Genomic DNA, 230602 nt, shown 5'->3' with positions numbered 1-230602 from the left:
TTATGCTGTAGTACAATATACTATCCTGCACTATGCTGTAATAAATAAGTTTTTGAAAGTGTTTTTATAATTATAATTCAAACTAGAAAAAACCTTGTTTGCCCTAGCACTGTAGGAGCGGAGCCAGATGGGCAGCCTTTCAATGGGAGAGTTCTGTTTGTTCATTTGAGTGAGTCCTGCATCATTGCTGGAAAAGGAAAGAAAAGCCATTTTAAGATCTCCCTCGTGTCATGTAGCCTTGATTTGGATCCTGAGGGCTCTGTACTATGGGTATTTCTGTCAATGGTGCTGCCTAAATACCTACAAACAAGCATGCCCTTAAGTGCTCTGTTGATGGGAGGCCAGGGCACTTGGCAGCCTCCTGGGCTGAGCCCTCTCCCTCTCCTCCCTGCAAGGCACAGAAGGAACTCAGCTATGTCCTTCAGTCATAAGTATTTTAAAATATTCAAGAGAAGGGAGAGAATGAAACCAAACCAGCAATGGGAACACCTTAAAGGGGAACTCCTGTCTCCTTTATCCTCCTCTGACCACCTTTATGTCCTAGCAATTATGCCGATTCCAGTATAATAGGATATATTATATATCCAATATATAGGCTGCTCTTTGACCTAAATCCAGCAGACTGGGGCCATGACTGAAGTCAGTGTACATGCTCACAAACTGACTGAAAGTAACTTGAAGATGACTACAGAGAAGGCCAAAATTCATCTGAGCTCCAAAGATCCACACCATGGTCCCGATGGCAGGCCAGTGAGTAGATATTTTTCTTCATACACTTCTTTGAATCCTGTTCAAATGGAAGAAGGGAATTTGACTATTTTGACCATTAGAAGAAATGTCCAGGCCACACAACAGCTGCATTTGGCATGGGTTGGGTTCCCTGAACACCATGCATGTATTTCTAGGGGTGATTTTCCACATAAAGAGGCAGGAGCACTGCCAGGTGCAGACCTCAAAGACACTTAATGCAATGTACAGTGTGCAGTGAGAGCTTCAAAGGATGGAAGCATCAAAGAGAACCTCTGCAGCTGCTGCTGACTGCAGCAAATAGATCAAAGGACAATATCATGAGGATTCTCCTTATTTTTTATTTCTTAACAGGGATCAAAATCAAACAACTGATCAAAATTTCACCTGCATTGAAGTGATGGACTAGACCACAAAAGACTGATATTTTTCCAAGCTGACTGTGTGAATTGCTTTTGAAACCTGGTTCTTAAAGCACTGCCCTGGCACTGTAAAAGAAGGGGGTGCACTGGCATCCCTGGAAATGAAGCAGGGCTACCCCTGAAGGGCTGTTGAGGAAGGTGCTGTCAGCACTGTTACAGCAGGGAGGGACTAACAGGCTTGCACCTATCTAATAGAAGGGAAAAGATGACCAGGATCACCATTTAATAAGTTTATTCAGCATCTTTTGAACTCAGCTGCCCTATTGATGCTTTTTTTTTTTTTTAATATCATAGACTTGGAAATAATAGCCTTTATTTAAGTGCTTATATTGAGCCATATCAGCACTGCATGTTCCAGCATTAAGGCTTTGAAAGGGATATTTGATATGAGATGATTATTTGCTAAGCCATCAGGTTCAAAACTAGATTTTTTGGAAATAGGCATGACCAGAGCTGTTTTTAAAAAGTGACCTGCAAACAGCTTTTTAGAACTCAGCAGCTTTGCCTTTTCACAGTATGCTGCCTCATATTCACCAGGAACTGAGTTTATTTCTGAGTACTGATGTCCTCAATTCTTGATGTTCAGCAACTTAATTTTCTGGGTTTTTCAGGTGCCCTGCCTGTGACTTTGTGAGACTCAAACATGTTTAGGAATTGATAATATTATAAACTATATCATGTTGGTTGTAGTTCAGTCTTCCTTTTGAATTTTGTATATGCTAGCAGTCAAGTACTCCAAAAGAGTATTTTGTGTGTTTTGGTGCTAAAAATAAATGGCTGTGTAGTGAAAGGCATTGTATTTAGCATTAAATTAATGATAACAGGAATTAAAATGCATTCCTTAATTCTTTAGCTTGGATTTTTGGTGACTCACCCAGTGCCTTTCACTCTGTATCTGGATATTTTTGGAGCATGGATAAATTCCAAGTATGAAATCTCAATTTAGGCAGGACAAAAAGCATAACAGCAGGTGGGGGAAGTGACCAAAATAAAGGCAAATTTATATCCACTGTTTTGATGAAGAGGTTTCCTTCTTTTCTGCCTCAGTATCTTGACTCCCTGGCTCAGGAGATGAGGGTGTTGCAGCCATAGCTGGAGCAGGCAGGTTTTCCACGTGTGCTCTTGAGTGAGGATTTGCAGCTCCCCTCCTGGTGCAGCCAGTGCTGCACTATTCAGTGACCATGTCATGCAGCAGGACTAAAACCCACTGAAAAACCTGCCCTGGGATAGCCACGACCCAAAAGCTCTGTACCTCTGTGTAGCTGCTGGGATGGGTGGCATCCATGGTGCTGACCTGCAAAACTGATGACCCTGTGTCTGCTTCTGTGTTTAAAAATTCCATAAGGCCATTATTTCCACTCACCCAGAACAAGCAATAGTTTATTAATAATAGTTTATTAACCCTTCTGAGTCTGCAGTCTGGGGCTTGAAGTTTTAAAACCATAAGTAGTTTAGAAGTTTGGAGTCCACAACTTCACAGTGTGATTAAGGTGGTGGTACCTGTGTGGGGCTACTGGGTACAGCAGTTATCTTATTAAGTTCCTTCAGTGTCCAAACAAATTCCACATCTCTGCTTCCTTCCCCACAACATGATCTGAAATTCTTAAGCAGCAAAACTTTCATATCTTGGTTTTCTGCAGAGCTTTGCAAATGGCTGAGGTGTGATCTGTGGAAACTTGGTGGCACAAAGGAGCCAGGGGAGGGCTGGGAACAGGCAATGGGAGAGCATGGATGGAGGTTTGCTGTCTCTTGACACCTGTTGCCCAGGTGGAAATCAAGTTATCCCCATGCCAGAATTTCAGGCAATGCCTTGAAAGTGCAGGGACAGCAGAGCACAGGTTCCCCTGTCACCACAATGAGGGTGGTGGGGGAGAGCCAGTGCCTCCTGTCACTCTTTCTCTCCTCTGATAAGAACAAGGGCAATGAGGGTCATGAGGGAAGGACTAAATCCCTGCACAGGGGTGCACTGGTTGTCCATCTGCAACAAGCTGTGGAGAAGCAGCTCCTGCATTTGGAGAGGTCCCAATGGGGTGAAAAGCCATGTGCCCAAGCAAACAGAAGGTTTTCTGTGCCAGGCACTTTGCATCCCATTCCTCTCTTTGCTCATCAGCTATCCTCAGCTGTTCACTTCCAGCATTTTTTAAAAGTCCATGGTGCTGCCCAGGAAAGGAATAAAAATGAAGTTTTGTGTTAGAAATGGAGGCATCTAATGCAACCCAGGAGAGCATCACTGGACTGGCAACTCTGATAATGTCCAGGTCCATACTAGAGGCAGGTATCCTCACAATTACAGATTAGATCAATTAGATCACTTACTGGTTAGAGTAAAAAAAATTGTGGCTTAACAGTGAGTATTGTTAGAGGAAGGTGAGATATAACCAACAAAGAAAACACCATTAGACAGTTATCAGTGCACAAAAAAAAGGCTTGTGCTTACTTTTGACACTGCACATGAACTCAAAACCAGCAAAAAGGATGTCATTACAAACCCACTAAGTGAGGCTTCCCTGGAAGTCAGCTTCCTTTCTTTTTCAACCCAGACCTGAAATCTTCCCCCACTCACAGAGCAGGGCAGCAGCTGGTCATGCCATGGGGATATGTGGGAACGCAGGACTGGCTCCTTTCTAAATTTACATTGGATACTTTCAGATAAATTAACTAAGATTAATTTTTTTTCAACCTTGAGAAGACAAATTTATTTAGACTGTTGTCTGATATTGATGATCTACAAAATATCTTTAACTAGAGATAACTGTAACCCATTGGGTGTTTGGAAATAAATATTTCTATGCCTTTAGATAATAAACACATTAGCATTTTAAATGTCAAAAAGATAGCAAGCATCATATTTGGAGAGCTCTTACAAAGTAACTGGGTTTTTACATCTTTTGACTCCCATGAGGAATTCACAAAAAGGTTTTCTGAAATACTTAGTTTAAATACCAAAGTTACTAAACATCTGAGAATGGTATCTGAGCATAAATGGTGTTGTCCTTTCCCTCAATTAATAGATTTTTGTGAGATACCTTAATGTAAGGTGCCAGTATTTTGAAATGCAAAGAGGAATGATGCTGTCTCTGAAATTTATTTGGCTAATGTGTAACTGCAAATAGCAGAAGGTCAATAAACAAGAAGAGCTTCAGGGCTTACGGAAATCACTGACTCATGTTTGATGATACAGAGGTTGCCCAAAAGCCCCTGGGTCTGGCAAAACACAGTGAAGTTCAGTGTGCAGCATCCTCCCACAGTGCAAAGGAAATGTGGATGGGACAGAAATGTTGCCACAAATCCGCTCCTGTGCAGGGAGCACACAGGGAGAGGGGCTCTGCCTCCCTTCTGGTACCACCTGCCTGGTGAGAGATGGCTCTGAGGGGTGGACAATGAAAGGGGGGTCTTCCCCTGGTGGCATCCCCACTCCCAGCAGTATCACTGCTATGAGGTTGGACCCCATTGTTGTGGGGCTCTGCTGCTGAATTTTTTTTGGCTGGTCAGTCAGCTTTTGGGTTTGTGTCTGTAAAGTGAAAAATCAGGATCTTGCAATCACTCTGGACCTCACATATTGGACTGACTTCTCATGGGGATCTTCCTGAAGAGAAGGACTCTCTCATTCTCTTTCTCTCTGTATGCATGGCATGCAGGTGTATGTGTGCATGCATGTAAATAAGGCCTAATAATGTCATTAAATTAATTCCTCCTGTTGCTATGGGAACACACACTATTGACTGAAGAGTGTGCTATGGCTAATATCAGAGCAGACCTTTGGATTTATCCTCTAAAACTTTGGGGTTTTTTTCCCAAAGCAGACTGCAAAAAAATTTGTCCGGAGCTCCTGAGGCTGGGAAGTGCAAATTAGGAATTGTCGATCTTTTCCCAGCTTGCAAATGAGCCAATCTTCACCCCTAATATTAGCAAGCCCCACCTGGCACATCAGCTGTGCCTGGGGCTGGTTCCCAAGGTGATGAGCAGTGAGCTGCCAGGGTGGCAGGAGCAGGCAGTGCTGAGCATTGGATCCTTCAACACCTCCCAGTGATCCACTGTGCCCGAGGGAGAAAAATCAGACCCACCCGAGGAGCAAAGGCTTGCAGGGCAGCTAAGGATCCCAAAATCACCCTCCCCGTGACAGGCAGGGTTTTATGCTGAACTGACTGTTCTTTAGATCAGAGTCCCCTCACTGCATGGCAAAGGGGCACCAAACCAATGGGCAGGAGTTTGAAGGTGTCATGGTACCGAAGGCCTGGTGGTGAGGAACCCTCTGCTTTGACCACCACCACACTGCCAGGTTATTAGAAAATAGCAACAACAACAGTAATAATAGTTAGGAGATGTCAGTGAAGGCACAAGATTTGATTCCCCCCTACAGCCACTTGCTGCAATCTGACAGCCAAAACACAGTCAGTTTTTGACCCCATGCACCTTGTTAGTGCCATGTCACAAAAGTCCCTAGTGTCACACAGTACCAAATCACACACTTTGGAGAAATCCAAGTGTATTTTTCTGCATAGAGGTGTTGGTTCAATCCCATAGAGGTGTCTGATCCCATAACAGAGGGAAAGAAAAATTATCTAGAGTGGTGTGTCTACTGAGAAGCCACGCTAATGATATTACTTAGGTTTCCAGTGTATGATTCTTAGCTGCTAAAGCTGTCTGTACTTCTTTTTTTAACCAGAATGGCTTCTACACAACAAAACATGCTGTGGAGGGGGTTTGGTTTTTTAGTTTAGTTGTTTGTTTGTTTGTTTTTGTTTTTTTTTTTAGTTTTACCAATGTTTCTGAAACTGCATCTGCAGGAGCTGCCATAGAATGATCTGAATGATATCCAGTTGGCACCAACATTTCCACCAATATACTCACAGTCCCAGGCACCGCATCACACTTTGGAAAACTGGCCACTTTTAAAGCTCTGAATATACATCTGAGTGCTTGGTACTGCATTCTGTTTGCACAACATAAATGTCAACACAGTCTGACCAGGGGTACCTAGGCAACAGCTAATTTTGAGGTCAGTGATTAACTCTTCTTTGTCAGAGTGTAATTTACCATCAAATTATCTCCAGCTGAATATAGCATTTCTCGATTAAAAAAGGTCTTCTTGCTATTTTAAGACATTGAGAGCCTTTATTAATGGTGGCAAGTAATGTTTGCTGCATTTTCTCCTTTTCCAAATACAGATGTTCATGAGAGGAGCAGTCTCCTAGGGACAGTTACCCCTACTCCAGTATTCCCAAGAAGAGGAACTGAAGGCTGAGCTCAGCCACTGCACACCATACTGTAGTGTTTGTGGCCATAGAAAGGAGCAATAAATTTTTATGTTCCATGGCACATATACACACTTTCTTGATTAGTTAAAAAGTGGATGCTACCAATTACCACAAATATCAACAGTGAAATATTGATGCTCAACTTGGGCTTTGCTCTTTCCCTCCCTACACAGAGCACATTGCTACCTTCAGCTCTTCAAAATCCCTCATTTCTTCATTAACCTCTAGGTAGGGACCTCACACATAATTTTGAGTTTAAAGCTCTCCATATCCTAGCACTGTATTTCAAACCCATATTTCTATCTCATAAGGCTTTTTGGAAATAACAGTGAAAAACCTGACATATTAGAAGGTGCTTTTAGTGCTCATGTCAAGAAGCGGGCCCTTCTGCAGGGATTGCAGAGCTGAAACAATCACTCTTCTGTCTGGAAAACTACTCATTTGTGATCTACATCAGCATGATCACTTGTGTGGAAGACTCCAGAGCTATGGACATCACACCACTGGGTCCCTGCATTTGCTGCTGCCAAGCTGAGCATGGGTTCCCCTGTGGGATGAGGAGGAGGAGAGCAAGTTGGATATATTGCTTTGTCTGTGGATTTTTCCCAGCCTTTCCTAGCCTTGGGAGATGTAATCATCCCTGCCCCTATGTTCTGCCCTGTAAGCACCCTGCAATAATAATAACTTCAGCCTTGCCAGCTCTACCTTTGGTTTTACTATTGTAAAGCTGACATAACCAGGGGGGGAAAAAACATCTAAAAAAAAAAAGTTTCCTGAGAATTTGTAATTCTCTGTTACAGCTAAATATTCATCAATTTGTTTCTTGCTGGCAGGCACCCAGGCTGTTGAGCAGTAACTGGCTTGTTTTAGACTTGCTTTAATTTGTTCTCCTAGAGGAAATGTCTTCTCTAAGGCTTGCCAAGCTGACAAGTAAAGAAATATGAAATTATATTTGTATCTGGAAGACTCATATAAAATATGTAAAGAACTAAACTTTAAAATAACAAGGGTTTACATATGTAGATACTATTGGTTTACACTTGAGTTATTAGTGTCTCTGGGTAATATTTAATTTGATCTATAATATATTTGGCTGGGATGTATGGATTTGTGTCTGGGATTTCAAATTCCCAGGCCAAGCACCACAGGACAGCATTTTCACTGGCAGGCAGGGACCTTGCTTTCTCCCCATACCGTGCCCCACTGCTGAGGGTACAGCCTTCCTCTCTGAAAAAGAAAGCAACAGCTCTTTGCCCACTTTCCTGCCATTAACAGAAAAGATCCCACCTGTTCTACTATGTCTTTTGAGGATGCAATCTTCTCAGATGCCTGGGATTTCTTGCAGCTTAGTGACTCAAGGCCACCCAGTGTTTCTTGGCTTCCACCTTGTAATCAGGGAAATTAGTTGAGCCCTAGAAGAAATTGCCTATGGAGATCATTGAAATTTTAAGGATAATTTGAAGGGGTTTATTTTGAGGGCAAATTGGAAAACCAGCTACAGGGGATAGCTTGAGTACAGTTCATTTTGTACTGAGGCTGTGTGGAGATGTACCAGAGCAAGCACAGGAAAGAAAGCCTGACTACAGCCTCACAAGGTGAGTGAAGCTGGAGATTTGCTCCTGCCTCAAAACCAATGTTTCTGTATTACATGCAGTGGGTGCTTAATATGGTTGTTGGCACAAATTTTAGGTGGGGCATAACTCATTCCTGTGGGAGATGTGGGGCAGAGAATCAGACTTTTCCTACCATTTCCACAGGGACTTGTTCACTCATTACATGAGTATCTAAGGAGCTGTGTCTGGGCAAATGTTTTCTCCTAGATTTTATAAAAATGCCCTGCTTGGGTCTCTACAAACAAGACATGAGTACCAATTTTTGGGCAAGCGTTCCAGGGCAGATCCTTCTTGGGCAGAAGTGCAGAACTGCTATCTCAGCCTATCCCTGTGGTCAGACCCATGGTTGAGCTTATTCTGTTCTCCACTTGGACCCTATTCTGAGCTGTACCTGCTCAACAGATCCTCAGCATTGGGATTCCTGGCTTAGAAATAGATTTTTTCCCATTTTGGGGAGGCATGTACTTTACTATTGTTCCCTGAGCCCTTTATAGGGACTGGCCTGCAGAGCCACGTCTGTGCTGCAGGCAGGGAAATTACCCATGGGTGAGGATGGAGCTGTCTTCTTGCAATTTCTAATAAAGCAATTTCAGAGGGGAAGATGGGCATAGAGCTTTTTCCACAATGAAATTTATTTTTAGCTGGCATTCTAGCACCTGGAGGAATTGTTCTCAAATTCACTATTAACTTTAATGAAAAATATCTATCTACACCCTCCTGTGTAGCCACTGTTCATCAACTTATAGGATCACATGGAACAACAGAAACCAGTGTTTTTAGTTATTTTAGCGAAATAAATTTGCAGTTTCTTTCACAAAGCTGCAAAACCTCCCTCTTTTAGATGTGCAATTTAAAGGCCAGTTTGAAGCCTTTCAAAAACTTTGGCAAAAAGGTTTTGAAAAAGTTTAAAAGAAATAGAACAATAAAAGACCTTGCTCCATTTCACTTGATGACACATCTAGTGATGAATGACCTTTGTTGCTGCTGCTTTCTTTCCATCAACAGAACAAGCAGAGCAAGGAAGGAAAGGTTGCAAAATATGTGTATTTAGCTTCAGCTGACTCATCACTAATCTCTAGAAATAAATACAGTGGACCAGAGGCTAACTTTTCCAATAAGGGTAAGCAGTTAGCATACAAACCCACGTGCAGCTCTTTCCACATCCAAAGTTGCTGGCCTAAGTTCCTCCTTTGGAAGCTAAGCCAGCTCTTCTGGCTCAGCCTGGCTGGCTGCTGGCAGTGGGCTGATAGACGTGGAGATTGCTAGGCACGTGTTGATAGCTCTCGCAGTATCTGTGCCCTTTCTAAATCATTATATGGAAACTCAAGCTTTCAAAAAAGCTTCTTGATAAATAAACATCTCTGGGTGGTGAGCACTCAGAAAAGGCATCTCTGTCTGACTAAGCTTAAGAGGTCAAAACTCATCCTGTCTGCAGTGGGGTGGGAGAAGGAGGAGATATCAAAGTCTGGAACCTTGCCACTGTCAGCCAAGGGCACAACCAGCAGCTGCTGAAACTGTGAGTGGTGCAGGGTCAGGGGAGGCTGGGTGGGAATTCTACCTCAAAACCAAAATTTCAACCTAAGGTTCAGCCTGAATCCATTCCTGATGACTGGTATTTGTTGCATTATTGAAAGCAGATTTTCACCTGCTTATGTGAAGTTTGACCCTGTACTTTCTGCTAGTGATTCAGAGACCCCATAAGACAGAGTATTATTTTCAAAAGCACCCATAAAATCCATTGGAGAAACACAACCTTTTAAATGTAAGCCAGGATTTTCAACCCAAGTATGTGCTAGAAAAAATGTGATAGTAGTTTGCTTGCATTTATGCAGACCCATGTAGCCTTTTCTGCAAGTGAAACAGATTTTGCAGACATGCAGGCTCTTTTCTGGAATGTATTTTTATGAGGGCCACAGCAGCCATGCAGCTGGAAACCTTTCATAAAGGAGTGGTAGCACCTCTAGTGCTCCATCAAGAAGCACAGTCAAGGTCCATTTGGGAGACACGATGTGTGGTGGAGAAATGGGACTGTGGAGGATGAGATTGAAATCCTAAATGGTGTTTGAAGCCCTCTGAGGTTTATGTCACCAGTAGGTTTTGCAATGTGGCGTGTTTGCAGGTGGACACCTGCCCAAATATGAAGGATCAAGCAGCGGGTATCATTAGTAAAAACCTAGAAATTGGTGTCACCAGGTGACTCAGCTGAGTTCACCAAGTCAGGAAAATGACAAACGTGAAGTGCCTAAATGGATTGCTAAGGGCTTAAAACATCTTTTCACACCAGCTGCATAGACATTTCTGAAATGCCAGTGCTGGTTAGCTCACCATCTGTGTTATCCCCCCTCTCTCCCCCTCCTCCCGCCTTTATTTTAAGACTTCTTTATGTTTGCCAGAAGAAAAATGTCTCTTCAATATTTTCAGCGTGTTATTGGAAAGATAAATTTTGAAGAGAATTTTTTTGTTGGTTCCAACTCTTGCTATGTAAAGCACATTTAATAATACTTAACATTTACTCAGCCTACTTATTAATCATTAAAAATACCAGCTAGCAAAATAATCCATAGTTAACTGAAATTAAGTTATCACATATTAAAATTACACAACAATACTGCTCAGCTCTCAGAACAGATGGAGAATTCAAGCAGAGAGGTTTTTAAAACATTTGTTTCAGCAACTTTTTTATTTTGTTGCTGCTTAATTTTCAGAAGCACACTAAGAAAATTACTGAGTTATATCATACACGATGCTTAGGTATGCACTGCTGGAACATAGCATCTTATATTTATATTCTCCTGTGAGATCTGCAGATCCAGCCTCAGCTAGGAGGGCAAGATGAAAACATCTTGATGACAATGCAAAAGTTCTGACCAGACTTTTCTCTCTGCTGCTCCTTATGGTGCTGGGGGAAATGTGGTGGCTTTTAGACACCAGTTTTGTATCTACTCTTTGAATCCTCTTTTTTTACTGCAACCAGTTAAAATTAAGAGCAATCCAGATGGCTCACCTTTTGTTGGAATGACCGATGCAAGAATCTCTACTAAGAAGATAAAAGGCCTTTAATGACAGCTCTGGAAATACAAACAGCTCCCAAGGAGGTGTAACCATTTTAATAAGTGTGGAATTGGTCCCTAACCCTGCCAATTGATACTTGGCAACGTGAGGGAGATGAGGAAGATGCACAGCACTGCTCACTCAGCTCTGTAAGAACCTGACGAGGACTGTAAGAGCATCCTTCTCTTGAAAGGGTAAAATTCCAGGGAAATGAGGGAACTAAAGAGCTGAAAGAACTCAGAAAAAACGTTACACAAGGAGAAAGGACAAGCTGGACATGTGCATGTCCTGTTCAGCGACACACTACTGTGGTTGAGCAATTCTTTCTCAGAGTGAAATACATGACCACAGGCACATGGTGTGAGACTAGTCCGCTCTCAGGCTAAAAACTCTTCTTCCATCTCACTCTGAGATCCTAACACTCTCACAAGGTTCCACCACACATGAAATTACTTCTGCCTTGGCAGCATGGGCTCTTAATTTTTTCAGTTAAGGAAAACTGTTAAAAATCCATAATATATATAAAAAAATACACTGCCCTATGATATACATGCTATTGTAGCCAAGACCTGCCACATACTTGTTTCCCAGCCGTAACAGGCTGGTCAAAGATGTGACAAATTGGCCCCAAACCAAGACTTTCCACACCACATCTCATTACTGAAAACCAGAAAAATTACATTTCTCTTTCTGCTTTATAGATGCCATAAAACTACTGTAGATTTTACAGCTTCATAGAGGACCCCAGCTGGTTCATGTTTGCAAACCTGACTTGCTAAGTTTGAATGGCAGCATTTTTAATCAATTTTGAAAGATGTTTGGAATAATTTATTCTGTCACAGTCATTTTAATTAATGTTGAAATTAACCACCTCTGTTTGAGAGGTAGACTGGAGGATTTCCTCTGGGCAAATACAGAATTTTACTTTACCTCATATTTTACCTTGCCTTCTGTTGCCTTGCTCTGTAGCAGCTCTTTCCACACTGGGATTCTTGTGATTTCAATATTAATCTTAATCCAAGTTTACATTGGCCATACCTGTTCTGCAGCTGGCAGAGGGTATAGGGTAACTGCTAAGTTCTAAACTATAGCAGGGGTACTCGACTGAGTGTTTGAGTTGAGGAGACTTGCAAACCCTTCTTAACTCCACTTGAAACTGGTTTTACTGCAGTTACTAATGCTGTTGTAATGCCTGGATAGGTAAGGGAAAACACAGAAAAAGATGGCAGGACACCCCACAGGGATCATGGAGACAAGTTGTAGTGAAGGCAATTGCTAAATAAAAAGGAAAAATTTTTACAGCTGAGGGTGAAGTAGAGATGCAGGTTGCCCAGAGAGGCTGTACAGTCTTCTTACTTGGGGATAATCAGACTTGACTGAATGAGACCCTGAAGAAATACTTTGCACAGTTGATGCTTTCCCTGCTCTGAGCAGGTGGTAGGACAGGAGAGATGCCCCAGACCTGACCTCTGTCCACTGGTCCCTTCCAAATTAAGCTTTTCTGAGATCTGTGTTTCAGAATTCCTGGGGAGCAATGGCTTCAGTTGTTTACAGAGGTACAGAGTGTCCACAGCCTGTCTAGATGATAGTGTTTAGCCTGTGGGAGGATATTGACAGGAGTAGATGTAATGAGTGCTAACACTAATTCTTTTTGAATGTGCCCAACTTTTACTGTGGCACAGCCTGCCTGCTTCCTTTGTTTGGACTATTCAAGACAGTAAACACATTTTCTTCTAATGTATTTTTCAAAATTGTATCTAGATGGTTTACATGCTGTTCTCATAACTGAGAGGTTATTTTATTTCCACATTCGCTTGATTGTCAGTCACAGAAGGAACTCAGTGTCCCAGACTGAGGTGGGGACACATTTTGGCTTGTCCCTTAGGAAAGCTGTGTTGCTGCAGAGGGAAGCTACCCACTGCCCACATTTGTTTGATACTGGTTTTGTCAGCAATGGGCACAAGAACGTTATCCTCTGACCATATCAATGTGTATAAATATTTTAAAGGAAGGTGTCATGAGGATGGTGCCAGGCTCTTTTTGGTGGTGCTCAGTAGCAGGATGAGGAACTTTACATGGAGGGTGGCAGACCACTGAGGAACTTTACATGGAGGCTGCCCGGGGAGGCTGTGGAGTCTCCCTCTCTGGAGACATTCAAAACACGTTCCTGTGGAACATGTGGACACGTTCCTGTGTCACAGCCTCTGTACTGAGCCTGCCTTGGCAGGGGGGTTGCACTGCCTGTTCTCCAGAGATCCCCTCCAGCCCTGGTGATTCTGTGATTCTGCTTCATCTATTCACGCTTTAGAGAGGGAAGGAACGTGCTGGCTGCTGCTTGGTTGTGACACATAGAGGGTGAGACAAGGAGAGCTGATATCGGTTATGCCCATGGGATTGAGTCTTCTATGGTTTGACCTTATCATTTTGGGGACCTCAGAAAACAGCGCGGATGCTTTCGGCGGCGAACAGACTGTCAGCCCCAGAGCAGAGAGAGCAGAGAGCGCAGAGAGCTCTCTATTCAGAGAGGGCAGCCGTGGAACGGGCTTTTCCCAGCTGTTTCGAGCGCTACTCGGGCACACTTCCATCCGCCGGAGCACGGAGCTCCCGCTGGGCTCGCAGCCCTCACAGCGAGAGCTGCACGGGCGGCACCCACCGCGGGGGAACCGGCTGCGGAGCGGGGGGAAGAGCAGCGGAGAACCGGCTCCGTGTGTGTGTCTGTGTGTGTGTGCCCACTTCTCCCTCTCGGTGCTCCCTGCCCCGAGCCGGGCGGGCAGAGCGTGCCGGTGCTGTCCCCGCTGCCTGGGCAGCACGGCCTCCCTGCCGCCCCCCGGCCCGGGCTGCCCCTGCCGGGCCAGGCCCGCCCCTGACGTGGCGCGGGGCGGGGCGAGGGGGCGGCCGGGCCGGCGGGAAACTTCTGCCCCTTCAGCACCACAGACAGGGCGGGCGCGGTGCCGCCGCCCGGCATGCGCGCCCCGCCGCCCCGCCGCCACCCCTCCGCCGCCCCGGCTGCCCTCGCCCCACCGCCGCACCGCCGCGGTCCCCGCACAGCCCCGGCCGCCCCGGCGGCCATGGAGGTGGCGGCAGCCCTGAACGAGAGCGGAGCGGCGGCCCCGCGGCTGCCGGCCGGCGGCGGCAACTCCTCGCTGGAGCTCTCGTCGCGGCCCCCCGCGCCCGCCGCCCTCAACCCCTGGGATGTGATGCTCTGCGTGTCCGGCACCGCCATCGCCTGCGAGAACGCCCTGGTGGTTGCCATCATCTGCTACTCGCCCGCCCTGCGCACCCCCATGTTCGTGCTGGTGGGCAGCCTGGCCACGGCTGACCTGCTGGCCGGCCTCGGCCTCATCCTCAACTTCGTTTTCCAGTACGTGATTCCCTCGGAGACGGTCAGCCTGCTGACGGTGGGCTTCCTCGTCGCCTCCTTCGCAGCCTCCGTGAGTAGCTTGCTGGCCATCACGGTCGATCGCTACCTCTCCCTCTACAATGCCCTCACCTACTATTCGGAGAGGACGGTGCTCTGCATCCACACCATGCTGGCCGGTGCCTGGGGGGTCTCCCTCTGCCTGGGGCTGCTGCCCGTCCTGGGCTGGAACTGCCTCCACGACCGCACCTCCTGCAGCGTCGTCAGACCCTTGACCAAGAGTAACGTGACGCTGCTGTCTGCCTCTTTCTTTCTCATTTTCCTCATCATGCTCCATCTCTACATCGAGATCTGCAAGATCGTCTGCAGGCATGCCCACCAGATAGCTCTCCAGCAGCACTTTCTGACTGCCTCGCACTATGTCACCACCAAAAAAGGAGTCTCTACCCTGGCTATCATCCTTGGGACTTTCGGAGCCAGCTGGCTGCCTTTTGCCATCTACTGTGTGGTGGGGGATCCTGACTACCCCTCTGTGTACACGTACGCCACGCTCCTGCCTGCCACCTACAACTCCATGATCAACCCCATCATTTATGCCTACAGAAACCAGGAAATCCAGAGGTCCATGTGGGTGCTCTTCTGTGGTTGCTTTCAGGCTAAAGTGTCCTTTCGCTCCCGGTCCCCCAGCGATGTCTGAGTGACTTTTCTCTGTCAAGCTGCACCCAGTGACAATCTACCCAGTGAACTACTACAGTGCCTGTTCTAAACTTCAAACTACATCGTGAAGTCATTGGAAACATGCTTAAGTATTAGCACTTTATACATGTTTGTATCTCAGAGAGTTGTTCGGGGTATGGAGTTTTGGGTTCCCTGAAAAAAAACAAAACCAACAATGTGGTTGTATATAGATTTGCACATCACATTTGTAAAGTGAAGACATTCCGGTACTGCTTGACTATAGCACCTTATTTCTAGCTGCTGACCTGCCAAAACAGTGTTGCCTTTCTGAAGGGCAGAGGGAAAGAAAGTTGTCGTGTCGTATTTCTAAGTGTGTGTGCTGGGGGAGGGAAGGGGGTGGGGATGTATGTATGTGATATGTATGTCTATCTAGACTTTGCTGCACAACATTGATAAATTATAACATTTTGTATACAAATAAAAATATTTAAAATATAATATAACCTGTGTGTTTAGATGCATTTCGAAAGAAGAGAGAGGCAAATTTGCCAGTTGAGTAAAGTCCCTTTGTTTACTTTTTGAAGGCTCCCCATGTAATTCTCCCTAAAGAGATCATCATTCACTATGGAGATGAAATACTGGACCAAGAAAGTCACCTTCCTGCTTGTTTGTTTGTTCTCTTCTTTAGTCTGGCAAAGAGTAACAAAGAGCACAAACTCTTTTTTTTTTTTTTTTCCTACTTCCAACAACCAAGGAAACAAATAGCCTAGTCAAATAGGCTGCTTGTTACAGTTATTTACCAGGTTCCCGGTAGCTTTAATTTTCAAGTTATAAATTAGCCCTTTACAATAATGACCCATTTAAAAATTATTAGACTGTGGGGAAAAGCATTCTCTAAGCTGGGCTCTTTTTTCCTAATTTAGTCTAATGCCAAAAGGGAAAAAAGGAAAAGGGAAAAAAAGGCACAGTATTCTTTCTTAAAAGCCTGTAAAATGCCACAATATGTGGACTTTCTTTATCATCCACAGTTCTGAGGGGAATCTGAATTGTTTCTCTGCCTCCTTGGTCTTGGAGTGCATGCTGTAGAAAAATCATTTAAGTGCATCTTTGCTGTCTGCCTGTCTCAGAGCAGTATACAGTCTTGTGACAATCCCATGGCTTAGTGGCTTCAGAGAGTCCATCAGAGGTCAATGTTGTTCAGAGTTTGGAACGCTCCTTCACTCGGGTTCAAATCCAGCAGTGACTGTTTTATTCAGAACAACAGCATGTGCAGCAGATTTCAGGAGCTGTGTTGCTGTTCATTTACTTAAAATTATGCTACACTTACATCTTGGTTATGTTATAGTTTATCACTATGTTTCTGTTTGTATTCAAGGGCTGAAACAGATTCCTTTTATATGCATGGTACCATATATGAAGTTTGGACTAGTGCTTTTCCCAGTTTATGACTGGCAATGGATCAAACTTCTGCCTGCTGGAGTACTTGGGTCCACGAGGATCCAACAAGCCTCAGAGAGGCTGTGAATCAGTAATGCTGTATTATGTGCAAGTATTATGAAACCCAGCATCATTTCAGTGATAACACCAAGATATTTCATTTAAAAGAAAAATTGGTATTCCAGGCTGCTAGTTCCACTATTTTTATCAATTCTAATAATCACAAATCTGACATTGTAATTGATGACTACCTTCAGGCATGCAGTTCTTCAGGGAACTGTTGCAGAGGTGTTAGAAATATAATTCAAACTAGATTTTATTATAGGTCAAAACACTGCTCAAATTAAGACCTCTCAAGTTGCTGGTAAAAAAGGCCTTCCTTTTTAAGGCCACATCTCATATGCTATGTCTAAGCCAGCAAATAAAAGAGGCCTGTGGCTGGGGGGCACACAGAGTGCTCAAGTTCCCTTCCCCTTGCAAAGCCAGGGACCAAACTGCTGGCTGGAGCATTCTCCCTGTGCTCTGACCTCACCCTGCAGAGACCCAGCCAAAGGTGCTGCAACACCCACAACAGGAACTGCTGGGGGAAAAGAACAGTGAGTGTCTCAGACAGGTGAAATGTGGCAAAGCTTTCTGTTAAAACTAGAAAATGTGCCACCTGCTACACTTTAGCCTCATAGATCTTTGTCATTCCTGTGTTGACTGAAACAAAACCACGGGAGAGGGTTGCTGAGTGCAGATCCTCACACCCCGGCACTGACCCTGCACCCCAGTGTGAGATGTTGTGTAGGACCTCAGCAGGCTTCTGGGAGCCTTGTACAGGCTCTGCAGACCAGCATTGGCTCTAAAACTAGGAGAAACTTCTTATCCTTACTTTTAGTCCTTAGGGGGGCAGAATCTGCCACAGGTCACCTCTAATGCAACCTCCCTCCTTTAACCCTGTCTGGCATGGGGGGATTTTCACCATGAATTCATTGCACAGTGACATTCTGTATCAAAATTAGATAAAGAACTTAACTGAATAGAATCCTACTTGAGTAATAAACCAGTTAATCGAGGAGTGTAAGTGACTTAGGTGAGTTACTCTTCAAATTTTTGTTCATGTTGCTTTAAATGAGACTTTCTTCCTTTTTTTTCTGTTATATGATCACATTTTCAGTTACCACTTTCCCCAATGATTCACTGTGTCTAAAAAATAAAGCTGAATCCCTCCTGTTAAAAATGTGACACTTTCAAAGTGTTTCCCCAAGCATTCTTCTTTTCCAGGAAGAAAGTTCAGATTACAGTGATCTTAGACATTCATTTTCCTGAGACATTACAGATGCAAGAGTTTTTTCTATATGCCACATTCAGAAAGATATGCTGACTCATAATTTCTAGGAAAAACTAAGGTAAAAGAAGAGAGAGTATTTTGATACATTTTGGTTAGCCCTGACAGTGGAGTTGATATCAACCCACTTGAAGTAAAATACAGCTTTAATTTTCCAAGTGAATCCACATCTACAGGAACACCTGAGTGGAATAACATAAAGGAGGCTACCTAATCTCTTCTGTCCCCAAACAACATCCCATTTCAGATGATGGAGGAAGTCCAGGAGTTTTGTATAGCATGACACCTCTATTTTCCTTTCTGAGCTTTTTCTTGAAACAGCAGACATTTATTTGAGAAAATGGTGTTACATTTGCAGTATCTGGACCCACAAACTCCCCCTGTTATCAGATGCTGGCCCTTTGACCTTGATAATGAAATTATTTGGGGAGACAAAAACTCCTGGAGCCCCATTTCCAGTCACTGGGCAGGGCAGGTCTGTGACTCCCCCATATCCCCAGTGGAAGCCAGCCCAGGGGACACCCACATGTCTGCTCAAGGAGGACTGTGTCTGATCTGCTATTTCCAAAGTCCATGGGCAACTTTGCCTGCATAGAGACCAGAACTGCCATGGCAATTGCAATTACTATTTCCTTGTCCCTACAGGCCCATGGGCTCAAAGCTTTTTATGTTCTCATATCGATGGTGCAGTCTACAAGGAGAGAAAACACACACTGAGTAAGATGCAAGCAAGAGACCCAATGTTTGGTTATGGTGTCTTCTTTGTAGTCTGTTCTGGAAATGGAAATGATATTTCCTGCTTCACCACTCTTAAAAAAGTTTTGCCTTATTCTGACCTAGGTACAATAATGACAGACATGGTCTAAAGAGCTCCCAGCCTGTTCCCACTGAAACCATTGATGTTCTATTGCACTTCAGCCAAAATAATGGCAGTATCTCATTACAAAAAAGTTACCATTTTGAGATGGGCCTCAGCTCCTATCTTCATTAGAAACTAATGGCTCATTGCCAGCCTTGAAGATCATACTGGACTTGCAATGCCTTGCAAAACCAAATCCCAATTATTTGGCTTGCTTGAAGTGCCTCTCACTGTGAGGAGCTCCCTTGTTTCAGCAGGAGCAATTACAGAATGAGGAGCACAGCTCTGGTGTGGAAGACCTGGTTGGGAGCCCGTAGGGGCTGAAAGCCCCACACACTGCTTGATTTTCTGTGGGGCTTCTGTCTAAATCCACAGTAAAGCAGTGAAAAAGAGACTGACTCTGCAGGCTGCTTTGTATGAGTCACTGTATATTAAAAAGCCAGCTGGATTCAAAATCACAGGTCAAACAAACCCTCTTTATTTAGCTAAGCAAACAAAAGGACAAAACACTTTTGAACCTGAAAAGTGAGTCTGTGCATATTTTTATCAATGTAATGATCCACAGGTACTAAGTAACCCCAACGAAGCACGAGAACCTCTAATCTCCATTCTGCCTCTCTCCCTTTAAAAAGGATAATTTTCTATAATGAGGTAAAAATAATTTCTGATATTGCAGCTGCTCCTCAGCATTTCAGCTAGCTGTTGTAGCAGTCATTATTAAGAAGAATAAAGGACAAAGGGAAACAAACAAAAATGTTTTCTCCTTCTTACTGCTTTATGATGAGATGTGTGACTTGGAAGGAGTGACCAAGCAGGTAAGATTCAACTTGGCATGGAGGATGAGCCCATCTGGATCTCACCTTAATGCTTGCTGGGTTTGCTTGCTTGGGGGACAGTCTGTGTTGTGACTGTCTCCCCATACCCTGATCCTCCTCGAGCGAGCTCCTCCCTTGAAAGCTCACAGAAAGCAGCTCCCAGGCTGGTGCATCCTGCTCAGGAGTGCCTCACAAAAATCTCCTGGGTAGAAAACCACTATGCCTTTCCCTGCCCTCTTGATGCTTAAGCTCTTTCTTCTGACTACAGAGAGCTCTCCCAGGGACAGCATTCCCCCAGTGGCAGTTCCATTTATTGAGGGCAGTAACTCCAGTGTCCTGGAAATAACCCAGCTGCTGCCAGGGCAGCTGGAGAACGGCAGAAGCGCTGACTCAGTGCTGACAGTGGAGGTGGCAGCCGGTTCAGCGGAGGCAGGTCTGCTCCTGTCAGCTCTGTCTGCTGCAAAGAAAGGACAGAAGGCAGCCAGAGGTGAAACAATGGTCAGGTCTCTGTGAAGGCTCCACAGGTTGCAGCAAAGCCTCACAGTGAAGGGCAGATTCTCACTCTTTTTTTTAAAGTAGTTTACTTTGTTGGCATCACAATACAAGTGGTGGGAGAGAAAGAACAAGAGAAAAGATGAATGTGCTTGTATCTGGTTAGGGAAAGTGTGCAGTGCTTCACTGTATGACTCATAGCATGGGGGCAGCTTCTCCAGCAGGTACCTTGGGTACATCAGCTGGCTGTGGTGGAACCTTCCAGCAATGAGGCCACACACAAGACAAAAGACCAAAAATATTTCTTTACTGCAGCATTGTTCGGGTTATCCTCAATCCTAGACCTCTTTAACTGAAAAATGCAAATGCAGGCAGATCTTTGAGCTGCCCAAGCTACCATTCAGCCAGTGAAGGGAGAAACATAGTCCAGATTCAACTTTTGTCCTGCTTTGAACACAATTAAACTTCAAGCTGCAAACCCAGACTTGGCAGTCACCTACAAGACAACACCTTTTCCATCCCCTGCTGCCCTCTGTGCCCCTGACACAAGATGCTGGGGTAGAACATCTTTGCACTGTCCCTTGCACCTTCCTCTGTGGCACAGGCTCTCTCTCCACCTGTGCAAGACTGGAGTTATATCCATACAATAGCACATTTTTAAGGATGTGTCAGCACTTTAAAGTGAGAGTAAGATGCTTAGGATAAGAATTAGGAAGAGGATTTAAGCACCCATACTCCTAAAAGTGGGCCTGTCAGCAATCTTGCTTGCTGAGTGGACAAATACCAAATCAAACAGCTGCTCTGTGCCTCTATCCTCTGTGCCCTTATAGCCAGGCAGCAGCATGTCCACAGAGCACTTTGCCAAGCAACACCAGCAGCCTGGAAGCTGCCTTTTCCCACTACACTTGGTGGGGATTGAGGTGTCTGTACCCAGCAGCCTGGAAGCTGCCTTTTCCCACTACACTTGGTGGGGATTGAGGTGTCTGTACACCTGTGTTTTCCACGTGGCCTCATTTGCTGGGAAAGCACAGGAATACCACACAGGATAAGAATTATCTGGGTTTTCTGTCTCTGTGCTGTCCAACATTTCCACACACTTAATTCACTCCAGCAGGGAAAGGGCTGAGCTGGGACACTGGCACGTGGGGGTGTTTGTGTGCAATGGAGGTTGATCAGCACTGTTGGGAGCACTTGCTTCTCTAGCAGGGACAAACTGCATGCTATGCTTCAGGCACAGGACATGGATGGGGTCAGGAGGAGGCAAATTGACTGAACTGGGGGAATATTTCAAAGTTTAGGTTCTTTTTTTTTTTCATGCTACTCATCCTCTGACTAGTTTAAAACAATGTTGTTTTTCCAGAGAAGATTTTCTCCAAGCAAGCTTCCTGCTGTGCAGTTGTTTCATTTTGTAGTTTAATTGAAAGACTGAGATTTTTCAGGAAAGAATTGGAAAATAGATTTGAAAATTGAGCTTGAACCTTCTGTCTTTTTTGAGATAAGGCATACTTTGTGTTGATCACGGCTCATTTTATCACCACCAAGAATTTAGTATGCATAGTAATAATTATATTTAAAACGAAGGCAGAATGAGTGGTTCTGGAAATATTCTACAAGTGGTAGATTGTCTAAATAAAGGCTTAGTTTCCTATGAAAGTAATTAGATCTATGACACTCCTTGAATGACTGAATTATTTTTTTAATCAGCACCTTTGCATCACAGAGAGATAATGTGATTGTATACCTGCAGACAGATACCATTTGTCACTCCTACTTGTTGCTGCTTTTTATAGAAAGAAGCACGTCTATGGAATATTATGATGCTATCAAAAGAAATCTGGTCTGATGGAAAATAAATGTGTAAGTTAATATGGGGATCATGCTACATTCCAGTATCAGTCCGACTTTTGATACTGTGACCAATTTTTGTTAGTAAGTAGGAAGCTGGGTTTTCCTCAAGAGTTTATCTGATTTTCCCAAGCAGAGGTGTATTTTGTTTTAAACTTCATTTTGTAGTCACAAATAAGGAAAATGGGAGACAAATAAGTTAAGGCTTCTCTTTCTGATCTTGCTGTTCTACAAATGTCTCAAAGAAAATAATTCATTGTATTGAATTATGCTGCTGAAATAAATGCATCAGAAAACCTTTTGCAGGCAGAGTTTGGGTATGGAGTGTGATCTGTGCACCAAGCATAAGCCCAAGACTTTGAGTGGCTCCCTTACTTGGACATGGCTGAAGATGGGCTCCTTCATCCCAGGGATCTCAGCTGCCCCATGGATGTCAAAGGCTGTCACGTGGGAGACAGACATTAGCAGAGCAGCCCATTGTATGAGGCCTCACTTGTAACACTGGAACAATGGGCTCTAACAGTAATCAGATACTGCCTATTCATGAACAAGAACATCTAATTGCATTATTTTTATTTTGAATGAAATTGGGAAGATTAGAGCACTTTGCTGTATTTGCTGTCAGAGTGTTATTTCCACATGAGATGTGCTTGAGGGAATTAAAGGCTCTGCAGAGCCCCCCAGCTCTCCCAGCCATGCTGAGGTGAATACCCTGCTGCTATCTCATCTGCTGGAACCCACAGCTATGTTAGCAGCACGCAGCTCTTCTTGTGTCAACCAGGCCACCTTCGTCTTTCGTAAGACATTTTTAGAAGTTGGAAAAGGCTCTGTCTCTGCCTTCATTGCCATTAGAACTGGGACATTTTGCCAAACAATAGTGTTCATAGTATTGGTCAGACCCATAAAAGCTTCCTAACAATAACAAACAGGACTTGAAGATATCCTTCAGGAAGCCCAATGGCATGACAGGCCCCTCAGAATTATCCTGGCTGTAAAACAGCACATAGTGGTGAGGCTGTCTAAGCCCTCAGTGCTTAGAGCACTCCTCCCATCCTGCCATGCTTGCTCTGAAATAAGCACTTGTTACTTTATCTGAGCAGACAGAAGCACTTTGGATGTGTCTGGTACTTGACCTGGCCATGTTAGTCCAGCTTCTCTATAATGCAGGGAGCAGAACAGGTTTGCTGCCCAACCATTTGTCTGCCAAGCTACGTGGCTGCTCCCACCTCTCCAGTGATTCCCCAATGCCTCAGCCAATGCTGAGCAGGGCACAAGCCCCCTGACACCCCCTCCCCATTTTATCCCTGCCACAAACCAAGGGGTGTGTTGGTAGCACTCACTGCTGAGGGGGCTCCCAGCCTCTCAGTGTACCACAGGACAGTGCAAGGCAGGGAAGGTGTCTGGTATTGCTCTGTGTAGTCGTAAGTGACAGCTGGACACCTGTGGAACCTGTGCTTTGTAATCTTCCTCTTCTGAAGGGCAGAAAATGATGATATGGGAAGATGAGGTAGCAGTGAAATTGTCTGAGAGCTATCAAAGAACATGGGAAAAGTTTTCCCTTCTGGAAAAAGATATTTGCTTCCAACGCACAGATAGGATGCCTGTCTTCTCATTTTGACATCATCCATATGCTTCTGTTATTCCTATTTATCTGTCTTCTTCCCGTGACACTCCCTTCAAGTCCCTTTCTTTCCCAAAGGTGACCTTTCCCTCTCTCTTCCCTGAAGGCCCTGTGACAATGGTTATGTTTCCTGCTCTTGGCATGAGCTGCCTTTCCTCAAACATGTCTTCCCCTTCCTTTTCTTTTCAGATGGCATTGCTGCTGCTTCCCTCAGAGGGGTTTCACATGTGAGGGGCTAGGTAAATTTTAATTTTCTTTCTACAAGTCCCCTCCCTCAGAGGGGACTGCTCCAAGAGGAGCAGTGTTACTTCTGTGCCACTTTTGCTCTTGCTGCATCTGGGGAAATCATAAATGATAAAGATCTGTGGGCCAGTCTGACAGAGAGGCAAGCAAAAACTACTGCAGCTGTCAGAGCTGCAACTCACTTGTCTCACAGTGCTCCTTAGAAACACCTGTAAGTGACTGGTGGAGTTTATTTCCTGCTTTTGAGGCGAAAAGGCACAACAGGAGTGATATTTTTCAGGATGCCCAGTGTAGTACACTCCTAAGGGCTTTAAAGTGAACACTGAAGGCTTAGACTGCCTCACCACTATGTGCTGTTTTACAGCCAGGATAATTCTGAAGGGCCTGTCATGCCATTGAGCCTCCTGAAGGATATCTTCAAGTCCTGTCTTTGGGGTGCAATAGGCAGGGCAATGCCCTGTGGTTCATTTTTTCATTGCCCCAGGGTAGGACCAGGACAGGTAAATGTGGATGTAGCAACGTAGTCCCACCGACAGAGCACTGCCCATATGCAGGCACACTCAGATTAGTCTAAAAACAGCCCACAGCTGCTTTTACACATATCAGAGAGGTCAACCAGACCTTTTGGTGGAGGTAAACACTCACCCTGCAGCAGGTGACCTCATCTGGCTTCTGGTGGTGGCTCCCATTTGATATGGACACGCAAGCCTGGCTACACCTGAGAGCAGGAAGCAGAGGGCAGAGATCAAAATAGGCAAGATAGGGAGGGCAACCAAGCTCAGGGGATCTGCAGCTGCTAGCTCCAGCACAAAGCCCTCTGTGACTCTCTCAGGGAAGGGGGTGTCTTTTCTCTCCTAGCTGTGTCACACAAACCCCAAGTCTGGGGCAAGTGATGGTGCTGGGCTGCTTGGAAACCTTCCTCCCCACTCAGCTTTGCTGCCTCTCAGAGAGGCTCCAGACATGGTCTGGAGTTAGCGGGCATTTTTAATCACAAACTGAGACTGAGAAATACACATTTATGTCCTTGAACATATCATCCACAGGCAATAAAAATATCTTTTTAACAACCTAAGGCAGCTTTTATATCATCTTGCCTTTCGCTCCATTCCCAAACGCCTTAATATGATGTTTATAACTTTGTCTGTCCTGGTATCACCTTTCTTTGCTACCACATAGAGGCTGTTCCTGCTTCTTAAGATTACTCTCAGGTGGCCTCCCTTTAAAATGTATAACCCTATATAAATCCATGGCAGCAATTTCTCGGCTGCTGCAGCTCCTGGGGCCATCGATTGGCTGTGATGTGCTCGCTGTGCTGTGCTGAGCCAGGTCCATTCCCCCACTTCACCCCAGCACAGGCGAGGGAAGAGCTATTGCTCTGCTGCTTTCCCATCGAGCTGTGCTTCCCAAGAGCTGCTGGTGCTCTCCATCCATTACAGAGCTGCTGTCTTTCTGCAAGCTCCTTTATGCCATGACCCAACGGTGAAGGTTTCTAACTTTTGAAAATGTTTCTTTGTAGAGAGACCAAAACCCTCTATGGTTTATCTTATTCTTTCTGGCTTTAATTGCTAAGGTCTGGCCTGAAGCTGATAGAGACGGCATGACTGAGAAATCTGCAGAGCCTGGGAGCCTTATTATTGCTCGTTTGTGCCTTGTTTGTGTTTATTTTTCTTTCTACAAATATGACAGCTGCTTTGTGAAAATATCTTTCACAGTTACGGTGAAGGAAAAAAGCCTGACACAACCCCCTCTTCTTCTGTGCAATCTCTCAAACGCAAGGGAGAAGACCTTCATTTGGGTGAAATTTCTGTGTAAAGCCCCCTGGGAGGGGGGGGAGCTCTAAAAGCACTCTCTGGGGGTGTGCTGCCGAGCGGGAGCTGTACTGAATCACAGGTGTCTGTCTCAGCCAAAGTGTGATTCAATTTTCTCATTAATTACTTGGGTGATGGAGCAGGGACAATACTTACTCAGTGGGCAGCTGTCAGACATCAGAGAGGGGCTGCAGTTACCCCAGACGATTGACTTGGTATTCAACGTGATCTTATCAAGTCTGAAAGAGATTCTGGAAAAAAAAACGAAAGACATTTTGTTAGAGGCAAGCACAGCAAACCAGTGGGAAATCAGCAGTGGAAATCCAGATGGGGAGTGAACAACTGTGTAGAAAACACACAGAGGAGTATCGTGAACTGAGCTTGGTCAACAGCTTCTCCTCACCACTTGTGAGGGGTCAGGGGAACTCCTCCAGTGTGTGAAAGCTGCTGTAAAAAAGAAAAGAAATCTTGTGCATCTAATATCCATGGTTTGTAGAACAATGAATGATGAGCTTAAACAGCAGCGAGGAAGAGTCAGGCTTGACACTGGAAAACTGCCAAAAACCAAAGGGGCACTGGAACAGCACTGGAACAATCTGTGTAGGGAAGTTATTTCTTTTTCACTGGAAATCTCCCAAAGCAAGTTGCAAAGATACACCTGGAACAGCACAGAAGAATGATCCTGTCTCCAGAGAGAGTGACAGGTTGAATAAACTTGTGTGGTCTCTACCCGAGCTATTCTAGTTTGTCATTGTTACAGCCACGTGCACTTCTTAATTTGCAGTTTCAGTAGCAGTAGTCAGGTGCTACAAATGCCACAGTTCTCTCCTCTCCTCTCCTCTCCTCTCCTCTCCTCTCCTCTCCTCTCCTCTCCTCTCCTCTCCTCTCCTCTCCTCTCCTCTCCTCTCCTCTCCTCTCCTCTCCTCTCCTCTCCTCTCCTCTCCTCTCCTCTCCTCTCCTCTCCTCTCCTCTCCTCTCCTCTCCTCTCCTCTCCTCTCCTCTCCTCTCCTCTCCTCTCCTCTCCTCCCTTCTCTTTTGTCCAGACTTTGTGATTACTCTCCAATTCACACAATGTCAAGACAGCAGAATGGAGCCCATATAAAGCAGAATTTATTATAAATAAACATGGCAAGCTTTCCCCTCAAAATGTTTCCTGCACAGTGTCAGCATCTTATTAATCAAGCACTGAATTAAGCAACTCTGAGGTTGCCTGTGCATATACACATCTTTTTAAATCAGCTTTTCTTTTGTTGGACTTTTGTGCAAGCCCATTGCCAGGAGAGAGTGCTACAAATCATCCCTCACCACAGGAGGTGCTTTGGAACACTTCCTGTAATTACTGCTCCCAGCTGATTAAAGAGAAATGACTGGAGTCTGAGGACATCCGTACCTGCAGGTACCAGTCAGAGCATTCTATTTCATTGAGATACCATGCAAAAATATTATGGAGTAAATCATCTTTCCACTTAGCTAAAGCTGAGTTTGGAAACTGATGGCAAAAAAAAAAAAAAAAAAACAGTCTAGGAAAAATGTCTCAGGTAAAATGTTTTCTATGGAAATTTTCTTTATTCCAGGCTACCTACAAACTATGTGAGGGAAGGGTTACTGAACCACTGCAAGCTCCTAATACCAGACTGCCAGCCCCAGACCTGAGCCCTTCTCATTTTTGTGGTGTGAGCAACTGCTCACCAGGCAGAGTGCAAGGCCCACAGTAAGCAGGGGCTGGTGCTACCCAAAATATGAAGGGCTGGAAGAAAATCTTCTTGGACCCTCATGTCTGCAGTATGTGCCCTGTGGCACTATGGAGACTGCAAACTAAGTCATAAAAATGTGGGTAAACAGGGCTAAATTCTAGCCCATGTCATTAGGACACAGACATTAATTATAATTAATGGTGACTGACAGAATTAGTGGTGTCTGACAGCAGAACTTAGGTAGGTGTGCACGTGCATTTGTGCACAGGTCAGTGTCTGCAGCCTCAGAGGACAGACCTTATGGCTTTGACAGAAAGGTCAGGATTGGAGGGTTCTTAAGGGATCACCCAGGTTCTGTCCTGCTCAGGCTGCTCAGGGAACCTGTGGAAAGTAGCAGAAAATAATGCCATACCTCTGACAAACTCTGGCCAAGTTTTGCTGAGAAAGCTGGATAAAGCAAAGTGTCTTCTTGAAAGTCACTCCTCATAATTGCCAAACGACTCCACCACCTACTACAGCTGGTAAATAAAAGCAAATAAGGGAATCAATAAGTAATAATATAGCAGATAAGCTGATGAGTGAGAAGCTGCATGTGTTCATATGGGACAGATGACATCAGACAAAATCAATAGCTGCCTTTGTCAAAGTTATAGGCTTGGTGGCAGCAGTGGATATTTATCCACATTACAAAGAAGAAGTAATGTGGATACAAAGAAGCATGTACAAAACCTGGGGGAAGTAATCTGTTCAGGCAATCACGCTGCTGAGTTTGAATTAGACAAACTTGGTTAGATTAAAAAAAAAAGACAAGAATTCAGTTTTTTGGGCTCACTCAGGACAGAATAAGGATCAGAGCCCAGACACTGTCCAACATCCATAAAGCTGTAAAGTGCACTGATCACCCTGTGCAAAAACCTACTCATTCACCACCCTAAGTAATTATTGCCTACAGACCTATATATGGCTTTAAAAATCTGTGTTGCAGAGCAAGTTCACTACCCATTGATCTTTCATTTTTGGCAGTGCACACCTGTAACACTCTGTCTCTATTCTCTCCACTGAGCACACCCAGGGTGCTGGTAACCACCTTTAAAATGGTCATAGCAAAACACATGGGACACACGTGGGATCCACTGCCAAATAAAATGTTACCCTTCTTGATATCCTCTCAGAGCATTTGCTTTTGTGTGAGCATCAGGTTAATGCAGACATTTAGCACAGCCATGTGACTGGAATAAAAGTTAATACCATATTATAATTGGTTCTTTGTGTCAATTTTGCCCTGAGGAGAAAGGGAGACATTACAGCATTTTCTTTATGTACTATTAAAAAATCTTCCTGTTAGGAAGGTATGTGACACAGCAATAGGTGCAGTTGTCAGCAGTAGGAAGACTCTAATCTTCAGATGACTAGCCAAAAGAAAACTAATAGTTTAGCTAACATCCTTGGCATCATTTATTGCAGCCTGTGAAAGGAAAATCTGCTCTTGAACAAGCTGCCAATATCTCAGGCACTGATACCTCAATATCTGGTCACTAATAAAGGTGCAGCCCCACTGTTTGCACAAAAACCTTTGTGAGAAGGGGATCAGTCACTTAATTTAAAGTGACTCGGGCTGTTTGCTTTGCCAACCACATTTATTTCTGAGCAGTCCAGCCCCTTGGCTGAAGCTGTGCTGGCTCATGCTGCAGCTCATCCCTGCTCCACTTGTCCAGGGTCACTGAAAGGAGCAGGACGGGCACAAGCCACCCCACTTTATACAGATTCACTGATTTCTTTTAGTGAAATGCTTGTTCTGCTGGCTCCACACAGAGAAGCAACTCTGTGAGCCATTCTCCATGGACAAGCAGCTTTCCTCGGATGGAAAAATCTCATGTGCTGTGAACATGAGATATAGAGGTTTTAGTATCATCCCTGCCTTCCTCCTCTCCTTCCCAGGTGTGGAAAGAGCCCTTCTGTGCAGGTTGCTCCCCCCCAGATCTGGGGTGCATTGGGAGGGGATTGCTGCAGCCCAGGGATGCTCCTGCATTGGGCTGCCTGCTGTGAAGGAAGGTGTTACAGAACTTTCTGCAAGCAAGGGGATATATTGTGGAACCAGCTATGTCCCACTGGCAGAAATGATACACACACTTCCAGGTGACTGCCTGGGCTCTGAAGGACTGTATTCTTTTGGAAAACAGAGAGCAGGGTTTATCCAAAGTCATCTGGGTGCTTTTTCTTTTTAAGAGAACTCTCTAACTCCCTTGGATCTGAATTGATCTGTGGTCTGCAGCAGCCCAAATATGGCACACAGAGAGCAAGGAGGTGCTTTGGTGTTTAGGAGCACTTTGTGCAGTTGATAGGACATGGACTGTCGATAAAATCACCCAGAGCAGCAATAGCTCTGCATCAGGGAGCAGCAGACAGGCATTGCTCCTGCATCAGGCTGCCTGCTCTAAAGGGAGGGGTTGCAAACCTTTTGAAGAACCAGCCCAGATCCGTGTTTTACTGTTTTCCTGTGGTTTATGGCCTTCCTATTGCTTGAGGAGATGAGGGTTGTGGCACCCCTGCCTCCACCCTCTGGGGGCGCAGAGGGTTGGGTGTGGGTCTGGCTGATGTGCTGAGCCCAGTGCAGGTCCCTCCTCAGGGCAGACCCCGGGCTCCGTGGCCTTCGTGGTGCAGAGCTGCTCCCAGAGCGGCAGCAGTGCCATCCCTCCTCCCGAGGAGCCCAGAGAAGGATTTCTCAGTCACTCTGGGGGCTCTCACAGGGCTTCTGCAGGACATTTTCCCCAGTGAGCAGGAGGCTGGGGGGGCTCCCAAGGCGATCCCCATTCCCTTGAGCAGGCAGAGGCCCTGGTCGTGCAGCAAACTTCCCACGGGTGACACGGGTGACCTGGGAGTGCCTCCCTTTGATGCCTGTTCTCCCTAGGACTGGAGTGAGCAGCAACCTGGGACCCTGGGATGTTGCTCCGGGTGCTGCAGGTGGTTTGCTGCCTTTTTGCTGCCTCTTTTAACTCCTTCCCTCTCTTAGAATAAGGAAATAAAAAAGGAAGTTGGGGGCGGGGGGCGGAGAGGGGGTGGAAGCAAAAAGAGAGAAAAGAGGAGAGCTATAAAAGCAACTGTGGAAACCCAGGGCACCAGGAATATTTCTCTGTCTGCTCTGGGGTGCCCTGACCCCCAGGGGAGCACTGACTTTTACCCTCATTCATGAAGAAAGTTTCCTAGACTTCAAGATAGACTAGAATCCACAAAAGTGTGAAATAGATTATAGAGAGTAGTGTAGGTGTATCACTTGGTGAGAAATTTAGGTTTTGAGATTGTTAGTATGTTGTGGATGGAAGCAAGATGGAGGGCACAGGGTGTAGTCCTGAGTTTCTTCTTCATGCTGCTTCTTCCTTCTTCTTCATGGGTTTGGGTGGCATTTTGTAATTGGGCAGAAAAGTCCGCATTATGGGCTCTTTGGGACCAGTTATTAAAAGGGAAAATAATCTAGGTGCCAGTTCTTAATTGGATAGTTTAGTCTTAAAAGACCTTGTTACAAGAGATTGTTAGCCATTTTGTGCCTTCTAATGAAAAGCTGCTGAATTGACAGTGATGAGACTGTTTTACTGATAAGAAATAGCAAACACCTGAGTCTGAACATGAACTACTGTCTCAAGTGCCTGCAATCCAGACCCAGAAAACCCGACAACTGGGACCCCCACAAGCAACAAGCAGCAAATGGAAAGTATGGCATACTTGGAAAATATGCCCAAAGGATTAAAACCTGCCGATTTTCTCTCGAACAGGGCGCCGTGGCTGAGCAAGGGGCTGTTCTCCCCCCGGCCGGGCTCGGCGCTGCGGTGAAATGCTGCCACCTCCCGATGCGCATCCCCGCCGTCCGCTCCTCCCGGCAGGAACCCGGGGGCTTTTTGGGTGCGAGTGAAACGCCGAGATCCAGGCGGTTTTCGGCACGGCCTGAAGGGGTTTGTGGGTTTGTGGTTATCCCCGGGGCAGCCAGCTCGGTGATAAAGCAAAACCGCACACACCGTCTCCGGGCACAAACAGCGCAAAACCGAGACGTCAGCTGCATCCTCATTTGTGGTGGCTCATCAAATATTATCTGATCGTGGGTGTTAGTGAAACAGCAGAGGAAGAAGTAGCCTTTCCATAGCAAACAGACAAAAGGAAAATATTTCACTTAAAATAGTATTTCTTTCATTATGATTACAATTTAATTATTATTCTTGCACTGAAATAAAATAAATGAGAGGGTAAATGTGGTGATGAATAGCTCTTACTAGTCAGCATAAAAGGGGATGTATCTTTCTCCTAAAGACATATGACCTGCAAAGGGAGAACGGAAAGTTCAGCATTCCAAAGGATGGCCATGCTGCACAGGCAGATCAAAGTCTACTGGTGCATCCAGCTGCCCAAAACACAGAGGCTGAAACACACACGTGGATATTATGGCAGGAATGGGGACCACTTCTGAAGACACTGTCCCTTCAGTGGGGTTCTGCTTTGCAGTGTGCAGAGCACAGAGTCAGGATGTTTCGTCTGCTGGGACACTTAGGAACAGCCAAGGATGCACTTTTGCATTCAGAAAGGGACTCTTTACTAATGAGGGGGGTAGTGTAGACTCAGGGACAATGGTAATGTAGATTTAGGACAAAGGTTAAAAGGCTTTAAAGGCTTTAAAGTGAAAGAGATTAGACTAGATATAAGGAAGAAATTCTCCACTGTGGGGCTGGTGAGACACTGGAACAGATTGCCCAAGGGATGGCTCCACTGTGGGTGCTCCATCCCTGTCAGTGTTCAAGGTCAGGTTGGATGGGACCTTGAGCAGTCTGGTTTTGTGGAACGTGCCCCTGTCCATGACAGAGGGATTGGATGATCTCTAAGGCTTCTTCCAACCCTACCCACTCCTGTTCTATTACTCTGTGAAGGAACAATACTACCCCATATTTATATTTATATTTATATTTATATTTATATTTATATTTATATTTATATTTATATTTATATTTATATTTATATTTATATTTATATTTATATTTATATTTATATTTATATTACTGCCAGGGGAGCTGTCATGGCTGGTACTGACCAAGGGGACAGGATGCTTTTCTGGAGGCTCCCAAAGGGATGTTGGTGGTGCCAACCCTTTATCCCAGAGCCTGGATTTGGCCCTGCACCGTGTCATGATGAAGACAGAGCTTTCAAGGGCTGCAAGTGCCATCCAGTCTTGTTGGATTCAACAGCTGCTACTCACCCCTGCTCCTCTGCACTGACACCCCCAGGGGTGCAGGCAGGCCTGCCTGACACAGAGTGCTGTCTTTTGGGCTGGCAGCTACAGTGCTTTCCCTCTTTCTCCCTTTCATCTGTTAAATAAAGTGCTGGCAGCTGAAAGAGCCCAGCTGGCACGTGTGCTGAAGCGGCTGCAGACAAATGCACCCAGACGCTGCGGAGCACCCGGCCGTGCTTCTGAGCCTGCTCTGACACAGGGGGATACTTTTTGATGCAAACCCCAGCACTTGCATTTCACTTGAGAGAGCATAGCTATGTATTTTAAGAATAAATGCAGTATGCAATCAGCATGCTGCCCTGGGCACAGTGGGAGTGAAGAAGCTTTCCAGGCAGGGAGGCAGCAAGAGCAGGGTCTTGCTCCTCATCTCTCCCTTGCAGAGAGAACATGGTCTGAAATTTTGCTCCAGCAATGCTAAGAATAATATATGAGATCAAAAGGTTAGTTTCATCCCTGGGGATTGCAAGTCTGCTGAAGATTTGCTGTAGGAAGTAAGAGAAAAGCTGTTTTGGAAAAGCAGGAGTGTCTGAGAAGCAGTGGTGATGCTCTGCTCTATTTTTGGATAGCTTTCTGTCAAAAGCAGCAGTTTGCTAACCAGCTTCTGGTGCCTTAAAGCATAGTGCTAGTTAAAACTGAAGGTTTGCAAGGGCCTGGTTGTTGCACTGAATTGGAAGAAATGTTTTCAGGTGCATTGATCACAAATGAATTGATACATCCCCTTATCGCCACCTGATGAACAGGGGTGAAAGACAAAGGGCACAGACCACCTCCAGCCCTGCTGTTGCCCCAGTAGAACCAGCCCTAAGCACAGGTTAGGGTGGGTGGTGATTTTGGGAACGTGAAATGGGTGCTGGAGAGCAGCACAGAAGTGGCTGCAGCCGAGGATGGATGCAAGCACAGCTCTCTGCTGGCTCCTTCCCACTGCTGTCCTGGTCTGTGCAGAGCTCTGCTTCCTTTCATGTAATCAACAAATTAGCTTCTGTAATTTGCCTTACAAACAAGACTCTCATATACTCGTTGCCTTTTTTTTTATTTTAGAGGTTTAGCAAGCAAACAGTGGGAGACCAAAGAATTAAAGCCATAAAGTAATCTGCATATAATCAGTAATTACCATGGATCAAACCCTCCTTCAGTTCGGCTGGTTATTATTTCCCTGATAATGTAATTCTCTGCATTGACAAAACTAGGAAATACTCATTTTCACCAGAACAGCAAATAATTTCCTGCTGTGCCCATAATACTGCAGTTTAGAGACTACATAAATCCAGCTAATGAAATTTATGGAGAATACGAAGACTACTTAAAACAGACTAAAAACCTGAAGGCGTAATTGCTCCCATGTGTGTTGGGAGGGGTGATGTTTTGCCAGCAGACCTCTGCTAAACACTTCTTACAGGTGTCACTGGCTGGCCAGCACTGGGAGCTGATGTGGCTGACAGCAGGGCGATCCAGCAGGAATTTGTGATGTCTGAATGAGGGGTGGTGGTCATGTGGGGCTGCAGCCATGAGAGCCCCTTCACCTTGCCCTTGTGGGATCTTCTCAGGTCTTGTGGCAGTGGCCACTGCTGGGGCACAGCTTCAGCACACATCTTCCCAAAAATGCCTCCTGGTTTCAAGGGATGTGGAGTCAGCATTGTGGGGACACTGGGGATAGGGCTGGCTATACCCACATTTGCAGGTTCTTCAGGAGAACCTCACATCCTGGGATTTTGCAAGTTGCAGAGATGTGTCAAGTCAGTGGAAATCTTCAAAATCCAAGGAGGCATCAAAGCCTGGCCTTAACATTTCTGGGATTTAGGGTGGTAACTTTTCCATGTGATTCTAGAGGTCTCCATCAGAGGGATGTACAGAGTGAGTTGCAGGAGCTGTCTGGGAAGCCCAGATACATTTGGCTGCTCCCAGAGCTGGGCTCTCTTTGCTGTGGGAACAGGGACTGAGTTGCTCTTTCTACCTCTGATTCATCCAAAGATAATTATTGGCACTGAAACTTGCCCTGGAAGGTGCTGGGGTGCACAGCCATCATGCAGGGGAAAAGTACACAGGAGCAAAGGAGTTATCCTCATGTTTTCTCCTAATTAACCACAGCTGGATTATTGCCAGGATTCCTACTGACCACCAAAGGATGCTGGCTTGTGGGGAACACCTGTCCTGTCTTAGAGCATTGCTAACTTCTTTGTGCTTTTAAAACCCAGAAGATGCATCCTTATCTGGGCTGCCGTGTGAGGGGCAGCCTCTTGCCCAGGCTGCTTGATGGTCTCCTACATCCCTGTGTGGGGCTGTGTGTCCTGCTGGTGATGCTTACAAGCTGGTTTTGGCTCTGCCAAAATGCAACTGGGAAAAATCCAGCCTCCAGAATTTTCTTGACATGAAGGGGAAGTTCTAAACTACACTAGCATGCCAAGACCCAGGCTGTGAGCTGCTTTCTCACAAGGTTAGAAGTCTCAGGCAGTTTCTGGAGTTATTTCTGGCTGATACTGAAGTGCAAGATCAAGCTGTGATAATATCACACTGAGCATGGATCTTGTTCCACAGGAAGCACTGGGGTGGGTTGAGAAGGACACCTGCTCTGAGATTTTAAAATTGTGGTGAAGGAAATGCCTTGCAGAGGAGTAGAAGTGGCTAAAACACAGTGGAAGATCTCATGAAAGGGAGGGTTTTTTTCAGCTTTTCTTGGAATAATACTGCGGTGAAACTGTGCGAAAATGTCACAAGTTTTGCAATAAAGATTACTCTGACATCGAAGGCATTAAAATGGGGGAGGTGGGAAATGAAAACGACCTGTCTGTAGGGGGCACTCAGCTGTCTTGTGTCTGAAAGGGAAGTTATGAGCCACCAGATAAAGAAACGTAAGTGGAATACTCAGCCCCATTTGGTGAGAGATGCTTGATGACTTCTCTGATCTGTACCCAGACACTTCCAGTTGTCAAAAGGAAGGTAGCTGGAGCAATTGCTCAGAGCCTGCAAATACGGTAAAAATAAGAATTTAGACGAAATGGGATGGATGCAATTTTCTTTAGAGGCTGTTACTGATGCTGCTGTCAAGGGGTGCTGGCAGCTGAGGAACATGAGCGATGAGTAATGTGGCAGAGCCCATTCTCCAGGCACAGGAATCAGCAGGGGGGAAAAGCCTCGCCGTATCTGCTCTGTACCCCCGTGCCCATTTCCTGAGGTTTGTCCGTGTGTCCTCTTCCAGCAGCAGCTGGGATGGGATGAGGTCCCGGTGCCCTGCCTGCTCCTCGGCAGTTTCACTGAGCCCTGCGAGCTGCCGGCCAAGTCCCCGGCTCACGGGAGCGCTCTCTGCACGCCTGCTGCCAAAAGCAATCCCCGAGCCGCCAGGAACCTGCCTTTTAAACACTTAAACCCGACCCAGCTCATGAGGGCTGGACGAGGGAGGAAAGAGCAGTCCCAAGCAGCTCAGAGGACGGGCGGAGGGAGCTCACCTCTACCGAGGGCTGGTGTGTACTCAAGAAGCAGTTTGGGAATCAGGGAGGTCTCTCCCAGCTGCAGCCCCAAAGGGCGTGCGAAAGGCTCCTGTGGGCAGACTCCCAGCCCGGAGAATCCTTCAAGTGTGAAAAGTGGCCAGGAGGGGAAAGGAGAGGGGACAAAAAGGGCAGAGGCGACAAAAAGGGAGATCGCTGTTGCTGCTGCCCCTGGTCTCTGGTTGTGATTCCTCTCCTGGTGTTTAATGCCCGCATTTGCAGAAGAGAATCGGGGAGACTAAAACTCATTCTGGCCTGCAGCTGAGGAGACAAAGCGGACACTTGATGGAGCTCGAGTCGAATTTCTGTCAGATCTCGCTGATGCAGCCCCGGGCAGCAGTGCCTGTGCCGAGGCTTTGCCTCTGTGTCTCCTCATGGAACTGCCGTGGTTTGTGGCAGTGCCGGGTTCGGGGCTCTGGCTGCTGCTGTAACCCCGCACTGCTGTGGGAATGCTGCTGTGAGCTGCACCCGCCTGCCAAACAGGGCCTTCTGCACCATGTCCTGAACCCCTCTCGTGGGGATCCTTGGGCTGGGGACACCGAGATACGGCAGAGTCTGCTCCCATCTGCATTCTCCAGGCAGACAAAGGCTCACAGCCCCAGGTAAATCCCGTGGGATGCACTTCAGGGGGGCAGCTGCATCCAAGCCAGGATAGTTCCATCATCCTGATGAGTCTGTTGCAAGGCCTTGGGGACTCTGGGTACCTGTTGGCACACTTGGGTCCCAGGGCACCTTTTGAGGAACACAGTTAGTCTGTGCACGGGCAACGGTGTGTCAGTGTCCACCTAAATCCTGAGGAGTGCACTCCTGTATAACATGCACAAAAGAATAATTTTATCAACTAAAAGTCTTTTAATGCCTCCTGATTTCAATCCCAGTTTACTGAGAGATCACATAATCCCTTAATAATATCTAGTATTTAATAGTTACTGTTCATATCACACTGCTACAAAAAACCCCCAAAATTATGTCTCTTTTTAATTTTTGCTTCTTCAGTCCTTGTTCTCTTCCATTTACTGATTTGTTTTTGGTTTGTCCATGATAGCTGCATCATTACTGTTTTATCTTTTGATAAAACCCCCGAGTGACCAATTCTGCACCTCCCTAGTCATCTGCCACCAAGCAGATTTTGTTTCTTCTATGCACTTGATATTGTTCCCCCCCCCCCCCCCCCAAATCTCAGTAGGAGAGGTAAATAATTTTTAACTGTCCCAGATTACAGTTTGAGAAAAGGGTGAAGACAAAGGTTTCTCTTCACTTATATGGAACATTACTGACACATTATTTTTGTGTCAGACTTCAAGCCTTGGTTTTAACCAGCTGCTGCAAATGTACAGAGGTAAACAACAGACTCCGTAAACAGTTCAATACAGAAATATTGATTTAGTACCTTACAAGACAAGGCAATCAACAATCTATTACACATCTAATCACAGGCATGAAGAGTCCAGCAGCCTCTGCACAGTGTTCCACCAAATGAGAAAGGTGGCTGGAGACCACAGTAAGAGGGACACAAATCATCGAGACTGCAAATGCACGGCTCGGGAGCTGATCTACAAACACAAATATTCAAATTCAACAATCACCTCTTGCTACTAGTGAATCATGCTATTGCTATCTGGAGACCAGTTGCTATGGCAGATAGCTGTAGCAGTGGCAGAAGGCCAAGAATCCTGCCTTTGAAATGTTAACTGAATTTAACTCTTGACTTTTCACAGGCAAGGTTCATTGTTCGTGTGACTGTGTCATATTACATGAGTGCTTTATCTGCCCTGGGTACCAGCTTGGAAGGGATATTATTAATCAGCAGGACAGCAAAACAGGTCAATAACAACTATTTGTCAATAAGGATTTTTTTTTAATACCTTCAAGTTTGCTATGTGATAGCTGCAGTTACAATAAGGGTGGGTTTTTTTGCTTTAATTTCTTCCCTTTTTCTTCACTTTATGTAAGTTATATGCAGTTCACAGTTCCTGGACACACTCAGAGCACACCCACCTATGCAGGCATGATGGTGAGATGCTCTAATTCAGTTAGAGCCTGGGTATAGAAATGCTGCTGCTCCATTTAAGCGACAATGTAGGCTGCTTTCTGTGATACCCACCAGAAAAACCAGGAGTTTATGGAGACTTGTGCAAGGAATAGGTATAAATATCAGTTGAAATGTAATTTTGTGAATGGCAGAACTAACTACACATGAAATTCAGGGACGTGCTCTTCTTTCAGCTGCCTGGAGTGCAGATCTCAGTCCCTGGCTAAAGGGGAGCTGTGGTTGCATACAATGCACTTTGCTTTATGACCTCAAATCTTTACAGCTGCATCAATAGGATCCCACATTTAGCTTCTGGACAAGTTAGGTTTGGTGAGTTAGGATTACTGAGATCCAAGGAAACACTATCAAATATGCAGCAGTGCCTCTGATATCCTTTCTTTACCATTACAATGAGGGGTTAAGAAGGACACACACTTGGGAAGTCAGTGGAGAACAACAGAACAAACCAGATGGTGTTACTGTGAAAAAACTCAAGAGAGAGCAGGAAACACAGATCTGCAGCCATAGTTACAAAGACGCAGATTCACTAATTGTGACAATATTTTTTCTTCCACAAAGCCAACAAAGGTGTTACTGTTGCAGTTGAGAGTTTGAGTAGGTCAGACCACGTGCAAAATCACAGTGGAGGCTGAGATGGTGACAGTGAAGCTGGAAGCGTTGCTGTACACAGCTCCTAGCCCAGTGTATCCCTCGGGAGTTTTGCCCAATTCCAAGAGAAGGCTAACAACCACATGTCCCTGCAAGCTGGTTTGTAACACATAGAACATTTAATGCTCCACCTTCAGAAATCTCAATCTGACTTTCAAGACTTATTATCCTCTATTACAGGATTCCATCTTCCAGGAACAAGATCACAGGATAAGAGAGCTCTTGCACCCTCTCATTCTTCCCTTCTCAACAGGCTTTTGACTATGTGCTCAGACTTGAAGGGGTTATTCCAGGGAAGTGAAACACAAAAGATGTGCAAAACATGCACTGCACTGCTAGACAGCACTTAAAAAATCATGTTTCATCAATCATGATTTTAACTGCTGCATCTCATCAAGATACACTGATGGGAAAATACTTTAACTTTGTACACCACAGATTAAATACCTGAAAACCAAGGATCTCTCAGGTATACCAGTGAAAAGCAGGCTTCATTGAAAGAGCAACACCCAGGAACATTTAAAATGAACCATTTATTAAATCAAACTGTTATTTTAACAGTTACATAAGTTACACAGCATGTTTAAGTCAAAAGATTTCACAAGGGGAAAAAAAAATCTTTAAACTTTTATTATGCAGGCAAAAATAGTACCACACAATATGTACCTGGGAGGGAAGAAGGGAAGGGGAATCTCTAAACATTCAAATAAGGCCATAATTATTTAAAAACAACAATAAAACAATAATAAACCCCCCCAAAGATCCATTTGCTTTTCAGTGTGTTCAGTGCTGCTAACTATATGTACTTTTAGTATACAGGTGTGATCGAGGCAGTGATATTTTGATAGCTAGGTTTACTGTTTTAAAACACTATCAGAAGTGGAATAAGGCTCATTAGTACATACAGCTGCCCTTGGAATGTCAATCTCAGTTGCCTTCATCAACTTAAAATTCACAAAGTGCACAGTTAAGATATGCCAAAAAATTGAAACTGCTACTCTACCAACAGCTGCCCATGCTTAATACTTAGTGGTCTATTGGAACAAAGTATGTTCTTTCAAAAGAGATGTGTAAGAAAAGCCACTGTAAAACATTTAGTTTTGAAGATGCACTAGGAGCTCTTTGTAAACTGAAAAGTAGAAAAACATGGATTAATTATGTTAAGAAAAGAATACAAAAAACACTAGAAATGACCATCAAACTTCCAAAGAACAAGCACCACAATGGACATTAGCATTCGATTTTGCAGTGTACAGCAATGTAATAATTTTACTCTAGCCAATCTACTTCATCAAATTCCGAATCATCTTCTGAATCACTGTATTCCACAGCGATGCGACGGGAGAGGATGGTGGCGACGTCGTTCTCAATGCGCTCGTGCTTTGCTTCCTGCTCCCGCTGCTCCTCCACTTTGCGGAGCTGAATGCCTGGGAACATCAGAGCACAAACATGTCACCCTCCTCCTTCACCACTGCAAATGGATTTAGGTCATGATTCACAGAATGCTTTGCAATCAAAAATGAATACGCAGGATGCTGTCCTGCTCAGGTAGAATTTTTTTTGTCAAGCTTTTAAAGAGAAGAATGTCAGAATTGCAGAGGCAGACAAGATCTTGAGTCCGTCTACTACAATATCCTGGTTCTGATTTTCCATTAAAATACATTTTTAGTACCACTCTAAGTGATTAAGCCATTTTGCTACTTGCATTTTCTAGACTCTCTATTCATAATTTTAATGTAAGTTTACAGCTATTTGAATATGCTAACAAGACAGGACCTCTTATAACTCTGTTTTTTATCATGCAATGATTTGGTTTGGGATAAAGTATTACTTGGAGATCAAAGCTGTGGTAACTCAAGCCTTTGTTTTTTGGGTATGACTCCGTCAAAAGTGTTTTCAGCAATCATCGAGATTATACCAGCAGGCTCTATTTTCTCATTTTTGCTGACATTCTCTACGCATGTTCATGCACGCCTGTTGTACTCAGCTGTTGTCAACATTTCTTTAGACTTCAATGATGTTATCAATTCACGTGCATATAGACATGCAAAAATATTTTGAATTAGTGCTATAGCCTGTCTGCTGATATTACAGTACCATACAGATTCTGTGCTGTGCTACAGTGCAGGGGAAGAGAAGAAGAATGTAGGACTTGAAACACTTGAGAGATCTTAACTACTGAAAGACACTCCACCATCAAACAGCAGCACACACCAATGTGTGTTCTGATGCCAGTGGGGATTTTCCTGGCCATGGGCACCATAAGATGAAAGGTACAGTGGGCACACAGAACTCCTCATGAGATCATCAGGAAAACACTGCCCTGCAGCTCTGCCCTTCTCTTGCACTCTGCTATGGGCACCTTGCAATGCAAAGGCTGCTCCACTACTGCACTGAGATCAGTGTCCAGATCAGATACTTAACAGCTTGAGGTCTTCAGCAACGATTTCTGAATGTCACTTATATCTTGTAATACAGTGACAGATGATCAAAATTCCAATGCCAATTGATCCGTTTCGCCTTTATCTAATAGTCTGTGAAAACCAATGTTTTTGTCTTCTACACAATTTGTAGATGATCAGAAATAGCTACATTTGCAGGTAAACAGAAATGGAAAGATAATCTCCACAGACCCACAGATCATCTACAAACACATGTACTTTTTTCTGTAATCTAACTTCCACAGAGAACCAGGTTTGCCATCCAAACTAAACATCTGATAAGTGAAATTACAAATTGAAAAAAAACTGTCTACTTGGCAATGCATACACTGTAGGGGATAGAAAACAGACATAAGATGCATTCCTCTAGCTTCTTACACATGTGAAATATTCCATCTCTCAAAGGTCACTATTTAGGTTTCTGAGACTGTTCTGTTTGCTGCTTCATAGCCAACGTTACCTTTCCGTATTGCTTCCAGCAGAACGCTCCTAGCATCACTGATCACAGGCAGAGTTGAAGGATGGCGTTTGGGCTCAGGAGCAGGAATCACTTGGGATGGTGGAGACGGAGGCATTATGGGTGCATGAGGGCCAGGGACAATGGTTGTGGGAGGAGGGTGCAGAACAGGAGGAGGGTGAGAAAGGTTTGCAACTGTGACAGGGGAGGAAGGTCGGATGCCAGGAGGTGGCAGGGGAGGAGGTGGGGGTGGTGGAGGAAGTCCCTGTACTTCAGCTTGTGGAGGAACTGGGTGAACAGGCAGAGCTTCGCACACCTGGGCGGCTCTGGGGACAGGGGGAGAGGGCTGTGCTAGGGGAGGAGCAACTGGAGGCGGAGCTGGATGAAGAACTCCAGGAGCTATCTGGAGAGGAGCTGGCGGAGGTGGCACAGCTGGGGCCTGCAGAGCAGCTGTGGGAGGGGGTGGTGGGGGTGGGACTGGGGGTGGAGGGGTGGAAGTCATTGCAGCTCTTAATGATGAAGTTGACAAAGCAGATGGAAGAGGTGGTGGTGGTGGAGGAGGAGGAGTGGGGCTCACAAACACCGGTGTTCTGCCTGTTGCTGGTGACTGAGGACGATTTTCTACCAAGCCAGGAGTAGAACTGCAACATCCAATAACAGAACAAAGTTATTAGCGGCTAGAGAGTGGAAAAATAGTAATAGATTAACTTCTGCAACTTTAGAACATTGAAACCTGGGCATTAAAGAGCATTATGTACTATGATGATTTCAGGGTGTTTGTCCGCACCTCATAAATAAGGATGTCTAATTTTCAGTATGGAGCTTGCAAGGGTTTCCAAAAGACCTCTGCTCAAATTCAGCTATTAACCAAATCTATGTTCTTATACAGTGTACCTGCATCTTGATCAAAGATTTCCTATACCTTTGATATAATTCTTCCCTGTTGTCCCTAAGTAAACCCAAATTATTTTTCTCAAGTCAGGGAACTAGCAGTTGATTAACTGTTTTGGTTCACAGAACTTTAAAACCAAACCAAAACAATGCAAACAGTGAGAACAAGTTAATTTGAAATATATATTTAAGGTGTGATGAAAAAATGAGTGAGACTAATATTAAAAGTCATCAGTACTGCATACAGAGAGGTACAGTTATATGCTAGATACTCATTACAGGACAATAAATAGGTGAACTGAAGAAACAAGAGAGAACAGTAAATTTATTTTCCTGAAAGACAACTAGAGGATTTTAAACTGTTGTGGTAAATTAATCTAAAGAGTTATGCATTTTTGTGTATGATCTCCTAAGCAGCAAAAATCACCCATTTCAAGAGACTAACATCTTGCTGATGTAACAACCCCATCTGAATTAGCTATCCCCTATTCTAAGCTGTATGTGCCTGACCATAAAATAAGGCTTTTGGTATAAAAAAATAGGAGAGTGACAAAGAAATTTTCACCTCTAGAAAATATTCTATGTATGTATCCACTTCTGAAAAGGTACAAAGAAGTAGGGAAAAAAAAACCCACTTTGGGAGAGAGAAGCACTTACAATTTAGCAAATGCAATGAATACATAGTTTTGACAGCTGTCTTACTGTGATATATTCTTCCTTTCATGTAGGCTGAAACACATCTCAGTTGTACAAATTTCCAAAACTCCAAAGCTACATCCTGAAATGTCAACATATTTCACAGAAGCATTTTCCATATAGTTTTTGGTCTTGCCATTTAACTCAGAAGGCAATACGGTTGCAGTATTGATGGCAAGCTGAGGCCTTTCTCCACCCTATGGGATTTAGGTGCCGGCCTTCCCACCCAGCTCCCCGCAGCCCTGTTCCTGCAGGCACGCTGGGATTCATGGGCAGCACAGAAATAATGCTGACTATTAGCTATTAGCAGGGGGGTGGATAACCAAACCAGCCCCAGGAGAAGTGCACGTGGCCTCTGTGGCCGGTACCTGACGCAGGGAGGCACGGGCTTGGCCTCGGCGGCGCCGTGCATGGGGGGCGGCGGCGGCGGCTCGTGGGGCCGGACCAGCACGCGCTCCTCGGCTCTGCTCAGCAGCTCTGACATCTGGCTGTAGGGCAGGGCAGAAAGGGAATATGACCCGTCAATGTGGTCCACGTAGGCTTGGGATCTGTAAAAAACAGGGAGAAATGATCCAATTCACCTTCAGCAGGAGGCAGTATTGGTGCCCTCATCCGCTGTTCTACACTTCAGTCTGATTCTGAATGCAAGTATCTTCTCTCCACTAGTGTTGCGTATTATACAGTGTGGCTTTTCAATAATTCATCCCACTTTCCCTGTTATTACTTCTAGCAGCTCAAGGGTTTGATTTTGACAGGTATATCAGATAGTTTCTACAGTATGCGTGTGACCTTAGTGTTTATTAGACACGTTATTTTGAGTTAAATAAACACAGCAATACAATCAGAACTCCTCTTATTTTACCACATTCATGAAACATCCATTGATGTTTCATGGTAGAATTTACAACTGAATAATTTAGCTGAACTTCTGTCAGAGAATCTTTATTCCAATACATACAGAGAACTTGCTGCTTTAATAGACACAGGACTCAATCAATATCTACTATTGAGTACTAGCACTAAATAAAGATGATTCAACTTGTTAATGACAACTTAAGACACACCTCAAGGATCTGATCAGTTAGTAAATTTTAATTAACTATTCAATTACAGAATTTTATTTTAAAAAAATTCTATTAAATTCAGAGCAAAAGTGTTTGTAGAACACTTTCCAACAAGTAGAGCAACACTCTACATTTCCACATACTGCCACCCCTGTAGTAGCTAAGCCAATTAAATTCTTCAGGGGTGAAAATCTTTCTCATTTATTTCAAAGTATGGTGCTGTTCTGTATCTGAACAACATGTTCTGCACATGCAGTGCTCCCAAGCACTTCAGCGTTATTAATAATTGCATTACTAGTACTGAGATAATCAAGGTTTAGGCCAGGGTCCTGGATATAAAACAAGTATGTCTAAAGTGGAACCCAACATACAACATAACAAAAGGACAGCAGGAAAGCAGATGTTTCTGCCAATGACTTGACACAGCAGCTTACAGAGATTCTATAAAGCTGTTCCTAGAAAAATGCTAATCACCATAACTTAACTTGTACCCCACTGAGTGAAACGCACTGAGAGCATTTTCCATTCTGAATTGAGCTAAGTTTTCTACAAGCAGGTTTTTCTACTTTTCAGGCAACAAACACTCTCTCCTAGTGTTGTCATAAATTGCTCACCATCACTACTGAGCTTATTTGAAGGCCTTACAAAGCTAAACAAAATACTCTCATGGTGTGCTTTTGACCACAGATAGGGGAAAAAATTAACCAGTTTTTGGGAGGACAATGAATATTTTTTAATTTAAAAAAAACCCAACAAAACAAAACACCCAAAACCCCCAAACCAAAAATTATCCCCAAATTGCCTAACATTACTTGTCAGCCCTCTTTGCTATTAGATGTTTCTTGGTTGGTAAAATGGACTTGATTTTGCACCAAGACCAGAAGCATAACACAGCAGGTGTTTGGCATGTGAAATGCTACTTTTAGCCACCAGCAAATACATGCTGTGAAATGAGAATTCAACAGGTTGGATTTTGTAATAGGCTATAACCAGAAATGTCAATCAAATCAGGGATTTGTTCAAGAGTAAAGGGAAGCTCAGCATTCTCATTTGAGTTCCAAGTGGACGTTTGTTCACATCACACACACGATATAGTCTTGGCAGTGTCTGCTCAAGAAAAATCAAGAGGCTGGAACAATGGGGATTTTGTGGGTCAGGACTGGAATGCAGTGACACACCTGGGTGCAAGCTTGCAGCAGCGACACTACACCTCCATCAAGCTGCAGAGGACAGCACATCCTCTAGGATACAATGAGGATACATGGTACCCTTAAAAACAACAACATAGTAACTACTCCTTTATAGACACACTAAGAATTTCAAAACTGAGTTTTGATGAAGCTAAAACAGTGATTTCCAGTGCATTTCAAGGGGAGCAGTAGCATCTCATCACTGACCACTTCACATGCACGTTCACTACACAGTATGAATACACTTCATAAAGGATAGAAAAAACAAAAAGGAACCTTGATTCAAAATGTGAAGCTGGGCCATTAGCAACTTCAATGTGCTTATGTAAGAGGTTAGCATCATCTTCTGCCAGCTCTGGACCTTGGGCTAGCTTCTGCCACTCTCTCCGTCTGTCATGAGGTGCCCTTGGCACTTTCTCTGGTTCGTGAGGGCGATCTAAATTTTTCTGCTGTAGGAGAGTTGTGCAAACAAAACTGACAACTGAGACAGTGGTTTTTAATTACTTGCATATAAACATCAGCCACAAAATTATGAAAAATAATCTCATTTCAAATGCAAGAAAAATTTGCTTTCAGGCTAAACATAATATGTAGACCAGAAAGACTTGTAAGAGCCAGAAACATCAGACTAGTGGCTAACAACCTGAATAATATGGAGAAAAATACCTGTTTAAGTAGCTTTGCAGTCTAAGTCTGAAATCAAATTATAAATCTGACACTCATATTTACTCTCTCTACTACATATGAAACATACAGAATAATGGTCAAATAAAAAAGTAGTATTACCATTTACAAAAGTGCTTGTTTAATTTTAAGAAAATATAAGCAACGTGTTTTATTCCTACTAATTTCTTTCTAGTTTAAACATATCTATTAGAACATCATTCAAGCTTTTTCACCTGTAAGACTGTCAAAACTTTGTCTTACAAAATAAATGTTCAAGTGAAACTCTTTACTCGTGCTGTATTCCTCCTTCTTTTCTGAGTCATTGCTAGAGTACTTACAAACTCTGGCAAAAGTTGGTTATGTTAAGACAGCATGAAAGCTTTAGGTTCTTCTATAATATTTTACTACTGCTGCTATTATTATTATTATTTAATTGTTTAAGTTGGTGGAACTGAATGAATACAAGTAGCTTTAGTTGAATAGATGGCTCTGACAAGTCTGGATTGCTATTAAAGTACCATATCTGCAAGCAAACCCTTTCTAGGAAAAAACAAAGAGAAGCCATATAAAGTTAACATATGTACCTTCTGCTTCCTCTTTTCTTTTCTTTTGTCCTCTGTGTCCTGCAACATTTTTTCCTTCCACAGATCAAAGAAATATGAAGGATTGGTATAGAACTTCAAACCCTCTTTTCCATCATCCCTGAAATACAGTGACACAAATAGAGCATACTGTTTCTTTGACAAGACATGAATCCAAACAATAAGACAAAGCAAGGGCATATTAAGGAATATATAGTATCTCAGACCTGAAATGTTTTATTGAGGAACACAAAAGAGGTGATCATTGACCTCCTGCACCAGCACTTTTTACTATCTTTCCTGGCATTCAAGGTCCTAATTTTAGAAAGATAACTTTAACACAAGCTCCAGACAAAAAAAAAAAAAAAAAAAAAAAAAGAAAAAACCAACAAGAAAAGTGTGTCATAAATCAGAGAACTCCCACTCCAATAACTCAAATCTTGCTGTTAAAATATTGAGCAATTTTGTGTGGCTGCTTATGTTCAGCTACTGATTCAAACTGAATCTCTGGGACAGCAAACAATATTCATTTCCATTGAAGACCCTTCTTTCTACACACTTACCTGTTTAATTTCTTCACTTCACATGCAAGTACATTATATGGTTTAATAAATACAGAATTTAAAAACTACTTTTTCCTACCATGTTACACAAAGTTAAGATTTGAGTAAAATGGAGTAAAATTTCAATGCTTACAATGTCTTCTGCTGCTCTCATTCCTCCAGCAGCTTCACAGCTTTCTAGCCTGGCTCCTTAAATATCCAAGTGCTACTCCATGTGAGCAAGGTGCCTGAATATATCCTCTCTATTACATAAAATAAGCTGGGCATTGATTTGGATTAATTTTGTTCCACTAACCTGTAAGGGGTGAGAATGTTAAGCGGAGGAGGCTGTTCACAGATGTCGTAAGTTTCTTGCAAAGGAATTGGCAGAGTTTTGCGGTCAAACAGCTGCTGGTCTTGAATCGTGGAACTCCGGAAAGCTTTTCTCATTGTAATGTCCTGCAGTGACACTGAAAGGGGATATTGCCATTTAAAAAAATCCCACCAGATACATTTTGTTTGGAATTGCCTAATGTTGGTTAAAATATAAAGCACTACTGCTTGCATCTTGGGCCTTTTACAGCAAATACAGATTCATCTAGCACTATTGCCATGGCAAGATATTGTCAGACTGTGTGACAAACATGGCTGTAATGTTCTAGCACATCATCCTCTATTTAGCTTCATAGGAAATTTTTTCTCACCTAAATAGATATCAGAACTCTGTCTCTCCTAAGTAGTTCAACAAATTGCATACTGTAGCTGTAAAATATCATTCAGTAGTTCAGAAGTACCTAATAACATTTACCAATTCCATTTCAAAATCCTTTTGCTACTAAAAACTGCTCTCTACCTTGAGGTATAGATTTTACCTTCATGGCATCAGCAAGCCAAACTTTGCATTCCTTGGATGTCGGCAGCAGTTCCACTGAGGGCCCACTGAGATGCCAAACCAGAAAATCACTTAAGCTTATGCTACTGAGATCAATGGGCTTTAATGGGAGGTAATTCTATGTTGCAACACATGAAAATAGTCAAATGCTTTTTAATCTGTTTAATCAACGTGAGCCTTCTCTGTCTAATTCAGAGCCACCTTGACTTTTAAGCATAGTCGTTAGGAATAATCAATTACCTTTATGTAAGATCCACAGGAAAACAATACTACACGAACACAACACATTAAACAGGGATTTCAACTATTTTTATCCACTCCTGGTAAAGCCTACATATCTATCTTTCTCAATTTCAAAAGAGTCTTTTCTATTTCATTAAAATTTAGATAAAGATTAATGGAAAAGTGACCACAACTGATAAGCTTTGCACTTTTAATTCTGGAAACAGTATACCTATTTAGTCTCATATTTCTCTCCCTCCTTGCTCTTCAGTTACTGTACCTGTGAAGTCCCGGTGTGCCTAAAAGCTACCCTTGAAACCAGCATGAGACTCCCATTAGATAAAGCAGCAGATCTTTTCATTAGCTTGGGCTCTTTCTTTAAAATCACAAACAATGCTGAAAACAGTTTTCTGACATAGTAGCAAAGAGTACTTTCAGCACATACACTTTATCTATAAATAATTATGTTTATTTCATAGAAACAGATTGGTAGTAATGCCCCTTTATGCAAGATGAGAGGACAACTCTACCCCTGCCCTGCTACCACTAGGGCCTTTGGCAACAGTTTAAAGAAAATCTGTTTAAGCTGAACACTGTTTTTCACTCAAGTTCCTGTAACACATACAAGTGTTCACACACATATGTACATACACCAAGCTGGATTTCTACTGTGTGATCACAAAGGGGCAGAAAGCAGGATTTTTTCCAGAAGGCTTGTAGTTCCTGGAATATTCTGTCTTCTTACCTAAGCATATTGGCAACATCCTTTTTGAGGCTAAAGATGGGATTTATTTGATTTTCAGCTTGGCTTTTGAAGTTTATTACACTTGGCAAGGTTGTGTATTCCTGGAGAAGTTTCCTCCTTTTTACCCTTAGGTTCTAATTCATCACAGTGTCTTTTATTCTTTTTAGTAGCTTTAATTAGCTGCTCAGAAGCTTTTTTAAGTGTGTGAAAGAAGTATTATAATGTCTGAATGTCAGCTAGGAGTCCCAGTTTCTTAGGTATTTCTGCAGTCATAACTAACCCTATATATTTTGTACCTGTCATGAAGTACAGGTTGTTATCAGCTGGCAAAAGTTCAGTTAGAATAACTGAGGTTAAAAAATTTAAGTCTAAAATTTAAGTCTTAGATCGTTTTATACTTCAGATGCTTTTCCTTTGGGTTGTTGGTTATACAAATAACACCAAATGTACTTGCTCAGAGTTGCTTGGCAATCCTGCAAGATTTCTAACTGTCATATATTGGAGACATTTCCCACAAAAGTAAAACTTAGTATACTTCTCTTTGAACCTGTGTACATTCTGAAGACAATGAACTTAATCAATTTGTTCTAATAAATAAATACAGTACTTTGGTTTAATATTAAAACCCTCACAGGGTTTGTATGTGACAAAGAGTATGTGACACCATATTATTGACACTGTTCTACAAACTCCTTATCAGCATTCCATCTCTTCAATGAGCAAGCACAGACAATCTGATTCATAATTTCCCTTTTCTTGCTTAAAACTCTACATTTTGTACACACATACAGGGGATAACACACCAGAGAATAATCAATCAATCAATCCCCAACAAGCATAATAATTTTCTCTTTAAACCTAAGACACACAGCAGAAGGCTTCATGGAAAAGATACACTGTAGAATTTCAAGCAGCAGTTCCTATGCTGATGACCTGTACCAGGCATTCCCTGAAAGGCACACCATTATTCCAACCAACAGAGCACATCAGGACAGAATTACTCAGGAAAGGGAAGGAGGTGGCATGCAGCACAGGGAGAATCCTGACATGGATATAAGTTGCCTACCCAGAGGGATCAGGTAAATCCCGTGTCACACACCCAGCCTAATCCTGGGCTGTGCACAGTCCAAAGCCACTTGTTCAGCTTGCCAGCTGGCAAAGAGACAAGAGCCCTGTGCGCTTTACAGCCTCAGCAGGGGGAAGAGGTGAAAACCTGGCTGGTGCCACAGCCACCCGGCTCTGGCTGAGTGACCAACTGGCACTGCCAGGGCACTGGGCAGACAAATTGCATGTATGAATTCAGGTGCAAGAAGAGATGAGCAGCTGAAGGACGAGTTGGAAAAGCTGCAGGCATTTGACTTGATGATGGTAAATTTAGGCTTCCAGTTGCTTAATTCCTAGCTAGCACCAGAACTTTTTGTACAGCCCAAGATCCTAAATTTGATATGGATATATTTTTCTGAAAGTCCACCTACTACACCACTTGTGCTCATTGCAATTAACAAAAAACGGGGTCTTAAATAATTTCCTTAAATGTTGAGATATTCACAATTTAATTTGAAGATTCATTCAACAATCTAAACAAATGTCTGTTTGTCTTTATTGTGTCTGTTGTTTGGATTGTATGAAAAGATGTATTATATCAGCCAATCTAACCCTCTGTGCACAACAATATTTTCCACATAAGCAAAAACTGTCTGTCAGAAAGCTAAACTGTAAACCTTTTGTACACTTGGTTTTGAAAAAGAGATGCCAGTCCATTTTTACTTATAATCAACAACACACTGGGGGGTGGAGGGTATTTAAATTGTATGAGATACAATAACTGTGTTTCTTTTGGGGTAAAGTGAAAAATAAATAAAAGCACATCTGTAATGTGCATACTAAATAATGTTTTATCTCTTGGCAAGCATCTCATTAAACTGCAATCCCCAATTTGCAGTAAAAGTCAGATATAGAGCTCACCACAGCACTGACAGAAAGGAGCTACGTTTAACTTTTCAAATACATTAAGTACTACATTTTACTTCACCAGAAGAAAAAAAAGTTACTAGATTTATTTTTATTCTTTTACAGTTACTCAACTACACAATTTATGATTGGGTTCTAAGCCAAAAAATATCATTCTCCTAAAGAGAGTAAATAAAGAAATCATATATATTCCTCTTAGAAACTTGTTCTCTTAATACTTTTTGCAGAATTTCACCCTGGCAACTTTTAAGACTGTAAACTCTTGAATATTACAGCTGTGACTCCCTGCAGAATTAAATGACTAGGGGAAGTTTCACACAAATCAAGGGACTTGGTTGCCTGATACAATTCCCTTTCTCTGTTCAAAATCTTACCCAGCAATTTGAAAAGTGCAAAGAGGAAAAAATGTCACTCTCAAACAAATAATTTAGTTGTAAATTTCCCACTAAAGGTAATTAATTGGTAGGGAGTGGTGCTGTTGAAAATTCTCTTAACGTAAAGATGTGTGTGATCAGTTCCTAAAGACACTGCAATCTCAAAGTCTGATTTCTACCTTATTTATTTTATACTTTTAATAATTTTCCATTTAAACAATGACCAGAATGCACACATCTCAGGTTTCTCTGCCATCAGAATACTCTGACTGTGGATTTGATAGCTGCTAAAGAGAGACATTATTTCTGTAGATCATACATGATTCTTGGGCTTGCCCCCTACACAAGAAATAGAAATTTTCTGAAATACTGTTCTAAAAAATTCCAAAACAGCTCAAGGACTTTTTGGACAGAGAATGTACATAGCTTAACTACTACAGGTAAACAAAAAGAAGATGTACATGTTAGAGCAATCATTTTAGGAGGACTCAGAAGCTGCTTCAAATGCAGCATGTAGAACAAGCAAGTCCTATTAAGATGTGAATCACCCGTGGGCATCAAGCACTGAATCTGCTGGTAAGTCTCAACAAAACCACCACATTGTTTAACAAATGGTATTTTGTCCCTCTTTTTATACACAAAATATGCACTATCATGGTCCTACCATGGAACTATTAAGCCTTGGACACACTAATTTAAAACTGATTTACTTACTAAATAACCCACAGATTTAATCAAGGGCCTAAGAAAATTGGAGAAGGAACATGGAGAGCAGTTGAAGCCCAGCCCACCAGCTCAGAATCTTGAGAGGGAGACACACTCAAATCCAACTTTCTTTAAGTAGCGATGTGCAAGGAAAAGAGACCTGCTATATAATTTAACAGTCTTCATTTGCCTTGGAGGGTAACATTTCTAATGAATGAATTGACAATAGTGTTACTCTCCACTTAATACAGCACATGTGGAGATCATGACCCAATTTTCATGTGCTCCCCATTCTTAGATTACATTTATACTCTTCTATACTCAGCAAAATCTTCTTCAGAGGCTAAAGACAGTGAGCTGCCCTTTAATTTGGGGTTTGCTACCCTTTCCTTCTAACTCTCACAATGGCCTGAGTATCCAGATTTTGAAGTTGACCAAGTCTCCCACTTCCAGCAATATACAGACCACAATTACCTGTCAAGTTTTTTAGGTTTCTCCCCACCAAATGCTACCTTCTCTTTCCCCATAGCAAAACAACAAATCTGTTTCTGGCATTGGTCCAGCCAAACTTCTGAACTACTATTGTTTTAATGACAGGGCAATACTTATAGAATGTTTAGAAAAACAACTAACACATGTATTCAAAGGCAGCAGCCTACTGAAACACAATTCACTTTCCTGAAATGTGCCAGGCTGCTCACCCACAGCACTTCTGCCACCAGGTTTATTTAAGTTGCTTGTCACAGTTGTAACAAATATGCTACGGAAATCAAGAATTTGATACACTGTCTTTGAGATTAAAATCCTCTCTGGTTTGAGGTTTAAATAGAATTAGGCAGGTCACAATGAAAGAAGCACTAAATTGATACCAAAATAGTCTGATAAACTCTGAATTTATGAATTTTCCTTTTGCCCTGATATTACTTACTTCTGAGTGGTACAAAACTATTTTCCAATACCTCATGAATACATCAGAGCTGTACCATGTATCAGCATTTCAAAAAAGAACCACATAATTGTTAAAATTAATATTCTTTTCAAAACTGTCAGATTTCTACAACTATGCCATTTTTCACTTTCAGCAGTACTTCACACTTAAAAGGCACAATTAAATTCATGAAAATTTGATCAATTAAGAGAAGTATTATTTTACTGATGCAATTTGCATATATATGGACAGAGTTAGTAATGCTCCCTATAAACTATATATTTACTATTTACTATAAAGTAAATACTAAAATGAAAAATGGTTGCAAAGAAACTATACTCAGGATTTATTTTCTCACCTATGAGGACACCTTATATTGCAGGGCTAGTGAAGCTGTTGACCTTAGTTCAACTTTATAGCAAGAATGTGTTTTCTCAGTCCTAAAAGGACCCCAAATATTACTCTTGCATACATATGGGTTTGTTTCCCATACAATTGAAATAAAGCCGAGTTTACTGATGGAAAGAAGAGGATTTCTTTTTGTCTGCATACAAGTTTGGTATCTTCTGAGGGTAAAACCCACATGTATATGAAAATAATAAAGTATTTGTTTAAATCTATTAAAATATGAAATTAATAACATTGAGAAATCAAGAATTTGAAAACAGTGTAATAATTCAAAGCAAACCAAGTTGATAGCAACTCTTTTATGACAGAAAAATTGGTCATGAGGAGTTAGACTCCTAAAGATACAATCTTAACCTTGGTTTTATTCTTTCACAGAGATGCTGTAATAATTCAAAATGAGAAAACGCACAGACTGTTCAAACAAATTCAGAGCTTTTTATCACTCTGACTCTATCAGAAACATCTTGCCAAGTATCTGCATCTCGTTTAGTGAATCTGACTTGGGCTGTTTTTGTTCATGCCACTTAGCTTTAAATGAATCTTAATTTCTTTCTCTTGTGTAATAGCATGGGGCCAAAGGAACCTATTAAATCTTCTATTACTGCCTCCTGGCAAAGAGCAGATGAGACTCATTTCACAAGTATATCCCATTTTACTCATGCTGTTAGCTAAGTAGAAGTACTGAAAGTTGCTTAATTCTTGCATAGTGAGTTAAAAAAGGTAAATTCAAATATTCTCCCCCTTCCCTCCCATTTATGCATTAACATCCTTCAGCTATTCTAGTCCACACTAGGACTAAACCTAAACTATTTGTGATGGATTTCTAAAGTCAAGCCCAAAACTGAAGGGAAAAAGTTTCCTGATCCCTAACTTTTAATGAAATAGAATATCAAATGTCTCCTCATCTCCTTTGTCCTCATCTGGTGACTCATTCCAGGCAGACATTTGTGAATAAGGAGCACTGGGTACAGCTCTGGGACTGGATATTCTTAGGTTAATAAAAACAGTAATTTAACAGCTCCTGACACTGAGGACTGCATGTGTCCCTCTGAAGTACAACCAGTCACTGCCATTCTATGGTGTGACACACAAATCCAGGGGATCAGGTTCAAATCACCCTGAGCCACACTGCACTTCACTGTGAGGATCTATTCCCAGCCCTGTTTCCTTGACTGCAGTCTGTACCTTTCTTTAGCTATACAGTGTAGCAAACACTACAGCATGCACAGTTCTGTGAAAATGTGTTGGTATGGTGCATTGGGGACTACACACTATTTAAAACTACTTCTAGCAATTCTCTAACATCAAATAGTTACGGATTTTTGGTCCTGAAACCTAGAGCCAAACATGTAAAAGGCCTTTTACATAGCACAGTACAATTTTCTTGCTATTGTGTAATATCCCTGGATGCTTTAACTCAATGGCTTACTATGGTCTCTCCATTCCATGGAAATGTGAATGATTAACATATCAGATATGATATATCAACATACATCCCCTTCTGATTTGAACCAAAACTAGGCTGTCAAGAGTAAATGCGGAAACGCCATTAACATTCCAGAGTGTTACAGTTTTTACAAGATTACAACTGCTGACAATTTATTATCATACATGGAAAGGGTTTTTATCATTATTCAATCATAGCAAATATGCCCTGGTTTGGGCAGGAGGAGATTTCATTTTTTCCTAGTATCTGGTATAGTGCTGTGTTGGGGATTTAGGATGAGAATAATGCTGATAACACACTGATGCTTTATTATTGCTGAGCAGTGGTCAAGGACTCTTCAGCTTCTAACTCCACCCTACCAGTGAGCAGGATGGGGGGGCACAAGGAGCTGGGAAGAGACCCAGCCATGACAGCTGACCTGAACTGGCCAAAGAGACCTTCCATACCATATGGTGTCATGCTTAGCACATAAACCCAGGGGAAAAGGTGTCTCGGGGCTGGGCTGCTGTTCAGAAACTGGCTGGGCATCACCACTGCAGGTGGTGAGCAATTGCATTGTGCATCACTTTTTCTGTATATTCTAATATTATTATTGATGTTTTCCCTTCCTTTTCTATCCTATTAAAATGTCATTATTTCAACCCACAAATTTTACATTTTTTTCCTCCCTGATTATCTCCCTCCTCCCACTGTGGAGCAGGGGTGAGCAAGTGGATGTGTGGTGTATAACTCCCTGCCAGGTTAAACCACAACAATTGGAAAAAGAGGTATACAAGAGTGATTTATGCTCAGTTATCAAGAGACTTGGAAAATCCCATTAATGTAAGAATTCCCCTAGGCAAGTCATGATTTTGTGGAAAATCTGCTACTAGCTGTGAGCAGCTGTCTTTCAAAACCTGTTCTAAAATTAATGTCACACGAAATACAGAATCAAAAATTCCCCTTGCTTAATTTTGCTACTAGTGAAATTCTGACATCTATAACCAAAGACAACCTGAAGACCACACTTCTGGTTTGACACTTCAATTTTCTGTATACACAACTGTAATCACACAATCTAATAATACAAAATTATTATATCTAGACATTGAGAACTGAAACAGCTTTCTATAGTTTAAAATTGGATCCCACATGCAATCTGAAGTTATTCTTCATGATGGGGTGTTCCTCTTCTTTCTAGGTCTTAACCACATAGTTTAGAACACTCTAAATTTTTGGGGGGTTACAAGATTTTTCACAGTTGACCTGTGACCAACAGATATCAATGAAGGCAAAAAAGCTTCATGGCGTTTATGCATTAGGTGGTCCAGCAAACCCTAGGCATCCTTTAAAATTCCATACAAATTCTACCTTACAGGCATGAGCTGATGACTTCTGAGAGTACTTGTTTTCTCAGTGCTAACCAATATTTACAATACTTAAAATTATTTAGGAAGAGTCCAAGAGGTTATGCAGCAGTAATAAATGAAGCTATACAAATAGAATGTCATTCAGAAAGTAAGATGGTACAAGTTAAATGCCAAAACCCTACTTGGACAAATGTTTACATTCCATGAGAATTAATAGAAAGGTTTAAAAAAGTGTATAGACTTATCTCTAAGCATTCACATAATATTACATAATATTATTAATATTCTAAATATGCAATACTACTGAAGTGACAGATACTCCTGTAGCCATTTTTATGTAAATTCTTTAGTATCATTCAGTAACCATGAAAACACAGAGCTCAGAAAGCTGCTCAGGGCTATAAAAAAGCCTGTAGCAGAAATTGAACTGGACCTTTCTTATGATGCTTTGCTGTGTGTTCTTATAAATATGATTTAAACTGTTACTTCCATTTCACCTATCAGTGCTGTCTGAGTGACAAAATAAGAAATCCTCCCTGCAGGAGGTAACTTACATTCCTCTTCCTTTGGATCGAGTTGTGTAACACTGACAGACAAGCGATCTACACGTTCCTGTAAGGAGTTGACTCTAAATGAGAAACTGTGTGCTTCATTGAAAAGTTCACCAAATATATCTTCAGCATATTTACCTGAAACATGGGAAAAAAAATATTCAAGCATAGCACAAGACAGGCAAATGATTTCCTACTGTTTTAATTAAATAATTCTAAGATGCATGAGTATCATTGTAACAACCTGCACTTACTGAGCCCATTAAGAGTCCTTTAGAAAAGCAAATAGAAGTTAAATACTTACTATGCAACTTATTTATCAGAAATTAAATTATTTAATACATTACAGGACAGATATTCAGCTGCCATAAAATAATTTAACTATGCTGATATGCATGGAAGTAGACTGCAGTTTCTTGGATATTTCTAAAAGGACAACTTCCAACATCTGAAGCTGCTCCTGTCTGAGCGATAACTTATCTTTGAATTGACTTCAACACTGTTCTCAAAATGAAGCACTGCTTCCACTCCTGCTGTACAGAGAACTTTACAACAAAAAGGAAGATCAGATATTCATATCTAGATAAATTAGAACCAGCCTATTCAAAAATACACACTAAAATAATCCTACCTTGAAAAATCCCAATTCTAGTAACTGACCCATTTACACTGAAGTAAAAAAAAAAATCCCAAACAAACAAAAAAAATCTCTTTTGTTCACATCAACGGACATCATATTTTTAGCACAAAAGAGCAGGAGATTCAAATATTGCCAGGAAAGGATCAGTAATTGGTTTCTCTGCTACAGAGTACTCCCCATACTGCTTCTAATGCTCTCAAGACTCCATTTGAGAAGTCTGCCTATGTCACTGGAAAAACCCCACCAGACTACACAGCAGAATGTGTAGCCACACTTCTGAAATACAATGTGATAGCTTTCAAAGCCTTCTATGATACATGTGCATATGTAATTCATGTACTGTTTGTGCACTCATGTTGGTTTTGGAAGTATAAATCTCACAAATTTCTAACTACCTGCTTTGCACTCAAGTTCTGACAGGTATAAAAGAAAAGGATAGCTGTGGAAATTCTGCCTTTGGTGAGCAATACATCTGGAAGTATACATAAAAACAAGGACATTTTTATATAAACACATCAAAAGAACAAAAATTAAATCCCTTCAGGTACTGTGGAAACTACTTAAAGATGCTATGCAGTAAGCACAAGGCCAGCACATACCATTTATTAACTTAGGTAACAGCAACAGAAAACCAGCATGACTATACACAATGGAATATACAAAACGGTATCAGAAGAAATGTACCGAAGAAGAAAGTAGAAGAGGAACAACTAGCAAACTAACAATAAATATTTCTTCAAAGACATGAGGAATAAGAAAGCCTGCCAAGGAGTCTGCAGAGCAGACTGGCAATGAAAATATGAAGGAATACAGAGAAGACAAGACCCCTGTGGACAAGCTAATTTAACACCTTCCACTGGTGTCCACCGAAAGGAACTGGAGAGACCCTGATGCAAGAGCTCATTGTGGGAAGCCCAAAGAAACTGAAGAGACTATATAAAAATTACAAAACTAAAGGAAAGAAATGACCAGCAAATATCAGGAACAATTGCACTTACACACATTGAAACACACACAAACAAGGTTCAAATTCTTTTTCATGGAACATCTTGAGAGCTTGAGAGCTACAGACCCATAAGCCTGACATCCATACAAATTAGTTTAGATCATAATGAAGAACTGAATTAGCAGACATTTGGATGACTCATATCAGAAGAGGCAGCACAGCTTTTGTAAAGGGAAATTCTGAATGGCTTAGAAGTACATAGAGAGCTATGATCTACTGAGATTTCCAAGAGAGTTTAGAAAATCCCTAATCAAACAGTTTGGGGAAAACTTAACAGATGAGGCATACAAAAGAAGTGGCACAGATAAATAATTCCTCAAAAGGTAGAAAACAGGGCATAGGAGTAAATCACCAGTTTTCACAGTCGAGAAAGGTGAGTTTTACTAAGCTTCTATGCTGGGATCCATGTTAATTAAGATATGTGACAATTGCTTGAAAAAAACTGAGATCAAAGTTTCCAATGATACAAAGTCATGAAAAAGAAACACACTGAGCATTAGGAAACACAGACAAACCTCAGCTGGTTGGAGAGGCTTCCAGGCTGAAAAATGCTGGAAGCAGGGAGATTAGTAGGAATTTCCTACATGCTGTCTTGCTGTCATTCTTGGAGCAACTGCTAATAGCCACAATGAGAAGCAGATCAAAGGCACTCCCACTCTGAACCTTTGTCTCATAGCACAAGTCCACAGAAAAATACAGATGGAAAGTTAGTAAAAGTCTTCTCAGCTGGCAATGCACCTAAGTTGAGTTGTAAGACTTTCTAATATGTGTCTTGAAACTCTGAAAAATTTATGTTCTTTAACCTGTACCTGAAGCAAGGGAAATTACTTAAAAATGTGATCCACTAAGAACAAGATTGTTGAAGTTTTCATACACAGATACTAAAAATTTAATGCATTTCAGATAATATGTTCAGAAATATTAATTTTAATTAGATAACTCACATAACATTCAGAGACACACAGGCTAAAATTAAAATAAAATATAAAGTTTCATGTGTAGAATTGAAAATTAATTTAGAAGCTGGGCTTTAAAATCCAGTAACTTCCCTTTTATAGGTGTATTTTGAGGCTAAATTTTTATCTGTATCATTTCATCAGGCTTAAAATTAATCTACCTCATTAATGAGCTCCAACTGCAAATAATCTGTCTTGGAAATCTTTTCATTACATTGCATACAGCCACAAACATACTGCAAGGAATAATTTGCCTATGCTTATGAACACTAATCCTCAAATGGGAAATACATTAAAAACAACCTGTCGTGTTTGAAGTGGGGTGCCAACCATCATGTCTCCACCTACCTTTGTGTTGGTGGTCTCTTTATTTAGCCAGAGGTATATTTAACCAAATGCTTCCCCTAGCAAAGCAAAATGTTTGCTTTTTGTGAAAGGTACAACTTACATTCTAAAGAATATTATATGTGAATGTATAAATATGTACATAACACACATAACCCAGTATTTGTGATGCCATCTCTGTGTATTCTATAGGAGTCTACCCTCAGTTTTGAATGGATCACAAATGACACAATTACAGGTGATTATACTGAACAAAGTGTCACAAATTCAAATACAAAAGTGTGAGAAAAAAGCACTCTAGTAAACAAAGCTGAACTCATTCCATATAATTTATAGGTAATATGTCAGAAGAGTAAGAATGCAAAATTAATTCCATTATACACAATGAATATTCCAAAGTATCATTAACACTTCAGAATATTTACAATATTATGGGCTTGCTTTACAATATTATGGGTTTGCTGAAAAACTCTGCTCTTATGTTGTTTCACACAGCACAATAAAGAGAATTACAGTTCCCCATGACAATTATAATATTAATGCCTTAGGATCCAGCTCACAGTTGGATACAAAATACCAGATCAGAAAGATCAGTGGTCTTGTTTGCTTACTAAATTAAATGACAATGTACACTTCTGCAATTAAATTAATTCAATGTCTGTGAAAAGCTTATTTTACTGTATTTGCAAAACCTGCTTGGCATTTTTTTTTATAAACAGAACACTTAATTTTTTTTTAATAAGAGGATACATTATTATTCAGTTTTAATTAAGGAATTTATTATTCAGCTTATTATTCTTTTCATAACTTTTCCTTATGTATCTAATGGCTCTGATCACAATTAAATCTTCAGTAAGAAAGGGATACAGGAATGCAGCTCTCTCTGGTGTCAGTCAATATCCTTTTTTGTGACAGATAAATAAAATGTCTTGGAAACAATGTTCTGTTCTTCCTTCCCTCAATAACATGCATGTACTTTGATGGCTTTTTGAACAATTATTTTTCTGACTTTTAAAACAGACCTAGGAGCTGAAAACAGTAGCTAGTAGCTACTAACTGAAAATAGAGTAAAAATTATACTGCTTACTGCCTTCCAATTTTTTTTTAAAATTAAAACCACCAAAACATGTATCACCCACTCAATTTCCATTCATTACCATGGCAATAAGCGTACAATGGCTTATAAAATGTCAAAAAAATACTGATCAGTTTTACAGTGCTTTGCTTTCACCAAATGTTCCTTCTAATTTGTTTTATCTCCTAATTTCCCCCCATAATTTCTTAAGCATTTGTCCAACCTCCCTGGCTTTTATCCACAAATGAGTAATTGCTGATTTTCCAACACACTAAAATGAAAACACACTAAGGTTAAAGAAATGGGGGTTTTTGTCTTGTTCTAGGGTACTGGGTATGAACTGAAGTCAACCACAATGTCCACATCAGGTTCTGGACAGTATTTTAGTCTAATTAAATAAAGCTTGACAAATAAATGTCTTCAGAGACTTTATTATTGTGTTACTCAAATTCTTAGAACCACAACAAGGATCAGGACATACACTAGCAGTCCTCTCAAAACTCCAGTCCTTAAACTCACCTGAACTCTGGCTGTATTCTCAATGCTGTATTTGTTGGCAAACCCTAAGGAAAGGTCGTTTAAATTAATCATTTTGCAACACTAGATCAGTTACCAACAGATTTAGTTACAGGCTCTCAGACAACAAGCAGGATATGAGTCCTGAACCAGGACTTGTGGAAGAAGTCACTTCCTTACTATCCTTCTGCATTGTTAAAGAAAAAGAGTTCCAAACACCTCAACTGCAGCCCAGCCTGAAGCAGCACCCTGCAGATCAGTTAGGTGCTGGCAGCCTTTGTGAAACATGCTCTGAATTTGCTGTAGCTACCTGGATAAACACATTCACCACACACTGTGCTCAGTGCCATAAACCAGCATCATTCTGGGAAATTCAAGAGGATGACTGGCAAAACTTAGGCCAATGCAAGATGCAGCAAGCGGGAAATTCAAAATCTTCATTATCTTAGCCTTAAGTTATCTGTCAGACTTTTGGGGCTCAGTGGTGTGTGTGTGTGTTTGCATATTTTAACATTTACAAACCTAAAATCTAACCCAACACAATTATCATTGAACTAAATTAAAAGAACACATAATACATTAAATATGTGGTGACATTATTAAGTACAAAGTTATGTCACTACATACAGAGTTATGTCACTAAAATCATACTTGATATTAAAATAGTAAATTTATTGATCTATTGAATTACACAAACCCCAAAATAATATTAGCTTTAAAGTATAAGTTTGGCAATTAAAAAAAAGTATAAATTGGTAAAACATCTCAAAGAACAAGCTTAGAATTTAGTCTGTAACCCACCTATACACTATCATTCCTTGATTTCTATTATTTCATTCCTGTTCACACACTATACAATATTTTTGTCTGCTATATTTTCTAAAACATGAAGGTACAGAACAAGAGTAGCTGTAAAACCTGTCACGTCCCACTGCCCAATCCCTTCTCAATATATTTATACTATGCAAAATTACATTATTCACTACTGAATAGTTTCTTTCTACACAATATAGTGTATTTATTAGAAAATATTCTCTCAGGATAATTAGTTACCACAGAAGCCACTCACAATATATAACCAAGGTTCCTTTATAAAGCAAAACAGGAAAGATATTCTAAGTCTATTAATACACTTTTCCTCCTTCATTATTTCTGACATATCATTTAACATATCCATAGCCTGTTGATTCAGCTTCAGATCTTCACTACATAATTTACTTTTTAGAAAAAAACAAGATGTATCTGAGTTTGAAAGTCTGGGCTTATTTCTCATCAGGATCATTTCAATCTCACAGCTAAGTGATTAGGAAATGCACTAAAAGCTAGGAGACTGAACTTGGAGATAAGAACCTTGGTAGATCCTTGGGAACATAATTGGTTATGCTGAGCAAGCGCTGTAAAATGACATATTAAATACATGGCACTGATGCTAATTAGGAACTTTCATTATGAAAATGTGAGGGCAGTCCACAAGCATTATAGCAGTAGTATCAGAGTACTGAGGAGACAACTTGATTCCTTTAGCCAGGAAAATTGAACCAGATGTTTATCAGACAACCTGAGCAGGGCATCAAAAGTATCAAATAAACTTTGTTAAAGGCCTTATCCAGAGCAGGTCTGAAGCTTCTTGTTGACATCCAAAAAGAAGTCAGCCTCCAAAAAATCTTCAGCCATGGAAGTCTGAGATACCATTTGTTACCACCCACTGAGGACATTATCAAGTAAACTAGCTGAGATTACCATTATGTATTCAGAAATCTGTGAAAGAGACTCCTGAGAGCTGAAATTATGTGGAAAGTAGCAGTGCTAATGATCATTTCACAGGGAAGTCTTGCTCTTCCTTTCATTTCTAACATAACCTGAATTCACTGCTTTATGTAGGCAAGGAATTAATGACAGGTGGGGCTTTTTTGTGTTAACACACAGTTGCATTCAATGAAACTTTACTGACCCCTTGCTCATTCTCTCATTACCATTTGGGACAGACACAAAACAGCATTGCCACTGCTGCAAAGACAACATCAAGAAATCAGAGGGAAGATTTTGAGAGGTTGGGGTTCTCTCAAGCTGAGTTAGCCTTTAGTTTTAAGTCCATCAGTTTCCTTATCCCCATGTGCAAAAGAACACTTGTGTTCCCTGGCAATTGTAGTAATAATGAATAAAGAGGAGTGACTAATGAAGAAAATTCACAATTAATGTCTTCCTGAGCACACTGAGAAGGAGGATGGGCAGGACAAGATGCAACACAGGGGTTCTGGAATACTGACTGAAGCTCTAGCTGCAGATCTGCAGAGACTTCCTTCCAATCATGCAGCATGCAGGAACCTTACCATGTGCTGAAGATGCTGTTCACACAGGGTGAAGAGAGAGGCTGGTCTTTGAGCTCAAGACACCTGGTTCTAAAAATTAGTTGCAGTCCCAACACCTTGCAGCTAGGTATTTCAGGAGAAATATTTCCCACTTACTGAATGTTAATGCCTTAAGTCATGACAAAGTGCAGGTTTTCCTGAGCTGAAAAAGTGTTTCTCACAGTACAAGAGAAAAGTGTCTCTCACAAGATGAATGCTTTTGGGGAAGGAATGGTAAGCAAAAAAACAGAAAGAAAATTTAAGCATATCTGAGAAGAAAAAATAAGGGGGAGGAATTATTTCCTCCAAAGTCAGGCTTTCACTCCTGAAAACTAACAAATAAGGGGCAAGGAAAAGAAAGAATTAGACGACCACGGTAAAAATAGATATACTACACAGAAAAGATAGAGAGAGGGAAAAGGCTACAAAAGGTTCAGTGTAAAGTGAAAATTGTTTTCACTAACATATAAGGCACTCCAGCTTAGCAGAATTATGCAGCATTCTCTTTGGTTATGCAGAAGTAAATGAAAAAATGAGGAATGACATCTTTTTATGACTGAATAAAAGGCCTAGTCTGTATGCCTGCAATACAAATATGCATTAAAGGCACATATTCAAAAAGAGAAATGTTCTCCTCCCTAGATGGAGGTGCCAGAGACTGGGGCTGAGAACAAACCCCATCAGTTAGGTTTCTTATGTGGTACCGAGATTCTGTTTCCATGGAACAGCTGAATAAAAGGAAAAACAAGATTGGTCAATAGCTGTGAACAAAATGAGGAGGCTACATCCACACAAGAGAACTATTTATCTGCCTTCTAACAATGGCACAGCTGCACAATGCTATCAGTTGTGTTTCATGTACACAGGAATGTTATGGCCTGACATAGACCAACATATAGAGAGTACTAATGTCTGTGCAATATTGCTGCAAACATGAGGGAAGCACTTCCTCAAAGCAGATACTGTTAGAAAGAAAGAAATACAGGCAAGAATGGCTAGGAAACTAAAACAGCTGTTGCTGTTGTCCAGAGAGTTTCTGTTCTGCCACAGTGCTAAGAAAAGCTGTCAGAAAACAGATCCTTTTATAAAGTAAGAGAAGACTGGGAATACAGGGGGAAAAATTACTTCCTGGCAATTTTGTATGTTGTATCATGACAAACTGATGTGTTTTCATGCTTCAGGGATAAAGGCAATGACTATCACTCAAAGCAGAAATAAATATTTTGTCCTTTGAGCTCTACTTCTTTTAAAGGTCAACAAATTTCTCAAACTGAACAATTAGAAGCAGCCCATCAAATAAGCTATGAAAGGTTTGATAATTTTCATGGAGACACATGGTAGTTATCACTGACATAGTGATGTAAAGCTCTTTAAATTTTATACTGAAATACAGGAAAACAGAATTCCTGTCATTTCATGGGTACTGTTTCTGCTTGTATATCCTATTTAAATGTAGTATCCAAGATCATAGAAACACAATCCTGTTTAGGTTAAAAGACCTCCAAGTCATCTAGTCCAATACCCTGTGCAAAGCAGATCCAGTTAGATCCAGCTGCTTGACTAATCCAGTTGAGCTGTTAATATCTCCTAAAATGGAGACCCAATGACTCACATGACAAAACTCTATGCTAATTTTTTCTCAATAATGACTTTTGGTATTGTTTAGAGTACTGGTGGCTCCAATTCCACAACAGCATTCTTTGTCTGTATCATGTCAGAAGAGAAGTTAAGACTGCCTGGTCTTAAGAATCATAACCATAAGAAGATTGATTCTCTATTTGAGGGTAGGTAAGTGAAAAATCTTAGAGGTAGAGATGACTGATTGTTAATCAGGTCAATGACCATTCATTTAAATATGCATAACTTTACCAGCAAAAGCAAAAGCAGCTTTAGTTTAAAGAAAACGAGACCCTATCACAGCTCTCAGTTTCCACCCTCAGAGTAAAGCTCATTTTGTCTACAACTTAAAGGCTGATTCTCAAATATACACATTATCCATGGAAAACAAAAAGGGAAGGACTGCAGAGAGCTGGTTGCCAGGGGACTGCTGCAAAACCATGCCTGCTGGCTGTGACTAACAGGCAACTACTAAAATTTATCTGCATGTCAGCAGACCTTGCTGTTCACCCCTAACAGTGACACACCAAGTGAAGACTGGTTATTTGGGTTTAAGCATGAGACACAAAATTCCTATTCCAGAACTCCTGAATATTTTTGAATTCGTATTGCTGCTAGCATAAACAGGCAGAAAAAGCTAAAAGAATTCTGGAACAAAATACTTTCACAAGTACCTCAACCTTTGAAACATGATCCCCATTTTTAAAGAAGAAGAGTCTTTAGCACTGCTGAGAAATAAGGACTAGTTTGCAGAACATGTTCTATTTTAATTGTAGGAAAAAAGTTTGGTTTTGTTTTTGTTGAAAACACACAAAGTATCAGGTAAAAACTTGGTATAAACACATGGATGCATGTTTCAGGGAAGAACCACACTGCTTTTACAAAGAGGAATTATACATAGTTATGGTTACATTCCCTTGCAAGTGTTTCTCTGTGCTGTATGTCAGGCAAACCACGTAATAAATGTGCGAACATTCAATGGATATTCTTAATTTATTTTCTTCTTCCTTAATTGAGTTCTTTCTGTTCTAGTAGTGCTTCATCCTGACCTTCTCACAAGCAGCAGCACATACAACATCAGACATAAGATCTGTATACCAAGAAAACATACAAAGGCAGCTGAATCTCAGTAGGTGAACCCTAGACCGTGATGTTGAGTTAGAAGTTACTGTTGGGTTTTTAGGGTCAAATAATACCTCCAAATGAAAATGCCAAATATATATTTGGCATGCCACCTACAAAAGCAAATTCCCCAGATGAAGCTTATAATCAAGTAAGAATTTTTAAAATAAGCAAACTAAAATAAAATAATACAACATTAATAACAGTGACTTGGAAGGGAAGCCTAGTACATGAGCAGCTAGTTTGGGAAGGGTTTTTGGCAGAATGAAGCAAAACCACAGATGGTGATCATATACTGCATCCTGATATTATATGCTCTTGGTTCACTGAAAAGTATTAAAATAGTTTTTTTCCTTTGTTGCTGCAGCTATATTAATAATGTTCATATTTATGTGTTGTAAGCATTCCTGTCCCAATTCCATAATTCAGTGTCCTCAAATAAGTCTTCCATCTAATGGCACCCTAACAGCTTTGAAAGGCTGCCACAACAGACACTATACGGCGTACCATCAGACCAATAATTAAATCAATCTAATCAACAAATTAGGCTACATCACCTATGACTCTAAGAAAATGATGGAGCTGAAAGACTTTTCACATTGTAGATGTAAATACATGCACATTTAAATATTTAATGTGTTGGTAGTTTTAGTAACGTCCTAGTAGTTAAAAAGCACTTGCAGTATTGGAAATTCAAAATGTGATCATGCTGGTTCATCTGACAACTTTTTAAGTTGCTGTAACTTAAAGAAGAAACAAGTCAGAGATCAGCCTTTTCAGCAAAACTCCTTCAGAGTTTCACAGCCCGAGAAGTATTCACTCCTCTCAAGTGCACCAAGGGTAGAATTGTTGACAGAGGGAGAAGAAGGAAGAAAAATCTTTAACTATTTCAAATCCCATATAATAATTACATTTCTGGGTATATTTCAAAAGGTAACTCCTCTTTTTTCCTGAATGACCACAACATGACAAAGGGCTTAAGCAGAGAGAATTAAGCAACCAGTGATATATTTCTCTTTAAGTCATACTCCCTACTCAAGAATTGCTCTAAGGTTAGCAATTACTGACTTCATTAATTACCAGCTATATTTTCCTGTCATATTCCACTGGTAACAGAAATATATGAATGAAGTGTTTTAAGATGTGCTGCTAGAAAAGGTCCTAGTTTTCCTTCACAGACATCCATGCTAGACACTACCCACAAAAGCACTACATTCCAGACCCAGTGACAACTTTCTTTCTACAGAGAAATTGAAAAGGTGTTCCTACTTCAAACACTGTGACTGTAAAATATATTAGTTCTAAATACAGCTATTAAGACAATGTACTTACTTAGGCTACTCAGTTGTCTGATTATATTTGCCAAGGAAATATTGGTGACACATTCCAACTCATTCTTGATACCTCGGGGCAGAGCTGTGTGGCACAAGTGCCTGGGGTCTATGTTCCTTTTTACCAGAGGCATTCTGAAATGTATCAGAGGACCAGCAAACCTGTGAAGAAAACAGACACAGTACTGTTACAATTTTAATTGTAAATATTTTACATTCAGGTTATGTCCGAAGTTAAATTGACTAATCTTAACAGATAAAAATAGCTCCATAGTACTGATAGAATTCCTTGCTCTGTGAATACCTAAATATTTTCTTCTTTTCCCAAAGAAAGATTATTTCATTCTCTCTCTTTAAATCTTTACCTGATTCAGAGTCTACTGAAGTGCCGAGTAATTTTTTACTGTTTCTGTTTTTTCCTAACCCTCCCACCCCCCTAAAAAAGACAGGAAAATCTCTGCAGTCCAAAACCATTAGAGAAAGATTGTGTTCTTGATGGACTACTTCCTTATTCAGTGCAAGCAAAGTCCAACAAAAAGTCCTTTTGTTATGAGGTCAAAGTCGAACTAGTTGTCATCGATTATAGTTGAAAGGTAGGTATGACTCATTCATTGTGTCATGCTACCAGCAGGAGTCACCCTTCTAATCTGAGCACCACTTCTAAATCATACATAGTCAAGGTAGGGAAAGGGAAGATGTTGCCCTTCTCCCTGCACTGCTACTGACAATTAATTCACCTAACAATGCATCTTCTAAATATGAAAGTCTCCACAGTAGACTTGTAGTGCAATTCCCTCCAGGACTCAGAAATCCTACCCCTTCACAGTTTTCAAATTCAAATGGTAAATACATCAAGAGTCTTCACTAGTTCTACAGACAGCATAAGAATTGTCTCAGGCTGTGAATCCCAGGCTGATAATTTTCTACACCCATGACACTGATTGGAAGGAGTTTCCCAGAGGGCAAGTTACATCCCTCATCTTATTAGTGCTGCTTATTAAGACCCGTTTACTAAAATGCTTCTTCACCAAAAGCTGATTCCCTAAAATTCTGTATTTTTCCATCATTTGTCATGTAACACTCTGACAAAACTCCCACTTGACATACAGAGAATGGATACACTTGGTGTAACTTATATTCTCCCCTCCCACTGCAGAAGAGATTACACTTTCTCCAGACCAAAGGAAAACAGGTTTTCCACAACGCAACCCATATGCAGTCCTAGTTCCTCAACCACCCAGCCTGCCTGTTTCATCTGTCCTCTGCTTAGAAGTTTTACCCCAAAACTCAAGATGCAGCCAGGCTTTGTGTAGAGCCACAGAATGCACTTTCCCTACAGTATATATTTAGCCACTGTTATCCTTACTTGGTCAAAACTGAGAGGGTGTTTTTGCATAATAGGATAAGATAGAGGTGAAATTTTGCTGACCTAGAATGGCACAGTGAATTAGAAGATGCAAAGGTGACTGTAAAGGAGTACTTTCACCTCGCAGACTGCTTAGATTTCTCCTTGCCTGGTTTCCTGGGAGTATATTCTTTCACTGGAGCCAGAGCTCATCGCTGAGGGACCCAGGTGGGATCCTTAAAGTGCACCTGAAACACTCTGTGTTTCCAGGATCCGATTGCATCTCATTCATTGCATTTTAACATCATGTCTACCACCCATATTTTCTTGACAGAACAATCAAAATACTCTACGCTTTTTATTTATTTTCTAGAAATATCCCAAATCTTTCTAGCCACCAAGTACCTAAGTCCTGAAAAGCTAGACTTTACACACCAACCAAATAAAATAAAAAGTGCAAATCTGAATGCGGTCTCAGATAGAAGCAATGGAAAAGTGTTCATGAACATTTAACTACAGGTTCATTATCATGGTTCCCCAAGAGAAAATAAAGGAACTGTTCTGTCCCTGTCAAAGAAACACATCAAATGATACGTGAGCAATGTTCTACAGAAGCAATTAAATATTAATTCCAAAGTTGAGCCCTTTCTTGATTACTGCTTTAATGACAGTGTTGCATAAATACCAAGTAGACAAGTCTTTTAAAGATGGTCCAAACAAGTATGTAAATAAACATTTTCACAGAAAAATTTCACACTTTCAACATTTTCTAATATCTGAATAATGCTGTTGTGGGTGTCCTATACAAACTCATAATATAACAAAAAAAGGTAGCAGTAGGAGCAGTAAGTATGCTGAAAGGTGTAGTTTTCAAAGAGGAATAAATTTGGAAGGGAAACAAACAATAGAAGATATAACTGACACCTTCAAAAATATTCCTGATGTTTGAAAACTATGCAAAGCCTAAAGAGAGGATATTTACCAGATTCCCACAGAAACAAAAGAAGGGAGGCAACAAAGGAAAATACCACTTAATTATGCTTAAAACAAAGGAAAAGGCATTTCACATAATGTTTAATAAATTCTGAAACTAATTGCCACAGGATGCTCTATACAACAAAAGTACCTGCTGGTAATTTGTCCACTACGGACCACATATTCTTTGCAGTTTGTTGCAACACTAGAAGGTCTTGATGGTTCCTTCCCAATTGTAATTAGCGATCCCAACACAGGGAGCAACAGGTGTGCAACAGCAAATGGAACTTTACTGTACTCACACAATTTCTTCAGTCCTATAAAAGATATTTTTCCCAAAGTAGTTCATAAAAAGAAAGCTGAAAAAAATCCTGAAAGCACTATGTTTATTATATAGCTTTAGAGCTGTGAAAGAGGAAAAAACAAAAAAGGCATTGTTACAATCTCTTATATCCTTTAGGCGAAATGTAAAAAAAATGCACACACCCTCTCCCCCCCACTCCTCCCCCCCATCCCAAACCATGCATTACTCAAGTCACTGGGGCAGCAAAGGAAAACTTCATTCCTAGATCATGAAATCCTGTTACCATGTCACTCCCAAGTAAGCCCTGGAAAGTGTTGGTAACTCCAGGCAGGCAGAAGAGAGAAGCAGCTTGTCGGTGCATAAGCAGATCCCTCGGTTGAGAGGTTACATGACACCTCCTCAGAGGTTTGCAGCTCTCCTGTCACACAGCTCTCCCTCCCCTCAGCTCCGCTGCTTCCAGGCTCAGAACGCAGCAGGGCGAGGCAATCCTCAAACACAGCTACCTCCTCTCCCCTGCAATTCCATGCAAATCTTTGGAGGCAGCTCTTCTGCAGTGAAGTAGCACTAGTTTGCACTCAGTTAACTGGAGTACTTTACTCCATAGTGATCTTAAAATGAAACTCCTCTTTACAAAGAGATGCCGATGTCTTTTGGAGATCCACTATTGAAACTCTTCTGCCCCACTTCCTATACATCCTTTGAAGCACTCTGAATCCACTTGAGAAGCCAACTCTAATCTTCTTTGCAAAACCCTTTGCTACTTCAGTTGCACAATGGCTGGCACAAACTCATCCCCCTCACATATGCTTCCAGTATGAGTATAGAATACAACTGTGTGTACATAACAGTTATGCCTAATGTTTTTGTTAAGCTACTATGCTTTCATATGTGATTTTTCAGGAATTAGGTAAAATGCTCGAGTTGCTTTTCAATTAGTTCCTATTACTTAAAAAACTAGCAGAACAACGGCACTAAAGAGAGCTAATTAAAATGTTTTCAGAAGAATAGCCTTAATGACATTTGATCACACTTCTTATCAAAAAAGCAAGTTGCTGAGTGTACTGCACAGTCCTCTTCAGCTATTAGGGGTCTTAAGAGGTGAGTGAGATTTCTGTGTCTCACAGCTCTCCAGCACTGCTGGCAGCAGCTCAGACACCTGCTCTCACAGGGTACCTGCTCCCCATGCCCACAGCCCCTGGCTCTGAGCAGGACAGTGTCCCCGGCTGCTGGTGCTCAGAGAAGGCCCTGGGGAGCACTGGGGTAGGACACAAACCACCACCTTCCCTTCATCACCCTCCTGTAGAAATATTTCAGAATTGCAAGATGTGTGGAGAAATGTTACATGGTTTACTAGAAGCTTATGAAAAATCTGAGATGTCAGTAGTCACAGTAATGATTCAGGTTTTCTAACGAGTACAGGGAGACAAGTAGGAATGAAAGCACAACAATAAGGTGGGGAAAATGAACCCTGCCCCACAGTTTAACTAAAAATTAAATTTCACTTCAGTTTCTTTTTCAGATGACTAATGAAATGTCATCATCACATGGTTTTTATTAATGAAAGTTTACTTCTGATTAGGCTACATTTCATCCTTACTAAAAATGTCATTATTTTCTTAGCATTAATGAAAGATATTAATCTATTATTTTTTCTATAACATGCTAATAATCCAGCACTGAATGCCCTTGCTTTGATGGAGTCAAATTTATTTCCAGCCATTTCTAGAGTATATCTTTAGACCTCAGTACTACAATATTACTTGTAATTTTCCTTTAACAATGTGAAACAGCAATGCCTTTCATATGCCCCATTTAATTGATCACGTTCCAGCTGCTGGCAGAACAGACCACAGTTTCAAATGCAACAATCAATTTAACACTTCCTCCACCCACCCTAGGAAACACAAATAGAATATATAATAGTTTTTATATTTGCTTACATAATCATGTACTAACTGCATCTACACTATACACAAGCTAATAAAAAAAAAAAAACTTCAATGTGTTAACAAATCTGGTAAAATCAGAATTGCGTAAGTTAAAAAAAAACCAAGCTACTTCTCCTGGCAAATTTTCTTTTAACTGTATTACAAGACATCATAAGTCATACCAGTTGCAGAAAATCCAAAGATGAAGCTCTTATAATGCAGTCTTCTACTATGAAAGGCAAATGTGCAAAGAATTTGCATTCCTTGTTTTTCTGCAGCTCTCACTGCAAGATCAAGATCAGGTACAAGTTTAAGAAGAAACAGACACCTACAGAGTGGTGTCCTTCAACAAAGTAGGCCACAACCACCTATTGCTGAGTCAACATAACGATTTTAAAACTCTAAAGGCATTTAACATCCTTTAAAGGATACATCTCAGATCTGACAAGATGACAACTGACATCTTAAATTGGCAATTCAACAGAAATGTGTTAAAATTACAGTTTTGAAATCCTTTCTGTTTTTGAGCCATGTCACAGAATGGAAAACCTTGGAACACTTCCCTCAAATCTCAGGCTTCTGCAACTCACTTTGAAAAATTTTTTCTAACTTCAACTAACTAGGAAAAGACTTTATTGCAAATAAAAAAACATGTGAAAGCAAATAAATGAGGAATATATTACTGGAATGTGATGTTGACATCACTGCTCTTTAAGAACGAGCATAAAATGAATCATTGGCATCATAAGACCTCCTATACTAGATTGTCTATTCAAAAAAGTTGTTACACGTTTATAGAATCATAGAATATCCTGAGCTGGAAGAAATCCATCACAATCAAGTCCAACTCCTGGCCCAGCACAGGACACTCCAAGAATCACACCATGTGCCTGAGAGTGTTGTCCAAACACTTCTTGAAGTCAGACAGGCTTGGTGCTGTGACCACTTCCCTGGGGAGCCTGTTTCTGTGCCCAACCATGCTCTGGGTGAAGAAACTTTTCCTGATATCCAATCTAAACCTCCCCTGTTTCATGCTGTTTCCTTGAGTCCTGTCTCTAGTCATAAGATTTGGTCAACCTAAGGAGCAATGCCTATAAAGGGCATAGAATGGAAGTTGATAATTTCTTTTTTCATTAAACCACAGAGTCACCACTAAAATATTTCATATTTCCTTTGTAGTCACAAAAATGAAAAATACTGTTCCCCAAGTAATAACAGCAACAATCTCTCAAAACATTCTCTAAATATTCTGTTGTTGAACTATGATAAGATTATTTGGGGATAGATTAATATGTCAATGAGTCACTGAAGGCTCTAGCTCAATAACATTGTATAGGAAAGCATTTCATTAGCAGGATAGCAATTAATAGATTGCAAAAACCAACGTACTTCATATAACTATAAAATATATTTTAAATTAATTTGCAATATTTATTCTGTATTTAATATTGACTGACTTCTGTATTGTATTAATTGTCTGGGGCAATTAGTATTTTCCTCCTATAGAACAAGCTGTAATCATATCAGCACATCTGTCACATCAGATAAGCAGAAAAGAGAGCACAGTCACAAATACGGGTAGGACCTTGAGTTCTACTCAATCTCTAAGGCATAATTAGAGTGTTAAAAAATTATTTTTCAGCTACTACCATCCAGCCAATTTTCTCTCAGATGTGTATCACAAGACTGCAGTCCCTCCCCTATGCCTGTATGCACACCTGCACACATACCCACACACTCGTCTTTAAAGCACACAAAAAAATATTTGAAAATCCATTCGGATTTGATCACAGACACAAGCTACAGCAACATCTACTTCCTTGTCAAAATTTAGAAGTTTAATATTTATTCAGCTAAACAAATGAAAAAAAAGGGCAATATTTTACACAGGAAAAGAAAAAGCTGTATTTTAAGCCCTATGTAGCTTGTGACTACCATGAATTAGTATTGTCAAAGTGAAGGCAGTTTTGGCAAGCTATGGGTAGAAAGAAATTGAGAGATTAATAATTTGTATGCTGACTTTTAAGAGCTTTATCTGTGATAAATTAGCTTTTCAAGAAAATCTTAAATAGCCACTGTGACTGAGATGGCTCTGGTGAGTGTCAGCAGAGCTCTCAGTATGGGCAGCAGTGCAAAATACAACTCCCCAGTAGAAATGCACCAAGTACAACCTCATTAACAGAAACAGCAGCGACATTTCAGAGGAGAAAGTTGATGTATCTGCTCATTATTACAGGGGCTACCTCAAGTCTGAGAGGAAACACCAGCATATTTTCAGCGAGTGAAGCTGCAATCTGGGTCAAGTCAATGAGCTCTGTGTAACAAAATACACCATCACAGCAGGCAGCAACCACTCCCCACCCCGTGAGTCCAGCCCCCAGGGCTTGCACATCATTTCCCACTCTGCTGGGGAAAATAATTTACCTTTCCACACTGGCTACAACCAACTCTTTAACTTTGGGCTCTCCCCAGTGTCCCCACTCACTTGTAAGGAATTCCTCCCACCTGTGTTTTGTTCAGGCTGCCTCTGGCCCCTTTTGTCCCAGTATGCAGGTGGTGGAGGTTATCACCATCATTTATACATTCCTCCCCTCCCCTCTCCTCCTCTCTTCAAACCCTCATGAAAAATTTCACTCTGATGACATGTACAGAGCAAAAGCTTAAGGTATCCTAAATACAAGGAGAGAATATTCAGGTCAATATTGGTTTCTTTTCCCCAATACAGGTTCAAAATGCATTAGGGTGAAATAAACAGCATGTGGATTTTGCAAATCTCATCCTGAACCTTAAGCAGAATTCCTATGAGTGACATGGAATTCACAAACAATTCAGAGTGAACCAGCTTACTAATTGTGGCTTTTCAAGACAGGTCCTTTTATACAAGGGTAAACTCAGCTTGATTTCACATAACTGAAGTTTTTTCCTTTGTTTTCAACTATGATTTTCCAGAATATAAACAAGTACCTATTGATTTGTCAATTTATTAAGCATCAGATGTTACTTCCTTCATTTTTCACTACCTTCCCAACAGCTTCCATCTTACTATGTTGTCTTTTAAATCATTCATGTCAACCTTATCAAATCCACAGCAAAACCAAAAAAAAAAAAAAAAAAAAAAAACACCAAAAAACAACAACAACAAAAAAAAAAAACCCAAAAAAACGGCCATCATTACTGCAGTTGTCTTGCCAATAACTGTAAAAATATCTGTTCACCTTAATAAAGAAGTTATTTAAATCAAAATGCTATTGGAAAAATTAAAAAAAACCCAAAACATTTACAACAAATCAGGTTCAACACTACCTACTCTGAACAGCAGGACTGCTGGAGGCAATAAGGCACTAAGCCAGTTACACTTCTGGCTTACAGACAAAATTCAATGAACAAAGTTAAGATGTGACACTGTTTAGCATGTCTACAGCAAGAAACATTTAGACTTACAAATTTCCTTCACATTGGGTATGTTAAGCAAAAATAGTAATAAGAAAACTGTAATCAAATTTTTTTTTATAACAGCTTACTTCCAAAATACATATAACATAAAAAATACAGAATACACAAAGGCTAAAATTTCTGATGAAAAAAACTCACCTAGGTGTATTAAAAATTAAAATACACCACTAAGGATTTCCAGATGTTAGATGTGAGTTAATCAGTATTTAGGCTTAGTTTTCCTTATAATTCTACTTCTTAGTATCTTGAAACTAAAACTTTTGTTACAGGTATGATGACCCAATCTGTTAATGACCTGTTATATTTTTAAGTTACAAAACAGTAAATAACCAGAAACTGGATAGAATAGAATTGCATTCTTCAAATCCAAACCCGAAGGCACAAAATAGTAATCACCAATTTCTTTCCTTCCAATATAGCACTAAATTACAGTGAAGACTTATAAAATCAAACTTGTCACTTGTTCACAGAAAAGATGAGAATCATTATACCCAAACCAGCAAAAATTGCAATGATAGTTTACAAAAAAAGACAAACAATAAAAACAACAAAAAGCAAACAAAAAAAACCAACCAAAAAATCACAAAATTAATGAAATTAGACAAATGTGTTCATATATTAATGGAGAAATATTTAAGTCATATGAAACCACACCTCACTTTATTGTTAAGATATTAATCAAGAAAAAATAGTGACTTCTTGCACTTGTATTTCTATTAGGTTTTCTGAAGAAGTTAATTTAAAAAATAAAGAGCATATGCATAACATACATGTACAGACACATATGGCTACCTCGAAATAGAAATACTTTAAATTTTTATATGTAAAATTAGAAAAAGAGCTGCAAAATTTCTTATCAGCATTACTAAATATTATTCAGAATAGCCTTTACTCATTAACTTTCTCCTAGTGAGCTCCTGTCAGGTCATTTGATTAATAACAATTTTGGAAGTATCCCGGGTTCTAATTTAGGTACAGCCAAGAATGCTTAAATTAATTTTTGATTACAAGTTTTTCTCTTTTCCCTGAAGGCTAAAAATGTATTAATGCATAACATAGTATGGAACTTGAAATTGCTTTTTGAGACCTATGTTTTATCTGATGACATTTTTTCTCTCTGCATTAATCTAGTCTCCCTGTTAACAGTTTCTAGGTATAGTGTGTAACACAAAAGCCCTGTGATGGATTGCACCAAAAGATCTTTATTATAGTCTTGACAGAGACAGATAACTAATCCAGTGTTAATTTAAAATCAAAACCTTAGTACCAGAACTAAAAGTACCTTCTCTGTGGTTTAAGTATATCTTAACATGCTACCTTTGAAAATTTTCTACAATTTTCCTTGAAAATAAATACTCCATACATGAACAGTTACCTCTGTTACATAGTCCTCTGTCAATCCAGGATAAGACCTATTACAAGCACTCGTGAATTTTAAACAATCTTACAAAATCTACCGAATGCACATAAAAACCAATGCCAATACACTTCTGTTGCACAGATACCACAACCTGCTTTTGAATGGACAATATTTTGTGGCAGCAAATGATAAATATTTAAAGGAAAGGTACCTGAACTAGCTGGCTGCAAAGCAAAGCAGCCTGGTGGGTACTGGGGGGATTGAGGAGTTCCAGCCTGGCTCCGGCGCTGAGCGCTGTGTTCCCCATGGGCACGGTCCGGACAGCTGCCGGAGCTCCTCACTCCTAGGGAGCCCCAGGCTGGGGCTCTGCTGCCCGCAGCCAACACCTCCCTCCCACGCTGCCACTTCCAAACGGGCTGGCTCTCGCACCCAGGCATTAGAATTCAACACACAGTGCCCTGCCCTAACAACAGGGCTGGCCTTACAAAGGAAATACAGACACGCTCCCAAACTGCCCTTTTTCCCCAGACACAAGTGGAGAACCCCCCGAAGGCAAGTGATTAGGAAATAATTGTTCCTTTGGTACCAAGCTAGCGCGGGTAAATATTAAATTATGATGTGCCAAAAATGAAAGAAATGAGTTGCTGTGCATTGTGAGGAAAGGAAGGAAGGGGAATACAAGAGTCTGGGCGTTGTGTTGATATTACTGATGAATCTGAGAAAGAAATCACATTTTAATCAAATAATAAATGATTTTGGGAATCTACAGTACTAATTAGACCAATGTACAGAGGGCTGTGACTATGAAACATCACACAATGAGGGAGCTACTTAGGCAGTTCCTGTATATTAATCCAGCAGTATTAATTAGTACTCCCTTACTAAACTAAGTTACAGATGTCAACAATGACTATTGGCTTTTTGTGCCTCAATGATGTCAACAATGACTGCTGGCAGCTTTTTGTGCCTCAAAACATCATTAAAGATTTGAAGAAGTGACGTTAGCATCGCAAGAGCCATGAAGGAGTCATGTATTTAAGAACAAAATCTTCCCTGCACTTTATGCTATGACACCAAGTGTCTAGATGCATTTTATGCTTAGATACCAAACCCACAAATGACAGATTATTGGGTTTGATTTTCTTTTTCACAGTTTTAAAGAAAGAATTAAGATATACCAATGATGAAGGGGGATATAAAGATGTGTAATAATCATCTTATTACGACTAGCTGAGCTTCTTTGTAGATTAATTTCCCTCCCTTGTGAACAATGAAATTCCTGAGAAGAGGATTTGTTGTAAAAAATGTCAATGCAGAAAAACAACATTTTTCCCTGTCTACTGCCATTTATGAGCCATGCTGCAGAAAAAAGGTATTAACATCTACAGAGAAATTGTTTGCTTTTGAACTGAAATGTCAATAAATATTTCACAGTCCAGAAATACTGATGAGGATTTAATAATGATTTATATTACTATAATATATAAAATATAAAAATAAATACTATTTTAATAATTATTTATACTGTGGCAGGCTAGAAACAGATCATTACATCATTCACCTGGTGTAACAGCAAAAGTTGTTCCACCAGGTGAAGTGAGTTAAAGACTTGCTAAGTGAAGACTGGAGGACTCAGACATACCAGTTTTCTACGCAGTGAAGTGTCATTTGGGACTAATTTTTCCATTCAAATATCATCATTTTAAATAGGGTATTTCCAGTAATTTCTTGGGTAATCTTTTACAACCAACTACATACCACACATACAAAAATGTGTCAATTCTCCCTCTTTCCTCTGAGCTTTTTTTGCCTATACTTTCAGATTACATACATTAATTATTATTTGTCATTGTTTGTAACATTCAGGTATTTATAGATGCCACACACTTTCTGTGCTAGCAATTCTACTAAGCTATAAATGTCTGTTCTTATTTAGCAGAAAAAAAAAATTGAGGGGTCCAGATGAGGACCACAGAGGTGGATCAGAGAACTGAAGCACCTCTCCTATGGAGACAGGCTGAGAGTTGGGGTTGCTCACTCTGGAGAGACAGCTCCAGGGAGACCCTACAACACCTTCCAGTACCTGGGGGCTGCAAGAGAGCTGGAGAGGGACTTATTACAAGGGCACGTGGTGATAGAAGAAGGGAGAATGGCTTTAAATGGAAAGAGTTATAGTTAAATAGGTATTTAATGTTTAGATCAGACATTAGGAAGAAATTTTTCAGTGAGGGTGGTGAGGCACTGGGACAGGTTGCCCAGAGAAGCTGTGGATGCTCTATCCCTGTAAGTGTTCAAGAGCAGGCTGGATGTGGCTGCAAGAAACACGGCCTAAGGGAAAGTGTGGAACGAGGTTATCTTTAGAGGTTCTCTTGAGTACAAATAATCTTATGTTCTGTGAATACTTTTAATTATGACATCATTTGTTGCTATTGCCTACTCTAAATTTGCAACTGCATAAATTCAATCTTGCAAATTCTTTTTTCCCCCAATTAAGTTTCCAGTTTAGATGTCCTTTGCAGGTTGAGGCCTGAGTTCCAGACTCTCAAACTCCTGGTCCTTTAAGTAGCTATTCTGGAATGAAATGAGATTCTTTACAGGACGACATTTAGAACTTGCAACAGGAAGTTTTTTTCCTATTAGCCTGATTTATATGACTTCCAGTGAATAAATAAATTTTTAAACAAAATCAAGGAAACTAGTCATGTGAATATTTATTAAGAAGAAAAGTGAGCTATTTTCCCTTCTGTCATAACACTGATGAAATATTATATAAAAGAATCAGTATACATTCAGCAAATTTATGTAGCAAGTAGGGATTACATGCTTGAAGGTTTTTAAATGTGCTGCATTTTAATAAATTAATTTTAATTAACTATTCCATAGTTTCTGCAAGCCATAATTCAAACACCTTAAAATATCTCATAAGGAAAAACTAATTTTCCAGACAAAATTAGATTTCTTTGTAATTCTGTAAGCGGCATTTGAAGTCCTCATATTTACATAAGTATTTTCCCCTAAGTTTAAATACTCAAGTTAATTATAGCCAGCATTTATTTTCACTGTCCATGCCTGAGTTTGAGTAGTATTCTTGCCATGAAATGAATAAATATTGGTGAGAAAACTAATTCTTTTGGTGAAGATTAGAACTAATTAAAGATAGTCCTCTCAAGGTGTTTTTGTCATGGTTGATTGTGAGCTTTAACTAAAGCTGTTCCCATAATTGGGATATCTGTAGAATGCCTTCCCTCTCTGGTTTCTTCTAGCTATTTACATGTAAACTAACACTGTCACCTTTCCACTGCCTGTAACATTTGCAAAGACATACATTTTAACAATATGTACAGGAGCTCAACAACGTTTCAAATATCTGCTCCCTATGACGTTCTTCTTAGATTTGACAGTCTCTTAAAAATATTAAGATGAAACAGGAATCAGACAAACTGACAAAGAATGACCACATTCACCTCCTTTTCTTGACTCCAGGTTTGGAAACTTGATTTTTAAAATTTTTGAGTTGGTTTTGTGCTATGCATCAAACAAGCATTATTTAAAGTTACCAGCTTAAATAACTGAAGGCACAAACACGAAATAAGGACATTTTGAAATTCACACATCCTTGTGGTTTATTGTTTGGGCTTGAAAATACAAAATCTATGTAAATGAAAATTACAGTTGGCAAACTGGAGATGCCATCTCAGTTTCAAGCAGAGAGAAACTAGTCCCATATGGAAGCTTTTCAAGGGAAGTTCACTGGGTCAGAAGATTGTGTTCAGTTGTACATTCACCTTACATCAGAACTTCTTAACAGAGAGACAGTAAGGCCCACCTCCATGGCTTATGGCATCAGCAGGATTAAGTAACTATGAGTAAAGAACCCACAGGTATATATTTATCAAGGAAAAGAAGGTGTTCTCAACCTGCAGGGAAAACATCCTCAGGCCCATTACATGTGACAATCATAGCACCTTCTATCATAAGGGAAACACTGACTTAACATAGGTCTCTGTTGGCTCCTCCAAGGGAGTCAAGGGACCACATGGAGGAAAAGAAGGTTTATTCTTGATACAATACAGCAAAAGGATTAGCCCATCCAGCCATGAGGAAGGGCAGATCTAGTAAGGGAGTTAATAAAGTGGGCTCTTTCTCTCTTAACAAATATTTAGCAGAGAGTAGATAGTGAAAGAATAGGGACGTAGAAATGAGATTATCTTTAGCTGTCTCTTCAGGGAGCTCTGAAAAGACAGCTTGGAATTGTTAGACTTTGAACTAGTACATATAATTATCAAGAAATAAAGATGCCTCAAAGGTAGATAATGTAAGAACTCAATAATTTCAGTAATTCCTTTTGCAATTAAGATATGCTAACTGTAGAAATTCAGAGAATTTCTACATCTACAGTATTAGACCAGAACTGTATAAAATGCTACTTATCAAATATTGGTGCTGTCATCAAAATACTGGTTTCAAGCATAGGAAAAAATAGGAAATGGATATGTCTGTGAAGACACCAACATAGTCGCTTCAGCTGCCTCTGAGGACAGCAGCTAGGAATCATCACAGCCAGCTCAATGCTGGAGTTTCCACAGAATGCCCAGGAATCACAAGTGCCTAAAAAGAGCCATCCATTTCATTCACTTTTTTCCCTTTTTTTTAACCAAGGACATATGGAACAAACAGGAAATCAAAAAGGTCTCCATGGGCTCCAGGTTAATTCTGTCTACCCTCTTTGAAGCACAGGCACCAAAGGTAGGATGGTTCTTCTTCCTGAACAACAGCCTGATGTTTGAAGAACTCACTCAAGAAATGGAAAGACTGATTAAAGGATGGACACAAGATTAAGAGGAATTAATTCATGCCTCCCTTACTGCAGCAATCAAAAGCATTAAGCCACAGAACCCTTTGTGTGAAGACTCTTGAAACCAAGCAAGCAAACAAGGAAGATCTTATCCAGAAACTGAGATATTAGCTGCAAGTAGTAGACTTTAGTTCCTGGATCTTAATCCCAGAAAATAATTATGCACTTAATACATATATATATGTACATATGTATATACATAAACATATATATCGTCATTATATATATATAGTCATTAGGTAAAATCTTTATATATATTGTTATTAGATAAAACCAGTTTCAGAATTATTGAATATTAGACATGTGTCCTTATAGTTGAATGTCCTAGTCACTTAAAAGGTACTTTTCCATTTTTCCTCTATTACTTAGCTCTTTCTCCCCTAGAAAGGGGAAGACATAGGTTTAAATCACCTGAGTGCTGTACCTGTATTTTTCAGTGCTCTAATATGGCATAACCAAACAAATGTTTTCAGTCAGAGACAGTAATGACCACTCTCAGATGAGATGAAATTGGTCACAGATCTAATCCCCAGGCCCATCTTTTCAAACTTCTCCTGGGAATAATAGAGAATTCAGGAGGCTACCCACATACCTAGACAAATTCAGCACCTCTGAGCATGTGTGGATGACTTAAGTTAAATGTCTCAATTAGGCAGGGAGGAGCTTAATATATTTATAAACACAACATTAAGCAGTCTTGGAAAAGAAACATATTTTACTGCCTGCAATGTATATATTTTGGGTAGGATATATCATGCTTAAACCACAAATCTAATCCTATGTAATGCAAAAGACAATGCTATATAATCCTATTTATTAACTAAACTAATCAAGCTCCACCTTAAATCTAGTTATAACCTTGACCCTAACATTAAATGAAGACATGAGACAATATACCAATTTCATTCTAGATTAATAATTAATATTAACTTTAAAAATTCTGTCTCTCAAACTGTACTTTTATACTTTATTATCCTTCCTGTTTTGCATAACTAAAACATATTATAACTGAATTTAAATTAATTAAATCTAGGAAACAGTATGCCTCTCTGAGGGAAGACAAGTTGTGTAGTCAAGGAAGTTCAGAATACTTTGACTAACATGTGAACTTTGTTTCAAGTCAGGAGGTGCTCTTTGGATATTGATTCACGTTATTTTATTAAGTTACAGATGGGAAAACTGTCCAGGAGTCTGGAATTAGTACATTGAAACACCAGCCAGGAACCCACAAAATTTGAAGACATCCCAGAAAAAGAATGGACGTGGAATCTCATACAGGATTCAGCATAAGGATGGGCTGTTATATGGCACAGAATACCTGAGTCACTTAGTGTGTGGGAAGAGGATGCTTGGAGGTGTCCAAAAGACATGTAAATGTGGCACTTGGGGAAATGGTTTAGTGATGCCCTTGGCAGTGTAAGGCTATTGACTGGACTCCATGATCTTAAAGGTATTTTGAATCAAAATGATTCTATGATTCATACAAAAATTCACGGAAATATTCATCCAACAAATTGAGACAGTCTTTTTGTAAGTAAAACTAGCAAAATTAATTAATAAAAATAATATTTCTATGTAGTAAAATCCTGATTTCAATGATAGTAAAGAATATTTTCATACCACTAAAATTCTTAGCAACAAATTTGAAATAATAAAAAAAGCAAAATTTCTATTTTTCCCAATAAGTGTTATAAATAAAAATTTTAAATAAAATCCTTGCCTTACCCTATATAGCACAATGACAGATGCAATCAAATAATAACAGTCTGTTTGGTTACTCTTGCTTTTTCTGCAAGATCTTCAATCAAAACCTTTATCAAAAGACAAGAAAATAACCAAGTAGGAAAGTAAAAAGATTGCTCAAAAAATATACCACCTTTAATTCAATCTGAAATAAATTAATGCTTTTGAATGCAACAAGTAAAAGCTAAAGCAGCCACCAAATGCCATTTATATTACTTGCAGATCAATGCTACAAGAGACATGGCTATGCACTCAATAGAGTAGATAATGAGTTCCTACTAATAGTCTGGAGATGCTCTGCATCAGTAAGCAGGAGAGAATACCACATTGGTGAGAAAACTGATGCTGATGTTTATTCACTAAGAGAAGACAGCTTTATATTTATATATAGATGCAATGAAAGATCCCAAAGACAAGATTTAAAAAAGAAAACCCAACTTGGATTGGCATAATATAATTTCTGCACATTTCTGAAAAACCACAGCAAATTTATGTTTTTATAATCCATAACCTCAGTTTTGTAGTCTTCCCAAGAAGCTAGATTCTCCTGTGGTGAAAAATACTACCAGAACTCCTTGCTGAACCCAGACTAAAAAGGCTAACAAAATCAGCAGCGTTGATAATTTATATTTAACTCACATGGCAACTCCTACATGCTGGGAGTTCTATAAGAACTCAGATGATTATTGCCATGTACACGTTTAGATGAACCAAGATTGATCTTGCATGGCAACTCCCACGTGCTTGAAGTTATTCTATGAGTGTTCAGATGATCATTCCAATGTACATGAGCCAGGGGGAGGGGGCAGCACAGTAATCTGAGCATTAGAGCAACAAGAAAGGAGGTTTCAAAATTTATGTCTTGATCATACACTGAACCTACTTTCCTCTAAATAACTAATCTGAAAGAAACTAAGCAAAAAAAACCCCAAAAAACAACAATAACAACAACAAAAAAAAAAAAACCCCAACAAAAACCAAAAAATAAAACAACTAACCAGACAAAACCAAACACAATACAAAGAAGAAAACTCCTCTGTTTTACAATTTAAGCTACCTCACAAGTCTAAAGCATCTTCTTCCAATACCCAGTTTATATAAAGTATCACCACAGGGATAATATTCTGCTAATATAAGAGAAAAGGAAGAGAAAGTAACAAACTGTGACCTTGTCCAAGACTTTACACTTATACCATTAAATTATCATTGTATAAATATTTGGACAACCTTGTCCATAAATAAAAATGATTAAACTAATTATCCAGCTCTTGTAGTCATACAGTCATTCCTAATGAAGGCTGCAAGTTTACCTAGCCATAATTATGCCCCACTACTGATATCACTCAAAAATATTACTGCTTATTGAAGAAAGAGTAGCATCTTATCACCTAATTAAACAAAATAATCAAATGATTATGCAACACTCTGAGCAAAACTGCTGAGGATGAGGAGATTCTTGTTCCTTGTAGACCTAGTCAACATAAGAACAGTAACAGTTAAACTGAAAAAAAAAGCTTTAGGAACAGGCTTTTCTCATTACAAATTTCACCGTGAAGGTGCTTTGCTGAGAACGTTTCATTTAAATAATTTTAATCACCACTGTGTTTGTTTAGAAATTTCTAACAGCCAATATTGAATGAGCAGAAAAAAAGTTCCCACACTTCTCAGAAGTCTGCATGAGACTTCTATTTTTTGTCATCAAGGGGCCTCAGTTTCTTCACTGTTGCTGTCAACTGTCTTGAAGGTCACCTGGTTTTCTAAAAATAACTGGAGATGAGAACACTAATTCTAAAAACAATCTCCTTTCAGCTTCTGGTCAGGACCACTGAAATAGTACTAAACATTTGATGGTGGGCACTCCTGGACATCAGGGAACTACAAAGGGCATGAAGCCTGCAGAAGTGGCTCCACAGAGTGAGTTCCTCAGCATGAAAGCACTCTTGCCCAGAGACTTCACCTTCACTTCAGGAAGCCCTGACACTTCCTTCTAGACAAAGTCACTCCACTCTGTACTTTTGTGCAAAAAGCCCACAAGGAGCTCTGCCAGGACTTCTCAAAGATGAATTGCCTGGGGACAGCTGGCAGAATTTCTTGCTGGTTTGAGTCACTTTGGAGAGACCACAACCTGAGAGATGAACTCCTTAATCAGCCATGTTCAACAGAGCACATTTTGAATCCCTGTTTGCTTCCCTAACCCCTCCAGACTTTCTGAGGGGAAAAGAGGCAGCAGCAAAGGCAATTTCTGCTACTCCTCCCTTCAGCCTCCTACCCTGCAGAGGTCACTCAACAAGATCTGTCTCTGTGTTGAGCACATCCAGATGCTCAGGAGACTGAAGACTGCAAGAACCCACAATGAGCAAACCATGAGTGCTTCTGTGAGTGCTTTAAAAGACTCAGAGAACTACAGACCTGAGTGAAAGTGAGTGAGTTTCAGGTCATCTACACTCCATTCTTGCACTACAAGGGAGGATCAATTATGTTCTAGTTATTTCTGGCAAATTCTCAGTTAACTCATCCTTAGAAACATCCACAGGTGTCTTAAGAAAAGCTTCAATCACACAAGCTCTGGCAAATTTAGCTTAAGCTGTCAGTGGTGTCTGCTGATGTACTGAGCTGACAATAAATGTCTACTACCTGTGCAACAAATTCCAATTGTTACAAATATTACAAATTTCTGTACAGACAGAAATTAAATTATTAACTGATAATGCTACTGGACTATTCACTTAAATTTTCCTATTGAAAAGAGGAAGTTAACATTATAATCAGTATTCAACAAGTATTAAATTATCATCTTTGGCTTGGTGCATACTACGTGTTAAAGAAAGCCCGATATTTCTTTTAGTATTAAAAGACACTCTTTAGAGATGCTATACAAATTAAGCATGAAGCTACTGCTTGCTCCTCTGTACTACAGATTTCCTCATTTGTTAATGGAACTATGTATAAAATAAGATAATTAGAAAGCAACAATACAAAAATATAAAGCAAAGGGAAGGACTTTATCATAGAGCTCTGAAGAGCTGGCTGAATTTCAAACAAAGAACTTAGTGGGTGCGGGAGGGAACACAGAGAGTACTTACTTTATTCTCATTATTTAAACTACAAGCTTCCTGGAGCTTGTTCACTGAAATGAGGATGGTTAATCTTAAGTATTCCGTAAATTCCACAGATCAGCTGAAAAGTCTTCTGAGGCATGGATTAAAGAACTTTCACAAGGCATCCCCAGTTCATGCCTGGGCTAACTGCTTCAAAACACCATGTTCAAAGTCTGTATAGGTAGAGACCACAATACAAATCCTTCTAGGATAATTCTAACGTGTTCAGGGTGCTAAAATTGGATAAAATTAATCCAAAGAAGGCCAAATTATTTGAGCTCCTAGTAGAGCACACAGAACAAAGGGTAAAGAAGCAGTGTTGAAAATTGTGAAGGTTCTCTTTTTGTGCTTATTATTATTTTTACTGCAGTATACTGTTGAGACGCTATTTAGTGCTAGATGGGGAATTACACAACTCCTGCCCTGAAAATCTCATTTAGTTTTAGAGGTCAAATCTCAAATAACTGTGGAATCCTGACCTACTGGCACTAGAGTCATTTAATACTGGAGATCAGAAGGAGGAAATGTTTATTATGCATTTGGTTGGTTTTTGGCCTTTTTCCTAATTAAGGTAAAATGCCATTTCCTTTTTTTGAACAAAAAAATTATTTTCCCTTTATAATGACAGGGAATACATTTCAAACAAAAACGTTCTGTCAAGTATATTATTCTAATGTTATTATTCTGGCTGATCTGTTCAGCCATTTGTTCCATTTTACTATTCTGGGCTCTCAACAGAAAAGCTGGAAAAAGTACACATTTGCATATTTCTACATTACCAGTGTTTCTACATTAACAGCATGTACTATACAGCTCATACTTCCAGTGCATAGCACTGAAGACATGTAATTTTGTACTTCTCTTTGCCATTTTTTTCTTTTCTTTCATTTTATATACAATTACATTTTAAAATGTGTTTTAAATGCTTAATTTTATCAAATTATTAATTCCTATGTTTCAATATTTATGGATGCATGAATAATTTAGAATACATTATTTATACTTTCAGCATTAGAACAGGAATTGAAAATTCAACGGACCATTTTACATCAATTTTTTGTCCTAAATAAAAACTTTAATATACCAGGCATATTGGAAACTTTGTGGAAGGAAGCCTGGGAACAAAAAATATACTAGCAGTGATAAGAGAATTATGTACTGGAGAGTTTGAAGTCAAATCTAAGTAACAAACTAGCATTTCAATGACAAGCAAACAAGCTGGATTGAAATAATAGGCAGGAATAAAAGGTTTTGTGCATATTGCTACCTGCCAACCATGATAGTGACACCAATTATAACAGATGCATCAGTTGCTACCAGACATCAGAGATGTAGCAACTGTAGAGCACTCAACTCCATTAAACAATTATGTAGATGGAAAAAAACCCCAAACAAATATGACATTTTTTCGGTGTTTCAGATCAGAGGTTGTTTCATGGTCAGCATGACAAAACAAGCAATCATTAGCATGTGACCTCACCACTGCTGAATACAGGCAGACAACCACTGCCCTGGTCCTGCTGGCCACACTATTTCTGATACAGGTCTGAGTGGTCATCTGGGCACAGCTGCCTCATGTTCAGCCCCTACTGAGCAGCACCTCCAGATCCTCCTTCCACTGGGCAGCTTTCCAGCCACTCTGCCCCAGCCTGAAGGGCTGTGACCCAAGGAGTGAGCACATCACCTTGGGTAAGCCTGTACAACTGGCCTCAGCCTCTACATCCAGCTTGTCCAGATCCTGCTGTAGGGCCTTCCTGCCCTCCAGCAGATCAACACTTGTGCCAAGTGAGTGTCATCTGCAAATTGACTTGAGAGAACCTTGTCCAGATCTTCAATAAAGAACTTACACTCATGCACAAGAGTGATCCGGCTCATGCAGCCTACTCACCTTTTAAAAAAGGCTGTAAACAAAATTCCTCACTAAAGTTTTTTTAGCAAAGTAAACACTGAGACATAAAAGCAAAGGTTGGGGAAAAATAACTGATTAAAATAGAGGAATCAGAAGATCAGAGTTCAGACTCAGCTCTCACAATGGAGGAAAGTCACTTGCACAGGGGGATGCACTGGGAACTGTCCTGTTTAACATATTATAAGTAACATGGCAAGGAGAAAGGGGTGGCAGGTCTTCAGCAAGGTGAGAAAATCTACTGATGGTACATACTACAAGTAGTAAAGAGGAGTGCCCTAAACACCAGCAAAAATGCTTATCAGTCTGAGGGACCAGGCAATAAAGAAGCAGGTGAAATTCAATTTAGATTAACGTAAAATGATACATGTATGGAAAACTAATCCTGGCTTCATATGTAAAACAAGAAGCTCTGAGTAGTAACACTAGGGAGCAGAAGAGATAATTCCATGAAAGCATCAGTTTGTTGCTTGGCCATACTAAAAAAGCAAATTAGAAAATTCAAGAAGCATTATGCAAATTAGGGAATATTAAGAAAGAGTATCAAACAGAAAAAAAATATTCTATATAATTCTGTAAAATTACACTTATTCCACACTTTACATATTGCATGAAGCTTCTGCCTGCTCCTCTCAATACAGGGTGGAAAAGGTTCCAAGAGGGCAAGAAGGATCTATGGTATGAACTTTCTCCATACCTGGAAAGCTCAAATGCATGGAATGCTTCTGTGAGAAAAAAAAAAGTGAGTTACTATAACAGAGACCTTAAAAATCTTTAGGGGAAACATCTTACATAAAGATTAATATTTTCTTCCAAAATAGCAAACAAATGGATAGCACAAAAAGGTAAGAGGAGCCAGGTTCAAAGCAAACATGGCTGGACTTCAAACAATGAGCAGCAGAACCATGGACTTCATGCAGGGGACACTGAATGCAATTCATGTGACAAAGTCAAGGGAAGAACAGACAAGCACCTATGAGAGTTCATGGCAGGTTCCTAAATAGACTAATTCCCAAGAGTTTAAAAAACCTTCAAGATGAAAATACTCAGAAGCTGAAAGAATTTCAGCAAGAATTATATGGTCTAATCCTATTCTTACTCTTCTCCAAGAATCTACAGGTAGTGACTGTTGGAGTACGAATATTGAGCAAGAAAGATTGGTGCAGAATTAATTTTCTGGTTAGATATTTGGAGACAATTTTCCCAACTAATTAACACACAATCTAACTAATTTTCCTAACTAACACACAATCACATTACAAAGGCTGAAGTAAGGGAGTACAATCATAGCAAATAACTTTGCAGTAGTTTAAGTATTTAAAAGATAGGCACTCAAATTGCATTCTGCTGTCCTTGAACTCATGCTCAGGTGGAAGCTCCTTCTCTAAAAGTTCAAACCCTTCTTGCAACTTAGTCATTGAACCTATGAGATTATTCCTACAGTAAATAGTTTATGTATAATCCTTTACTTGAATTTATCTTTTCTCTGAATTTTAGATATTTTCCTGTGTTTCTCAGCCAGCAACATACAGCCAGACTTAGGCAAGAAAGTCAAATATGGCCCATCCTGTCATATGATTCTTCTTTAACCAAGTCCCATTTGGTATCTCCTGCAGGGCAATAAAACTTCAATGGAAAACTATTTCAGAACCACAAAACTCTGTATGGTTAAACACTCCTTCCAGTTTCCAACCTAAGCATATTCATGCCCATTCTTAAGGATACTTGTTCTTTTGCCAAAACCATTATTTATCTTAAATAGCTCTCCTTCCTTCAGTGTTTACTCTCTGATGTACTTAATATGGGGGGTGTGTCACAACTCCTTCACGCTTGTGTACATCAAATAAATCAAAATCCTACTCCTTAGCTGCATGCATTACATTCATATAATCAAAAATATATAATAATATATATAATGATAATATATTATAATAAATAATAAGATATTATAGAATATATTTTCTGAATACAAAATTTTACATTAGACCTTTCCACTGTTTTGTAAAATTGCACTACTTTATTTCTAGCTATTTCAGAAATACTTCATCTGATACAGACTAATAGCAAATTTGCCTTTACAGAATTCAGAATCTGTTTTGCTTGGCAATTATTGTCTAGGTCATTCAGGGCTTCTCAGGTTTTCTCATGCACTCTTCTTTGGATAAAGCTAAAAATGTTTCTTTTGACATTTGCACTTTCTATTACATTTCACCCAAATCAATTCAGTCTTCAATCTTTCACCATTTAATGAGGCTTTTCAATTTCTCATCTACAGGTGAGAACATCAACAGTTTTCCACTTTCTGTCTACTCATTAAGACGGTATCTCCAAGAGACTTACAACAGGAGACAAGGAAATAATACAGAAAAACAGAAGCACAAATTTTAGCATTAGTATTGCTGGTATCTTTTCAGGTATGTATTTGACAAGAAGTTACAAGAAGAGTTTTGATGGATGATAATGAAGTAATTTTACAGATTAATGAATCATTAACAGCAATGTGAAAAGCAGCACAGTTCTGTATGACTGTGCATGCAAATTGTACTTGGAAAGTTTTCTTTACACATGCACTGCCCATCCTGTAATATACTGTGCACTGAAAACCTTTTAAAAAGTTTTGTTTTTTCTTTGCTTGTGTTTCTTTTTCATTAAAAATACACTCATTAGGAATCAAAGATAGGGCTGCTTTCAGAATGTTTACATGAATTTTTAATATAACTGAAAAATGGAATATTTTATCTGCTACGTACAGAACTATCAAAAATAACAAATGTGCCTTAAGTATCTCACTGAATTAACTGTACCATTTTTTAACTGCTCTTGTTAAAGTGTATCCAAGGGTCATATACAAAATGAAAAAGCTCTGCACTAAAGGACATAGCACAGGAAAATAGCTGGCTGGTTCTAGAGATCAAACTCACAGGCTCCAGTAGGTACCCGAATTGTTTAGATACTGTATGTACAGCTTTAGGTATAGAAAAACAGTTTTCACAACACTCAGTATCCTGAAAAGAGGAAATATCTTCAACTAGAAAAAAAGAAAAATGTGTTTCTGAAATTGCACCTCTTTTATCTTTTTAGATACCCAAGCTAAACTAGAAGTAAGCACCTCAAATTATTATTATTATTATTATTATTATTATTATTATTATTATTATTATTATTATTATTATTATTATTAAACATTTTCAACATTTAGTTTTTTCAGGCACATTGCCTGTGTTCAGACAATTGGATTAATTGATGCTATTGCCCATATCTCACAAAACTGATGCACTATCAGGAAACAAAGATTCACTAATCAAAAATCCACATTTACTCATATCCATCCTTCCAGGAGATCCTCCTTTCTAGGAAATTGCCTTAAGCACCTGGATAAAGGCATTGTTTCTGATATTTGGCAAAGAAAAAAGCTGTGGTTTGGGCTTAACACCCTACAGTCTCCTTGCATCAGATGTGCTCACTTAATTCCTCCTGGTTTATATTCCTGGAAGAGTGAGGTAGCACAAATGTCCAGCCACGATTTCCAAACAGCCTTTGCTGGAAGGTGGACACCTAAGTATCATTATGGCTCTATCTCCAGGCCTGGAACTGGCACAGTTTTCAAAGATTATGGAAGTTCTTACTAGAAACTTTTAGACACTAGTGGCAGCTAATTAGATTTTTCAGATTTTTCAGTTGTTCAGCTCACACTCTTGACTTTGGAAATCTGACTCCCACGCAAAGTCAAAGCTGGGAAGGTATTTCTGAGTAGAATAGCTGTGTAGAATACATGCCTTCCCTGTTCTTACTCTTACCCAGCTCCATAGACAGAGTATAAGAATTCTTTTCCTCCATTTTGGCTTGGCTCTGCACAGCTCTTAAGCAGCATTTCATATATCTGTTTTTCTGGAAATTCACCCTTTGGTTCTGTTAATTTTATTAAGTTGGATATTTTGCATGTATTTTTCCTAACATTACTGATTTTTTCCCCCCTAACATTAATGTTACTCTACATTAACAACTGGAAAATTAATGCATTGTGTGGAAAGACATTTTATAGTCCAGAAAACATTTCCAGTATGAAAAATAAATCTATCACCTCAAAAACTATCTGTCATTTGTTATGATAACTAATTTTATGTGTAACGCAGTGATGACAGGAAATGTCAATAATTTCTTTAGTACCATACTTTCTTAATACTTTTTAACACATGATGAACATAAAGATTATTATATACTCATGCTCAATCAGTCTCTAAAATGTTGAAGTTCCATTTATTTTTAATACACTTACTCTAATCTCCCCAGCCCTAGTCGATTATCCCACAGCAAGGCATAGCTCAACAAAATCATATGCTTTCAAGACTTCTGACAATATCTGTGCTTACTTCCACCTTAAGTCAGGGTTATATGTACACTGTATGTAGAATTGTATATAAAGGGATTTCTACCACCTTTCTCCTCACAAAGAGAAACATATAGAGCTTACTATCACAGGCAAAAGAAACTCTTCACCATAAATGAGTTTTTAAAGCCTATGAAAACAAAACAATTCAGGATAATAAAAGCTGTACTGTTACAACTATGGGGCATTCTCCAGTTCTACAACACAGAATACATATACTCATAGAAATGCAAGTGTACACACACAGACACACACACACAAGAAAAAACAACTGCAAGACAGACTGCTTGTCACGACACAGGGATATGCTTGTGAATTGAAGCCATTAATACACAAGATAGGTTTGACAATCTTGTGATCAGTTTTCTGCCACTCACACTTTTCCAGAATTCTAGAGTTTTGTCTATACTTGAATTATTTAAAAAACGAAACAAACCGAACAAGACCACACACCCCAAACAAGAAACCCTAAACTATTATTCACTTTACTTTCCAAAGTTTAATTCTGTTAGTGTTTAGGTTTTTCTACAGGTGAGTGCCAACACACTTTGCTGGTAGGAAGTAAAAACAGTTTCAATCATTCACTTTTATCACTCCATCTATTAACACCATTTTTCAGTGGTAGTACTAGATTTGAAACAAAAAACCAAACAAACCACCAAGCAAGTGAAGATCAAGGCACGGAGAAAATATTTTTGACTTGGGACTTGTGCAGGCATACCCTGTGAGAATAAATCTGCCTTAATCCTCTTGCCTGAAAAAATCTAAAAGTTCTTTCCAAGCACTTTAAAAATGCAGTCTCTTTAATAACTTTAAACTGCATTAGCAGTGAAAGCAGCACTGTGCAATGAACATTTCAACCAATCTATTTTCAGTATTCTCTGTATATTTACAAGATTCATGAAAAAGGAATAGAAGTTCGCATGTGATAAGCTGTTTCTACAGATAAAGTTAACTTTTGTCAAGGAAGCTACTCCTTCCACAAACATGCTGGCTTTCTGCAGAGCAATTTTCCAAATAATTCTGGCAAAGAAACACCAGCTGACTCTGAGGAGGAAAGACAATGGATATTATGAAGATGATCTCTCCTAGAAGCAAGATCCAAGGGACACATTTTGCCAAAGAACTTCGTTGTTCTTAAGGCCTAAACTTATTTTCAGGCTACAGGAGCTGCATTTGGTCATATGTTTGAACAACTGAGAACACAGAATGATCTCACACCTAACTCAAGAAGTGTTATCTTTACTACAATAAAATATCTTCAATTAGAATAATTTATCTTGATTTGAGACAAGCTCGGAATTTTTAATCAAACCATTCCAACAATCCTGGGCAACATATGTATTTGGAAAGAGTTTTGCAGAAATTCTGGACTCGATCATATACTTCTCACTATCAACTAATAATAGAATTATTATGGTATTACAGAATATCAAGACCAGAATACATAGTGAACTAGCAATGATAATGATTTTTCCCAACACAAACAATGTATCTCTCTCTTGATTTTTCATGGCACTCTTCAATCTGACTCCAGTGGAAGAAATACATTCAAGAACAGGGACTCACTATTAATGGTACATGTATACCTTACAGTCTTGAGTACAGTTCTTGAGTTGTACTTAACCCAACACAGAACTGAAGTTTTAGATTGTGGTTTCCATTGCCCACTTAACATCAAAAACCCCAACCAACACTACAACAAAGCAGCTCAGGAAACCGGATCTTAAAATGTAGATTCTGAACACTGATACAGAAAGATCACCTACCTTAATTAGTTGACTATAGACAGATGCACCAATAGAAAAAGTTCATGATTATAAAAGGCCATTTCACCCTTTCCTTGGGTGATGTTACCAAGATAAACAATTATTACAAGCCAAGTGTAAAGAACTGAGTTTACATAACCCTAAAGGTAAATAAAGATTAGAATTTGTGAAGCAGGAAAACCCTACCATTTCTAAGCCTTCCTGAAATGAACAGACTTTAGAAAAGTAGTATTTTCTTTCCTTTTAAAGTTGTTCCCATCAATAGAAGGCAACAGCATCAGTCACACTCTACTTACTCTCTTCTGTTGCTGATACTCATGCTTGTCTAAAATTTTCTAATACAGTAATATTTACCAGCACAGCCTGAAGGGTAGGTCAATGGACTGCTCTACAACCTAGGTGCCAATTCTGCTCAACAAAAACAGGCACAGACACCAGAACTGTAGTCATAAATATCCACAGAATTCTTAGTGTGATTACTGTTATTATGCTAAGCAGCCAGAGTAAAAACAAGTAAAATAGTTACACTGTATTTTTTAAAAGCCAAGGAAATAGACAAGGCTTTTGTTAAAGAAAAAAAAGTTTCAAATGTCACAGCAGCTAAGTTAGCAGATATAAACCAGCTTTTTAAATTGCTACTTTAAAGAAAAATCAGTTGAAATAATAAGCTTGCCATAGCATATACTACACAAATAATGAAAGAGAAAAGGCTGTATTTCTTTTTTTAAGTGATTATGTAATGCACTTACTCAATATTGCAATACAGTCCCTAAACTGGTTTAGATTGAGGTTATCAGCTCAACTCTATTAACATAATGTCATGATGAAAGTCAGAAATGAAAAATCTATAATGTACATATTTTTAAGACCCACTCTATGAAATAAGATACATTTACCATGTCACCCAAAAATATGAAATATTTTCATTCCAGAGATAAATGCTGAAGTTTGCTTTTGGCACCTTTATATAAAATTTATTACTTTTCTTTCTGCTCTCCTTTTAGCAAAGGAGAGCTGAAAACTTCAGATAGCCAACACAGGTATTATTTAAATATAAAGAAAATTTATATGATGTGAGATCCCAAATATCATATGAAAATAAAATCTCATGCACTATTACAATGTCTGAAAATGAGCCTCTCAGTGAGAAATAAGAGCTCAGATTCCTATCTTGTAGAAATCCCAATCCTACAAAGTCATCTAAAAAAGAATGTTTTTGGAGTTCTACTCTATCAAAATAATTTGTAGTAATAGGACCAAAAGTCAAGTGGATGTAAACATATTAAAGACAGAAGAAATTTAAAAAAAAATCAGTCCTGTAATTAATAGTCCATGTTCTGTACATACAAGACATAAATGACAATGCAATGGGTTTTGTTTTGGTGTTAAAAAAATGGGAGTGGGAAGATTGTACTCAGGGGTCCTGAGTTCCTAGGTAGTACTAGTCCTCGCTCTAATTTTCACCTTCTACCTGAAGGATGACTAGTCTGCAATGTTGCTGTATTTTATCACAATTATCCCAAGCCTCCAAAGTTAGGTCCATTCGGATTGTTTTTGTTTTGTTTCATGCACTTTTTGCAGGGGAGGTGGGGGAGTGGAGATTGTTTGGAGTTTCAGTTTTGTTGGTTATTTGGGGTTTTTTCCCCATTTAGTTTAATTTGTTTTCTGTTGTTTGGAGGTTTTTTTTCTCCTCCAAAAAGAGCTTTTTAACATCACTATTTGTTGTGCAGAACCCTTCTTTCTGCTATTTTAAGGACTTTTGCAGAAAAACAATCACATGCTCTCAAAATATCCAGCTCAGGATCCATACTGCATGGAGAACAGGAGGGTTGGAGGTTGGGAAGGTGCTAAAGGACCATGTGTACTTTATACCTCAGTGAGTCTGTACACGTCAGCACGTAACACAGAACTTCATTAAAGCCCTAGAAGCCAGAGCTAACAACAGCATGCCGTCATTTCCAGTGGTCCCAGCCACATTGTAGGTACTTATTACAAGGAACAATGCCATCTTCTTCCTACTATGCATAGTTCTCAGCTGCTCATCTCTTCTTCCAATCTTTGAGCACAGCAAATCGAAAACCAGAACTGAAAGAAAAGCCAAACCAACCTACGAATAAAATACCTCTGTAGAGAAAGGCAAAATCCATGTATTTCAAATCATTATGCTTCTCTAAGGAATTTCAGTCAACTAAAAATCCAGCCATTCACCTAGAATTAAGTAACTCATTCAGGCCGAACAGTATGAATTTTATATCTACTGCTCTGCGAGTATAAAAATCAGAAACACAACTATTGCCTTTGGACTAGGCAGGAGTTCAGCTTTTTCACAGCAGATTACCTCTCCTTATAAATCTACAACATTGTCAGTACAGGGGCACTATAAAAATTCTTAGTTTCTGTATTAGTGTCTATTTAGAAAAAATTTAGAAACCCCCCAGGACTGCAGGTAAATTCTAACTATTCGTATAACTATTTACATTTTGTGTGCTGAAGTATGTCCATCCTACTCTTCCTCTGCCTTCCAACCCTACCATTGCATATAAATGCAACTGAAGTGCTTTGTGCAACACAAAACAATAGTTTCTTTGTACATGTAATTTTGCCCATTTCAGGTCTTTAACTCACTTGCTGATTTTCAAAAGAAGTCAAACAACACTGAGTTTTCTGATTCCTTCATTACTATAGTTAATGAAGACTAAAGTGAAACCACTGTTACTGGAACATAAACTATTCTTCCAAGCAGCTGGTAAGTTTAGCGCCCCAGATGATGCCAAATCAGTATCTCAGTATTTCACTTAATATTATTAAAAGGGAGAGAATGTATTTACAATCTGTTTAAACAACAGTTTGAGATGATGGTTTTTCATTTTCCTTTTCATTTTTTAGAGTTATGTAACCCATTATTAGAATGAGAAGTTTCAGAAACACCTTTGGTTGGGACAGAAAATGGAAGGGAAAAAATGGTATTATTTGTTGGTGGTGTTTTTTGATGGTTTGTTTTGGGGAGTCATTTCCTTTTTTATTATTCCAACAGCTTCTATTCATCTGTCTTGAGAACAATAAATGTGATATAAGAAAAAATCATTTAATTTCCTTTTGTCCATATCCTTACAACCCATTGGTTTGGGTTTGTTAATAATAAATTCAATTAGTATCTCTAACCCTAGACTGTTTTGCCCATGACAATATTTGGTGAGTGATCTATTCCAGCTCTTAAGTCATGAATCCTTCATTATATTTTCTCTCCCCTGTCTAGCTGCAGTGGGGAGTGAGAGAGGCTTTGGTGGGTGGCTGGCATCCAGCCACGGGCAAGGCAGTACATCCATATTTCTCTCTTCATCTTATTTCTTCATGTATTCTTTTTTTCTTCTTCTTCTTTTTTCTTTTTCTGGTTTGTTTTTTTTTTTTTTTTTTTTTTGGTTGAATAACTGTTTATTCTCTGTATTTCAATTCTATTTTGGCAGTTTGGATCTCTGACTCTTCCTTCTTCCAGCTACCAAAAAGCTATGTGTTACTGGGTGAAGAGAATGCATTACTTCACCCAGGGTGCCAGAGGCACAGAAAAGAGGCTTAGGTCTGTGATCTGTCGTAAGAGCTTCTGCAGCCAACATTAGAACTAAGACAAAAAAGTAAAGAGGAAAACGGTATCATTCTTTTGAAGACATCTGTTGCTTTCCCATGGGCAACATATTCTGTGTATATACATGAAGATCTTACCTTTCTAAACCACTCAATTTTCTTCCATGTTCTCCATCTGTTTAAACTAGGCTCAAAACCTTAAGATAAACAAATATTTGGCACAATAGGCATTGCCTGAAGTTGCATTTACCAAAGTTATTTATATGAATGATTCTTTATGATCCTTCTTTTGTTTATTGAGATAAAAAGATGAGTAATTCCTAAATACTTTTAATTACTGGGATGGGGAGAATAAGTCTTGACTTTATATACCCTGACAGAATTCTACATAATTTATGACATTTCAAATGTATTTTAGCAACTGTTACTGCTATTATATACCATACAGAAATCAGAATTCTATGCTATATATAGAGGAACACATGCCAAGACGTATAAACTGTGCTTTTCAAGATTTCAATCAAGCCACTGACTACTTGCCTGAAACTAAAGTAGGCATAACTATAATTAGTTGTAAATGTGAAAACCATGTTTTCAGTCTTTCACTTCAAAACCATATGTACTAAAATGATACATTAATTACAGTAAAACAAGTAAAATTAGATCAATGTGCAAGTGTGTGAATACCTGGGTGTGCATATCCTGTGTACATACACACTGGGTCACTCAGTGAAGTAATTATCATCTCATTGGCTGCACAGTTTTAGGTCAGCTTCTGAAAACACAGAATCCTAAAATGCACACAGCCTGAACCACCCACCATTCCAGAAGATGATGGGCTGCAACTTCATTTTCAGCGTCACCTCCTTCCTCCTGCCTTCCCCCACCTCCCGCCCATTTTCTCAGGGAAGAAAAGATAGAGAACAGAGGAGTGAGGACAATCTTCCACGATAATCAGCATTAAAAACAAGCATAAGAAGCCCACATGCTATAACCTTTCAGAGATATGAAAAGCTATGAAAATGTACCATTATCTCATGATATATTCAATGTGACATTAGCTACAGCAAAAACAAGTTAGCAGCTAACATGAAGGGATTTGATTACTCATTACAGTTCATTCACTGCAGAGAATCATGAAAATGGATCAGCACAGAGGTAAATGATCCTTACCCCAATGACAACTTCTCCATGTTATTGCCGAGGAAAAGAGTGCAGCAGAACTTAGGTACCTTTGTTGCATAAACTTCCACCTGTTCTATAAAAGGAAAAGAGTTACTAATCCAGATGTTATCTTATATGTGTTGACCACAGACTCTTCACAGTTGGTCTGCAAGGACCCAGGTAAACTCAAGCTTCTTTTTAACCAGAATCTTCTTTTGCTGCACTGTCTCCAGTGACAGTGCTGCTGATACAACAAAGTTGCTCTTTGTATGTGTACAGTGGGAAGAATCCTCAGCTGCAGAAATTCCAAACACAGGGATAGGAGGTATGTCACTACGTGCATTATGACAGCCCCTCAAAGTATTGCAGCTACAGGAGGTAAACCTGCTTGGATCACTTCATCATTCTGAACCCATTCACAGCAATTAGCAAGAATCCTTACTCATTTTACTTCATGTTTGATGAAGACAAGGATCTAAAATTCACAGGAAGGCAGAGAATCACAGAGACATTTCTTTGGATGGACCACTAGACATCATCTAGGGCAAGCTCCCATTCCTGGAGATGGAGATTATTACCAGCATTAAGCAGGACAGCCTTGGTTTTGATCCATCATGGTCTAGAAACCTGAAAGCATGAAGATTACAATTTCTCTGAGCAAACTGTTCCAGTGCTGCTCCATTCCTCCTAGAATATTTCTAGAAGGTCTAAGAAAGACCACATGTTTGAAGGTTCAAAAGCTCACCTCCACAGAAAGCAAGTCAGAAGAACTTTGGCCAATAAATTATCGAATCAATGCAGGTGAAAAAGACCTCTGAAAATTATCTAGACCAAGTCATGTTGCTCCAGGCCTTACCAGTCATGTTTTGAGTAGCTCACAAATAGAAAGTCCACAATGTCCTGACAACCTTTTCCAGTGTTTAACTAGACCCACAAAGAGAAAGCTTTTTCTTATGTTTAAATGGAATTTCCTGTGTTTCAGTTTGTGCCCATTGCCTCTTGTCACGTCACTGAGCACCACTGAGAAGACCCTGGCTCCATCTTCTTCACTGTTTTCTGTCAGGCATTTATACACATTGATAAGGTTCCTTTGAGCCTTCTCTCCTCTAGGCTAAACCTCAGCTCCTCAAGACAATCCCCATGTTACAGACACTCCAATCCCTTAAATCCTTTTGTGGCCCTTCACTCCAATACATTTCTGTCTCTTCCAAACACCTGAATGTGAATGTTATACTCCTTTCTGTATCCAAATGTTAAAATAAATAAAACCATTAAAAAAGGCATCTAGGCAATTAAAGAAGGAAAAAATCCACCAAAATTTGTCACCCTCACAGAGTCCAAATTTCCAGAAACTTTATTGATGTTAGAATTAAATGAACATCTTCATTTATTCAATATTCAGAGACTTTTAATGGCATCACAGTGCTCACCTGGTGCTCATTGGGTAATGACATAACAGTGCAAGCACCAAGCAAGCTTAGTGCGTGTTTATAATTCCACAGAAAGCCTTCAGTAATTTTTTACATTCATGAAAAGCAGTTGGAATTAATTTCCCTAGAGAAGCTAGGAAAGAAATCTGCCTTTAGTAATTTCAAGTAAACTTCAGCTATGCATTGGGGGAAAAACCCTGAGATCACAAAACATACAAAATGCATGCATTTTCTACTCTGTAAGCACAACATCCCTCTGTACAAACTAAACAATTTCACATATTTGCTACCATTACAGCTCTGCAGCTCTGAATAACATCAACCATTGTGGTATCTTCTGCTGGCTTAAATTTATTATGTTAAGAATATAAATGCAAGCAGGCAGACAAATTCACTCTGCTTCAGGGATATAGATGCTATTCAAGCTCATAAATGAAGAAACATAGCAATAAAGATTAATGATCCAATCCTGCAAGATTATGTAATCTTCAAATGTATTTCAATGCAAATCAAGATAAAACAATTTGTCACAAGTTTATTTTCTAAATATCATCCCATGCACACAAAACCCTCAAAAATCCTAATTCTCTGCCCTGCCTGCAAGATTGCAGGCTAGGAAACAAGATTCAACATTGTTCTTGCCAGTAATTTTCAATTCTACACAGTCTGTGGCTGGTTAGATCCAAACAGAGAGAAAAGCAGGATCACTAGAATGCTTTCAGCCTCACAGGAGCACCACCATTTCCTGAATGAGATAATTCCAGATACACATGCAAACTGCTATCCCAATGTGCTTGACAGGTAGCCCACACTATTCAAGACTTTCAAACGTAGCAGGGGAAAAGGGGCTGCAGATAACCAAAGTGCTCTGCATCTGCAGTCTGCCCTTTCCTGACACCTGTCTCTCCCTCCCTCCATGTAAGAGATGCACACCCAGTCCTGTAACGCCCCAGAAGATGGAAACAGATTGGCTGCCTAACATCAGCATAGTGCTGGTGGTTCTGAGGAATGATTACAATTGGGATCACACTACCATAAATTGCTTTGGGGCTATTTCTGGTTGCTGCCTTTCTGATAGACACAAGGAATCTCTGACGGTGCTTCTGCTGTACCACACATGTACAATTAACAACAGTTCTGTCAGAAATATACAGGCCTCATGTCCTAAAAGTGAGCACATGACAAGAAGAGGCCTATGAGAAACATCCCCTATAGTTGAAGCTATATGGCTCATCTGGAAAACATGGAGAGAAGCCTGTCCATTATAAGTTTTGAGAAAAACAGAGCTCCTGCACAGTTAAAGGAATTGGTCTTCTGAATCAAACTAAAAGCTGTATCTTACAGAAAGAGATCACTTCTGATGATTTCATTTCTAATTTGTAGCCTACCTCCCTTAAGGCTTTTTCAGTAAGCAAACTGTCCATTAGACACCCACTGCTGACTGGTAACATCATCTTTGACTTTCATTAGTGAAACACCAAAATAATGCTCCCTGCATGCTCTTCAGTCTCTCTTTCTCTTTTTTCCATTGAAACTGTAGACTATAATAACAGTATCTGTTTCTGTCAGGAAAAAAGAACCAACCAAACCACACCACAAACACAACACAGTAAGAGCCCCTTCCCTCAATTATAACTAAATTAACTTGTAAAATTTCAGGTTTAGTACCAAAGAATCTTTTGAGATATATGATGTTTATGTCAGCATTGTTCTTTAAGGTACAATTTTACAACTGTCTAAAATTAAAATTTGAAATTAAATTCTGAATGCCAAAAAAGGAAAAATAAGACATTTGAGGTTAGGGCATAAGGAATCTGCAGACTTGGCTCTAAGCTTCTCACATTGTGTTAACTTTAGGCAGTCCCCAAAGATTCTCCATTCCTTTAGCTTTTGCTTATGAAAGAAAACATATACTTCCAATGTTTCTCACATGCTTTACTAAATCAAATTAAGCCTTGAAGTACATGAATACCTTTAAACAAAGGATGCTGCATAAACAGAATTCTTTGAAGACCAAACTGCAATACAAACTGCAGAAAGATTTCACAGCAAACATTCAGATTGTAGTGTGTTTGAGTTTTTCTTTATAAAATACTTGTGATATAAAAGTTGTTGACATTTTCTATATGTCAGTTTAAAAAGTATACATTTCTTTCTTTATGTTAGCATGAAAAATACTCTGCTCCTTTACTTACACAAAAAAGCCCAAACCTTGGAATCCAACTTCCATAAATATCCAGTATCTCTCTGCAGCAGCTGCTTATATGCATCAAAAGCTACCCTCAAAATGATGCTGCCCACACATAAGGATTACTCACTTAAGCCAGATAGAGGAACTTTAAAATAAGGGTAAGTATTATCTTTAAACCAAAAGAAATTGAAAAAAAACCCCAAAACCAAAGAGTTAAAGTTAAAAATCACACTTGTGGTCATAGCCAGGGAATTTCAGCTTCTATTTCCTAACTGACCATCAAAGAAAATGGACTGTGGCCTGTGTGCTGGGTACCAAAGATACAAGTGTACATCAGGTTTCCCACCAAAAGGATTTTTCTGTTCAAAAGGTTTAGAGTTTCTCTGAAGAATTATTCATGACAGCAACAGATTCGCAATCACAAAATATTTGACTCAAAATTAGTCCATTTTCATGGTTTAAGCTTAAAAATTTCAATTCATACATGCATGCACATCTCCCATTACAGCGCCCAGCTGTCATGTACTGCAGCAGTTGTTCCCTTCGTGCTCAAAAAGAAAAAAAGTAAAATATTTCCCAATTTATACCTTTCTCCACTGCATGAGCTTTGGAAGGTTTTTTATAGAGCTATACCAGTCCCTCAGATGACCTTTCACTACCCATGTATGAACATCCCTATTTGCATATACCTTAATGTTTACCTATATATTTAAAGTATCTACCTTTTTTATTTTGTGGGTATTTATATACAAATCTTACCTTTTAATGCATTTGAAAGTACTTTTATCTTTAAATAGATTTTATATTCTACATTCCCAACCCTCAAACATCAATTCATAGCAATTCCTTCTTGTGCAAAATATTGGAGACAGAAGAATATTGAAAGAATTGTATGTGCTCAAAGCTTGTTTGCTTTTGCTGTGGGAATTACTACATTTCATATCCAGCTATAGACAGCAAAACTAAATTAATACCAAACAACTGAGATTTCACACATAACACAGCTTGCCCTATGCACAATGTGAAAGTGAATCCCTGTACCTTCACAATAGCACTGACTAGTAAGTGCATTTTCCATGCACTGGAACATACATGGTGAAAAAACCTGTAAATTAACTTGGCATCCAGAGAATTCCCTGAACATCCAGATCAGGAATATATCACATTTTCTCATCTATGTCTCTAACTGAAGTGCTCATCTGGTGACATATCAAAAGGCAGAATTGTTTTTATTTTTGCCTGTACTCTTATCCCAACTCTGCTTTTTTTTTAGCAATCACTTTTGTTCTTCTGATGCCATTTCAGGTTTCATCAAAATTATTTTTGCTGAGAACACTGGTAACTAGGAAAAGAGAACTCTCTCCCCCAAACTCTGAAATTTGGTGTAGTATTAAGTAAAAACAAAAAAATGGGCAAGATGATCTGAAATCCCTATACTATAGCAATCTTTGATCTGTCTCAGAGATTTCCATAATTTGCTTTGGCTGCTAAGCAACAAATTAAATATGATTTGGTATATTTAAATGCATTATTCCTCCTACTGCTCTTCTGACTGAAAAAAATACAGTTATAATAATGCTGTTGGCACAGAGCAATAGTCTTGAGCAAAGGTCCTGTATTTCAGCAGGTGTACTCATTGTGAGCCAAAGAATATATATTTGTTTGCCCTGCAGTAAAAATGAAGAAGTACAGGGAATGTAATGTCCTACAATCTATTTCCAGAGCTACTATTGTTTGGATTGTCATCATACCTACAGGGATTACAAATTTGCCTGAATTAGTCAGCTCATGGCAAAATAAAGGCAAGATAAACATAAGACAGATAAGTAACTCCACCTGGGGGTCTCTGTTTGAGATCAACTAGTTTATTGGGAATTCAGCACTCCATTCTGAGACTTTACATATGTGGACACTACATTTCCAGCTGAGAAAGTCAACTGAACAAAACCAAGTTTAGTATCCATCAAAAATACCCCCTGCTCAGAAATCAAGTCTTTTGGTTCTAATATGCTACTACTGTAACAAAGCACACAGAGGGAAAAAAAAAAAAAAGTAATGTGGAGTTCCAGTAAAAGTACAGTGAAATCACAATAGACCGTGGTTTTCCAATCTATATGCACCATAAACTCATAGAATCACAGAATGGTTTGGGTTGGAAGAGACCTCTGAAGAGGTCTGCCTTTTTAGGGAAAGGCAGACTTTCCACTAGTCCAGGCTGCTCAAAGCCCCATCCAACCTGGCTTTAAAAGCTCCCAAGGATGGGACATACACACCTTCTCCAGAAAACCTGTATCAGTGCCTCACCACCCTCACAATAAAGAATTTCTTCCTAATAACCAATCTAAACCCACCCTCTGTCAGTTTGAAGCCATTCCCCCTTGTCCTGTCACTACAGGCCCTTGTACAAAGTGCCTCTCCAGCTCTCTTGCAGCCCCCTTTAGGCACTGGAAGGTGCTGTAAGGTCTCTGACACCTTTTCTTCTCCAGACTGAACAAACCCAGCTCTGTCTCCATAGGAAAGGTGCTTCAGCCTCCTCTGATCACCTTCATGGCCTCCTCTGGACTTGCTCCAACAGGTCCATGTCCATCCTGTGTTAGGGCAAGTGCAGAGCTGGATGCAGTGCTCCACACAGGTCTCAGGAGAGCAGAGCAGAAGGGCAGAATGACCTGTCTTTACTGGCCACACTGCTTTGGATGAGCCCAGGGCAGAGCTGGCTCTCTGGGCTCTGAGCACACATTGCTGGGTCACGCTGAGCTTCTCATCCACCAACACCCCAAGTCCTTCTCCTCAGGGCTGCTCTCAATTGAATGGCTGTCCAGCCTGTATGGATTGGCATTGCCTCAAGCCAGGGGCAAGACCTTGCACTTGGCCTTGCTGAACTTCATAAGGATCAGAAAGTTTCTCAGAAAGCAAGAGAAGAGACCAGTCATATCTATGCACCTTCCATTTAAAACACAAAATAAAGTACTCTTAAAGATGGAAAATAACCTTTGCATTCAGAGAAGGAAAGGAACACCCAGCTTCCTTTCACATCCTTCAAGTGACTCTGTTAAATGTGAATTGAAAGCAGGCAACAGCATTTGGTGTGTGGGCAGGAGGCTTGCTTTGCTACTACCACTGTTTGTCATACGTCTACCAAATATAAGCACTTTTGGTCCTAATCTTGCAGTATTAGTTGGTAAAACAGTAACAAAACCATTAGAATCACAGGAAAGTTTTATTTGTAACATCTTATGTCTGTTTTTGAGACCAAAATGCTCCTGCATTCTTTATCTCAGTCACAGTAACTTTCTGTGCACACATTATTCAAATTATTCTTTATTATCTATGTCATTACTAGATGAACATTAGCCTGTAGTAACACCTTTGTGAGGAATATTTTCTTTATTTATCTAAATCATTATGATGGATGACTTTAATTTCAGCTGCAATATTAAGGGAAAATAAACTACTAGATTAGGTTGTCAGAAAACGTCTTTTAAAATTTCCATGAACAAAAGATTAACAAAATTAATTCACACACAGATCTATCAGACCTCATTCCTCCACTCTCTGTTCAAATTGTATCTTCAAAAGAAAAACTTAAGATGATAAGAGGTTTATCTCGTAAGAGTTTGATCTCATTATTTATGCAAAATAATCCCAATTTTAACTATATTAATCAAAACAAATTATGATGACAAATATATTTGAAATACATGGGTATAAAGCAGGTTTTATTGCAAATATTCACAATGTGACTGTAATGTTGTTTTTGATGTATCTGTTCATTTTTCCTCATCTGAAAGCTGCTGGTATTCACATCTCCAAAAAGGAAGTATTTATTTGCCTATAAAAAAGATTAAACACATAATAAATGGATGGACAGTCTTTACTGGGATGACATCCTCAAAGGCCAACAGAGAGTAACACTGAGTTAAAGTGATTGTATAACCACTGCTAGGACTTCAACTAAGAAATTCCAGAATTTTTGGGACCATACAATTGTTCAGTAGAAATAACTTCTCCTCATTGCAAACATGAAAATTAAAAGAGACTTATTCCTTTTCTTGGTAATTTACAAGTTTGGGAATTTAGCTTTCTTCTCTAAGACACAAATCTAAGGAAGCCCTTTGGGGACTTCGTTTTCAAGATGTTCAGGACTATTTTTCTTTCATGTTTCCAAGTCCTTGATTCCTGAATCATCTTTAAATTATCACAGATTGTAAGAAGTGGTGGACATATAGTTCTGATCCTGTTTGGCATGGAAAAAAACCCCACAAAACCCTAAACAAACAAAACCCAAAATATACCCAAACTCACTGTATGACAGTGGAAGGAATTATATGAAGATACTTGAGGAATGAGTCAGCTGAAACAGTGTAAGTACAAGGAGATAGGGCTGACAGCTGGCAGGACAAGTGGCAGCCCTGCTGAGAAGGACCTGAGGGCTGCAACAGACCCAGATCCTCAGCTGAAGACAAGCCAACAAAGACTTTTCATCACAAATAAGGCAAATGGCACTCTGGGCTGTATTAGGAAGAAAAATAACAAGCCAGAAACAAGAACAAACAAAAGAAAAGTTACCATTCTGCCTCTAGCTCAGTACTGGTAGGGAAAACCTAGAATACTGGTTTTGGGGTTCCAGCTTCAGAAGGACTATTACGAAATTGGACAGGACCCTCCTGGATGGTAAAGGGCTGAGAACTGCTAAGGGATTAAAACAATCGGGAAACACATATATGGAAAAATTAACCATGTTTTCCTAGTGTTATGGTAATTATCTTAGAATTTTAGGACTATCCCCCATTGCAGTTGTTTCAATACAAAATAAAACAGGAAGGAAGACTGGAATTACTACTAAAATAAAATGTGTCCTATCAGCTGAGGCATATAACACATGAAGAAATGGTCTGAATTAAATGATGTACTAAAAGATTACTTTCTGAAAAGAATGTAATTCAAAATAAACTCCCTGCCCTCCCTCCCCTCCCTAGCACTACTTTAATGTTTTATTTTAAACTATGCTTTTATTTCTTCTGGAAAAATAAACAATTACAGATATCTGTCTGACGTGGTATCAGATTACTGATAACTAAGTTATGCATGCAAATTGCTTATTAGATTTTAGAATACTCTCTTTGTACCGTCTTACAGAACTGACAGCATAAAATCTTACTTCATTTGAACTGTCACTGTTATTGCCTATTTTATTTCAAACTCCCTCATCCCCAAGTTCATTAATACTTTCCCCATCAATAATGTTACATTTACAATTAAGAAGTTAATTGAAAGTATTCACAGAATAGGGTGTCTCCAGTTTGAAATAACTTATTTACAAGAACTATCTTCCTCTGAAAACCAGTTCTAGTTTAAGAATAAGGACCAGTTACAGCTGAGAATTTATAAAGAATGTTTTGTGTAGAATACTCATCGCCATTATTTCTGACAAAAGCCCAACTGTGAAGTCCAGTTCCAAATCTACACAGATGCTTTATTTTCTTACTTTGCTAGTTTAAAATTAAGCATACTGTGATGAGAATGAAAAAGACAGCTTCTGGCTTTAAAGAGAAACTTCAGGAATTCCCTGCAGTCACTCAGCTTTCCCTATTTCTTTTTATAAGGAGCCTGATTCTATTGAAATAAATTACAAAGCCTCCTTGATTTCACCAGTGCAGAAATAGATTTGACAAGAATTCTTGGAAGAGTTTGCATAAATCTGCAATGAATACTTTGGTAATAATTTAATAACCACTTTTTAAGCAGTACAGATAGAAATCCTAAAGTTTCTACCCCTGTTTCTACTTCAAGCATGCAGGTAAAATTTTCTGAAGAGAGTATTAATCCAAGCAAAATATAATCCAGAACAAAAAAAAAATCTCTGCAAAAACAAAAAGACCTTGGATGAGTACCCAATCCTGCTTACTCTAAGACCACACAACTGCAGGATGCCTTGAATGCAAGAACAATCAGCAGGGACTGCTTAATGAAATCAGTACCTCAAGAATTTCTTGACAATCTCCATTCTAACAAGCACATTTCTGAAAATCAATAAGGCTTATAGATATTAAAATAAAAATATTGTCTATATATATTATATACTACAATTCAAATATATACACATAAAATCCATAATTTTTTCAAAATAGACATAGGAGCAAAACAGAGACAGGTTTTTTGCCTCAAGTTTAGTGTCCACAGTGCAAGCATTTTATACAACATATAAGCCTAAGATAGTCATAAAGTTTCAGACTGCATAATGTTCTTAAAACCAGACACTGCTGAGGCTTTGTGTAGATTGTTAACATAAGGCACTGAAGCCTCATACCCACACTTAAATAACTGGCTCTGCAAAACCTTGTGTTGCTATCTTTAAGGAAAAAAGCATCTGTCAGGAAGTAAGATGAAAACCTAGCAGATATTCTAAGACTATAGGATAAATGACAATGGCTAACAAGATATTAGACTGACTGTCTAGAAGTTTTTCAAATAAAACAAATATTGCTTATAAATAAGCTCTACATAATACCTACAGGCCTTTCAGTTCTGCATAGGGTTTCAAGCTCAAGTTGCAGTTTAATCGAGTTTTGTATCCCATAACCCTCTTCCCTTGCATTTATGGAAGATTGTAAATTCAGGTGGTTTTATTTTCCTAAATAAGACCCTGATTTAGGAAGGATCTGCATTTTGATGCTCTGCACCCTTGGTATTCTTGTTACCTTTCTCTGCTTGCTTTTCTCCTTCCACTTTGTTTTCAATCATATTTTCCACTGATTATATTTAGTTGTATACAGGATTTTGTTTCTCATAAAGAAGGCTATTTTCCTTTCCCTAACTGCTATTCTCTATTTCTTCTCAAATGTACATATCTGCATGCTTGAGCTCTCTTCCAAAGCTCCTTGACCTCTCCGTTTTTCCTAAATTGTTTATCAACACACACACATTTATCTTCCTTTCCCCCTTTTCCAGCTCCCAGATTCATTTCCTCCTTATAGCATATCTTCTATCCTTCAATCCCTCTCCACTCTTTCAACTTCCTTCACAGCGCAATCGATATATATATATATAAAGCTATCAACATTTAGTACATCATTAAAGAAACCTTGAGAATTTTACTACCAATTTCAAAAGGGTGGGGGCTTTAAATAATTTAAGAGAAAAATTGGCAGTTTTAAAACTTAATTTTCCTAGGGGAGAAATCACACAGAGGCCTCCATTGCCCTTCAAATTCAGTAGGCACTTGAAAAAATTTGCTAATGCTTGTTTTTTTCTGTTCCATTTGACTCCTCCCTACAGTTTCTTGCACTGCTTCACCAATCTTAACTCGATGATTAAACTTCAGTGCCTTCACGGATAATGTCATATATTGATCCCACTCATCCATATGTCTTGCAGCTTCATCACACCAGGATGTGATCACAGACAGCTATGGACATCATAATTCTCATTCCCTGCTGAAGGAAACCAAATAATCTTTCTCTTTTTCACACACAGCAAACTGACCGCAACAGGGGTTTGTTGCAGAACATTTGTCAGGTTTAGCTTTTATCCAAGGAGGGATAGAAATTAAGTAGATAGAACACACTCTTAAAACAAAACAAAATGTGAAATGAGTGGATTCAAATTTTGACTGACTAGTCTGTGTTCTTGTTTCAGCCTTGTAGGTGAAAAAGAAAGGGAATTTTTAGCTACAAGTTTTCACTCACCTCTTACTTAGCGGTTTGGTTTTTTCTTTATACTACTCATCAGGTTTCTTGCCAAAGACTAGGTTTGGGAAAAGAAGTTTGAAATCTGCCTAACTCATCCCCACCCAAAGCCCATCTAAGTATTTGCATTAACACAGAGGCCCTTAAACAAAACTTTTTCTTCTTGTGAGAAAACTTCTCTATCCATAGTCTGTAACTGGAAAGAAAGGGAACATGACAAGGTTTAGATTCTGACTTTCCACTTTAACATTTTCTAGTAACTACCAGTAGGGAAAAAACCAAATTAATTGAGAAGCAGACAAATATAAAGCTTCCTTTTTCAGGAAAATTATTTATTCTATGTAAAAAGCAGAAGGTTATCAAGAGAGTCAGGATTTCACTTGAACATAGCAACTGCCATAGAAGAACAAATGAAGAGGTTATTTTGCACACCATCTTAGCAGATTTCAAGTCTGTATTTTATCTTGCTAAATCTGGCTCACACAAAGAGCTTTAATACTTAAAAAATGCTTTCCTGAGATGTCCACATAAATTGTGTTATAATGGTGGTTTAGTAATACCCCGAAATGAGACTACTATTGCAGACAACAACATTCAAGGCTTCCTTTAATTTGGTGGCAGAGTTTTTAAGATTCAGTTGGGAACCTGAGCAAATCTTTTCCAGAACATAACTGCCAACATGATCCTGAGGCTGCTCACTGTGCTTGTTAGTAATTTCCTATACTTTTCCAAATCTTATTTTTCACCTCTTAAACCTCATTTGTAGTTATTGGTTTCTTCCAGTCTTGAGATAATAATAAGATGAAACCAAACAGTCTTCTTCCTTAATAACACTGCTGACCAGACATTAAAGAGAGCAGAAAAGCTCTGAAAGTTTTGTTTGGCTTTCATGGAAACAATTATAAATGCTACGAGATGTTACATGACATTTATATTTATTATAGCTGTGAATGGTCACAAAGCAATCCTTTAGGATTTCACACACAAATCATCTATCACTGAAGATGACTGGTCTGACCTTGTGCATCTTTATTTTAATAAAACTCTTCCAATTAAAAAAAAAAACAACTCAAGATTATGGTTTTATTTTGTTCTCTCCAAATACAGTTCTGTCTACAATAAAAGCATAAACAAATATTTTAAACAGTAACTGCAAAGTTTTTGGTTAGAATGATATTTTTTCATGCCCTAGGTATAAACAAATTAATTGAGTTAGCTAAAAATTGCTTTGCTGAGCAAGCTTTACCTATCATGATATAAAAACACTCCTCAAAAAAAATCCCAATATGTATCAGCATTGTTAATAAAGAAAAAAAACCCAAAACCAAAAAACCATATGACATAAGATTTAAAAATTCTGACAGCAAATTTTACCCTCTCCATATCACTGAGTCATAGATAAGAGAATATTTTGAGTTGGAAGGGCAGCCCCAAGAATCACACCATGTGCCTTATCAGTAGCTCTTTAAATTATACTAGTTACACTAGTTATTACAAATAAACCAAAATGTTTGTAGTCTTTACATTCTAGAATTTATTCTTTTCCTATCTTCTTCATCTTGATACAAATTTCTAGCTTTCAGTTTAAAATTCTACTCCTATTAAACGCAGTTTTTTTTTAGATACATAACGATGGACTTATGAAAATAAGCACAGTATTTCATTTCATTTCATATCATATTTTAGAAGCCCAGCCTTTAGAATATTTGTAAGAGTGATAAGCCTCACAACTAGAATAACAATAGACAGAAATTCTTTATTGCTATTTAGAGCAATTAGAAAAAAATTTCAAGCAGTAATTATAATTTACAATTCATTACTTAGGCTATTAAAATGATTAAGCCTTCCACATCCATTGAAGTGACCCACCAATTTAAGCAAGTATAGCTTGACACCAGCTGTAACAGTTTGTAATACATTTACTTGCCTAGCCTTGTGTGTGAAATCTGCGCATTAAAGCAAGTCCTATGTGTCATCATTCTACTTTATCATGCAGGCAACACTTACCTCTAGCACAAAAAGAGAACAAAGCATTTTATTTACTGCCTCGCTCAGCAAGGAACAAAAAGGTAAAAACTGTGAACGGTAACTTATTCCACAACTGAGGATCTTTTCTCTTGCTCAATCTAGAGCCTCAGCAAGCATCACCATTTTGTAGAAAAAAGGAGAAGACAATGGTGTTATGAATAAGAAGCTTGACTAGGCCAATATTCAAGCAGCAATCAGTTTATTATGTAATATGGTAAAGTATGAGCAATACAGCGCTGGGTACAGAGGGGGAAGTTTTCCCTCCAACTGCACACTGATAGTTGAGGGTTACAGGTATTTATAGGGGTACTCATCAGCTTTTTCAGCAGTTTCTATTTCCAATTTTTACTCATCAGCAATTTTTAGTCCAAATTATTACATCACAATTCTATACACTATTGTGATTTTAGTTTTTCTCAGGATGTATCTCAAAAGGAGTATCCCCAGATGGTGGTGGTCCAGTTTCCGAAAGAAGAAAGACAAATCCCATCTGGTAGAGCCCAGCTCCCCAGATGTGGGTCCACCTTTTAATTGCAGAGGCTATAAATCTCATAACAGTGATGTCCAGCTTCCCTTGGTCGAAACCATAAATCCTTCAGGTGATGTTCATCTTCCTTTCTCAAACTGTTTTTCTCTGCTTCAATAAGGCGTGAGATAAGCATATTTCCTTTATATATATTCTAAAGCTATAGTTTCAAGGATATAAGTAATATTCTAAAATTATACTTCAAAAGGTTATTATTGCAGAGCTCTTTATGGATGAACTGCAAGCAAAAAGCAACATCCTTAACGCTTTAATTCCAATGCTCCTAAATCAACCAGGGTTAATTGCAAACAAAAGATAGGTTCAAAGGCCTTTTTCCATGCTTTATTTTCCTCAGTTATTATTGGAATTCACAGCTCTCCCATTGTCAGTGTCTGCACATTTCACACTCCCAAATACACACGTCACCTGTTTGTACCTGACACAAAACACAGCTTTGTATTTCACAATGGTGAGATGAGGGGAAAAAAAAAATCAGAAGACTAATGAAATGCTTCTTTTAGTGTTCACCTGACAAAAAAAAAAAAAAAAACCAACCAAAAAAAAAAACCAACCAAAAAACAGACAGGGACAATGAGAAGAGTTTAATTTTGTAAAAAATTTTTCAATTATTTTTCAGTTATTTTTTGCTTACATTTTTTTATCTAAAAGCTCAAAAATTAGAAGTCAACATTTTGTGAATGTCCGCTAAAACATGCTGTCAACTTATGTCAATTTTTATTGTTTGGAGTACAGCTATTTTTAGAAGAATTATATTTAGGAGTGAGTTAAACTAGCCTGCTCACATTGCACACTACTGCTTAATACTTCTGACAGTAGCTGTTGTCTTTCTTTTATGGCCAACTTAAAAAAGAACATTAAGAGAACTACACTCTTGAGATCAGAGTACAGCTCTAGAAGTTGTTTAATGGCTGAGTGAATGCAACTACTATTTCAAGCAGTAACGTGGATTGCAGAGGTCAGCAAGGGCTGAAGGGAAATGTTCACTTCAATTAGTTTCTAATACCTTAAGATCAAAATGTTCTGACAAAGAGCAACTTATGAATTCCGTGAAATATCCATTATATACATGCCACAACAGACCATTAAAGTGACTCAAGGCTCTTCAGCTACCAAAAAGCAGCAGTCACACAATATCTGCAGAGATCTCTTTCTCCATGACAGCAGCTGTCAATCTGAGGGGCTTTTAATGTTGCACTGAAACATCATGTCCCCTTACAGATAAGGGGGCCATTTTGGGTAGGTGTGACAGACCATGGATGGCAAACACTGAGGTGAGAAGAAAGGCATTAGATAGCATTCTCTAAGGGAAGGTCATCACTGCCCGTTAGCAAAGCAGCAGTTTTGGGTACCTTCCTCTCTCCACTGAAAGACAGTGAACCTATTGCCTCTCTGCATTCCTCATTCTCAGCTGTGTTTTGCGGTACAACTGAGCAGGAATAGTCAAACCAAGGTAGTGTTTCTCAAACTGCAGTAAACAATGCTCAGCAGCTCCAAGGAAAAAGGTTTGAAAACTACTTATTTTAGAAATAGTTTGATATATGCTCTTATTAGCTGCATCACAGCAGGGAAGGTTTGCAGCACACCACGAGATTCAAGAAGAGATGCTTAAGCATATCTGGCACTGAAAATGGGGGAACAACACTGATAGGTGCTGAATTTTTTGCACAAAGTCTCTCTGCTGCCTGTAGGAAGAAATCACCTTCATAAATTCATGCTTCATTGCAATAAAAAAAGCTGATGGGAAATCAGCACTTACGGAGGTGTTGCATTTAGAAGAGTGAGAGGAAAATACTGTGACTTTAAACTTAATACATACAGGGAAGAACATGATCCTGCCGAGACCAGAATTTGGGTGAAGGAGAGAAGTTTGTAATCACAATGAAACATGGTTCCACAGTCTGTCAATTCTCATTTCCCTACCAAGCCATGATATGATAGTTACTGGTCAGCTTAATTTTTGTCTGTCCCCAAACAGCATTCAAGATATTAATATGTTTTAAAAAAATTTAAATTACGCAAAGTGCACCTAACCACTTCACTCCATATTGAAATATCAGGAGGAGGAAAGGTATTAAAAAAATCAAATCACCAGTAGTGTTTAGTTTGAGGCATACTTAGTTTTTTCTAATAAATACACTAAAAGACACTGACTCCATTCCCACAGACCTAAGTGTATCAGCTTTTATGTAAAAGATATATTTTTTCACTTCTGCACAGACAACTTTATTTTTACAGAATACCCCAACAACAAAAGCACCAAAACAAAGAAACAAAAAAACCCACCCCATCTTGCTTTTATTTACATGTTGTGTCAAGCAACTTTTCATTACATACAGTTCGGTCAAATCTGACCATACTGTTAAAGTCTAGATCTAATACAACATTTACAGTACACCTACATGGGCAGCTGAAGACAGCTATCTGCTCATGTCTGGAAATGAGCCAGCACTGCCTCAGACCCATCATATGGGCCATGACAGTATGGACTGTCAATGAAGAAACCTCTTTTCAGAGAAGAAACCTCTTTTAACCGGTTTAAAGAAACCTCTTTTTACCGACATCCAGTATGATATGAATCTAAAATCTATGAAAGACAGTACAGACAAGTAAACTTTATATTCCATCCCTTCTCTAGTTTTCATCTGTCAGATTTAAATCTACAGGCAACCTTCTTCATCCACTGGATATGAACTCAGCTGCTTACATTCTTTTCTTCAAAAAATGAAGCAGCTATCCCTATTTTCTCTTACAAAATATGGCCAGGAGACAGGGTACCCGTCTTTAATATCAGGCCTGTCCCCTACAAAGCAGAAGCATCCTCCTTGGTCTTCTCCGAGTTCAAAAGCATACATCCTATCTCCTGTGGGGGACAACACATATATTAAAAATACATTATAGACAAACACAACTTGGAATATTATTCACCTTCCCTTTGCCATTGCTCTAGTAAGCACAAAACAATTCAAGATTCAAAAGAGCAGAAAAGGATCAAACATTTGTGTATGACTCAGCAGTTAGGACACACAATACATCCTCCAGATCTTATATTTTTAAAATAGATCTGCACGTCACTTATTAAATCTTATCTCCAAGGCTTGCATAATTCTAGCCAACATTCATACGTGCACTACAGTAGGACTACCATGTACCAGATATAAATTTTCATTAAGAAAGTTCAGAAAAAAAACTCCATGCCAATCTCAACAATATTATTATTATAATTATATCCAAGTGTTTCATTGTGTGTTTTAAGCATTTGAAAATGTCTTCATTTTTTGAAGAGTCGTAACTCTGTGCACTTAATACATATTTTCCTTCTACAAGGCTCCAGATATTTCAACATTTCAACAGTCACACACAACATATATTTTTCTGAAGTGTTTCTTTTGAATCAAAGTACTGTTCCAAGTACAGGTGAATCAGACTTCTCTACAATCCTATCAACAGTGTCCAAATGGTTGCTCTTGTTTCAACATGAAATCACAACCATCTATCATTTTGTCTGCAGCTCCAGCTAAGAGGTAGCTGAGCACTCTAAAATTAAAGCTAACAGATGTGTCTTGGGATCTAAATGGATGTAATATCTTGAAAAATAAGCTAAACTGCTAACTTGCAAAAATGGCATACATGCAAGCTGCAAGGAAAAAAAAAAAACCCAAACATTAAAAGCTTCATGTTGGAAGTCAGACTTTTGAGGAAGGTGGGAAATTTACATCAAAGAGTCTTATAGTGCATGTTTGAAAGTATTGCTACATGATCTCATCAATTCCTGGAAAAAGGAGATATAAAACAGGTAGAGAAGAATTTGTCCTTAAAAGTCCCTCAGCCTTCTAGAAAGTTACCGTCAAGCACAATTCTTAGCTCTCTCATCAAAACAAAAACTGACCAAAAAACAGAACAATACCTCAACATCCAACACGTTTTATGACTGCATTACACAGCTCTTAAAGCTTTTTTTTCCAATTGTCTCTATTTTAAAACCACACCTTTATCTCTTTGCTTCATAAAATTAATCCTTTTTTTCTAAAAAGACTCTTTCTTGTAATGACGCAGATAGTTTCAAGTAAAAAAATTACTATTAGTAAAGAGGCTCATTATAATCAAAGATGGACTAGAATATCTATAATCAGCATATATCATAGGATTCCAAAAATCTGAAGCACTTACTTCTTACCACATTCAGGCTCAAAAATCAGCCTTGGTAGCCAGTGCTCCATATAGAAGCACTGAGCTACTGGAAAGCACTTACATTTCTGAAAATGCTCAGATACAGAAGATGACCCATTTAGATTGTTTCTATATACAAATGCCTTTGCTTTTCAATGTATTCCCAGAAACAATGAAAGATAAAGTTAAGGGGCTGCTTTATGCAACAGGGCAAGAGATTGAAAATATTAAAAGTAAAGATTTTTCTCTACCAGTAAGTTATTCTACATGAAGCTTCTCACCAAGTATTACTTTAGGACAATACTGATCATTAAGCAGCTACTTCCCATGGAATCTCTTTAATATCTAGGCAGAGCACATAGTGTCAGAGGCTGATGGAAGTTCAGAATTAATAAAAATTTTAGGTCACAAATTTACATACATTTATTAAGATGTCCCATCATTGGGCAATCCACCATGACAAGGTCATTCCAGTTACTACATGCTATGCTGTATTAACCAAATCACCAGACACTCAAAGGAATGGTCCACAGGTTTTGAACTTTTTGCAACATTGATCAGATTTCTAATGAATAAACAGATAGTAAACTTATGAGGAAACTATAGCTTACTAGAAGACAGCCTATAAATATGGTAGTGCTTTAAGAATCTATGAAATATGATAGATCTTAAGGATCAATCCCATCTACCTCAATCAGTTTCTTTTCCTTTTCAAAGTAATATCACTGCTATCAATTTTTTAATGAATACTGCCAGTACTTGAAAACATTTGAGCCATGAACCACTACTCTGAACTTTCCTGCAGATAGAACAGATGATTATATAGGAGGAACACAAACCTGTCCAGAACTTAGACATGTACTTCACTTGTCACCCCAGAATAAAATAATGTGTTGAGTATTGACAGGTATGGAAGAAAGGTGCAATTCTCCTCCCACAAGAACTGGACCTCTTTTAGAGCAATAGTATAAACAAAAATCTTTCTCCTTGCTAATAAAACTTCTTCCATTTTCTAGACAAAGAAATAAAAATTTATAGTTAGAAGTAGAATGTATAAAAGTCTAGCTAAATCAGCTAGACACAGATAATTCCCAATATCTGACTTCCATTACTGGAAACATCATAGCTGGTAGACAATATATTCTTTTTGGACTGAATTGTACAGAATCTCTCCCTGTAGCATGGAACTTGCTGAAGGCAGATTTGCTTGAAGTTCATTTCCGTGAGAAACAAAAACTGTTAACTTCTTTTTAACTCAGGGATATTTTTAATTTTTTTTTTTTTCAGTAGACTACTCATGCTAGCCAGAGCCACAGAATGAATCCCTTTGTCTTGCCTGGGTACACAGACAGCACTGCTTCCAGTGGGTGCCACACTGGAAGCTTCCCTGGCACAACAGTCTTGAATCTTCAGTTCACTGCCTATGACTGATACCTGTATGCATCCTGCCATATAATGCCATTCCTCAGCTACAGTGTAAGCCCTGCAACACCACATGTGTTGTATAGGGTTGGATCCGTTTTTACAAGGGAAAATTCAGATCAAACTGCAATGCCAGAAACTTTCATTACCATCACTACAGCAGTCTAAGCCACCTATCGCTTCTCCTGAATTAACTGTAAGATAATTTTTCTTTCTGCTGTAAAGATCATCTAATCATAGGACATTCGAGGCTGCCCAAAACAGGATCAGCCAGAGCAGTTTGCTCAGAGTATTAAGATGTAACAAATACCACTGTCCTGTATCACCAGCAGAGACCAACATCTGCCATACTGGGTAGCTGGGGGGCATAGAAGTGAAAGTTCCTTCCCCACAAATTCGACAACTTTTGTAAAGCCCTTGTTCCTGAAGAGAGGCTTCCAAATAAGAGACCTATGACAAACTCAACCTGTATTTTCACTTGTATTCTCAAGCTTGCTAAGTTTCACAACTGCACATGGAAACAGTTGGGGAAGTTTGTCAATCACAGCCTTCTCCTTTAATATCAACAAAAGGCTGTTGAGAGTTAAAAGACCTTTCTAAGCATTTCTGCACAGACATTCAGTGGCTAGTGGCTGAACAAGATTTAACAAGTTAAGCATTTCCTTTTTTTACTGAAAAGCTGACTCTGCATGCCACTTTTACAAGTGCTGGTTGAACTACTTAAGTTCCCACATATTATCAACTTATAAATGACTTGTGACTTTCCCAATTTTTTTAAATTACTTGAAGGCCTGTTTCAAAACCACTATGGAGGGTGCAGTTTTGTTTTATGATAATGAGAAATTTTTGTAGAAAACCACTTATCTGGTACAGCTCATCTGTCAGACAATCTATGTGAACCTGAATGTGCCTGGCAGGTAAAAGATTCTCAAACCACAAACAGTGTCATGTTGGAGAAATATCCCTAACAACTCTAATTTTGGCCACTCTATACCCATCACATCAGAACTGGCAACTGGGAGCTGCTGGACAAACCACTTCAATATAGTATTTAGCATAAATATGACCAGTGAAGTATCTTAGTGTCAATCACTCTTTCAGTTTTCCATAACATCCGCATCTACTATACAGTACAGATAACAGACAAAAGAGCTGCTCTGAAAGAAAGAAGACTCCACACCCAAAAAGGGCACTCATAAACTTGCTGGACTGGTCTAAGACAGCTTCACTTCATACATCAATTTTCATCCATGATTTTTCAAACTTCCCATCCCCATGCTACAAGCCATTCCTATATTCAATCTATTGATGCAGGAGTTTTATTCATTATCCTTCTGGTTTGGACTGCTTCATTTTGTGTAAAATAGTTCATTACATCAAACAGCCAGAAAATTACTCCAAAACCCAGGAATTACAACAATTATTTCAGTTATTGAAAACTGAGAATACCTCACTAGAATGAATATTAATTTATTTGAGCAGTCACCTCTGATGAGAAAGAACAAAGTTCAAATTATTGGTTTGAAGCAAGTAAAGCAAGGAGCTTAAGTTGGTTCTGTGTGTTCAAGAGAAACAGTCTATCAGTGAAAGACAGGTATGCAGATAGTACATGTATCAAGAGAAAGGTACATTTAGCAGACACAGGGGAAAAGTCTCAACTCCCTCCTCCTTGCAAAAAACATATGGCTTCAATAAATTGCTTTTTACTGATTCAAGGGGGTTTTGCTTTTACATCTGCTATTGGAGAGCTTAAAGTCACATGTATTTTATAGCCCACTCCTTACTTTCTTTCATTTCCTTGGGTAAATAATTCCAATCTTTTCATTCCCTTGACAAACTCTGCCATATCCATCATATCAAACTCTTTACAATACTGTGATTTATCTCTTTTAAACTAATTGACAGTTAATAATGCACTTTGAATAGCAGATAAGAATGAATGAATTTGTACACAATGGGAATTCCTTCTCTGGTTTTTTGCCCACTTCTGATTACACCTATAACATGGATAACAGTACCTTATCAAATTTTTTGTTATATTAATACTGTTAATTTAGAAACTCTTCAGACATATAAATGGAAACTTATTTTCTGCTTCCAAAACACACTGGTTTGCATACACCAACAGGCAGTTTACCTGTCATCCTTTCACAAAGCTTGCCTAAACTTCTCAGTTGACCTTTCCAATATTTGTGAATTGGATTAAATTGTTTTAAATCCTCAGTAAATAATTCTACTTTATGAATCAAATTCTACAGATGACTAATAAGAGATATTCAACAGCTCCTGTTCAATATTAAGAAAAAAAATTAAGTCTCCTATAAGTTAATATTTCTGTTAATTCCTCTCAGAGATTTTTGTGATCCATGAAAATATTTTACCTCTCATGCCATGGCTTTTTCATTTAATAGTGTGGTGTGAGGAACCTTCAGTTACGCCTTTTAAAAGTGTACACAAAGTAGGACTTTATTCATATTTAATCCACTGCTACTATTGCAATCAAAACCCCATGTAGATTAGTGAGGCACATTTATCATTGCAGAAGCAGTACCAACTACTTGTGATTTCAGTTAGTACTACTGAGTCTACCATCAGTCTGCTGTCATCACATACTTCTATCTACAGGCAGTTGTGATTGTAAAGGATGAGAATTACATGTGCATATTTTTTCATTAAGAGCACCCAATGACTTTCAGACCTGTTCCCTATGCAAACTTTGAGATCACTTGCAGAGTATTTGTTGGAAACTCTCCTTCAGGAACTTAACATCTATTGACCAATATTCTAACCAAATTTATTTTTCACAAACAAGAAACAAATAGAGAAGAGACACTCTATTAATACTTGCAGAAAATGAATACAGCTTACCACAGAGCAGAAAAAGAAGAGGAAAAGACAGTACAAATGCCTTAGCTATAAAAAAACTCTTCAACAGAATTTAATGTCTTTTAGTATACGCCAAAAACCTACATCTGGCTTCAGGATAGATTCCTGTTTTCTAATAAATTTTAAATGTCATACTGCTAGGGCATTTATAATATTTTACTTCTGCATGGAATCAGCTGTCAGAAGAGTAAATTCATGTTGCAGCTATAGTATCTAACTGAAAAGTTAGCCAACAAAAAGGTAAAAGCTCATTAAAAGTTATCCATTATTTCTGCTCTTTGTTAAGAGCTTTGCTAAAATGTAACTACATTTGTTTGTTATTCTGTAGTTCTTTGAAAGTATAAGGTAATTTCTTACACCAACAGACAAGCAAGCTGTCAATCTAGCTTCCCCCAAAAACACAGGCGCATATTTTCAGAAATGTATACACTTTTGATGACATTTTCTGTCCTTTAACTGATTTAAAAAAACATTTTTCAGAGAATTAAGGAAACCAATATAAATTTGTAATTATGCTAATTAAGTTTATATTCCCGGAAGTCTATGATTAGTTTTGCTGCCTCTCTGACACAGTACTCACTCAGCTTGTGCTGTAAGATGCAGTTCACAGTACTGCATATGTAGCTGAGTAGTTCGAAGAAGCTGCACAACTTCCATGCTCTAGGGAAGAGGCGGCTCTGCAACAAATATTATTTAGTTTGCAAAGTCATCTGAAACAAGAACAACAGTCTAAGCTGTTTCAGTCTTATCCCTTACCATTCTTTCTTTGAAACCACACCTTGTAAACATGAAATATATAGCATGTAATCTGTGTCAGACAACCTCAAGATCCCTTCCAAAACGCTTAAAGAGACTGATTCACAGATGTACTGGAACAGAGAACTCTTTTTGCAATCTGGCGCCTTGGTATCTTTCAGAATCCGGGACCTAGTCCAAAATAACAAAAACTAGAAAAGAGTATTATCACCCTTGCAGCAGTCAGAGGCTCCAAGGTAGTAGAAATAGCAGAGCGCGAGTTATAAAATGTGCTTCATCCAAGCAGTCTCCAAGCAGCTAAATTAGAGAACACTGAGATGCATCAGACACACAAGCAGGTGCTTATAAAAGGGCCCAATCCAAACGCAGCAGGAGTAACCTGATAAGGCTTACATCATGTACCTTTTCTCAGCAGCCAAAAGCATATGAACAGAGGCAAAAAAACCCTCATTTTCTTTCAAATCTGTATTTCCCACAGACAATAGAACTTCGTATTCTGGTTCAATCCTCTGTCCGATAATGTTTTTTTTTCCCCTCCCTTTCCTCCAAACTGCAGACTTACAGATCTTGGTGTATGAGAAGTGAGAGCATATGCAAGCAGGGTGATAGCAATTTAGAAGAACTAAAAAATATAGAGGAAAAAAATAGAATAGGCAGGATTATATGCATCATTTTCTATGGGGAAGAAAAACCAACTGAAAGCACAAGGGTGTGAGATAAAGCATGCCCATAATGGAAAGCAACAAAAAAGAACTAGAGCAAGCAAAGGGAAAAGAAAGTAGGATAGAATACATTAAAAGCAGAGGGAAACAGATTTCATGATCAACTATAGGGAAGAAAAAGACTGATGTGGAGGAAAATTTGTGAAATGTTAAAATTTAATATTACTTCAAATTGTGAAGCAAATCAGTCTCAAACAGGAAGTGTGTGTGGGGGGGTATTTGATGGGTGTTTCTCCACTTGGAAACTGGCTGGCTGAATCCAATCAAATTTGTCAAAGTTGTAGAATTCTCAAAGACACCTATAAAATGCTAAAGATACCTATAAATCTTGAAATAAATAAATACCTTGAAATCAAGATGCTGTGATTGTCCTGACCAAGGGAAAGGATTCGGAATGTTTTAACACCTTGTCGGACATTAGACGATCCACAAAAGAATTAGACTGTACTAAAAAAATTTCCATTAGAGCTTACAACCACTCTCAGGATTATAAAAAAGCCCTGAAAAAACCCACACACACAAAAAAAAAAAAAAAAAAAAGAAGGAGAAAAGGTAAAAGCCAAGCTTCCACTGATCAAGAAACCACTCTCTTAAAATACTTCTTCCTCTTTCCTTTCACCAGGGGAAAAGACATGGCAATACTTGGTAGTGCTGTAGAGCGGTGCTCTAGAGAGTGCTCTAGAGCACTATGGCACTAGGAGTAACAACACACAAGTGTTAAAAGGCCCTCTTGATATGTAAAAGTGCTGTACAAAGGGAGACAGTATTATCTTCCTTTGGAAAATTAAAGCAAGCGAAGTGAAGTGAGTGCAAGGCAAAGCAGCAGTGAAAAAGCTGGATGGAAAGCAAAGCCAAGCAACCCAAACCACCTTCCACCCACTGTTTCAGTCTGCCTCAGAACCAGCAGCATCCAATGCATAACACAACACATTTTGTGGAACTCAGTTAAAAGAGAACATGCAGCACACAGTTATGAGCAGAGCTTTTTAGAAAAGCTGTATCATCCTTTCAGTTTGTTTTATACTGATCAACCCCTTCTTGAAATTACAAATATGCAGTTGATAGTCAAGATACACCAGTATATTAGCTCAACACAAATGACCAGCAGCAACTCCTCAGCTTTTTTGACAAAACCAGATTTTAGATCATGGTGTACATTAACTATCTACACTTTCAAAGCATAGTCAAGTCGGTTTTTTATACCCTGAAGTGACACTGGCTTGCTTGCTGAAAATTATTCTTCACTACTATTTAAGCAATGAGAAACTTCAGACAGTATTGTCCTGAATGCCTTATCATGTATTTACTTAACTACTACTGCTGGTACCAGGAAGGCAGCTAATTTAAACCAGTAAATGATTTTTGTAGGTTCTGCAACAGAAGCATCTAGAATCCCAGATGATTACATTTCACTGGCAAGCGAACTTGGATGCTTGGACACAACATAGTTGAACATACTTATGGCAGCTACCAAAGCTTTGCGAATCAAACACTTAAAATTCAAGGTTAACAAGGCAGAACTACTTTAATGATTTTCAATACAGTTCTCCAGATAAAACATCACAAACTGGTTGCACAAACAGACCTTGAAATTTTTCACTTTTCAGGAAGCACACCTTTCAACTTCAGACAATACCTACAATCTGCATGCCAAGAGAAAAAGGAATGCAGTCATATGGAATCAGTTAACAATTGCTGCCAATAAACCAATTGACTGCAGTGGAAGAACCCCTTTTGATATTAATAAGCAGTGATTCATGTGAAGCATCATATAAGTTTTCCTTACTTATGGATTCATCATCCATAGATTTAAGATGAAAAAGTCAGCTTATTACCATATGAAATGTTAGTTCAATGTAGCATATTTCAGCTGTTGGAGATGCAAACAAAAGGTCTTGGTGGTGAAATATGTGGGACTTTTACCTAAAATCCTGTTCTAGCACACAAAGACATAGCATACCTGTGTCTAACAGAACAGATCTTAATGCAGCACCTTGCTCCACTCCACACCATCAACACTTTCTATATGCCCTCTACGTTTATTCTAGCCTGTTTTAAAAAAACAAATAAAACCAAGAGATACCTTGTCAAGCTAAGAAAACAAATATTTCGAACCGTGACTGCTGAAAAGGGTGGAAAATTCAAAGCAGAGCATTTAATCGGATTAAATACCACTGTGTCACAATTAGATGTCACTGTGTGCTCAGTTTAATTCCGAAAGCACATGCGGCTGGAAGGGAAGTCGTGGCACTGTGCGGCTCCAGGTGCAAGCGGGAGCAATGCACACACCTGGCGGCACAGCCAGCCCTTCCTCGGCCGCCGCTCCGTCCTTCCCATTCCTCCCGTCCGCGGGCGCGCAGGAAGGCGACCGGGAGCGGGCCGGGAGAAGTTGGAACCTACGCGCTTCTCCTCGCTCCCGGCCATCCCCCGCGATCTCCGAGCCTTCCTAACAATGGTAGCAGTGTTCCAGCGGGCAGCTCTGCCCTGGAATCGGACCGAATCCCCCTGCGCTCCGACCGGCGGTCCCGCCGCCCGTCCGCTCCTCTGCCCTCGCCAGGGCCGGTCCCCGCGGCGGGAGGGGACGGGCGGGGAGGGGAGGGGGCGCCTCTCCCCGCACCTGGCGGCGGTGACGTCACCCCGCCGCCCCCCGCCCGCCCGCGCGCTGACCCCGGCCGCGCTCCCCGCACCTTCCCCGCCGGCCGATCCCGCCGCCGCGCCGGCCGCGGGTACATGGGGCGGCCGGGAGCGGGAGGAGGAGAGGCAAGCGCCGCGCTCCGGCACAAGTGCGGCCCCCTTCTCTCCGCCGCCTCGCAACACGCCCCCCTCGTGCTCCTGCCCGCGGGGGCGGCGGGGACACGGAGGAAAGCGGCTCCGCGGCGTGCTTCCCCCCTTCCCTCCATCACAGCCTCCCGCCGCCGCCCCCCGCGCGGGCGCGGACAAAGGGGAGGGGAGCAACACCTGGCGAGCGCCGGTCCCTTTGTGGGGTAGCCGCGTCCCGCAGCCCCGCCGGCGATGGGGAGCGGGGGCCGGTCCCTCCCGCCCGCCCTAGAGACCACGGGGGAAGGAAGGCGGGGGGCGGGGGGCACTTACTCGCCTGCCCTCGCGGCGTACCTTCACGCCGCTCAGCCTCAGCCCCTCCCTCCGCGGCCGCCGGGGCGCTGGAAGTTCAGGCGGCGCCGGCCATTCCCAGCCGGCGGCTCCGTGTTTCGGGGGGCGGCGGCGGGCGCGGAGCGTCCCCGGCGGCTTCACAATAGACACCGGGCAGCGCGCGCGTGTCTCTGTGTGTGCGCGTGTGTGCGCGCGCGGGGGGCGGGGCCTCTCCCGGCGCGCCGAGCCGGGCGGGAGGGAGCGGGGGGGAAGCGCTGTTTACCCGGCGGCCGAACCCGGCCGCCCCCCCTCACCGCCCGATGCTCGGGCTGGTCCATGCGCCGCCGCCCCCCACCCCGCGGGCGGGCAGGTGGTACAGTCCGGCCCGCCGGGCTCCCTCTCCCCGGCGCGGGCAGGGCGGGGTCCCGCCGCTGTGACATAACAGAAGCCGGGTGTGCCGGCGGCCAATCAGCATGAGGGGGCGGAGCTCCCCGGGGCACGGCACGGGGTCGAAGCTGTGGGAGCCCGGGGGCCACAACCAGGGGTCCTGTGGGGCCGGGCTCCCTGCTCCGCTGCCCTCTGTCGAAAATACGGCGAAGACGCTTTGTGTGGAGGAAGAAGTGGGCGGCTGGAGTTTTCCCTGGGCTGTTGAATATTTATTTTCCCCTACCGCCAGGCAAAGTGAAGGCGAGAGCCGGAGGGAAACTTCCGAGCGCGGCGCCGCGTTGCATGCTGGAGCTTGTAGTCCTGCTGTAGAGTCCTGAAAGGTTAAGCACCATCAACAGCCAAGTGGGATGTTCTCCCATCAAACGCCTGTATATCCCGTAACAAAGTTTACCCTTTAGAGTGTGTTTGCTGTTTTAATGAGCCACAATTTTAAGACGCAGCTCCACCCCGCTCGTTCTGCGGGGGAAAGGACGCCTCGAGCCTTGCGGAGCTGCCAGGACCTGCCCGTCCCGTCATCCCCCGCGCCAAGATGTCGGCGGCTATAGCCGCGCTCGCCTCCTACGGCGGCTCCGACTCGGAGCCCGACTCGGAGCCCGAGACCGGGGGCGGCTCCCAGCGCTCTGCCGCCGTGCTCGCCAGCCGTGATGCCGTGCTGCACCTCCGGGCGCCGCCCGCCGCGCCCCCGGCCCTACCCGTCGACGCGGCCCCGGAAGTAGCCGTGAAGGTAGGCAGCCCTCCAGGGCCCGGGCCGCCCGCCTGCCCGGCGGGTGTATCCGCCCGCCGGCCTCGGGACAGTGCCGGGGGCAGCCCTGGAGCAGCCCCGGGCTGGGGAAGCGGGGCGGAAGGGGCGCGGTGCCGGTAGGGGTGCGGTACCACCGCCTGGCCCTGCCCTGCCCTGCCTTGAGGTGTGGGGGTCGGAGTTGTAGGAGGAAGGGCTTGTGTCGGGGAGTGCTCGTGGATTCCAGCCGCGCGGGTCAAGTCTTAAAACGTGTTAGCTCCATCTTAGAGCGTGCCTTGATTCCAGTTCTTTAGATATCTGCTTGCTGTTCCCTGTGCAAGGTGTTTTCCTGTGTGGTTTTCCCGGGTTGTGGAGTGAAGTCGAAACTTGATAGGGTGGCTGCAACTGAATCCTCTTCTAAAGGGCAGCCTGAAAGTTGATTGGTGTTCCTGTACCATTATTGCTGGGGAAACCTTTCTTTTCCAAATTCAGTATCACATTGGCTCACTTTTGTGATACCAGAAAGCGAGGGGGGAGAGTGCTGGTTTAGCTTTGGGATTTTTTTGTACGGGCAACAAATTTCTAATCAAAAGCAGGCATCTTGCTGTGATAACTGTTATTGTTACTGTCCTGCTGCCACATGCTCAGAAAAGTTTCTTGCCTAGTGACCAAGAGATGGATGGGCTCTTTCACTTTGTTGTCATTAGTTAATTCATATCACAATTTACCATATTTTTGTGTAGATGTTGTGTTGTGTATAGTGACTACATTTGTTTATCTCTTAGAGGCTTGGAAATCTGGCTTCTCAAGTCACAGCATCCAGCAGGCACATTTGAAAAAAAAATCCTAATTAACATCTATAATATTTCCTGAGTGTTGTGATAAGTGGCAAGTAGCACTGGATGTGCTCTCCACCACCCTTAAGCCTGTAGCAACAGGTTTTCCCTTTGCCTTGCCAGCCCAAAGGTTTATGTAGTTGCTCAGGGACTGGCAACCACAGCTTGCATTTTTGGCAGTTGAGAGTGTGAACCTGAAAGGCATTCTAACTGTTTTAGCTGTTTCTGGTTCAGAATTTTGACTGTTAACTGGCCAAAGACTTATGTGTGCTTTGAACAGGAACAGGTCCTCACTCTCTTTCATAGTACATGTAATTGTTAGCACATTGAGCTGACAGCATTTGGGCTACTGAAGTGTGCCTTTCAAATAAAGCCCTAAGATGTTACTCCTACATGTATTTAATTTTTTGGTCAAAATCTACTGAGTCCTTGTTTCAAAGTACATCATAGTTACATAAAGTCACATTTCTATGAAAATAATTGTTCTGTAATTGAAAGCTGTGCTAATGGTTGATAACTGTTTTAAAAGTTTGAGGGGATGGCTTTTGTTACACCCTCTTCTGACAGTCTGCTTCTTGGAATAGGTCTGTTGCTGATCTTGATGTTAAATTGCTCATAATAGCTAACAGCTATAATTATTGGCAACTCCAATCCAGTAACACTTCTACTCTCATTTCACTGGATGAAAGTTGCATGTTTCTCTTACTGTTTTTAGGACCACTAAAATCACTTGAAGAAAGACAACAAAGGATGGAAGTTTGTGTTTCTGGTCCCGTCATGCAGAAGAAGATAGGCAGTAACTGCAGGACATTAGGAGAAGGATAGCTGGGCTGAGGAAGGGTTCTGCTCCTGTATGAGGTGGTAGTGAGAAGGCCAAAACAGACAGCTGAGGTGTAAAATATGATAGACACCTATAAAATCATTAAATGGCACAGAGAGGGAGTTAAACACTCCCTGTCTCTTCCGTTACAGCAGCCATAGGATATCTAGCAGGAGTTAGGTTCAAAGCAAATAAAAGGATGCAGCTCTTCATGCAATGTGCAGTAGGGCTTATTTTCATGCCAAAAAGTACAGTGTGTTCAAGAATTTTGTTACAAGGAGAGTCTGGACAAGTACTTGGAGGAGATCCATTGAAGGATGAGGTGTCAATAAATACAGATTTCCTCAAGACTCACCAAGACCTGAAAATATTTGACTGTTGGGAGAGTGCAGAAGTATCATCATACACCCTTGCTCTGCTCTTACTCTCCCCTAGATGCCAAGTTTCCATAAGGCAGATGTTTTCTTTTGTGGGAACAGTAGACAGGTTAATCAAGATATTTTCTTTCTCCAAATACATCATCAAGCAGTAGGTAAGCATGACAGTGTTGTAAATAGAGGCTGTTCAAGAAGGGGAAGAGAGCCCAGTTGCCAACAACCGGGCAGTTGTCAAACCCAATTATAATTAGTTTTCCTACAGTTTCTATTTCTATGAAAAAATCACCCTAACACTACTGACAGTTCTACCTTCACTTTTGAGTTATAAATGTAGAAGGAAATTCAGGAAATTGTAATTTCTGTGAAGAAATCATTTTGCAGGAACCATTGTGTCTATAAGCTTTGCTTTTGAGAGAACAATTATTGTTTGATGTCTGTCCAGGGTAAGGCTCAGATCGGAGCAGATTTTATGATACTTCTCTACAGCATGCCCTTCAGTAGTCTTGAGGAGAGGACACTTAACTGGGTTTAAATAAGAAGGCTGGCCTAGCCCAGTGCAGGAGGTGGAGATTTGTGTTGCCTTTAATGTGAGAAGGGATTGGAAATGTCAGTTCCCTTTGAATCTAGTTTACCTTTGGCACTGTGCAGGTTTCCAGAAAAGTTTTACATAAGGGGAGGAAATAGACTTCAGTCACTCTTCTTAATGTTTTTTAAAACCTAATCCTGCCAGCAATGGAGAGAAGAAAGATACACGGTGGCATGTGACAATTCTGTAGCAGTGATTGAACCTTAGTAGACTTGGGAAGTATTATTCTTAGGAATGTTTGTCTTCTTTGACATGGTGGGTTTTCCAGTTTTCTTGGACACAAAATATCTTGTAGAGAGTAGATGTTCAGAACTTGTCATCCAGCAAGATCCTGGGAATCTAGCCTAGTTCAACAAAACTATTTAGCATATGCTTTTCTTGCTTGTTTATTTTTATTCTGTTGAAGTTAGTGAGGCAGTCATTTACTATTAGGAGTGCATGAATGGGTAGCAAGAATAAAAGCTGATAACAGCCATGTGTTATTGTTGGAGCTTCACTGCAAATGCTATTTATCTCTTGGTAATAAATTTGTAAATCTTTAGAATGAGATAATGTGCATTTGACAGCCCAAGTGGTTTAGGCAGGAATTGATAAGTGACAAACTGCTTAAGTCTCAGTGGCTCATGGGATGTGGGCTTAATTTACCACATTTTAATGTGATCGATAATTAAAACTAATTAAATGTTATGCAAAGCAGCCTGCCCTTTTTTAGCTATTTGACTAACTAGTAATCACTATACCTGGGGAAATGGAATGCTGTAAGTTTATTATCTGAAATGTCCAGAAAAAAAAGAAGAAAAACCCCCAACATATAGACATCAAAACTCTCTGCTTGCTTGAGATGAAGCTGGAAAATATAAGCCACATTAGATTATTACTAAGGAACAGAATTACCATCCAAGGTGCACCTTGGTCTTTTTATTGAAGGCTTTGCTTTGTTGCCCGTTACAGGGATTTTGCTGCTGTTTAATTTAAGAAATATTTTTGTCTTGTGTGCACATAAATAAACTTCCAGCAAGCTTTTTTAACATAATTTTTATTAGTGTACTATTTTTTATTCTATAAATTAAGCAATTTTCATAGAAAGTAGCACTATTGTTTTATGGCGTTTGGGTAGGAGGTTTTTTTTTTAAATAAAAAGAGGATTGTGGCATGTGTAAGGAACCTGTTAAGGAGGAAAGTTAATCTGATCTACTGTACTTGTAGTCTAAAATCCATTCTATTTCTTGTCCTCTTTGTTATGCTTTAAAGTGGCCAAGCTTTATGGTAGGACTGAAGGAGCATGCCTTGAAAGGAGCCAGACATTACAGCTGGGGAGTTGTAATGAAGCACCCCCTTGTCTACACTTAGCATCAAAAGCATCTTCCTGTCTCAAGATAGATTCCTTAGGCAATACTAATACTCAAGAGTACAGCTCTGTGTGCCATTGCCCCGTAACAGTGTGATTGTGTTTTGTTAAGCAAAAGGTGCAAAAGGACAGCATTTAACTATCAAAAGAATTTTTTTACCTCATCAAATCATCTCTGAATTGTAAAGCAACCTGATATTGCAAGTTAGTAGACATCACATCTATTAAAAAAAAAAACCAAAGCAACATACCAACACAGTAAGTAGTTTGGTGAAATGATGTCATCTGCTTCTTTTTGCCTTGTACCAGCAGTGATTCTTGCATCTCTTGGGCAGACATCCATTCAACCTGTCTGCTAAACTTCAGTGGATCTATGGAGTGAACATTTTCAGTTTTTGATTGTGCTTATTTCTGCAAACTTGTATAATCTGCTGCATTAGGTTTCTCACTTTTACTATTGAGGTCATATTTTCTTAGGCCTTCAATCATGGGGTTTTTTTCTTACCTGACATGTGGTGCCCAATGTAGCCACTGTATTTCAGTTGGGTGCTTGTCACAAGTGCTGAGAAAAGCAGAGAGGTGACACATAGAGCTAAGTTTGCAGCTTCTTTCTATTATGTTTTTCAAGATAGCCAGTAAAATGTAACTTCCTAAAACCTTAATTCTTTGGTTCCAGGTTATGTGGGGTGTACAGCCCTTTAATGATATTACAGCATGCCATAAAGCTCATATTAATACAATTTCTGAGTTGCAGCCAACACCAGCTGCTTTTCTGCCAGTCATGCAGCTGAACTTTTCACTTTCTCCAAAGGAATACTGTGTCTGTTTGAGAGCTTTTTGATGCCCCCTTTTTATGGTTCCTGTGCCTTTGAGAGTGGAAGTGATCTAGGGTAGTACTTAGCCCTTCAGTGGAATCACAGATGCCCTCCTCTTTCTGCATAATTACTGATCATCTCCCATCCCACAGAGCCACTTGTGTCACACTTGGCACATACGCTACATGATGGATTGCTCACCTTAGGCTTTTAGATATCATCATTCTTGTGACCAAAGGAAAAGCTACAGCACAGCAGAGAGGTGATCTCTTAGATTACCTTATCTCAGTCACAGCTCTGCCAGACTGCTGCTCCTGTGATCCCTTCCCTGTCAGCTGGAGCTGTGGCAAATGCATCTGGAATGCATGCAGTTAAGGCTGTTGCCAGCATAAAGGGACAGTGTTGTGAGACCTTTATCACCTTTTCTTGCTTTCTGGGTCTTAGAAAGATGAGTTCTGCTGAAATGGTCTTCTGGCAATGCATGCAGTTGTACCCAGCGATCTTCACCAAGTGCAGAGGTTGCCAATGAGTTCTTTCCTCTCATCTGGAAAAGAAAAAAATAAAGTCACAACTAAAATACGCCAATGCAGATAGCTTGGCAATTGGTGAAATGAATGATGGGCTAGGTTAATATTTTTAATGTTTCTGCTACCTACTAGAGTCTCATAATGCTGTACAAAATGGCACTTACCAGATATTGACCAAAGATAATTTGTCTGCTGCAATTTGAACTCTTGCCATGGACTAACATTTGGCAACATGTTGTGTCAATACTTTATATCCCTATCAAGATTTCATTTTTTTAAAATACTGAGAAAATAGAGTGGGTAGTTGGACCACATTCAAATTATCGCACAGTTGAAAGCCAACTGACGTAATGAAAAGATAACCATTATGTGCTTCAGCAGCATGTTATGAGATTGTCATTTGGTGCCCTAATATATGAAAACGTGAATAAGACTGGAGGTCTTGAGGAGCGTAGCTCTTATAAATATAACATGTGCTTCAATTTCAAGGCTCGGTGGTTTTCACACAGAAAGAATGTGCCTGTGGTGGTCTAGGAGTGAACATATTGTGTGGCTTTCAAGTGACTCAGCACTGTTCCACCAGCAGCGAAGTAGAACCAGAATTGCTGTAATCCTCCAGCAGAGGATCAGCTTTTATGGCACAATCTGTTTCTTTTCTCAATTACCAAGCAGCATATAATAGAACTTCACAGGAAGAAAAGAGGAGGAAAAATAGCAGAACTGAAAAATTCTTGGCATTTTTGCAAATCTGGATTTTTTTATGCTTTTTCAGATTAAAGAGCAGGAGAAAAAACTGTCCTAATTTCAAGTAAGCTGATCACTGTTTAAATGTCACTAACCACTGATCAGATAAACTTTGCCTTATTATCAGTGATATTAATTTTTATTTTCTCAAATGTTGAGTTTTGTGGACAAGATATGAGGTGTAGCTGGAAGAATAAGCTGTATGATGTGACTTGAAAAAGCTGTCTGTGAAAAATGTCCTAATGACATGGAGCAGTGAAAGGAAGTGTAATTTTTTATGTAACACAGGTTAGGAAGTGGTTCTGGTGTGCTCATGTTCTAACTGGGGACACGTGAGTGACAGGATTAGGCCTGCTGTGCTGTTTGCAGGCAAGTTCATGGTGTATGAAATTGGGGCTGTGAATGTACTAGTAGTTGTTGACATCCAAGCCCAGTGAATTGAAAGGGTGGTGTGATGAGAAAAATGAGGTCAGGCTGAGAACTGGTAGTGCTGAGGGTTCAGACAAGATCATTGCAATGGCTGGACCTGCCTGTTAAAATAATTGATTACGTGGTGAAAGTAAAGCTTTATGGTTGGACTTAACAATTCTACTAGGACAGTAGCCTTACAAAAACAATTAGTGGGATTGCTGATATAATGTTTTTGTTTTGTTTTGAGTTTTTTTGGACATTCTTTTATTTTCCTTTGCTCAGCAGTTTTAATCAAATATAATCAGGTACCAAGCCAAAGATCTTTAGGTACTGTTTTTCTGTGTTCTAGAAAATCAGGTTTTAAAGTCTTTAAATCTTGTATGCATGAGCAAATTTGTAATTGACCTGCTGTTGAATTGGGAGAGAAAAAGCTTCTTCTGGTTTTGCTCGCTATTCTCTTATGTCAGAGAATAGCTAACTATATTAAACAAGTTAAGAATGTGCCATTTAGTTCTTTCGAGATATTATAATATAAAAGAAGATTGAGTTTATTTGAGATAATTTTCTGTTAATGAAGCAACTGCTAAAATCTAGTTCTCTGTTGTGCCACTTTCTTTTGTAAGTCACAAATGCTTTGGGATCCTGTTGTAGGTAAGCACTGACCAAGCAGTGATGCTAAGATACCTTTTTCAGAATGACTACTAGGGATTTTGTCAGTATATTAGCACATTCTGAGTCCTTTTCAATTGCTGTTTTTCTAGAATAAAGATACAAGAAGCAATGGCAGTAATAATTCTGCAAAATAACTTTCTCCTTCATTAACTGAGGTCTTGATGAGGGAAGGGGTTCTGATGGTGTGAAAGAGCCTTCGGAAAGCTCTGAAACCAGGTCTTTTGGGGCACTACTACCTTGTCAGCCATTTTCTTTATTCTCTGTCTTCTATTTCAGCTGCATGTGCCCTTCTGATTTTTCCCTGTGAGTTGCTTGAAGTTATTCTTTTGGTTAGTCCTTCTTTCTTGTCTCTTCATCTATCAAGTTAAATTTTTGTCACAACAGACTTGCAAATGTGTTTAAGTACTAAAGCTGAATTACATTTACACCTTTCAGTATAAAAATGTACCTTTTGGAAATAAGGGATTATTGGATTCTGTGAAAGTCATTGTTATAATTAATGTTTGTATGTAATGTTGATATGTAATTTTTTTCTTTGCAGCTTTCAGAATAGTTACTTGTGATTTCTGCCTTCTACCTTTTGTAGAGTTCTAGCTTTCATACCTTTATATTAAATTTGTGACCATTTTAATTGGTTCTTCTTTACAAGTCTGGTTTTCAAACATCCTGAAAAAATCTTTCCTTCAATCTTGCTGCTGTTTTTAAAATGTGTGCATGAAACCTTTAAACAAAAAGAAATAATTTCTCACATGCAAAAATCTTCAAGTGTTTTAGACAAGTTTCTCAGTGACCACCTAACATTGGTTTTGCAATCAATACTTTTGTAAAATAGAAACTTTGGCCAAGGTGCTCTTTCATAATGCTGGAAGTGTTGACTTGTACTACAGCCCTGATTTGGACTGAAAGAAGGTAATGTCATATATTTAAATGTCTGTGTGTGAAAAGTGGGTTATTAATATGTCTGTTTTATTTCAGGAAGATGTGGAAACAGGAGTCCACCTTGATCCTGCTATCAAGGAAGTTCAATACAATCCCACTTATGAAACCATGTTTGCACCTGAGGTAAGAAACAATGTTGGGTTTTAGAGTAAAAATGCCTTTGGTTTAAAGGAAAGAGGGTGTATACATTTTGTGTGACTTTCCTATAAGACAACTTCCTTGGATGCTTGCTGCATTTTGGAATATAGTTTGGGCAAACTAAAAAATAGATTCTGCACAAGTGTGTTGGTATTTTTAGTGCTTGAATTTTAATATTCTGCATAAAGCTCTTCTAAGAAGAGGCTTAAAATGTTTATCAGAATTATGGCTATGAAAATTAAAAATTAAGCTGGGAAAATAGCATTATAAAGATATTGAGTTAAACATGAACTGCATTGAAGTGGTCCTTTACTCTTTTCACATTTTTGCTATTTATTCATTGTGCTCATTAGGGCAAAATTAACATTTGTAAGACTTGCAGATATAAGACTTTTAAGAGGAGAATTTAACATTAAAATCAAAGTACTTACAGTTTAATTATTCACATCAATATTAAGAATTTTAGTAACTTGAGCTATGCTAAATTTATATGGTGAAAAACCATTTAAGACTGAATTTAGACTGCCTGGTGTCATGTGAACCACTTTCCATTTTGTTATAACTGACAGGCTATCTGAAAGATAAAAATAGCTGTTCAGGCATTTAACTTTTTTCCATATTTAACTTCTTTGTACAGTTTTTCTTCTCTTTGACCAGGGGTTAGCCTTCTAGGTAGACTAATATGGCATCAGTCTCAAATTTCTACATTAGTTATGCTTTATATTTAGAAAACCTTTTGAGGAACCACATAAATTGTCCTTTTCATAAGCGAGTCTGCAACATCAAAGCCACGGTGTGTGTGAACAAAACAGTGTTTTTGACTTGCTTCAGTGCTGCTGTGTGTAAATGTTTTAGTTAGGGAAACCTACTGTGGGACAGCCTTGGGTTTTGTCTTCTGAATGCCTGTACTGGTCCCATAGTGAGTGACGACTATATGTGTTGGTTCTGCCAAGTATCAACAAGTCAGGTAGCCCACATCAACCTGAGCTCTGTGCAGAAAGCTCTGTGCTAGAAAGTTCAATCCTGAAATCAGCTGGTCAGAACAGCTGTGTGATTACTGTGTGAAATAACAGATGAAGAAGTTTATTCAGTAAGAAATTTAAAGTTTAAGTGATTTTTGCCTTACCATTATTGAAAGACAGGTCTCTTTTTTTTCTGTGGGTTTTTTTTTTCTGAAAAAGTAAATACACAAAAATAACAAATTACTAATTCTGCTCCACCTTGCTTTAACATTTTTGATGAAGTTTGGACCAGAAAACCCATTTAGGACTCAGCAAATGGCTGCACCTAGAAACATGCTTTCTGGATATGCAGAACCAGCTCACATCAATGATTTCATGTTTGAACAACAAAGAAGAACATTTGCAACCTATGGTAAGTCCTTAACAGTGGAATTCACCTCCATCTTTATCATCTCAGGTTGGACAAATCATGATGATCTTGATAGAACAATTAATAGGACTGTAACTTCTTTAAACTGGTTTTTATCAGAATTAATAAAATGTGAAAAGGCTTTTGAATAAGAATCCATATGAATAGAGATCATAGTATTTATTTGGGAAAATCCATTTTGTAATTCTGTTTTCAACTGTAATCCAGTGTATGATTTCCTAGCAGGCCCCTCTTAATTAATCTTTCCATTAGTTGCATCAAGTGTAGGAAACACGAATCAAAATTTCACACTTCTCATATGACTAACTGTAGATCTGTTATGCAAATAGATTCCTTCATGTGATTCTGACTCCCTCTAAGCCATAAGGAAGCCTTACCGAACTGTCAGGTTCTTCAGTGGTTGCCTCTTGATCCAAACTGAATGAACCGGATTTGCCAAGGATGGGAATGCATTACTAAAACAGTCTTGGCAGAGACAGACCCAAAGAACTGTCTTGGTGGTCAGTGTAGTAACTGCTTTCTTATCTTGGATAACATTTTCCCTTGCGAACAGTGGCACTTGAAAAATAAAACATTTGAGTCTTGGGGAAGCTTGAGGTTCAAACAGGCTTTTTATGAATTGTTAGAAAAATTTTTTTTTTTTTTAGATAGGAAAAGTATGGATAGACTATGGATTGTAAACACTTTTGAACACATTTGAAAGAACAAAGCTGCCATATGTTTACATATAACAATGGTTACTTTTTTTCCTGTGTTTCATTGTAAGCTTTCATTTCTTTTTTAAGTTTGATTGCAAGTGCTTGTTCAGATGAAGTCTCCTTTATATACTTGAAATTCAGTTTATTAGGCAAGATCTGATACTTCCTGTGTTAACTTAAAATGTCATAACACTCAACTTTTTGCACAACAGATTTGCATCTTTCTTTATTCATATTTACATTCAAAATACTACTTCTTGCAAACCATTTTGCCTCAAAAATCACCTTCCTCAACAAGTATCCTTAATTTCATTAGGGCTTTATGCGTGCCTGAATTCACTTACTGCATTCTGTGATGCATGAGATTGGGACTTTGTTGCTAACATCTCTGGTAGCTAGCTATTACAGTGGAAGAAAATGCCTAACATCAGAGACTCTCTGACACTCAATTTTTCTTTGTACTTGAGTTTTATTAGAAGCTTTCTTGTAAATGTTGAAAATTGAAATATATTAATGACAGAATTTTTCTCCTACATAGTTTTAGCTGATAAGTACTTTTCACTGAGTTGTTAGGATGTGGACTATAACCAAAATGACAATATTAAGAAATGGATATCTAGTTTCATAGCATAATTTTGAGACTGTAATTTTGATATTAGAACTTGACAGACAATACAAGTAGGAGCCTCTAGTCGAGATCTGAATAGACAGATTACATTTTTTTTTTCTGTGAAATTAAATGTAACATTTTGTGGGTTGAAATTAAATGTAACATTTTTGTGTGTGTAAAATAGATACTGGGAAAAAGTGCCTGTAGGCATATAGTGTTTCATTTGGGGATTTTTTATTTGAAAAGTTTCATTTGGAGAAAGATAAAGCTAGCAAGTCCTCTCAAAACTACTTCTATTGGTTATGTCATCACTGTATAGCAACTGTCTTGAAAGCTGCTTTAATAGTGAGTATAAAAATGTATTTTTAAACCTTGTAACACTGGCAACTGTGCAGCTATCATTCAGCTTTCTAGAAATGTTCAGCAGATAATGATCTGGATACAGTGACAATGGAACTAGGAAAAGGCTGAGATACAGGCAATTTAAGCAGCAAGAGCCAGCACTGAGAAGCTGAAGTTCAAGCTAGAAGATGCAGGAAGTGAGCATGATATTCTGGCTCAGTAGAAGATCTGTTAAAAACAGCACTCCTTTAAGTTGTCAGAAAGTTATCTATTAACACTTTCAATAGTCTCTTTTTCCATTTGGAAGGATGCGATAAATATCTTCTCAGAAAATAGGAAGTATAGAAATGCAAGTAAAATTGAAAGGCATAACCCCAAGCCATAAATCTTTTTAAGACTGATTCATAACCTATTAGAAGAACAAGAGTAAACCTCTCTTTTAAAAGCTGCAGATCTTAAGACTTCTGGTCTCTGTTACTCTGTTTAGCACCATTGCACTAAGGCAGGAGGTCTTGAACAAATCTGCAAAGGCTGGCAAATAGATAAGCAGTGACTGCAAATGAGGGACAAGTGTAGTAAATGACATCATGTGTCCAAAACAGCTCAACTGTCTCAGTATCTTTCAAAAAAAAAAAAAAAGCCAGCTTTATAATATATATAATCCTGAAAGGTTTTACATATTCATTGAGAAACCTGTATATTAATCACAAACAAAACCCAAGTATTTTTTGGCAGCTAGTCTTTCTTATCTACTTCTTGTGCAGTAAATATTTAATCTTAAAAGTACATTTTTCTTGTGATGCTTGGATAGGATGAGAAAATCCATGCTGTCATTAACTGAGGGTCCTTCCAGCCTTTTATTCCATTAGACAAGTGGACAACAATGGGTATGTAGTGAGAAGCAGAAGAAGGAAGCAAGAAAATAGTGATACATCTGAATACTTCTTTTCAATACACAGTCTGTCAATGAAGGGCAATGCTTATATATTTATTAATTTTCAGACAGTTTGTTGAGGGTTTTCTGTTTTTTCTTTTTGATGAACTTTTCCAGCTGCTTCTTGAACCCATATAATTTTTCTTTGTACAGTAACCTCTTTCAGGCAGCTCTGCAGCTCCTTATGTGAGGAAGTATCTCTGTTTCAAACTTGTGTAACTTAACAGCTTTCTAGTTTGGCTTCATATCCCCAAGTTTCTTATGCTGGAAAATGAAATGAGCAGCCACTTCTTATTCACCGTTTCTGTGTGATTTCTTATTTTATAGATCTTGGCCATAGCTTCTTCTCAGTCTCCTTTTTTTTTCCCACCTGAATAGATCTGATCAATCTTCTTGTTCCTCAGTGGCAGCCTTTTCATGCCTATGGCTGTCCTTGTCTCTCTTCTGTATCTCTTCTAGTTCCACTGTATTGCTCCTAAGATGGAGAGCAAAGCTGTGCACAGCGGTTACGTGTTATTCTCACTGTGAATTTGTTCTGTGAATAACTTGCTCAAAGCTACTTGCTCCATTTTTCCACATCATTTATTAATATGTTGAATGTCATGGGCCTGAGCATGAATCCACCAGCAAAGTTCCTGTGCTGTGCAAACCAACCATTTATTCTTGACACTGTTTTAATAACTTTTCATCAATTGACCATGTAAAGACCTGTGGGTTTTTAAAATGTCATTGAGGCACCCTGTAATCAGTCTAACTTGGTTTTGTAAAGATATCCAAGATCAACTAAGCTTTGCTATTTCACAGGATTGTCACCTCAGAAATATTCTGGAGATTTTCTCATTGTGATTTACCTGTAGAGAAAATTGTGGTGTTTGCTCTCCTGCAATATATAATGCTCATCCAAGTGTATACTCATTTTCTTTATTGTAGTTTCCACTCCTTGGATCTTCTAACAGTACAAATGTCTGGCAGGTTGATCTGTAGTTCTCCATATTGCCTCTAAAACATCTTTTGAAAGACAGCGTTGTATTTGATACATTCCTTTTCTGTCATATTGAGGTGATATTAGGTGAGAGTACCTGCACTGTGATTTGACTTTAGATCTCTTGGGTGACTTCTGGTGTTTTGTTACCACTTATTTGACTCTCTAGTTTCCTGGCATTTCACATTGAGGTAGATTCAGCGTCATGTTGCCCATAAAGCAAGATTCTGGCACAGGAGTCCACTATAATCAACATGTATTTAATACAACCCTCACAGATGCTCTTCTCAGTCCTTGATCATCAGTTGACCCACACATTGTTGGGTGCACTTTCTGTCCCTGCCAGTTTTGAGGAAGGACAAGTGTTAGTTTTTATATCTTACAAGATTTCCCTCACTTTTGGGGGCAGTCTGCCTTAGTGTAGTGTTTACTTTGTCTGCTTGAGTTTGGTCTTTGTATTTTCCACATCTGGATGCAACTTCAACTCTTTGAAGAATAGTTTCTTATTTCTAATAGTTTCTCTTAACTTATTTTTCAGCAGTGCTCACTTCCTCTGGTTGCTTTAAAGTCATCTTTTATTACCTAGCAGGCATGAGGGTTTTTTTCTCCTACATGGTGTCTTTGAAGTGCCCCTGCATTTGAAAAAGGCTTTACCCTTTGGTGCTCACTTTCTGTTCCTTTTAAAAATCTTTTCTTAATATAGCCCTCCTATTTTGAGGTTAAAATTATTGTCGTAAATGTTTTTATATCTTCCTTTGCTTTGTCAACAATGTTCATTTTGTATCCCATTATGGTCATTGTTAAAATATGTGTCCTTAGAATATATTAAAATCAAGTTTTCTGTACTGCTAAACTGGCTTTTTTTCATGTGAATCTCTGTTATGACTGCTTCATGGTACAAGTACATTGTGTAAAAATCATCACATCTTGGTGTGAGATTTGTGCAGTCTGCTGCAAGGAGATGACTAAAATATGTCATTATTACTGTGCTGCTTTCCCTGGCACCTGTTTAATCTCTGTTACCATTTCATGGTTACTGCATTTTCTGTCTTAATGGTCACTCTGGGAGTTCTGGCAACTGTACTCACCACTACTTAGACCTGAAATTTCAGTCCACGGGATCATTTAATGCTCATTGACACTATTAGCTTGTTAATCTGATTTGTCTTTAAGCTTTCTATGGCATAGAGCATGTTTTTCCCCACTGGCATGACCATCTTATTTCTGTATTCTTTCTGCCTGGTAAAGCATATATTCTATGTCCAATTATGTCAGTACTGTCCTACCAATTATGTTAGTTTATTATTTTAAAACAAGATGTTTCAATGTATTACTTTTAGCCTCTGTTGTTTTGCATGTGTGCTTGGGTTTTCCATTTCCCTACCTTCAGTTTAAATAGGATTCTGTGATTATTAGTGTCCCTGTTACCTGAGATTTCAGACTTCTGTGCTACCTTTTCCTTGGGTTTCTAAAGATTGTGTGTCATTGCAAATTGCTTACTTTTCTTTAAGTATTTTTTAAAGTATTATATTTCTTTAGGTGTTCTTTAAGTACCCCAGATATTTTATCAGAAAGTAATCTTTCAACCTTCTCAGTGCCATTTGCCTTTTAATTTAAATGAGACCTACCCATCTCAGTAAGGTTCCCTTTATTCCAGGAGTTTGGGAAACTGAAGTTGTCATAGGCACTGGAGATGTTTTCCACATTAGGGTTAAAATCTGCAGTGACTGAGAGAGCTGGGAGTGTTCAGCTTGGAAAAAAAAGAATCCTGAGGGGGAGACCTTATTGCCCTTTACAGCTACCTGAAAGGAGTATGCTGATGGCATAATCCATAATAAACATTGAAGAAAATAGTTCAAGTAAGTGTTTTATGGTCTTGTGAAAGGTCCTCTCCTAGTTTAATGGAAAACCATTAATAATTGCTCTGTGGGAGTCTGACTTTTTTAATTGGTAACCAGTTTTGCATCTGCAGTCCTAGGTGATCTACCCTAGTTTGATTCCATTGATGTAAGGCAGTCTTCTTATTTTAATTTCAACTATCAAGCGAAGGCTGTCTCTCTAGAAAATAAAGTTCCCCTTCACAAGACATTATGATTTAAAATGCTTAACTAGCATTATTTTTTCAATGTTGTATTCCTTGGAGCATGTCAAAAAAGCCTGGGAAGTCCTAACATACAGCACATGTTTATTCTTCTGTATCTGTGCTCTCAGCTGAAGGAGTCTCTTTTCTTGAAAATTCCCTTCTGAGTACTGATAAAAAAGTCAATATATGAGCACATATACATTTTCAGAAGAAGAATTACAGATTATTTTTTACATACTGCACACAAATTGTTCATGAATATTTTAGTCATTTCATAGCTATTTGGGCATCAGTGCTCTTCCTAATAATGGACTGCTTCATTCATGCAACATTTGGTATTTTTAAATCTCTTCTTCACAAGATAATGTCCTTTTTAATAAGAAATAGTCTTCTATTGAAGTCTAATGAATCTCAAAGCTCTTTCTGAGTATTCAGTAACTTGGTTATAGCAGGATTATGTCATCACTAACACTGATATTTTAAGAGCCTAAAATAACTGCCTTGGAAATAACACTTGTGGGTTTTTTTTTAATCTACTCATGTTACATGCAACACCTACAGTCACTTATTACCTGTTAACAATTGTAGGCACTTTATTCTCTGATTACTTTGATTCTGCAGAGATGCCAGTGCAGTGTGGGTTAGTCCAGCTGTATTTTTCCTCATACCTGAGCTACTTTGGGTCTTTATGTGCTGCATTGCACAGTGAGGTGTAAACAGGCTTTAATGAGCTGTCTTTCTGGAATGCACATCAAAGTCTAATTATTTAACCAACCATTTTCAGGTGCACTAAAATTATGGATGTAGGTGGAATTGTATCTTTCCTTGCTAAAATGTTGTGGGAAATATCTGCCTCCTAACAAAAACTGAAGGAGACACAGAAGTCAGGGCACATTGTGTGGGATACCAGCTGAGTAGGATAAAAGCAAGCTGTCTTTTGCAGCTGCGTTTAGGAGTCCCAGCCAGAAGGAAAATATTCCCTTTCACGTATCCACTAGAAAGTAGAAATTGTTCAGAGCTTTTCTATGAGAATGATGCTGGACCAAATTCAACCCAACTGAAAGTCTCCACTTCCACGGGAAGCTGTGCTTGGCCCAGGGGCCCTATTCATGGGAATACTGTCCCTCTTTTACAACTACCAAGCAAATAGAGTCCCAGAGATGGTGTCAATACAGTTAGAGGACAAGTAAACCACTGTATTGATTTTGACAGCAATCCAAAGTAATATCTCTCTACTGTTAACAGAAACCTTATAGCTTGGAAGGGAACTCATTGAAATAGTGGCTTAGTAAAAGCAGGCAGCTAAATTAGGGGAAGTCTGATTGCAGTGTTGGCTCAGTTTGGTTATCCATAGAAGTAAATCCTACTAAAAGTCTAGAATAAATTATTTTACTGTTTAACAGAGGAATAGTGGGAATGTATATTTGCTAAGAAGACATTGGCATATATTTCTCTCCCTGTATTGTATTCATGGATCATCTGGACATATGTTGTTCCACAGCTGGGTTTTACCAGGTTTGAAACTACAGGGCTGGTTGGCAGGTGGAGAGCTCTATTTGGATTGGGAATACCTGTTGTGTTCTTGGAATGGCTCTTCCACTGATTTCAATAGTACTTTTTTTCCCCAGCATCCAAAAAGAAATTAACTGGACCATGTTCTAGGAGAGTGGTCTTTCTGAAAAATGTTTGGGGAGACAATCTCCTTCGGCTGTTGGAATGGTGTTGATAGGTTCTCAGCTTGTACGTGTTTGTATGTGCATTTATGAGCCATTGGTCTCCAGAGTAAACTAGATAATCTCCCTCTGCTCATGATTGCCTCTGTGAATCAACAAAAATACAGGAATTAGATGCTGTAGAATTTAATTCATTATATATGTTTTACTGGTGGTTTAATATCTTTCTTTCTCTTTTTTTTTTTCCCCATCCTTGATACAGAGGAATTCTCATTGACTCCTCAAGAGACATTTTGTCACTTTAATATTTAATAAAAATTGTGATTATGTCCACCAGGGTGCAGCCTTTCCCAAAAAAAATAAACCATGGTGGTCAGTAAGTGTTCAGTGCACCATCTGTTCCTTGGAAACCAAATGAATTTATTTGTCATGTTATCCACTTCAGGAGAAATGGAGAAAAAAAGTTGGATATATGTATTAAAATTGTAAATATCCTGAATAGCTATGAAATGCTTGTCCATTTTATAAATTATTTATAAGACTAAATGCAGTTGATTTTGTTGTGGTTGGAGTTGTTTTGATCTGTTTTGTTTTTATTGAGGCTCAATAGCTGTCATCAGGAAATGAAGATGTGACTATTTAATTCTTTTAAAAATTAAAGTCCATGACTGCTGCTTCTGGTACCATCCACATTAGTTAAAACAACTCCTTTCAAGTTGAAGCTTTCCCAGTTGTGGCAGGAGAAGAATTAAGTAACTTTTGCTCTGGGAGACAGAATACACACAAAGCCCTAGAAAACTTCATTTATTTTTCCCCCATCTCTGTCCTCTGCCTCCCAGCTGCTGCCACCCCAGGACTGCCAGAGATGACAGTCTTTGACCCAGCAGAAGTAGTGGGCAGAGCAGAAGGCTGCTCCTGAAGCCAGAGGGCTCTGTGTGTGCAGCAGCCACTGGCTGCTTTCCACGTGACTCACTGGCTTTGCAAACCAAGGAGCAGTGCCCTGCACCAAAGCAGCATCCATTTAACATTGAGTGCACTGACATAAGATTTTGAGCTAGTCTTTTCCTTATGCTATGTTACTACAAGAAGAGGTTGCCATGGCATTTCAAAATCTGTTTGCATTGCGGCACACTGGCCTGAATTCAGCATTGACGTCGCTCGGAGCAGGGGCATCCTGGGGTCCCTTCCCACCAGATTCTGTTACTTGGTTTCTTGTGATTACCCAGCCTGTGTATCTTATGTATCTTATGTTGTTAACTGTTGCCTATTACATTTATTTATTTCTCTGTGTTGTGCAAATTTAAGAATTCTGATAGTACCATGAGGCCCTTGAGTACATACTCCTACCTCATAGTAATCTTTATACTCAGGCCAAGTGAAAAGTTAATGGGATTCCAAAGTTTCAATCCTTCGTCATCCCCAGCTCGTTCAGAGTAAACAGGAGAGAATTTGCAGAGGGACAGAGTAGTAAAAGTTGTACAAAACTGCAAAGCTTGAAATAACAGTATTTTTTTCCTCTTGTTCCAGGTTATGCATTAGATCCCTCTGTAGATAACCCTGAAGCTGCTACCAAATATATTGGTTCTGTAGAAGAAGCTGAAAAAAATCAAGGTAGTTATAAATTACTTGCATCTTTAAATTGTTTTCATTGCTTCTTTACTAATGGATATTAGCAAAGGAAGGTATTATGTGAGACTTACCCATGTCCAAGAACACAATAAAGAAGAAATGTGTTGCAATTTTAATGCAGAGGGGGAAGAGAGATATTGGAGTGTTTTGTTTTCTTGAAGTAGCAAATTATTCAGGTTGTCATGACAAATTTCAGAATAGGATTTGTAATGTGCCATTGCATGAATACAATTTATCAGTACAATTTGAAACAGCTTTTTGGTTCTCTTAAATTCTGTCTAAGCTAACATTGTCATGTGTCTGCATTAGGATACCTGTATGTTGAGCTAATCACCAAAGCTGCTCCTCCTCAGGAGCAAACTGATCACTCTCTGTGCAACCTCTGGCACTCCTGTTGGGAGCTGCATGTTATCTCTGCTTAGCAAAGTTAAGCTCTTTGGGTTATTTGGAAAAGAAAGACCACTGGAAGGTTGCCAAATGGTAACAGCATGGCATGCCACTGGGAGGCTTGATACCAGAGGCATGGGCTTTGTAATTAATACTTTGATACAAGATATTTAACACTCAAAGGGACTCGTTTGCATTGGAAAACTGTACCTGTGTAAATGTCATGGTTATGCTTTCCCTTGCATGTCTTTTTCAAATATCCTATTCACAAGGGTATACAAAGGATCTTTTTTTCTGTGTCCTTTTCGTCAGAGTATATCCAAGCTTATTTCAGTCTTTCCTTCCAAAGAAGGAAATAACTAAGATTAAACCATTTTAAAAAAACCCTTTTCATAATGGAATTTCGTGATTTCGTACTTCATTAAGAAAACCCTTGATTAATGTGATTCCTTCTGATCACTACTTAATTTTTTACATTGCCTATTTTCCCCTTGTTTGTGTAAAGCTTCTTTGGTCTCTTTTGTACTAGATGAATATTACTGCTGCTGCAGAAAAACATTTTTTGAAAATTTAACATAATTGTATATACAAGCTTGGAAAACTTAAAATATGTTAAAATAATTACCTACAGGGTTTTTCCCCTCCCATATCCATATTGTATAGTGGTTTTGACACATGAAATTCTGTGCAATATTTGTGAAATGCTAGTATTTCTATGAAAGAAAATGATAGTGTTTGGAGGGAGATGACTGTCTATAGCGACAGACTTTTTAAGAGGGCCTGTAGCAATAGGACAAGGGTAATGATTTGAAGCTAAAAGAGGACAGATTCAGACTAAGTCATAAGGAAGAAATTTTTTACAATGTGGTTGGTGAAATACTGGAACAAGTTACCCAGACAGGTAGTGGGTGCCTTATCCCTCAAAACATTCAAGTTCAGGTTCAACAGGGCTCTGAGCAACCTGATCTTGTTGAAGATGTTGCTGGTCATTGCGAGGTGGTTGGAGTAGGTGACCATTAAAGGTCACTTTCAACCCAAACCATTCTATAATTCTATTATTTTTTTCTAAATTAAAATACACAGTTGGGGTTGGGGTGTTGTTGGGGCACTTGTCTTATTTTCATTTTGGGACTGGTTTTTTTCAAACTGAGAGGATTCAGAGGGATCAGAAGCCAGAAGACTTTACTTTCAAAGACTACACTATTTAAAGCATGAAAATTGATGTATTCATACAGTCTGCAGACTTACTGTTAAAAATTTATGGTACATGCCAGGTTAAATATTCTAACAAGCAAGGATACACAGTTGAAGTGTTACTCTGTTACTGCACATAGTTAGTAATGTTCATAGCTGGAGAAGTGAGCAATGCTTTGGCCAATTTTAATCAAATACTTTTTCCATGTTGTCCTTTATATTGAAAGGAGCAGTGGTGGTGGCTTTTTCTTTTAAACTGACTATGGTGTAACCTCTGATGTATTCTGTGTTAGCAGTTAGTCAGTGTGTTGTTTCCTTCTTCAGGTTTAACAGTGTTTGAAACAGGACAGAGGAAAATTGAAAAGAGGAAGAAATTCAAGGAGAATGATGCATCTAATATTGATGGGTTTCTGGGACCATGGGCGAAGTATGTTGATGAAAAAGAAGTAGCCAAACCATCAGAAGTAAGTCCTGCTTTAACAAAATGGATACAAATTGTCAGTACATGGCAGTGGTTTCAACAGAGATCCAGCTGCACTACTGCTTGTCCAAGCAGATCCATGCTATGCTTTGGGGCAATTAGAAACATTTTGGGTGACATATCCAAATAAAATGTTCCAGATATTCTGCATTCAATTATTCAGAACACTTTTTGGAAATAAAATTAATTCAATCTATGTGTAGAGTCTGATTAAAAGAAACAGCTTGGGGGAAAAAAAGTGAAAATAAAACTTTTTTTTTAAAAAAATGGCAAATGAAAACCCCCAATATCACACACACAAATGCACACACCCTGAACCGTCCAACCAACAGATATCCTTCTTGTCCAGTCAGTGCTTAACTTTAGTCTGTGACTAAAAATATATTTGTTCTTTTCAGTGTATGTAGCCTTCCAAGCCTTTATGGTTTTGATAGGGGTATTCTCTTTATTGGTGCTTAGAAATATTTCTAATCTTGTTTAGCAAATAAATGTTTTCTTAATAGTGAGTAAACAATAGTACAGTTCTGGATTTTGTTATGTGATTCTGAATGCTGACTAAGAGATCACGTTTTATTTTTTTCCAGGAAGAGCAGAAGGAGTTGGATGAAATAACAGCTAAGAGGCAGAAGAGAGGAAAACTAGAAGATGATAAACCTGGAGAGGAGAAGACTATATTACATGGTAATGGCATCTTCCTGGCTGTTCTCATTTTCTAGCTCGCTGTGTTTTCTTGCCTGATGTGTTAATTAGTAAGAATGGCAGACAGCCTCAGCACGTTGATGTTTCTGTATTGGAGATAACAGCACTCACAGGCAAAGGCATAAAGGACAGGGAAAGAGATAAACTTGGACTAATTCCACTTTGTACTGTGAAGAGCAGTGTGGAAATATAATTTTTCAGGGTACTGGTTTTATTTATTTATTTTCAATGTTACTCGATGCATGTATCTCTTTTCTGTTTCACAGAGCAAACATATTGAAGTTATGGGTTTGGCTTAGTTTCAGCTTCAGAATTATTGTAGTTTTGTATGTCAGTATTTTCATCAGCAGGTAGTGCTCTGAGTTACGGTTTATGAACAATTTAGAAAATCACTTGGACTTTACACTTCCTCAATTTTTAATGTAAATGTTCTTGCCGTCATACTATGAATAATTGTGTATCAATTAATTACCCTACAGAAGACTGTAGTGTGTGGTACCTTCAAAGAAAATGGTTTGGTAATTAAGTAGAATTCAGTAATTTTTTGAAGCTGTTACTTGAACAGCCCTGTGTAACACTGTTTGGTGTGGATAGTTTGGTAGACAGGGTCTCCCTTTGTGTGCTAGTTTCTACAGCTAGGCTCACACACATCAGCTGTGAGCATCCTTTCTAAAGTGCATTGAGGAAGAAGTGGTGGCTGTGAGAAAAGCATTCCTGGCACTAGAACATTGTTCTCTTTACGTAGATCATAGTAGTAGATCATGGTGGTATTTATAGCAATGAACATAACAAACATGAAATTTTAGCCACTGAGCCTCCTACGGGCTAATTATTTTGTATCCAAGTTTTCATGCTCTCTACCTGAAATTTCACAGTGAAAGACCTTGCCATATAAACTGTGATCTGACAATGCAAACATTCCAGAAATACTCCATTTTGAAGATGTGTGTATGCATGGATACTGTGCAAGAGTACAAGCAAAACTCCCATAACAACATTCCAGAAACAGAGAAATGAATTTAATCAGTGCACACTTTATTGTCATGGCTACCCAACATACGTCTACTCTGAAATAATCCATTTCCTGCACAATGCATCCCTGTGTTTCTGACTGTCCAATGGCTTCTTAAATCTAGCTAAAGAGCGGTTGTTGGCTGCTGCGGACCAATATTGGTTCATGCTGGCCAAATGAATCGTTTTTTCCTTGATTTGTAATTTTGTTGACATGACTGACACAGCACAGAGTTGGCCAGAATGTGAGTTGCAAGCAAATGTCAGGGTTAGAGTTGCATGGTTTAATCTATGTAGTGTTAGTGTAAGCGAAGTCTTTTTGGTCAGGGGAACTCTCTTGCTGTTTGATGATGAGTAAAATGGGTAAGAGAAAGATTGTCTTCATGATTGGATTGTAAGGTTCCAAGCAGACTTTGCTGAATTGACATAATTTGAGTATAACTGATGTCAAATAAGATTCCACATCTGTATGAAGAAGCTGGTTTTTCTTATACCCCCTTCTTTCACCTCTCGGTCTACAGCAGAGCAGCTATGTTGAGAAAACTGTAATTGTGTGAGTTGTTAAGCCTTTCAAAGATTATAACCTCTTAAAATATGGATTCTCAGAATTCTCTGTTTACCTTTTCAGTTAAAGAAATGTATGACTATCAGGGGAGATCTTATCTTCATGTCCCTCAAGATGTTGGGGTTAATCTCCGTTCTACAGTACCACCTGAGAAGTGCTATCTTCCAAAGAAACAAATCCATGTGTGGTCTGGGCATACAAAGGTAGGAGTCTTTGTGAGCATAGAGCATAACAACCCATTTAATTTTTTGTCTGCAGCTAGTAATTTCTATAAAACTGAAAAGTCAGTAGAAGGAAAGAGTATTTTCCTTTTTACCATACTCTGCATGTAATTAGTTGAGTTACATGCTCAAGGTGTTTTTGCCTGTTCCATTGCAGTTGTGTAGCTGCATATATACTTCTTGACTTCCTGACCTACCTTAAAGGGTAAAGTATTATTCAGTGACTTTGGGGGGATTTGAAGTTATTTCTGAAACTACAATGTGAATGACAATAAAGCTGATTCTAGAGATTCCTAAGAATGTTTGGGGTTTGAGGGTTTTTTGTAGTAAGAGTACTTAAGGGCTATTTCGTATCAAACTTGGGTAAAGTGACATAGGTTTGGTGATTACAGGTTTCCCAAATATAGCTAATATCTTTGAGAGGTGTGTCTTGCTAAGGGTTTTCTTTGATGCTGCTTAAAATCCACAGTTCCTTCTTGTGTCAGATACCAAAACAATATACACACTTCTGGTGTTAGAAAAGTGTTTCACTGCTCAGGGTTGTACAGCATATACTCAATTTGCTGCTTCTATCGCCACTAATTTGGGGGGAATATTCTGCAGTGCAATGGACATCACCTTAATAATATTTGGAAGATGGAAGAAAGGAGGACATAGGGAATGGTTTTGGCTTTTACCCTTTTTTCAGTTGAGTCACGTCTCTGAGCTTTTCTTAAATGATTGCTACATCAACAAGCTTATAGCTGCAACTCTCAGGGCTTGCCAGAATGACACCTCCTCCCCAAAGCTCTAGTCCCTCCTCTGCCTTTTATCCTATTACACCAGACTGATATGTAAAATGGCTTTTTCCTTCAAACAAGGTGAATAATGATACCGATGAGAGAGGCAAAAGAAAAATGGGCTGACAAATTTAGAAAAGCTGGGGGAAATAAGTAGACCATAATAGGGAGGATAAAGTACCCAGCTCTAACCAGAGGTGGGAGGGAGGAACTGCATGGCATATGAATAGAGCAATCAACATGAAATGGAAAGGAGGGACATTAAAGCCATGAGTACTTGGGGGTTCTTTGGGCTTCCCAGAAAGGAGTACCTGGAATGCAGACAGCTGTGAAGATGCTGTGCCCAGGAAATCTGAGCTCAGTGGGTAGAAAGCACTGGTACTATATGTAAGAAATTGAGCTGGCCAAAAGGTTTTTTTCTTTTTTTTTTGAAAAATTCCATACCTGCCCCATCTAAAAACACTTGTTATGTAGAGACAGTTCCTTTAACCCCCAGTTTGTTTTTATTTGCTGTGTTTGCCACCGTAATGGTGTGGATGTTGAAGGAGGTTATATATACAGCTGTTAAAGTGAAACAACTTTTTTCCAATAGCATTTGTTCAAAATACATCACTGTTTCTAAAATGGAATGTGAGCAGGTTATTTCTTTTCTAGGTACAGTATCTGTATATTTTATGAAGATAAGCTTTAGCTTTTTGCTTGGAAAAGATGGCAAATGAACTGAACAAACTTCTGATTATCCACTTACTGTTAACTTATGTTCTTATTTACAGGGTGTCAGTGCAGTCAGATTGTTTCCTCTGTCTGGGCATATAATGTTGTCTTGCTCTATGGATTGCAAAATTAAGGTGAGTTATTTTGCTGTTTTCATGAATACATTTTATACCATCCTGGAATATAGACAGTGCATTTTAGGATACATAAACATACTTCTACCAAATACCTTTTGTCTGTGTTAGAATAATGTTAGTTGTTTTTTAATAGCATTTAGAAGGTCACAAGTTTCTCATATTATTGCCTTTGTTGTTGTATTAATTTATTTTCTGTGAAGCCTAGTTTTATAACTAACAATAGGTCTCTGCTGAAATCTTTTACTGAAGCATTTGTGGTGTGAACTAATCTCACTTCAGTCCAACATATATCAACAGAAAGCTGATGTGTTGTTTTTTTTTTTTTTTTAAGTAGCAAAACTTTAAGTCAATCAAGTTGGAATATAGTATGGGAGCTTTAGTTCTTCTAAGGGAATTTTGCTGACAGGAAGATGACAGCATTCTAGTGAATTTCTGAATAGATTGTGATTAATCAGTACATGGTATATGTTTGTAATTAATTTCTTAAAAGATGTTTGACGTATGTTAGCACTTAATTTCAGCATCATTGTTGTTTAACAATTGACATATTTCCCCCCATCCTTTTTTTCCTAGCTATGGGAAGTATATGGTGATCGAAGATGTCTACGAACATTTATTGGTAATAGACTTTTTTTAAACTTATTTATGTCTAAAACAACTTCCTGGAAGAATATGGTTTAGGTTAGCTTATTAATTTGTCATAGAGAGGACTTGTGTGCATCCAAGGCCATGGTTGTTTGGAATGATCTTGGCAGTAAGAACTGAAAAAGATGCACATTTTGTTAAGAACTTTGTCATTATTCCAAACAATTTAATGTTGATGTGTAACATCTTACAACCCTTAAAACAAAACATTAGTGTCCTACAGTCATGAATACTTTATGCAAGACTTCTTTTCAAAGGCAAAATTTTGAGATGAAGTTGCCCCATCTTCATGTTGAAAACAGCAACCCTCTGTATTTGACCAGTGAGGGTGTCTCATGGTCTGATCCCTCCTTAAATAGGTCATTCCATCTGTGCTGAGTTTTTAGTGCAAAAGCATGGGAAATCTTTTTTAGGTTCAGGTGCAGTCTTTGTTCATGTAACAGGTGCTTTTTAAAGCAGATATCTGAGAGAGAGAGAGAGAGAAATACAAACTTCTTAGCAACCTTGAATGCAGAACAAAAGTTGCTGATTCTCCTATTGAAATAGGAACATTTCTAGAACACTGAGTGAATATATGTTGAGTAACAAGAAAGAAGTCTTTTTTCACCTATTATTTCTGATGACAGCAGTGTGGCAAAGATGATGGCTCAAAAAAGGTTCTCTCTCAATAGACTACTCTTTTTGAACAGTGTGACTGTTTTTCTCAAAAGCTTCTTATTATCAACCAGATTTGCTTACAATTTTGCTATATTTCAATTACTGTGTCAATATTTAAACTAAAAAAAACTGCAAGTCTGATGTGGTGGTCACATAAAAGTATTGAGGCTGAGGGGTAGCAAGATTAACATTAGATGAAAGCATTCTTAATTTTCTGATCTAATATTTCCCATATTTTGTACCTACTTACTAATTTTAAATGTTTCTCCATTACATGAGTCTCATGTAGTGTTTGTCTCTCGTCTTTTTCATTAGATGTTGCCATTTATTAGAGTATTTTAAATTGCTTCTGAAGTTCTGGTTGTGTATCAATTTATACAAGTTTATACTTGTTTATCAAGTTGTTTCTGTGCAGTGCTTTTGTTTCTCTCTCCAGTGTTTTAGAGGTGTGAGGATGTTAAGAAGTTTTATTCTCACTATTTTTTAAGAGTTACTTTTTCTTTCTGACTTGAATTGTTCTTTACTAGTTCTCATTAAGAACTTCAATAAGTGATTTTCTTCTTCTCTTTGCGTTGTTAGAGCATTTAACTTGAGTAATATGGGTTGGGTTTTTTTTTAATTAATTCTAAGTATAAATGGATGAAAGTCTACCATTGCATTTTTTCCTGTTTTGTAGGACACAGTAAAGCTGTCCGAGACATCTGTTTTAACAACGCCGGCACTCAGTTCCTTAGTGCTGCATATGACCGCTATCTAAAACTCTGGGACACTGAAACAGGTAGGCTTCTGTTTGTGGGTGCTGTTATTTGGCACTGGTTTTAATTAATAGTGACTACAAAGATATCTCAGCATTCAGGTTGTTTCCAGTTGTCCTTCATATTGTCTTGTAGTTCACTGTTTAGGCTTTCATTGCAGGATAATTAGTCTTTTTTCACAAATGTTTTGTTGTTATCTGCAATGGTGCAACTGACACTACCTGTATTTCATATAGCTTTTTATTTGAGAAGTTTGATAGTTGTTTGTAATGCTAGAACAATTTTTAGCAAAAAGACATCTTGTCAAATTGCATGTTTACATTTACAGGCATGAAATTACTCTTTACACCTAAATATGCTTAATTTAGAAAAATTATCTCACTTGGTCTTTTGCTTAACCTTAAAAGCATTCCAAATAAGAAAAGGTGGTGACCTGCTGGTATAGAGAGGTGAAGGGTAGGTTTGATGCTCTCATGCCTGGGAGATGTTCTGTAGCATTCTGCTACAAATAGTTTGTTAAGTTAAAAAAAATACAAGATAGGTTTTGTCAGTATTCTTTTAAACCTGGGTCTCTTCCTAAGACAGAGAGTTCCCATGTTTGAAAAAGTTGTTAGCTTTCAGGGTTAGCAGTGTCACTAATCTTACACAGGTGATAGCCAGAAAGGTGTAAGTCTAATTCTCCAGTGTTGAATCTGAACCTGAGTCTGAACTCAGTTCTTTAGACAGAGCTTTTGTATTAACACGTCTCCTGTAAGTTACAGATAAGGAGTTATAAGGGTATTTGTGGCTGAAGCTAAGAGGGGAGGACAGGGCTTTATTTTGCAGTTGGATTACTGTTAACCTTTTCTGAGATTAGTCTTGAATTCTTGCCCAAATTTGTATCTCTTGTTGAGAAGACCTCTGATCCTAAGGAGATATGTATTTTAAAGACAGTGGTTAGCTTGTGATACCCTGAACCTGTCCTTATGTTCTGTTATGTCCTGGTGGCATACAGGGTACCAAGCAGTTGTATTGTTTGGGAATTGTAGAAAACTTACAGAGCAGTTTGTGTGTGTGCATGTTAATACAGGTGCATGCATACAAATGTGAAAGATGGTCTAATCAAAGAGTAGGGCAAATTCTGCCCTCTAATTCTCTCAAGGACGTTAAAAGAAGTGTTGTCTGCTCTTAGTAAAGTGCTTTTTTTCAGTATCTGCAACAACCAATCAGTCCATAGCACTTCCAACCTGATACACTATAAATGGGTTTTCTGTTGCAGGGCAATGTATTTCAAGATTCACCAACAGGAAGGTTCCTTATTGTGTTAAGTTCAATCCTGATGAAGATAAACAAAATCTCTTTGTTGCAGGGATGTCAGATAAGAAAATTGTACAGGTATGTCTACTCAACATTTATTTCTCTAAGAGTACTGGTATTTAGTAAAAAAGCAGGTTCTTATTCTGACTTTTTTAATTGTAGTGGGATATTCGAAGTGGTGAGATTGTGCAGGAATATGACAGGCATTTGGGAGCTGTCAACACCATTGTGTTTGTGGATGAAAATAGAAGGTTTGTGAGTACATCTGATGACAAGAGTTTAAGAGTCTGGGAATGGTAAGTCTAAAATTTTGAATTTTAGCTTGAAAATTTTACCTCCAAGTATATTGTGAACAAACTGAGAAGAGAGTTCATTTTTAGAAATACACATAGCACATAGGCCACTGGAGTGTACTGAGTTCTAGCTAGCTCAGGACTTAAAACCCTGTTCTGACTTAATGCTTGAGACACTTCATCGATTTCCTCAGCCTGAAGCACACTGCACTCTGTTAGTGGTCTCTGCTCTCTCCCCTTTCCCCAAGGGTGTATTAGTCTTTAAATTAACTCTTAAAGCAATGTATTCTGCTCTATTACAATTGGTGTGTGTTGGTTTTGAATGCTTTGAACTCAGATGTCCATAGTATTTTATGATACTTGGCCCATGTTTGAAATAACAAGTTTAGTGTAGCTTTATTCTGGTTTTCTGTTAGTCTGGCTTTTTGGCAATAATTGGTACCCACAGTATGAATACAATAGATGACAGAAAAGGTATAGTCTGTCCAGGAAAAACTAATACAAAATATTTGAAATGGCTTCCAGTTTTTAACATTTAACCTGCAGAGAAAACAGATCACTCCTATCTGAAATGTTTTTCACAAAGTTCTAGGTACTAAGATCTTGAACTTAGAACTTCTAAGATTTCTTTAGGATTTGACAATTTATTTTTGAAATAATCAGTCCCGTATCTTGAGGTATTCATTTCCTTTTGCTGTTCACACATGCAAAACTGTTGCATAATGCAGAATCTAGTTTGACAGTTCTGTGACTAATCAGTTTCTTCCTAGCTGCTTGCTTTTTTTTTCCCTGTAGCTTAGACAAGAGACTCCAATCTGTGCTATTGGAATGTTCCCCAAGCAGGCAGCTAAATCCTCAGCTTGTCTGTGATCGTCTGCAATCATTGCCAGTAGCAGTAGGAATGACCAAAGTCTGGGAGCCCAGGCTTAGGCTAGACATAAAATGCTGTCACCATATGCTGCTCCAAAAAAGCCTCTGTTCAGTACTTCATAAGCAGACCCATGGATTTACTGAGCTCCTTAAAGAAAAATCTTTACAATACCATGTCTGCTAAGGAATGTCTCCTCTTTGTTGAGTGGGAGGATGATCTCGCTTGCACAAATCTGTTATTTCCTTGAGATTGGATTGCCCTTGTTTTATGAGCTTTGTGTGATGGCCGAAATAAATAGTAAAGTGGGTGGATTTAGTCAGTCTGTGGAGAAAAGCAGGAAAGGCAAAAAGGTTCTGGCATGGGAACATCACAACCTGATTGTTCCAGTAGCAGAAGTTTTTTTCTTGAGGAAAAAAACATGTAACAGTGTTTTGTACACTGAAGAAAGAGCTCCCTTGTTGAAATGATAGGAAACTTGACTCTATGCAGTATTCTGTAATGCAGTTGTTGGGAAATAATTTGGTTTTATAAAGAGCAAATGTAATGCCGTCTTCCTGGGCATGACTTGAAAACCTTTCCCCACAACCTACCATGATATATGCTAATTGGTCTGTAAGCATATTTCTGTAATTTCAAGACCCAGATTTTTAAAATGCCTTAAAACTAAGTTAATACAGTCATTATGGAAGATTTTGGAGTTCAGAAAAATTCATGGCAAATTATTTCTCAAATCCTTTTTCCTAAGTTGGTAAGAAAAATTATTGCTACTTAGCTGTGATTTGGTTGCTGCGCCTTTTGGCACTTTTCTTTGGTATGTTCTTCAGCACAATGTTTCTTCAGTATCCTACACAAAAAAGTGGAAGTAATTATGACCTGAGTATGGCCTTAAAAGCTAGTAATAAGAAGTTAGTCTAATTGCTTCATTTCAATTGTCTAGAGGAATTCTGTAGTGTTTTGTAAACACTTTGACTTGGCCAGAGATGGGTAATGGGATGCCATGTCTGACTTTACAGTGAGGAACTCCTGGGAACTTAAATCTGCTTTCCCAAGAATCCATCCTGTGCAAGGATTTCATGGGGCTGTATATAGAATTGCAGTTGGTTAGTTGTTGAAAGTTTGGACTTCAAGTATAGTACAGACTCTTGTAGAGTACATAGTTTATTTAGGAAGATTAATGGGAGTACTTGAAAATTTGCCTGCTTTTGCATTTCATGTGATTGAGATGTAAAGTTGGCACGGGTATCATATACTGTGTTCTCTCTTCTAGAAATGCAAAATATTATTTTGTCTTTGCTTTGTATGCATCTAATCCTGCTTGGGTAAGCACTGAAATTATGTGAGCATTTAACTTTGGAGGCTGTTACTTCTTTTTACCTCCGAGTCAGCCAGCAAAGCAAGAACTAACTGTGCAGTGGTAATTTAGTTATTATGCTGACAGGTTTTGGAGGCTTGTCATCTCTGTAAATCTGTGCCCCTCAGTGGGTCTTTTCACCCATGGCTCCTGGTAGAGATAATGCAGTCTCCTGAGGGACATCTTCATTATGTGTAGGTCCCAAAACTGGATTGGGTTGTACTGAGGGTTTGGGTTGGCTTGCTTCTTTTCCTTCTTTTGTTAAAAAGATTTTTCTGTGTCTTGCCTGGGGAAGAAGTTGTATCAAAACCCCAGAGTAAAAAACTTCTAAATCTTGGCTAGCAGATAGAATTTCTGATATTCAAAACTTTTCAGCCTTTGAAATGCTATGAAGTGGGGAAAGGACTTAAAAATATTTAAATTTTAAATATTTGTCACAAAAAACAAATATGTCACATGAGTTTTGAGGTTGGACAACCATGATAGCATCTGTGTTGGTAATTTTTTTAAGGGAGCAGGCTGACATTACTTATTTAGCAATTTGACTGGAAGCAAATGTGAAACACAAATGCATCTCTTTATTCTGCCTAATAATTTAATGCAGCATATCCTGCTGCCATCCTAAGTGTGCCTGGTAGGTATCAACATAAAGCAGAGCTGTTATGAATAAATTCTAGCAGGTGAGCCTGCCTTCATTTGTAAAAGGAGAAGCAGAACAACTGATGCTGCATTTAAATTTCTGACTGCAGAACAATTCAGTATTGGAGATGCATCTTCTGTGATGAGACTTTAACAGGGCTTCCAGTGGGATTGGCTTTACCAGAAAGTTGTTGGTCTGCAGGAGTGTTGGGTGGTGGGAGTGGATCAGGGCCTGGCCTTGCTGCAACCATAACCTTGTGTCCTGTTGCAAGTGGAGCTGGAAATGGTGTGGGTAGGATGTGGCGCTTCCTGGACTGTTGTGTTGATAATCTTCAGAGATGATGTGGAATCTTCACAGATTTGCTGCCCAATGGCCATCTTAGGTCTGTCTGTTTGGAAGCTGGTTATCCCTGGCCTAAAGTGCATGCTTTTATCCATGGAGTGTATTAAGTGGGTTGCCCTTCTTATTCTGAGGAGTAAATGATTTTAACACACAGGAGCATTTGTCTCGCTTCCTGACAACAGAGCAGCTTCTCACTCTGCTGCCCCGTGTGTGTTGCTTAACAACACAGGAGATGAGGGAAATAACTTCCTGCGCAATAAAGCAGTATGCTAATTACCTTGCTAATGCCGACTGTATTGCCATCCAGCAAGGCTGGGCAGCTGGGACGAGGCAGCCACCCACGCTCTCCGCTCCCCGAGTGTCCCAGCAGCCCTTCTGCTCTGTCAATTAGACAATGGAGTCATAAACATCCCCTTTGTATTAATTAATGTTGCTACAGAACATTTTGCATGTGCTTTCTGCAGAGCACATTAATCAAATCTATTTTCTGCTGGAGGTTTCTTTTGCTTAATGAGAAAGCCATGTACATGCCTTCCCTTTTTTCCAGTCCTCCAGTGCAGGGTATGAGGAATACTGTGAATATGCACAAGCCGTTAGTAATTCAATTTATATAGTCAAAACCAAAGGGCAGTTCTGTGGAGTAAGGATTAGACTGTCCTTGTTTTTACCCTAGGCCTTTGTATAGGATAGTGTATGTTAAGAACATGCACTGGCACAGTCTTTATGCAATTGAGCTGGGGAGTTCAGTGTTCAGTTCAGCTGTGAATATTTGGAATTTGGTTGGCATCCCATTTGGGGAGGTCAGGAGGAAAAGGGCATGTCAAAGAGATGAGAGAGACTAATTTTTTCTTTTCCTTTATAAAATGTTTAAAAAGAAGAATTTAAAAAAGACAGAAATATTGATTTAAAACAAAACTCAAGTCAGTAAGATGTTCCAGTAAGATCCATGCATATGTCAGTATGTTCTTGCTATCCAAATAGGAACTTTGTAAGAGCTGCAGTTACCTGGAGGCAATAAAGGAACTTTGTGCTACAGTTTTGCTTTTAACAATTAGAATTATTACTCTAATTTAGACTCTGGCTCATTTGACTGGAGTAAATTCACACTCTCAGAGGTTATGCTTTAGATGGCTCTGCATCTGGAGTTCTTGGGTGTACATTCATAATATTTTTGAGTTTTTGTATATTCTTCCTTTGGATGCCACCATACATTCTCCATGGTTCAGTTGCCACATAAATCAGCTGACTTGAAGCAGCTCTTTGGAACATCTCCATGTCTTCATAAAACACATACTTCTTCCTTTTGCAGGGACATTCCTGTAGACTTCAAGTACATAGCTGAGCCAAGCATGCATTCCATGCCAGCCGTGACTTTGTCTCCAAATGGTAGGTTAACACTTTACTGCCTTCTTAGACCTGATTTACATAAGCACCTCTTACTGATTATTATCTCTGTGATGTTGCTGTGTTGCATCCTCCTTTCACCCCAGACTAACCCCTCCCCAGTCACTCTGTGCATTTAATCCAAGATTGGATTGGATCATGTTTTGATTTAAAATTCTAAAGAACAAGTATTTCAAAATGAGGGTTTATATCAGGGTAACTGTGTCAGTTTAAAATTAGGCCTTCATCCAAATGAGGCAAAAGGACTCTCCCTAGAGCTACCATGTGCTCTTTGCTGTATTTAAACTATTAAGAGCAAGAATGGAGGGAACTGACAGTGGTGGCAGAGTGTTAAGCAAGTTCAGCAGTCCTTGTGGTGCCACAGTTAAAGTAGAAACTCATGTTGTGCATGGTCTTGTTCCCTTCTGTTATGAATGTAGTCCAAATAATTCTTGCATAAGAGAAATCCCAAATTATCTGTGTTTCTGTATGTTAATGTTTCACTGGTGTTTATGTTCTTCAATTAGAATCATACTGAAGAACGATAGTTGTTTAGTGCCTCAAGTAATCAGTGAAAATCCTTCTAACAAGGCAAAATTCCTGTTATCTGTTTTGGCCAAATTTAAATAGCTTTAGTGTCACCATTATTACAGTGTTGCCAGACTTGCTGTTAACAATCCCATTAGGCTGAGTAGAGGCTGATCAACTTGTTGCACAGCCAATGTTATGTTGTCACTGCATAAAACACTATAAAGGCAGTGCCAATATGCAGAGTTTGGGACAGAAGTTTCTGTTCTGGGTGTTCTGTAGCACGTCACCATCACTGAATTCCCAGGCAGGAGTTAATGCACTGCCAAGATGCAAAATGAGATGAAGTTATGATTAGAAAAGCCTCAATTTTTCTTTCACTAAAATATCTTTATTAATTGCATTCTATTACGGCAGAGAATACTACATAGTTGCAAACTCCTCAGTCTACCTTAGACCTGTTTTCCCATAAAGAAAAGAGGGGATGACTTCCTTAGAGTACCCACAAAAAAGGTGATCAAGTAGAGTGCAGCTAGATGGATTTTTTTCCCCCTTTACTGAGTTATGTGATTGTGTGCCACCAGCAAGATTACACAGTATCTTAAAAACTTCACAGGAAGCCAGTGGGGTTGATGCAGCACATAGCTGGAACAGTCAGAGCTTTAGTAGAGTCCTGAGTGCATTTTGTAGGAATAGGCATCCCAAAGCCTGTCAAACATAAGGTTTCAACTCTTGGCAGGCAGAAACAATATCAACTCTTACCTAAATCTCTGCTACATAATTGTCATGGCTTGACGCTGGTGCAAAATCTGTATTCAGATAGTGCAAGAAAAAAAGTCAAAATCTCTAAAAACATCCCAGTTAGGTCTGTTTCTTCAGATGCAGCACCCTAACACCACCTTTGTTTATTGCATTTATAGGGAAATGGTTGGCTTGCCAGTCAATGGATAACCAAATCTTGATTTTTGGAGCTCAGAACAGATTCAGATTAAACAAAAAGAAAATTTTCAAAGGTCACATGGTAGCTGGCTACGCTTGTCAAGTGGATTTTTCACCTGATATGAGGTAAGTTTTTGTGGGAATGAACTTCTTCTTATATAACTTGCAAGTATGGACCCTAAATTTTTTTTTTTAATCCCCTGCAACATGCATGAATGCACAGTCCCGTTAGCTCAGCATCGGGCAGAGCTCCCTTGCCAAACAGCAGAACAGAAGGTTTACTCTTAACATCTGATAGGACTAAGAGAGGCTTCCACATCTGACTCCCATCTTTTTGCACATGGTGTGCACTGCAGAGTCTGTTCCCACAATGTGCACTCATCTAGAGTATCTGGGATTTGAACTCACCCAGTTTCCCCAGTTCTTAAGTCTGGTGTGGTATCTTCATTTACTGTTCAGAAAATCATCTCTTTCTTCCTGTTTGCTTAGTAAAGTGCCCATACATTTAGTACTGTATGTACATAAGATACAAGTTACTATAAAAACTGGGGAATAACCTCAGCAAACCCAGAGGAAAAAGTGTCTATAATTTTAGAGAAGCTTGTGGCACTTTCTCTTGGGTTCCAGCAACACCGTGCACGGTATAATCACGCTGCTTAGCACGTTTACCTTGCAGTTGATGAATCACCTTCTGCAGGACTTGTGTGCTCTTAGAGCACAGCCTGAAAGCTAATTCCTTGGTAGGAATGTTTGCAGGCTGTGTCAGATGGGAAGCTCCCTGGAGGAAGCTCTTTACTATTGCTCAGTTGCTGCTTGTAATAGCATGCAAGGAGTCTGCACACATGATACAACTTTCATTTTATTCCTGTTAATACAGCTATGTGATATCTGGAGATGCAGATGGGAAACTGAACATCTGGGACTGGAAGACAACAAAACTCTACAGCAGGTTAAAAGCACATGACAAAGTCTGTATTGGTGCAGTGTGGCATCCACACGAAACATCCAAAGTCATCACGTGTGGCTGGGATGGTCTGATTAAACTGTGGGACTAGAGGGGGTGCTGCAGAGACCAAAAGATGCAAGCCCTGCATACATCTGAGATTAGGGTGCATTCTGCTGTGAGGAGGGGTAGACATTGTAATACTGCAGTCTCAGCTCTCTGTATATATGCACTAAACACCAGGAAATTCAGAAGACTCAAGTGAAAGGATATAGTTCTAAATATGGCATCTGGGAATGAGAAGCTAAGGTGAGGTCATCTGAAGCATGCAGAATCATGTGCCAGTTTGTCTCGCCTCTGCTTGTGCAAAACACTCTTGTAAAATAATATAATTTTAAGAAAAACTATTTTTGTGGTTCTGGCTGTCAGAGAGTTTAAAGAGAAAACCAGTGATTGTGTAACTTTCTTCCTAAGAAGAAATCTGGGGTACCTACTGCAATAGAGCTGGAAAAGGTAAGCACAAATCCACTTGCTGAGATTTGCTAATTCACACTAGAAATGAAGAATTAATTGGAAGCTAGCAGTTGTCAGATGAACTCTATCAACTGAAGATGCCATTCATAGTCTTAGTTTCTGTCTGTAGAATCATGAGGCTACTCACTTTCACTTTTGCAAGTAGTCTTCATTTTCAGGGTTTTCCTCGTAATGGTTGTATGCTGTGTTGTTTTTTTGTCTTCCCATATGCTATTCTGTTCCAATAAGCATGACATATTAAAAAAAAAGTGAATGTCTCTTTTTCTGTTTTGAATAGTTTGTATTATAAGCCCCATGAAGGTTTTGACAATTTAATGTATATACATGTGACACCTTTTTTCTTTAAAGAACTTATTTTTAATAAATCTTTTTATAAAAACTCTGCTTATCTTTATTCAATTTTTCTGTCTTGCAGTGTCCATATAAAATATTTCCGACCATTTGGTGTTTTAATGTGCAGTTGTATCAGTGTTCAGATAAACTCATTCTCTTGCAGTGTTCATCTGCATGGCCTGCAGACTGATCCTCTGTTGGGAGAGAAAAGGCTGTTCCTGCTCCTCTGCTCTTCACCATGTGGGTGGGAAAGGGCTGCTCCTGTCTTGCAGAGGATGAATTTCTGATGTGCTTTTCAGAGGGAAGGTTTGATTCCTGAGCTGGGAGTTGAGCTCTGGTGTGTGCCAGGTGCTGCTTCAAGAGAAAGCGGGCTGGAGAAATTTGGAACGGATTTTCTCCTTCAAATGCATTTCCCAAATGGATATGTGGCGGTGTGCCCTGACTGTTAACAGTTTATATGTACAGAGAAGTAAGGAGGAGAAGAGGAATAGAGCTGATAGAAAATCTTCCCACAGGAACACATACTGGCTTTCACATCAGAAACACCTTTCCCAAATGCTTAAAACCATTTAAATCATAATACACAAAATGCTTGGCTGTGTTTTTCCATGTGTCACCTACCATGCTGAACTTTAGATATATACTTGTAAAATAGTACATGCAAAATATGAAAATAAGTGTATAAACTCTTGTAGTCATATACTGGGTGTTGTCTTTGGAGGAAAAAAAATAAGAAACGTTTCACTCAATTCTGCTGGAGTTGATAAATTGGGATTAAACATTTGCAGCAAGCCCAGAATCAAAATTACCCTAGAACCTTTCAGATAAAATCCTTTGTCCCTCACAGTTGGTCACTGCATTAATCTTTTGTGGAATTTTTCACATCTGCATTGAAGCCTGCAGGGGGAATTTTCATGAGGATAATTCCCTCTTGTTGCAAACTGCAAAGCTCAGGTTGTCAGCTAGTTTGCTGTGCACAAGGATAGGTGTGTGTGTGAGTGAGGGTTGAGTCCAGACTTGTTTTTCCAGCAGCCACCTGGGAGGAGGCTTCTTTCTGAGCTAATCAAATCAAATCATTGATCTTGTCAAAATTTCATGTTTGACCAGAAATTGGTCTGTTACAGGGGTTGGTCAGAGCAAGTCTAGGCTGAGACTCTATGCTGGACTTTGCCTGTGAGCAGACAGATCCAGGGGGAAGTCAGCATTGGGAGAAAAGTGAAGAGTGCATGTTGAGATCCCTGGTTCATTTTCCTCAGACATTAGTGCAGAGTGCAGCTCAGTGATTCAAGCTGAACAGACATCTAGGGAGGGCTGGAAGTGAGTGTGTGGCACTGCCAGGAAGGGACACAGCAAAGCTGGACTGCAGGGCTGCCATCACAGCATTGGTTTTTTATTGCCCTTGATCATGCACCTGCAGATTTCAGAAATGACATGCCAATATGTTGCTGCTTTTATTAATACTGATTGCTTTTATATCAGAAGTTTTGTCGGTCAGTCAACTATCTCCATCATTCTTCTGTCTGGGAAAATTGATAGTTCCTCTGACCTTTTACCAGCTTTTTCTTGGACTTTTTTCATGTGCAAGAGGGGGAAGTAGCCCACATATCCTCGTGCATCTTGCTGGTAAGGAGGCTGGCTGTCTTGAAGCAGATGGTCTTGGCATCTGTCTTGCTCAGAGTTTATAATTGTCCCCAGTAAGATGGGGCTGCTCAGTCTTTGCCCTCATTACAAAGAACAAACATCGAAATTACTGTGCATCCAGAAAAGTCCAAGATTGTCTTGTAAAAATCCAATTTTTAGCAACAGGAAGATGTTCAGTATGCTGTTTAACACTGTGGTCCTTAACAGCTGATTTAAACAGGGAGCCTTGCAGCTCGGGCAGCCCAGTAACACGATGTACTCTCCTTCTTTCTACCAGCTGGTTATTACAAAATCCTGCTCCCATTTGCTAGGAAGACTCCATATGACAGGCAGCCTGCACAGGGGGGGAACACGTGGAGAGTGGAGGAGGGTGGGGAGTTTTGCTTGGAACACTTTATAAACAGCATAACCTATACACCAGAAAAAATCAGTTGCCAGGAAGGTTGTTCCTCTGGAGACTACTTAAAGGACTTGTTACTGTAGGTTGACTTAACTAGCACACACTCAAAATGTTAAGTCTCATATTTTGCAGGAAAATATGTCTTTGCTGTTAGGCTTGCTGATAAGCAAAACAGACACCACGGCTGTCTTGCAGTACTCAGGGAAAACTACTTGTGGCAGGGTTATGTTTACAGAAGCTGCTTGCTTCTGTAATTTAAAGAATTTAAATTTTAAGAATTTAAAGCTTTCAGAAACAAGCTGCGATAACTTTCAGCGAGCCATGGACCTGTAAATTCACCATGCACACTGGAAGTTTGTCCTCAGACCTGTTTGTTATCTTCCATGACAGAATATTTAAAATGTGTTAAATGCACAGAGCCTTTCTGAGCCTCCTTTTGTCCTGCTGTGCTTCATGCCACTGGGGGACTGCTCATGAATGCAGTGAAACATTGCTGCATTGGTCAATAGAGTAAGAGGTTCTCATTAGGCCTTGGCATTTTTTTGGGTAATCTGGAAGATGTCAGGGCTAACTGAGCCTGTTCCTCTGGTTTGGGAAAGGAAGACAGCAACACATCCTCTGGGGAGTCATTTCGGTAATAGGAACTTTATGGAGCTTCAAGACCACTGACAGTTACCCAGACATAGTTCTGGGAGCTGCAAATCTTTCCCACTCTCCCAGCATAATTGCCCCACAGTTGGTGTCTTGCTCCTATTCCCAGCTAAACTCTTTAATTGTGTAATAAGTCTTTCTGTTTTCAAATTTTCTTTCATAAATTCTGTGTAATTTCTTTTTTTGGTGGACTTTAAACTCTTGCAAAATGATATTAAGAGGGGAAAAATAAAGAAAAATGCCCTGTCCTAGAAGAGTTGTAACAATTTCCCCTCCCACCTTAGCTTGCTCCCGGCTGATTTCCCCAGGCACCCCCAAGCCTTTCCTCAGGGCCATTGTTCATATTTTGCTTTGGCATCCCCACACAGTCCTGCTCTTTCAGCTTTTCTTCATGTTCCCTCAATATTCCTTGGAGATAAAAAGGGAACTCAGACTCTGAAATCATTTGTCAGACCAGACATGTACAGGAAAAAGAAGGAAGGCCCATTCCCTGGGGTTTCCAAAACCTTGCTGAGTTTTGTCAGAAGAGCTTCCCTGCTGCAAACTCCTTTCTCTGCTCTGGTGCTGATGCTTTGGAAGTACCTTGGGGCAGCAGGACAAGTGGGTTTGCTTTTAGTCATTATTCCTCCAATATTAAACAAATTGAAAAACATTATGGAATAATGTTAGATCCTGGATTCTCCTGTTTCTTGGAGCAATTTTTCTTTCATAAAGAAGAAGTTGGAAGTCATTTCAGGGCCTCTCCTGCCTGGCAAGTCAGTTGGAGAGGTCAGCATGGGGTTGTCTGGTGAAGTCCTAGTCCCTTTGTCTTGGCTGCTCCTGGCTGGCATCAGTGGAGAGACAGATTCTCTTAGGGCACAGCTGCTGCTGCTGCTTCCTCAGAGCTCTGACACCAGTCAGGCACCTGCCCCCGCTCCCTGCAAGGGCAGTGCACCCTGGGTGGTGGCTCCACTCTAGATATCTGCAGGTGGATGCAAGGGTGGGATTCACATTGTTTGTGATTGATTCAGAAATGGAATTTCAAATATAGAGGGGGGGGGAACACCAGCTAAGACACTGAAGCATTTTCATTACTTGCAGAAGTTTTGTGCTTTGTATACCACTGCACTTCCCTTTAGAAAACTGCTTAAACTCGAAGATCTATGTTGGTAATCCACCAAAAAGAGCAGGGATGTGGCACTGGTGCTCACATTTGAGTCATCACTTGTAGGCAGTGCACAGCAGGCTCCTGCTCTCCCTGTGCAAAGTGCTGCCCACTGGGATAAGGCATGGAACACAGGCTGTCTCTGCAAAAGTCTCCTTCTGAAGCAGGTAAAACTCTTTCTATGAGGTCAAACTGCACTGTGAACAGGGACTTCTCTTTAAGGGCAGAGATCCTTTCATTACTGCAGGTGGTTCCCTTCAAGGGCCAAGCTTGCTCTGCAGATGCTGCCCCTGAAATCCCATGGAGGGGGGCAGGTATAAATGTCTCTGAATGTAGGTCAGCTCTGAACTTCCACTGCCACTAAACCAGGTCTCTACTGACTGCAATTAAATGTCACATTGTGTTAACAAGCAGGAAAAAATCAAGAGTGATTTCCTACTGAATAACCCTGAGTATCCTGTCAAGGACAAGGGAGCGGCTAATGAAGCTCATGAAATCAAAGTTTTGTAATGAACCAGATGGTCTCAGCTGTTGAATTATTCACCAGAGAGAATGAGTGCCATTTCTTCAGGTGTGCTACTGGGTGATATGTCTTCTTGGCATCTGCCAAGAAAGGCCAGACATATGTTCCCATTACGCTTTCTTTGTTCTTTCACAGTTGAGAGGCGCTCGAAGAACAACCTTTCACAGGTCACAATGGGATCAAAGCCTGGGGCCAGAAGTACATGCAATAAATTACAGGTTTTGGAGTGCAGCAGGAGGTCAGACCTTTGTTTAGGCAAATTTTGGAACCTCCAAGGAAGCTAGTGTGACATTCAGAAAGGGCCCAGTTTTCCTGGAGGAGTGTATTAGTGTTCTAACAAATTCCCCTCTGTGCTGCCATGGGCTCACCATGGAAAGCTCACGTTGCAGTATCAACTGGGATAGTTTGAGGGGCATCTGGTGCTTCTCTTCATTTTCACCTGGTTATGGACAGCATCTGTAGGTTCTGATTCACAAATGTGGTTTATAAATCACTGTGAGCCTGTCTGAAAGAGAAATGCCCTCACCTCCACAAAAGGATTTGTGCAGGTAGAATTGCCCCTGCCCCTGGGTCATCTCTGCGAGGATCCACTTTAGACCAACCTGAAACATCTCCTGGTGGAGTTGTCCAACTGATGCAATTATGGCTCCACATCAGGAACAAGACCTGTCATCATGTCTTTGTTAGGTGGGCTTGGCACTGGCTGTGGCCACCAGCTGAGGACTGGGCAGGAAGGAGGCTCCTGGGCTGGAAGCAGGGGACTGGCTGCTCTGGAGAGCTGATGCACGTGCCTGCAGGGAATGTGGGGAGATGCCCAGTGCACCTGGGGACAGCAGGCCAGGAGAATGGAGGGACAGCAGAGCTGGGCAATGCCTGTAATGGTGATGCTGAGCAGATCTGGGGCTGAGTCTGACTTCCTCCATGGCCATGCAGTTCCCAGTCTCTAGGCTGTGGCTACAAGGGCAGAATGCCCCGTCCACACTGCTTTTAATGGTGTTCTCTGTACCTAGCCCTTGAGGAAGGGGGAAGCTGTGGTGATTTCTGTGCAGGTGTGATCTGGGAAGAGTTGTGGATTGCAACACTGGCCTGTGGTTACTGCATGGAGATGATCTCTGAGCAGGTCAGGGGCAGTTGTGCCTGGGTATGGCAGTGGGTAGACACAGACCCCACACAACATCCCTCAGCACCAGCCTGTCCACTGCAGCAGTCAGCCAGCACTGGCTTGTGTCTCTGGGCACACACCCAGCAGCTCAGTCATTAGGAGACAGGAACTGAATTCATTTAAAGGTCTGTCCTTTAGGTAAAAGAGATCAATAAAATAGAAGGGGTAAGGGCATAAAGCAAGACCTCAGAAAGGAAGGCTGTAACTCTGCTCTAAGAGATGTGAAGTAGAAAAGCAGAGAGTACATTAAATAAGCACTGTTCATTTTCTCCTACAATATCACATAACTACCTCCAGAATGATAAATGGCTTTTATCTACCCTGTATTAGAGATAAGGTTTTCTTTAAAATTACCATAGTTATTGGAATCTTTTTTGCCAAAGATGTATTTGCTGTAGCCTGAAGTGTTTCTGACACTACCTGGCAATCCCAAGCAAGAGTTTACCTGAGGGTTTATTAAACTCCCTTACTTACCAAAGAACCAGGATGGACCTCTACTCCACTTCTGTAATTTGCATATCACCATATTACCTCAGGGAAATAAGTGATGGAAGATGTGCTTCTGTTTTGAATTTTAACATCTGAGAGAGGTCATGTAATTTATTTTTTAACCTCTATCTATTGGTTTCTTAAACAAATGATAAAAAGCTACTAGGCTACTTACTCTAAGACTAGTTAGGAGGAAAAACCTGCACAGTGCTGGAACCCATATTTTTATACTTCATTAATAATCACGACTTGCAGTTGGACTTTTGCCACCCCATTATTTGAAGAATGGGAGTTGAGCCATTCTGTGGTGCAGCGAGCAAGGCCATTCCAACACACCAGATATTAGTTTAGGAAACCCTGGCAGCCTCCTGCATTTTGATGAATCTCCTTGTGGCTCTGCATCGTTAAACAACTTCAGTACTTAATGTATGAGGCTTGTAGCAAGGCTGGCTCTCACAAAGAAGGCATTTCTTACTCTTTTTTCAGAGGTTGTGGATCTCTTGGATTGTGCATTACCTGCTTCAGGGATGGCAATAGGTAGCTCAGCCCTGAGGAGAGTGCTGTGCCCAACATCTTGGACATGGGGAATTGTACACATCTGTATCATGTCATCTTGGTTTTGATGCAGAGCTGAGGACGTGGCGGGCACCTACACTGCCCTGCTCTGGGTGTCTGCAAAGCCCTGGTCCAGGTGGGATGTGCAGGAGCAGAAACAGGAGCTACTTTTATAGAATCATAGAATAGCTCAAGTTGGAAGGGATCAAATGAGGATCATCAAGACCAACTTGTTGCTCCTCACAGGACCTAAAAGTAAACCAGGTTAGTAAGAGAGTCATGCAGAGATTGCCTGAATTCTGACAGGCTTGGTGCCATCACCACTTCCTTGGGAAGCCTGTTCCAGTGACTGGCCACCTTCTGGGGTAAAGAACCTTTTCCTCATAACCCATCTGAACTTCCACTAAAACAGTTTCATTCCATTTTTTCATGTCCTGACACTGGTCACTGAAGAGAGGAGGTCAACATTTCCCCCTCCACTACCTTCCCTTGAGGAAGCTGTAGACTTGGAGAAGTTGGAAACCAAAGGCAGTTAAAAAGCCCACATACCAAAGATATGAAAGTGGTGACATCTTGTATTTTAATGAAAAGTTTAATATCAAAATTCATCTAAAGATAAGAAAAAATCCAACCTGCTATATATTTTTTAGCTCCCCCCATTCCTTAGCTCTTTGGGGAATGTCAAAGGCTCCCAGGGGCACTGCAGACAATTCCAGCCTGCAGAACCCCAGCACAGCTGCAGTCCAGGGCACCACCTCTGCAAGCATCAGTGCAGATCCAGGTTCTGGCCTCCTTATGCCAGGGATAGCAAGGTGGTGAGGCACAGCACTGGAAAAGGCACCAGGAAATGTTCAACTAAACCCCAAAACAAACAAAACCACCAGGTTGCACTTTTGTCTCTTACATGTATCTCACTAGATCAAAAAACACTTGGTGCAGCCATTGCAGGAGTAATTTCAATCAAGCTGTTCTTTGAGCAAATGAACTAGGGAAGCCCTGTCTTCTGTGGCTGAAGGCTCTTGAAGATGAGGAAGGGGAGCTCTGGCAGCAGCTTATCCAGCAGCTGAGTGTCTCTGTCCCATTGTCTCCCATGTGTTGAAGTCACTTTCTGCAGCCAGACTAGCTTAAAAAACCTAAGTCAGGGCATTCAGAAGTTGCCCAAAGAAATAAGTAGGAACTTAGTTTGGTGGTGGTTTCTGTCTCTGCCAAATTCAGCTGAAATTTGCCAGTGGGTTCAAGGACATACTGTTCTTGCCTAAAGTTTGTTCCGTAGGAAACAAGGCCACAGTAAAAAAGGTGCAAATCAAAGATGATCACTTTACAGAGAAGTAACACTTGACACTTTCTTAAAAAGACACCTCATCACAAGCACTCTCCTGCCCAAGGGCTGGTCCAGCTCAGTTAGCAGAGCTTCCCAGGGCAGCCCCAGAGGGATGCTCTCCTTGCTGGCATGTTCAGGCATAGGGCAGCCTAGAAAAGCCATTCTCTTAACTTCCCCAGACAAATCTTTACAGACACCTCTGTATAGCAAATCTGCACCATGTATCTTCTCCTATTGCCAGTTCTTTTGACAACATATAAATATAAAAGCCATTTTGTTAGCAGTCACTGTGTGCACATTTAACAACTTTAGCCAGTGACACCAAAATCCTCTTCCATAACGCTATGGGGCCAGATGGTTCGCAATCGCACACCATAAATTCCTTTCTGCTATTTCCATCTTGTATTTACCCAGCTCAGTGTGTAACAGCTACTGGCATTGAAGGCTTCCTTTTTCAGAAACATCTGTGGTTTTGATAAGTCTTTGTAGGTATGGAAAAGCCTGAAGTCCTTCAGCTCCAGTTCTCGGAGCAGGCTGTACCAGTACCGCACCACGGTGCTGTCATTGCCACTGACCTCAAACCCAGGCCAGTGGATGTGCACCTCAAAGACCAGCTGTCCTATCTGCTCAACAACATCTTCCAGGATCAGGTTTTCCAAAATTTTCCACTCAGCACTCTCCACGTCTGCCTTGAGGACATCAATCTGCAACAAAAGCACCATTTCTCTGTGAAAATGAGAAACTTTGCAGTTATATAACATCTGAGGCCAGGGTTGGCCATTTTTCAATACACATAGATTTTCATTTTGTATTAAAAAACTAAATCAAAAAGTCTCAGAGGACTAACACAGCAGTACACAGAGTTTCATGCTGGACTGTTCACAGCCCTTTTCCTCCTGCCTCCAGCTCAGGGTCAAAAAGCTGTGTATTCCAAAATCCTCCTATAACCAAAGCACGTTACTGGTTCCTTCACAATTCTTGGGTGGCATCATAGTTATGAAAAAAAGAAACAACCAAATGACAGATCCAAACCCACTAAGAGGGATTACCTGCACCATAGCTGAGTAGGGTGCTCATGAGCCATATGCTACATGCATCACACAAGTGCAAGAGTAGAGCAAAGCAAAAAATGAACATTGTCAGCAGCTCAGGTGATCAGCTGCCCTTGGCCAAGCTGCTGGCTGCAGCTTTTGCAGGCATCACTCAGATGCTGAGGGAGGAGGACCAAAACTAAGGATAACTATGCAAAGAGTCTTCAGGATTTTAAGGGCAGCTCCTCCAAAGGAAAAGGCATAGCAGAAAAGAAGACATGAAGGTGTTTGAAAGGAATAACCGATCTAACACAAAAGTGCCGCATTCTAGTTTTAGACCATTATTTAATTTTGTAGTGAGATATTCAGCAATCCAGCTTCTCACAGCTGTGGGTTGACTTTGTTTAGAGATTAGCTGGGGGAGGCAAGCTGATGCTTTAACATTAAAAGAACGTTTCATCACCACTTCACACCTTCACAATGACCATAGTGCAGCAGTGGTCACAAGCTGCAGAGCTCAGCTTGTTTTCCAGAGCCCAGCAGGGGAAAGTCCTACACCGTGAGAGTAGGGTTTGCCTGTGCCAGTTCCACCTGAGCTGATGCTTCTGCCCATCTGCTCACACTCAAGATGGGTTTGAAGTGAAAATCTGAAGACTTTATTTAGTCAAGAATTCCTTAAAAAAAAAATGGGAAAAAAGAAAAATCAAACCAAGAAAAAGAAACCCAAAACAAAACCAATAAAAGCTTAAAAATCAACAAAACCCCCAGATTCTCTCTGGCAGTCTACCTTAACCACTTGTGGCAGTATGAAAAAAAGGCACCTGTGCATAGGAGAGAAATTTGGGCAGGTAATGTAAAAGCACTTCCAAGGCAACTGTTCTCCTAAGCTGCCCTATGCCAGGGCAGCTGGCTGGTGTCATGCATGCCATGTCCCATCTGTGGGGTTCTTCAAGATGCCTCTGCCCTGGGCACAGGGCAGGGGTTGTGCTGTGAGCACATCTCCAGTCCAACCAGAGCTGTGCTTTGCATGGGCCATGGCCAAGAAACCACAGGACCATGGCAAGGGGTGGCCACATCCTCCTTCCCTTGTTCCATGGGTGGCTGACTGGAGATACCAGGAGCTGGGGTGCAGAGCTCACAGCCACGGCAGCCCTCCTCAGGGGCTGTGCCCCAGCATTGTGGATGGGCATGGCATGGCAGGAATCTCTAGGTGCTGGACACTTGCCCATTCTGGTCTCCATCCGTAAAACAAGGGTGGCAATCACTGAACAGGGGTTGAGCGCATGAAGGGCTGTGAGACTTGCATGGAACAAGCTGTAAAACAGCTGGAAACAAAACACCACATTTTCAGAGCAGGACTTGAATGAGGTCTACGGTCACACAGTGAATCCTAACAAGCCAAGCCACCGCTTGTGTGCTCATTAAGAAGGCATTGTGCCTCCTTCACTCTGTAGGAGGCAGGGGGCCAGTGGAAAATGACCAAGGGACTGTGGAATTAAAGCCCATATTGTGGTATGTGCCCATGGGGAGCAGAAAGGAAGGTTGCACAGACAACCTTAGCTCTGGTATTTCCTAACTTGCCCCTCTAACAAAGAGCCTGTCAGTCTGTCTGTCCGCGGGTCAGTGAAACAGTTGAACGCAGCGCTCCTTTGGGTTCAAGGGGAGGCTGAATTTAAATGATGCAGCTCATGACATTTCAGCTGGTGGGTGAGCCCACTTGTTCTCCTTCATACATTTAAATTGGTTATTTATTTTGCAAATACCAACTCACATCTCTACCTGCAATGCAGTTTCACAGGCAGCTGGTTGCACGCGGGTGCGATCACCACAGGACCACACTGCCACACTTAACAAACCACAGATTTTTATCTCTGGGAGACTTATGTAACTGAAAGCAGACAAATTATTCAAACCCTTTTTTTTTTCAGGGAGGGAGGGGGTTGATGGATAGGGGAAAAAATGTTTCTAGGCATTTGGTTTTGTTTTCCCATGATCTTACTTTATGGCATCAGTAGGACATCTTTTTCCCATGGTAATGTTTCCAGTCTTCAGGTTTGTTTGTTTTTCTCTTGTCACGCTAACTGCTGCTCTGGCTGCTCAGCAGGCACTCTGCACTGTGAAAATACACTGTGCTGTATTTTCAAAGCTGATCTGAAAAGTGGCTGGTAACCAGTGTTTCAGTAGGAGAAAATGAGTTACCACAATAACAGCTTGAACACATAATGAAATGACCAGGAAAGAAACATGAGACTAGAGACCAGTGGAGACGTGCTGCATACACAAACCAGAGGCTCTTTGTTGCTCTTAGTGCTCTGCACTGCACAGAAACCTGGAGGGAGGAAGGTACCTGTCTCAACCCACCAAATTTCATGACTGCCTTCCAGGCAAGGGGTCCCTTTCTGCCCAGAATCTCCAGTGCATGCCATGGATAGTGCAAAATGAATGGCAGAACAGCTCTGTTCAGGCATATCTGAGCAAATTACAAGCATCCTGCTAACACCAAATGCAAGTTTTGTGATGATTAGACAGCTCAGGAGATATTTACCATTGGTGATAAGCAGCACACTACCGATAAGAAATGCACTACCACCTTCCAGTTGCCTTGATCCAAAGTGCCAGTGAAAGGATTAGTGGACAAATCTATAAATTCAGAGCTCTAATTCACCCGGGAGCACAGCTGGAGTCTGCTGCTGTGAATAAATCCTGGAGGGCAAAGATCTACAGTGCCTGAAGGTAAAGTATGGCAGTGCGTTTCAAACACTCACAAAGGCTGGTTCTTCTTATCTTCCACAAATCCTCTTATTCTCCATGAACTAACTAGGTTATCACAGAAAAGTTAAAAATGTGGATTTTAGAATGTTTTCTCAGTTTAGCTCTCTTGAAAAAGCACTGCAGCATTGCACCACTTACACTTGGAGGAAAAAGAAAAAAAAAAGGGGCCATGCTCGTGCACAACCAAGCATATAAAACAGCTGAAAAATTGTGTTTTACTTAGTGAAGGTCTACATACACTGTATGAAGGCTCATTTCTTCTTTTTAGGGTAATGACTTGTTACAAGTGTGCATCATTTCCTTAAGCAGAGATCTGAGCTCTGTTCACCTTGGCCGCTTTTGAAACACCAGGGTTAACGGGGATTTCAGGCTGTGGTGCCCCGTGGGCATCATTTAAAGCTCCCCATGGAGAAGAGTCAATTGAGAGTGAGTAGCTGGAGGAAGCAATTTAGCTGTATTACTTCCAGCATGAGCTCAGCATGTGAAAGTGGAAGCCAGGAAAGGCAAAACCAGCAAATGCAGGTCAGGTACAGAGGATCCCTCCAGTTCTGTGGGGGCAGGTCTGCAGTGTAAGCTTGGGAGGAGGGAGAGGAGAGCTGGCTACAGCTTTCAGGTATGGGGACAGAGCTCAGAACCACCTCAGCCTCCTGAACTGCAGGGCTGCTCCCACAGTGCGAGAGAAAAATATTCCTCTTCTCCCTGTGATACCTGGTTACCATTCTGACATCAGCTGTACAGCAAGAAAAAGTCTGCTGGCTTGTGCATCAGTTTTCCCCCTCTTTCCCTAAATACAATTCTCTGTTCTCAGAAAACAAAACTCTAGAAAAAGTTGTTTAATTTACATTTTGATAGCATGTCTTTGCAGGTAACAGCAGGTGCTTGGGTGTGTTTTGTTTAACTGTAACTTCCCTCTTATCCTTTTCCCACAAGCAGATTTTCAGCATGATACTTCCCTCATTTTCTCTCCTCTCAAAATACATCCACAGCCTGTCCTCACCAGCAGGAGATGGCTTGGATGTAAAGTCCCTTTCATTCCCTTTTATTCTTAGTGAAGGCTGTAATTGATGGCAGCCAGGATGCCACATAGCCTAATAGCAAATTATGCTCCCAGCAGCTTGTGACTGTCTCTTCCCATGCTCCCTGTGCGCAGTGGGAAGGGGGAACATCCTGCCTCTCTCTGAGCCATCTGCTGGGGAGACCAGGACTGCTGGGGGCCTGGCCAGAGCAGCACGGGTGCTGAAATCGGGAGGAAAGTCAATCACCACTGAGTGGTGATGTACAGCTCCAACCAGCAGCACTTCTCTTTCAAATGACTGCCCTTCCTTCCTGCTCACATTTACACCTCTCTTGGTGGTCTGTACAGCCAGTTTCAAATTGGCTCGGGAACAAATGTGTCATTTGGGATTATACACTCCCAGTGTGACAGATCGGGCACGTCTTCAAGAATCTGCTTAAGGCATCAAAGTCACAAAGCTGATTTGTGCTAAGTTGGGTGCTTACAGGGTCTTTGGTCTTTTTTTACAGTAAAGGGCAACTGTCCAGTTGTAGTTACTCATACAATATCCACATCACTGAAACAGAAAGCCTGCAGTGAGTGCAGGCAAGCTTCATACCTCTGCTCTCACCACTGATTTCCACAGCCTCACAAGTGACAGTCTGTTCTCCCAGTTCTGGTGATGTACTTCCATGAACCCATTACACAGCAGGAGCAGGATATTAAGTAATACTATGTTTACCACTTAAGTCAGAGAAAATGTTTCAAAATAATATTTTAAAAACTTGTTTAACTTTCTCACAGCCAACTATCAGTCAGCAACAGCTTGCCAGATGCAGTAATGGCCCCAGACAACTGCACCCATCCAGGAAACCCACCCAGCACAGGCAGGAGGCATCAATCTCAGCTGCATGCTCAGGAGCACTACGAGCACTTTGCTCTCCCATGGGGGACTGTTCCTAGGAAAGATCCATGCTGGCAGCCCAAGTGTTTCCTTCACACAGCCTCAGAGCCCAGGTCTGGGGGTAACCTAGCACTTCAACTCCCCAGCTCTTCCCTTGGTCTCTGATGGCAAGACATTTCCCATATACTCTCTCCATCTGGGAGGAATTTATCTCTGAGGACCCATTCCAGAATAAAAGATGCATAGACCCCATCCAGTCCAGTTAACTGGACCAGTTAAGCAATGTCTCTTACTCCAGTGGACAGGCAGAGAAGAGACCTTTTAGCTGGCAAAAGGCTCCTTTTAATGACACTTTATCAATGGACAACATAATCTTTGGACAAACAACCCCCAGATGATTCACAAGATCAGCATGGCTTGAAATCCTTTCTCCCTGGCTGCAATTGGTCAGGAAGTCACAGGTTTTCACCTGTAGCCTTCTGTCTCCACATACATCATTCTTTGTCATGGGACCAGTTCTTGGCATCTTTCCTATTTTGTGCTGGACACTGAACTAGTCAGAGACCATAGGGCACTTGTTAATCGCCTTCTGGTCATACAAAAATACAGGTCCCCAAGCTAAAATAATTTTCAGACAGGTTTGATGGGTTTAGCTAGCTCTACACTATAATGATCTTAAAGCCAAACATCTTATCTAGCTTGCTACCCAGCAAGACCAAGGTTCCTGTACAGTGACCCAGAGAATAGGTTCTACAAACCCTGCATGGAGCAAGCACACACTGCACGTGGACGTGGCTGAGGGAGAAGACCTTCCCTCACAAGAAAAACTGAGCATCAAAGATCTTTGTTCCCCATTTCTTTAAACTGAGACTAGTCTCCAGAGCAGGCAACAGGAACCTCACCACTCACTAGCTGAAGACTCAAAGTGATGCTTCCTCAGAGGAAATGGTGAAAAGTCACTGTGAGGACATAAGCCTTCAAACAGTGACCTCCTCATCTGCTCTGAGTGGCAGCAGCTCACAAGTGTGCACCTCTGCTCAGAAACACTGTGCTCCAGCTCCCATTTGCATCCTGTTGCCTTTTCCAGTTCACATGGCTCTCCTGCTGTATGCTAAAAGATGAAAACAACCCAGACCCCTCACTGAGTCCTTCAATCCAATGTCTAGATAGCCCAAGTAGGAAAAATCCCACAAGGGGTCTGCAGAAATCCTGACTTTAAATAAATTAACAGCCTGATCAGCTGCAAAAGCTCTGCTTGCCAATGCCCATGCTGCAAACAGACATTTTAAACACTGCATGCACTCCTCCAGCAGCTGCTCTGTGTGCAGCCCTGGCTGGGCATAGGAGTTGCTTTGCAAAATGTGCATTCAGCCATCCAATCCTGCAGGAAATGTCCTGCTGCCCTCTCCCCCCACAGAGAGGGGGAAACCCTTTCCTTTCTGCTCTTTTGGTCTTCTCTGCCAGACACTGCTGGATGCCTGTGGGAACGGATATTTACTCAAAAGAATAAATGGGGTGTGCTAGACCCTCAAGCCTCTTCCTTAGAGGGGAACAAACATTTGCAGTCTGTTTGTGCTGCACCAAGCACGGATGGTGGGACACAGCTCCATGCCTACATAAAGCCACATTATCCTGGTCTTGCTGAAAGTGAAAGCCAGCAGCAGCAGGTCAGGCACATTGCAGCAGGATAAGGGAGCTGTCAGTGCAGGAGGTTTGCAATAGAAGGCAAATGGTAAAGCAACAATTGATTCCAAAGCCCTGAGAGGCAAGATTTGCAAGTGTGTGCATGCAATGCATGGGACTGAGGGCTTAGCCTACCATAAAATAGTTGCTCAGATTAAATAGCATTTTGGCCTTCTATGGTTTATTAACACAGTGCCCATGGGGGCCTTCAAAATGTAGGTAATTGAAGAAAGGAATCAGAGTCCCATCTTCAAAAAATGTCCACCACACCTTAAAGAACATCTCTTGCAGGATGAGGATCAGCAGCCCTGCTATATCCAAGTAGTTCCACTTAAATCTGGTGGAGGACTTGGTTCCCACCTGCACTTGCCAGAGCAACAAAGTCCTTTGAGACTGCACCCCTCCATGGGGACCCATTTGTTTCATTCCATTTCTTGTCCAAGGTGCCAACCTGCCTCCCTTCTATTTGCTTGCAACCATGACAGGAAGAAAGCTGCATGTACATTCCTGAAAACATGACTAAAAACCATCAAAAACCATCACAAAATGCTTGCACAACTCAGATTTCATCTGGGACAGGCATTCAAGGAGGGGCAGGAAGAACTGCTAAGCCATTGACCTCTGGATTTCAAATTTTTGAGAACAGAACCTTAAACTGCTGTCAGATGAAAAGAGAGACCAGAAAGGATCCAGACACTAAGATGAAAGTATTGAAACAAGATATGGCCAATTCCAATGACAAGAACTTGTAAACCATGACTGGAGGAAGGAGAAATGTGGGGAGAAGAAAAAGTACATTTTTTTAGAAAGCTTCTAGAGGCTCTGAGTAGGACATTTGTCTGAAGTGCTTGGTAATGTCAACACCACTGGGAAATTGCAAGAAAGATGGGCAGTGGAGGAAAACCAGGATGCTCATAGAAAGGGGTTGCTCTCAGTTCTCATTAAACCCATGCCACACCATGGACCACCACCCTGATCAGATATCCAGTACCTCAGCCAAAATAAAATGGTAAAATTCACATTACTGTGTTTAAGCCAGGGTTAGTGGCTTAAGGAGCAGCTGGGGAGTGTGCATACAGGTCTGAGCTGAGCAGGTACCTGCATCTGGTACCACCTTGTGAAGCAGGGCAGGCTGCCCAGGCTCCTGCTGAGCTCCAGGTTTGGCAGGAGGAGGGAACAGGACTGCCTGGTTTCCTACAGCAGCAGCACAGCTCTGTGCACTGCTCCACAGTGCCTGCAGCCAGTGCCATGCTCCTCTGAATGCAACTCTTAGACACTGAAATAGTCAAATAGAAAGGTGGAATTGAGCACAGCTTGCACAGCACAGCCCTCTTGCAAAGCTGGGGAAAAGCAGATTTTTATTACCTGATTTTTTTCTGAAGGGTCTTAACAACCATAACAAAGGTAGAAAAAAAAAAAAAAGGAAAAAAGGAAAATAAAACCCTAAAAAGAATTGTCCTTCCCTTCTTATTTTTAGCAGACAATAATATCCTTTGTAAGTGTCTTTATTTCTTTCTTTGAAAGATGACCTGAATAAGTTCTGCTTCAACACTTTCATTACAATTCAGGTGTTGCACTAGGTCTTTTCCTAGGGGAAGAAAAGGCTATGGATTGCACCATATTCAGCCAATGGTATCATTAAAAAGATCTTTCCTCCATGCCTGACAATTGCATACTGAACAGCACCTTCAGGTCACTGTCTAGAAATACCAATATTCTTAACAATGTCTTGAGAAGTGCTCCTGGTGGAGACAATTTAAATGAGGCAAAAGGAGATGTAAGAGACCAAGAGAAAACCTGTAAAGGAAAGTGCATGAGGCACTTAGTGCACACAACACCAAAAGCAAGAGGTGGTGAGCAGTAAATCACTATCCAAAGATCTTTGCTTCCAGAAACATGAGGTTGTCAAGCCCATTTTTAGTTGCAGCCAAACTCTTCAATCTACCTACAATTAAAATACTTCAGGCAGCAGCAGCCCCAGCTGATTAAGCAAATACAGACCTATCACCACCTTGATTTCATTATCCCTGAAATGAAAAAATACATACATGCAGGAAAGAAACACTGTGTGCCATGAGCTTGTGGATTACTCAGGGGCAACTATTACAAGGCTACAGAAGGCAGCATTTCCAACTGCAGGTAGAAACATCTGCACCAGCTTGACTGCCTCTTTTCAGCAAGGGGAGTAAGGTTTGCCAGCTCTCTGAGAGACCCCCAAACAAAGGGTTCCCACCAGTTGCTGCTCAAACTGCAGCAATGTCTGTCCTTGAATGAGACAAACTGCACCATAACAGTTTAGCTTGAGTCTATAAGGACATCAACAGCTACCTCAAATGTAGAAATTTAAGTTAATGGAGGTGAGGTTCGTGCTCCTCCATTCTGTGGCAGGTCATTTATTTAGACTATAAGCCCTAAGTGCTATGGTATTGCATCTGCCTGGTGCAAAAGGGTGCAGTACTAAAATGGGACTCTGCTGAGCAGAGTTACTCCTTCTGCAAATAGGTCATGACCAGCCATTTACACTATGAAACAATTCAGTGTTCTGGGACAAAACCCTTTCTACTGTGCCATTCAGAAACTGATATAACAAGGAGACAGTCTGAGTCACAAAAAAGCAAACAAGATGATAAGAAGTAACTGCAGACATTTCCAAGGAATGACAGTCAGGACATTTCCAGGAAGAAGGCAGTCACAGCCTGAGCCTTAGCAGAGACACCATTGGGACTTCTGAATAGTACTGATTGCTGATGCTCCAGCTGCAAGAGGGACAGCACAACACAAATAAGATGTTATAGGAAATAGAGGATCTCTCATGTTGGAGAAATCTTAGAAAGGCCAGAACGATAACCCTGCAAAAGCAAAGGCTGTTCTTCACTGCTATATATAGATGGTAAATAACAGCTGCAGAAAAAGGGCCACTTAAGCTTAGAGACCATTGATTGCACAAGAAAAATTGGATGTAAAAATAATGAGGCTAAAAATCAGATGAAGGGTGGGTTTTTTCCTTCTAGAATTGAGATTCTGGAAAAGCCCCAGATAAGCATAAAAAGCAAAGAAAAAATTAAACCCTTTCAAGAATTCAGAATTCCAAACACTTACTTTAGGATTTGTGATGCAACAAGTCAAAAGACCTGGTCTCAATTGTTCTTTCTGACACTGAGCCACACGTAGCAGAGCAGATCTGAGCTTGTGCCCCCCACTCCAGCAAGGTGATGGGAGCTGTTCCCCAGCTGCAGCAGCACCAGAGACAAGGACTCATGTCCCTGCAAGAGCTCCTGGGCTTCTGAGCTCCTGGCTTCTCATCTTGAGCTCAGGATTCCACACCAGGACCAGTCTGCAGGAGCTCATCAGCTGGTGCTGAGGTCCTGCTGGGAACTGAGACGAGCTGAGTGTGCAAACACTGGTGGCACCCACACACCGAGGTAGGGCACAGTGAACCTCAATGAATGCAACTCACACTAAGCAACCCCCAGGCTCCCTGGGCAATACCTAAGTCTAGCCTTGCAAAGGATAACCAAAGTGAAATGATTTTGTCCAGGCAGGGTCAAAAATTCAAAAGCCTGTTCTGGCCCCTACAGCCCTAAGATATGCAGAGTAAAGAGTAATTACATGGATTTCAGTGCTACAAAACTTAATACATGGACATTTCCCAATCTGAAGAGTTTTGTTTTTTTTTTTGTTAATAAAAATCATCATGCACATCTAAGCTGTTACACATTTTCTCTGGACTTTTATATCTATTTGTGTACTACCAACAGAGCTGATTTTCAGCAAAAATGGTTAATCCTTTCTTTAATACTTGTCCTTTCACATCAGCCTTCACAAAGCTGAAAGCAGCACAAAATAAATTCTATAGTATCTACTTGAGGAGAAGAGCAAGTGATAAATTACTTGCCTAGGAGGAGATGATGTTATTAATCAAAATTACTTCAGGGTATAGTGTTTTGAAGTTGTGTTGAGTATTAAATAACAGGTGAAGAGTTTTTTCCTTTTGAAATCCTAAATTGAAGCCTATTCAATAAAATGAAGCAAAATTATCCAAGTTGTTACAGAAAAAAATCTTCATGAAGAGAGAGTGTAAATTAAAGCCTTCACATCGAAATCAGGATGTAAAGATTGATTTACATTTCTTTTCATAACAAACAATGACACAGTATGGTCTCTTACAAAATTTGTCTGAGATAACTTGAATGTCAGGAGTTGAACACAGCTCTGCTGTCCCCTCAAAGTTACAGCTATGAGCACTTCCTGATTAAATTAGGGTTTTACCCAGCATTCTCAGATCCTCCTTTGCAGATGAATTTGTTTTACAAGAAACAATTTCATCCACTGGTGAGCCATACTGCCAAGGAATGCAAACTCATGGCACTTACTGAGGGCATGACAAGAGACTTATCCTGCAGAGCTCCAGAGGGAGGAAAATTTCTACTGAAATAAAAATTTGCATGTATGACCACTGTCCATTTTCTGCTCTTCAGGGCCTTTCTGTGAAGGTTTTTAATTTTGCTTCACAGTACAATCTTTGGAATACAGAATACACTTAATAGCTTGGTCTGAATTTCTTGTTAAGGGTTAGCAGTGCATAGAAGCAGGACAAGAGCCAACAGACATGAAAGGAAATCAGGGATGTTCAGACTGGATATGAGGAGAAACATTTTCATGAAGAGAACAGTCCAGCAGGACAACAGCTGATCCAGAGAAGCTGGAAAGTCTCTGCTCTGGAGAAAACTCAGTGTTTTTCAAGACAAGAGTGGGTAAAGCCTTGAACAACCTGGTCTGACTTCACAGCTGGCCTTGCTTTGAGCAGAGGACTGAACCACAAGCCATTCAAGATCCCTTCTGACTTGAATTCTCCAACAACTCTCTAGAAAGGAAGCTCTCCATGCACCTATCACTAATCCATGGGAAACACCAGCATTGTAGCATGCTCACCCCTGTAGGTAGTTAGAGAAAGTGAATGCTTTCATAAAGTTGAACTCCACTGTCATAAGAATCATGGGCCCTCAGTGGCTTTCTCCTTTTTTCCCCGCTCTTCATCAAGAGTGCACTACAGAGTGTGCATGTTCAGCAAAAAAGCTGAGAGCAGGGGGGATGGGAAGGGAGGATGAGCAAGATCAATTTTTACATCTTTATGCTTTCCTGTGGCTGATAAAATACTGCTCTTCTCAGAAGATACACCAGTAAATTTTCAGTTTAGATCTGTATATCAGGAAATAAGGGTCCCATTACATCCTTTGGAGATTATTCCAGGGCTTAAGAGATTTCACACTCTAATGGTTCCCAAAAATACTCTGACTACATGTTTCCTTTGTCAGCCACATCCTAATATATTACTAGATAAGTCCTCTGCCTCCAGGCTATTTACAATCCTCAAAGAACTGAGGACTGTTTTGCCACATAGCCAGTTAGAAAGATCAAGTTCTTCTAATCTTTTCTCACATCCACTCTGACTCCAAAAAGTGTTTGTATTTCTTGCCAAAATATCAGGGTGGGTTTCCCTGGTGGTGGATGATGTCCCAGTATTGCCTGCAGAATAACAGGTGTGCTCTCATCTGAGTCAGGGTGCAAATGAGCCCATCCAAGTTCTTTGATTCTCTTGCACACAAAACCCCCAAAATGCCAGTTTTCTTCTCAAGGCTACAACAGGAAAAACTTCAGGAGATCTTGTCTGTGCGGTCTTCATCAGCCGGATTTTCTAACATCAGTGGAAGTAGATTCAGTCACTTGTAGGGTCTTAGATCAAGTCCCAAATCTCAAAGAATAAAAGCATGGATAAAATGAGGCATAAACTTTAAATGCAGCTGCCTGGAATTCCTGCCTTGAAGTGGGAATGGAACAATGTTGAGGGTAGGCAGAAGGGTTTTTTAAATTAAAAATGGGATGAAGACCATGTTTGAATTTTCTAATTGAAAAGCAGTGCTTCGGAAAATATTCTGTGAAACTGTTTTGAATTAACTTATTTATTCAGTCAAGGGAACATTCCACTCACATTCACCAGAAGAATGGTGTCTCTACACAACATACAACTTCTCAGGCTGCTTTCCTTCTAAGTTAAAGAAAACCTAAACAGAAAAATGTGAGGACAGTCAGCCCACTCAGGTATTTCACAAGTATAAAACACCAGAAAGTCTCAGAGTGTGTAACACCTTATCCCCACTGGGAGAAAGTCAGCTCCTGACTTCACTAAGCCATAGTTTTGCACAGGGGAGCTCCTCAAATGCTACCAGAGCAAGAGGCTTTATACACTGTTCATAATGCACCTAAACACTTAACCAAATCCCATGTTTAAGTACACAGCTAGAGGAAAGCCTGCTTGCATGTGTTATGTGTGCATTATGTTCCTTGGCTGCCATCCAGCCCACAGTTTTCAGAAAGTTACACACTCAGAATTCACCCCTACATCCTTCTCTTCCACAGAAGGTGTTACAACCACTCTGTTCTATCATGATAACCTGACACTGGCCTCAGCAGGTCTGGTATGTCACTTGTACACTTTTTCTGGATCGGGTTATTAGTTTTTTGCTGTGTGACTAATTCTTCTAAAATCAAAACAATGCAAGGTACACATCAAAGTAAAGGCATCTCCGTCTCCCCAGATGTTTCACTAATGCACAGCCTAGCACAGTTACAGTATGACTAGGAAGAAGAAGGAAAAGGCTCCTTTTCTCTGCTCTTATCTTCAAAATGTTCCAATCAGTAGAGCTGAACCAAAAGAAAACATTTCAAAAAGGTAAAAAGTGAACCGAAAAGGACATCTTGCATTTTTAAATAACAAGCCAAACAAACGTTTCCCTGCTTGCTTTGTAAATCTTACAGAAGAGCACCTCCTTTAGCCCAGGCTGCCTATTTCTTGAAAAACAAAGACAAGCAGAACTAGCTGCAGGCAATGAAGTATATTAGCATTTGAATTCATGTTTGTACATCCTCTGAAGGAAAAACTCTCTTAAAAGCAACCTAAGAACTTCCTGAAATGTATTATGGCAACATTTATTTGAGATTTGAAGATTCTTAATGTCTTTATAGTTCCTTAAAAACAAACTGGGAAATGTTAAAAAATACCCTACCGATTGCTGCCAATTTCAAAACAGGATGTTTTTGTTTTTGAGGACTGTAATTAGGAACAGTGACCTTGAAAATGTCAACAAACCATCCATTACCTCTTCTCTTCTAATTACTGTTGCAAATATTGCTTTCCCTTTATAAACTTGTCTTTGTGAGTAGTTTTACTCAGGCAAAGACCAGAACTTCCATAGGACTAAATGTGCTAGCACCCAATGCCACCAGATGCTTCAAGGGAAAAGGAAGTGAGGAGGAGAAAGAAAGTGTTTGCTATACAGCTAGGGATTTAAAATCATTGTGGCTGTTATCAGCACACAGAGAAAGCAAGAGAGAAAAGGCACCCCTAAAAGAAATGCATTACAAGTACTGCTGAAGAAAAATCCACTATCAGGAGAAGAGCTTGGAAAGTGCTTGGTCTCCTTAGGCAGCAAGAAGGGAGATCTGGAGCTTTCCCAACACCTAACCCTGCAGTCAGAAACCTGACACACAAGCCCTTCCTTACCTTCTGATGCCCAAATTCATTCAGCACTGTGCCCAGCTTCTTTGTGTTGCTGTGAAGTTTGTGAGCTGCGATGGCTGGGTTGGGATCCCTCCAGTCGATGGAGAGGCGATGGTGCCAGAGGTGCCGGCCCTGCTGAATGTGAGCTGACTTGATGCTGGGGTCAAAGCGATGCACCTCACACCCACTGTTGGCCATGCTCAGCTCAAACTGGTTGTCATCATTGCCTAAACTATGTTAAAAAATAAAAATATTAAAAAAAGTAACTATTAATGCAGCAAAAGGAACTATTAGTCAGTAGGATATTCTGAGGATGAATTAACTTGAAGAAAATTCAAGCTCAATGCAATATTATAACTTTCTAGGCAAGAACTAAACCACTTTTAGCCAGGCTGATAACTTTCCCAAAGAGCTTTTCCTTAATTCAGAAGCTGGAAGAATTTGTACAAAAGTAAATTAAACATTGGAATCTTTGCACTGTCATTACTTACATTAATATTTTATGTTTATATATATTTCTCTATTTTCAATTTGCTTTTTTCTTGAAAATTTTACAATACTTTCTTTAGTCCCTGCTGCACAAACTTCCAATAACCAAGCCATAAGCAGACGAGAAAATACATTTAAAATGGATGCAATACTACTTAGTAAAAATCTGGCCTATTTCACACCACATCTGTCACCTGTTACAAACATGCCCCACAGTGACCACCAGTATGGACAAGACACAAGAACCAAATGCCTCTCTCTGTGGAGAGGAAGACACAGATTTAAAATAGCATATTTAAAAATAAGCACTTTACAACAGTAGCAGAGTTGTTACATAAACCTGAGAGAAAGATTGCTGCTAATTTGGTGAAGACCCCAAAGAAGAAGAAAAATTAATAGCCCCCTTGTACAGCAATATTGTCTCAGTCCCTGCCTCTGTGAGAAGACATGTTTTAAAAGGCTGTGCCATATTCCCACCTCCTACAGCCCAGTGGCTCACACAGGGTGCACTAAAATGAAAAAAAATCTGGTATTTACCATGGCAGTCACACATCTGAACCACAGGCCTTCCCTACTCTGTAAAACAGGATGTTCTCTTCATTCCTGCTCCTCCAAGCTTATTCCAAATGTGATTCAAATCATGCACTAAACATTAAACTTAAACAAAATTAAGCTGTTTGATATACACACGTGTAGCACTGAGAGGAGAATTAAGATTTTTTTCAAATCAGTTGTACTGCAAATTGTACAACTGAGATTATTCACTCTGTACTAACAGCAGAGCATTTATTTGTTGTGCACAGACCATGACAGGGCAGCACTCTTAGATGTACTAGCAGAGCACCTGCTACGCTACACCACAGTTATCCTAAGCAAAGATGTGGGTCCGAAATAATTTTGGCTATTTGCATCAATATGTGAAATGTGGCACATTCTAAATCATGTCACACACCGTGGTACAACGTCAGGCCAGCACTAAATGATCTACACAGATGACAGACAGGTAAGATAAAATGAATTCAACTCATGAAACAACGTGTGGAAGAGCATTTGCTTTGGAAGTTACCAACACAGTATGACACTTGCTGTAATACTGGCCAAGCACACTTTAACAATACCCTAGGACTCTGTCTTCTCCTCAACCATCTTCCCTTTGGGAAAACAGGAAGAGACAGGGTGTGCAAAAATAGCCCAGCATGCTTTTAAGAACAACCCTAATTCACAGGATTCCAACCCATACAGCTGTGTGGGAGGAAAAGAGAGGAGTTTTCTTTTAATACATTCAACACACATTAGGAAAAAAGTTCAGAAGTTAACCAAGTGAATCAACATGTTTGTTTGCATGTGGCTTTCTACAGAAGGGACAGCGAGGGACAAAGAGCAGTGTAATCCCTCAGGAATGAGCCACTGGCTAAAAATGGACAGCATGGGAATTGTTGGGGACAGTCACAGCACTAGTGATGGGCCCACCAGCGGGTGATGGCCACGTGTGTCCATGACACACTTCCAACCATACCAGCTGGTACAAGCCAGATGCTTTTGGGGCAGACAAACCTCAGGCTGCCTCCAAACAGATTGCTGCTCATGTGGACTGCAAAGGGAGCTTCACAGCGGTGGGAAAAAAGGAAAAAAATACAGATGAGGGTAAAGACGGGCATGATGTGTCTTCTGGCACTCTAGTTAACAGCTCAAATTTATGCCTGAAGAGAGATCCAGAAAAAAAAAATTATAGGAGAAAAAAATCAGGTCTTCTCCAAAGGAACTGGTTCACACATGATCATGCAAAGGGATAATGCAGCATGAGAAAGATAAAAAAATTAGGTCTCCTAGCAAAGATGTAGTTACTTAAAGAAAGATGTGTTACTTAAAAAGGGATCATGATTTTAGCAGGACGGTGTGGAGGTCATAGAAGACGGGCGAGGCCTTTCCTCGCCATCGGGAGAGAGCAGCTGCTGCCTCCATCAGCAGCAAAACAGAAGCTGCCGAAGGAAGTGCCCTGTTTTCCCGGGAGGGAGAAGGAGCCCGGTGGCAGAGAGCCCTGCGGAGGGGCCGAGGGGCCATTCCCAGCAGCAGCAGCAGCACGCACCCGCCCGGCTCTCCCGGCTGCGCAGGGAAGGCTCCGCTCCCCGCCAGGCAGGGCAGCCACGCTGACCGGGAGACAGCGGGCAGCGCTGTCCCTTGGCTGTTCCCTGCCCCCAGGGCTCGCAGAGGGGCACGGGGCACAGAGCCTTGCACTCACAATAGGCACTGGGCTGCAGAAGCATCACACCGGCCCCTGCATGGCACGGGGGCACAGCGAGCGCCGAGTGGCACAAAAGCTGCTTTGTCCCCTCTGCACGGCTCTAGCGGACACGCGTAGCTGATCCAGCCTGAAAACTGCAGGTACTCCAGCTCCCACAGCGACCACAGGACACAGCTGTAAACACATGCAAGTTAAGGTCCAGCTTTCCCTCTCTCTGCTCCCCCTTCTCCTCTTCTCTTTCAAAGGAAGGTAACTGAGCTCACCAGCTCAGGAAAAAGCGATGGACCCCCTGCCTGAATCCTAAAGCTCCTACATACGCTTTAGGATGCACCTGAAATGGCATTTATGCTGTATTACAGGAAGACTCTTTAAACCTCTGCTGGTAAGTTTCTGAAATCCCATTCATTTTTGTTATCCCAGCTTGAGTCCCTGCCTGTGGTGTTTGTAACTGACTTAGTTTAATCTAAGCAGATTTAGCACTAATAACTAGAGCTCACTAATGCATATTGCAATTATGTATCACACTGGGAAATCCTGTCCCCCAAGCAAAAACATTGCTGCCTCCCAGTAGTGGAAGCAACTAATACTAATCTAAAAAGATCCCCAGATGCTCCAGACACTGCTCGGTCCCATTCACAAGGAACCTCTTCTATGGCATTCAAGGAGGCAAAGCTTAAGCAGCATGTTTTATTCCACTTTTAATGATATATGGATTTAATTCAGGATTCCTGGTAACACTCCCACTGAACTTTCACATTTGTTCCCCATCCATTTTCTCCACAGTGAATGCTCTTCATTAGAAGCAGCTGCTCCCCATTTGCTCCTTATGAAATATAAGAGATAACAAAAATGTTTAAAGTGGATTTTTGCCTTAGAACAAAATTACTTTTCTGTCTGTCATAAACTTAAGGAAGTGAGTCTTAGGGGAAAAATAATGCAGTAACAAGCTCCAAAGTTCCTCCATAACCTCAAGTATTCTCTTTAATTTTTCAGGTGTTTCATGTGATCATCCTGGTTGGTTACTTACTGCATGTGTGTATCTGATGATTGATGGGAGAGCCAACATCAGTTTTGATCTTTGCTAAACCCTAGTGTTCCATCACTACAGAAAATCTGGCACTCATGCTCCCTGGACCATACACAGAATAGCACCACATATAAAGCACTGGCATGCACACACTAGCTCAGTTTTGGCTAGGTTTTTTTAGGTTTTTTTTTTTTAAACCATTAGCAAAATAACTCAGTGCTGGTCAGCTTTGTGCCTAATCTGCACTTCCTAGCACAGACTAAATCAATTCTGTGTTGAGCCTACTGGACAATTCAAAAAAAACACCATTCTCAATCCACATTTGATCCTTAACAACAGGGAAAATGGACATCAACACAGGAGCTCAGGTCTAATATTAAGGATTATGCAGCTTGAAGGGCAAGGTCTAGGTTAATTCCACTGAACTTTGAGTACTTTGCCAAGACATCCAAAAATCAGCAGCCACCTACCTTATCCCAGACTTCCACTATAACCAAAGAAAGCTGTACCTGCCTCCAGAATGCTATTTAGCTTTGCTGATTTTCCACCTGAATGTGCTTGCCTCTCCCTACTGACTACTAGAAGGGCCCTGAGACAATAACTCAGTACTACAGTCAGACAGTAAAGTCTGGAACTGAGCATGCACAGCATCTCTCCTAAGTTTTATAGGAACGTGAAAAGCTGAGAAGGAAAAGAATCATGTAAACCTCTATCTTGCATTAATGCCAGGTAAGTATAATTTGAAATATATTGCAAAGAACACTCAGACAATAAGAAGCAACAGCAGTCAAGAGAAAGCTTCTCTCTGTATATGTGATTTGTCTCTAAGGGGCATATTCTTATTCTGCCACAGAGCAGTGCTGCTGAACAAAACCTGAGAGCACCTCCTCAGAGGATCTGGGTCTTTACAGCTCAAATAAACTCAATCAAAGTATGAACCCAGCCAAATTAACCAAAACTAGTCCCTTTGACTAGAGGGCACCCTGCCTCCCCCCTCCATGCTCACTGCAGGTATTACCTGCCATGAGAAATGCCACCCAGCACGGTTCCTTGCTATCCACCCTTTGTAAATCCTCATCAGCAAAATCACAGGAATAAACTCCACTGGTTCAAGGGAGATGAAGCCTTTCAATAAACCCCTAACCTAAAGCTGCCTCTCAGGACAGCAAGTACAATTTTATCAGGCAGCTCTACGTGGTGATCTGTGTGAAATGAGCCCCAGATCCCAGTGACCATTCTCCTAATGCATCTGTGTGCTGATGGCCTGAGGCACTCTGAGGACTGACCTCCCTCATCCTCTGGAAGAACAGAATGTTTTACTAGCAGGGAAACAGGCTGCATGTGTGGATTTGCTACCTGTAAAAGCACTCCTTCTGAGAAGAGTGAAAACTTCACTCTCAAGTGCTGTAAATATCATAAAAACTGCAAACATTTCAAAGTGAAGCACAGCTGCCTTTGTCACTATCACCTTGGCATGTGTCATCCCTGAGGTGTCAAGCAAACACACTCTCATATGGAAATGTACTGATTTGTCCCAGAGCTGGTTAATGAAGTTTTGCAAGCAATGCTGTTGAAATCCCTGGCAGTTTGCAAGTCACCTCTGCTCAAGGCAGATGCTGTAGGCTTCTCAGCTTACCTCTTTGATTTCCATCTTCCTCCACATGAGCTACCACTCACAACTCACCATCAAGCAATTTGTTTTCATACCAATATTAGAAAGGCAAAGGAAAATAAAGACCCTCATGGAGAAAGGATTTTTCCCTAAAAATGAAGCTTAAGAAGCACATCAACACATGATAAACACACCTGAACGAAGTTTGTATTTTAGAAGACAACCTTGCTGCGGCCCGTGTTGTATTTATAGGGCTTTTGAAGCTACTTGCCATGAAACAATTTCCTTTCTTTTAAAGAAAGCACTTACCCAAGTGAATAGAGACGGCATTTCTTGCTTCTGATTCGATGGATGAGGCTAAACCTCTCATCAAGACAGACTGACCAGGGCTTTTTTGTGGTTTCAGAGTACCCTTTCAAGCTGCTCAGGTTCATGTGCTCACACGAAATCTGTTGAAATCAAAGTATATTTCTTTTGAAGACAAGACTTTTAACTTGTTTTTAATTTGCCTTCTGGGGGAGTAGTGGAAAAAAGAAAAATGTTCATTGGTTAAATTTAAGTCTTATTGTCAATCTGATACATGGCTACAAAGATTTGATGATTTTTTCCTGGTTTGTCGGTTCCGCTTGGTGAAATTTAAGGCTTACATAATTCCCCAGAGAGCAATGCAGTTTGAAAAGCAAATAATTAAGCATTAGTACTATACCCAAATTCATTTTTTTTCCATGAGGAAAAGATGAATCAGCATTCAAATGTTTAATTTTTTTTCTTTTCAAACCTTGGAGTGGATTCTGCATCCTGAATAATGTTAAAATCAAGACTGTAATTACAAAGTTGCAGCATCTCTGCAATGAGTACCTTACTCACAGTGCTCTGGATCTCAGCTCCAGAAGGGATTTAATCTTTACCCCACACATGCCCTCCCTAACAACAAAGGGATTTAAGCAAGTGCATAACTAAATAGAGGAATCATAGCATGTGTGTCCATGCTGAGCTGGCTTGGACATCTGGAGTCTAAAGCCAGGATAAAAGCCCTGCTAAAGAAGAGATAGAGACCCTGCAGGGAGGGACACCATAAGTCAAAGCCCTTGTACAGACCAAGAAAGCAAAGACTGAAAATGCACTGGTTCATCAGAGTGACAAAAATCACTGAGGGGTGAAGTCAGCTTTGCCAGCAGCTGAGCAGCAGCCTGGAACAGCCAAACCCACGGTGACTGAGCCAGCAAAGCCATGGCCCTGTGAGTGACACCCTACAGAGGAGCCCCTGCCTGCAGCACCAGCTCTGCCCATCCATCCAGAATTTCACCCCAAGGCCACCACTTGCACTCCACCCTTTTCCTCCAAATCCACTCTGGAAGAGGCAGGCACAGAGCTGGAAAGTGCTGCACCCTTTGCAGAGCACAGGAGCCAGAGCACAGAAGTGGATGGAGAGCTGGTACAATTTGTATGGCTCTCACCATAGCAGTGGCAAGGAGGCAAGGGGAAGCAGAAGGAAGCACCAAAGCTGTGGCTAATTCTGCCCAGGAAAGGCTGCACTGCTCTGCAGCAGCATCAGCAGCCACAGTTTGTTCTTGAAGGGCTTCTCAACGCACGCAGCCCAGCCATCAGTCAGGGGTTGCAGGGCACAGGTTGCTACCATGCAGAGAAGAAAGCAAAGGCTGAGAAGAGCTGCAGGAACTCAGCTGGGCCATCGTGATGAAAAGTTGTTCTTTGGGCCCAGTACCAGCCCTGGCTGCAGGAATGGGAGCTGGCACTGTTAAAAAGGCAACAACTAAAATGGTGGGAAGGACAAAACCAGGTTAAATATCAGTCCTAAACAGAATATTCTCATCTTGCTCCTTTCCTTCTTCTACAGCAGACTGCAGAGGCTCAGTTCTCGTTCCTAGCCAAATTAAAAAGCACTGCTCTGGTCCCACTTGGAACCACAAAAATGAAACAATTTTACACAGAGGTGAGAGCAAAACCTGGAACCCAGCCTTTAATGTGGCACTCTTCACCACATACTTTATAATAAGTAAATAAAATTCTCATTCTTTAAGAAGTGCATGCTCTGAAAGATCATTACCTGGAGCTTCACATTCAAAGAGCTGCACACTGCATCATCATCTCCCTGCTCCTCCTTGGCTCATAATTCCCATGGAAAATTCATAAAAGCAAATACAGCATCTCTTCATGCTGTTCCCAGGATTCACAAAGTTTAAGCAATGATTTGCACTGCACCCCACTACCCATTTCCCTTCAGTCACATAACAATCAAGGAATAAATGGCACTGCAATAATAAGCACTAATTTAAGACACAGAAGAATAATGTACTCTCTACAGAAAACTAAGATTCTGCAATGCTGCCACTTAATTGACTCATGGCATTATGAGCAATTACAACAGTTAGAGTTTGAAGCAATTTTAACAGCTCTTGCTACTGAATAGCTCTTGCTACTGAATAGCTCTTGCTATTAAAAATAAAAAAAAACAAAACCAAACAACAACACCAACAAACATTTTTTAAAAAACCAAACAGAAATCAAACTCTGAACCTGCCTTTAGCACCATCATCAGTCTGTTGCATGATTAATTGATGCACTGAGCTCACATCGTCTTCCAGGCTTCTGCTCACTGCTGCTGTACAAAGAGCAGCACAAGAAAGATGCTTCACTTGATCATAAAATACCAGCACTGAAAATGCTTTTTCTGGCCACACCTTGACCCTGCTGACATGGCACCTTCCTGCTCCAGCAGTTTGAGCCATTCTACACTAATGGCATGGGGCTGAACTTTGGCACAGTAATTAGGAGACACTTGCTCAGCAAACAAGTAAAGAGACATCCCGTGCTTATCTACATAAGCAGGATGCCATTTTCAGAAGTGCTCATACCAGTCATGGTGTTATCCCATCAGTTACTCATCTTGTAATATCTGCCAGGTCAGGAACAGGGATTCCTCCCATTTTTTGTTTTCACTTATGCTTATTCCCCCAACCAGTGTCAGTTACTCTGGGAATGAAACTTCTCGCTGAGTGTGTCAAAAGCAATAAACCCTCTGTTAATTGATGTCCTTGTAGGCTTTGACCCAACTAGTGGAGTTTAGCAGCATCTGCCACTGTTTATTAAGTTGCTGAGATGAAGGATATTTTCAAACTTAATATGTCTGCCACAGTGCAAACTTGTGAACAACAAAACAAGCAATTCTACACACATCTCTTGCTGTCCCACATGCGTGATCTTGCCTCATGCCCTCTCAGTGCTGGCATGAATGGCAGCAGAGATGTCATTTTATTGAGAATTTAGCAAATTCTCTACAAGCTGGAGAATACATGAACACCCTGCTATCTTCTTTTTTAGAGGTTTTTCAAATTATCTCAGCCTCAAAAGCGCTGCATTAGCAAAGAATTTCATACGTGAATAACATTTCTGTGATGTTGGCACCTGGGGCTTTTTGCTGTTCTTCAGAGTAAGTAATGATGCTGTCAACTCTCTATTCAAGGGTCAGTTGCTGATAGACCTGGGTACCAAGAGCATCTGCCCTGTTGGAATTGTGAGCATCCAGCCCCTTTTCCATTTTTTTCTTACAGGAAATTCACACACAGATGCTGTTGTGCATAAGTGATGGCTCTGTTAAAACATGATGGCCCACGAATTTCCATGTATGCTGAAGGCTGGAAGTATCCATCAGCACAATCTGGATTTGGAAATGCCATATTTTAAAAAGCACATACACCCACCAATTTCCATGGCTGTTACTTTTGTCCTGAAAATATCAATATTCTATTGGCATCATTGAAACAACTTGTCCTACTTAGGGTCTGATGCCTTCTTCTCATTTTACTGGGAACCTCAACTGCCTCCTTTTGGAGTAAAATGAGCCTGCTTATCATACTATTATTGAGAGGTGGAGAGGTTGAATACACTCTCTGATACAGAGTGCTCTGTATTTTTCCATCTCAGAGAGAGAGGGGAGAGAGAGAGAAACACCACATCTAGAATTTCAGTCATACCATACTCCTGTCAGGACACAAACCCATTTGGAAACAAATAACATGGAAATAATGCATTCTTTCAAACCTGTGTTTTGACCTTTATATTCATGTTGACCATCAGTGCTAGGTTGAGCCACTTTAGAAATAAATCAGTTTCAAAAAGGTTTGGTGTGAGGTTAATTCCTTAGATATGAGGGAACAATCTACACCAGACAAAGTGTTTTCTAAATGGAGACTGAAACAAAAAACCTACCTGAGAAGTGCTAATGTACTTTAGGAACCTTGAGGCCTCATAGTTGAGGGAAGGGGTTGGACTTGCCCATGGTTGTAGTTCAATGTGCCATCTTACAGTCTGGAAAACAAAGCAAAACAAAAAACACCTTAAAGGCAACGCAAGCATAAATTACATGGGCTAATAAGCTAAGGAGATTTAATTTCAAACTAAAATCGTTTCCTGGGGGCTTGTCTACACATGAAAAACATTTCAGAACAAAGCAGGGCTTCAACTACAGTGAAAAAGCATCTAACTATGATTCAAAATTGATCAGCTTTGAAAGCAGATGCAGGTAGCTCAGAAAGAAAGTGCTCCTCTTCCAGGATACATGTGTTAACCCAATTATTCTAGGACACCCAAGTAAGCTGTAAGAAATGCATGATGAAAACCAAGATCTAAATAACCAAATCCTACATCAAAACATCTCAAAAATAGTGATATTATTTTAATTTCATATCTATCAGGTATGAATGTCCACTGAAGAAGAACTTGGATTGCAAACCCAAATCACCAAAGGAAACCCCTACAAGCAACCTGTTTTCTTTTTCAAGATCTAGATTTTATTGAGAAAACAAGCTCCCTGTGGGCTTTGAGAAAAGCCCTCTTCCTCTCCCATGCTTGCCTGACAGATATACCAGAATTCTTTGCTTCCCTGAAAAAATAAAAGTGTGGCAGCCTGTAGCCCTACCACTCCTCATTTACATAGCCCCAAGGAAGTAGCTTTGGTGGGTGCTTTCTGCACTGCCTCAGCTCTGAACCTTGGGGATCCTGCCAGCTTTTCCAGCAATGCTTCCCATGTAGACAGAGTGGGACAGAGAAGGCATTTCAGACACGTGCTTGCAGAGCAACAGGGCTCTGTGCTCCCACCTGCACCTCCTTCTCCAAATTCTGCCCGCTGTCATGCTGGGAAGTTTAGACTTGTCATCTCTTGCCCTCAAGTAGATAAAAATATAAGCATGGTGTTAAGTTGTACTAAATCAAGATTGATTCCTCGTGGCCTTTCATCCCCAGGCGCCATAACTCACTTCTACGCTCGGGCAGGTACTGTCAAGCTTCCCTTTAATCATCCTCAATTAACTGAGCTTCCATAATGGACAGGATGGGGTTTCTCCCTCAAAGGCTCATGCTGGCATTCAATAAAATACAATCAGAAGCCCCACTCGGGGTTCCCATAGGACTGTACTTCAGATGAAGCCCTGGAAAAAGGGGCAGGAGAGAGCAATTAGCTGGAGAGGATGGAGGCAGAGGGGTGAGCCCCCAGACAGGACTGGTCTGTGGCACCAGGACAAGAGCCAGCCCAGCGACAGCAGGGATCCTCTGATGCCAGAGAGGAATGCAGGAAAGAGAAGGTAAAATTAGAAAATATTATTAAAGAGGACCACCACACCAGATGGCATTTGCCTTGAGCTGGTATCATGAGTTGGTATTTTTGCAGCCAAAGTACACATAGTCTACAGTGAGTGTGAGCCAGGGGGTCTGCATGAGGTCTGTTCCTTTAGGGGGTTATTTTTCAGATTTGTTGTGGGTGTTGGGTTGTTTGGGTTTTTTTTTTTTTTTGGGGGGGGGGGCATTGGTTTTGCTTTTTTTTACTGAAGAGATGCTGAAAAGGATATTGAGTTTTGGTGTTTTTTCCTACCCCAAAAGCTGACAAAAGTAGCATTTCTCACCCTGAAACTTCCTGCCTGCAGCAAACTTGGACTCCTATACTCTGCACAGCATGAGCCTGGAAGCAAGCTAGCAAGCCAGCTCTGCAGCTGCATGTCCCCCTGACCTCTGCTTGCAGCAGGCAGCCTGCAAACAGAGAACAGCAGGAGGATAGGTGCACACCAGGGAGGGAAATTTGTGTAATCTTTCAGAATGAGTCACAGTTCACACGGCTGAATAACGTTTGCAATGACAGGAATGCTGCTGTTTCAACAGGCTTGAAAGCTGAAATGAAAATGAAGACTGACAATCGTTTTCAGAGGAAAAAAAAAAAAAGAAAAAAATCAACCAACTAAACAAAAAACCAAACAAACAAACAAAAAAAAACCACAACCCAAACCAAATAAAACCACCAACCACCCAGATACCTACATATCTATGCCCAGTTATTCTGAAATCTATTTGTGTGAGAAGTAGCTGAAGTAGCTCATTAAGGAGAGGAATTGCAGGGTGACCATTGTGGACTATTCAGCAAGAATTCCTTCTGCACAGAGTTGACAGAGAAGAAAAAAAAAATCTATAATGAACCACATGAATGAGATTCTTTTTCAGCAGAGTGCAATGTCCAAGGGCCACTGCAGCTTACACTCGGGTTCTTAAAATCTTCAAGACGATAAACTGCCTTCCCACTGTCTGCAAACTATTGATAAACACATGGAAATGAAATAAAAACCCCAGCGACTTACTAATGCAGTTTCACTAAAAGATGGGGGGAGGGGGAAAGGAAAAAGAACAGAAAGACATCAAGCTTTTGTATAGTTCTTTAAATTTCAGAGCAGTACATAAATGCTACTTTTGTGACAGGGATCAGACCCGAGGCTCCTGTTTGACAGCAATGCTTTTGAATAGCTTCTCAAACTTCACACTTGTGCCTGGCTCCTTGGGAAGCAGCAGCCTATTTTCCACTCACTAACGAACACACAGGAGAGTCCTGCTCCTAACACCTCCTGACACCCCTACAGGGTGCCTCAAGAGCTGCCTCACAACAAGATTCACAGACAATGGATGGGGGTGAAAATCCAACACATCTCTGGGGCTGGGTGCACCCCCACCCCGAGGGTAACTCACAAATGTTGGTGATGAATTTGGGTATGTTCAGGAATACAAAATATCCTCCTGAAGGAGCTATTCCATAGGTACATTCATAGCCTTTGTTTATAGCTTTCCAGGTAATTTTCAGCCTGGCTCATAGTGTTTCCATGTAAGCCTTCTCAAACTCTACAGATGCTTTGTGAAAATCAGGTATATCCCTGATAAAAAAATTATCCTTATTTGAGGAGTTTCCCCTCTCTTGACTGTGCAATTTTGTTTACTCAGAGCAAACCGGAGTAGGGCATCATGATTTGGGTTTTCCCACCTGTATAATGGAAATCTCTAGAATGACTGAGGACAGGTCCCTGTGGCTGCTGAACAAACAGGCTGAGATGCAGCTCCTTTCACACAGGGCTTTACAGCAAGAGGAGCAGAGGAGCTATTACAGCCCAGATTATACAGCTCTGGATATGAAACTCAGACAGGCTACCCAGGAGGAGCCAGAAAATAGGTGCAGACAATCTGCATTTTTGCCTACCACCATGGCTGTGCTCTCTCCGTAGGGTATGGACTCATCCAACCAGACACCATGACTGTGTTTCCCAAACATCAACATATCCATATTCCACAATATAAAGACATGACATTAAAGACATGACAGTAAAGTTCCCAGTACCTGGAAAGTTACAATGCCAATTAAAAAAACTATCATACTGAGTATCTTAAAGTATCCCTCTGTACATAGCTTCACTTATGGACACATCAATTGAAATTAACACTGTAAGAAAATCAATCTTCAGCAAGACTTTATCACAAGCACTGGTCAGACACTGACTTCAGCTACTCCTGAAGGTAATGGATATCCAGAAACTGTTATTCAGAATGGTGTCTAAATTTTCACCATGTGAGATAACCACAGAGAAAAGAAAATCTTAAAGCAATGCCATTGCTTTGTTAGGAAAACTAGGATGCATTTGAAGGTCTGATTTTTCTTCCAGGTACTTCACACTTAAGGATAAGGACTGATGTTTCCTTCAGACCAATCTCACAATAATCTGCAGAGACTTCTCTCTGGAGACCACTTTTTCCTAGATCTTTTTCCCCCTCATAGCCATCTGTGATAGTCATTTGATAATCCCTTAATAACCTGTAGTATATATGTGATATACTTTTAAACTGTCATTTAAATCTGTCCTAAAAATCTGAACTCATAATATAGAATTTAAGTCAAAATGTGCAAAAGGCTCACAAACCAGCAGGTCTAAAGTGGTAGGTCTGCCAAATGTTTGGCTTTCCCAGCCTAAACTTGCGCACAAATAATTAAATTCTTTCCAGACCAATCCTAGTTTTAGTGCACTAATTCAAAAAGCCCAAACCCTTCCTTCCCTTCTGCTTACATTGAAGGGAATTAGTAAGTTTTCCATATTTCTATCTTTTTTAACTCAGTAGCTGTTTCTCCCCCCTTTTAATCTCCTTCCTTTTTAGCAGCCAATTAAAATACAGAAACATATTAGCCATTTTTGTAAACAAAAATTCGGGTATCCTATTACCCTGCCAAGCAGTCTGTTGCTTACAAAGAAGAAGCAAAAGACTTGTCAATATATACACAGATGCCTTAAGTAAATCCTCCTATTAACTCATGCAACAATTTAATTTTTTACATCTGAGGCAGGACCAAACGTGAGTGGAAATCATTTGTGGCAATAAATTCCATCAAGAACCGTAAATATTTACCAGCCACAGAAACAAATTACATACACATCTTCATCTCCAATTACTCTGCCTGTGTACTTCACCAGAACAGAACCTGCTCATGGGTGAAATTTTGCTGGCTTTTATCAGTTTGAAAGGAAATACATGGGAATCAGATTCAGGCTGCAAAACTTCAGACATCTACATGGCAAATTTATTAGATTGCATTCCTTGAAGGCTGTTGTCCTCTTATTGTAAATCTTCCATACCTTTTTGGTGATTTCTCATGGGAAGCTTCTCACAGCACTGACTCCTTATCAGCACAGCCAACAAACTCCATCTCTCTTCTCCACTAGCTAACCCACTCTTTTGTAGCACTCTTCTTCTTACTGGACACAGCTGTGGCCTATTAAGGGCAGGCCTGTTCCTAATCTTTGGTGATTGGTACAGCTGCAACTCCTCAGGGGTGAGACTACCTTCTGCACTATATTTTCTTACATTCTATCCCTCCACAGAAGGCTTGCCCTTGTGAGAACAGATTGTCCCCAGATACAATTTACAGAGCTTAGACACAATTTTATTTGTGGTCCCTCTCAAGCACCTGTGGCCTTAAGCATATTAGTTTGTGGTGTTACTGTTTGGGGTTTTTCCCTCAATTCCAAAGTACCCTGAATAGTGAAAGCTGTGTGCTGCAGCCCACACAAGCCCTGGCTTTGCAGGACATGCCAACGCCCCACAAGGGACACGCGACCAGTGCGAAGCCTGCTAAGGGCAGTGGGAGGGCTCTGAGGGTTGAGGCAGCCAAACCTGGCACACTGCTCCTCTTGCTGACAGCACAGAGCAGCTCTAGCAGCAGAGAATCCCTTGTGAACACCCACGTTTAGTTTCAGAGGCAATTATCTGGGTGTCTCCCAGGGAGAGCCAGGGGGATAGAAACACTTGTGCATGCAGACAGCAGTCAGCTCAGCTCCCACAGTGGGTTGGGGAGCCAAGTTATTTGACAGGACAGATGAGGCAGACAGTATCTTAAAGGGAATGATTCATCTCACTAGAGAATAGACATATAAAATATGTAAGGTGAGTCAAGCGCTGGAAAAGTCCATATCTCTCCATGACCTGCAATAAAGCCTGAAGGATGTACTCAGGAACACTTACACCACAGACCCTCAACCTCACAGAAGAGAAACCCCAGACCAGACATTCACACAGCCCATGCTGCAGAAAAATGTGCATTTTAGAGGGCTGAGCCTGTTCTTTAGCTATGAGCCTAAAGCAACATTTAGCTGCACTTTATTCTTCAGCAGGGTTGAGTAATTCCTGTTTTATGTTTGGAGCTGCAGTATGTGGCACAAGTAAAACAAACTCCACCTAAAAGCGGAGGTATCAGTAGGAAAGAACAAGTATGCCTTCAGCCTTGGCACAGACCTCCTTGAGAAAGGTCAATTCATACAGTCCCCTTTAGCTAAATGGAACCAGCACCACCAGGGCTCACAAGACACACACTCGTAAAAACCTGCTACCTCACATGGTTACTGTAGGAGCAGCAGGGACACACACAGGCTCAGCCAGCTGTAATTTAAAACACAGGCTTACAAAGTGACTGACTCATATTTAAAACTTTGAGTGAACTAATTTCTAACACAACTGGCTTCATAGATATTCCATCCCTACATGTCTGAACTGTTTCTTTCCTTTCTTTTCTCTTTCATATTACTATTATTTTCTTTTTTTCTTTGCAGTTTGTCTTTCTTAAACATATGAGGTTTTCTCTGAAGAAACCATAGTGCAAAACTTGCTAATACACACCTCCTCTGCATGTGTGTGCCTGCATTGAGGGAATCATAGGGAAAAGCAGCTGACATCTAGTTCTGCTAAACTGGGAGTTTTCCTTCCAACAGTGAAACTTCCACACATTGCACAAAGTCCATAATGAACGGAAGAAAAAAATTAATACACAGAAAACCTTTCTCCATGTTTCTACTTTTCTGAGTTTAATTAAGGCAGAAACATCTCTGACACCACTGCACACATACACACAGCCTTCTCCATACCCAGTCACCTCTGGATTGCTCTATCCTCTGCAGGCGCCACATTGGAGCAGTGCAATGAGCAGGCCACAAAGGGAGCCCCTGCCACAGGCAAACTCCAGAGCTAAAAAATCTGCCGTGTGTTACAGAACCACAGAATAGTCTGGGTTGGAAAGGGCTTTTAAGTATCCCCCAGTACAATCCACTTCCATGGGGCCCACACTCCACTAGGTCAGGTTGCCCAAAATAAACAGCATTGCCCCCAGTACAGACACTGACGGGCACCACTCATTACTGGTTTGTCATTTAGACATTGAGCCACTGACTACAACCAATTCCTTATCCTATCCATCAAATCAATATCTTTCCAATTCAAATCAATATCTTTCAATTTTGGCTGTGTCTAAACAACTCCCCATCTTCAGCATGTTTTAACGTGTCTTCCAGGAGGATCCACTCTATGATCTTATCCAAAGATCTGATGTTCAATAGGCTGAGGAACAATAGCTTTGTGCCAAGATAGCCAGCAATGTGTCACACGTGCAGTCCAGCTTTCCCATGCAGGAAGGCTGCTCAGGAAAGAAAATCCTGCCTATGGAAAGCAGTCCCATGATAAGAGTGCTTTCTGCATTAATGAGCGTGTGTCTTAAATTCAGATGGGTTTCCAACACGATCTGTATGTGGAGAATTCTATGTCTGGACATGTGTGTTTAATTTTGTGGAAAAGGGAATGTCTAGGATGCACTTAAGTCTCCCCTAGCTCCTCACTCTCTGTGCATCATCTTTTCCAAGTCTCTGCAGTGCAGCACACATTTGTCTGCTTGGAAGCAGGATGTGAGTGCTGCAAGAGTCAATTTAGGAAGCTCCAAACATCACCCAGAGGGCTCCATTTAAAAGCAGTTTATCAGTACTTGCTTCATAAGGCTCCAGTTTGCACCAGTAAGTAAAACTCTTAGACTTAGCAGGGAAAAGGAAAAAAAGGCAAAGTTTTACATTGAAATAAAGAAACCTATTTTCTGACTTCAATTCTTATTAGAAAAGCTTTCAGTCACTGCATGGTAATTGAAACCAAGAGTCTTTTAGTGGAGCAAATCAGTCTGAACATGAATACATAACAACCCCTGAAAAGGCAGCAATCACCAAGCATTTCACCTCTGCTTTCCTTTTGTTAATATTGATGTTTATTTTCTGCTCCTTTTGCTTCTCATTTCCCATCTGAAGGTGTGAAATGGAGCCACATCCATACAAATTACTGCTCTGGGGGCAACAGCTGCCCTTACCTGCAGGCAAGCTGCACTAGTGACCTCCATGTAAAACACCAACAACTTCGATGCCCTGGGAGATTCTGTGTTTCACACACACACAAAGCCCACACTCAACCTCTCTCCAACTCTATTTTCAGGTTTGTCTTTTCCCCTAAACAACGATCTCAAAAGAAAAGCAGGCACAGAAAAAAAAGACGCCCGCCATTGACTTCAAGTGACAGAATTTACATCACTTTAAGAATCAAGAAATGGATTTAGTGAAATAAAGAGCAGCTTCCAAAATTAACAGGAGGAAGCCACATCTGTAGAGGAATTTAGGTGACTAATGCTCCAATGAATTCAAATAGTAACCCTGAACTCCCCAGAAAGGTATTGGGATATTGGGAACTCACTTGCCAGGTTTACTTTTGCCACTGTGGACACCCCTGTAAATTCACCATCACCCAGAGTGCAGGTTTGGGACTTACAGGAAGCAGGGTTTCAGAAGACTTGCCAAAATATTAATTTGCAAGTACTTATGAATTCAGAAAGCATTGCATCTAATTCATCATTTACACAGCATAACTACCACTCCTCACTACCTCTGAGGAATAAATCCACAGCAGCCAAAGGATCTGGGGGCTGCAGGGGTAGGAAAGGGCAATGTTGCACTGGGGAACCTCTCCTCAGGCATTCAAAGGTCACCAGAGACTAACAGCTCTGCCACTGGAAATCCCAGTAACATATGGGAGAAATGCACATTTATTAAAAGGGAGATTGATTTTACTCTAAGAGACATACAAGCTTTGAAAATAGCCAAGTGAGATTTCTTTGCTACGGTTCTAAAATAAAATAAATAAATTGGGCAGCAGCATTCCTGCGCTATCCAGAGGCTGACAGCATGATAATATATCTAATGGAGATACAACCAGGAGCCAAAACAGACTGAAATTTATGGAAGTAAATTCTCAAAACTACTTAAGCAGCTCAATCAGCTGAATTCCTTCCAGTGCCCGAATGCCTTTGCCAACACTTAAGGGTAACAGCAAGAAACAGATACAGCAACTACCGGTCACTGCTTGTCAAATTCAGTTTCTTCTAAGCAGAGGCAAGGCCGTGGTTTCAGCCTGTATTCATTACTGCTTTAGCTGAAGTGCACTGGCCGAGAAATATGGAGATGTCATAATCCATTCAATAAAGGAATAAAGCTATTTTCCTCTAGGTTGACTTCACTGCAAAATTTAAACCATAGAGTACAAAAACCAGAATTCATCAGTAAATAGTCAGCTAGCCAGATAAGCGGAGTTTATTTTGTGCATGTTCCAGCACTCTAACTGTGATTTACATATAGGGTGCCTCTGGCAGCCTATCCTCTGACTTCAGAGCCTCTGCCTGAGGCTAAGAACTGGGGAAAAAGAAGGTGCTTTAGAGTAAAACCAATGCTTTCACACAAATAAGAGCATTTCACACTTGTGCAGCCTTCTCTCTCATCCAAGTGGAATGCAAATGTCTAAACAGGAGTGATCCACCACACCTTCTAGACTAAAGGGAGATATGAAGCTTCAGAAAACCCCTTCCTCTTCACCTTCCCCTCCTGGATAAGTACCAGGACAACCCTCTGTGCCCAGGGAGCAGGAGAGGGCAGTATTTGTCACTATACCTCTATAATCTCATAAAACAAGTAAATACGAGCTCTTTTCCATGGGTAAACCAAAAGGCTGAGTAACTCCTGCAGGCATTTGGATTTCAGAGTGTAAAACCCTAAGGCAAGATAGACAATATTTTCAACAGGTACTGAGGGTACTGTTCCTTCAACCCACCATCAGTTCACTTGGTTGAACCGGGTTTTACTGGATAGCCAGGGAAGACTCAAAAAGCCAAAGTTCACTTTTTTCTTCTTTAACTCCTTATTTCATAAAGGCATTAGATAATGGAATTCCACAGAATGAAACGTATCCTAGCTTTAAACATATTCCCTTTCTTTTTTTAATATAGTTATGGATTAGTGCCCTTGGTCTAGAGCTATGGAAAAGTCTTCCAAATAAAATAAAACTGTGTTGGGCAAGGAGTTCCCTCTGTCTAGAAAGGAAACAACAGCTGGCTTACAAGTTGTTGGGATTTTAAGTACAAAATCATACATTTATTTTCCAGTCTATAGAGAAGAAAATCAAGCTCATTTCAAAGCACACAAATTTGAAATATTTTTTGTTCAAGACAAGTATAGAAGCAAGCATCACAATCCCATGGAGGACGGGCTTGGGCAAACATGTACCATCCTCTTTAATCAAGGATATTTTCCAATGTTTTATCACTAATTCTGAGCATTATACAGATGAAGTACTGAAAAACTACGTGGTTTGACCCTGAACTCATGATGCACCCAGAATTCCCACGGATTTCATAATGAATAATAATTGCAAGATCAAACCATTAATCAAGACATCTAATGAAGAAAAAACACATCAGTTCAGCAGCAACCAATTGACACATAATTGCTTCTTGTTTAATTTTTCTCAAAAGAGGGAGGGAAAAGGAACACAATGTTGTTGCTTCACCCTATTCAAGATGAAACAAAGTTCATTTCTTTGAAAGTTTCAGTACTGCAGAACAACCACGAGGAAAGTCCAAAAAGAGACAGGGCACCAGTGTTAAAAATTTGGGGGTTTTTCAAACAGCTTACCCTGTGGTGTTTACCTATTGGATAAATCTTACTCCTCCACTACTGCTGTCCACTCTGCAGGGAGCAGGAAAGATTTGGAACTGATCCCTATCATTTTTAGGCTTCTAAGTGGCAGATATTTTCTAACATTACGTGCCATATCAATAGACATTACCATCTGTTCCCCCAAACATTTCAAACAGTGTCTCTTTGTAAAATATGAAAGAGGATACTAAAAAAAGGGCACTGACTTTGAAGCTCCCAGTTGATTATTTGACTTAGCTAGCTGCTGGGAGAGGAATGAGGAAGAGGGCTGGGGATGGATGAGGCCAAGAGGGGGAGGCCAAAGCAGCAACAGCAACTCTGTGATGTTAATGTCTGCTGGTTCTAACATCATTTTCAAATGCACACCTTTCCCAATCAGCTCCAGCCCCTGGCACATCACTGATATTTGCTTCTCTGCAGTAATTTTGGCCAGCAGACCAACGTGCCACAGAAACACACACTCAAAAAGTGACCCTACCTCATCAAAACTAATAGCAAGAATGGATTTTCAGCAATATCCCTAAGACAAACAAGTTGCCTATCAGGGTCTTGTAGGTGTTTCCTTGCTAAACTCTCAAGGCCCAGAGATTTGTCTTCCACAGGGCAAGAAGGGCAGAGGTTTCAATCCCTTCAGTTTGCGGAAGCCACAAGGTCAGTCCTGGAAAGAACCCAGAACTCTGTCTCTTCCAGAAGAACTCACAGCACTGCACCTGAAGCTGCATCTGAAATCTATCAGAAAGTGTAACCCAAAGTAAACTTCAGTGGGTCACTTGTTAAATGAGCTGCTGGTCAGCTCTTTCCTCCACAGGCAGGTAAACCCAGAGGTTCTCTACACAAAATCTGAAGCAGTTGGCTTGACCTGACAGTCCCAGGAGACTCCAAAAGCCAATAGCCCACTGCATAGTCCTCCTCATCCTACACTGCCGGAGGCAAGAGAAGCCCCTATTGCATGATGGGGAGAGGTGGCAGCAGGAATGTTTCTCACAAGTACCCCAGATTTGGTATTTACAAAATCACAACAATTCTGTTCTGAATTTTGAAGAACTCTGCGAAGCCATTTTCTGCAAAGAAAATGGAGAAGATTTTGGTGAGAAGCAAGATTTTTGTTTTCTAACAGCTGCTAGAACTACTACATTTATCATTACACAAAGACACAAGGAAAGGATTTTTATTTTATTTACACGTGTGTCAGGATGGACATAAATTACAACACTAGCTTTTAAATGTTGCAAAAAATCAATAAGAGAGCAAAATAATCACCAAGGTGTTACCCCAGAACCACACTTAGTAGTTGTGCTTTTCCAGGGGTCAGCAAGGAACCCATCCACCCATTCTCTGACAGTGCAGTTCATGAGCATTTGCAGCCAGAGCCTTTCCTGGGGGCACCTGAGCTTGATGGCACATTCAAAAGCAACACTACTGAAGATGGAAGAGAAGATCAGATGGGGAAACAACATGTCATTAAAAATCCAAGCCCTTCCACTTAGCATAAACATCTGGGAACATTTCCACCATCTCCTGCTGAAATTGACCCAGTTGTTGCCACGAGAGCAAGTTCAAAATCATGGCTTTCATCTGTTACCCTAGGCATCAGTCCATTTGTGCACATGGTTTCTATTACCCTGAGGGACTGGCTAACTCAAAATAGGGCAGCACATCACCCTGTCACTTTTGTAGGCAAAAACATTTAAAAAAAACCAGCATTAGGGTGAATGTATGCATACAGATTGCATGATACATATGCTATTTACCACAACTGAAAGAAAAATTGAATCACACCTCTTTTTCCCTCTTTTAATTGTTCCACTGAACTGCAGGTCATTTGATCTCAGACTTACAAACATGGAAGGGCTCTGGACAACATTTCATCATGCACAAAAGTATCTTGGTGTATATCTTCTAGCTACAAAAACACTCCAGTTGATTAAATGACTCACATCCACTGCACATAGTTCTGGAGCACTGAGCAGCCATCCAAGACAAACTAAGCTCTAAGTTAATATTAGAACAAGAGATAAGAGTGGGCTGTGTGGCAGATGCCATCAAAGACTAATGGTGGTTCACACAAACTCTCTCACTTACATGTCAAATCTTTTATCTAATCTGTGCCACGAGTGGCAGCCCTCACTTGCAGGCTGCAGGACAGCCTGATCTACCACAACAAAAGCAGACTGCTTGAGCAAAGGCTGGAGGTCCCTCCCTAATGCTACCTAAATCTCCAAATTCCACATCTGTTTTGTAGGAAGTGATGATGCACTCATCACACTGTCTGCACGAGTCTGCAAAGCAGCTGGGAGAGGTTTTGTTCTTCACCAGAGGATTTCAGTGCTGCACTCCTTGTCAGGGGCTGCTGGAGTTTTGCTCACAACAAAGATCCCCCAGCTGCACCTTGGTGTGAACTGTGGCCACAGCTCAGTGAAAGTGGCATGAGAGAGAAATCTGGCATGCTGGCACCTAGCATGCAGCCCGGAGCAGGCACATGTCTGTTAACAGCCTGGCTGGCTGAGTAAATGCTGATGTGAACTGACTGAACAAACCGGCATGAAAACCTTACTAGAAATGAACTTAAACACTTGTCTCCTAAGAAGGCAGATAAAGGATGGGGATGTACAGTAAAAACCCTAGGGCTTTCCAGCAGAATTTTTACCTGTCCAAATCTCTCTTTCTGGATTCTTCTCTCTCCACAGAAGGAAATTTTAGAAAAGAGTGTAGAAAGATTGGCCACCTTGAGAGCTGCTTGAGCAAGGAAAGCTATGTGCCCTCAAAACTGTCCTCACTTCTTATTTCAAAACATGAAAGATCATTTTTGGCACTAACCATGCCACTGCTACTGGGCAGTTCAGGTCACTTGGCCCCCAGAGCAGTCCCATGAGACAGTTTGAGCTGAACACAGCAAACAGGAATGCTTTTTTTTCTGATCTGCCACAGCAGTTATAAAGGATTCACATTTTGTACAAGGCCTGTGAACTATGTCTCTGGGTTCAAGGAAATGATGGCACAACTGTAATGGCCCCACAGAGCAAGGCATCTGTGGGGCCTAAATTACCACCTCAATCCTTGGGTCCCTTAGAAGAGCAGGCTTAGACACCTGGATTTATTTTCTTCTGTGCCACAGGTACCTAGAAAAACTTCTTGTGTCTTTATATGCCAAAAGAAAACCTTAAGCTAGCATTTCAAAGATTTTGAAAGAAATCTATGCTATTGGATATAAAGTCTCATAACATTGTAATGACTTTCTGAAGAATAATACTCCCCATCTGCTTCTCAAAAATTCATGAAGAAAGAACTATTTCAGGTAATAAAAAGTGTGTAAGAATCAAGGATATTCTTAGTAATCATTTACCTCACAAGCTTGCAAGTGACATCATTGTCAGAAAAAACATTGCCATTTCCTCTTTATGGTATACTATAAACACATTTCATCTGCAGTTAAATTGCAATAAAAGCCCAGTATTGCCATTGCTTGACTACTTGGAGAAGGATTCCTGTGTTTGGGTACTTTCTGGTACCTCAGCTGCCCTTGTTTATGGGCAGAGCTGGCTGATGTTTCCCAGATTTAGTTATCAGCTGATGAAAACTGCTTTCAATAAAAGTTTATTCTTTTCTTCCAAAGACAATAACCTCACTCAGTCTCTGCTCTTAGCCCAAATATTTGAGCAAAAACAGACAAAGGCTGTTCCCCAGGTACTAACAGATTGAAGCCACAAGCTCCTATCTTGTGCTTATCTTACCAGATAAGCAACTTCGGGTTGGTTTATATTTGCTAAGAGACCTCCAAGTGCTGGAGGGAAAAAAGTTGTCAACTAGTGTCCCTTCCTCTGGGGTCCACTAAGTCATAACACAGAACAATCATGGTGGGGTCTGGTCTCTCTATAAGCCAGGGCAAAGATTGCTTATTATAGTCCTAAAAGACCCCATTACCTCTTTTTATTCCACTGATGTTAGATCATTGCTCAGGCTAAATTCCATTTTGGTTAATCACATTGTATCTGCCAGATTGCTTCTCTAATTGCAGAGCAGGTAAATGTAGCCAGAGGGACTCAGGAGGTTGCCCTGAAGCATAAAGGAAAACATTCCTAGACGTTCCCTGTGTGGATACCCACAGTTCATATTTTTCTAAGGAGTCTTTCCATTCCTTACAGAGGAATAAACAGAATAAACTTTTATTGAGAGCTGCAGAGTTAAAAGATTTTCCTGATATCTTGCCTGAAAATTAAGCCAGTTACTTCTTGTCCTACTTCCAGTGGACCTAGGGAACAATCGGTCATTATGTCCTTCAAAAAAATTTTTTTTTTTAGTTTGAAGAGTCTTGGCACATTCCCTCAAAACCTACTTTTCCCTATTTAAAACAAGTACCAGTACTTCAGGTTTTCCCTGCAAGCTTGCCTTCCTGCACCTCTTAACACCTTTATTCCTCTGAATGAAACCCTGTTATGAAAGAAGGTGCCCAGAAGTAGCACACTCCAAGGAATAACCAATATCCAGCTCTTCAGCTCTGCACTCCTCTGCAGCAGCATCCCCAGTGCCACTCCCATCCATCAAAGGCAGGATGTTACTCACTCCTCAACACAGCACTTAGGGAACAGCACTGCACTCTGTGAAGCTCATCATGCTGGGACACAGGTGGAGAGGCTGGAATAATCTTTGGAGATCCAAGAGGCCACTTTAACCCCTGTGGCTCCTCTGGTTTGGCTCAGTCAGGGTAAATTTGCTGCTGCAGACACAGCCTGGTGGGACTCCCTGCACAGTTCTCGAAGCCCTGCCCTGTCAAACTCTGCTGTAATGTTAAATTGTTGCTCCAGGCACACAGAATTAATACACTTATAAAAGTTAAATCCCAATCCAAAACAGACAAGCTATTACACCATGGGATGTGGAAAGACAGATGGATAAATTTAACTTCTGAAAGACAGACGGATCAATTTAACTTCAGAATAACCAAGTTTTCTCCAAGAATTTTGGCTCTTCCTCATGAAGAGTCAGAGTAACTTCCGATAAAAGCAGTACCCAAAACTTACTGTACTTTTAAAGATGTGAAGCCATCTTGAAAACACTCTGCATGCAATTAGGTAATAAAAACATCCACTACATTTTTTAAACCAAATTTCTAGAAGAACTAAAAACGACTCTTGGCATAACATCCATTACCAACACCAATGTAAATGGCATTGTCATTCTAAAGTTAAAACCCAAATGTAAATTTAAGTAAAATCTTAGCAATAGTGTAACATAAATCAAATGAGGTTTTTATGAGCCTGCTGTATTACTAAGTGCCAAACATGTGTTATTCCATGTAATTTCAAAGACATCACTCCAAAATAATTTGCAAACAATTAAAGATGAGACTGTTATCAGTCATCACTGCAGAGGAGCAGTAACCTTTTAAAGACAACCACAACCTTCAATCCAACGAGAAACAGCAAAAGATAATTAGTCTGCATTTATAATGAACCAAAAGACAAATGTATACAAGAAAAAGGAGCACCTAAAAAATATAATCTCAAAAGAGTTTTTGGTTTTAGGCAATAACACATCATGTTTCAAATTACATTATAATCCCAGGCAAAGTATACATGGGCCCAGCAGCAAAATCTTATTCTTTGCTTTTAATCACTGAAGGTAAATACTTTTATATTCCTAGATATGACATGAAAGAGCATCCAAAATAACATCAGGTTAAGTTTGGCAGCATACCACACTCCCCACCTCCAAGGAAATAAATCTGCCCAGAAGGCAAGGAATTCCAGCTTTTCTCAACCAGACTCTTGAAGAGGGCTCCTCCCAAATTCAGTGCACAAGAGCCAACATAACCTTATTATTGCAATTATTGTGACAGGAATTTGCTGTTACTTCAAATTCCAAATGCAATATTTTTTTTTCTTTTGCCATGGCACCCTGGAATAACCTTTTAAAACACACCTCATGTCTTCCACAGCGCTGTGTGGGTGCACACCCTGCTAATAACTATTGCAGGAGCAGGTACACCTGGCAGAATCTGTGTGTTTCCAGGTAGCTGGAGTTTTTACCTGCTGCATATGTTAACAGCTCAGTGCTTAACACAACCAGATCTCAGAATCACAGTTTAAAAACACAACTTTATTAGCAACAATGCAGTTTTAAGTGGGATTGTGAACTTCCCCCAAATATAAGCGGGACTACGAACTTCCATTTGCTTTACTCTTGCAGCACAACAAATCTTCTGATTCTTCAGATTACCATCAAATGCTGTCAATGCCTAATATTGCTTGTTATTTGTCAGCAAGAGCAGCAGCATCTGCTCTTTGGTAGGCTCAACTGGGAGCAAAACAGCTGGGAGCAGCACAACTCCCTTAAGCACCACAACAGGCAGCTCCAGCAGCTCCCAGAGATGCCACATAGCTAAATTACTTTATTCCCTGCCCCTTTCAGTTAACATTTTTTATGTATGCATCTTAAGGCACAAACAGAGCTTGGAACCTTGGTGGTCAAACCCTCCCACTGCTGCACAGCCACGGTCTCCACTGACAGAGCCTCACCAGTGGTCAGGAAAAGCACAGGCAGTTTCCTGCAGACTTTGGGACCATTTATGGACAAGAGTCCATCTTTCCCACCTGTGTCTTTTTTTTTTTTTTCCTCTTTTGGTGGTGTTGGTGTTGGTTGATGACTGCAGTTGTGCTTGGGAAATAACACAGCCCTGCTCAGGAAACTTTAAAGTGATTCAAAGCAGGCACCAAATAATTTCCTTGTGTGCTTTTGCAATTTATTTTTTTTTATACAGTAGGATATTCAGCTTCATCTATGGAAACACTCTGTTAATCAGTCTTCTGCATTAATTCAGTGATGTAAGTGTGAGCAGAGCTATAACCTAGAGGCACTAGGAAAACAGAGCAAAGTCTGGCCTCGCTGATTTTTCCTTGCTGCCATCCTGCTGGCTCACACATCCCAATATAGTCCAACACCATCCCCATAAACAGCAGGAGAGAAAAAACTCCTGTAAGCCTCTGCAGGCTTTAAGAATGGACTGCTAATAATTTATGGACAGACAGAAGACACTGAAAACACGTAAAAGCCACAGCAAAAAGCAATGCCAATCCTATGTAGCACAGATCTGTGCAAGGAGCCTGTCCCTCTCCTCCAGGCAGCATTTACAGCACATTGGCAGTCGTGGCACCCTGAGGGCTTTCTCCAGAGCTGCTGGTAGAAGCCATGGACCATCAATTTAAGTAGCCTTTTTTGGTAAATGCCCCCATATTGTCATACAATAGTCTGATGTGAAATACCATGTTTCCTGATTTAGAAAAAAAAAAAATTACATATCACCCATTAAATTTTTTAGCTATTGTGATTCTTCTCATGAAAAAATTTCAGAGCACAGACCACTTCCACTTTATTTTACCATTGCTTTTTCCCCTATATTTTTATTTAACAATTCTATTCCAAAGTACAGTTCTCCTATCCCCAAACCCTATCTTTAAGTAGATTTTTCTTAGCCTGAAGCAACATGTTCAAGTCAAATAGCTGAACACAGAAGACACTTGATGGTCTCAAACCTAGCCTGGCAACAACTCCACCCTCTATTATATATACTAATATTTTTCTTTTGACTTAACAAGAGGGATTCAAATGAGACCTCAGCAGCAACATGCCCAACACCACAAACAACAGCGGTGATGTTTCTTTCACACACTTCACCTGGAGGTGCACCAAAACACACTTGGGCTTTCCAGAACCTCGAGCTCTCCAACACCGCAAGGTCCTGCCAGTTCTCAGGTAACATTAGCAGCCTCTCCTCTATTTCCCCATTTCCCCACTAGGATTTCCTCAAAAATCATTAACTAAATTAGGATGTGTTTTAATTTTTGCCCCTTGTTTTTTGATGCCATTCTTAGGATATTTTCAAGAAACTCTCTGAATCCACAGGACTACAGGCTTTTTCCTCCATTAATGCTGAAATTCTTCCACCATTAGAATCACTTAAAAGCTGTGCTTTAGGATAACTTCAAGTAACAGAGCATCAACAACAAAAGTCACAAAAACTGGCACTGCAAGACCTAGGTACCTCAAAGTGGTATCAATACCACAGCACAAAAGAACACCATATAGTTATTATTTTGAACAAATATGTGGCAATGTTGTTCTCATCACTGCCAGTGGTCAAGGAAGCATGGTGAAGGATTATCTAATTTCTTCTAAGCCTTCCAGGAAACCAGAGGCAGAAAGTAGCAGTTTATTTTTTTACATCACAGTTTCCCACAGAAGATGAGCCAAACCTAGAAGTCAACCTATATATGAGATCATCATCCATCTCCTCATGAAATAAAAAAATAATTACTGGGGTGGAACAGGCAAAGAAAAGAAAGCAGATTTGCAGTTGACACCACATGCATGACCTGTGAATGATCACTGGTCAGGTGGTGGTTTGGATGTTAGCAAGTAGTCTTTTCATCAAGGCAGTAAGGACAAGCTTTAGCCATTCCACAGAAAATTGGTTTATTCTTGTTGGGGCAAAGATCAGAAATAGTTTTTTATTTTGACCACAAAGGTGGTCTCATCTCTAGCAAAATCCTGTGTGCTCCTCCTCAAGAACATTCCAGTTTCTTTAAGAAGCTGCACATCTCTGCATGGACCATAACTACTGCACCCTGACAGCAGGACCCCAAAATACATAACAAACTACTCTTTCACCCTTCTTAAAGCTGGCTCTTCTCCCCCTGAAACTCTGCAAAGAAAACTCCACAAAATCATTGTCTATATCTCTAAGCAGTTCCTGAGAGCGTGGAATCTGCCAAAACCAAGGACGACACGACGATCATTGAAGAAGGCAACATCCCTCTACCGGCCACACACGCAGCTGAATGGGGGGTGGAGGTAGCACAGGCACTCCTCACTCTTGCTGATCTCCAGATCCTTATGACGGTCCTCACTCCCTCAAAAGGCTTTACAGTCATTGCAGGGTAGGAACCTCGTCACAGGTTCATTTACCAGCTCGTTCACTAACTCACCAATTCTCACGCAGACCAGGTCTTAGAACCATTTCTTGATTCTGCGAATGCAATGGCACTCGGGTGCCAAGAACGCCAAGGGCCGTGGTCTTTGTTTGATCCTGTTGGGGATATGTCAGCCTGCCAGCCCACCTTGACTCGGGGTCACTGTCACCTTCTCAGACCGAGCTCTCTCCTTGTCCAGCCCCGCTCCAGCACACTCGCCCTTCCCTGCAGCTGAGCAGCACTGCTCAAAAAGTCGCTTGCCCACTTCCCAAGTCGACATCCCACCACACCATCTCGCTTCACCACCGCCCTCCCGGCCGCCTTTTCTCAGGTACCAGCCCCATCTCCGCCCCGGGTGCCCGCTCGCCCTCATCCCCTCGCAGGGAGCCGGGGTCGCCTGTCGCGACACGGCGGCCGCTCCCCCCGAGCCCGCCCTACCTTCCTGCGGCGGCTGTCCGGGGGCTGCGGGGCGCAGCAGGCGGGCGCGGCGCTGCCCCGCCGGCCGCTCCGCACGTAGGTGACCCTCCGACGGCCACCGCCCGCCGCCACCGCGCCCGGCCGCTGCTCCGCGCCGCGGGACGGGGCGGGCGCCCGCGCCGCCGCCGCGTCCCGGGACTTCTCCTCCGGACACCAGGATCGCCTCATGCCCAGCTGCAGGCAGAGGAAGAGCGCGGCGGAGAGCAGGCAGAGGCGGAAAGCGGCGCCCCGCCAGAGCGGCCGCTCCTTGGGCATGGCGTCGGGGGCTGCCCGGCCCGGCGCTGCCGCCCCCCCGCCCCGCCGCAGGGCTCATGCCGCCGGCGGGCCGGGCCCCGCGGCCCCCGCCGCCGAAACTCGGGAGTCCCCGCCCCGAGCGGGGCCGGCCGGGGAGGGGCCGGGATGCCCCTGTCCCGGCCCGGCGGGGGCTGCGGGACGCAGCGGTGCTCGCCCGCGGGCGGCCCGAGGGATGCTCCGCGCCTCGGCGGGGACAGTGCCCGCCGCTACGAACGTGGGGCCGCGCCGCTGCGCAGCCACAGGTGCGTGTCAGCCGGCCTGAGAGGGGACACAAACCCCTGCCCTAACTATTGTATCAGCTCGTCTCTATCGTCTCGGGCTGACTTGTTAAGGTACCTATTAGTTCAGATTATACACTGTAATGTCACGAGGTAGTGAAATTTTACTAGAGTCTTAGGGATTGTTTATGTTGAAGTCACACAAAAGGACAGCCCGGACCTGGAAGTAAGGACTTTTCTTCTTGTAAGGTTAGAGCTGCCTGTGAAGGATAAAGGATTTTGGACAGCCAAGATAACACCAAAATCCTAGCTCCTCTGACACATCTTTGAAAGCCCCCTTCTCCCCCCAGTATCTCTGGCAGTACAAATAACTAACTCTAGCGAAGTTGACTCCAGGGACATCTGGATCAATAGACAAGCAGCAAGAATGCTGCAAAAATAGACCTGCTTTGGAAAGTTTTACTATGATTAGCAACCAGTGGTGTGGCTGCTAGTGACCTGTGATTCTGTGACCTGTTAAATCATGTTGGTCCTGAGCTTTTGAAGGGTGTGAGAAGCCTGCGTGAAACATCAGTTGTGGTGCCCTGATTTGGCTGCAACACCTAGTGCTTATGAGTAACTCTTTTAAGTTTATACTTCACCTCCTAGCCTCTCTCCTGGGTAGTCACACCATCCTGATGATTTTCATGACACATCCTTGATTTCACGATTGAAGGAATGGATCTGCATGAGCTGGGAGGCAGTGCAGGGGACAGGTCCTGCTCATCTCAGTGGGAGCATAGGAGACCCTGCATTTGTTCTGCAATGGGGACTCACTATGAAGAACTGTGAAGTGCTCAGGAGGGCTTTGGTCCTAAGGCACAATACTAATCCATGGCTAAGGCATGAGCAGGGAGGGAGGGATGGCTGGTGGGATTTTCTGAAGCAGGAGCACAGGTGGGGAGCAGGGTCAATGACAGGAGGCAAACTCTGCGGGAACAGGGACAGGGCAATGGCAACCAATTTGCAGCTCAGTGAGTAATAAATATATTTCCAGGTGGGATATGCAGGGCTTGGATTACTCCTCGTTTCTTTGACAATAGGGAAGAGGGGCTGTGACTCTTGTCTCCTGTGAGCAGTTCTGTGCTTCCAGTGTCCCTGCCTTGTCTGCTGGCAAGGGAGAGGTTTGCTGCCCCAAGCTCCTTCTGGTGTCCTCTCTTCAGCAGCAGGCTGCACTGCTCCTCTCTGACCTCTCCTGTCTCCTCACAGCCTGGAGCAGAGCCAGAGCTGGCTGCTGCTGGGAGAGCAGGTCAGAGAAGAGTGCTGGCAGAAGTGGAGCATGCCAGCAGCCAAGCAACCTGACCTGCTGGCAGCAAGATGGAGGAGCTGCACCTAGGAAGATAAAGGAGGGAGCAATGATCTGTCTGGAGAAAAGGGATTTCAGTGCAGCTTCAAGCACAGATGCACTGGCAGGTGAGGTGCATGATTCCTGCCATTTAAATATTGCTGTTCTCTATTTTTTAGGCAAACTGTCCTTCTGAATTAGGTTAAAGCAATTCCACGGTTGTTTTAAAACACTGTAAAGGTAGGCCCATCTCAGAAGGGTGTGTCATTCCTACCTGCCTTTCCTGTAGCAGGAGGGTGGCTCCTTTGTCATCAACTAAGTCAAAACAGGGCCTGGAACAGATGAAAACTAACTCAAAAAACCCCTATCTGAAGCAGTTTCCTAATAGACCCGGACCCATTTGTTGCTATAATTCTATCTGTTGATCAGCTTTCAGCCAACATGGCACAACCTCAGATGTTTGCCACAGGGAAGCCAGTTGGCTCTGGAAGTGGATCCTTCTGACAACCACAGACTTCTCCTACTTCCACTTCCCTTAGGTGGCTCACGAATGGATCAGACAAGTCCTGGTGCTTGTGTGAGGAACAAACACATTCATGAGGGCAAAGGGAGAGTGCAACTGCACCATCATGACTGACATCAACTTAAGAGACATGTACCTGGCTCCATTTGTGAGCATCACCTGGAGTTCATCAGCAGAAGGTCACTTGGGCTGTTATAGGGGTGCCTGTGCATCACTTTGCTCCTCTGTGAAATGGCAACATTCAACATGGAGGACAAAAGTAATGTTGTTGTTCAGGGAAGAGAGATTTTAGATTTACCTCAGGAACATTAAATGCAGTGGTATTATTTCACAAAATTCTTAGCACAAATGTTATTTTAAGCTATCAGCACCTAGTCAATAAATAAGGGTATGTGAAGGTCCTATTAAAATATAAGTTTGTGTGTGTATGGTTATGGAGGAAGTCTTGAAGGCAGGTTGACTCCAGAAGTATAAAGTGCAGAAATATATTTTAAAACTCTCTCTTGAAGTTTAATCCTTGAGAAATCAAACCTTTCCTAAAAGCTTTAACAATGCATACTCAGATAAAAGAAGGCTACCTGAGCAGAATAGAAACTGCAAGGTCTTTCTTGGTTTTAGCATCAGAGTTTCATTTGTTGTTCTTCTCTTCGTGTAGTTTCAGCAAAAATCTCAAATACTTGAATGCAGCCACTCTTCCTGTCATCACTGAGCTGTAACTGTAAGTTCTGACCTTGTACGAAGTATTCCCTTCCTTAGAAAGCTGATAAGCCCAAGTTTGTGGGTATGCTAGGAGGGGTCCTGATAAAGAAGAGTTCACTAATTTAACTCAGTGTTTTCATTTTCCTTTTCTGTTTTAACAAACAGTTTTATTTCTCGTGCTTCCTCCCCACTCCCCTGCCCTGCAATTTCTTATGAATGTGAGTCTGCCTGTTAAAAACACAACAGAGGGTTTCTAAAGATAGAGAACAAAAGAACAATGGTGGAGAATGATCTCAGGAAATCTCAGGGACAATGAGAAATCTTATCAGGGTTAGCATGAGAATCAGTGAGAATTAAGAAAGTCCCTTAAACAGTCTCACTTCTTCATTTAACAAGTGTATTATAAATCAATTCCTCCCCCAGGAATTGGCTGCAAAGATATGTGTGTGAGAAAGCCTGTTGAGAAATAGAGCAAATTAGAATTTTAGCATAATGCATGAAACTCCAGTCCAGCTGGAGGATGGGCCTTTCTGAGGTGATTGCTGGGAAATACAAACTTCTGCAAAGTTTCATATCTTTTGCAAAACATGCTCTCTCACTGAGTCAGGCAGCAAATAACCTCCCCTGCTTGCTCTCCCAAAGCAAGATGGATGGTGTTAGAGGGACATTCATCAAGCTGGATCCAGCTGAGCACAAACTGCCGCCATGAAACGCAAGGAGTAACTGGAACAGCGACTCTGGATGTGAGCATGCAATTTCTGCTGAGAACAGGGAGATTCGTGCCCTGATAACCAAAATCAGACATTGGTCTTGCAGTATCTACTTTTTATGTAGGTACCACAGAGCTACAGCTCCCTCAGTTTCTCCTGGCAAAGTCTTTAAACTGTTAAAATTTCTCTCTCATTTACAAATTTCTCTGTAGTAAGACTAAACCTCTAGAAGGAAAAAGTTTAACACAAATGAAATTTCATTGCTTCAGTGCTATCTTTGCTGCTTACAAATTACCTCTTGGCTGGGATATTGTTGGTAATGAAATCTCTCCTTTGCAGCAGTTATTTAATGTTTCTCTCTCTTATGGCCATTTTCAGTTCAAACCACCTTGCCTACCTCATTCATCTTCTGCCTCCATCCACTGTCAGGGCTTTTGTTTATCTTCTGGTTAGTTAAAATGTCTGCCCCAATCCCTGCACAAAATTAAACCCCAGGCAGGAAAAATGCCACTAGGAGCCCCTTAGATTCTCCAAGGGCTGTTAATACAAGTCAAACCTTCCTCCTATAAAATGAGTAAATGAATAAAAACACTCTTTTTGACTCTGGGCTCTGGACTTGATATGAGCCACTTGCCAAAATCTACAGGACAGAGCAAAGGAAGGGTTTTTCCCTCTCCTTCCTCCTACACTCCTGACTAATGCTTCAAAAATCAGTGACGTTGTTCCGTGCACTTGAAAACAGAGATGTTCTGTGTAGAAACTTCCACAAGCACCATGTGTCCTTCCCACAGAAGATGTGTGTGCCTCAGATCCTGAGTCTGTAGCAGTCAGAGCTTTGGTCCTGGCCCAGTTTATTGCCTTGTGCATTTATGTGCGAAAGCTCTGCCATAGCCCTGAGGAGCATGGAATTAAAAGTCTATAGTTCCCTGGGTGGCTTCTCAGTCATGGCTTTTGTGCAAGCCTGGTTTCAGTTCTGTTCCTTGAAATTGCAGCTAAAAATCCTGGAAGAATTTCTTTATGCACCAAGTGACAGACCTCTGTGGAGCCTGCACACAGCTCTGCCAGGTAGGTACAGCCCTTACTCCTTCCCATGCCTTAAATCCCACTGAAAACTATGAAATAATCTCTTTGTCTTATCTTTTAAATGCTAGCAACAGTGAAGTAAATTGGCTGTATTGGTCTATTACCCGCTTACTGCTGCTGAGAAATACGTGTCTGAACAGCTGTCAAGGCAAAGCTGTGTGAATCATTAAAACGCCTTCTCAGCTCGCCACTGGTAAGTTTGAGGATAACAACTAAAAAATAGATGTTCATGCAGTCTCCCATTAGCTCTCATCAAGCTTGTGGGCCGTTTAGGCAGCTTAACACAAGATTGATCTTGCTGTTCAGCAGCACAGCACGAGGCACAGGCAGAAGCTGTCTTTCCCTCCAGCTACAGAGGGAATCGAACAGCACAGCCTTGCTGCGTGCTCCAAATTTGATGGAAGAGATGGTTGATAATTATTGGCCTGGAGAGGGGTTTATAGCTCAAGGTTTACCTGTGAGTCACACCCTTGTGTGGTTGCACTCATATGTACCTGTACCTGTGCACACACATTCACTGCAGGAAGGAGAAGAAGAATAGGAATGAGACGGCCCTTTGGGAGGAGATGCTCTACAGCTCTCTGCTACTCCTGGGCCTCAATTTTATTTATTTAACCCTAATCCTTGGGGTATCTACAAAATACAACTGTTGTCTCCAGAAGCTGTATTTCAGTCCTGGATAGGAATAACAGTGCTTGTGCAGCCTGCCTTTTATTAAATTGTCCAGTCATTCTGAACAAGCAAAATTCTGCCTGCTTTTTAAAATAAGGGCTGGAAATTTTATTGAAGAGATATTAGTAAAAAAATCAAAAATGTATTGGCATTATAAAATAAAGACATTCCAGTTTACAGGAATTAAGTAGTGATAGCTCACATGCAGTTCATATACTGTTGCATAAAGATTTTTGTGATATCAGTTCATCATCTGTATTTCCCCTGTATCTATATTGTAATCCTAGGCAGATGTCCAGCTTTGCTTAGAAATTACCCTGCATTTCTATTAAAAATCCTATTTTCTGTATGTTTTAAAGATTATCTTAGTGTTATTCTGGCTTCAGCTCTCTGCCTTTTTTTTGATGCAATAAATTTGACTTATATTTTTACACTTCTAAGCTCAAGGATGAATATCTTTCATTAAAAAGTGTAATTTGGCATAGGGATTAATCTACAATTGTCAGAGTTTGACAAAACACCACAGCTGGAGTAGTAATGATGGCTCTAAGAAGTTATATAATCCATTTTATTCGATGTTTTTAATGGGCTTATATAGAACAGTACAAATGCCAAAGTATTTATATAGGGGATGGCAAAAGAACTGGAACAATGGAGCAGATGTCACTGAGAGAAACCTTCCTTCATCTGCAAGCACTCAGGGAAAAGGGGTCTCCAAGAGGGCATGAGGTGCAAGCCAAAGCACTGGGGCTGACAGGGAGAAGAACAGTAGCAAAATGTTTCAGTAGAAGATTCACAAACAAATTAAGACCTATAATTAATGTACTATTTACTTTTTCCATGGTCTGTCTTTTAATGTTGTTTGATACACAGGCATGTGTCCATACAATTTATGCATCATTAAAGGTGATAGGAAACAATAAAAGCTGGGATAGGCTGGCAGCATCTTTGAGACCTGATGGATGAAAAGAAGCTTTCCTAGGATAGGAGGCTTTCCAAAATGTTCAGGACCAGTATGCATGCCAATTTAATAATATGCATCCACCTATAATAAAGGTCTCATCCACGTGTCTGGAAAGTATCTCATTTTTTCAGGACATTTTTAAATTCAGTCTGTATCTGTAACAAAAAGGTTGTTTTTCTGAGCTATTACCATGTGGTCAGCCAGTCCTCTCCTCCATCTGGTTGCATTTCGAAGTCTTAGATACAATCCTAACAAGGAGGAGAGAAATGGTCTGCCCTCAGCAGAAAAGATCCCACAGCTCCCCTGCAGCTGAGCAGCCTGTCTAGGAGCAGACGGTGAGGATAAAACTCAGTGTTCTTCCCGCAGGCTCTTTTCCAAGCAGTTTGCCCTCAATGTCATGTGGAGCAGCATCAATGATGCAGAGACACCGCTATTGATCCAAAGTGGAATAACCTCCTCAGCCAAGAGTTTGTATGTAGGTTAGGTGCTACCACAGGGCTCATCCTTCCAGCATATGCCTCCTTGCAGCATGTCTGCCTCCCTCCTCAGCTCTGGATGTGGGAAGCAAAGGCCAGTCGGAGATTTCAAAGATGAACTGGGAAGGACAGAGTGGCTTTGTGACAATGCAGGCACCTCTACTGGCATTGCTTCCAGTGAGGAACACTCAGCAGGGCTAATGCTTGTGGCTGTGCCCTAGCTCCTGGCTTGCTCACGGGCTCCTTGTTAGGAGGGGATCCCTTTGCCAGAATGAATCGAATTTCCTCAGGAACAAGGTCGTTTCTCTGTACTCTATCAGCAGGTAAAGTACATGTTTCTGAAGGCATAAAGGCTTTTTTGCAGGGCTCGCTTTGTGCCTCCTACTCTCCTGTCGGCAAGGCTGGAGGCAGATCCACCAGCTACAGAGGAAATGCTGCTCTGCTATCTCCCCATGGTCCAGGCAGCACAGAGTGGGGAGGAGTGTCTCACAGGACACTTACCTCCCCTGCAAGGCAAAAGTGAAGCCGTAGCTTCTCCTGAACTGTAGCTGGGTCAGTGCCAGAAGCCAGGAAAGCAAAGGAACCTCCTAGCTGGAGCCCAGGACACCAAGACCTGCAGGGGGACACCCCAATACTGGAACATGCAGAGCAGCAACTAGAAGAGACAAATTTTCCCCTTAACTTCTCACTTCTCCCTCAGACTTAACACGAAGCAAAGAAGATGATCACTGATAAATAGTGGCAGGAGCCTTTAGGAATCCAGGGTTTTTTACTCAATCTTTGTGCTGAAGTGCTCAGCCTTACACTGCAAAGACAAACAGCAACAAGATTGCTCTCAGCAACCCAGACAAGAACATTTTAGTGCATAATTATGGATGAGATGCAAAAGGACGAAAAAGAGGGAAAACAGCTGTTCGCATAGAGTTTATTGCCGTTCACTTAAGAGGCCCATTAAATGCCAGAAAAAGCTATTTATCCTTCTGTTTGAGGCAATTATCCTGCTGCAAATCTCTGTGTCAATTCGTCCTGTGATTATTCCTGGAGTGCTGACACTGTGCAGATACACTCATCACACAGAAAAATGGTGCCCACCCAGGATTATGGAGGGATTTTCAGAAGCAGGGTAGCCAGTGCTTCTCAGGGGCTTTACCTCTGTAGAGAATTGGGTTATTTCTTGAAGTCTTTCCCTGGAGTTCAGCTGCCTCTTCTTTATTTCAAAAATACTCTTTGAGCATTTTTTATTGGAAGCACACATTAAAGTGGGATTGCTCTTCTTGTAGTCACAGCAACATGGGATGTGAGAAGCCCAAATCCAGTTCTTCAAATGCTCAAAGGAGACCAGCTGCCCCACTGACCAAGAAATCATTTGACTCACCAGGCTGCAAGGTCTGTGCAGAGGAGAGGCTTCATCTCCTTGAAGCCCAACAATGTTCTTGTTGGGAGGAAAGGAGGGAAGCAAGTGTGAGTGCATTGGTTCATCCCTCCCCCCCTCTCCTCTGGCCTGCTCAGGCCTTTCCACAAGAGATTGGTGGTGAAGCATCTCTTGATCATACTGGGAACTCTTGGAAAGCTAAGGTGGGGGGCGGTACTGACCGTACCAGGAACTCCTGCTGTCTTATCAAGGTGGGAAATGACAGCAGGAATAATCAGTCACCCCTGACAGCCCTGGAATGTTCCTTATCTGAAAAGTAGCTCAAGTGGAACAGTACCATCCTCACTGGAATTTCATAAATTCCAGTAATAATCCAGATTGCAGCCAGGATGAAAATATATCAATGGCTTAAGCCAACTATCTCATGGCCCTAAAGCCAGTGGTCCTAAGACAGACTCTTTGAGCTCTTCTGGACTGCAGTGGGCTGCATCAGTATTTCCCTCTGTGTGGGACACCTGTCAGAGTGCCCAAACCCTCAAGTTTGTGAAATTCAGAGAAGCGTCACCTGGCAACAGAACCTGGACTGATATCCCAGTACTTGAGCCTCATCACCCCACCTCACCCCCGCTAAGAAATGCAAAAAGGCATTAGATATGAGTGTTTCACTGATTCTCAAGGGAAATGTTTTAGTACGTATACCTTTGTACGTATACATTACATATCTGTTCCTGTGTGTGTATTACCTTTGTATATTTGCATCTGGGGGTGTGTATTCACTTGGACACCCTCTAGCAAATATATTATGCATGTTATTATCTTGAATCCTTAACTGCTATTACTATTTGTAGTTGATCCTTGTTTAATCTAACATTTAAGTGCTTCTAGATCTTTTAGACAAGTAATTGACCCTGTGTGAGTCTGAGATAGGATCCAGCCATGTGTGGGCACCTCTCTGAGAAGCAGTCTAGCAAGCAAAGGAGTTCACTCTGAATCTCATGAATCTCACCAGAGAGTCTTCCCTAACCTTTCCTTCCTTACCCCTTTTTACATCCTTGGCCTCCACATAAATCACTCTAAATTGGTTATCCTTTATATGTATTATCCATGCAGTATTAGAGTAAGCCTTTAATACTACATGGGGAATACATATAAAGGATATATATGTATTATATATCAGGCTTTGCCTGACTTTTGCATTTGTATTAAAGTTTGTTTTCACTGATATATTTGATGGTGATCCTTTAAGCAATCTAAACCACTCATTTGTGCAACAGAGGAGCTCCCTCTACGGTTCTACTGTGTTCCCTGAGGGAAGGGTTGTTTTTCAGAACCTTGTTTTAGCCAAAATGCTGACTGAAGGCTCACACACAGGTGCTTCTGAAACACTGACAGCTGGCTCAGTTGCTTAATTGTCTGATGACACAGAAAATAAACAAACCTCCCTTCCTCTGTTTGGCTTGCAAATTGAAGGAAAGGCTAGTGTCAGGCTTAGATATCCACTGGTTGACTGGGACTTTGGAGAAGTTGAATCAAAAAGCAGGAGATGTGACAATGATGGGAGCACAGCACGTGATGCTCATGGTACATGCCTCTTACTGTGTGAGAAATATAGTGGCCTTTTGGTGGGTAGTGGACATTAACAGGAGCAGAGGAAAGGGATGTGGGGCAGTGCTCCCCTAGTGCTGGCTGCTGTCAGTGGTGTAAGACAGGCTCAAAGGATGAAAGGAAAACACAGGAAAAATATTCCCTTGAAAGTACTTTTACTTTTGGAAATACCATTTGTATGAAATTGCTCACTTTCAGAAAATTTCTTCCCCCCTTCTTTTCTCACCAGCACCTCCCTTTCTTAGTAAGCCTGGGTTTTGACTCATGTCTGCTTCTCCTTCTCCAAAATATGTAATTTTTACTTCTTCATTGAGAAAAACAGACATGAAGGGAAAATTCCCAGAAAGAAACCAGTCTATTTCAGATCCTGAAGCAGTAATTTCTAATACCTGAGCACCCAGAATGGTGTCTGGGCTCACCAGGAGCCTGGTCAGGGGCCGGTGGACACATGGACCAGGATGCAGCCCCAGTGGGACTGCCCCACACAATGTCCAACCCAGGCATTACTTGAGGGGCTGGGGGACCCCAAGAACCCACAACATGAGGAACTGAGGACACTTGGCTATCCAAGACAATGGTTTTCTCTCCAGCCTTCTGGTGGGGGAAAAACTCTGGGACATGCTGCTATAGCAGCAGCTTTACCTAGGATTAGTATATTAGTATTATGATTATTTGGTTGGGGTTTTTTTGTTTGTTTGTTTGTTTTTTGTTTTGTTTTGGTTTTTTTTTTTCCTTGGGGTTTTTTGTTAACAACCACTTCTGGTATGCTGCTACCTTCACATTTATTGTACTTCTATTAAATGTTCTCCATAAATCCATAAAGGATCCACGATCCCTTTTCAAATCTCTGTTGAAGCACCCAAATCCCCCAAGCCCTGTAGGTATGTAGGAGCCCGACAGGCACCCAGATTTCCACTGAATTAAGCATCACTGCATTTGCTCTTTGAGATGGTGCGAGTTTTTTTTTCAGCAACTGCTTGATCCAATATCTCCCTCTGGTGGAAAGTAGGGAATAGAGCAGGATAGGCTAGAGCAGCGGACAATGTAACAATAGTCACTTGATTGCTGTGAAAACAACAAAAATCTCGGTCCACGCCATGATGTTATCTCTAATTGCTACATTTATTCCTAATGAATTTGCAGTTAGCTCAAATAGTCCTTGACTGGAAGAGAATGGTAATGAATAGTGAATGCAAATTTTCCTGTATTTTCCAGAAATTTGTTTTAAACAGAAGCAAAAGCCTCTATCAAGAAATATGACTTTATGGCATTGTTTCTGTGAGGAAAATCAACAAAATTCCCTGTTGTAGAAAACTATCATTTTGTGCTCAAGCTCTAAAATACATCACACATCCCATCTGCTGTCTGTAATCGCAAGGATTGATAAAAATATCTCAAAATATAATCGTTCTCTTTCTATACCACAATTACACCTTTGAAGTTCCATGTGAGTGTGCCAGATTGGTTGCCATCTGCCAGGGGTGCCTCTTCAGTGTAGATCAGAAAGTGTGGATAAGAAGGAAATCCTCAAGCACAGTTTGGATAGCTTATGTCCAGACACGCATGGGCTTAAGGAACAGCACAGGGATAAAAAGCTTTGCCCAGGTGACAGCGAAGTCTTTCTTTCAGGACACCTTTCATCAGCACGAGGAAGTCAGGGAGGTTTAATGAACCTTCCACTGTCAATCCTCTCCCACGTGTGAGTGTTTCTCTGACACTTGTTCTGTGATTCCAGATGAACTCTACAGAGCTGATGCGGCAGCACAGACAGATTTAAGATCAAAACAGCGTTTTGAAAATTCCTCAGCTGCTGGCTCAGCTTCAGCTGGAGCTGGAGAGGCAACAGAGGCCACAGCTTTGCTTCAGCTCCTGGCACGAGTCTTGGGTGATGAGCAAAAACTCAGGGATGGCTGATGAGATATTGCTGGAGACCAACACCTGGGGCTGGGCAGCTGAAGCCAGCCAGGAACATCTCAACAAACTTCAACTGCCTGAAAGCAGTCAGTGTCAGTGAGCTGGCCTGAAGGCTCTGAAATAGTGTGACTCCCCTTTGTGGGCAGGTGCACAGCTGGCACAGGGCAGCATCACTATGGATCTAGGCTATATTTTAGATTATTTAAATTTTCCATGCCCAGGGAAGCATAACAGAAGGATGTTCAGTTATTTCCAAAATATTAGGGCATATTCTTGGCAAATTGAAAGATTTTGGAACAAAAACATGAGGTTTCTGAATAGAATGCCCAATCTTTTTGTGGCATGACTTTAACCAGGGAGAAAAACCTCTGTGAGAAGGAGTAAGATTTTAAAAAGAATTTCAAGGTGGAAACTGGAGAAGTGAGGAGGAAGAGAGGAGCAGAGAATCATGATGACATTTGTTTAAAGGTGCCATTTTGACCTCTTTATAATCACAAGTCAGAAATATCAGACATATTCCAGAAGGAAGATAATTACTGGGTCAGTGTAATAGCATGATAAAAATTACATGGGAAAGAACCAAAATATATCCCCTCCAAATTAAGAAAATGACATGAACTCTGTCAAATTAAAAGCAGAAACAGAAAGGAATACTAAAAAAATATTTTGAGACAAAAAGCCTCCTCTATCCCAGCAGGAGCCTCCTCTATCCCAGCAGGAGCAGGGAGCCTGCTGGAGGGTTCTGCAGGTGACCAGGGTGTGCAGTCAGCAGATGATCAAGGTGGCAAAGGAGTTTGAGAGGAAACACATCCTAACACAACAGCTAAACAGATTACTTGTGTCTGTGTTCAGCACAGAAAAGCTTAGTGAAATTCCCATGGCAGAACCATTTGTTAAAGGGATAATGCAGGGAAGCTGCCTCAGATTGAAGGGTCATTAGATGAGGCTTTAGAACAAATAAATGCAAGGGATAGTAGCAAATTCATGAAAAGCAGATGTTACTTGCTTGTGGGTTTTAAAGGAATGCTAATGGAAATTATTGCACTATAAGAGCCAGTGTATAAGCTTTTACTTAAAACAGCCAAAGAAAAAGGATGGCAATTGATACTGTTTTCTTTTAAGTGCTGAAAGGGATCTAGAGAAATGCAAGCCATTAAATCTGACACCTGTGTCAGGCAAACAGCAAAAGCCATAGTAACAGAATAGTTGCAAGGAGAGATACAGACTAAGAGGGGAGAATTGGCAGAGCTTTGCAGTGAGAGCCTATGAAGCTGTGCTCCACCACCCTCTGACAGCTTCAGAGGAAACTGTGAAGCTGCAGATGAGAGCAACCCGCTCGCTATGATCTGCTCAGCTGCTGGAAAGCCTTTAACAACATCTGTCACCAAGGTCCCATTAAGAAGCTAATCTGGCACAGGGTAAGAGGGGAGATCCTCTCATGAGTCAGCAACTGCATACAGGTAAGGATAAATCATCCATTCTTCACAGTGGAGAGAAGCTGCCAATTGCATCCTAGAGGGATCGTGGTAGGGCCAGTGTTCATCCACAGACCCATCAGTCAGGCAAATGACTGATCTGCTGGTGGTACCAGTTTGTTCAAGGCAGTAAAATGCAAACTGCCTAAAGGAGTTGCAAAAACGATCTCATGAGTTTGCACAAAGTAATGGCTAGTGAAAATCAGTATAGCTAACAGCAGAGAAAAACACCTGGCTGAGCTGGGAGGAAGACTGCCTCACTACCCAGCTACAGCCATGGCCTGTGAAACACCTAGTACTACTCAGGCCAGGTATCTGGTTGCCACTTAAATGCTTATTAATTACTAGAAAGCATTTTAATATATTATGAATGGAAGAAAGGTCATAGAGTTATGGAATGGTTTGGGTTGGAAGGGATATTAAAGATCATCTAGTTCCACCCCTTTGCACAGGCAGGCACACCTTCTATTAGACCAGGTTGCTTAAAGCCCCATTTAATTTGGCCTTGGATGCTTCCAGGTATGACACCCACATCTCTAGACAACCTGTACCAGGGCCTCACCACCCTCACAGTGAAGAATTTTTTGCTAATCTGAATCCACTCTTTTTCATTTTAAAGCCATTTCTGTTACTACATGCCCTTCCAAAAAGTCTCTCTCCAACTCTCTTGTAAGCCCCCTTTAGGTACTGGGAGGTGCTGTAAGGTCTCTCCAGAGCTGTCTCCTCTCCAGGCTGAACAACCCCAGCTCTCTCAGCCTATGTACACAGGAGATATTCTCCAGCCCTTTGATCATCTTCATTATCTCCTCTGGACTCCCTCCAGCAGGTGCATATTCTTCTTATGTTGGGGTCCCCAGAGCTGGATGCAGCACTTGAGGTGGGGTCTCACAAGAGCAGAGCAGAGGGGCAGAATCACCCTCCTCAACCTGCTGGTCACTCTGCTTCAATGTAGACAAGGATACAGCCGGCTTCCTGGGCTGCA

The 230602-nt window shown here is 40.7% G+C and overlaps 4 protein-coding genes across 8 annotated transcripts; 2 read left to right on the top strand and 2 right to left on the bottom strand.

Annotated features, from left to right (window-relative positions):
- Window positions 1-14054: 14054 nt before the first annotated feature.
- Window positions 14055-15624, top strand: GPR6 (G protein-coupled receptor 6). The gene has a single exon (XM_066545815.1). The coding sequence runs from the start codon at window positions 14055-14057 to the stop codon at window positions 15144-15146; it is 1092 nt and encodes a 363-aa protein (XP_066401912.1). The 3' UTR covers window positions 15147-15624.
- A 23607-nt stretch (window positions 15625-39231) lies between these two features.
- WASF1 (WASP family member 1) lies at window positions 39232-126813 on the bottom strand. Of its 4 annotated transcripts, none has more exons than XM_066547115.1 (9): window positions 126588-126813; window positions 67795-67955; window positions 56841-56975; window positions 47562-47715; window positions 46707-46824; window positions 45733-45905; window positions 43571-43750; window positions 41619-42256; window positions 39232-40144 (listed from the first exon to the last, which is right to left on the bottom strand). In XM_066547115.1, the coding sequence occupies exons 2-9, from the start codon at window positions 67925-67927 to the stop codon at window positions 39987-39989; spliced, it is 1689 nt and encodes a 562-aa protein (XP_066403212.1). In that variant the 5' UTR covers window positions 67928-67955; window positions 126588-126813; the 3' UTR covers window positions 39232-39986. The 4 variants fall into 4 exon arrangements, with proteins under 4 accessions (XP_066403212.1, XP_066403210.1, XP_066403209.1 ...); XM_066547113.1 differs by having other exon boundaries at window positions 126605-126712; XM_066547112.1 differs by having other exon boundaries at window positions 126584-126697.
- Window positions 126814-127475: 662 nt separating this feature from the next.
- On the top strand, window positions 127476-164048 carry CDC40 (cell division cycle 40). Its single transcript, XM_066547111.1, has 15 exons — window positions 127476-127751; window positions 135857-135943; window positions 137203-137332; window positions 146200-146283; window positions 148207-148346; window positions 148948-149044; window positions 150702-150841; window positions 152412-152486; window positions 153063-153108; window positions 154468-154569; window positions 155805-155920; window positions 156005-156138; window positions 160649-160725; window positions 162171-162315; window positions 163067-164048. The coding sequence occupies exons 1-15, from the start codon at window positions 127557-127559 to the stop codon at window positions 163242-163244; spliced, it is 1746 nt and encodes a 581-aa protein (XP_066403208.1). The 5' UTR covers window positions 127476-127556; the 3' UTR covers window positions 163245-164048.
- Window positions 164049-171121: 7073 nt separating this feature from the next.
- METTL24 (methyltransferase like 24) lies at window positions 171122-216546 on the bottom strand. 2 transcript variants are annotated; one of them, XM_066545814.1, is made up of 6 exons: window positions 216281-216546; window positions 216222-216231; window positions 196425-196523; window positions 192507-192646; window positions 186831-187059; window positions 171122-172589 (listed from the first exon to the last, which is right to left on the bottom strand). In XM_066545814.1, exons 1-6 carry the CDS (start codon window positions 216544-216546, stop codon window positions 172275-172277), a joined length of 1059 nt encoding a protein of 352 aa, XP_066401911.1. In that variant the 3' UTR covers window positions 171122-172274. The 2 variants fall into 2 exon arrangements, with proteins under 2 accessions (XP_066401911.1, XP_066401910.1); XM_066545813.1 differs by lacking the exon at window positions 216222-216231 and having other exon boundaries at window positions 216253-216546.
- Between the last annotated feature and the right edge of the window lie 14056 nt (window positions 216547-230602).

This window comes from Molothrus aeneus, chromosome 3, assembly GCF_037042795.1.
Source record: "Molothrus aeneus isolate 106 chromosome 3, BPBGC_Maene_1.0, whole genome shotgun sequence".
Classification (NCBI taxonomy): domain Eukaryota; kingdom Metazoa; phylum Chordata; class Aves; order Passeriformes; family Icteridae; genus Molothrus; species Molothrus aeneus.
The sequence above is the reverse complement of the archived record's forward strand: the minus strand, read 5'-3'. Positions and strand labels throughout refer to the sequence as shown.

Coding starts and splice junctions, on each gene's coding strand:
- WASF1 (XM_066547115.1), bottom strand. CDS start 67,927: ATGCCTCTGGTAAAAAGGAACATAGACCCCAGGCACTTGTGCCACACA. Junction 47,716..56,840: donor CGATCCAAAGGAAGAGGAAT/GTAAGTTACCTC, acceptor ATCCCCTTTCAG/TGTCACTGCAGGACATTACA. Junction 40,145..41,618: donor GCTGGAAGCAATACGGAAAG/GTAACGTTGGCT, acceptor TGATGTTCCCAG/GCATTCAGCTCCGCAAAGTG.
- METTL24 (XM_066545813.1), bottom strand. CDS start 216,546: ATGCCCAAGGAGCGGCCGCTCTGGCGGGGCGCCGCTTTCCGCCTCTGC. Junction 196,524..216,252: donor CGGACAGCCGCCGCAGGAAG/GTAGGGCGGGCT, acceptor TTTGTTTTCCAG/ACTGTAAGATGGCACATTGA. Junction 192,647..196,424: donor AGTACATTAGCACTTCTCAG/GTAGGTTTTTTG, acceptor TGATTTCAACAG/ATTTCGTGTGAGCACATGAA.
- GPR6 (XM_066545815.1), top strand. CDS start 14,055: ATGCGCGCCCCGCCGCCCCGCCGCCACCCCTCCGCCGCCCCGGCTGCC.
- CDC40 (XM_066547111.1), top strand. CDS start 127,557: ATGTCGGCGGCTATAGCCGCGCTCGCCTCCTACGGCGGCTCCGACTCG. Junction 152,487..153,062: donor CTATGGATTGCAAAATTAAG/GTGAGTTATTTT, acceptor TTTTTTTCCTAG/CTATGGGAAGTATATGGTGA. Junction 160,726..162,170: donor CGTGACTTTGTCTCCAAATG/GTAGGTTAACAC, acceptor TTGCATTTATAG/GGAAATGGTTGGCTTGCCAG.